General features: G+C 56.5%; 6 protein-coding genes and 2 long non-coding RNA genes across 16 annotated transcripts; 4 read left to right on the forward strand and 4 right to left on the reverse strand.

The window, feature by feature from the left end:
• The first annotated feature begins 3,607 nt into the window (after window positions 1-3,607).
• CD2BP2 (CD2 cytoplasmic tail binding protein 2) lies at window positions 3,608-33,907 on the forward strand. 7 transcript variants are annotated; one of them, XR_016461369.1, is made up of 10 exons: window positions 3,608-3,915; window positions 4,165-4,250; window positions 6,741-6,855; window positions 13,514-13,686; window positions 23,900-23,953; window positions 26,166-26,424; window positions 28,559-28,739; window positions 28,773-28,878; window positions 30,787-30,854; window positions 33,699-33,770. XR_016461369.1 is itself a non-coding variant. In XM_090130357.1 (10 exons), exons 2-10 carry the CDS (start codon window positions 4,182-4,184, stop codon window positions 33,807-33,809), a joined length of 1,134 nt encoding a protein of 377 aa, XP_089986483.1. In that variant the 5' UTR covers window positions 3,611-3,915; window positions 4,165-4,181; the 3' UTR covers window positions 33,810-33,907. The 7 variants fall into 7 exon arrangements, 4 of the variants coding, with proteins under 4 accessions (XP_089986482.1, XP_089986483.1, XP_089986481.1 ...); XR_016461368.1 differs by having other exon boundaries at window positions 28,562-28,739; window positions 30,784-30,854; window positions 33,699-33,767; XM_090130357.1 differs by having other exon boundaries at window positions 3,611-3,915; window positions 13,519-13,686; window positions 30,784-30,854; window positions 33,699-33,907.
• On the reverse strand, window positions 24,050-25,135 carry LOC149913233 (uncharacterized; the record flags this gene model as incomplete). The annotated part of the gene is made up of 1 exon (XM_090130358.1): window positions 24,050-25,135. A coding segment is annotated over exon 1 (1,011 nt), but the record flags the coding sequence as incomplete, so codon positions are not given.
• A 3,116-nt stretch (window positions 33,908-37,023) lies between the features above and the next one.
• On the reverse strand, window positions 37,024-40,448 carry LOC116243441 (uncharacterized). The gene is made up of 3 exons (XR_016461370.1): window positions 40,304-40,448; window positions 38,072-38,177; window positions 37,024-37,278 (listed from the first exon to the last, which is right to left on the reverse strand). It is a non-coding gene; the product is annotated as an uncharacterized LOC116243441 (long non-coding RNA).
• A 239-nt stretch (window positions 40,449-40,687) lies between these two features.
• THOC6 (THO complex subunit 6) lies at window positions 40,688-68,509 on the forward strand. 2 transcript variants are annotated; one of them, XM_090130403.1, is made up of 12 exons: window positions 40,688-40,840; window positions 40,941-41,192; window positions 41,975-42,078; window positions 42,174-42,211; window positions 44,957-45,005; window positions 45,120-45,191; window positions 46,991-47,090; window positions 55,061-55,110; window positions 58,145-58,207; window positions 62,610-62,720; window positions 66,199-66,327; window positions 68,344-68,507. In XM_090130403.1, exons 2-12 carry the CDS (start codon window positions 40,955-40,957, stop codon window positions 68,425-68,427), a joined length of 1,038 nt encoding a protein of 345 aa, XP_089986529.1. In that variant the 5' UTR covers window positions 40,688-40,840; window positions 40,941-40,954; the 3' UTR covers window positions 68,428-68,507. The 2 variants fall into 2 exon arrangements, with proteins under 2 accessions (XP_089986529.1, XP_089986530.1); XM_090130404.1 differs by lacking the exons at window positions 40,688-40,840; window positions 66,199-66,327 and having other exon boundaries at window positions 68,344-68,509.
• Window positions 68,510-75,958: 7,449 nt separating this feature from the next.
• On the forward strand, window positions 75,959-108,136 carry TUFM (Tu translation elongation factor, mitochondrial). The gene is made up of 11 exons (XM_090130315.1): window positions 75,959-76,086; window positions 76,198-76,235; window positions 76,317-76,428; window positions 80,140-80,306; window positions 83,760-83,864; window positions 87,372-87,536; window positions 92,867-92,999; window positions 98,304-98,408; window positions 101,207-101,358; window positions 104,530-104,649; window positions 106,835-108,136. The coding sequence occupies exons 1-11, from the start codon at window positions 76,053-76,055 to the stop codon at window positions 107,006-107,008; spliced, it is 1,305 nt and encodes a 434-aa protein (XP_089986441.1). The 5' UTR covers window positions 75,959-76,052; the 3' UTR covers window positions 107,009-108,136.
• Window positions 108,137-111,198: 3,062 nt separating this feature from the next.
• Window positions 111,199-167,643, reverse strand: LOC149913234 (ataxin-2-like protein; the record flags this gene model as incomplete). The annotated part of the gene is made up of 21 exons (XM_090130329.1): window positions 167,229-167,643; window positions 161,916-161,952; window positions 161,747-161,803; window positions 159,657-159,728; window positions 156,694-156,835; window positions 151,406-151,518; window positions 148,123-148,214; window positions 141,608-141,742; window positions 137,762-137,871; window positions 133,540-133,614; window positions 129,943-130,014; window positions 126,741-126,867; window positions 124,361-124,421; window positions 120,757-120,783; window positions 120,626-120,679; window positions 119,012-119,078; window positions 116,992-117,131; window positions 115,788-115,911; window positions 114,887-114,999; window positions 113,830-114,021; window positions 111,199-111,231 (listed from the first exon to the last, which is right to left on the reverse strand). Coding segments are annotated over exons 1-21 (2,004 nt in total), but the record flags the coding sequence as incomplete, so codon positions are not given.
• Window positions 126,914-129,926, reverse strand: LOC149913235 (uncharacterized). The gene is made up of 3 exons (XR_016461363.1): window positions 129,805-129,926; window positions 128,375-128,436; window positions 126,914-126,967 (listed from the first exon to the last, which is right to left on the reverse strand). It is a non-coding gene; the product is annotated as an uncharacterized LOC149913235 (long non-coding RNA).
• Window positions 167,644-173,290: 5,647 nt separating the features above from the next.
• Window positions 173,291-202,862, forward strand: LOC116240190 (uncharacterized). Of its 2 annotated transcripts, none has more exons than XM_090130350.1 (9): window positions 173,291-176,002; window positions 182,359-182,451; window positions 183,180-183,271; window positions 186,837-186,895; window positions 187,037-187,120; window positions 193,316-193,482; window positions 196,698-196,869; window positions 200,979-201,042; window positions 201,141-202,862. In XM_090130350.1, the coding sequence occupies exons 1-9, from the start codon at window positions 173,486-173,488 to the stop codon at window positions 201,157-201,159; spliced, it is 3,267 nt and encodes a 1,088-aa protein (XP_089986476.1). In that variant the 5' UTR covers window positions 173,291-173,485; the 3' UTR covers window positions 201,160-202,862. The 2 variants fall into 2 exon arrangements, with proteins under 2 accessions (XP_089986476.1, XP_089986477.1); XM_090130351.1 differs by having other exon boundaries at window positions 186,840-186,895.
• Window positions 202,863-204,473: the final 1,611 nt, after the last annotated feature.

Here is a 204,473-nt window from a genome sequence, read left to right on the forward strand (position 1 = left end):
CAGCTTTGTTTGATTGACAGCCCTGCTGATTGACAGCTTGTTTGATTGACTGCCATGTTTGATTGACAGCCTGGATTGATTGACAGCCGGAGCTCTCATTAACGCCCGCCGTTAATTGCGGCCCCACTGCCGTGCCCTTAATTGCCCCCCCCCGCCTTGATTGACATCTCGCTAATTAGCGCCCCATGATTGACAGCCCGCTAATTGCCACTCGTGTGGGCGGGCTCTGATTGACGTCGCGTTAATTAACATCTCATTAATGATCGATAGCCGTCGGTTGACGTCGCGTTAATTAACTTCTCGTTGATGGCCGCCCGTTCATTAGCCCACGTTGATTGATTTCTGGTTAATTGATTAATTGCCGGCTCCCGCTGATGGGCGTCCGATTGGTCGGTACTTAATTAATTGGCATCCAATTAATTGTTGGGTGATTGATCGCTAATTAATGGGCAGCTCGCACTGATTGATGGCCAATTAATGACACCCAGTTAATTGATGGCCTCTTAATTGACACTCGCAGTTAATTGACAGCCAATTAATAGACACCCGATTAATTGATATCCAACTAATTAATACCCAGTAAATTGCTACTAACCTAATTGACATGCAATTAACTGACAGCCCATTAATTGATTAGCACTTAATTGGCGCCTTGCTAATTGATACGCTCTTAATTGATAGACAATTCATTGAGGGCCCGTTAATTAACACCCCCAGTTAATTGACACCGGCTTAATTGACATCCACTTAATTAACTCCCAATTAATTGATACGCAGTTAATTGCCACCCCCAGTTAATTGGCACCCACTTAATTGAGACCCAATTAATCGATAAGCAGTTAATTGGCGCCCATTTAGTTGATAGGCAATTAACTGGCACGCAATTAATTGATGCCCAATTAATGGACGCCAATTAATTGATGCTTACTTAATTGGTGCCCAGTTTAACGACAGCCTCTTAATCAACAAACGCTTAATTGAGACGCCGCTTAATTAACACCCCCAGTTAATTGACGCCCGATTAATTGATAGCAGTTAATTGGCCCACCCAGCTAATTGCTGCCAGTTAATTGCCATCCAGCTAATTGATACCCAATTAATCGCCCGGTTAATCGAGGAGCACTTAATTGCCCCCCAATTAATTGACGCCCGGTTAATTAGCAGCAGTTAATTGATAAGCGGTTAATTGGCACCCAGTTGATTGAGACGCGGTGAATTTCTAGCCGTTAATTAATACCCGCGGTTAATTAATGCCCGCTTAATTGGCTCCTTTTGGGTTCTTTGTTGGAGCGGTTGGGGCGAAATTTGGGGTTTTTGGGGTTTTTTGGGGGGGATTTGGGATTTTTGGGGTTTTGGTTGAAATTTGGGGTTTTTGGGGTTTTTTTGGGGGGATTTTTGGGGTTTTGGGGGAAATTTTGGGGGAAATTTGGGATTTTGGGGGGGAATTGGGGATTTTTGGGGGGAAATTTGGGGGAAAATCTGGGATTTTGGGGTTTTTTGTGGGGACATTTTGGGGAAAATCTGGGGTTTTGGGGGCTTTTTTTGGGAATTTTGGGGGGAAATTTGGGATTTTTGGGGGTTTTGGGGAAAATTTTGGGGGAAATTTGGGATATTTTGGGTTCTCTTGGGAGGTTTTGGGGAATTTTTGCGGATTTTGAGGGGGAAATTTGGGGCGACATTTGGGATTTTTGGTTTTTTGGGGGGGGGGATTTGGGGGATTTTTGGGGTATTAGGGGAAATTTGGGGTTTGGGGGGTTTTTTGGGAGGGGTTTGGGGGGTTTTGGGGGAAATTTTGGGGGTTTTCGGGTTTTTGGAGGGGATTTGGGGGATTTTTTGGGAAGGGAAATTTGGGGGAAAATCTGGGATTTTGGGGGTTTTGGGGGGCATTTGGGGGATTTGGGGAAATTTTGGGGGAAATATGGGGTTTTGGGTTTTTTTTGGGAATTTTGGGGGGAAATTTGGGATTTTTGGGGATTTTTGGGGGGAAATTTGGGGGAAAATGTGGGATTCTGGGGTTTTTTTGGGGGGATTTTGGGGGTTTTGGGGGACATTTTGGGGGAAATTTGGGGTTTTGGGGGGAATTTTGGGGGGAAATTTGGGATTTGGGGGGATTTTGGGGGTTTTGTGGTAAATTTTGGGGGAAATTTGCGGTTTTTGGGTTTTTTGGGGAGGATTTTGGGGATTTTTTTGGGTTTTGCGGGGGAAATTTGGGATTTTGGGGGGCTTGGGGGGAAATTTTGGGGGTTTTCGGGTTTTTTGGGGGATTTGGGGGATTTTTTGGGGGGAAATTTGGGGGAAAATCTGGGATTTTGGGGGTTTTTGGGGGGCATTTGGGGGATTTTGGGGGTTTTGAGGGAAATTTTGGGGGGAAATTTGGGATTTTGGGGTTCTTTGGGAATTTTGGGGGGAAATTTGGGATTTTTGGAGGTTTTTTGGGGGGGATTTGGGGGATTTTGGGGGGTTTAGAGGGTGAAATTTGGGGGGAAATTTGGGATTTTTGGGGGTTTTGGGGGGAAATTCGGAAATTTGGGGTTTTGGGGGTATTTTTGGGAGGATTTGGGGGATTTTTGGGGTTTTGGGGGGGAAATTTGGGTTGAAATTTGGGATTTTGGGGGATGTTGGGGGTGAAATTTGGGGGATATTTTGGGGATTTGGGGGGATTTTGGGGGGGAAATTTGGGGGAAAATTTGGGATTTGGGTTTTTTTTTGCGGGGGATTTGGGGGATTTTTGGGGTTTTGAGGGAAATTTGGGGGGAAATTTGGGATTTTTGGTTTTTTTGGGGGAAATTTGGGATTTTTGGGGATTTTGGGGGAATTTTGGGGGTTCTGGAAAATTTTGGGGGAAAATTTGGGATTTTGGGGATTTGGGGGGTTTTGCGGGGGGAAATTTGGGTGATATTTGGGGGGATTTGGGGGATTTTGGGGGGAAATCTGGGATTTTGGGGGATTTGGGGGGGTTTGGGAGGAATTTTGGGGGTTCTGGAAAATTTGGGGGGAAATTTGGGATTTCGGGGGGGTTTTGGGGGGTCTTGGGGGTGAAATTTGTGGGATATTTGGGGGTTTTGGGGGGAAAATTTGGGGGGAAATTTGGGATTTGGGGGGATTTGGGGGAATTTTGGAGGTTCTGGAAAATTTGGGGGGAAATTTCGGATTTGGGGGATCTGGGATTTTGGGGATTTGGGATTTGGGGGATTTGGGGGGGAATTTGGGGGATTTTTTGGGGTCTGGGCGGATTTCAGGGGGAAATTTGGGATTTTGGGGGATTTTGGCGGGTTTGGGAGGAATTTCGGGGGTTCTGGAAAAAATTGGGGGAAACTTTGGGATTTTGGGGATTTTTGAGGGGGTTTGGGGGGAAATTTCGAGGAAATTGGGGGTTTGGGGTTTTTTGGTGGGGGATTTGGGGGAATTTTGGGGGTTCTCGAGAATTTTGGGGGATATTTTTGGGTTTGGGGGGGATTTGGGGGCTTTTAGGGGAAATTTTGGGGTTCTGGGTGGGAATATTTTGGGTTTTTCAGGGGTATTTCGGGTTTTGGGGGGGGATATTTGGGGTTTTGGGGGATATTTTGGGTTTTTTGGGGCGGCGCTTTTGGGGAGAATCCATTTCGAGGCCGCTTTCTGAATTCCCGACGGTTCCACGCGCGCTGGCAGCGCTGAGGGCGCAGATTTGGGGCCAAATCCCCCGATTTCGGGTCCTCCCAAAAAACGGGGCTGCGGCCCCTTTAAGAGCGCCCCACTCTTCCGCCCTGAGGGCTTCCCGCCCGGAGTGACGTCATTTCCGCTCTAGGAACTTCCGCCCGGCCTGACGCCCGTTCCGCTCAGCGGAACTTCCGCCATGAGAAACGTCACTTCCGCTCGCCCGCTGCTCGGGACCGGAAGTGTGGCTCATTCGACTTCCGGCGCGCGACGCTGAGAGCGGTGAGCGCGGCCCGCGCAGAGCGGCGGCGTTTGCATATGCAAATGAGGGCTAATTAGTTTCCAGAAGGGTTAATCGCGGTTTGTGGGGGCCGTTGAGTGGGCGGGGGGTTTAATTAGCCCCTTCGGATGCCTTAATTAGGCTTAATTAGAGCGCATAAGAGGGTTGCAGCGGTTAATGGCCTTTAATTGAGGCCGGGGGGGGGGGGCTGATTAGGATTGAACGCGGAGCTAACGGTTGGTGTTAATTAGGGCTAATTAGCGGAGCCATGGCCAAGCGCAAAGTGACCTTCGAGGACCCAGAAGAGGAGGAGGGGGCGGCGCCGGGCCCCAAAAGGGTGAGGGGAGATGGGGGGGGGGTTATGGGGGGGTTATGGGGGGACTATGGGGCGCTATGGGGGGCTGTGGGGTGTCTATGGGGGGTTATGGGGTGTCTATGGGGGGTTATGGGGGGTTATGGGGTGTCTATGGGGGGTTATGGGGTGCTATGGGGCGTTATGGGGGGTTATGGGGCGTCTATGGGGCGTTATGGGGGCTTATGGGGTGTCTGTGGGGTGCTATGGGGCATCTATGGGGCGTTATGGCGGGTTATGGGGTGACTATGGGGCATTATGGGGGGCTATGGGGGGTTATGGGGCATCTATGGGGTGTTATGGGGCGTTATGGGGGGTTATGGGGCGTCTATGGGGCATAAGGGGGGTTATGGGGCGTCTATGGGGTGTCTATGGGGGGTTATGGGGTGTCTATGGGGTGTTATGGCGGGTTATAGGGTGTCTATGGGGGGCTGTGGGGTGTCTATGGGGCGTTATGGGGGGCTATGGGGGGCTGTGTGGTGTCTATGGGGCGTTATGGGGGGGCTGTGGGGGGGTTATGGGGCATCTATGGGGCGTTATGGGGGGTTATGGGGCGTCTATGGGGCATCTATGGGGGGTTATGGGGCATCTATGGGGGGTTATGGGGTGCTATGGGGCATCTATGGGGCATCTATGGGGGGTTATGGGGCATCTATGGGGGGTTATGGGGCATTATGTGTTGTCTGTGGGGAGCTATGTGGGGGCTATGGGGGGCTGTGGGGTGTCTATGGGGTGTTATGGGGCGTTATGGGGTGTCTATGGGGCGTTATGGGGCGTCTGTGGGGCGTTATGGGGCGTCTATGGGGTGTTATGGGGGGTTATGGGGTGTCTGGGGGGCTGTGGGGTGCTATGGGGCATCTATGGGGGGTTATGGGGTGCTATGGGGCGTCTATGGGGCGTTATGGTGGGCTCTGGGGGGCTATGGGGCGTTATGGGGTGCTATGGGGCGTCTATGGGGCATCTATGGGGGGTTATGGGGCATCTATGGGGGGCTATGGGGGGCTATGGGGGGCTATGGGGGGCTATGGGGGGTTATGGGGTGTCTATGGGGTGTTATGGGGGGTTATGGGGGGGTTATGGGGCATCTATGGGGTGTTATGGGGGGTTATGGGGTGTCTGTGGGGGGCTGTGGGGTGTCTATGGGGCGGCTATGGGGCGTTATGGTGGGTTCTGGGGGGCTATGGGGCGTTATGGGGTGTCTATGGGGCGGCTATGGGGCGTTATGGGGGCTTATGGGGTGACTATGGGGGCTTATGGGGTGTCTATGGGGTGCTATGGGGGGGCTATGGGGCGTTATGGGGGGCTATGGGGGGTTATGGGGCATCTATGGGGTGCTATGGGGCGTTATGGGGTGCTATGGGGTGCTATAGGGTGCTATGGGGCGTTATGGGGGTTATGGGGCGTTATGGGGTGCTATGGGGCATCTATGGGGGCTATGGGGGGCTGTGGGGTGTCTATGGGGGGTTATGGGGTGCTATGGGGCGTTATGGGGGCTGCACAGGGGCTTATGGGGTCTCTATGGGGTGTCTATGGGATCTGTATGGGATTTGCTTGGGGTCCCTATGGGGTCCCTATGGGGTCCCTATGGGGTCTCTATGGGAATTTTATGGGGTCCCTCTGGGGTCCCTTTGAGGTCCTTATGGGATTCTGCATGGGATCTGTTTGGGGTCCTTATGGGGTCCTTATGGGGTCGCTATGGGGTCTGCATGGGATCTGTTTGGGGTCCTTATGGGGTCCTTATGGGGTCGCTATGGGGTCTGTATGGGATCTGTTTGGGGTCCTTATGGGGTCCCTTTGGGGTCCTTATGGGGTCGCTATGGGGTCCCTTTGGGGTCGCTGTGGGGTCCTTATGGGGTCGCTGTGGGGTCCCTTTGGGGTCGCTATGGGGTCCGTATGGGGTCCCTTTGGGGTCCGTATGGGGTCGCTGTGGGGTCCCTTTGGGGTCCCTTTGGGGTCCGTATGGGGTCGCTGTGGGGTCCTTTTGGGGTCGCTGTGGGGTCCCTTTGGGGTCGCTCTGGGGTCCTTATGGGGTCGCTATGGGGTCCCTTTGGGGTCGCTATGGGGTCCTTATGGGGTCGCTGTGGGGTCCTTATGGGGTCGCTATGGGGTCCCTTTGGGGTCGCTATGGGGTCGCTGTGGGGTCCCTTTGGGGTCGCTATGGGGTCCTTATGGGGTTGCTGTGGGGTCCTTATGGGGTCGCTATGGGGTCCCTTTGGGGTCGCTATGGGGTCCTTATGGGGTCCGTATGGGGTCGCTGTGGGGTCCTTATGGGGTCGCTATGGGGTCCCTTTGGGGTCCCTTTGGGGTCCTTATGGGGTCGCTATGGGGTCCTTATGGGGTCGCTGTGGGGTCCTTATGGGGTCCCTTTGGGGTCCTTTTGGGGTCGCTGTGGGGTCCGTATGGGGTCGCTCTGGGGTCCTTTTGGGGTCCCTTTGGGGTCCTTATGGGGTCGCTGTGGGGTCCGTATGGGCGCAGATGGGGGGCGGCCCCGGCAGCCGCTTTTCGGGGAAGCCGTCGTTGGACAGCGATGAGGAGGAGGAGGAGGAAGAGGAGCAGTGGGGGGGGGAGCTGGGAATGGCCGACATCCCTGGTGAGTGGGGGGCGGTGGGGGGGGTTATGGGGGGAGATGTGGGGTGGGGGGTCATGGGGTGGGGGGGGTTATGGGGTGGGGGGTTATGGGGTGGGGTATGGGGTGAGATATGGGGTGGGGGGTTATGGGGTGGGGGGGGTTATGGGGGGAGATGTGGGGTGGGGGGTCATGGGGTGGGGGGTGTTATGGGGTGGGGGGCGTTATGGGGGGAGATGTGGGGTGGGGGGGTTATGGGGGGAGATGGGGGGTGGGGGGGGTATGGGGTGAGGTATGGGGTGGGGGGTTATGGGGTGGGGGGCGTTATGGGGGGAGATGTGGGGTGGGGGGGTTATGGGGGGAGATGGGGGGTGGGGGGTTATGGGGTGGGAGGTCATGGGGTGGTGGGGGTTATGGGGTGGGGGGTAAAGGGGGGAGATATGGGGGGTGGGGGGGTTATGGGGGGAGATGTGGGGTGGGGGGTTATGGGGTGGGGGGGGTTATGGGGGGAGATGTGGGGTGGGGGGTCATGGGGTGGTGGGGGGGGTTATGGGGTGGGGGGGTTATGGGGGGAGATGGGGGGTGGGGGGTTATGGGGTGGGGGGCATTATGGAGAGGTGGGGGGCGTTATGGGGTAAGATATGGGGTGGGGGGTCATGGGGTGGGGGGTAAAGGGGGGAGATATGGGGGGTGGGGGGGTTATGGGGGGAGATGTGGGGTGGGGGGTTATGGGGTGGGGGGGGTTATGGGGTGGGGGGCGTTATGGGGGGAGATGTGGGGTGGGGGGGGTTATGGGGTGGGGGGGTTATGGGGGGAGATGTGGGGTGGGGGGTCATGGGGTGGGGGGGGTTATGGGGTGGGGGGCGTTATGGGGGGAGATGTGGGGTGGGGGGCGTTATGGGGGGAGATGTGGGGTGGGGGGGTTATGGGGTGGGGGGGTTATGGGGGGAGATGTGGGGTGGGGGGTTATGGGGTAAGATTTGGGGTGGGGAGTCATGGGGTGGTGGGGGTTATGGGGGGAGATATGGGGTGGGGGGGTTATGGGGTGGGGGGTTATGGGGGGAGATATGGGGTGGGGGGTCATGGGGTGGTGGGGGGGGTTATGGGGCGGGGGTGTTATGGGGGGAGATGTGGGGCGGGGGGGTTATGGGGGGAGATGTGGGGTGGGGGGTTATGGGGGGAGATGGGGGGTGGGGGGTTATGGGGTGGGGGGCATTATGGAGAGGTGGGGGGGGTTATGGGGTAAGATTTGGGGTGGGGGGTTGTGGGGTGGTGGGGGTTATGGGGTAAGATATGGGGTGGGGGGTTATGGGGTGGGGGTTATGGGGGGAGATGTGGGGTGGGGGGGTTATGGGGTGAGGTATGGGGTGGGGGGTCATGGGGTGGGGGGTAAAGGGGGGAGATATAGGGGGTGGGGGGGTTATGGGGGGAGATGGGGGGTGGGGGGGGTATGGGGTGGGGGTTATGGGGTGAGGTATGGGGTGGGGGGTCATGGGGTGGTGGGGGGGATTATGGGGCGGGGGTGTTATGGGGGGAGATGTGGGGTGGGGGGGTTATGGGGTGGTGGGGGTTATGGGGTAAGATATGGGGTGGGGGGTCATGGGGTGGGGGTTATGGGGGGAGATATGGGGTGGGGGGGTTATGGGGTGGGGGTTATGGGGTGGAGGGTCATGGGGTGGGGGGTAAAGGGGGGAGATATGGGGTGTGGGGGGGTTATGGGGGGAGATGGGGGGTGGGGAGTTATGGGGGGAGATGTGGGGTGGGGGGGTTATGGTGTGGGGGGGGTTATGGGGGGAGATATGGGGGGTGAGGGGTTATGGGGTGGGGGGCATTATGGAGAGGTGGGGGGCGTTATGGGGTAAGATATGGGGTGGGGGGTCATGGGGTGGGGGGTAAAGGGGGGAGATATGGGGGGTGGGGGGGTTATGGGGGGAGATATGGGGTGGGGGGGTTATGGGGTGGGGGTTATGGGGAGAGGTATGGGGTGGGGGGTCATGGGGTGGTGGGGGGGATTATGGGGCGGGGGTGTTATGGGGGGAGATGTGGGGGGTGAGGGGTTATGGGGTGGTGGGGGTTATGGGGGGAGATATGGGGTGGGGGGGTTATGGGGGGAGATATGGGGTGGGGGGTCATGGGGTGGTGGGGGGGGTTATGGGGCGGGGGTGTTATGGGGGGAGATGTGGGGCGGGGGGGTTATGGGGTGAGATGTGGGGTGGGGGGTTATGGGGTGGGGGGGGTTATGGGGGGAGATGTGGGGTGGGGGGGTTATGGGGTGGTGGGGGTTATGGGGTGGGGGGCATTATGGAGAGGTGGGGGGGGTTATGGGGTAAGATATGGGGTGGGGGGTCATGGGGTGGGGGGTAAAGGGGGGAGATATGGGGGGTGGGGGGGTTATGGGGGGAGATATGGGGTGGGGGGGTTATGGGGTGGGGGTTATGGGGTGAGGTATGGGGTGGGGGTCATGGGGTGGGGGGGGGGGTTATGGGGTGGGGGGGTTATAGGATGATGGGGGGTGGGGGGTTATGGGGTGGGGGGTTATGGGGTGGTGGGGGTTATGGGGTAAGATATGGGGTGGGGGGTTATGGGGTGGGGGGTTATGGGGGGAGATAGGGGGTGGGGGGGTTATGGGGTGGGGTATGGGGTGAGATGTGGGGTTGGGGGTTATGGGGGGAGATGTGGGGTGTGGGGGGTCGGGGGTTATGGGGGGAGATGTGGGGTGGGGGGGGTTATGGGGTGGGGGGTTATGGGGTAAGATATGGGGTGGGGGGTTATGGAGTGGTGGGGGTTATGGGGGGAGATGTGGGGTGGGTGGTTATGGGGTGGTGGGGGTTATGGGGTGGGATATGGGGTGGGGGGTCGTGGGGTGGTGGGGGTTATGGGGGGAGATGTGGGGTGGGGGGGTTATGGGGTGGGGGGTTATGGGGTGGGGTTATGGGAGAAATATGGGGTGGGGGGTCATGGGGGGAGATATGGGGTGGGGGGGTAAAGGGGGGAGATGTGGGGTGGGGGGTCATGGGGTGGTGGGGGTTATGGGGTGGGGGGCGTTATGGGGGGAGATGTGGGGTGGGGGGTTATGGGGTGGGGGGTTATGGGGGGAGATATGGGGTGGGGGGGTTATGGGGTGGTGGGGGTTATGAGGGGAGATATGGGGCGGGGGGGTTATGGGGTGGTGGGGGGGGTTATGGGGTAAGATATGGGGTGGGGGGTCATGGGGTGGTGGGGGTTATGGGGGGAGATATGGGGTGTTGAGGGTTATGGGGGGGCGATATGGGGTGGGGGGTCATGGGGTGGGGGTTATGGGGTGACATGTGGGGTGGGGGGGTAAAGGGAGGAGATATGGGGTGTGGGGTTATGGGGTGGGGGGTTATGGGGTGAGATGTGGGGGGGGTTATGGGGGGAGACATGGGGGGTGGGGGGTTATCGGGTGGGGGGGTTATGGGGTGAGGTATGGGGTGAGATGTGGGGTGGGGGGTTATGGGGTGGTGGGGGTTATGGGGTGAGATATAGGGTGGGGGGGTTATGGGGGGAGATGTGGGGTGTGGAGGGTTATGGGGTGGGGGGTAAAGGGGGGAGATATGGGGTGGGGGGTTATGGGGTGGGGGGGTATAGGGTGAGGTATGGTGTGGGGGGTTATGGGGGGTGGGGTGTAAGGGGGGAAATATGGGAGGTGGGGTTATGGGGTGGGGGGTATGGGGTGAGATATAGGGTGGGGGGGGTCCCTATGGGGCTCTGTGTGTCCCTATGGGGTTCTATGTGTCCCTATGGGGCTCTGAGTGTCCCTATGGGTCCTTATGGGGCTCTATGGGTCCCTATAGGGTTCTGTGTGTCCCTATGGGGCTCTGAGTGTCCCTATAGGGTTCTGTGGGTCCCTATGGGGTTCTGTGTGTCCCTATAGGGTTCTATGGGTCCCTATAGGGTTCTGTGTGGCTCTGTGTGTCTCTACGGTGCTCTGCGGGTCCTTATAGGGTTCTGTGTGTCCCTATGGGTCCTTATGGGGCTCTTTGGGTCCCTATAGGGTTCTGTGTGTCCCTATGGGGCTCTGTGTGTCCCTATGGGGTTCTGTGTGTCCCTATAGGGTTCTATGGGTCCCTATGGGGTTCTGTGTGTCCCTATGGGTCCCTATGGGGTTCTGTGTGTCCCTATAGGGTTCTATGGGTCCCTATAGGGCTCTGTGCGTCCCTATGGGGCTCCATGCACCCCTATGGGGTTTCTGCATGTCCCTATGGGGTTCTGTGTGTCCCTATGGGTCCCTATGGGGTTCTGTGTGTCCCTATAGGGTTCTATGGGTCCCTATAGGGCTCTGTGCGTCCCTATGGGGCTCCATGCACCCCTATGGGGTTTCTGCATGTCCCTATGGGGTTCTGTGTGTCCCTATGGGTCCCTATGGGGCTCTTTGGGTCCCTATGGGGTTCTGTGTGTCCCTAGAGGGTTCTATGGGTCCCTATAGGGTTCTGTGTGTCCCTATGGGTCCCTACGGGGTTCTGTGTGTCCCTATAGTGTTCTATGTGTCCCTATAGGGTTCTGTGCGTCCCTATGGGGCTCCATGCACCCCTATGGGGTTTCTGCGTGTCCCTATGGGGTTCTGTGTGTCCCTATGGGTCCCTATGGGGCTCTTTGGGTCCCTATGGGGTTCTGTGTGTCCCTATAGTGTTCTATGTGTCCCTATAGGGTTCTGTGCGTCCCTATGGGGCTCCATGCACCCCTATGGGGTTTCCGCGTGTCCCTATGGGGTTCTGTGTGTCCCTATGGGTCCCTATGGGGCTCTTTGGGTCCCTATGGGGCTTTGAGTGTCCCTATAGGGTTCTATGGGGTTCTGTGTGTTCGTATGGGGCTGTGTGTGTCCCTATAGGGTTCTGTGTGTCCCTATGGGGTTCTGTGTGTCCCTATGGGTCCCTATGGGGCTCTTTGGGTCCCTATAGGGTTCTGTGTGTCCCTATGGGGCTCTGAGTGTCCCTATAGGGTTCTGTGGGTCCCTATGGGGTTCTGTGTGTCCCTAGAGGGTTCTATGGGTCCCTATAGGGTTCTGTGTGTCCCTATGGGTCCCTACGGGGTTCTGTGTGTCCCTATAGTGTTCTATGTGTCCCTATAGGGTTCTGTGCGTCCCTATGGGGCTCCATGCACCCCTATGGGGTTTCTGCGTGTCCCTATGGGGTTCTGTGTGTCCCTATGGGTCCCTATGGGGCTCTTTGGGTCCCTATGGGGTTCTGTGTGTCCCTATAGTGTTCTATGTGTCCCTATAGGGTTCTGTGCGTCCCTATGGGGCTCCATGCACCCCTATGGGGTTTCCGCGTGTCCCTATGGGGTTCTGTGTGTCCCTATGGGTCCCTATGGGGCTCTTTGGGTCCCTATGGGGCTTTGAGTGTCCCTATAGGGTTCTATGGGGTTCTGTGTGTTCGTATGGGGCTGTGTGTGTCCCTATAGGGTTCTGTGTGTCCCTATGGGGTTCTGTGTGTCCCTATGGGTCCCTATGGGGCTCTTTGGGTCCCTATAGGGTTCTATGGGTCCCTATAGGGCTCTGTGTGTCCCTATAGGGCTCTGTGTGTCTCTATGGGGCTCTGCAGGTCCCTATAGGGTTCTGTGTGTCCCTATAGGGTTCTGTGTGTCCCTATGGGGCTCCATGCACCCCTATGGGGTTCTATGCATCCCTATGGGGCTCTGCGTGTCCCTATAGGGTTCTGTGCACCCCTATGGGGCTCTACGCACCCCTATGGGGTTCTGTGTGTCCCTATAGGGTTCTGTGTGTCCCTATGGGTCCCTATGGGGCTCTGTGTGTCCCTATAGGGTTCTATGGGTCCCTATAGAGTTCTATGGGTCCCTATAGGGTTCTGTGCGTCCCTATGGGGCTCCATGCACCCCTATGGGGTTTCCGCGTGTCCCTATAGGGTTCTGTGTGTCCCTATGGGATTCTATGGGTCCCTATGGGGCTCTTTGGGTCCCTATAGGGTTCTGTGTGTCCCTATGGGATTCTATGGGTCCCTATGGGGCTCTGTGTGTCCCCATGGGTCCCTATGGGGCTTTGAGTGTCCCTATAGGGTTCTATGGGGTTCTGTGTGTTCGTATGGGGCTGTGTGTGTCCCTATAGGGTTCTGTGTGTCCCTATGGGTCCCTATGGGGTTCTATGGGTCCCTATAGGGTTCTGTGTGTCCCTATGGGTCCCTATAGGGTTCTGTGTGTCCCTATGGGGCTCTGAGTGTCCCCATAGGGTTCTGTGGGTCCCTATGGGGTTCTATGTGTCCCTATAGGGCTCTGTGCGTCCCTATGGGGCTCCATGCACCCCTATGGGGTTTCCGCGTGTCCCTATGGGGTTCTGTGTGTCCCTATGGGTCCCTATGGGGTTCTGTGTGTCCCTATGGGGTTCTGTGTGTCCCTAGAGGGTTCTATGGGTCCCTATGGGGTTCTGTGTGTCCCTATAGTGTTCTATGTGTCCCTATAGGGTTCTGTGCGTCCCTATGGGGCTCCATGCACCCCTATGGGGTTTCCGCGTGTCCCTATGGGGTTCTGTGTGTCCCTATGGGTCCCTATGGGGTTCTGTGTGTCCCTATAGGGTTCTGTGTATCCCTATGGGGTTCTGTGTGTCCCTATAGTGTTCTATGGGTCCCTATAGGGCTCTGTGCGTCCCTATGGGGCTCCATGCACCCCTATGGGGTTTCCGCGTGTCCCTAAGGGTGTCTGTGTGGGGCAGGGCAGGAGGCAGCCCCGCAGTGGGGCGTCGAGGAGGCGGCTGTGGGGCAGTGCCCCATAACCCCCTTCAACCTGGAGGAGGAGATGGAGAGCGGCAGCTTCGACCGCGCTGGGAATTACAGACCTCGCGGGCCCCCCCTGCGCCCCGACCCATGGCTGGATGCGCTGCCCTGGGTATGGGGGCTGTGGGGTGCCTGTGGGGTGGCTGTGGGGTGGCTGTGGGGTGATGTGGGGTGATACGGGGTGGCTATGGGGTGATATGAGGTGATTTTGGGTGGCTATGGGGTGATACGGGGTGATTTGGGGTGGCTATGGGGTGATATGAGGTGGCTATGGGGTGATGTGGGGTGGCTATGGGGTGATGTGGGGTGATTTTGGGTGGCTATGGGGTGATATGGTTCTATATGGGGTGGCTATGGGGTGATATGAGGTAGTTATGGGGTGATATGGGGTGGTATGGGGGAGGTGTGGGGTGGCTGTGGGGTGGCTGTGGGGTGATACGAGGTGGCTATGGGGTGATTTTGGGTGGCTATGGGGTGATTTTGGGTGGCTATGGGGTGATATGAGGTGATTTTGGGTGGCTATGGGGTGATACGGGGTGATGTGGGGTGGCTATTGGGTGGCTGTGGGGTGATATGAGGTGATGTGGGGTGGCTATGGGGTGATGTGGGGTGGCTGTGGGGTGATATGAGGTGATGTGGGGTGGCTATGGGGTGATGTGGGGTGGCTGTGGGGTGATATGAGGTGATGTGGGGTGGCTATGGGGTGATGTGGGGTGGCTGTGGGGTGATATGAGGTGGCTATGGGGTGATGTGGGGTGGCTATGGGGTGATACGGGGTGATTTTGGGTGGCTATGGGGTGATTTTGGGTGGCTATGGGGTGATATGAGGTGATTTTGGGTGGCTATGGGGTGATTTTGGGTGGCTATGGGGTGATATGAGGTGATTTTGGGTGGCTATGGGGTGATACGGGGTGATGTGGGGTGGCTATTGGGTGGCTGTGGGGTGATATGAGGTGATGTGGGGTGGCTATGGGGTGATGTGGGGTGGCTGTGGGGTGATATGAGGTGGCTATGGGGTGATGTGGGGTGGCTATGGGGTGATACGGGGTGATTTTGGGTGGCTATGGGGTGATATGAGGTGATTTTGGGTGGCTATGGGGTGATACGGGGTGATGTGGGGTGGCTATGGGGTGATGTGGGGTGATTTTGGGTGGCTATGGGGTGATACGGGGTGATGTGGGGTGGCTATGGGGTGATATGAGGTGGCTATGGGGTGATGTGGGGTGGCTGTGGGGTGATGTGGGGTGATTTGGGGTGGCTATGGGGTGATATGAGGTGATTTTGGGTGGCTATGGGGTGATACGGGGTGATGTGGGGTGGCTATGGGGTGATGTGGGGTGATTTTGGGTGGCTATGGGGTGATACGGGGTGATGTGGGGTGGCTATGGGGTGATGTGGGGTGATGTGGGGGGGCTGTGGGGTGATATGAGGTGATGTGGGGTGGCTATGGGGTGATGTGGGGTGGCTATGGGGTGATACAGGGTGATGTGGGGTGGCTATTGGGTGGCTGTGGGGTGATATGAGGTGATGTGGGGTGGCTATGGGGTGATGTGGGGTGGCTATGGGGTGATACAGGGTGATGTGGGGTGGCTATTGGGTGGCTGTGGGGTGATATGAGGTGATGTGGGGTGGCTATGGGGTGATGTGGGGTGGATGTGGGGTGATATGAGGTGATGTGGGGTGGCTATGGGGTGGCTATGGGGTGAAACAGGGTGATGTGGGGTGGCTGTGGGGTGATGTGGGGTGGCTATGGGGTGATGTGGGGTGATTTTGGGTGGCTATGGGGTGATATGAGGTGATGTGGGGTGGCTATGGGGTGATACGGGGTGATTTGGGGTGGCTATGGGGTGATATAGGGTGGCTATGGGATGATGTGGGGTGGCTATGGGGTGATACAGGGTGATGTGGGGTGGCTGTGGGGTGATGTGGGGTGATACGAGGTGATGTGGGGTGGCTATGGGGTGATACAGGGTGATGTGGGGTGGCTATGGGGTGATATGGGGTGGCTATAGGGTGATACGGGGTGATTTGGGGTGGCTATGGGGTGATACGGGGTGATGTGGGGTGATATGAGGTGATGTGGGGTGGCTATGGGGTGATGTGGGGTGGCTGTGGGGTGATACGAGGTGATGTGGGGTGGCTATGGGGTGATGTGGGGTGGCTATGGGGTGATACGAGGTGGCTGTGGGGTGATACGGGGTGGCTATGGGGTGAAACAGGGTGATGTGGGGTGGCTATGGGGTGATATGAGGTGGCTATGGGGTGATGTGGGGTGGCTATGGGGTGATGTGGGGTGATTTTGGGTGGCTATGGGGTGATATGAGGTGATGTGGGGTGGCTATGGGGTGATACGGGGTGATTTGGGGTGGCTATGGGGTGATATAGAGTGGCTATGGGATGATGTGGGGTGGCTATGGGGTGATACAGGGTGATGTGGGGTGGCTATGGGGTGATATGGGGTGGCTATAGGGTGATACGGGGTGATTTGGGGTGGCTATGGGGTGATATGGGGTGATGTGGGGTGATATGAGGTGATGTGGGGTGGCTATGGGGTGATGTGGGGTGGCTGTGGAGTGATTTTTGGTGGCTATGGGGTGATTTTGGGTGGCTATGGGGTGATACGGGGTGATTTGGGGTGGCTATGGGGTGATATGGGGTGGCTATGGGGTGATGTGGTTCTATATGGGGTGGCTATGGGGTGATATGAGGTGGCTATGGGGTGATATGGGGTGGTATGGGGGGGGTGTGGGGTGATGTGGGGTGGCTGTGGGGTGATATGAGGTGATGTGGGGTGGCTATGGGGTGATGTGGGGTGGCTATGGGGTGATACGGGGTGGCTGTGGGGTGATACGGGGTGATGTGGGGTGGCTATGGGGTGATACACGGTGATGTGGGGTGATACAGGGTGATGTGGGGTGGCTATGGGGTGGCTGTGGGGTGATATGAGGTGATGTGGGGTGGCTATGGGGTGATGTGGGGTGGCTGTGGGGTGATATGAGGTGAGGTGGGGTGGCTGTGGGGTGATTTGGGGTGGTTGTGGGGTGATACAAGGTGATGTGGGGTGGCTATGGGGTGATGTGGGGTGGCTGTGGGGTGATATGAGGTGATGTGGGGTGGCTGTGGGGTGATATGAGGTGGCTATGGGGTGATGTGGGGTGATTTTGGGTGGCTATGGGGTGATATGAGGTGGTTATGGGGTGATACGGGGTGGCTATGGGGTGATGTGGGGTGGCTGTGGGGTGATACGAGGTGGCTGTGGGGTGATTTTGGGTGGCTATGGGGTGATATGAGGTGATTTTGGGTGGCTATGGGGTGATACGGGGTGATGTGGGGTGGCTATGGGGTGATGTGGGGTGGCTGTGGGGTGATATGAGGTGATGTGGGGTGGCTGTGGGGTGGCTATGGGGTGATGTGGGGTGATGTGGGGTGGCTATGGGGTGATACGAGGTGGCTATGGGGTGATGTGGGGTGGCTATGGGGTGATGTGGGGTGATTTTGGGTGGCTATGGGGTGATATGGTTCTATATGGGGTGGCTATGGGGTGATATGAGGTGGTTATGGGGTGATATGGGGTGGTATGAGGTGGCTATGGGGTGATGTGGGGTGGCTACGGGGTGATACGGGGTGATTTGGGGTGGCTATGGGGTGATACGGGGTGGCTATGGGGTGATACGAGGTGATGTGGGGTGGCTATGGGGTGATGTGGGGTGGCTGTGGGGTGATATGAGGTGATGTGGGGTGGCTGTGGGGTGATACGAGGTGGCTATGGGGTGATGTGGGGTGATTTTGGGTGGCTATGGGGTGATATGAGGTGGTTATGGGGTGATACGGGGTGGCTGTGGGGTGATGTGGGGTGGCTGTGGGGTGATGTGGGGTGGCTGTGGGGTGATGGGGGGGGTGTGGGGTGGCTATGGGGTGATACGAGGTGATTTTGGGTGGCTGTGGGGTGATACAGGGTGATGTGGGGTGATACGGGGTGATGTGGGGTGGCTATGGGGTGATACGAGGTGATTTGGGGTGGCTATGGGGTGATGTGGGGTGGCTATGGGGTGATACAGGGTGATGTGGGGTGGCTATGGGGTGATGTGGGGTGGCTATGGGGTGATGTGGGGTGATTTTGGGTGGCTATGGGGTGATACGGGGTGATGTGGGGTGGCTATGGGGTGATATGGTTCTATATGGGGTGGCTATGGGGTGATATGAGGTAGTTATGGGGTGATATGGGGTGGTATGGGGGGGGCGTGGGTGATGTGGGGTGGCTGTGGGGTGATGTGGGGTGGCTATGGGGTGATACGGGGTGATGTGGGGTGGCTATGGGGTGATTTGGGGTGGCTATGGGGTGATACGAGGTGGCTATAGGGTGATACGGGGTGGCTATGGGGTGAAACAGGGTGATGTGGGGTGGCTATGGGGTGATACACGGTGATGTGGGGTGGCTATTGGGTGGCTGTGGGGTGATATGAGGTGATGTGGGGTGGCTATGGGGTGATGTGGGGTGGCTGTGGGGTGATATGAGGTGATGTGGGGTGGCTATGGGGTGATGTGGGGTGGCTGTGGGGTGATATGGGGTGATGTGGGGTGGCTGTGGGGTGATATGAGGTGATGTGGGGTGGCTATGGGGTGATGTGGGGTGGCTATGGGGTGAAACAGGGTGATGTGGGGTGGCTATGGGGTGATGTGGGGTGGCTATGGGGTGAAACAGGGTGATGTGGGGTGATATGGGGTGGCTATGGGATGATATGGGGTGATGTGGGGTGGCTTTGGGGTGATGTGGGGCGCTATGGGGCGCTATGGGGTCTATGGAGCACTATGGGGTTTTATGGGGTGCTGTGGGTGTCTATGGGGCTCTATGGGGCGCTATGGGGTTTTATGGGGCTCTATGGGATGCTATGGGGCGCTACGGGGTTTTATGGGGTGCTGTGGGGCTCTATGGGACTCTATGGGGTGCTATGGGTGTCTATGGGGCTCTGTGGGGCGCTATGGGATTCCTATGGGTCTATGGGATGCTATGGGGCGCTATGGGATGCTATGGGGCTCTATGGGATGCTATGGGGCGCTGTGGGATTTTATGGGGCTCTATGGGATGCTATGGGGCGCTATGGGGTTTTATGGGGCTCTATGGGATGCTATGGGGCTCTGTGGGGCGCTATGGGGTTTTATGGGGCGCTGTGGGTGTCTATGGGGCACTGTGGGGCGCTATGGGGTTTTATGGGGCTCAATGAGTGCTATGGGGCGCTATGGGGCTCTGTGGGGCGCTATGGGGTTTTATGGGGCTCTATGGGACGCTATGGGGCGCTATGGGGTTTTATGGGGTGCTGTGGGTGTCTATGGGACTCTATGGGGCGCTATGGGGTTTTATGAGCCTCTATGGGGCTCTATGGGGCACCATGGGGCGCTATGGGGTCTATGGGGGCGCTATGGGGTTTTATGGGGTGCTGTGGGTGTCTCGGGGCTCTGTGGGGCGCTATGGGGTTTTATGAACCTCTGTGGGGCGCTATGGGGTCTATGGGGCGCTACGGGGTTTTATGGGGTGCTGTGAGTGTCTATGGGGCTCTATGGGGCGCTATGGGGCTCTGTGGGGCTCTATGGGATGCTATGGGGCGCTGTGGGGTTTTATGGGGCTCTATGGGATGCTATGGGGCGCTATGGGGCTCTGTGGGGCGCTATGGGGTTTTATGGGGCTCTATGGGATGCTATGGGGCGCTATGGGGTTTTATGGGGTCTATGGGATGCTATGGGGCGCTATGGGGCTCTATGGGGCGCTATGGGGTCTATGGGGCGCTATGGGGTTTTATGGGGCGCTGTGGGTGTCTATGGGGCACTGTGGGGCTCTGTGGGGCGCTATGGGGTTTTATGGGGCTCTATGAGTGCTATGGGGCGCTATGGGGCTCTGTGGGGCGCTATGGGGTTTTATGGGGCTCTATGGGATGCTATGGGGCTCTATGGGTTTCTATGGGGCAGCCCCCCCCCCGCCCCCATTCTGCCCCACTGATCCTCCCCCAATTTCTGCCCCCCCCCCCCCCACAGATGGAGCTGCACGGCCGCCCCCCCCGCGCCCCCCCCCCCCAAATCCCCCCCGATTCCGAAGTTCCCCCCCCGCCCCCCCCGGAGCAGCTGCTGCTCTCCCTGCTGGAGCTGCTGCGCCCCACTGAAACCGTGGGGGGGGCGTTGAGGAGGCTGGGGGGGGTCCTGGCTGCTGCCGGGGGGGGGCGGAGGAAGAGGGGGGGGGGGGGGCGGCGCTGGGAGGGGGCAGGGGCAGCGGAGGGGGAACAGAGGTGAGATTTTTTTTGGGGGGGGGGGTGGTTGGAGGGGGGGGGGGATGGGGGGAGAAGGGGGGGATGGGGGGGAGTTGGGGGGGGATATGGGGAGGTGGGGGGCTGGGGAGGGGGGGAGAAGGGGGGGATGGGGGGAGGTGGGGGGGAAGTGTGGGTGGGGGGGGATGGGGGGAGGTGGGGGGGAAGTGTGGGGGGGGAGATGGGGGGGTTGGGGGGGGGATATGGGGAGGTTGGGGGGCAGTGGGGGGGGATATGGGGAGGGGGGGTGAGTGGGGATGGGGGAGGGCTGGGGACGGGGGGGGGAGAAGGGGGGGATATGGGGAGGGGGGGGGAAGTGGGGTGGGGGGGGATGGGGGGAGGTGGGGGGGAAGTGTGGGGGGGGAGATGGGGGGGTTGGGGGGGGGATATGGGGAGGTTGGGGGGGGATATGGGGAGGGGGGGTGAGTGGGGATGGGGGAGGGCTGGGGACGGGGGGGGGAGAAGGGGGGGATATGGGGAGGGGGGGGGAAGTGGGGTGGGGGGGGATGGGGGGAGGTGGGGGGAATGGGGGGGGGATGTGGGGAGGTGGGGGGGGATATGGGGAGGTTGGGGGGCAGTGGGGGGGGATATGGGGAGGTGGGGGGAGAGTTGGGGGGGATATGGGGAGGGGGGGATATGGGGAGGGGGGGGGAAGTGGGGTGGGGGGGGGATGTGGGGAGGTGGGGGGATGGGGGGGGATAAGGGGAGGCGGGGGGGAGATGGGGGGGTTGGGGGGGGATATGGGGAGGTTGGGGGGCAGTGGGGGTGGATATGGGGAGGTGGGGGGAGAGTTGGGGGGGATATGGGGAGGGGGTGTGGGGAGGGGGGGAAGAAGGGGGGGATATGGGGAGGGGGGGGAAGTGGGGTGGGGGGGGGATGTGGGGAGGTGGGGGGATGGGGGGGGATAAGGGGAGGCGGGGGGGAGATGGGGGGGTTGGGGGGGGATATGGGGAGGTTGGGGGGCAGTGGGGGTGGATATGGGGAGGTGGGGGGAGAGTTGGGGGGGATATGGGGAGGGGGGGGCTGGGGAGGGGGGGGATAAGGGGGGATATGGGGGGGGGAGTTGGGGGGGATATGGGGAGGTTGGGGGGCAGTGGGGGGGGATATGGGGAGGTGGGGGGAGAGTTGGGGGGGATATGGGGAGGGGGGGGCTGGGGAGGGGGGGAGAAGGGGGGGATATGGGGAGGGGGGGGGAAGTGGGGTGGGGATGTGGGGAGGTGGGGGGATGGGGGGGGATAAGGGGAGAGGGGGGTAGGTGGGGGGGTTGGGGGGGATATGGGGGGGTTGGGGGGCAGTGGGGGGGGATATGGGGAGATGGGGGGGCTGGGGGGGGATGTGGGGAGGTGGGGGGGAAGTGGGGGGGGGATAAGGGGGGATATGGGGAGGTGGGGGGGAAGTGGGGGGGATATGGGGAGGTTGGGGGGGTGTGGGGGGGTTATGGGGAGGTGGGGGGGAATAGGGGGATGGGGGGAATGGGGGGAGGGATATAATGGGGGGTAAGGGGGGGTTGGGGGGGGATATGGGGAGGTGGGGGGGAGTGGGGGGGGAGATGGGGGTGTTGGGGGGGGGATATGGGGAGGTTTGGGGGGGGAGTGGGGGGGGAGTTGGGGGGATATGGGGAGGTGGGGGGGAGTTGGGGGGGGATATGGGGTGGGGGGGGAGGAGGTGGGGGGGAGATGGGGAGGTGGGGGGGAGTTGGGGGGGGATATGGGGAGGTAAAGGGGGGGCTGGGGGGGGATATGGGGAGATGGGGGAGGAGGTGGGGGGGTGGTGTGGGGCTGGGGGGTCAGTTGGGGGGGTCAAGGTGGGTTTGGGGATGTCAGTGTGGGTCTGGGGGAGGTTCAAGGGGATCAGTGTGGGTCTGGGGGGGGGGTCCAGTGGGGTCAATGTGGGGCTGGGGGGGTCAGTGTGGGGCTGGGGGGGGTCCAGTGGGGTCAATGTGGGGCTGGGGGGGGGTCAGTGTGGGTCTGGGGGGTTCCAGTGGGGTCAATGTGGGGCTGGTGGGGTCAGTGTGGGGCTGGGGGGGGGTCCAGTGGGGTCAGTGTGGGGCTGGGGGGGTCAATGTGGGGCTGGGGGGGTTCCAGTGGGGTCAATGTGGGGCTGGGGGGGTCAGTGTGGGGCTGGGGGGGTTCCAGTGGGGTCAATGTGGGGCTGGGGGGGTTCAAGGGGGTAAGTGTGGGGCTGGGGGGAGGGTCCAGTGGGGTCAATGTGGGGCTGGGGGGGTCAGTGTGGGGCTGGGGGGGGGTCCAGTGGGGTCAGTGTGGGGCTGGGGGGTCAGGGTGGGTCTGGGGGGGTTCAAGGGGGTCAGTGTGGGTCTTGGGGGGTTCCAGTGGGGTCAATGTGGGGCTGGGGGGGTTCAAGGGGGTCAGTGTGGGGCTGGGGGGGTCCAGTAGGGTCAATGTGGGTCTGGGGGCGTCAGTGTGGGTCTGGGGGGGTCAGTGTGGGGCTGGGGGGGGGTCCAGTGGGGTCAGTGTGGGTCTGGGGGGGGTCCAGTGGGGTCAATGTGGGGCTGGTGGGGTCAGTGTGGGGCTGGGGGGGTTCCAGTGGGGTCAGTGTGGGGCTGGGGGAGGTTCAAGGGGGTCAGTGTGGGGCTGGGGGGTTCCAGTGGGGTCAATGTGGGGCTGGTGGGGTCAGTGTGGGGCTGGGGGGGGTCCAGTGGGGTCAATGTGGGGCTGGGGATCTCAGTGTGGGGCTGGGGGAGGTTCAAGGGGGTCAGTGTGGGGCTGGGGGGGTTCCAGTGGGGTCAATGTGGGGCTGGGGGGGTCAGGGTGGGTCTTGGGGGGGTTCCAGTGGGTTCAGTGTGGGGCTGGGGGGGTCAGTGTGGGTCTGGGGGGGTTCAAGGGGGTCAGTGTGGGGCTGGGGGGGGTCCAGTGGGGTCAATGTGGGGCTGGGGGGGTCAGTGTGGGGCTGGGGGAGGTTCAAGGGGATCAGTGTGGGGCTGGGGGGGGTCCAGTGGGGTCAATGTGGGGCTGGGGGGTTCAGTGTGGGGCTGGGGGGGTTCAAGGGGGTCAGTGTGGGGCTGGGGGGGGTCCAGTGGGGTCAGTGTGGGTCTGGGGGGTTCCAGTGGGGTCAGTGTGGGGCTGGTGGGGGTCCAGTGGGGTCAATGTGGGGCTGGGGGGGTCAGTGTGGGGCTGGGGGAGGTTCAAGGGGATCAGTGTGGGGCTGGGGGGGGGTCCAGTGGGGTCAATGTGGGGCTGGGGGGGTCAGTGTGGGGCTGGGGGGTTCCAGTGGGGTCAGTGTGGGGCTGGGGGGGGTCCAGTGGGGTCAGTGTGGGGCTGGGGGGGGTCCAGTGGGGTCAATGTGGGGCTGGGGGGGTCAGTGTGGGGCTGGGGGGGTTCAAGGGGGTCAGTGTGGGGCTGGGGGGGGGTCCAGTGGGGTCAATGTGGGGCTGGGGGGGGGTCAGTGTGGGGCTGGGGGGTTCCAGTGCGTTCAGTGTGGGGCTGGGGGGGTCAGTGTGGGGCTGGGGGGGTTCCAGTGGGTTCAGTGTGGGGCTGGGGGGGTCAGTGTGGGGCTGGGGGGGTTCAAGGGGGTAAGTGTGGGGCTGGGGGGAGGGTCCAGTGGGGTCAATGTGGGGCTGGGGGGGTCAGTGTGGGGCTGGGGGGGGGTCCAGTGGGGTCAATGTGGGGCTGGGGGGGTCAGTGTGGGGCTGGGGGGGGTCCAGTGGGGTCAGTGTGGGTCTGGGGGGGGTCCAGTGGGGTCAATGTGGGGCTGGGGGGGGTCAGTGTGGGTCTGGGGGGTTCCAGTGGGTTCAGTGTGGGGCTGGGGGGGTCAGGGTGGGTCTGGGGGGGTTCAAGGGGGTCAGTGTGGGTCTTGGGGGGTTCCAGTGGGGTCAATGTGGGGCTGGGGGGGTTCAAGGGGGTCAGTGTGGGGCTGGGGGGGTCAGTGTGGGGCTGGGGGGGGGTCCAGTGGGGTCAGTGTGGGTCTGGGGGGGGTCCAGTGGGGTCAATGTGGGGCTGGGGGTCTCAGTGTGGGGCTGGGGGGGTTCAAGGGGGGTCAGTGTGGGGCAGGCGGTGACGCCGGTTGTTGCTGCAGGCGGTGCTGGAGGTGGCAGCGGTGGTGGCGGCGGTGACAGAGGAAACAGCGGAGGTGACGGGGGGGGGGGGGGGGACACAGTGTGACAGGAGGGGTGACAGGGTGGCAGGAGGTGTGACAGGAGGAGTGACAGGGTGACAGTAGGGGTGACAGGAGGAGTGACAGGGTGACAGTAGGGGTGACAGGGTGGCAGGAGGGGTGACAACATGATGTGGGTGACAGTGAGGGCTGACAGGGTGGCAGTAGGGGTGACAGGGGTGACAGTGTGACAGTAGGGGTGACAACATGACGTGGGTGACAGTAGGTGACAGTGTGACAATAGGGGTGACATTCAGGGGTGACAGCGTGACAGGAGAGGTGACAGGGTGGCAGGAGGGGTGACAGGAGGAGTGACAGGGTGACAGTAGGGGTGACAGGGTGGCAGGAGGGGTGACAACATGATGTGGGTGACAGTGAAGGCTGACAGTGACAGCAGGGGTGACAGGCTGGCAGGAGGGGTGACAGTGAGGGCTGACAGTGTGATAGGGGTGACAACATGACGTGGGTGACAGTAGGGGTGACAGGGCTGACAGTGTGGCAGTAGGGGTGACAGGAGGGGTGACAACATGATGTGGGTGACAGTGAGGGCTGACAGTGTGGCAGTAGGGGTGACAGTAGGGGTGACAGTGTGACAGTAGGGGTGACAACATGACGTGGGTGACAGTAGGTGACACTGTGACAGTAGGGGTGACAGTAAGGGGTGACAGGCTGGCAGGAGGGGTGACAACATGACGTGGGTGACAGTAGGGGTGACAGTGAGGGCTGACAGTGTGGCAGTAGGGGTGACAGGAGGGGTGACAGGGTGGCAGGAGGGGTGACAACATGATGTGGGTGACAGTGAGGGCTGACTGTGACAGTAGGGGTGACAGGCTGGCAGGAGGGGTGACAGTGAGGGCTGACAGTGTGGCAGTAGGGGTGACAGGAGAGGTGACAACATGACGTGAGTGATAGTAGGGGTGACAGGGCTGACAGTGTGGCAGTAGGGGTGACAGGAGGGGTGACAACATGATGTGGGTGACAGTGAGGGCTGACAGTGTGACAGTAGGGGTGACAGTAGGGGTGACACTGTGACAGTAGGGGTGACAGTGAGGGGTGACAGGCTGGCAGGAGGGGTGACAACATGACGTGGGTGACAGTGAGGGCTGACAGTGTGGCAGTAGGGGTGACAGGAGGGGTGACAGCGTGACAATAGGGGTGACAGGCTGGCAGGAGGGGTGACAACATGATGTGGGTGACAGTGAGGGCTGACTGTGACAGTAGGGGTGACAGGCTGGCAGGAGGGGTGACAGTGAGGGCTGACAGTGTGATAGGGGTGACAACATGACGTGGGTGACAGTAGGGGTGACAGTGAGGGCTGACAGTGTGGCAGTAGGGGTGACAGGAGGGGTGACAGGGTGGCAGGAGGGGTGACAGGAAGGGTGACAGGATGGCAGGAAGGGTGACGGGGTGACAGTGTGACAGGGGGGTGGTGACAGTAGGGGTGACACTGAGGGCTGACAGTGGGAGTGACGCCAGCGGGTGACAGTGACGGTGACCCCCACAGGTGCTGGTGGTTCCAGGGCTGACAGCGTGACTGTAGGGGTGACGGTGGGGGGTGACGATGCGATGGTAGGGGTGACACAGGGCGACAGCGTGACGCAGGTGACGGTAGGGTTGACGCCATCAGGTGACGCCATCAGGTGACACCATCAGGTTGACACCATCAGGTGACACCATTGGTTGACACCATCAGGTGACACCATCAGGTTGACACCATCAGGTTGACACCATTGGGTGACACCATTGGGTGACACCATCAGGTTGACACCATTGGTTGACACCATCGGGTGACACCATCGGGTGACAGCAACACTGACCCCCCATCGGGTGACACCATCGGGTGACACCATTGGTTGACACCATCGGGTGACAGCAACGCTGACCCCCCATTGGGTGACACCATTGGTTGATACCATCGGGTGACAGCGACGCTGACCCCCCATCGGGTGACACCATTGGTTGATACCATTGGTTGACACCATTGGGTGACAGCAACGCTGACCCCCCACCGGGTGACACCGTCGGGTGACACCATTGGTTGACACCATCAGGTTGACCCCATCGGGTGACACCATTGGTTGACCCCATCGGGTGACACCATTGGGTGACAGCGACGCTGACCCCCCACCGGGTGACACCGTCGGGTGACACCATCGGGTGACAGCGACGCTGACCCCCCCCCTCACAGGTTGCGGTGTTGATTCTGGCGGTGATTCTGGCGGTGATCCCGGCGTTGTTTCTGGCGGTGACGATTCCCGCGGTCCGGCTGTTGCCGGTTCGGGTGTTGCGGGTGCGGGTGACGCCATGGCGGCGGTGCGGGCGCAGCTGGAGGCGCTGGTGGAGGCGGCGGACGCGCTGGTGGCCCACGGGCAGCACGGGGTCTATGGGGACAGCAGGGAGAGGCTGCAGCTCCGACTCAACGCCCTGCGGGGGACGGCCGCTAACAGGTAACCCCACAGCGCCCCATAGCGCCCCATAGCACTCCATATCACCTGAATGTCACCCCATAGCACCCCATAGGCACCCCATAGTGCCTCATAGCACTCCATATCACCTGAATGTCATCCCATAGCACCCCATAGCGCCCCATAGTGCCCCATAGCACCCCATAGGCACCCCATAGCACCCCATAGCATCCTGTGGCAGCCCATACTGCCCCATAGCGCCCCATAGAACCCCATAGTGCCCCATGGCTCCCCATGGCACCCCATAGTGCCAAATAGCACTCCATATCACCTGAATGTCACCCCATAGCACCCCATAGGCACCCCATAGTGCCTCATAGCACTCCATAGCACCCCATAGCATCCTGTGGCAGCCCATACTGCCCCATAGCGCCCCATAGTGCCCCATAGTGCCTCATAGCACTCCATAGCACCCCATAGCATCCTGTGGCAGCCCATACTGCCCCATAGCGCCCCATAGTGCCCCATAGTGCCTCATAGCACTCCATAGCACCCCATAGCATCCTGTGGCAGCCCATACTGCCCCATAGCGCCCCATAGTGCCCCATAGTGCCTCATAGCACTCCATAGCACCCCATAGCATCCTGTGGCAGCCCATACTGCCCCATAGCGCCCCATAGTGCCCCATAGTGCCTCATAGCACTCCATAGCACCCCATAGCATCCTGTGGCAGCCCATACTGCCCCATAGCGCCCCATAGTGCCCCATAGCGCCCCATAGGCACCCCATAGCACCCCATAGCATCCTGTGGCAGCCCATACTGCCCCATAGCGCCCCATAGAACCCCATAGCGCCCCATGGCTCCCCATGGCACCCCATAGTGCCAAATAGCACTCCATATCACCTGAATGTCACCCCATAGCGCCCCATGGCACCCCATAGCGCCCCATGGCACCCCATAGCACCCCATGGTAGTTATAGCACCCCATAGCGCCCCATAGGCACCCCATGGCTCCCCATATTGCCCTATGGCTACCCATGGCTCCCTATAGACACCCCATGGCACCCCATAGCGCCCCATAGCGCCCTATGGCACCCCACAGGCACCCCATAGTGCCCCATAGCACTCCATATCACCTGAATGTCGCCCCATAGCGCCCCATGGCGCCCCATAGCACCCCATAGCGCCCTATGGCACCCCACAGGCACCCCATAGTGCCCCATAGCACTCCATATCACCTGAATGTCGCCCCATAGCGCCCCATGGCACCCCATAGTGCCTCATAGCACCCCATAGCGCCCCATAGCAGCCCATAGCGCCTTATGGCACCCCATGGCACCCCATAGCACCCTATGGCACCCTATGGCAGCCCATAGCACCCCATAAAACCGCATAGATCCCCATGGCACCCCGTAGCGCCCCATAGACACCCCATGGCACCCCATAGACACCCCATGGCACCCCATAGCACCCCATAGCGCCTTATGGCACCCCATGGCACCCCATAGCACCCAATGGCACCCTATGGTAGCCCATAGCACCCCATAGCAGCCACAGACACCCCACAACGCTTCATAGCGCCCCATAGCACCCTGTGGCAGCCCATGGCACCCCATAGCGCCCCATAGCACCCTGTGGCAGCCCATGGCACCCCATAGCACCCCATAGCGCTTCATAGTTCCCCATGCCACCCTGTGGCAGCCCATGGCACCCCATAGCATCCTATGGCACCCCATAGCGCCCCATGGCTCCCCATGGCACCCCATAGCACCCCATAGCACCCCATAGCACTCCGTATCACCCGAATGTCACCCCATAGCACCCCATAACACCCCAGTGTCACCCAACGTCACCCCATAACAACACCCCGATGTCACCCAACGTCACCCCATAACAACACCCGGATTTCACCCGATGTCACCCCATAACAACACCCCGATGTCACCCACTGTCACCCCTTAACAAGACCCCGATGTCACCCCATAACAACACCCCGATGTCACCCACTGTCACCCCTTAACAAGACCCCGATGTCACCCCATAACAACACCTGGATTTCACCCCATAACAACACCCCAGTGTCACCCAACGTCACCCCATAACAACACCCCAGTGTCACCCGATGTCACCCCATAACAACACCCCGATGTCACCCAATGTCACCCCGTGTCACAGCAGCACATCGCTGCGGCGCCGCGACGGTGACGACGGTGACGACGGTGACGGTGGTGGTGACGTCGGTGGTTCCATCCGTGCACAAGCGGAGCCGATTGACATGTTTGCGGAGGAGGAGGACAACAAACAGGCGCTGGAGGACCGAGCAGGGTTGGAGGACCGAGCGCTGGAGGACAAACAGGCGCTGGAGGACCAAGCGCTAGGAGACAAACAGGCGCTGGAGGACCAGGCGCTGGAGGACCGAGCTGCCCTGGAGGACCGAAAGCTGGAGGACCAACAGGCGGTGGAGGACCGAGCGGCGTTGGAGGACCAGGCGGAGGGTGAGGGCGCGTTGGGGTGACATAAGGGGATTTTTGGGGTCATTTGGGGGGTTTTGGGGGTTCTGAGGTTCTTTTTTAGGGGGTCTTTGGGGTTTTTTAGGGGTCTTTTGGGGCTTTTGGGGCAGTTTTGGGGTTTTTTGGGGGTTGTTTTGGGGGTTCTTTTGGGGGTCATTTTTGGGGTCACTCAGGGTTCTTTTTGGGGTATTTTGGGGGGTTTTTGGGGTTCTTTCTTGGGGGTCTGGGGGGCAGCTTTGGGGTTCTTTTTGGAGTCTTTTGGGGGCTTCCTCTTGGGGTCGTTTTTGGGGTCGTTTTGGGGGTTCTTTTTTGGGATCTTTTTGGGGTCTTTTGGGGGTTCATTTTAGGGTCATTTTTGGGGTCTTTTGGGGGCTCTTTTTGGGGTCGTTTTGGGGGTCTTCTTTGGGATCTTTTTGGGGTCTTTTGGGGTTCATTTTAGAGTCATTTTTGGGGTCTTTTGGGGGTTTCCTCTTGGGGTCGTTTTTGGGGTCATTTTGGGGGTCTTTTTTGGGATCTTTTTGGGGTGTTTGGGGTTCATTTTAGAGTCATTTTTGGGGTCTTTTGGGGGCTCTTTGGGGTCGTTTTTGGGGTCGTTTTGGAGGTCTTTTGGGATCTTTTGGGGGTCTTTTGGGGGATTCCTCTTGGGGTCGTTTTTGGGGTCTTTTGGGGGTTCATTTTAGAGTCATTTTTGGGGTCTTTTGGGGGTTTCCCCTTGGGGTCGTTTTGGGGGGTCTTATAGGGTCGTTTTGGGGGTCTTTTTTGGGATCTTTTTGGGGTGTTTAGGGGTTCACTTTAGAGTCATTTGTGGGGTCTTTTGGGGGCTCTTTTTGGGGTCGTTTTGGGGGTCTTCTTTGGGATCTTTTTGGGGTCTTTTGGGGTTCATTTTAGAGTCATTTTTGGGGTCTTTTGGGGGTTTCCTCTTGGGGTCGTTTTTGGGGTCATTTTGGGGGTCTTTTTTGGGATCTTTTTGGGGTGTTTGGGGTTCATTTTAGAGTCATTTTTGGGGTCTTTTGGGGCTTTCCTCTTGGGGTCGTTTTGGGGGATATTTTGGGGGTTCTTTTTTGGGGTATTTTTGGGGTCTTTGGGGGTTCATTTTAGGGTCATTTTTGGGGTCTTTTGGGGGTTTCCTCTTGGGGTCGTTTTTGGGGTCGTTTTGGGGGTCTTTTTTGGGATCTTTTTGAGGTCTTTTGGGGGTTCATTTTAGGGTCATTTTTGGGGTCTTTTGGGGGCTCTTTTTGGGGTCATTTTTGGGGTCGTTTTGGAGGTCTTTTGGGATCATTTTGGGGTCTTTTGGGGGTTTCCTCTTGGGGTCGTTTTTGGGGTCATTTTGGGGGTTCTTTTTTGGGATCTTTTTGGGGTCTTTTGGGTGTTCATTTTAGGGTCATTTTTGGGGTCTTTTGGGGGCTCTTTTTGGGGTCATTTTTGGGGTCGTTTTGGAGGTCTTTTGGGATCATTTTGGGGTCTTTTGGGGGCTCTTTTGGGATCTTTTTGGGGTCTTTTGGGGTTCATTTTAGAGTCATTTGTGGGGTCTTTTGGGGGTTTCCTCTTGGGGTCGTTTTTGGGGTCGTTTTGGGGGTTCTTTTTTGGGATCTTTTTGGGGTCTTTTGGGGGTTCATTTTAGAGTCATTTTTGGGGGTTTCCTCTTGGGGTCGTTTTGGGGTCTTTTGGGGTTTCCTTTTGGGGATATTTGGGGTCTTGGGGATTCATTTTGGGGTCATTTTTGGGGTCTTTTGGGAGTTTCTTTCTGGGGTCGTTTTTGGGGTTTTTGGGATCGTTTTGGGGGGTCTTATGGGGTCGTTTTGGGGTGGTTTTTTGGGGGGGGAGTTTGGGGGTTTTGTTTTGGGGTCATTGGGGGGATTTTTGGGGTCTTAATGCCATTCCCCCCCCCAGAAGTGATGTGGGAGTACAAATGGGAGGAGAGCGCCCAACTCTACGGCCCCTTCAGCAGCGCCCAGATGCAGGTGGGAACCCCAAAAAATGGGGTTGGGACCCCAAAAATGGGGTTAGGAATCCCAAAAGTGGGGCTGGGACCCCAAAAATGGGGTTAGGAATCCCAAATTTGGGTCTGGGACCCCAAAAATGGGGCTCGGACCCCAAAAATGGGTCTGAGGCTCCCCAAAAATGGGGCTGGGACCCCAGAAATGGGGTTAGGAATCCCAAATTTGGGTCTGGGACCCCAAAACTGAGGCTAGGAATCCCCAAAATGGGGCTGGGACCCCCAAAAATGGGGAGGGGACCCCCAAAAATGGGGCTGGGAACCCCAGAAATGGGGCAGGGAACCCCAAAAAATGGTTCTGGGACCCCAAAAATGGGGCTGGGAACCCCAAATTCCAGTCTGGGACCCCAAAAATGGGGCTGGAAATCTCAAATTTGGGTCTGGGACCCCAAAAATGGGGCTGGGAATCCCAAATTTGGGGCTGGGGTCTTTGAAATGGGTCCAAACGTGCCCAAAATGGATGAAAATCTCCATTTTTGGGATCAGGACCCCAATTTTGGGCTCAGATCCCCCAGTTTTGGGTTCAATTCTCCCATTTTTGTTCTCATTTCCCCCAATTTTGGGCTCATTTCCCCCAATTTTGGGCTCAGATCCCCCAATTTTGGGTTCAAATCCCCCATTTTTGTTCTCATTTCCCCCAATTTTGGTCTCAGATCCCCCATTTTTGGGTTCAGATCCCCATTTTTGGGCTCAGATCCCCCAATTTTGGGTTCAATTCCCCCATTTTTGTTCTCATTTCCCCCAATTTTGGTCTCAGATCCCCCATTTTTGGGTTCAATTCCCCCATTTTGGGCTCAGATCCCCCAATTTTGTCTCATTTCCCCCAATTTTGGGCTCAATTCCCCCAATTTTGGTCTCAGATCCCCCATTTTTGGGCTCATTTCCCCCAATTTTGGGTTCAATTCCCCCAAGTTTGGGCTCATTTCCCCCAATTTTGGGCTCAGATCCCCCATTTTTGGGTTCAATTCCCCCATTTTGGGCTCAGATCCCCCAATTTTGGTCTCATTTCCCCCAATTTTGGGCTCAATTCCCCCAGTTTTGGTCTCAGATCCACCATTTTTGGGCTCATTTCCCCCAATTTTGGGTTCAATTCCCCCAATTTTGGGCTCATTTCCCCCAATTTTGGGCTCAGATCCCCCATTTTTGGGTTCAATTCCCCCATTTTGGGGCTCATTTCCCCCAGTTTTGGGCTCAGATCCCCCATTTTTGGGTTCAATTCCCCCATTTTTGTTCTCATTTCCCCCAATTTTGGGCTCAGATCCCCCATTTATGGGTTCAATTCCTCAATTTTGTTTTCAAATCCCCCAATTTTGGGTTCAAATCCCCCATTTTTGGGTTCAATTCCCCTAATTTTGGGCTCAGATCCCCATTTTTGGGTTCAAATCCCCCATTTTTGTTCTCATTTCCCCCAATTTTGGGCTCAGATCCCCCATTTTTGGGTTCAGATCCCCATTTTTGGGCTCAGATCCCCCAATTTTGGGTTGAAATCCCCCATTTTTGTTCTCATTTCCCCCAATTTTGGGCTCAGATCCCCCATTTTTGGGTTCAGATCCCCATTTTTGGGCTCAGATCCCCCAATTTTGGGTTCAAATCCCCCATTTTTGTTCTCATTTCCCCCAATTTTGGGCTCAGATCCCCAATTTTGGGCTCGGATCCCCCATTTTTGGGGACAGTTCCTCCAATTTTGGTGCTCTGGACCCCCAGTTTTGGTATCAGATCCTCCCATTTTGGGTTCAAATCCCAATTTTTGGGCTCAGATCCCCCAATTTTGGGCTCAGATCCCCCAGTTTTGGGTTCAATTCCCCCAATTTTGGGTTCAGATCCCCCAATTTTGGTCTAATTTCCCCCGATTTTGGTCTCAGATCCCCCAATTTTGGGCTCATTTCCCCCAATTTTGGTCTCAGGTCCCCCAGTTTTGGGTTCAAATCCCCCATTTTTGTTCTCATTTCCCCCAATTTTGGTCTCAGATCCCCCATTTTTGGGTTCAGATCCCCATTTTGGGGCTCATTTCCCCCAATTTTGGGTTCAAATCCCCCATTTTTGTTCTCATTTGCCCCAATTTTGGTCTCAAATCCCCCATTTTTGGGGACAATTCCTCCAATTTTGGGGCTCTGGACCCCCAATTTTGGGTTCAAATCCCCCAATTTTGTTCTCATTTCCCCCAATTTTGGTCTCATTTCCCCCAATTTTGGGTTCAATTCCCCCATTTTTGTTCTCATTTCCCCCATTTTTGGTCTCAGATCCCCCATTTTTGGGGACAGTTCCTCCAATTTTGGGTTCAATTCCCCCATTTTGGGGCTCATTTCCCCCAATTTTGTTCTCATTTCCCCCAATTTTGGTCTCAGATCCCCCAGTTTTGGGTTGAAATCCCCCATTTTTGTTCTCATTTCCCCCAATTTTGGGCTCAGATCCCCCATTTATGGGTTCAATTCCTCAATTTTGGGTTCAAATCCCCCATTTTTGGGTTCAAATCCCCCATTTTTGGGCTCATTTCCTCAATTTTGGGTTCAAATCCCCCAATTTTGGGCTCAGATCCCCCATTTTTGTTCTCATTTCCCCCAATTTTGGGCTCATTTCCCCCAATTTTGGGCTCAGATCCCCCAATTTTGGGGCTCTGAACCCCGAATTTTGGGCTCAGATCCCCCAATTTTGGGTTCAAATCCCCCATTTTTGTTCTCATTTCCCCCAATTTTGGGTTCAAATCCCCCAATTTTGGCCTCATTTCCCCCAATTTTGGCCTCATTTCCCCCAATTTTGGGCTCAAATCCCCCAATTTTGGGGTCCCCCATAACCTCTTTTTCCCCCCCAGGCCTGGACAGAGCAGGGATATTTTGGGGGGGGGGTTTTGTGCCGCCGTGCCCAAAGCCCCCCCGGCCCCTTCTACAGCTCCGCCCGCATCGACTTCACCCTCTACACGTGACCCCCCCCAAAAAAAAACAAATCGGGGGTGGGAAAACCCCCAAATTTTGGGGTGAAATCCCAAAGAATTGGGGATATTAAAGCTGTGTCCCAATTTTGGGGGGGGGGTGAGAATGTTTTTTTCAGGGGGGTTTTTGGGGTCGGGGGGGGGATTTGGGGACGCGGAATCCAATGGGATTTAAGGGGGGGGGGGTCAGGGATTGGGGGGGGGCAAAATGGGGGAAAAAAACCCAAATTTTGGGGTGAAATCGCAAAGAATTGGGGATATGGAAGAGGGGTCCCTATTTTGGGGGGGGGGGAAGTGATTTGGGTGGGGGATTTGGGGGATTTTTGGGGTTGGGGGGGGGATTTGGGGACGCAGAATCCAATGGGATTTAAGGGGGGGGGGGTCGAGGATTTGGGGGGGAGGCAAAATGGGGGGAAAAACCCAAATTTTGGGGTGAAATCCCAAAGAATTGGGGATGTGGAAGCTGGATCCCAATCTTTTTTGGGGGGGGAAGTGATTTGGGGGGGGTCGTTTTTTGGGGTGATTTTTGGGGTGGGGGGGGAGTTGGGGACGCAGAATCCAATGGGATTTAAGGGGGGGGGGGTCAGGGATTGGGGGGGGGCAAAATGGGGGAAAAAAACCCAAATTTTGGGGTGAAATCCCAAAGAATTGGGGATATGGAAGAGGGATCCCAATTTTGGGGGGGGGGGTCGTTTTGGGGGGGGATTTTTGGGGTTGGGGGGGGATTTGGGGATGCAGAATCCAATGGGATTTAAGGGGGGGGGGTCAGGGATTGGGGGGGGGGCAAAATGGGGGAAAAAAACCCCAAATTTTGGGGTGAAATCGCAAAGAATTGGGGATGTGGAAGAGGGGTCCCAATTTTGGGGGGGGGGTCGTTTTGGGGGGTGATTTTTGGGGTGGGGGGGGATTTGGGGACGCAGAATCCAATGGGATTTAAGGGGGGGGGTTCAGGGATTGGGGGGGGGGCAAAATAGGGGAAAAACCCCAAAATTTTTGGGGTGAAATCGCAAAGAATTGGGGATGTGGAAGAGGGGTCCCAATTTTGGGGGGGGCGAAGTGATTTTGGGGGGGGGCGTTTTGGGGGGGGATTTTGGGGGTTGGGGGGGGATTTGGGGACGCAGAATCCAATGGGATTTAAGGGGCGGGGGGTCAGGGAATGGGGAGGGGGGCAAAATAGGGGAAAAAAACCCAAATTTTGGGGTGAAATCCCAAAGAATTGGGGATGTGGAAGAGGGGTCCCAATTTTATGGGGGGGGATTTTGGGGGGGGGGAAATTGGGGGATTTTGGGGGTTGGGGGGGATTTGGGGACGCAGAATCCAATGGGATTTAAGGGGGGGGGGCAGGGATTGGGGGGGGGCAAAATAGGGGAAAAAACCCAAAATTTTTGGGGTGAAATCGCAAAGAATTGGGGATATGGTAGAGGGGTCCCTATTTTGGGGGGGGGGGAAGTGATTTGGGGGGGGGATTTGGGGGATTTTTGGGGATGGGGGGGGGATTTGGGGACGCAGAATCCAATGGGATTTAAGGGGGGGGGGGTCGAGGATTTGGGGGGGAGGCAAAATGGGGGGAAAAACCCAAATTTTGGGGTGAAATCCCAAAGAATTGGGGATGTGGAAGCTGGATCCCAATCTTTTTTGGGGGGGGAAGTGATTTGGGGGGGGTCGTTTTGGGGGGGGATTTTTGGGGTCGGGGGGGGATTTGGGGACGCAGAATCCAATGGGATTTAAGGGGGGGGGGGGTCAGGGATTGGGGGGGGGCAAAATAGGGGAAAAACCCCAAAATTTTTGGGGTGAAATCGCAAAGAATTGGGGATATGGAAGCGGGGTCCCAATTTTGGGGGGGGGTCTGCCCCACATTTCCCCCCCCCAGACCCCAAATCTTCCTCTTCTGCCCCACATCCCCCCCCTCCTGCCCCACATCCTCATTCTGCCCCACATCTCCCCCATCTGCCCCACATCTTCCCCCCCACCCCACATCCCAAATCCCCCCCTTCTGCCCCACATCTCCCCCCCCCATCCCAAATCCCCCCCCTCTGCTCATCTCCCCCCCATCCCACATCTCCCCCCCCCCCACCCCAAATCTGCCCTTCTGCCCCACATCTCCCCCCCCCACCCCAAATCCCCTCTTCTGCCCCCCATCTCCTACCCCAAATCTCCCCCCTCCAAATCCCCCCCATCTCCCCCCCCCATCTCCTCCCATCCCCCCCCAACCCAAATCCCCCCTTCTGCCCCCCATCTCCCCCCCCCACCCCCCACCCCAAATCCCCCCTTCTGCCTCCCCTCCTCACCCCCCCCTCCTTCTGCCCCCCATCTCCCCCCCACCCCATCTCCCCCCCCCAAATCCCCCCTTCTGCCCCACATCTCCCCCCCCCAAATCCCCCCTTCTGCCCCCCATCTCCCCCACCCCAACCCCCCCCTTCCTTCTGCCCCCCATCTCCCCCCCCAACCCCCCCTCCTTCTGCCCCCCATCCCCCCCCCCAAATCCCCCCTTCTGCCCCCCACCTCCCCCCCCACCCCAAATCCCCCCCCTTCTGCCCCACATCTCCCCCCCCATCCCAAATCCCCCCCCTCTGCTCATCTCCCCCCCATCCCACATCTCCCCCCCACCCCAAATCCCCCCCTTCTGCCCCACATCTCCCCCCCCCGCCCCAACCCCCCCCTCCTTCTGTCCCCCATCCCCCCCCCCCAAATCCCCCCTTCTGCCCCCCATCTCCCCCCCCCCACCCCAACCCCCCCCCTCCTTCTGCCCCCCATCTCCCCCCCACCCCATCTCCCCCCCCCAAACCCCCCCTTCTGCCCCCCATCCACCCCCACATCTCCCCCCCACACCGCAAATCCCCCTTTCTGCCCCACATCTCCCCCCCCCACCCCAAATCTGCCCTTCTGCCCCACATCTCCCCCCCCCACCCCAAATCCCCTCTTCTGCCCCCCATCTCCTACCCCAAATCTCCCCCCTCCAAATCCCCCCCATCTCCCCCCCCCATCTCCTCCCATCCCCCCCCAACCCAAATCCCCCCTTCTGCCCCCCATCTCCCCCCCCCACCCCCCACCCCAAATCCCCCCTTCTGCCTCCCCCCCTCACCCCCCCCTCCTTCTGCCCCCCATCTCCCCCCCACCCCATCTCCCCCCCCCAAATCCCCCCCCTTCTGCCCCCCATCTCCCCCCCCCCCACCCCAACCCCCCCCCTCCTTCTGCCCCCCATCTCTCCAACCCGTTTACATTTTATTTTGGGGTGAAAAAACAGCGATTGGGAGAAAATGACAAAAACCGAAAACCCCACACATTTCCCCCCCCCTTCAACCCCCCCGCCCCCCCCAGCCCCACACGTGGCATCTGTGGGGCTCAGGACCCCCAAATGTGGGGGGGGGAGCTCCTCCTGGTTCCGTCTCAGCAGAGGCGTCTATGGGGCAGGGAATTGGGGGGGGGCTCAGGGTGACACGGCCGACGTCTGTGGGTGGGGGACCTGGGGGGGGGGGAGCACAGCGTCAGCCCCATAGCTGCCCCATAAGTAACCGCCCTGCCCCATAGCTGCCCCATAAGTAACCCCCCCGCCCCATAAGTAATCCTCCTGCCCCATAGCTGCCCCATAAGTAACCCCCCTGCCCCATAGCTGCCCCATAAGTAAACCCCCCCCCCAATAGCTGAGTCCCTTCTGCCCCATAGCTGCCCCATAAGTAACCCCCCGTTCCCCCATTGGCCAGCCTCACAAATAAGCCCCGCCCACCTGGGAACATCCTGTCCTCCCATTGGCGCTTCCCACCGTCAAACCCCGCCCACCCGGTTCATCCCATCCCCCTCCCATTGGCCTGCCCTAATCACCGCCCACCCGGGGCTTCCCGTTCTCCCATTGGCCCCTCCCGCCGTCAAACCCCGCCCACCCGGTTCATCCCGTCTCCTATTGGCCTCTAAGCCCCACCCATCCGGTTCATCCCATCCTCCCATTGGCCTGCCCGAAATCCCGCCCACCCGGTACATCCCGTCCTCCCATTGGCCGCTCCCGCCGTCAAACCCCGCCCATCCGGTTCATCCCGTCCTCCCATTGGCCTCCCCGAAATCCCGCCCACCCGGGGCATTGTGTCCTCCCATTGGCCCCTCCCGCCGTCAAACCCCGCCCACCCGGTTCATCCCGTTTCCTATTGGCCTCTAAGCCCCACCCATCCGGTTCATCCCATCCTCCCATTGGCCCCTCCCGCCGTCAAACCCCGCCCATCCGGTTCATCCCGTCCTCCCATTGGCCCTCCCGAAGCCCCGCCCACCTGCGGCAGCCCATTTCCGCCATATCTGTGGTCGTGCTGCAGCCCCAAAGCCCGCAGCCGCGCGGCCGCCACCGCTTCCGGGAGGGAGCGCTTCGGGGGGGGGGCCCTAAAATAAAAAGGGGGGGGGGGGGAGGGAGAAGATATGGGGCGCCCCATAGGAAACAACATCCAGACACGTTGGGACCCGCTGAGACCCCACAGACCCCATAGAGACGCATAGATCCCATAGGGACCCCATAGGGACCCCATAGGGACCCCATAGGGACCCCACAGGGACCCCATAGAAAACCATAGAGACCAATGGAGATCCATAGGGACCCCATAGGAACACATAGAGACTCAATAGGGACCCCATAGGGGCCCATAGAAACCCATAGGTACCAACGGAGACCCATAGGGACCCCATTGGGGCCCATGGATACCCCATAGAGACCCCACAGGGACCCCATAGAAACCAATAGGGACCCATAGGGACCCATGGATACCCCATAGAGACCCTGTAGCTGCCCCATAGAGACCGACAGAGATCCATAGAGACCCCATAGCGACCCCACAGAGACCAATGGAGATCCATAGGAACCCCATTGGGACCCATGGATACCCCATAGGGACCCCATAGAGGCTCCACAGGGACCCGATAGAAACCCCATAGAGACCCCATAGGGACCCCACAAGGACCCACAAAGACCCATAGAAACCCCATAGGGACCCCATAGGGACCCAATAGGGACCAATGGAGATCAATAGGAACCCCATTGGGACCCATGGATACCCCATAGGGACCCCATAGAGGCTCCACAGGGACCCGATAGAAACCCCATAGAGACCCCATAGGGACCCCACAAGGACCCACAAAGACCCATAGAAACCCCATAGGGACCCCATAGGGACCCAATAGGGACCAATGGAGATCAATAGGAACCCCATTGGGACCCATGGATACCCCATAGGGACCCCATAGAGGCTCCACAGGGACCCGATAGAAACCCCATAGTGACCCCATAGGGACCCCACAAGGACCCACAAAGACCCATAGGGACCCCATAGAAATCCCATAGAGACCAATGGAGATCCATAGAAACCCCAGAGGGACCCATAGAGACCCCAATAGGGACCAATGGAGACCCATTGGGACCCATAGAGACCCCACAGGGACCCGATAGAAACCCCATAAAGACCAATAGAGACCCATAGCGATCCATAGGGACCTCATAGAGGCTCCACAGGGACCCCACAGGGACCCACAAAGACCCCATAGAGACCCCATAGAGACCAATGGAAACCAATAGAAACCCATAGGGACCCACAGAGACCCCATAAAGATCCCCAGACCCCAGAGAGCTCCATTGACCCCCATAGAAACACCATAGAGACCCCATAGGCCCCCATAGTGCCCCACACACCACCATAGAGACCCCATACAGACCCCATAGGGCCCCACAGAGACCCCCAGACCCCGTAGAGCCCCATAGAGCCCCATAAAGCCTCACAGAGACCCCATAGGCCCCCCATAGGCCTCCATAGTGCCCCAAAGACCTCCATTGAGACCCCGTAGAGACCCCCAGACCCCATAGAGCCCCATTGACCCCCATAGAAACCCCACAAACCCCTATAGAGACCCCATAGAGCCCCATACAGACCCCATAGACCCCCATAGTGCCCCAGAGAGACCCCATAGAAACCCCACAGACCCCTATAGAGACCCCATACATACCCCATAGAGACCCCAGAGGCCCCCACAGTGCCCCATAGAGACCCCATAGAGACCCCCAGACCCCATAGAGCCCCATTGACCCCCATGGAAACCCCCCAGAGACCCCATAGGCCCCCATAGTGCCTCATAGAGACCCCAGACCCCATAGAGCCCCATTGACCCTCATGGAAACCCCACAGAGACCCCATTGTGCCCCATAGAGACCCCATAGAGACCCCATAGGCCCCCACAGAGCCCCATAGACCCCTCATAGAGACCCCATAGAGACCCCATAGGCCACCACAGTGCCCTACAGATCCTATAGAGACCCCATAGAGACCCCATAGGCCACCACAGTGCCCCACAGACCCTATAGAGACCCCCATATCCCCCACAATCCCTTGCGCCTCCCATGATGCACTGGGGCCACCCGGCGCCATTTTGTGCCCCACCCGCCGCGCCCCACCGCCCCCAAACGACCCCCGTGACCCCTTCCCGGTGACCACGTGACCTCCCATCCCCCCCCTCCACCGCCTTACCCCTCTCCGTTCTCCGCTCTTCTCTTCCCGCGGCGGCCGGAGTCCTCCAACATCCCGTCAACCCCCGCGAGCGCCAAACTGCGCATGCGCTGAGTCGACGGCCCGCCTCTCTTCCCCGGTACCGCGCATGCGCAGCACTCGCGAACGGCGAGTTTTAACACTGCGCATGCGCTCGGAGCGCATCACGGCGGCTGCGCATGCGCAGTTGCCGCGTGGGTGGAGCTCCGGCGCCGTGTGCGCATGCGCCGCGGCGCTGCCTACCGATTTTTCTCATTTGCGCACGCGTGGTTGGCACGGATACCGCGCATGCGCAGTGCTGGGAAAGGGCAGGCTCCGCTGCGACGACGCATGCGCACATCTGGCTGCGGCTGCGCCTTCTCAGTGCGCATGCGCCTAACCAGCCGCGCGGTCGTGCCGCACGTGGAGTTCGAAGGACGCGATCGCCGTGGAAACGGCGCATGCGCATTGGTATCCACGTGGCGCAACCCCAGTCTACGCATGCGCAGAACGTTTGCATGGAGACGGCGCATGCGTAAAGTACCCAGCGAGACTGCGCGGGGTGAACCGCGCATGCGCTGTGTATCGGCGCGCGCTTCCCACCACCCCGCGGCCTTATGACGTCATCTTTCCGCGCCAGAGAGACGCGACAAAATGGCGGCGCCCTGCGAGGAGGATCCGGAGGCGGCGGAACGGGGCTGTGTGTCACCCGCGGGACCCCGGCGAGCCCGGCAGCTGCTTCATATGAGCGTTCTGTCTCAGAGCCCTTCCCCTTGCGGGAGGTATTTGGCTGCGGGGAATAACTACGGCGAAGTGGCGATTTTCGGGTTGGCGGCGGCGCTGGGAGCCGGGGCTACAGAGGAGAGCAAAAAGCCGCTGTTCTGCTTCCGGGGTGAGAGGTCGTTGGGGGTGGGGGATTTTGGGGGGGGGAGGAGAAAGCGGTCCCGGGGTTATGGTGGAGGGGTGGACCCACAATGCCTTGCGGCAGCCAACATGGCGGCCGGGGCTCCCATCATTCCCATTTGCCCCGTTTCCTTTGGCCACGCCCCCTCTCAAGCGGTTGGCCACGCCCACTTTGACCCCGTGACCCCTGTCTCCCACTCTCTTTGACCTCCGACCCCTGACCCCAAACTCTTTGGACATGTGACCCCTAAGCTCGCTCCCATTGGCCCTGCCCGGACTCCTCCCTGTTTGACCTCTGACCCCTGACCTCATTCTTTCACCCTGTTCCCTGTGAACCTGCTTTGACCCCAGCTTGACCTCTGACCCCTGACCCCACCCCCTTTAGCCCCGCCCTTTAACCCCAACTCCATTGACCCCCACTCCAATTGGCCCTGCCTTGACCCCTGACCCCGCCCCCTTTGACCTCTGACCCCTGACCCCACTCCCATTAACTCTGCATCTTCGTTTGACCTCTGACCCCACCTGTTCACCCCATTCCCCTTCACCCTGCCCTGACCCCGCCCCCTTTGACCGCTGACCCCTGACCCCATTCCCTTTGACCCCAACCCCATTGACCCTGCCCTGACCCCGCCCCCTTTAGCCCCACCCTTTGCCCCCAGCCCCATTAACCCCCACTCCCATTGCCCCTACCAGAGCCCTGACCCCGTGCCCTTTGACCCCATGCCCTTTGACCCCGTAACCTTTGACCCCGTGCCCTTTGACCCCTGGCAGCACACCGAGGCCCAGTGTACGCCTTGGCTTGTGGGGAGAAGCAGCTGCTGAGCGCCAGCGATGGGGAAGTGCGGGCTTGGAACTGGGCTGACCTGGCCAAAAAGGTGACCTCTGACCCCTGACCTCTGACCCCTGACCCCCTCAGGGGGCGGGAGAGGGGTGGCTGTGGGCTGACGGTGTGGGGTTTGGACCCCTGTAGGGCTGCAAAGAGGTGTGGACCAGGAGACCCCCGTGCAGGTGAGACCCCAAAGTGTGACCCCAAAATATGACCCTGAGTGACCCCAAAGTGTGACCCCAAATAACCCCGAATTGTGACCCCGAGTGACCCCAAATTAGGACTTCAAGTAACCCCAATTTATGACCCAGAATGACCCCAAGTTGTGACCTCAACTGACCCCAAAATGTGACCCCAAATAACCCCAAATTGTGACCCTGAGTGACCCCAAATTAGGACTTCAAGTAACCCCAATTTATGGCCCAGAATGACCCCAAGTTGTGACCCCAAGTGACCCCAAAATGTGACCCCAAATAACCCCAAATTGTGACCCTGAGTGACCCCAAATTAAGACTTCAAGTAACCCCAATTTATGACCCAGAATGACCCCAAGTTGTGACCCTGAGTGACCCCAAAAACGTGACCCCAAATAACCCCAAATTTGACCCTGAGTGACCCCAAGTTGTGACCCCAAGTGACCCCAAAATGTGACCCCAAATAACCCCAAATTGTGACCCTGAATGACCCCAAATTATTATTTCAAGTAACCCCAATTTATGACCCAGAATGACCCCGAATTGTGACCCTGAGTGACCCCAAATTAGGACTTCAAGTAACCCCAATTTATGACCCAGAATGACCCCAAGTTGTGACCTCAACTGACCCCAAAATGTGACCCCAAATAACCCCAAATTGTGACCCTGAGTGACCCCAAATTATTATTTCAAGTAACCCCAATTTATGACCCAGAATGACCCCAAGTTGTGACCCCAAGTGACCCCAAAAACGTGACCCCAAATAACCCCAAATTGTGACCCTGAGTGACCCCAAGTTGTGACCCCAAGTGACCCCAAAAACGTGACCCCAAATAACCCCAAATTGTGACCCTGAGTGACCCCAAGTTGTGACCCCAAGTGACCCCAAAAACGTGACCCCATATAACCCCAAATTGTGACCCTGAGTGACCCCAAATTAGGACTTCAAGTAACCCCAATTTATGACCCAGAATGACCCCAAGTTGTGACCTCAACTGACCCCAAAATGTGACCCCAAATAACCCCAAATTTGACCTCGACTGACCCCAAAATGTCACCCCAAATGACCCCAAAATGTGGCCCTGATTGACCCCGAATTGTGACCCCAAAATATGACCCCCATTGACCCCCAAATGTGACCCCAAATAACCCCAAATTGGGACCCCAAATTGGGACCGCACAGTATGACCCCGAGTGACCCCAAAATGTGACCTTGAGTGACCCCAAAGGACCCCAAAACTCACCCTGCTTTCCCTTATTTTCCCCCATTTCTCCCCCCCAAAATCCCATTTCCCCCCACCCCCCCAATTTCATTTCTTCCCCTCCCCCCAATCCCATTTCACCCCCCCCAAAATCCCATTTTTCCAATCCCATTTCCCCCCTCCAAAATCCCATTTCCCCCCCCAATCCCAATTTCTGCTCCCCCACAACCCCATTTCCCCCCCCATAACATTTCCCCCCCCGAAATCCCATTTCACCCCCCCCAAATCCCATTTCACCCCCCCCAAATCCCATTTCTCCCCCCCCAAAATCCCATTTCTCACCCCAAATCCCATTTCACCCCCCCCAAAATCCCATTTTTCCAATCCCATTTCCCCCCCCCCAAATCCTTTTTCCTCCCTCCAAAATCCCTTTTCTCCCCTCCCCCAAATCCCATTTCTCCCCCCCCCCAACCCCATTTCCCCACCCCAAAATCCCATTTTTCCCCCCCCAATCCCATTTCCCCCCCCAATCCCAATTTCTGCTCCCCCCCAACCCCATTTCCCCCCCCCCAAATCCCATTTCACCCCCCCAAAATCCCATCTTTCCAATCCCATTTCTCCCCCCCAAAATCCCATTTCCCCCCCCCAACCCCATTTCCTCCCCCCAATCCCATTTCCCCCCCCGAAATCCTATTCCCCCCCCCAAAATCCCATTTCACCCCCCCATCCCATTCCCCCCCCCAATCCCATTCCACCCCACCCCCCCAAAATCCCATTCCCCCCCCCAAAATCCCACTCCCCCCCCCCCAATCCCATTTCCACCCCCAAATCCCATTCCCCCCCCCAATCCCATTTCACCCCCCCCATCCCATTCCCCCCCCCCCAAATCCCATTTCACCCCCCCCAAAATCCCATTTCCCCCCCCCAAATCCTATTCCCCCCCCCAAAATCCCATTTCACCCCCCCCATCCCATTTCCACCCCCAAATCCCATTCCCCCCCCCAAAATCCCATTCCCCCCCCCAATCCCATTCCACCCCACCCCCCCGCATCCCATTTTCCCCCCGCATCCCATTTCACCCCCCCCAATCCCATTCCCCCCCCCAAAATCCCATTCCCCCCCCCAAAATCCCATTTCTCCCCCCCCCAAAATCCCACTTCTCCCCCCCCAATCCCATTTCTCCCCCCCCAATCCCATTTCTCCCACCCCAAAATCCCATTCCCCCCCCAAAATCCCATTTCCCCCCCCCATCCCATTCCCCCCCCAATCCCATTTCTCCCCCCCCCAAAATCCCATTCCCCCCCCCCTCCCAATCCCATTTTTCCCCCCCCATCCCATTTCCCCCCCCAAATCCTATTCCCCCCCCAAAATCCCATTTCCCCCCCCAACCCCATCCCCCCCCATCCCATTTTCCCCCCCAAATCCCATTTTTTTCCCCCCCAAAAACGTTTCCATGCCCCCCCACCCCCCCCCCACAACCCCCTTGTGTCCCCCCCCCCCCATCCAACCCCCTGCCCTCCCCCCCCCCCAGGAGCAGTTTGGAGGTCCCGGAAATCAACAGCATTCAGATCAACCACAGGGTGAGCAGCGCTGATGACGTCACCGTGATGACGTCACCATGATGACGTCACAGCCATGACGTCATCACGTGGTTCTCAACCCCCCCCCCAATTTTCCTGCCCCCCCCCCCCCAGGACAACTCGCTGGTGATGGCGGGGGGGGACGGAGTCGTCAGGGTGATGGATTTGGAGAGCGGGGTCTTCACTGTGAGTTGGGGGGGGGGGGGGGGGGAGATTTTGGGGGGGGGGGGAGGTTTGGGGGGGGGGTTGGGGGGGTTAGGGGGCTTGGGGGGGGGTATTTGGGGGTCTGGGGGGGGCGCAGTGGGGTATTTGGGGGGCAATGGGGAATGGGGGGGCAATGGGGGCTTCGGGGGAGGGCAATGGGTGTCTATGGGGGTATTTGGGGGTCTGGGGGGGTCTGGGGGGGGCAGTGGGGTATTTGGGGGTCTGGGGGGGGGCAGTGGGGAATGGGGGGCAATGGGGGCTTCGGGGGGGGGCAATGGGTGTCTATGGGGGTATTTGGGGGTCTGGGGGGGTCTGGGGGGGGCAGTGGGGTATTTGGGGGTCTGGGGGGGGGCAGTGGGGAATGGGGGGCAATGGGGGCTTCGGGGGGGGGCAATGGGTGTCTATGGGGGTATTTGGGGGTCTGGGGGGGTCTGGGGGGGGCAGTGGGGTATTTGGGGGTCTGGGGGGGGGCAGTGGGGAATGGGGGGCAATGGGGGCTTGGGGGGGGGCAGTGGGGGTCTATGGGGGTATTTGGGGGTCTGGGGGGGGGCAGTGGGGAATGGGGGGCAATGGGGGCTTGGGGGGGGGCAATGGGGGTCTATGGGGGTATTTGGGGGTCGGGGGGGGCAGTAGGGTCTATGGGGGGCTGGGGGGGGTAGTGGGGATATTTAGGGGTCTGGGGGGGGCAGTGGGGAATGGGGGGGCACTGGGGGCTTGGGGGGGGGCAATGGGGTTCTATGGGGGTATTTGGGGGTCTGGGGGGGGGCAATGGGGGTCTATGGGGGTATTTGGGGGTCTGGGGGGGGGAAGTGGGGTATTTGGGGGGCAATGGGGGTCTATGGGGGGCAGGGGGGGCTGGGGGGGGGTAGTGGGGGTCTATGGGGGTATTTGGGGGTCTGGGGGGGTCTGGGGGGGGCAGTGGGGTATTTGGGGGTCTGGGGGGGGCAGTGGGGGTCTATGGGGGGCAATGGGGGTCTGGGGGGGGGAGTGGGGAATGGGGGGCAATGGGGGCTTGGGGGGGGCAATGGGGGTCTATGGGGGTCTGGGGGGGGGAGTGGGGAATGGGGGGCAATGGGAGCTTGGGGGGGGCAATGGGGGTGTATGGGGGTATTTGGGGGTCGGGGGGGGGCAGTAGGGTCTATGGGGGGCTGGGGGGGGTAGTGGGGATATTTGGGGGTCTGGGGGGGGCAGTGGGGAATGGGGGGGCAATGGGGTTCTATGGGGGTATTTGGGGGTCTGGGGGGGGGCAATGGGGGTCTATGGGGGTATTTGGGGGTCTGGGGGGGGGAAGTGGGGTATTTGGGGGGCAATGGGGGTCTATGGGGGGCAGGGGGGGCTGGGGGGGGGTAGTGGGGGTCTATGGGGCTATTTGGGGGTCTGGGGGGGTCTGGGGGGGGCAGTGGGGGTCTATGGGGGTATTTGGGGGTCTGGGGGGGAGCAATGGGGTCTATGGGGGTATTTGGGGGTCTGGGGGGAGCAATGGGGTCTATGGGGGGATGGGGGGGGCAGTGGGGATATTTGGGGGCATTTTGGGGGCTGGGGGGGGAATGGGGTTCTGAGGGGGGGTCTGAGGGGGGGTCTATGGGGTTCTGTAGGGCCTGGGGGGCAGTGGGGGGGTCTGGGGGGGGGGGGGGGGGCAATGGGGCTGAATGGGATTTATGGGGTTTCATGAGAATCTATGGGGCTCTATGGGGTCTCTGGGGGGTTTTGGGGGGTTCTATGGGGTTTTTTATTTGGGGGGGGGGGGGGATCCCAATGTTTACCCCCTCCCCAAATCCCAGCATGAACTGCGGGGTCACCGGGACTGCGTGCACTGCCTGGCTCTGCGGGACCCCCCCCAGTGTCTTTCGGGGGGGGAGGACGGCACCGTGCGTCTGTGGGGTGAGTGGGACCCCCAAAAGTGTCCCCAATGTGTCCCCTCCCCAAAAGACCCCAGGAAATGACCCCAAAACGACCCCAAAACGGCCCCAAAACAGCCCTAAATGGCCCCAAATGTCCCCAGATTGTCCCCTCCCCAAAAGACCCCAGGAAATGTCCCCAAAATGACCCCAAAACGGCCCCAAATGACCCCAAATTGTCCCCTTCCCAAAACGACCCCAGGAAACGACCCCAAAACGGCCCCAAAATGGCCCCAAATGACCCCAAAATGGCCCCAAATGACCCCAAATGTCCACAAATGTCCCCAAAGTGTCCCCTCCCCAAAAGACCCCAGGAAATGACCCCAAAATAACCCCAAAATGGCCCCAAAATGACCCCAAATGGCCCCAAAATGGCCCCCAAAAGACCCCAAAATGACCCCAAATGTCCCCTCCCCAAAAGACCCCAGGAAATGACCCCAAAATAACCCCAAAATGGCCCCAAATGGCCCCAAAATGGCCCCCAAATGGCCCCAAAATGACCCCAAATGTCCCCTCCCCAAAAGACCCCAGGAAATGACCCCAAAATGACCCCAAAATGGCCCCAAATGGCCCCAAAATGACCCCAAAATGACCCTAAATGGCCCCAAATGGCCCCAAATTGTCCCCTCCCCAAAAGACCCCAGGAAATGACCCCAAAATGGCCCCCAAATTGTCCCCAAATGTCCCCTCCCCAGTGTCCCCATCAAATGGCCCCAAAAGATCCCATGAAATGGCCCCAAATGTCCCCAAATTGTCCCCAAATGCGCCATGAAATGAGTCTCAAATGTCCCCCAACGTCCCCAAATGTCCCCAAACATCCCCCAACGTCCCCAAATGTCCCCAAATTGTCCCCAAACGTCCCATGAAATGAGTCTCAAATGTCCCCGAACGTCCCCCAACATCCCCAAATGTCCCCAAATTGTCCCCAAATGTCCCATGAAATGAGTCCCAATGTCCCCAAACATCCCCCAATGTCCCCAAATGTCCCCAAATTGTCCCCAAATGTCCCATGAAATGAGTCTCAAATGTCCCCCAACGTCCCCAAATGTCCCCAAACGTCCCCCAATGTCCCCAAATGTCCCCAAATTGTCACCAAACATCCCATGAAATGTCCCCCAACGTCCCCCAACGTCCCCAAATGTCCCCAAATGTCCCATGAAATGAGTCCCAAATGTCCCCCAACGTCCCCCAACGTCCCCAAATGTCCCCAAATGTCCCCAAATTGTCCCCAAACATCCAATGAAATGAGTCTCAAATGTCCCCCAACGTCCCCCAATGTCCCCAAATTGTCCCCAAATGTCCCATGAAATGAGTCCCAAATGTCCCCCAATGTCCCCAAATGTCCCCAAATTGTCCCCAAATGTCCCATGAAATGAGTCTCAAATGTCCCCAAATGTCCCCAAATTGTCCCCAAATGTCCCATGAAATGAGTCTCAAATGTCCCCCAACGTCCCCAAATGTCCCCAAATTGTCCCCAAACGTCCCATGAAATGAGTCTCAAATGTCCCCCAACGTCCCCCAACGTCCCCAAATGTCCCCAAATTGTCCCCAAATGTCCCATGAAATGAGTCTCAAATGTCCCCAAATGTCCCCAAATGTCCCCAAATGTCCCCAAATTGTCCCCAAATGTCCCATGAGTCCCAAATGTCCCCAAATGTCCCCAAATTGTCCCCAAATGTCCCATGAAATGAGTCCCAAATGTCCCCAAATGTCCCCAAATGTCCCCAAATTGTCCCCAAATGTCCCATGAGTCCCAAATGTCCCCAAATGTCCCCAAATGTCCCCAAATTGTCCCCAAATGTCCCATGAAATGAGTCTCAAATGTCCCCAAATGTCCCCAAATTGTCCCCAAATGTCCCATGAAATGAGTCTCAAATGTCCCCAAATGTCCCCAAATGTCCCCAAATTGTCCCCAAATGTCCCATGAAATGAGTCTCAAATGTCCCCAAATGTCCCCAAATTGTCCCCAAATGTCCCATGAAATGAGTCCCAAATGTCCCCAAATGTCCCCAAATGTCCCCAAATTGTCCCCAAATGTCCCATGAAATGAGTCCCAAATGTCCCCCAACGTCCCCAAATGTCCCCAAATGTCCCCAAATTGTCCCCAAATGTCCCATGAAATGAGTCTCAAATGTCCCCAAATGTCCCCAAATTGTCCCCAAATGTCCCATGAGTCCCAAATGTCCCCAAATGTCCCCAAATTGTCCCCAAATTGTCCCCAAATGTCCCATGAAATGAGTCTCAAATGTCCCCCAACGTCCCCAAATGTCCCCAAACGTCCCCCAATGTCCCCAAATGTCCCCAAATTGTCACCAAACATCCCATGAAATGTCCCCCAACGTCCCCCAACGTCCCCAAATGTCCCCAAATTGTCCCCAAATGTCCCATGAAATGAGTCTCAAATGTCCCCAAATGTCCCCAAATGTCCCCAAATGTCCCCAAATTGTCCCCAAATGTCCCATGAAATGAGTCTCAAATGTCCCCAAATGTCCCCAAATGTCCCATGAAATGAGTCTCAAATGTCCCCCAACGTCCCCCAACGTCCCCAAATGTCCCCAAATGTCCCCAAATGTCCCCAAATTGTCCCCAAATGCGCCATGAAATGAGTCTCAAATGTCCCCCAACGTCCCCAAATGTCCCTAAACGTCCCCCAATGTCCCCAAACATCCCCAAATGTCCCCAAATTGTCCCCAAATGTCCCATGAAATGAGTCTCAAATGTCCCCAAATGTCCCCAAATTGTCCCCAAATGTCCCATGAAATGAGTCTCAAATGTCCCCAAATGTCCCCAAATGTCCCCAAATTGTCCCCAAATGTCCCATGAAATGAGTCTCAAATGTCCCCAAATGTCCCCAAATTGTCCCCAAATGTCCCATGAAATGAGTCCCAAATGTCCCCAAATGTCCCCAAATGTCCCCAAATGTCCCCAAATTGTCCCCAAATGTCCCATGAAATGAGTCCCAAATGTCCCCCAACGTCCCCAAATGTCCCCAAATGTCCCCAAATTGTCCCCAAATGTCCCATGAAATGAGTCTCAAATGTCCCCAAATGTCCCCAAATTGTCCCCAAATGTCCCATGAGTCCCAAATGTCCCCAAATGTCCCCAAATTGTCCCCAAATTGTCCCCAAATGTCCCATGAAATGAGTCTCAAATGTCCCCCAACGTCCCCAAATGTCCCCAAACGTCCCCCAATGTCCCCAAATGTCCCCAAATTGTCACCAAACATCCCATGAAATGTCCCCCAACGTCCCCCAACGTCCCCAAATGTCCCCAAATTGTCCCCAAATGTCCCATGAAATGAGTCTCAAATGTCCCCCAACGTCCCCAAATGTCCCCAAACGTCCCCCAATGTCCCCAAATGTCCCCAAATTGTCACCAAACATCCCATGAAATGTCCCCCAACGTCCCCCAACGTCCCCAAATGTCCCCAAATGTCCCCAAATGTCCCCAAATTGTCCCCAAACATCCCATGAAATGAGTCTCAAATGTCCCCCAACGTCCCCCAATGTCCCCAAATTGTCCCCAAATGTCCCATGAAATGAGTCTCAAATGTCCCCCAACGTCCCCAAATGTCCCCAAATGTCCCCAAATGTCCCCAAATGTCCCATGAAATGAGTCTCAAATGTCCCCAAATGTCCCCAAATTGTCCCCAAATGTCCCATGAAATGAGTCTCAAATGTCCCCCAACGTCCCCAAATGTCCCCAAACGTCCCCCAATGTCCCCAAATGTCCCCAAATTGTCCCCAAATGTCCCATGAAATGAGTCTCAAATGTCCCCCAACGTCCCCAAATGTCCCCAAACGTCCCCCAATGTCCCCAAATGTCCCCAAATTGTCACCAAACATCCCATGAAATGTCCCCCAACGTCCCCCAACGTCCCCAAATGTCCCCAAATGTCCCATGAAATGAGTCCCAAATGTCCCCCAACGTCCCCCAACGTCCCCAAATGTCCCCAAATGTCCCCAAATTGTCCCCAAACATCCAATGAAATGAGTCTCAAATGTCCCCCAACGTCCCCCAATGTCCCCAAATTGTCCCCAAATGTCCCATGAAATGAGTCCCAAATGTCCCCCAATGTCCCCAAATGTCCCCAAATTGTCCCCAAATGTCCCATGAAATGAGTCCCAAATGTCCCCCAATGTCCCCAAATGTCCCCAAATTGTCCCCAAATGTCCCATGAAATGAGTCTCAAATGTCCCCAAATGTCCCCAAATTGTCCCCAAATGTCCCATGAAATGAGTCTCAAATGTCCCCCAACGTCCCCAAATGTCCCCAAATTGTCCCCAAACGTCCCATGAAATGAGTCTCAAATGTCCCCCAACGTCCCCCAACGTCCCCAAATGTCCCCAAATTGTCCCCAAATGTCCCATGAAATGAGTCTCAAATGTCCCCAAATGTCCCCAAATGTCCCCAAATGTCCCCAAATTGTCCCCAAATGTCCCATGAGTCCCAAATGTCCCCAAATGTCCCCAAATTGTCCCCAAATGTCCCATGAAATGAGTCCCAAATGTCCCCAAATGTCCCCAAATGTCCCCAAATTGTCCCCAAATGTCCCATGAGTCCCAAATGTCCCCAAATGTCCCCAAATGTCCCCAAATTGTCCCCAAATGTCCCATGAAATGAGTCTCAAATGTCCCCAAATGTCCCCAAATTGTCCCCAAATGTCCCATGAAATGAGTCTCAAATGTCCCCAAATGTCCCCAAATGTCCCCAAATTGTCCCCAAATGTCCCATGAAATGAGTCTCAAATGTCCCCAAATGTCCCCAAATTGTCCCCAAATGTCCCATGAAATGAGTCCCAAATGTCCCCAAATGTCCCCAAATGTCCCCAAATTGTCCCCAAATGTCCCATGAAATGAGTCCCAAATGTCCCCCAACGTCCCCAAATGTCCCCAAATGTCCCCAAATTGTCCCCAAATGTCCCATGAAATGAGTCTCAAATGTCCCCAAATGTCCCCAAATTGTCCCCAAATGTCCCATGAGTCCCAAATGTCCCCAAATGTCCCCAAATTGTCCCCAAATTGTCCCCAAATGTCCCATGAAATGAGTCTCAAATGTCCCCCAACGTCCCCAAATGTCCCCAAACGTCCCCCAATGTCCCCAAATGTCCCCAAATTGTCACCAAACATCCCATGAAATGTCCCCCAACGTCCCCCAACGTCCCCAAATGTCCCCAAATTGTCCCCAAATGTCCCATGAAATGAGTCTCAAATGTCCCCAAATGTCCCCAAATGTCCCCAAATGTCCCCAAATTGTCCCCAAATGTCCCATGAAATGAGTCTCAAATGTCCCCAAATGTCCCCAAATGTCCCATGAAATGAGTCTCAAATGTCCCCCAACGTCCCCCAACGTCCCCAAATGTCCCCAAATGTCCCCAAATGTCCCCAAATTGTCCCCAAATGCGCCATGAAATGAGTCTCAAATGTCCCCCAACGTCCCCAAATGTCCCTAAACGTCCCCCAATGTCCCCAAACATCCCCAAATGTCCCCAAATTGTCCCCAAATGTCCCATGAAATGAGTCTCAAATGTCCCCAAATGTCCCCAAATTGTCCCCAAATGTCCCATGAAATGAGTCTCAAATGTCCCCAAATGTCCCCAAATGTCCCCAAATTGTCCCCAAATGTCCCATGAAATGAGTCTCAAATGTCCCCAAATGTCCCCAAATTGTCCCCAAATGTCCCATGAAATGAGTCCCAAATGTCCCCAAATGTCCCCAAATGTCCCCAAATTGTCCCCAAATGTCCCATGAAATGAGTCCCAAATGTCCCCCAACGTCCCCAAATGTCCCCAAATGTCCCCAAATTGTCCCCAAATGTCCCATGAAATGAGTCTCAAATGTCCCCAAATGTCCCCAAATTGTCCCCAAATGTCCCATGAGTCCCAAATGTCCCCAAATGTCCCCAAATTGTCCCCAAATTGTCCCCAAATGTCCCATGAAATGAGTCTCAAATGTCCCCCAACGTCCCCAAATGTCCCCAAACGTCCCCCAATGTCCCCAAATGTCCCCAAATTGTCACCAAACATCCCATGAAATGTCCCCCAACGTCCCCCAACGTCCCCAAATGTCCCCAAATTGTCCCCAAATGTCCCATGAAATGAGTCTCAAATGTCCCCAAATGTCCCCAAATGTCCCCAAATGTCCCCAAATTGTCCCCAAATGTCCCATGAAATGAGTCTCAAATGTCCCCAAATGTCCCCAAATGTCCCATGAAATGAGTCTCAAATGTCCCCCAACGTCCCCCAACGTCCCCAAATGTCCCCAAATGTCCCCAAATGTCCCCAAATTGTCCCCAAATGCGCCATGAAATGAGTCTCAAATGTCCCCCAACGTCCCCAAATGTCCCTAAACGTCCCCCAATGTCCCCAAACATCCCCAAATGTCCCCAAATTGTCCCCAAATGTCCCATGAAATGAGTCTCAAATGTCCCCAAATGTCCCCAAATTGTCCCCAAATGTCCCATGAAATGAGTCTCAAATGTCCCCAAATGTCCCCAAATGTCCCCAAATTGTCCCCAAATGTCCCATGAAATGAGTCTCAAATGTCCCCAAATGTCCCCAAATTGTCCCCAAATGTCCCATGAAATGAGTCCCAAATGTCCCCAAATGTCCCCAAATGTCCCCAAATGTCCCCAAATTGTCCCCAAATGTCCCATGAAATGAGTCCCAAATGTCCCCCAACGTCCCCAAATGTCCCCAAATGTCCCCAAATTGTCCCCAAATGTCCCATGAAATGAGTCTCAAATGTCCCCAAATGTCCCCAAATTGTCCCCAAATGTCCCATGAGTCCCAAATGTCCCCAAATGTCCCCAAATTGTCCCCAAATTGTCCCCAAATGTCCCATGAAATGAGTCTCAAATGTCCCCCAATGTCCCCAAATGTCCCCAAACGTCCCCCAATGTCCCCAAATGTCCCCAAATTGTCACCAAACATCCCATGAAATGTCCCCCAACGTCCCCCAACGTCCCCAAATGTCCCCAAATGTCACATGAAATGAGTCCCAAATGTCCCCCAACATCCCCCAACGTCCCCAAATGTCCCCAAATTGTCCCCAAATGTCCCATGAAATGAGTCCCAAATGTCCCCCAACGTCCCCCAATGTCCCCAAATGTCCCCAAATGTCCCCAAATTGTCCCCAAACATCCCATGAAATGAGTCTCAAATGTCCCCCAACGTCCCCCAATGTCCCCAAATTGTCCCCAAATGTCCCATGAAATGAGTCTCAAATGTCCCCCAACGTCCCCAAATGTCCCCAAATGTCCCCAAATGTCCCCAAATGTCCCATGAAATGAGTCTCAAATGTCCCCAAATGTCCCCAAATTGTCCCCAAATGTCCCATGAAATGAGTCTCAAATGTCCCCCAACGTCCCCAAATGTCCCCAAACGTCCCCCAATGTCCCCAAATGTCCCCAAATTGTCACCAAACATCCCATGAAATGTCCCCCAACGTCCCCCAACGTCCCCAAATGTCCCCAAATGTCCCATGAAATGAGTCTCAAATGTCCCCCAACATCCCCCAACGTCCCCAAATGTCCCCAAATTGTCCCCAAATGTCCCATGAAATGAGTCTCAAATGTCCCCAAATGTCCCCAAATGTCCCCAAATTGTCCCCAAATGTCCCATGAAATGAGTCTCAAATGTCCCCAAATGTCCCCAAATGTCCCATGAAATGAGTCTCAAATGTCCCCCAACGTCCCCCAACGTCCCCAAATGTCCCCAAATGTCCCCAAATGTCCCCAAATTGTCCCCAAATGCGCCATGAAATGAGTCTCAAATGTCCCCCAACGTCCCCAAATGTCCCTAAACGTCCCCCAATGTCCCCAAACATCCCCAAATGTCCCCAAATTGTCCCCAAATGTCCCATGAAATGAGTCTCAAATGTCCCCAAACGTCCGCCAACGTCCCCAAATGTCCCCAAACATCCCCAAATTGTCCCCAACGTCCCCCCGTTGCAGATCTGCGTCACGGCTCCCAGGTGCAGGTGATCGAGGTGCACAAATACCCGGTGAGTGGGGGGGCACGGGGGGACAATTTGGGGACACTTTGGGGTCTTTGGGTGACACTTTGGGGGCTCTGGGTGACGCTTTGGGTCTCTGGGTGACGCTTTGGGGCTCCAGGTGACACTTTTGGGCTCCAGGTGACACTTTTGGGTCTTTGGGTGACACTTTTGGGGTTTGGAGTGACGTTTGAGGTCTCCAGCTGACACTTTTGGGGATCCAGGTGACACTGGACCCCCAGTGGACACATTTTCTGAGTGACAATTTGGGGTTCTGGGTGACACTTTTGGGTCTCTGGGTGACAATTTGGGGTCTCTGGGTGACACTTTGGGGCTCCCGGTGACACTTTTGGGGTTTCCAGGTGACACTTTTGGGGTTTTGGGTGACAATTTAGGTTTCCGGGTGACACTTTTGGGGTTTTAGGTGACACTTTTGGGGTTCTAGGTGACACTTTTGGGTCTCTGGGTGACGCTTGGGGTCTTTGGGTGACAATTTGGGGCTCCAGGTGACACTTTTGGGCTCCAGGTGACACTTTTGGGTCTTTGGGTGACACTTTTGGGGTTTGGAGTGACGTTTGAGGTCTCTGGGTGACACTTTTGGGTCTCTGGGTGACACTTCTGGGTCTCTGGGTGACAATTTGGGGTTCCAGGTGACACTTTTGGGATTCTGGGTGACAATTCGGGGCTCCAGGTGACAATTTGGGGCTCTGGGTGACACTTTTGGGGTCATTAGGTGACCTTTTTTGATCTTTGGGTGACACTTTTGGGGCTCCAGGTGACACTTTTGGGGCTCTGGGTGACATTTTGGGTGTCCAGGTGACACTTTTGGGATTCTGGGTGACAATTCGGGGCTCCAGGTGACACTTTAGGGTCTCTGGGTGACATTTGGGTTTCCAGTTGACAATTTTTGGGGCTCTGGGTGACACTTCCGGGGCTCTGGGTGACACTTTTGGGATTCTGGGTGACAATTTGGGGTTCTGGGTGACACTTCTGGGGTTCTAGGTGACACTTTTGGGTCTCTGGGTGACACTTTTGGGCTTCCAGGTGACACTTTTGGATCATTAGGTGACATTTTTGGGTCTCTGGGTGACAATTTGGGGTTCTGGGTGACACTTTTGGGTCTTTGGGTGACACTTTTGGGATTCTGGGTGACACTTCTGGGGTTCTAGGTGACACTTTAGGGTCTCTGGGTGACACTTTTGGGTCTCTGGGTGACACTTTTGGGTCTCTGGGTGACACTTTTGGGATTCTGGGTGACAATTTGGGGCTCCAGGTGACACTTTTGCGGCTCTGGGTGACACTTTTGGGTCTTTGGGTGACACTTTTGGGATTCTGGGTGACAGTTTGGGGCTCTGGGTGACACACTGGGGTCTCTGGGTGACACTTTGGGGCTCCCGGTGACACTTTTGGGGTTTCCAGGTGACACTTTTGGGGTTTTGGGTGACAATTTAGGTTTCCGGGTGACACTTTTGGGGTTTTAGGTGACACTTTTGGGGTTCTAGGTGACACTTTTGGGTCTCTGGGTGACGCTTGGGGTCTTTGGGTGACACTTTTGGGGTTTGGAGTGACGTTTGAGGTCTCTGGGTGACACTTTTGGGTCTCTGGGTGACACTTCTGGGTCTCTGGGTGACAATTTGGGGTTCCAGGTGACACTTTTGGGGTTCTAGGTGACACTTTTGGGTCTCTGGGTGACGCTTGGGGTCTTTGGGTGACACTTTTGGGGTTTGGAGTGACGTTTGAGGTCTCTGGGTGACACTTTTGGGTCTCTGGGTGACACTTCTGGGTCTCTGGGTGACAATTTGGGGTTCCAGGTGACACTTTTGGGATTCTGGGTGACAATTCGGGGCTCCAGGTGACAATTTGGGGCTCTGGGTGACACTTTTGGGGTCATTAGGTGACCTTTTTTGATCTTTGGGTGACACTTTTGGGGCTCCAGGTGACACTTTTGGGGCTCTGGGTGACAGTTTGGGTGTCCAGGTGACACTTTTGGGATTCTGGGTGACAATTCGGGGCTCCAGGTGACACTTTAGGGTCTCTGGGTGACATTTGGGTTTCCAGTTGACAATTTTTGGGGCTCTGGGTGACACTTTTGGGCTTCCAGGTGACACTTTTGGGGTTCTGGGTGACACTTTTGGGTCTCTGGATGACACTTTTGGGTCTTTGGGTGACACTTTTGGGATTCTGGGTGACAGTCTGGGGCTCTGGGTGACACACTGGGGTTCCGGGTGACAATTTGGGGTTCTGGGTGACACTTTTGGGTCTTTGGGTGACACTTTTGGGGTTTTGGATGACAATTTAGGTTTCCGGGTGACACTTTTGGGTCTCTGGGTGACACTTTTGGGGTCATTAGGTGACATTTTCGGGTCTCTGGGTGACAATTTGGGGTTCCAGGTGACACTTTTGCGGCTCTGGGTGACACTTTTGTGTCTTTGGGTGACACTTTTGGGATTCTGGGTGACAATTTGGGGCTCCAGGTGACACTTTTGGGGCTCTGGGAGACACTTCTGGGCTTCCAGGTGACACTTTTGGATCATTAGGTGACATTTTTGGGTTTCTGGGTGACACTTTTGGGTCTTTGGGTGACACTTTTGGGATTCTGGGTGACACACTGGGGTTCCGGGTGACAATTTGGGTCTCTGGGTGACAATTTGGGTCTCTGGGTGACACTTTTGGGTCTCTGGGTGACACTTTTGGGGTCATTAGATGACACTTTTGGGTCTCCGGGTGACAATTTGGGGTTCCAGTTGACAATTTTTGGGGCTCTGGGTGACACTTTTGGGTCTTTGGGTGACACTTTTGGGATTCTGGGTGACAATTTGGGGCTCTGGGTGACACTTTTGGGGCTCTGGGAGACACTTTTGGGGTTTTGGGTGACACTTTTGGGGTTTTGGGTGACACTTTTGGGATTCTGGGTGACACTTTTGGGTCTTTGGGTGACAGTTTGGGTCTCTGGCTGACACACTGGGGTTCTGGGTGACAATGTGGGGTTCTGGGTGACACTTTTGGGACGTCCCCAACTTCCCCCCCTCCCAAAAAAAACCAGGAGTGCAGCCGCCCCCAGCACGGGAAGTGGATCCGCTGCGTGGCCACCGACTCCGACTGGATGGTGAGCAGATTTGGGGCAAATCTGGGCAGATTTGGGGTTTTGGGGGCTTTTGGGGGGATTTGGGGTTTTTTTGGTGGGGGAGTGGGGAGCTTTAGGGGGGAATTTGGGGCTTTTTGGGGGGTGAATCTGTGGCTTTTGGGGGGGAAATTTGAGCTTTTGGGGGGGAAATCTGGGGAGCTTGGGGGGATTTGGGGTTTTTAGGGGGGATTTGGGGGCATTTGGGGGTAAATTTGGGGCTTTTGGGAGGGGAGTTTGGGGATCTTGGGGGGGATTTGGGGCTTTTGGGGGGATTTGGGGTTTTTTGGGGGGGATTTGGGGCTTTTGGGGGGATTTGGGGTTTTTTGGGGGGGAGTGGGGAGCTTTAGGGGGGGATTTGGGGTTTTTTTGGGGGTGAATCTCTGGCTTTTGGGGGGAAATTTGAGCTTTTGGGGGGAAATCTGGGGGTCTTGGGGGGAATTTGGGGTTTTTAGGGGAGATTTGGGGGTTTTAGGGGAGATTTGGGGTTTTTGGGGGTAAATTTGGTGCTTTTGGGAGGGGAATTTGGGGATCTTGGGGGGGATTTGGGGCTTTTGGGGTGGATTTGGGGTTTTTGGGGGGTCAATCTGTGGCTTTTGGGGGGAAATTTGAGCTTTTGGGGGGGAAATCTGGGGGTCTTGGGGAGGATTTGGGGTTTTTAGGGGAGATTTGGGGTTTTTAGGGGGGATTTGGGGTTTTTTTTTGGGGGGAGTGGGGAGCTTTAGGGGGGGATTTGGGGTTTTTTGGGGGGTGAATCTGTGGCTTTTGGGGGGAAATTTGAGCTTTTGGGGGGGAAATCTGGGGAGCTTGGGGGGATTTGGGGTTTTTTGGGGGGATTTGGGGTTTTTAGGGGAGATTTGGGGTTTTTGGGGGTAAATTTGGTGCTTTTGGGAGGGGAATTTGGGGATCTTGGGGGGGATTTGGGGCTTTTGGGGTGGATTTGGGGTTTTTGGGGGGTCAATCTGTGGCTTTTGGGGGGAAATTTGAGCTTTTGGGGGGGAAATCTGGGGGTCTTGGGGAGGATTTGGGGTTTTTAGGGGAGATTTGGGGTTTTTAGGGGGGATTTGGGGTTTTTTTTTGGGGGGAGTGGGGAGCTTTAGGGGGGGATTTGGGGTTTTTTGGGGGGTGAATCTGTGGCTTTTGGGGGGGAAATTTGAGCTTTTGGGGGGGAAATCTGGGGAGCTTGGGGGGATTTGGGGTTTTTTGGGGGGATTTGGGGTTTTTAGGGGAGATTTGGGGTTTTTGGGGGGTAAATCTGTGGCTTTTGGGGGGGAAATCTGGGGGTCTTGGGGGAGATATGGGGCTTTTGGGGGGACTTGGGGTTTTTGGGGGCGATTTGGGGTTTTTTTGGGGGGGGAGTGGGGAGCTTTAGGGGGGGATTTGGGGCTTTTGGGGGGGGAGTGGGGAGCTTTAGGGGGGGATTTGGGGTTTGGGGGGGATTTGGGGTTTTTGGGGGGGGAGTGGGGAGCTTTAGGGGGGGATTTGGGGCTTTTTGGGGGGTGAATCTGTGGCTTTTAGGGGGGAAATTTGAGCTTTTGGGGGGGAAATCTGGGGAGCTTGGTGGGAATTTGGGGTTTTTAGGGCAGATTTGGGGTTTTTAGGGGGGATTTGGGGTTTTGGGGGGGTAAATATGGGGCTTTTGGGAGGGGAGTTTGGGGATCTTGGGGGGGATTTGGGGCTTTTGGGGTGGATTTGGGGTTTTTGGGGGGTCAATCTGTGGCTTTTGGGGGGGAAATCTGGGAGTCTTGGGGGGAATTTGGGGTTTTTAGGGGAGATTTGGGGTTTTTGGGGGTAAATTTGGTGCTTTTGGGAGGGGAGTTTGGGGATCTTGGGGGGGATTTGGGGCTTTTGGGGGGATTTGGGGTTTTTTGGGGGGCAGTGGGGAGCTTTAGGGGGGGATTTGGGGCTTTTTGGGGGGTGAATCTGTGGCTTTTAGGGGGGAAATTTGAGCTTTTGGGGGGGAAATCTGGGGAGCTTGGGGAGGATTTGGGGTTTTTTGGGGGGATTTGGGGGCATTTGGGGGTAAATTTGGGGCTTTTGGGAGGGGAGTTTGGGGATCTTGGGGGGGATTTGGGGCTTTTGGGGGGGATTTGGGGTCTTTGGGGGGGGATTTGGGGTTTTTGGGGGGTGAATCTGTGGCTTTTAGGGGGGAAATTTGAGCTTTTGGGGGGGAAATCTGGGGAGCTTGGTGGGAATTTGGGGTTTTTAGGGCAGATTTGGGGTTTTTAGGGGGGATTTGGGGTTTTTGGGGGTAAATTTGGTGCTTTTGGGAGGGGAATTTGGGGATCTTGGGGGGGATTTGGGGCTTTTGGGGTGGATTTGGGGTTTATGGGGGGTCAATCTGTGGCTTTTGGGGGGAAATTTGAGCTTTTGGGGGGGAAATCTGGGGGTCTTGGGGGGAATTTGGGTTTTTTTAGGGGGGATTTGGGGTTTTTAGGGGGGATTTGGGGTTTTTGGGGTGGATTTGGGGCATTTGAGGGGTAAATCTGTGGCTTTTGGTGGTAAATTTGGGTCTTTTTGGAGGGGAGATTTGGGATTTTGGGGGCGAATTGGGGTTTATGGGGGGGAATTGGGAGCTTTAGGGGGGATTTGGGTTTTTTTGGGGGTAAATTTGGGGTTTTGGGGAGGGGAGCCTGGGGATCTTGGGGGGGATTTGGGGCTTTTGGAGGAGATTTGGGGTTTTTGGGGGGGGAGTGGGGAGCTTTAGGGGGGGATTTGGGGTTTTTGGGGGGGTGAATCTGTGGCTTTTGGGGGGGAAATTTGAGCTTTTGGGGGGGAAATCTGGGGAGCTTGGGGGGATTTGGGGTTTTTTGGGGGGATTTGGGGTTTTTAGGGGGGATTTGGGGTTTTTGGGGGGTAAATCTGTGGCTTTTGGGGGGGAAATCTGGGGGTCTTCGGGGAGATATGGGGCTTTTGGGGGGACTTGGGGTTTTTGGGGGGGATTTGGGTTTTTTTTGGGGGGGGAGTGGGGAGCTTTAGGGGGGATTTGGGGTTTTTTGGGGGGTGAATCTGTGGCTTTTGGGGGGAAATTTGAGCTTTTTGGGGGGGAAATCTGGGGAGTTTGGGGGGATTTGGGGTTTTTAGGGGGGATTTGGGGTTTTGGGGGGGTAAATATGGGGCTTTTGGGAGGGGAGTTTGGGGATCTTGGGGGGGATTTGGGGCTTTTGGGGTGGATTTGGGGTTTTTGGGGGGTCAATCTGTGGCTTTTGGGGGGGAAATCTGGGAGTCTTGGGGGGAATTTGGGGTTTTTAGGGGAGATTTGGGGTTTTTGGGGGTAAATTTGGTGCTTTTGGGAGGGGAGTTTGGGGATCTTGGGGGGGATTTGGGGCTTTTGGGGGGATTTGGGGTTTTTTTTGGGGGGGAGTGCGGAGCTTTAGGGGGGGATTTGGGGTTTTTTGGGGGGTGAATCTGTGGCTTTTGGGGGGAAATTTGAGCTTTTGGGGGGGAAATCTGGGGAGCTTGGGGGGATTTGGGGTTTTTTGGGGGGATTTGGGGTTTTTAGGGGAGATTTGGGGTTTTTGGGGGTAAATTTGGTGCTTTTGGGAGGGGAATTTGGGGATCTTGGGGGGGATTTGGGGCTTTTGGGGTGGATTTGGGGTTTTGGGGGGGTGAATCTGTGGCTTTTGGGGGGAAATTTGAGCTTTTGGGGGGGAAATCTGGGGAGCTTGGGGAGGATTTGGGGTTTTTTGGGGGGATTTGGGGTTTTTAGGGGGGATTTGGGGTTTTTGGGGGGTCAATCTGTGGCTTTTGGGGGGGAAATCTGGGGGTGTTGGGGGAGATATGGGGCTTTTGGGGGGACTTGGGGTTTTTGGGGGGGATTTGGGTTTTTTTTTGGGGGGGAGTGGGGAGCTTTAGGGGGGGATTTGGGGTTTGGGGGGGATTTGGGGTTTTTTGGGGGGGGAGTGGGGAGCTTTAGGGGGGGATTTGGGGTTTTTTGGGGGGTGAATCTGTGGCTTTTGGGGGGGAAATTTGAGCTTTTGGGTGGGAAATCTGGGGGTCTTGGGGGGAATTTGGGGTTTTTAGGGGTAAATTTGGGGCTTTTGGAAGGAGAGATTTAGGATTTGGGGGCATTTGGGGGTAAATTTGGGTCTTTTGGGAATAGAAGATTTGGGATTTTGGGGGGGATTTGGGGTTTTTTGGGGGGGATTTGGGAGCTTTAGGGGAGGATTTGGGCTTCTTGGGGTGGTTTTGGGGTTTTTGGGGGGTAAATCTGTGCCTTTTGGGGGTAAATTTGGGTCTTTTTAGAGGGCAGATTTGGGATTTTGGGGGGGATTTGGGGTTTTTTGGGGGGATTTGGGAGCTTTAGGGGGGATATGGGGTCTTTGGGTTGGATTTGGGGTTTTTGGGGTCTTTTTGGGGCTGGTCCCACCCCCTCTGTCCCCCCCAGGTGTGCGGGGGGGGTCCGGCTCTGACTTTATGGCATCTGCGCTCCGTCACCCCCACCACCGTCTTCCCTTTGGCTCCGGGGCAGCAGCACGTCCTGTTCCACCAGGACCTGGTCAGTGCCATCCCATAATGCCCCATAGCGCCCCATAGCGCCCCATAGCGCCCATAGCACCCTATGGCACCCTATAGGACCCCATAGCATCCCATTGTACCCTATGGCACCCCATAGCACCCCATATCACAGCAGCACGTCCTGTTCCACCAGGACCTGGTCGGTGCCATCCCATAATGCCCCATAATGCCCCATAGCGCCCCATAGCGCCCATAGCACCCCATAGTGCCCCATAGCACCCCATGGCACCCCATAGCACCCCATAGCACAGCAGCCCGTCCTGTTCCACCAGGACCTGCTCAGTGCCATCCCATAATGCCCCATAGTGCCCCATAGCGCCCCATAGCGCCCCATAGCACCCTATAGGACCGCATAGCATCCCATTGTAACCCATGGCACCCTATAGGACCCCATAGCACCCTATGGCACCCCATAGCACCCCATATCACAGCAGCACGTCCTGTTCCACCAGGACCTGGTCGGTGCCATCCCATAATGCCCCATAGCGCCCCATAGCGCCCATAGCACCCATAGCACCCCATAGCGCCCCATAGCACCCCATAGCACCCCATGGCACCTCATGGCACCCCATAGCACCCAGTGCCACCCCATAGCACCCCATAGCACCCCATAGCACCCCATGGCACCCCATAGCACCCCATAGCACAGCAGCACGTCCTGTTCCACCAGGACCTGGTCGGTGCCATCCCATAATGCCCCATAGTGCCCCATAGCGCCCCATAGCACCCTATAGCACCCTATGGCACCCTATAGGACCCCATAGCACCCTATAGCACCCTATGGCAGCCTATAGGACCCCATAGCACCCCATATCACAGCAGCACGTCCTGTTCCACCAGGACCTGGTCAGTGCCATCCCATAATGCCCCATAGCGCCCCATAGCGCCCCATAGCGCCCCATAGCACCCCATGGCACCCCATAGCACCCCATGGCACCCTATGGCACCCCATAGCACCCTATGGCACCCCATAGCACCCTATGGCACCCCATGGCACCCCATAGCACCCCATATCACAGCAGCACGTCCAGTTCCACCAGGACCTGCTCAGTGCCATCCCATAATGCCCCATAGCGCCCCATAGCTCCCATAGCACCCCATAGCACCCTATAGCACCCCATAGCACCCTATAGGACCCCATTGTACCCTATGGCACCCTATGGCACCCCATATCACAGCAGCACGTCCTGTTCCACCAGGACCTGGTCAGTGCCATCCCATAATGCCCCATAGCACCCCATAGCACCCCATGGCACCCCATGGCACCCTATAGGACCCCATAGCGCCCCATAGCACCCCATGGCACCCCATGGCACCCTATAGCACCCCATAGCGCCCCATAGCACCCCATGGCACCCCATGGCACCCCATAGCACCCCATAGCACCCCATAGCACCCCATAGCACCCTATAGGACCCCATAGCGCCCCATAGCACCCCATGGCACCCCATGGCACCCTATAGCACCCCATAGCACCCCATAGCACCCCATAGCACCCTATAGGACCCCACAGCACCCCATAGCACCCCATATGACAGCAGCACATCCTGTTCCACCAGGACCTGGTCGGTGCCATCCCATAATGCCCCATAGCGCCCCATAGCACCCTATGGCACCCCACAGCACCCCATAGCGCCCCATATGACAGCAGCACATCCTGTTCTACCAGGACCTGCTCAGTGCCATCCCATAATGCCCCATAGCGCCCCATAGCACCCTATGGCCCCCCATAGAACCCCATGGCACCCAATAGGACCCCATGGCACCCCATAGCACCCTATAGCACCCTATGGCACCCTATAGGACCCCATAGCATCCCATTGTACCCTATGGCACCCCATAGCACCCCATATCACAGCAGCACGTCCTGTTCCACCAGGACCTGCTCAGTGCCATCCCATAGCGCCCCATAGCGCCCATAGCACCCCATGGCACCCTATAGGACCCCATAGTAACCTATGGCACCCTATAGGACCCCATAGCACCCCATAGCACCCCATAGCACAGCAGCACATCCTGTTCCACCAGGATCTGCTCAGTGCCATCCCATAATGCCCCATAGCGCCCCATAGCACCCTATGGCACCCCATAGAACCCCATGGCACCCTATAGGACCCCATGGCACCCCATAGCACCCTATAGAACCCCATAGCATCCCATTGTACCCTATGGCACCCCATAGCACCCCATAGCACAGCAGCACGTCCTGTTCCACCAGGACCTGGTCAGTGCCATCCCATAATGCCCCATAGTGCCCCATAGCTCCCCATAGCACCCCATAGCACCCTATGGCACCCTATAGGACCCCATAGCATCCCATTGTACCCCATAGCGCCCCATAGCACCCCATATCACAGCAGCACGTCCTGTTCCACCAGGACCTGGTCGGTGCCATCCCATAATGCCCCATAGCGCCCCATAGCACCCCATGGCACCCCATGGCACCCTATAGGACCCCATAGTAACCTATGGCACCCTATAGGACCCCATAGCACCCCATAGCACCCCATAGCACAGCAGTACGTCCTGTTCCACCAGGACCTGCTCAGTGCCATCCCATAACGCCCCATAGCGCCCCATAGCACCCTATGGCACCCCACAGCACCCCATAGCGCCCCATAGCACCCCATGGCTCCCCATAGCGCCCCATAGCGCCCCATAGCACCCCATAGCACCCCATAGCACAGCCGCACGTCCTGTTCCACCAGGACCTGCTCAGTGTTGCCCCATTTCTGCCCCCATTTCTGCCCCCATTTCTGCCCCTATCCCCCCCATTTTTCCCCCCAGCCCCCCATTTCTGCCCCCCCCCCCCAATTAACGGCCCCCCTTTGCCCCCCCAGCTCCTGGCCTGTGCTCAGAGCTCCCATTTCTGCCCCCACCCCCCCATTTCTGCCCCATTTCTGCCCCCATTTCTGCCCCTATCCCCCCCATTTCCCCCCCCCCCCATTTCTGCCCCCATTTCTGCCCCTGTCCCCCCCATTTTTATCCCCACCCCCCCATTTCTGCTCCCATTTCTGCCCCCATCCCCCCATTTCTGCCCCCATTTTTCCCCCCATCACCCCATTTCTGCCCCCATTTCTGCCCCTCTCCCCCCCATTTTTGCCCCCAGCCCCCCATTTCTGCCCCCCCCCCCATTAACGCCCCCCCTTTGCCCCCCCAGCTCCTGGCCTGTGCTTAGGGCTCCCATTTCTGCCCCCACCCCCCCATTTCTGCCCCATTTCTGCCCCCATTTCTGCCCCTATCCCCCCCATTTTTCCCCCCAGCCCCCCATTTCTGCCCCCCCCCCCACTAACGCCCCCCCTTTGCCCCCCCAGCTCCTGGCCTGTGGTCAGGGCTCCCATTTCTGCCCCCCCCCCCATTTCTACCCCCATTTCTGCCCCTATCCCCCCCATTTCTGCCCCCAGCCCCCCATTTCTGCCCCCCCCCCCCCCACTAACGCCCCCCCTTTGCCCCCCCAGCTCCTGGCCTGTGGTCAGGGCTCATCCCTCCACCAGCTGCAGCTCAGTGGGGAACTGAGGGGCCGCGTTCCCTGCACCCCCCCGGCGCTGCGCTGCCTCTGCCTGCACCCCCCCGCCCCCGAGCACAAGGTGGGGGTCCCTATGGGGGTCTATGGGGTCCCTATGGGGGTCTATGGGGGTCTGGGGGTGTCTATGGGGGTCTATGGGGTCCCTATGGGGGTCTATGGGGGTCTGGGGGTCTCTATGGGGGTTTATGGGGTCCCTATGGGGGTGTGGGAGTCTCTATGGGGCTCTATGGGGTCCCCATGGGGGTCTATGGGGTCCCTGTGGGGGTGTGGGGGTCTCTATGGGGGTCTATGGGGTCCCTATGGGGCTCTGTGGGGTTTCTATGGGGGTCTATGGGGTCCCTATGCGGCTCTGTGGGGTTTCTATGGGGGTCTATGGGGGTCTGTGGGGTCTCTATGGGGGTCTATGGGGTCCCCGTGGGGGTCTATGGGGTCCCTATGGGGGTCTATGGGGGTCTGGGGGTCTCTATGGGGGTTTATGGGGTCCCTATGGGGGTGTGGGGGTCTCTATGGGGGTCTATGGGGTCCCCATGGGGGTCTATGGGGTCCCTATGGGGGTTTATGTGGGTCTATGGGGACCCTATGGGGGTCTATGGGGGTCTGGGGGTCTCTATGGGGGTCTATGGGGTCCCCGTGGGGGTCTATGGGGTCCCTAGGGGGCTCTGTGGGGTTTCTATGGGGGTCTATGGGGGTCTGGGGGTCTCTATGGGGGTTTATGGGGTCCCTATGGGGGTGTGGGGGTCCCTATGGGGGTTTATGGGGTTCTATGGGGTCCCTATGGGTGTCTATGGGGTTCTATGGGGTCCCTATGGGAGTCTATGGGGTCCCTATGGGGGTGTGGGTGTCTCTATGGGGGTCTATGGGGTCCCTATGGGGCTCTGTGGGGTTTCTATGGGGGTCCCTATGGGGGTCTGGGTGTCCCTATGGGGGTCTATGGGGTCCCTATCGGGGTGTGGTGGTCCCTATGGGGGTTTATGTGGTTCTATGGGGTCCCTATGGGTCTCTATGGGGTCCCTGTGGGGGTCTATGGGGTCCCCGTGGGGGTCTATGGGGTCCTTAAGGGGGTCTGGGGGTCCCCATGGAGGTCTATGGGGTCCCTATGGGGGTGTGGGGGTCCCTATGGGGGTCTATGGGGTCTGTATGGGGGTTTATGTGGGTCTATGGGGTGTCTATGGAGGTCTATGGGGTCCCTATGGGGCTCTGTGGGGTTTCTATGGGGGTCTATGGGGGTCTGGGGGTCCCTGTGGGGGTCTGTGGGGTCTCTATGGGAGTCTATGGGGGTCTGGGGGTCCCTATGGGGGTTTATGGGGTCTCTATGGGGGTCTGAGGGGCTTTTCTGGGAGTTTGGGGGTCTCTATAGGGGTTTATGGGGTCTCTATGGGGTCCCTATGGGGGTTTATGGGGTCCCTAAGGGGGTGTGGTTGTCTCTATGGGGTCTCTATGGGGGTCTATGGGTCCCCATGGGGGTCTATGGGGTCCCTATGGGGGTCTATGGGGTCCCTAAGGGGGTCTGAGGGTCCCTATGGAGGTTTATGGGGTCTCTATGGGGGCCTGGGGGTCTCTATGAGGGTCTATGGGGTCCCTATGGGGGTCTATGGGGTCCCTAAGGGGGTCTGGGGGTCCCTGTGGGGGTTTATGGGGTCCCTATGGGGGTCTGGGGGTCCCTATGCGGGTTTATGGGGTCTCTATGGGGTCCCTATGGGGGTCTATGGGGACTCTATGGGGGTCTGGGGGTCCCTATGGGGATTTATGGGGTCCCTATGGGGGTCTGGGGGTCTCTATGGGGGTTTATGGGGTCTCTATGGGGTCCCTTTTGGGGGTCTATGGGGTCTCTATGGGGGTCCCTATGGGGTCTGGGGGTCCCTGTGGGGTCTCTATGGGATTTGGGGGTCCCTGTGGGGTCCCTATGGGGTCTGGGGGTCACTGTGGGGTCTCCATGGGTTTTGGGGGTCTCTATGGGGTTTGTGGGGTCTCTATGGGGTCACTATGGGGTCTGGTGTCTGTGGGGTCCCTATGGGGTCCCTATGGGGTCCCTATGGGGTCTCTGTGGGGCTGACCCCCCCTCCTTTCCCCCCCCCAGGTTCTGACAGCTGCAGGGAACAGCCCCAAAATCGACGTCTTCACCAACCTGGGCTACCGCGCCTTCTCCTTGGCCTTCACCTGACACACAGCCCCCCCAGAAACCCCACAGACCCTCCAAAGACCCCACAACCCCCCCAGAAACCCCACAACCCCCCCTGAAACCCCACAACCCCTCCAGAAACCCAACAGCCCCCCCAAAAACCCCATATCCACCCAGAAACCCCACAGATCCCCCACAAACCCCACAGACCCCCCAGAAACCCCACAACCCCCCCAAAGACCCCACAGCCCCCCCAGAAACCCCACAACCCCCCCAGAAACCCCACAGCCCCCCCAGAAACCCCACAACCCCCCCAGAAACCCAACAGCCCCCCCAGAAACCCCACAGACCCCCCAAAGACCCCACAGACCCCCCAGAAACCCCACAGATCCCCCAAAGACCCCACAACCCCCCCAGAAACCCCACAAACCCCCCGAAGACCCCACAACCCCCCGAAGACCCCACAACCCCCCCAGAAACCCCACAACCCCCCCAAAGACCCCACAACCCCTCGAAGACCCCACAGACCCCCCGAAGACCCCACAACCCCTTCAGAAACCCCACAGCCCCCCCAAAAACCCATATCCCCCCCCAAAACCCCACAACCCCTCCAGAAACCCCACAACCCCCCCAAAGACCCCACAACCCCCCGAAGACCCCACAACCCCCCCTGAAACCCCATATCCCCCCCCAAAAACCCCATATCCCCCCGAAAAACCCCATATCCCCCCCCAAAACCCCATATCCCCCCAGAAACCCCAAATCCCCCCCATAACCCCATATCCCCCCCATAGCCCCACAGCCCCCCAAAAAACCCCGCAGCCCCTCCAGAAACCCCATATCCCCCCAAAAAACCCCATATCCCCCCAGAAACCCCACAGCCCTCCAAAAAAACCCACAACGCCCCCCAGAAACCCCACAACCCCCCCATAACCTCACATCTCCCCTACAACCCCAAATCCCCCCCATAACCCCATAACCCCAAATCCCCCCCCATATCCCCCCCATAACCCCAAAACCCCAAATACCCCCCATATCTCCATAACCCCAAATCCCCCCCAAAACCCCAAATCCCCCCATATCCCCCCCATAACCCCATAACCCCAAATCCCCCCCATAACCCCAAATCCCCCCCATATCCCCCCATAACCCCAAAACCCCAAATCCCCCCCATATCCCCCCATAACCCCAAACGCCCCCCATAATCCCATAACCCCAAATCCCCCCATAACCCCAAATCCCCCCCATAGCCCCCCCAAAACCCCAAATCCCACCCCATATCCCCATAACCCCAAATCCCCCCCAAAACCCCAAATCCCGCCCCATAACCCCAAGTTCGTTTTGTTCATCAGCGCTTCGGGTTTTTTAATTACAGCGGTTTTTTAATTACAGCCTCCGTCGCTGGTCGTCATTGGGGGGGGGGGGGGGGTCAATATGGGGTCTGTGGGGTCTCTATGGGGTCAATATGGGGTCTCTATGGGGTCTATGGGGTCTCTGTGGGGTCACTGGGGCTCTATGGGGTCTCTATGGGGTCTATGGGGTCTCTATGGGGTCACTGGGGCTCTGTGGGGTCACTGGGGCTCTATGGGGTCTCTGGGGTCTATGGGATCTCTATGGGGTCTCTATGGGGTCAATATGGGGTCTCTATGAGGTCTATGGGATCTCTATGGGGTCAATATGGGGTCTGTGGGGTCTGTGGGGTCTCTATGGGGTCACTGGGGCTGTAGGGTCTCTCTGGGGTCACTGGGGGCTCTATGGGGTCTATGGGATCTCTATGGGGTCTCTATGGGGTCACTGTCACTCTATGGGGTCTCTGTGGGGTCACTGTCGCTCTATGGGATCTCTATGGGGTCACTGGGGCTGTAGGGTCTCTCTGGGGTCTATGCGGACTCTATGGGGTCTCTATGGGGTCTATGGGGGCTCTATGGGGTCACTGGGGCTGTAGGGCCTCTATGGGGTCTATGGGGTCTCTATGGGGTCACTGGGTCTCTGTGGGGTCACTGGGGCTCTATGGGGTCTCTATGGGGTCTGTGGGGTCTCTATGGGGTCACTGGGGCTCTATGGGGTCACTGGGGCTCTATGGGGTCTCTATGGGGTCTATGGGGTCTCTGTGGGGTCACTGGGGCTCTATGGGGTCTCTATGGGGTCTGTGGGGTCTCTATGGGGTCAATATGGGGTCTCTATGGGGTCTATGGGATCTCTGTGGGGTCACTGGGGCTCTATGGGGTCACTGGGACTCTATGGGATCTCTATGGGGTCACTGGGGCTCTATGGGGTCTCTATGGGGTCTATGGGGTCTCTGTGGGGTCACTGTCGCTCTATGGGGTCTCTATGGGGTCTATGAGGTCTCTATGGGGTCACTGGGGCTCTATGGGGTCACTGGGGCTCTATGGGGTCTCTATGGGGTCTATGGGGTCTCTGTGGGGTCACTGTCGCTCTATGGGGTCTCTATGGGGTCAATATGGGGTCTCTATGGGGTCTATGGGATCTCTGTGGGGTCACTGGGGCTCTATGGGGTCTCTATGGGGTCTATGGGGTCTCTGTGGGGTCACTGGGGCTCTATGGGGTCTCTATGGGGTCTGTGGGGTCTCTGTGGGGTCACTGTCACTCTATGGGGTCTCTATGGGGTCTGTGGGGTCTGTGGGGTCTCTATGGGGTCAATATGGGGTCTATGGGGTCTGTGGGGTCTCTATGGGGTCTGTGGGGTCTCTATGGGGTCACTGGGGCTCTATGGGGTCTCTATGGGGTCTATGGGGTCTCTGTGGGGTCACTGGGGCTCTATGGGGTCTCTATGGGGTCTGTGGGGTCTGTGTGGGGTCACTGTCACTCTATGGGGTCTCTATGGGGTCTGTGGGGTCTCTATGGGGTCAATATGGGGTCTATGGGGTCTGTGGGGTCTCTATGGGGTCACTGGGGCTCTATGGGGTCTCTATGGGGTCTATGGGATCTCTGTGGGGTCACTGTCGCTCTATGGGGTCTCTATGGGGTCTATGGGGTCTCTGTGTGGTCACTGGGGCTCTATGGGGTCTGTGGGGTCTCTGTGGGGTCACTGGGGCTCTATGGGGTCTCTTTGGGGTCTATGGGGGCTCTGTGGGGTCACTGTCGCTCTATGGGGTCACTGGGGCTCTGTGGGGTCTCTATGGGGTCTATGGGGTCTCTATGGGGTCACTGGGGCTCTGTGGGGTCACTGGGGCTCTATGGGGTCTCTGGGGTCTATGGGATCTCTATGGGGTCTCTGGGGTCTATGGGATCTCTATGGGGTCAATATGGGGTCTGTGGGGTCTGTGGGGTCTCTATGGGGTCACTGGGGCTGTAAGGTCTCTATGGGGTCAATATGGGGTCTCTATGGGGTCTGTGGGGTCTCTATGGGGTCACTGGGGCTGTAGGGTCTCTCTGGGGTCACTGGGGGCTCTATGGGGTCTATGGGATCTCTATGGGGTCTCTATGGGGTCACTGTCACTCTATGGGGTCTCTGTGGGGTCACTGTCGCTCTATGGGATCTCTATGGGGTCACTGGGGCTGTAGGGTCTCTCTGGGGTCTATGCGGGCTCTATGGGGTCTCTATGGGGTCTATGGGGGCTCTGTGGGGTCACTGGGGCTCTGTGGGGTCTCTATGGGGTCTATGGGGTCTCTATGGGGTCACTGTCACTCTATGGGGTCTCTGTGGGGTCACTGGAGCTCTATGGGATCTCTATGGGGTCACTGTGGCTCTATGGGGTCTCTGTGGGGTCACTGGGGCTCTATGGGGTCTCTTTGGGGTCTATGGGGGCTCTGTGGGGTCACTGTCGCTCTATGGGGTCACTGGGGCTCTATGGGGTCTCTATGGGGTCTATGGGGTCTCTATGGGGTCACTGGGGCTCTGTGGGGTCACTGGGGCTCTATGGGGTCTCTGGGGTCTATGGGATCTCTATGGGGTCTCTATGGGGTCAATATGGGGTCTCTATGGGGTCTATGGGGTCTCTGTGGGGTCACTGGGGCTCTATGGGGTCTCTATGGGGTCTATGGGGTCTCTATGGGGTCACTGGGGCTCTGTGGGGTCACTGGGGCTCTATGGGGTCTCTGGGGTCTATGGGATCTCTATGGGGTCTCTATGGGGTCAATATGGGGTCTCTATGGGGTCTATGGGATCTCTATGGGGTCAATATGGGGTCTGTGGGGTCTGTGGGGTCTCTATGGGGTCACTGGGGCTGTAAGGTCTCTATGGGGTCAATATGGGGTCTCTATGGGGTCTGTGGGGTCTCTATGGGGTCACTGGGGCTGTAGGGTCTCTCTGGGGTCACTGGGGGCTCTATGGGGTCTATGGGATCTCTATGGGGTCTCTATGGGGTCACTGTCACTCTATGGGGTCTCTGTGGGGTCACTGTCGCTCTATGGGATCTCTATGGGGTCACTGGGGCTGTAGGGTCTCTCTGGGGTCTATGCGGGCTCTATGGGGTCTCTATGGGGTCTATGGGGGCTCTGTGGGGTCACTGGGGCTCTGTGGGGTCTCTATGGGGTCTATGGGGTCTCTATGGGGTCACTGTCACTCTATGGGGTCTCTGTGGGGTCACTGGAGCTCTATGGGATCTCTATGGGGTCACTGTGGCTCTATGGGGTCTCTGTGGGGTCACTGGGGCTCTATGGGGTCTCTTTGGGGTCTATGGGGGCTCTGTGGGGTCACTGTCGCTCTATGGGGTCACTGGGGCTCTATGGGGTCTCTATGGGGTCTATGGGGTCTCTATGGGGTCACTGGGGCTCTGTGGGGTCACTGGGGCTCTATGGGGTCTCTGGGGTCTATGGGATCTCTATGGGGTCTCTATGGGGTCAATATGGGGTCTCTATGGGGTCTATGGGGTCTCTGTGGGGTCACTGGGGCTCTATGGGGTCTCTATGGGGTCTATGGGGTCTCTATGGGGTCACTGGGGCTCTGTGGGGTCACTGGGGCTCTATGGGGTCTCTGGGGTCTATGGGATCTCTATGGGGTCTCTATGGGGTCAATATGGGGTCTCTATGGGGTCTATGGGATCTCTATGGGGTCAATATGGGGTCTGTGGGGTCTGTGGGGTCTCTATGGGGTCACTGGGGCTGTAAGGTCTCTATGGGGTCAATATGGGGTCTCTATGGGGTCTGTGGGGTCTCTATGGGGTCACTGGGGCTGTAGGGTCTCTCTGGGGTCACTGGGGGCTCTATGGGGTCTATGGGATCTCTATGGGGTCTCTATGGGGTCACTGTCACTCTATGGGGTCTCTGTGGGGTCACTGTCGCTCTATGGGATCTCTATGGGGTCACTGGGGGCTGTAGGGTCTCTCTGGGGTCTATGCGGGCTCTATGGGGTCTCTATGGGGTCTATGGGGGCTCTGTGGGGTCACTGGGGCTCTGTGGGGTCTCTATGGGGTCTATGGGGTCTCTATGGGGTCACTGTCACTCTATGGGGTCTCTGTGGGGTCACTGGAGCTCTATGGGATCTCTATGGGGTCACTGTGGCTCTATGGGGTCTCTGTGGGGTCACTGGGGCTCTATGGGGTCTCTTTGGGGTCTATGGGGGCTCTGTGGGGTCACTGTCGCTCTATGGGGTCACTGGGGCTCTATGGGGTCTCTATGGGGTCTATGGGGTCTCTATGGGGTCACTGGGGCTCTGTGGGGTCACTGGGGCTCTATGGGGTCTCTGGGGTCTATGGGATCTCTATGGGGTCTCTATGGGGTCAATATGGGGTCTCTATGGGGTCTATGGGGTCTCTGTGGGGTCACTGGGGCTCTATGGGGTCTCTATGGGGTCTATGGGGTCTCTATGGGGTCACTGGGGCTCTGTGGGGTCACTGGGGCTCTATGGGGTCTCTGGGGTCTATGGGATCTCTATGGGGTCTCTATGGGGTCAATATGGGGTCTCTATGGGGTCTATGGGATCTCTATGGGGTCAATATGGGGTCTGTGGGGTCTGTGGGGTCTCTATGGGGTCACTGGGGCTGTAAGGTCTCTATGGGGTCAATATGGGGTCTCTATGGGGTCTGTGGGGTCTCTATGGGGTCACTGGGGCTGTAGGGTCTCTCTGGGGTCACTGGGGGCTCTATGGGGTCTATGGGATCTCTATGGGGTCTCTATGGGGTCACTGTCACTCTATGGGGTCTCTGTGGGGTCACTGTCGCTCTATGGGATCTCTATGGGGTCACTGGGGCTGTAGGGTCTCTCTGGGGTCTATGCGGGCTCTATGGGGTCTCTATGGGGTCTATGGGGGCTCTGTGGGGTCACTGGGGCTCTGTGGGGTCTCTATGGGGTCTATGGGGTCTCTATGGGGTCACTGTCACTCTATGGGGTCTCTGTGGGGTCACTGGAGCTCTATGGGATCTCTATGGGGTCACTGTGGCTCTATGGGGTCTCTGTGGGGTCACTGGGGCTCTATGGGGTCTCTTTGGGGTCTATGGGGGCTCTGTGGGGTCACTGTCGCTCTATGGGGTCACTGGGGCTCTATGGGGTCTCTATGGGGTCTATGGGGTCTCTATGGGGTCACTGGGGCTCTGTGGGGTCACTGGGGCTCTATGGGGTCTCTGGGGTCTATGGGATCTCTATGGGGTCTCTATGGGGTCAATATGGGGTCTCTATGGGGTCTATGGGGTCTCTGTGGGGTCACTGGGGCTCTATGGGGTCTCTATGGGGTCTATGGGGTCTCTATGGGGTCACTGGGGCTCTGTGGGGTCACTGGGGCTCTATGGGGTCTCTGGGGTCTATGGGATCTCTATGGGGTCTCTATGGGGTCAATATGGGGTCTCTATGGGGTCTATGGGATCTCTATGGGGTCAATATGGGGTCTGTGGGGTCTGTGGGGTCTCTATGGGGTCACTGGGGCTGTAAGGTCTCTATGGGGTCAATATGGGGTCTCTATGGGGTCTGTGGGGTCTCTATGGGGTCACTGGGGCTGTAGGGTCTCTCTGGGGTCACTGGGGGCTCTATGGGGTCTATGGGATCTCTATGGGGTCTCTATGGGGTCACTGTCACTCTATGGGGTCTCTGTGGGGTCACTGTCGCTCTATGGGATCTCTATGGGGTCACTGGGGGCTGTAGGGTCTCTCTGGGGTCTATGCGGGCTCTATGGGGTCTCTATGGGGTCTATGGGGGCTCTGTGGGGTCACTGGGGCTCTGTGGGGTCTCTATGGGGTCTATGGGGTCTCTATGGGGTCACTGTCACTCTATGGGGTCTCTGTGGGGTCACTGGAGCTCTATGGGATCTCTATGGGGTCACTGTGGCTCTATGGGGTCTCTGTGGGGTCACTGGGGCTCTATGGGGTCTGTGTAGGGTCTCTGTGGGGCTTTATTGGGGTCCCATTGGGGTCTGGGGGGCGCTATAGGGTCTCTATGGGGTCTGTGGGACTCTATGGGGTCTCTATGGGGTCTTTGGGGTCTCAATGGGGTCTATGGGGTTTCTATGGGGTCTATGGGATCTATGGGTCTCTATGGGATCTATGGGTCCCCGTGGGTCCCTATGGGTCGCTATGGGGCTCCAGCCCCACTTCCGCCCCCCTCCCCTCCGCTCCGTCCCCGTTCATTCCCCTCAGTCCTCCAAAACACCACAGAGCCGCACCTCCACCGCGCTTAGAGCGCCGAGCGGGAGAGAAACCGGAAACCGCTCTGCCCACAACCGCGCCTGTCGCGCAGCGTGACGTCACGTCCGGCCCGCGGCAGTGAGGACGTCCAAGATGGCGCTTCCCGCGGCCCTCCTGCGCGCGGCGGGTACGGAGCGATGGGGGAGGGGTTCGGAGAGGACCGCTGGTTTTCTTTTGTCCTTTTTTATTTCTTTTTACCCCCATTTTCTCTCATTTTGTTCTCGCTTCTCCGTCGCAGCGCTGCGATGCCGCCGGTTGCCGTTGGCCAACGTCGGGGTGAGCATAGAGACGAATGGGAGCGGGTGGGGGGGAGGGCTAGAAGGGGCACCTGGGTCACGTGACGTGGTCCTCCGGCAGAGGCGCCACCTGGCGGCGGAGGCCTTCGTGCGGGATCGGCCCCACGTCAACGTGGGAACCATCGGTCACGTGGACCACGGCAAGACCACCCTGACCGCCGCCATCACCAAAGGTGGGCGGGGCTTAGCGGAGGGGGGCGGGGCTTAAAGCAGGAATGGGGTGTGGCTTAAAGGAGAAGGGTGAGCTTAACGGAGGGGGTGGGGCTTAAAGCAGGAAGGGGGTGGGGCTTAAAGAAGGCGGGGCTTAACGGAGGGGGCGGGGCATAAATCAAGAGGGTGTTGTTTAAAAGGGGCGGGGCTTAACAGAGGGGGCGGGGCTTAAAGCAGGAGGGTGTGGATTAAAGGGGGCGGGGCTTAGCAGAGGGGGCGGGTCTTAAAGCAGGAGGGGTGTGGTTTAACAGGGGGCGGGGCTTAACAGAGGGGGCGGGGCTTAAAGCAGGAGGGTGTGGATTAAAGGGGGCGGGGCTTAGCAGAGGGGGCGGGTCTTAAAGCAGGAGGGGTGTGGTTTAACAGGGGGCGGGGCTTAACAGAGGGAGCGGGGCTTAAAGCAGGAGGGAGTGTGGTTTAAAAGGGGGCGGGGCTTAACGGAGGGGGCGGGGCATAAAGCAGGAAGGGGTGTGGTTTGGAGAGATGGGGTTGACTTAACGAGGAGGTGGGGCTTAAAGCAGGAAGGGGGTGTGGCTTAAAGAAGGCGTGGCTTAACGGAGGGGGCGGGGCATAAATCAAGAGGGTGTGGTTTAAAGGGGGCGGGGCTTTAACAGAGGGGGCGGGGCTTAAAGCAGGAAGGGGTGTGGCTTAAGGAAGGCGGGGCTTAACGGAGGGGGCGGGGCTTAAAGCAGGAGGGGTGTGGTTTAAAAAGGGGCGGGGCTTAATAGAGGGGGCGGGGCTTAAAGCAGGAAGGGGGTGTGGCTTTAGAGAGGAGGGGCGGGGCTTAAAGCAGGAAGAGGGTGTGGCTTAAAAAGGGGGCGGGGCTTAAAGGAGGAAAGGGTGTGGCTTAAAGGAGAAGGCGGGCTTTAAAGGGGGCGGGGCTTGACGCTGGAAGAGGGCGTGGCTTAAGAGAGGAGGGGTGGGGCTTAACGGAGGGGCGGGGTTAAAGCAGGAAGAGGGTGTAGATTAAAAGTGGAGGGGCGGGGCTTAAAGAGGATGGGGGTGTGGCTTAAAGGAAGGGGGCGGGGCTTAAAGCAGGAAGAGGGTGTGGGTTAAAAGAAAAGGGTCGGGGCTTAAAAGAATAAGTGGGTGTGGCTAAACAGAAGAGGCGGGGCTTAAAAGGATAGGGGTGTGGATTAAAACAGAAGGGGCGGGGCTTAATGGTGGGGGCGGGGCTTAAAAGGGGACGTGGGCGTGGCTTCGAAGGGGCAGGGCTTAAAAGAAGGGGGTGGGGCTTAAAGGAGGAGGGGGTGGGATTTAAAAGGGGTGGGGCTTAAAAGAAAAGGGCGGGGCTTAAATGAAGAGGTGTGGTTTAAAAGAGGGTGGGGCTTAACGGAGGGGGCGTGGCTTAAAAGGACTGGGGCGTGGCTAAGAAGAGGAGGGGCGGGGCTTAAGGGAGGGGGCGGGGCTTATAAGAAGAAGGGCGGTGGCTTAAAAGAGGAAGGGCGGGGCCTTGAAGGGGGCGGGGCCTGTGCTCGGGTCCCAACCTTTGGGATCCCCAATTTTGGGTCATTTTTGGGGTCCCAATCTTTAGGATCCCCAATTTTTGGGTCAATTTGGGTCCCAATGTTTGGGATCCCCCATCTTTGAGCTCCCCAACCTTTGGGAACCCCAACGTTGGGTCATTTTGGGGGTCCCCACCCATTGGGATCCCCAATTTTGGGTCATTTTGGGATCCCAATCTTTGGGTTTCCAACCATTTTTGGACATTTTTGGGTCCCAATCTTTGGGATCCCCAATCTCTCAGCTCCCCAACCTTCGGGACCCCCAACATAGGGTCACTTTTCGGGGTCTCCCCCCCATCCTGACCCCCATTTTGGGGTCCCCACCCATTGGGATCCCCAATTTTGGGTCATTTTGGGTCCCAATCTTTGGGATCCCCAATCTCTCAGCTCCCCAACCTTCGGGACCCCCAACATAGGGTCACTTTTCGGTGTCTCCCCCCCATCCTGATCCCCAATTTTGGGTCATTTTGGGTCCCAATCTTTGGGATCCCCAATTTGGGGTGATTTTGGGTCCCAATCTTTGGGATCCCCAATCTCTGAGCTCCCCAACCTTTGGGACCCCCAATTTTTCCTCACTTTTCGGGGTCTCCACCCCATCCTGACCCCCATTTTGGGATCCCAATCTTTATGATTCCCAATCTCTGAGCTCCCCAATGGTTGGGACCCCCAATTTTTCCTCACTTTTCGGGGTCTCCACCCCATCCTGATCCCCATTTTGGGGGTCCCAACCTTTGGGATCCCCAATTTTTGATCATTTTGGGTCCCAATCTTTGGGATCTCCAATTTGGGGTCATTTTGGGTTCCAATCTTTGGGATCCCCAATCTCTCAGCTCCCCAACCTTCTGGACCCCCAACATAGGGTCACTTTTCGGTGTCTCCCCCCCATCCTGACCCCCATTTTGGGGTCCCCACCCATTGGGATCCCCAATTTTGGGTCATTTTGGGATCCCAATCTTTGGGATTCCCAATCTCTCAGCTCCCCAACCTTCGGGACCCCCAACATAGGGTCACTTTTCGGTGTCTCCCCCCCATCCTGATCCCCAATTTTGGGTCATTTTGGGTCCCAATCTTTGGGATCCCCAATTTGGGGTGATTTTGGGTCCCAATCTTTGGGATCCCCAATCTCTGAGCTCCCCAACCTTTGGGACCCCCAATTTTTCCTCACTTTTCGGGGTCTCCACCCCATCCTGACCCCCATTTTGGGATCCCAATCTTTATGATTCCCAATCTCTGAGCTCCCCAATGGTTGGGACCCCCAATTTTTCCTCACTTTTCGGGGTCTCCACCCCATCCTGATCCCCATTTTGGGGGTCCCAACCTTTGGGATCCCCAATTTTTGATCATTTTGGGTCCCAATCTTTGGGATCTCCAATTTGGGGTCATTTTGGGTTCCAATCTTTGGGATCCCCAATCTCTCAGCTCCCCAACCTTCTGGACCCCCAACATAGGGTCACTTTTCGGTGTCTCCCCCCCATCCTGACCCCCATTTTGGGGTCCCCACCCATTGGGATCCCCAATTTTGGGTCATTTTGGGATCCCAATCTTTGGGTTTCCAACCATTTTTGGTCATTTTTGGGTCCCAATCTTTGGGATTCTGATTCTCTGAGCTCCCCAACCTTCGGGACCCCCAACATAGGGTCACTTTTCGGCGTCTCCCCCCACATCCTGATCCCCAATTTTGGTCATTTTGGGTCCCAATGGTTGGGATCCCCAATTTTGGGTCATTTTGGGGTCCCAATCTTTGGGTTTCCAACCATTTTTGGACATTTTTGGGTCCCAATCTTTGGGATTCCCAATCTCTGAGCTCCCCAATGGTTGGGACCCCCAATGTTGGGTCATTTTGGGGTCCCAATCTTTGGGATCCCTAATGTTGGGTCATTTTGGGGGTCCCAATCTTTGGGAACCCCAATTTTGGGTCAGTTTAGGGTCCCAATCTTTGGGACCCCCAACGTTGGGTCATTTTTGGGGTCTCCACCCATTGGGATCCCCAATTTTGGGTCATTTTGGGATCCCAATCTTTGGGTTTCCATCCATTTTTGGACATTTTTGGGTCCCAATCTTTGGCATCCCCAATCTCTCAGCTCCCCAACCTTCGGGACCCCCAACATAGGGTCACTTTTCGGTGTCTCCCCCCCATCCTAACCCCCCATTTCGGGGTCCTTTCCCCCCCAGTTCTGTCGGAGTCGGGCACAGCTCAGTTCCGGCGCTACGAGGACATCGACAAAGCACCAGAGGAGCGAGCCAGGGGCATCACCATCAACGCAGCCCACGTGGAGTATTGCACGGCGCAGCGCCACTACGCGCACACCGACTGCCCTGGCCACGCTGACTACGTCAAGGTCTGACCCCAAAATGCCCTTTTTTCACCCCAAATCTGCTCCTTTTGGCCTCTATTCTGCTCCCTTTGGCCTCAGTTGGGGTCTTTCAGCCCCAATTCTGCTCCTTCTGGCCCCAATTCTGCCCCTTTTGGCACCAAATCCACTCCTTCTGACCCCAGTTCTGCCCCTTCTGGCCCCAATTCTGCCCCTTTTGCCCCAATTCTGCCCCTTTTGCCCCCAAATCTGCCCCTTTTGCCCCCAATTCTGCCCTTTTTGGCCCCAATTCTGCCCCTTCTGGCCCCAATTCTGCCCCTTTTGCCCCAATTCTGCTCCTTATGGGTTCAGTTTCCCTCCTTATGGGTTTAATTGGGCTCTTCTGGCCCCAAATCTGCTCCTTTTGGCCCAAATCTGCCCCTTTTGCCACCAAATCCACTCCTTCTGACCCCAGTTCTGCCCCTTCTGGCCCCAATTCTGCCCCTTTTGGCCCCAATTCTGTCCCTTTTGGCCCCAGTTCTCCTCCTTCTGGCCCCAATTCTGCCCCTTTTGGCCCCAATTCTGCCCCTTTTGGCCCCAGTTCTGCTCCTTTTTGGCCTCAGTTCTGCCCCTTTTGGCCCCAGTTCTGCCCCTTTTGGCCCCAATTCTGCCCCTTTTGGCCCCAGTTCTGCTCCTTTTTGGCCTCAGTTCTGCCCCTTCTGGCCCCAATTCTGCCCCTTTTGGCCCCAGTTCTGCCCCTTTTGGCCCCAATTCTGCCCCTTTTGGCCCCAGTTCTGCCCCTTTTGACCCCAATTCTGCCCTTTTTGGCCCCAATTCTGCTCCTTTTTGGCCTCAGTTCTGCCCCTTTTTGGCCTCAGTTCTGCCCCTTCTGGCCCCAATTCTGCCCCTTTTGGCCCCAATTCTGCCCCTTTTGCCTCAATTCTGCCCCTTTTGCCCCAATTCTGCCCCTTCTGGCCCCAATCCAGAGGCACTACGCGCACACCGACTGCCCTGGCCACGCTGACTACGTCAAGGTCTGACCCCAAAATGCCCTTTTTTCACCCCAATTCTGCTCCTTTTGGCCCCTGTTTCCCTCCTTATGGGCTCAGTTGGGCTCTTTTGGCCCCAATTCTGCTCCTTCTGGCCCCAAATCTGCCCCTTTTGGCACCAAATCCACTCCTTCTGACCCCAGTTCTGCTCCTTCTGGCCCCAATTCTGCCCCTTTTGCCCCAATTCTGCCCCTTTTGGTCCCAATTCTGCTCCTTTTGGCCTCTATTCTGCTCCTTTTGGCCCCTGTTTCCCTCCTTATGGGCTCAGTTGGGCTCTTTTGGCCCCAATTCTGCCCCTTCTGGCCCCAATTCTGCCCCTTTTGCCCCAATTCTGCCCTTTTTGGCCCCAATTCAGCTCCTTTGGACCCCAATTCTGGCGCTTTTTGGCCCCAATTCTGCTCCTTTTAACCCAATTCTGCTCCTTATGGGTCCAGTTTCCCTCCTTATGGGCTCAGTTGGGCTCTTTTGGCCCCAAATCTGCTCCTTTTGGCCCCAATTCTGCCCCTTTTGGCCCCAATTCTGCCCCTTTTGGCCCCAATTCTGCCCCTTTTGCCCCAATTCTGCCCCTTCTGGCCCCAATTCTGCTCCTTTGGACCCCAGTTCTGCCCTTTTTGGCCCCAATTCTGCCCCTTTTTGGCCCCAGTTCTGCCCCTTCTGGCCCCAATTCTGCCCCTTTTGCCCCAATTCTGCTCCTTTTGGCCCCAGGTTCCCTCCTTATGGGTTTAATTGGGCTCTTCTGACCCCAATTCTGCCCCTTTTGGCCCCAATTCTGCCCCTTCTGGCCCCAATTCTGTCCCTTCTGGCCCCAATTCTGCCCTTTTTGGCCCCAATTCTGCCCCTTTTGGCCCCAATTCTGCTCCTTCTGGCCCCAATTCTGCTCCTTTTGGCCCCAGGTTCCCTCCTTATGGGTTTAATTGGGCTCTTCTGACCCTAATTCTGCCCCTTCTGGCCCCAATTCTGCCCCTTTTGGCACCAAATCCACTCCTTCTGACCCCAATTCTGCCCCTTCTGGCCCCAATCCAGAGGCACTACGCGCACACCGACTGCCCTGGCCACGCTGACTACGTCAAGGTCTGACCCCAAAATGCCCTTTTTTCACCCCAAATCTGCTCCTTTTGGCCTCTATTCTGCTCCCTTTGGCCTCAGTTGGGGTCTTTCAGCCCCAATTCTGCTCCTTTTTACCCCAAATCTGCCCCTTTTGGCACCAAATCCACTCCTTCTGACCCCAGTTCTGCTCCTTCTGGCCCCAATTCTGCCCCTTTTGCCCCAATTCTGCCCTTTTTGGCCCCAATTCTGCTCCATTTGCCCCCAATTCTGCCCTTTTTGGCCCCAATTCTGCTCCATTTGCCCCCAATTCTGCCCTTTTTGGCCCCAATTCTGCCCCTTCTGGCCCCAATTCTGCCCCTTCTGGCCCCAATTCTGCCCCTTTTGCCCCAATTCTGCCCCTTCTGGCCCCAATCCAGAGGCACTACGCGCACACCGACTGCCCTGGCCACGCTGACTACGTCAAGGTCTGACCCCAAAATGCCCTTTTTTCACCCCAATTCTGCTCCTTTTGGCCCCTGTTTCCCTCCTTATGGGCTCAGTTGGGCTCTTTTGGCCCCAATTCTGCTCCTTTTGGCCCCAATTCTGCCCCTTTTGGCACCAAATCCACTCCTTCTGACCCCAGTTCTGCCCCTTTTGGCCCCAATTCTGCCCCTTTTGCCCCAATTCTGCCCCTTTTGCCCCAATTCTGCTCCTTTTGCCCCAATTCTGCTCCTTATGGGTTCAGTTTCCCTCCTTATGGGCTCAGTTGGGCTCTTTTGGCCCCAATTCTGCCCCTTTTTGGCCCCAATTCTGCTCCTTTTTACCCCAAATCCACTCCTTTTGACCCCAATTTGTCTCCTTTTGCCCCAAATCTGCTCCTTTTTGGCGAAAATCTGCTCCTTTTTGCCCCAAATGAGACAATTTTGGCCCCAATTCTGCCCCTTTTGCCCCAAATCTGCTCCTTTTGGCCCCAATTCTGCCCCTTCTGACCCCAATTCCGTTCCTTTCAACCCCAATTCTTTTCCTTTTTACCCAACTCTGCTCTTTTTTGCCCCAATTCTGCTCTTTTATTCTGATTCTGCCCTTTTTTTGGTCCCATCTTGGCTCTTTCTGACCCAACTCCACACTTATTTAACCCCAATTTTTCTTTTTTCTTACCCAATTCTGTCCATTCTCACCCCATTATTCCCACCCTTCCCCTTTCGTTTCCCATTTCCCTCTTTTTCTCCCCATTTTGACCCAAACCTCCCAATTTTCACCCCATTCTTTCCTCCCCCCATCCCTCCCCGTTTCTCCCTTTCTCACCCCATTCCCCCTCATTTTTTCCCCACTCTCCCCCAATTTTTCCCCATTTTCACCCCATTTCCCCCCCGTTCTCCCACCTCCTCTGCCCCCTTTTGCCCAAAATCGCCTCTTTTTGCCCCAGAATATGATCACAGGGACGGCCCCTCTGGATGGCTGCATTCTGGTGGTGGCAGCAACTGATGGGCAAATGCCACAGACCAGAGAGCATCTCCTGCTGGCCAGGCAGGTGAGCTGTGGGGTGGATGTGGGGTGATATGGGGTGGATTTGGGGGGATATGGGGGGATATGGGGTGGATATGGGGGGATATGGGAGGATATGGGGTGGATATGGGGGGATATGGGAGGATATGGGGTGGATTTGGGGGGATATGGGGGGATATGGGGTGGATATGGGGGGATATGGGGGGATATGGGGTGGATATGGGGGGATATGGGAGGATATGGGGTGGATTTGGGGGGATATGGGGGGATATGGGGTGGATTTGGGGGGATATGGGAGGATATGGGGTGGATTTGGGGGGTTATGGGGTGGATATGGGGGGATATGGGAGGATATGGGGCGGATATGGGGGGATATGGGGTAGATATGGGGTGGTTATGGGGTGGATATGGGGTGGATATGGGGGGATATGGGAGGATATGGGGTGGTTATGGAGGGATATGGGGGGATTATAGGGAGATGTGGGGTGGATTTGGGGGGATATGGGGTGGATATGGGGGGATGTGGGGTGGTTATGGGGTGGATATGGGGTGATATGGGAGGATATGGGGTGGATGTGGGGGGTTATGGGGTGGATATGGGGGGATATGGGGTGGATGTGGGGGGTTATGGGGTGGATATGGGGGGATATGGGGGGATGTGGGGTGATATGGGGTGGATATGGAGGGATATGGGGGGATTATAGGGAGATGTGGGGTGGATTTGGGGTGATATGGGGTGGATATGGGGGGATATGGGGGGATATGGGGTGGATATGGGGGGATATGGGGTGCATTTGGGGGGATATGGGGTGATATGGGTGGATATGGGGTGGATTTGGGGGGATGTGGGGGGATATGGGGTGGATATGGGGGGATATGGGGGGATGTGGGGTGATATGGGGTGGATATGGAGGGATATGGGGGGATTATAGGGAGATGTGGGGTGGATTTGGGGAAATATGGGGTGGATATGGGGGGATGTGGGGTGGTTATGGGGTGGATATGGGGGGATATGGGGGGATATGGGGTGATATGGGGAGATATGGGGTGCATTTGGGGGGATATGGGGTGATATGGGTGGATATGGGGGGAAAATGGGGTGGATATGGGGGGATATGGGGTGCATTTGGGGGGATATGGGGTGATATGGGGGGATATGGAAGGATATGGGGGGACGTGGGGTGGATATGGGTTGATGTGGGGTGGATATGGGGTGATATGGGGTAGATATGGGGTGGATATGGGGGGATATGGGAGGATATGGGGTGGATCTGGGGGGATCTGGGGTGGATATGGGGCGGATATGGGGTGGTTATGGGGTGGATATGGGGGGATATGGGGTGGATATGTGGGGATGTGGGAGGTTATGGGGTGGATATGGGGTGGATTTGGGGGGATATGGGCTGGATATGGGGGGATATGGGAGGATATGGGAGGATATGGGGCGGATATGGGGTGGTTATGGGGTGGATATGGGGTGATATGGGGTGAAATGGGAGGATATGGGGTGGATATGGGGGGATATGGGGTGGATATGGGGGGATATGGGGTGGTTATGGGGTGGATAAGGGGGGATATGGGGTGATATGGGGGTGATATGGGGTGGATATGGGGGGATATGGGGTGGTTATGGGGTGGATATGGGGTGATATGGGAGGATATGGGGTGGATGTGGGGGGATGTGGAAGGATATGGGGGGACGTGGGGTGGATATGGGTTGATGTGGGGTGGATATGGGGTGATAAGGGGTGGGTATGGGAGGATGTGGGGTGATATGGGGTGGATATGGAGGGATATGGGGGGATATGGGGTGGATATGGGGGGATATGGGGGGATTATGGGGGGATGTGGGGTGGATATGGGGTGAAATGGGAGGATATGGGGTGGATTTGGGGTGGCTATGGGGGGATATGGGGTGGATATGGTGGATATGGGGGGTTATGGGGTGATATGGGGCGCTATGTGGTGCTATGGGGTGCTATGGGGCGGCTGTGGGGCTCTATGGGGCGCTATGGGGTGGCTGTGGGGTGGCTATGGGGCGCTATGGGGCTGGAGCAGCTCCTGCTGGCCCCATCCGTGTCCCCCAGCCCCATTTCTTTGCCCCCCCCCCCTCTGACCCACCCCCCCACGGCTTCACCCCACACATCTGTGGGTCCCAGCCCCACATTTACAGCTCCGAGCCCCACATCTATGGGGCTGAGCCCCATTTCTGTGCCCCCAGCCCCACTTTTATGCCCTCCAACCCCATTTCTGTGCCCCCAACCCCATTTCTGTGCCCCCAGCCCCATTTCTGTGCCCCCAGCCCCACTTTTATGCCCCCAGCCCCACTTCTGTGCCCCCAGACCCACTTCTGTGCCCCCAGCCCCACTTCTGTGCCCCCCAACCCCATTTCTGTGCCCCCCAACCCCACTTTTATTCCCCCAGCCCCACTTCTGTGCCCCCAGCCCCATTTCTGTGCCCCCCAACCCCATTTTGCTGCCCCCCTTCCCCATTTCTGCACCCCCCAGCCCCATTTCTCTGCCCCCCATCCCCACTTCTATGCCCCCCAGCCCCATTTCTGTGCCCCCCATCCCCATTTCTGTGCCCCCCAGCCCCATTTCTGTGCCCCCCATCCCCACTTCTATGCCCCCCAGCCCCATTTCTGTGCCCCCCATCCCCATTTCTGTGCCCCCCAGCTCCATTTCTGTGCCCCCCAACCCCATTTCTGTGCCCCCCAGCCCCACTTTTATGCCCCCCAGCCCCATTTCTCTGCCCCCCCATCCCCATTTCTCTGCCCCCCATCCCCATTTCTGTGCCCCCCAGCCCCATTTCTGTGTCCCCCAACCCCATTTTGCTGCCCCCCTTCCCTATTTCTGTGCCCCCAGCCGCATTTCTGTGCCTCCCAACCCCACTTTTATGCCCCCAGCCCCACTTCTGTGCCCCCAGCCCCATTTTGCTGCCCCCCTTCCCCATTTCTGCACCCCCCATCCCCATTTCTCTGCCCCCCATCCCCATTTCTGTGCTCCCCAGCCCCATTTCTGTGTCCCCCAACCCCATTTTGCTGCCCCCCTTCCCTATTTCTGTGCCCCCAGCCGCATTTCTGTGCCTCCCAACCCCACTTTTATGCCCCCAGCCCCACTTCTGTGCCCCCAGCCCCATTTTGCTGCCCCCCTTCCCCATTTCTGCACCCCCCATCCCCATTTCTCTGCCCCCCATCCCCATTTCTGTGCCCCCCAGCCCCATTTCTGTGTCCCCCAACCCCATTTTGCTGCCCCCCTTCCCCATTTCTGTGCCCCCAGCCGCATTTCTGTGCCCCCAGACCCACTTTTATGCCCCCCAGCCCCACTTTTATGCCCCCCATCCCCACTTCTGCACCCCCCATCCCCATTTCTTTGCCCCCCATCCCCACTTCTGCAACCCCCATCCCCATTTTTGTGCCCCCCAGCCCCATTTTTACTCCCCCCAGCCCCACATCTGCGCCCCCCCCGCATCCCCCCCCCCCCCCCATATCTGACCCACACACGCGCGGCTTCCCCCCACACTTGTGGGGCAGGTGGGGGTGCAGCACGTGGTGGTTTACCTGAACAAAGCGGACGCGGTGTCGGATCCGGAGCTGCTGCCCCTGGTGGAGCTGGAGCTGCGGGAGCTGCTGGCCGAGCTGGGATACGATGCTGAGGGAACCCCGGTGGTTGTGGGGTCGGCACTGTGCGCCCTGCAGGTCTGGGGCTGCCCCATAGCTGCCCCATAGACCCCCCATTGATACGCCCTAGCTGCCCTATAGAGACCCCATAAGGAACCCATAGAGACCCACTGAGTTCCATTGAGTTCCATTGAGATCCATTGAGATCCATGGAGACCCATAGAAGCATCAGCCCCATAGAGACCCCATAGAGACCCCATAGCTGCCCCATAGAGACCCCATAGCCACCCCATAACCGCCCCATAAGGAACCCATAGAGACCCCATAGAGACCCCCTGAGTTCCATTGAGATCCATAGAAACCCATTGAGATCCATGGGGACCCATAGAAGCATCAGCCCCATAGAGACCCCAGAGAGACCCCATAGAGACCCCATGGAGACCCATAGAGACCCCATAGAGACCCCATAGAGACCCCATAGAGACCCATAGAGACCCCATAGAGATCCCATAGCTGCCCCATAGAGACCCCATAGAGACCCCATAGGGACCCCATAGGGACCCCATAGAGACCCATTGGGACCCCATAGACCCCATAGCTGCCCCATAGCTGCCCCATAGAGACCCCATAGAGACCCCATAGAGACCCATAGAGACCCCATAGAGACCCCATAGACCCCACAGCTGCCCCATAGGGAGCTGCTGGCCGAGCTGGGATACGATGCTGAGGGAACCCCGGTGGTTGTGGGGTCGGCACTGTGCGCCCTGCAGGTCTGGGGCTGCCCCATAGCTGCCCCATAGACCCCCCATTGATACGCCCTAGCTGCCCTATAGAGACCCCATAAGGAACCCATAGAGACCCACTGAGTTCCATTGAGTTCCATTGAGATCCATTGAGATCCATGGAGACCCATAGAAGCATCAGCCCCATAGAGACCCCATAGGGACCCCATAGAGACCCCATAGAGATCCCACAGCTGCCCCATAGAGACCCCATAGCCACCCCATAGCCAACCCATAAGGAACCCATGGAGACCCCATAGAGACCCCCTGACTTCCATTGAGATCCATAGAAACCCATTGAGATCCATGGAGACCCATAGAAGCATCAGCCCCATAGGGACCCCATAGAGACCCCATAGAGACCCATAGAGACCCCATAGAGACCCCATGGAGACCCCATAGAGACCCCATAGAGACCCATTGGGACCCCATAGACCCCACAGCTGCCCCATAGCTGCCCCATAGAGACCCCATAGAGACCCCATAGAGACCCCATAGAGACCCCATAGAGACCCCATAGACCCTACAGCTGCCCCATAGGGAGCTGCTGGCGGAGCTGGGATACGATGCTGAGGGAACCCCGGTGGTTGTGGGGTCGGCACTGTGCGCCCTGCAGGTCTGGGGCTGCCCCATAGCTGCCCCATAGAGACCCCATGGATGTCCCATAGAGACCCCATTGATACCCCATAGAGAGCCATTGAGTTCCATTGAGATCCATAGGAACCCATTGAGATCCATGGAGACCCATAGAAGCATCAGCCCCATAGAGACCCCATAGGGACCCCATAGCTGCCCCATAGAGACCCCATAGGGACCCCATAGAGACCCCATAGAGACCCCATAGCCACCCCATAACCGCCCCATAAGGAACCCATAGAGACCCCATAGAGACCCCCTGAGTTCCATTGAGATCCATAGAAACCCATTGAGATCCATGGAGACCCATAGAAGCATCAGCCCCATAGGGACCCCATAGAGACCCCATAGAGACCCATAGAGACCCCATAGAGACCCCATGGAGACCCCATAGAGACCCCATAGAGACCCATTGGGACCCCATAGACCCCACAGCTGCCCCATAGCTGCCCCATAGAGACCCCATAGAGACCCCATAGAGACCCCATAGAGACCCCATAGACCCTACAGCTGCCCCATAGGGAGCTGCTGGCGGAGCTGGGATACGATGCTGAGGGAACCCCGGTGGTTGTGGGGTCGGCACTGTGCGCCCTGCAGGTCTGGGGCTGCCCCATAGCTGCCCCATAGAGACCCCATAGAGACCCCCTGAGTTCCATTGAGATCCATAGGAACCCATTGAGATCCATGGAGACCCATAGAAGCATCAGCCCCATAGAGACCCCATAGAGACCCCATAGCTGCCCCATAGAGACCCCATAGGGACCCCATAGAGACCCCATAGAGACCCCATAGCCACCCCATAACCGCCCCATAAGGAACCCATAGAGACCCCATAGAGACCCCCTGAGTTCCATTGAGATCCATAGAAACCCATTGAGATCCATGGAGACCCATAGAAGCATCAGCCCCATAGGGACCCCATAGAGACCCCATAGAGACCCATAGAGACCCCATAGAGACCCCATGGAGACCCCATAGAGACCCCATAGAGACCCCATAGAGACCCATTGGGACCCCATAGACCCCACAGCTGCCCCATAGCTGCCCCATAGAGACCCCATAGAGACCCCATAGAGACCCCATAGAGACCCCATAGAGACCCCATAGACCCTACAGCTGCCCCATAGGGAGCTGCTGGCGGAGCTGGGATACGATGCTGAGGGAACCCCGGTGGTTGTGGGGTCGGCACTGTGCGCCCTGCAGGTCTGGGGCTGCCCCATAGCTGCCCCATAGACCCCCCATTGAAATGCCCTAGCTGCCCTATAGAGACCCCATAAGGAACCCATAGAGACCCACTGAGTTCCATTGAGTTCCATAGAAACCCATTGAGATCCATGGAGACCCATAGAAGCATCAGCCCCATAGAGACCCATAGAGACCCCATAGAGACCCCATAGAGATCCCATAGCTGCCCCATAGAGACCCCATAGAGACCCCCTGAGTTCCATTGAGATCCATAGGAACCCATTGAGATCCATGGGGACCCATAGAAGCATCAGCCCCATAGAGACCCCATAGAGACCCCATAGAGACCCCATAGAGATCCCATAGCTGCCCCATAGAGACCCCATAGAGACCCCATAGGGACCCCATAGGGACCCCATAGGGACCCCATGGAGACCCATAGAGACCCATAGAGACCCCATAACTACCCCATAACTGCCCCATAGAGACCCCACAGAGACCCCATAACTACCCCATAACTGCCCCATAGAGACCCCATAGAGACCCCATAACTGCCCCATAACTGCCCCATAGAGACCCCATAGAGACCCACAGAGACCCCATAACTACCCCATAACTGCCCCATAGAGACCCCATAGAGACCCCATAACTGCCCCATAACTGCCCCATAGAGACCCCATAGAGACCCATAGAGACCCCATAGAGACCCCATAGGGACCCCATAGAGACCCATAGGGACCCCATAACTACCCCATAACTGCCCCATAGAGACCCCATAGAGACCCCATAACTGCCCCATAGAGACCCCATAGAAACCCCATAGAGACCCATAGAGACCCCATAGAGACCCCATAGAGACCCATAGGGACCCCATAGAGACCCATAGAGACCCCATAGAGACCCCATAGAGACCCCATAGGGACCCCATAGAGACCCATAGGGACCCCATAGAGACCCCATAGGGACCCCATAGAGACCCATAGGGACCCCACAGAGACCCATAGAGACCCCATAGGGACCCCATAGAGACCCATAGAGACCCCATAACTGCCCCATAGAGACCCCATAGAAACCCCATAGAGACCCGTAGGGACCCCATAGAGACCCCATAGGGACCCCATAGAGACCCATAGGGACCCCATAGAGACCCCATAGGGACCCCATAGAGACCCATAGGGACCCCATAGAGACCCCATAGAGACCCATTCAGTTCCAGACTCCACCTCTCACCCCAAAGGTTCCCCTATAGGGCTGTGATCCCATCTGTGACCCCACATTCCCCTATAGGGCCACGACCCCACATTTCCCCTATAGGGCCGTGACCCCATACTTTCCCTATAGGGCCGTGACCCCACATTCCCATATAGGGCCGTGACCCCATACTTTCGCTATAGGGCCGTGACCCCACATTTCCCTATAGGGCCGTGACCCCATACTTTCCCTATAGGGCCGTGACCCCATACTTTCCCCTATAGGGCCGTGACCCCACATTTCCCTATAGGGCCGTGACCCCATACTTTCCCTATAGGGCCGTGACCCCATACTTTCCCTATAGGGCCGTGACCCCACATTTCCCTATAGGGCCGTGACCCCATACTTTCCCTATAGGGCCGTGACCCCACATTTCCCTATAGGGCCGTGACCCCACATTTCCCTATAGGGCCGTGACCCCATACTTTCCCTATAGGGCCGTGACCCCATACTTTCGCTATAGGGCCGTGACCCCATACTTTCCCTATAGGGCCGTGACCCCACATTTCCCTATAGGGCCGTGACCCCATACTTTCCCTATAGGGCCGTGACCCCATACTTTCCCTATAGGGCCGTGACCCCACATTTCCCTATAGGGCCGTGACCCCATACTTTCGCTATAGGGCCGTGACCCCACATTTCCCTATAGGGCCGTGACCCCATACTTTCCCCTATAGGGCCGTGACCCCACATTTCCCTATAGGGCCGTGACCCCATACTTTCGCTATAGGGCCGTGACCCCACATTTCCCTATAGGGCCGTGACCCCATACTTTCGCTATAGGGCCGTGACCCCACATTTCCCTATAGGGCCGTGACCCCATACTTTCGCTATAGGGCCGTGACCCCACATTTCCCTATAGGGCCGTGACCCCATACTTTCGCTATAGGGCCGTGACCCCACATTTCCCTATAGGGCCGTGACCCCACATTTCCCTATAGGGCCGTGACCCCATACTTTCGCTATAGGGCCGTGACCCCATACTTTCGCTATAGGGCCGTGACCCCACATTTCCCTATAGGGCCGTGACCCCATACTTTCGCTATAGGGCCGTGACCCCATACTTTCCCTATAGGGCCGTGACCCCACATTTCCCTATAGGGCCGTGACCCCATACTTTCGCTATAGGGCCGTGACCCCACATTTCCCTATAGGGCCGTGACCCCATACTTTCCCCTATAGGGCCGTGACCCCACATTTCCCTATAGGGCCGTGACCCCATACTTTCGCTATAGGGCCGTGACCCCACATTTCCCTATAGGGCCGTGACCCCATACTTTCGCTATAGGGCCGTGACCCCACATTTCCCTATAGGGCCGTGACCCCATACTTTCGCTATAGGGCCGTGACCCCACATTTCCCTATAGGGCCGTGACCCCATACTTTCGCTATAGGGCCGTGACCCCACATTTCCCTATAGGGCCGTGACCCCACATTTCCCCTATAGGGCCGTGACCCCATACTTTCCCTATAGGGCCGTGACCCCACATTTCCCTATAGGGCCGTGACCCCATACTTTCCCTATAGGGCCGTGACCCCATACTTTCGCTATAGGGCCGTGACCCCGCGCTGGGCCGGGATTCGGTGCTGCGGCTGCTGGACGCCGTCGACCATCACATCCCGCTGCCGACGCGGGACCTGGAGCGGCCCTTCCTGCTGCCCGTCGAGGGAGTGCACTCCATCCCCGGTGCTGCCCCACAAAAACCCCACAGCGACCCCATAGGGACCCCATAGATCCCCCATAGAGATCCCATAGGGAACCCATAAGGAACCCATAGAGACCCACTGAGTTCCATTGAGATCCATAGGAACCCATTGAGATGCATGGAGGCACATAGAAGCATCAGCCCCATAGAGACCCATAGAGACCCATAGAGACCCCATAGGGACCCCATAGAGACCCCATAACCGCCCCATAACCCCCTGGCCCTATAGCCACCCCATAAGGAACCCATAGAGACCCATTGGTTTCCATTGAGATCCATTGAGTTCCATTGAGATCCATAGAAACCCATTGAGATCCATGGAGACCCACAGAAGCATCAGCCCCATAGAGACCCCATAGAGACCCCATAGAGACCCCATAGAGACCCCATAGGGACCCCATAGGGACCCCATGGGGACCCCATGGCTGCCCCATAGGAAGCCCCAGACCCCATAGAGACCCATAGATCCCACAGGACCCCACAAGGACCTGGAGCGGCCCTTCCTGCTGCCCGTCGAGGGAGTGCACTCCATCCCCGGTGCTGCCCCACAAAAACCCCACAGCGACCCCATAGGGACCCCATAGATCCCCCATAGAGATCCCATAGGGAACCCATAAGGAACCCATTGAGACCCATTGACTTCCATTGAGATCCATAGGAACCCATTGAGATGCATGGAGGCACATAGAAGCATCAGCCCCATAGAGACCCCATAGAGACCCCATAGAGACCCCATAGGGACCCATAGAGACCCCATAACCGCCCCATAACCACCCCATAACCGCCCCATAACCCCCTGGCCCTATAGCCACCCCATAAGGAACCCATAGAGACCCACTGACTTCCATTGAGATCCATTGAGATCCATGGAGACACGACCCCATAGAGACCCCATAGAGACCCCAGGGAGACCCCATAGTGACCCTATAACGACTCCCTACCGCCCCCTGCAGGCGGCAGCCCGGTGATGATGGGCATAACAACCCCATAAGTGAGCTCATAACCCCATAAGTGACCCCATCACCCCATAACCGACCCCATAACCCCATAACTGACCCCATAAGCCCATAACTGACCCCATAACCCCATAACCGACCCCATAACCCTATAAGTGACCCCATAACTCCATAACCCCATAACCACATAACCGACCCCATAACCCCATAACTCTATAAGTGACCCCATCACCCCATAAGTGACCCCATCACCCCATAACCGACCCCATAACCCCATAACTGACCCCATAACCCCATAAGTGACCCCATAACCCTGTAAGTGACTCCATAATCCCATAAGTGACGCCATAACCCCATAACCGACCCCATAACCCCATAACTCTATAAGTGATCTCATAACCCCATAACCGACCCCATAACCCTATAAGTGACCCCATAAGTGACCCCATGGCGCCCCCTGCAGGCCGCGGCACGGTGGTGACGGGCATAACAACCCCATAACCGACCCCATAACCCCATAAGTGACCCCATAACCCCATAACCGACCCCACAACCCCATAAGTGACCCCATAACCCCATAACCGACCCCATAACCCTATAAGTGACCCCATAACCCCATAAGCGACCCCACAACCCCATAAGTGACCCCATAACCCCATAAGTGACCTCATAACCCCATAACCGACCCCATAACCGACCCCACAACCCCATAAGTGACCCCATAACCCCGTAACCAACCCCATAACCCTATAAGTGACCCCATAACCCCATAAGTGACCCCATAACCCCATAACCAACCCCATAACCCTATAAGTGACCCCATAACCCCATAACCGACCCCACAACCCCATAAGTGACACCATAACCCCATAACCCCATAACCCCATAACCGACCCCATAACCCTATAAGTGACCCCATAACCCCATAAGCGACCCCACAACCCCATAAGTGACCCCAGAACCCCATAAGTGACCTCATAACCCCATAACCGACCCCATAACCGACCCCACAACCCCATAAGTGACCCCATAACCCCGTAACCAACCCCATAACCCTATAAGTGACCCCATAACCCTATAAGTGACCCCATAACCCCATAAGTGACCCCATAACCCCATAACCAACCCCATAACCCTATAAGTGACCCCATAACCCCATAACCGACCCCACAACCCCATAAGTGACACCATAACCCCATAACCCCATAACCCCATAACCGACCCCATAACCCTATAAGTGACCCCATAACCCCATAAGCGACCCCACAACCCCATAAGTGACCCCAGAACCCCATAAGTGACCTCATAACCCCATAACCGACCCCATAACCGACCCCACAACCCCATAAGTGACCCCATAACCCCGTAACCAACCCCATAACCCTATAAGTGACCCCATAACCCTATAAGTGACCCCATAACCCCATAAGTGACCCCATAACCCCATAACCAACCCCATAACCGTATAAGTGACCCCATAACCCCATAACCGACCCCACAACCCCATAAGTGACACCATAACCCCATAACCCCATAACCCCATAACCGACCCCATAACCCTATAAGTGACCCCATAACCCCATAAGCGACCCCACAACCCCATAAGTGACCCCAGAACCCCATAAGTGACCTCATAACCCCATAACCGACCCCATAACCGACCCCACAACCCCATAAGTGACCCCATAACCCCGTAACCAACCCCATAACCCTATAAGTGACCCCATAACCCCATAAGCGACCCCATAACCCCATAAGTGACCCCATAACCCCATAACCAACCCCATAACCCTATAAGTGACCCCATAACCGACCCCATAACCCCATAACCGACCCCATTACCCCATAAGTGACCCCATAGCGCCCCCTGCAGGCCGCGGCACGGTGGTGACGGGCATAACAACCCCATAACCGACCCCATAACCCCATAAGTGACCCCATAACCCCATAACTGACCCCATAACCCCATAAGTGACCCCATAACCGACCCCATAACCCTAGAAGTGACCCCATAACCCCGTAACCAACCCCATAACCCTATAAGTGACCCCATAACCAACCCCATAACCCCATAAGTGACCCCATAACCAACCCTATTACCCCATAAGTGACCCCATAGCGCCCCCTGCAGGCCGCGGCACGGTGGTGACGGGCATAACAACCCCATAACCGACCCCATAACCCCATAAGTGACCCCATAACCCCATAACCGACCCCATAACCCCATAAGTGACCCCATAACCCCATGAGTGACCCCATAACCCTATAAGTGACCCCATTACCCCATAAGTGACCCCATAGCGCCCCCTGCTGGCCGCGGCGCGGTGGTGACGGGCATAACAACCCCATAGCTGACCCCATAACCCCATAAGTGACGTCATCACCCCATAACCGACCCCATAACCCTATAAGTGACCCCATTACCCCATAAGTGACCCCATAACCAACTCCATAACCCCATGTGACCCCATAACTGCCCCCATAACCCTATAAGTGACCCGATATCCCCATAACCGACCCCATAACTGCCCCCATAACCCTATAAATGACCCGATAACCCCATAACCGACCCCATAACCCTATAAGTGACCCCATAACCCCATAAGTGACCCCATAACCAACCCCATAACCCCATAAGTGACCCCATAACCCCATAACCCCATAACCGACCCCATAACCCCACAACCCTATAAGTGACCCCATAAGTGACCCCATGGCGCCCCCTGCAGGCCGCGGCACGGTGGTGACGGGCATAACAACCCCATAACCGACCCCATAACCCCATAAGTGACCCCATAACCCCATAACCTACCCCATCACCCCATAACCGACCCCATAACCGTATAAGTGACCCCATAACCCCATAAGTGACCCCATAACCCCATAACCGACCCCATAACCCTATAAGTGACCCCATAACCCCATAACCGACCCCACAACCCCATAAGTGACCCCATAACCCCATAAGTGACCCCATGGCGCCCCCTGCAGGCCGCGGCACGGTGGTGACGGGCATAACAACCCCATAACCGACCCCACAACCCCATAAGTGACCCCATCACCCCATAAGTGACCCCATAACCCCATAAGTGACCCCATAACCCCATAACTGTCCCCATAACCCCATAACCGACCCCATAACCCTATAAGTGACCCCATCACCCCATAAGTGACCCCATAAGTGACCCCATGGCGCCCCCTGCAGGCCGCGGCACGGTGGTGACGGGCATAACAACCCCATAACCGACCCCATAACCCCATAAGTGACCCCATAACCCCATAACCTACCCCATCACCCCATAACCGACCCCATAACCGTATAAGTGACCCCATAACCCCATAAGTGACCCCATAACCCCATAACCGACCCCATAACCCTATAAGTGACCCCATAACCCCATAACCGACCCCACAACCCCATAAGTGACCCCATAACCCCATAAGTGACCCCATGGCGCCCCCTGCAGGCCGCGGCACGGTGGTGACGGGCATAACAACCCCATAACCGACCCCATAACCCCATAACCGACCCCATAACCCCACAACCCTATAAGTGACCCCATAAGTGACCCCATGGCGCCCCCTGCAGGCCGCGGCACGGTGGTGACGGGCATAACAACCCCATAACCGACCCCACAACCCCATAAGTGACCCCATCACCCCATAAGTGACCCCATAACCCCATAAGTGACCCCATAACCCCATAACTGTCCCCATAACCCCATAACCGACCCCATAACCCTATAAGTGACCCCATCACCCCATAAGTGACCCCATAAGTGACCCCATGGCGCACCCTGCAGGCCGCGGCACGGTGGTGACGGGCATAACAACCCCATAACCGACCCCATAACCCCATAAGTGACCCCATAACCCCATAACCTACCCCATCACCCCATAACCGACCCCATAACCGTATAAGTGACCCCATAACCCCATAAGTGACCCCATAACCCCATAACCGACCCCATAACCCTATAAGTGACCCCATAACCCCATAACCGACCCCACAACCCCATAAGTGACCCCATAACCCCATAAGTGACCCCATGGCGCCCCCTGCAGGCCGCGGCACGGTGGTGACGGGCATAACAACCCCATAACCGACCCCATAACCCCATAACCGACCCCATAACCCCACAACCCTATAAGTGACCCCATAAGTGACCCCATGGCGCCCCCTGCAGGCCGCGGCACGGTGGTGACGGGCATAACAACCCCATAACCGACCCCATAACCCCATAAGTGACCCCATAACCCCATAACCGACCCCATAACCCCATCACCCCATAAGTGACCCCATAAGTGACCCCATGGCGCCCCCTGCAGGCCGCGGCACGGTGGTGACGGGGACGGTGGAGCGCGGCGCCGTCAGCAAAGGGGACGAGGTGGAGCTGCGGGGCTACGGCCGCGTCATCAAGGCTGTCGTCACCGGTCAGTGCTGCCCCACAGCTGCCCCATGGCTGCCCCATAGCTGCCCCATAGCCACCCCATAGCCGCCCCATAGCTGCCCCATAGCCGCCCCATAGCCGCCCCACAGCTGCCCCATAGCCGCCCCATAGCCGCCCCATAGCTGCCCCATAGCCGCCCCATGGCTGCCCCATAGCTGCCCCATAGCCGCCCCATAGCTGCCCCATGGCTGCCCCATAGCTGCCCCCTAACCGCCCTATAGCCACCCCATAAGGAACCCATAGAGACCCATTGAGTTCCATTCAGATCCATGGAGACCCATAGAAGCATCAGCCCCACAGCTGCCCCACAGCTGCCCCATAGCCGCCCCATAGCTGCCCCATAGCTGCCCCATGGCTGCCCCATAGCTGCCCCATAGCTGCCCCATAGCCACCCTATAGCCACCCCATAACCAACCCATAGAGTCCCATTGAGTTCCATTGAGACCCATGGAGACCCATAGAAGCATCAGCCCCACGGCTGCCACATAGCTGCCCCATAGCCGCCCCATAGCTGCCCCATAGCCGCCCCATAGCTGCCCCATGGCTGCCCCATAGCTGCCCCATAGCCACCCTATAGCCACCCCATAACCAACCCATAGAGTCCCATTGAGTTCCATTGAGACCCATGGAGACCCATAGAAGCATCAGCCCCACGGCTGCCCCACAGCTGCCCCACAGCTGCCCCATGGCTGCCCCATAGCCGCCCCACGGCTGCCCCATAGCCACCCCATAACCACCCCATAGAGACCCATTGAGTTCCATTGAGATCCATGGAGACCCATAGAAGCATCAGCCCCACAGCTGCCCCATAGCCGCCCCATATCCTCCCATATCCCCCCATATCACCCCATATCCCCCCCTATCACCCTACAAGCCCCCCCCCCGACCCCATATCCCACCCTATCACCCTACAAGCCCCTTCCCCGTCCCCATATCCCCCCATATCCCCCCATATCCCCCCATATCACCCCATATCACCCCATATCCACCCCATATCCCCCCCTATCACCCTACAAGTCCCCCCGCCGACCCCATATCCCCCCCTATCACCCTAAAAGCCCCTCCCCCGACCCCATATCCCACCCTGTCACCCTACAAGCCCCTTCCCCGACCCCATATCCCCCCATATCCCCCCCTATCACCCCATATCCCCCCCTATCACCCTACAAGTCCCCCCCCGACCCCGTATCCCCCCATATCACCCCATATCCACCCCATATCCCCCCCATCACCCTACAAGTCCCTCCCCCGACCCCATATCCCCCCCTATCACCCTACAAGCCCCCTCCCCGACCCCATATCCCCCCCTATCACCCCATATCCCCCCATATCACCCCATAACCACCCCATATCCCCCCATATCCCCCCATATCACCCCATATCCCCCCCTATCACCCTACAAGCCCCCCCCCCGACCCCATATCCTCCCATATCACCCCATATCCCCCCATATCACCCGATATCCCCCCATATCACCCCATATCCACCCCATATCCACCCCATATCCCCCCCTATCACCCTACAAGCCCCCCCCCCGACCCCATATCACCCCATATCCCCCCCTATCACCCTACAAGTCCCCCCCCCAACCCCATATCCTGCCATATCACCCCATAACCACCCCATATCACCCCATTTCACCCCCTATCACCCTACAAGCCCCCCGGTCCCCATATCCCCCCATGTCACCCCATATCCCCCGTATCACCCTACAAGTCCCCCCCCCGACCCCACATCCCCCCATATCACCCCATAACCACCCCATATCCCCCCATATCACCCCATATCTACCCCATATCCCCCCCTATCACCCTACAAGCTCCCCCCCCCGACCCCATATCCCCCCATATCACCCCATATCCCCCCCTATCACCCTACAAGCCCCCCATCCTGACCCCATATCACCCCATATCCCCCCATAACCACCCCATATGCACCCCATATCACACTGTATCCCTCCCTATCACCCTACAAGCACCCCCCGACCCCATATCCCCCCATATCACCCCATATCCCCCCATATCCCCCCATATCACCCCATATCCCCCCTATCACCCCATATTGCCCCATATCCCCCCATCTCACCCTGTAAGCCCCCCATCCTGACCCCATATCACCCCATATCCCACCCTATCACCCTACAAGTCCCCCCCCCGACCCCACATCCCCCCATATCACCCCATAACCACCCCATATCCCCCCATATCACCCCATATCCACCCCATATCCCCCCATATCACCCCATATCCACCCCATATCCCTCCCTATCACCCTACAAGCTCCCCCCCCCGACCCCATATCCCCCCATATCACCCCATAACCACCCCATATCCCCCCATATCACCCCATATTGCCCCATATCCCCCCTATCACCCTACAAGTCCCCCCCCGACCCCATATCCTCCCATATCACCCCATAACCACCCCATATCCCCCCATATCACCCCATATCACCCCATATCCCCCCATATCACCCCATACCACCCCATATCCCCCCCTATCACCCTACAAGCTCCCCCCCCGACCCCATATCCCCCCATATCACCCCATAACCACCCCATATCCCCCCATATCACCCCATATTGCCCCATATCCCCCCCTATCACCCTACAAGTCCCCCCCCGACCCCATATCCCCCCATATCACCCCATAACCACCCCATATCCCCCCATATCACCCCATATCACCCCATATCCCCCCATATCCCCCCATATCACCCCATATCCCCCCCTATCACCCTACAAGTCCCCCCCCCCGACCCCATATCCCCCCATTTTGTAGGGTTGGAGACGTTCCATAAGAGCCTGGGCCGGGCCGAAGCCGGGGACAACGTGGGAGCTCTGCTCAGGGGGCTGCGGAGGGAGGACGTGAGGAGGGGGATGGTGATGGGGCAGCCGGGGGTCCTGCGGGACCACCGCAAGCTGCAGGCGCAGGTAGGGGGTCGGTTATGGGGTTTTGGGGTCGGTTATGGGGTCGGTTATGGGGTTTTGGGGTCGGTTATGGGGTTTTGGGGTCGGTTATGGGGTCGGTTATGGGGTTATAGGGTCGGTTCTGGGGTCAGTTATGGGGTTGCTCTGCCTGTGACTGCCGTTGCCTGAGACGGCCTGCAGGGGGCGGTATGGAGTCGTTCTGGAGTTATGGGTCAGCTATGGGGTCGGTTATGGGGTTATGGGGTCAGCTATGGGGTTATGGGGTCGGTTATGGGGTTATGGGGTCACCTATGGGGTTACGGGGTCGGGTATGGGCTTATGGGGTGGGTTATGAGGTCAGCTATGGGGTTATGGAGTCGGTTCTGGGGTCAGTTATGGGGTTCTGGGGATGGTGATGGGGCAGCCGGGGGTCCTGCGGGACCACCGCAAGCTGCAGGCGCAGGTAGGGGGTCGGTGATGGGGTTTTGGGGTCGGTTATGGGGTTATGGGGTCGGTTATGGGGTCAGTTATGGGGTTGCACTGCCTGTGACTGCAGTTGCCTGTGACGGCCTGCAGGGGGCGGTATGGAGTCGTTCTGGAGTTATGGGTCAGCTATGGGGTCAGTTATGGGGTTATGGGGTTATGGGGTCGGTTATGGGGTTATAGGGTCGGTTATGGGGTTCTGGGGTCGGTTATGGGGTCAGTTATGGGGTTCTGGGGTCAGTTATGGGGTTGCTCTGCCTGTGACTGCTGTTGCCTGAGACGGCCTGCAGGGGGCGGTATGGAGGCGTTCTGGAGTTATGGGTCAGCTATAGGGTCAGCTTTGGGGTTATGGGGTCACCTATGGGGTTACGGGGTCGGGTATGGGCTTATGGGGTGGGTTATGAGGTCAGCTATGGGGTTATGGAGTCGGTTATGGGGTCAGTTCTGGGGTTCTGGGGATGGTGATGGGGCAGCCGGGGGTCCTGCGGGACCACCGAAAGCTGCAGGCGCAGGTAGGGGGTCGGTTATGGGGTTTTGGGGTCGGTTATGGGGTTTTGGGGTCAGTTATGGGGTTATGGGGTCGGTTACAGGGTTGCTCTGCCTGTGACTGCCATTGCCTGTGACGGCCTGCAGGGGGCGGTATGGAGTCGTTCTGGAGTTATGGGTCAGCTATAGGGTCAGCTTTGGGGTTATGGGGTCACCTATGGGGTTACGGGGTCGGGTATGGGGTTATGGGGTGGGTTATGGGGTCGGTTATGGGGTTTTGGGGTCAGTTATGGGGTTATGGGGTCGGTTACGGGGTTGCTCTGCCTGTGACTGCCGTTGCCTGAGACGGCCTCCAGGGGGCGGTATGGAGTCGTTCTGGAGTTATGGGGTCAGCTATGGGGTCGGTTATGGGGTTATGGGGTTATGGGGTCAGCTGTTGGGTTATGGGGTCAGGTATGGGGTTCTGGGATCGGTTATGGGGTTATAGGGTCGGTTATGGGGTCAGTTATGGGGTTGCTCTGCCTGTGACTGCTGTTGCCTGAGACGGCCTGCAGGGGGCGGTATGGAGGCGTTCTGGAGTTATGGGTCAGCTGTAGGGTCAGCTTTGGGGTTATGGGGTCGGTTATGGGGTTTTGGGGTCGGTTATGGGGTTGTAGGGTCGGTTATGGGGTTCTGGGGTCGGTTATGGGGTCAGTTATGGGGTTGCTCTGCCTGTGACTGCTGTTGCCTGTGACGGCCTGCAGGGGGCGGTATGGAGTCGTTCTGGAGTTATGGGTCAGCTATAGGGTCGGTTATGGGGTCGGTTATGGGGTTTTGGGGTCGGTTATGGGGTCGGTTATGGGGTTATGGGGTCGGTTATGGGGTTATAGGGTGGGTTATGGGGTTGCTTATGGGGTCGGTTCTGGGGTCGGTTACGGGGTTGCTCTGCCTGTGACTGCCGTTGCCTGTGACGGCCTGCAGGGGGCGGTATGGAGTCGTTCTGGAGTTATGGGTCAGCTATAGGGTCGGTTATGGGGTTATGGGGTCGCCTATGGGGTTATGGGGTCGGTTATGGGGTTATGGGGTGGGTTATGGGGTCAGCTATGGGGTTATGGAGTCGGTTCTGGGGTTACGGGGTGGGTTATGAGGTCTGCTATGGGGTTCTGGGGTCGGTTATGGGGTTCTGGGGTCGGTTATGGCGTCGGTTATGGGGTTTTGGGGTCGGTGATGGGGTTTTAGGGTCGGTTATGGGGTTCTGGGGTCGGTTATGGGGTCGGTTATGGGGTTATGGGGTCGGTTATGGGGTTACGGGGTCGGTTATGGGGTCACCTATGGGTTCTGGGGTGGGTTATGGGATTATGGAATTGGTTATGGGGTTATGGGGTCGGTTATGGGGTTCTGGGATTGTTTTTCAGTTATGGGGTTATGGGGTGGGTTATGGGGTTGGTTATGGGGTCAGCTATGGGATTCTGGGATTCTGGGGTCAGTTGTGGGGTTTCTGTGTTTGTGGGGTGGCTGTTGTTCCTGGGGTCCTTATTGGGGTGAGCTGTGGGGTCTGCCTGGTGTCCGTCCGTCCGTCAGCGTCCGTGGTTCTGGGATCGGTTCTGGGGTCACCTATGGGGTTATGGGGTCGGTTCTGGGGTTCTGGGGTTGGTTATGGGGTCAGCTATGGGATAATGGGGTCATGGATGGGGTTATGGGTCTGTTTTGGGGTTTGAGGTCTGTTATGGGGTCAGCCATGGGGTTCTGGGGTTCTGGGCTGGGTTATGGGGTCACCTATGGGGTTATGGGGTTATGGAATTGGTTATGGGGTTATGGGGTCGGTTATGGGGTTCTGGGATTGTTTATGGGGTTATGGGGTTGGTTTTGGGGTTATGGGGTCACCTATGAGGTTCTGGGGTCAGTTATGGGGTCAGCCATGGGATTCTGGGATTCTGGGGTCAGTTGTGGGGTTCTGGGGTCGGTTATGGGGTCACCTATGGGGTTCTGGAATTCTGGGGTGGGTTCTGGGGTTATGGGGTCAGTTATGGGGTTATGAGGGGTTATGGAGTCAGCTATGGGTTATGGGGTCATGGGTGGGGTTATGGGGTCAGCCATGGGATTCTGGGATTCTGGGGTCAGTTGTGGGGTTCTGTGTTTGTGGGGTGGCTGTTGTTCCTGGGGTCCTTATTGGGGTGAGCTGTGGGGTCTGCCTGGCGTCCGTCCGCCGGTCCGTCAGCGTCCGTCTGTCCGTCCGCCGGCCCCCAGGTGTACGTGCTGAGCGCCCAGGAAGGCGGGCGCCACAAACCCTTCGTGTCGCACTTCAGCCCCGTGGTTTTTTCACACACCTGGGACATCGCAGCCAGGGTGCTGCTGCCGCCCGGAAAGGTGTGACCCATAGCTGCCCCATAGCCGCCCCATAGCCGCCCCATAGAGACCCCATAGGGACCCCATAGGGACCCATTGACTTCCATTGAGATCCATAGAAACCCATTGAGATCCATGGAGACCCATAGAAGCATCAGCCCCATAGAGACCCCATAGAGACCCATAGAGACCCCATAACTGCCTCATAACCGCCCCATAACCCTATAGCCCTATAACCACCCCATAAGGAACCCATAGAGACCCACTGACTTCCATTGAGATCCATTGAGTTCCATTGAGATCCATTGAGTTCCATTGAGATCCATGGAGACACATAGAAGCATCAGCCACATAGAGACCCCATAGAAACCCCATAGGGACCCCATAGAGACCCCATAACTGCCCCATAACTGCCCCATAACTGCCCCATAGCTACCCCATAGAGACCCTATGGATATCCCATAGAGACCCCATAGAGACCCATTGAGTTCCATTGAGATCCATAGAAACCCATTGAGATCCATGGAGACCCATAGAAGCATCAGCCCCATAGAGACCCCATAGAGACCCCATAGAGACCCATAGAGACCCATAGAGACCCCATAGAGACCCCATAGAGACCCCATAACTGCCCCATAACCCCCTGGCCCTATAGCCACCCCATAAGGAACCCATAGAGACCCACTGACTTCCATTGAGATCCATTGAGTTCCATTGAAATCCATAGGAACCCATTGAGATCCATGGAGACCCATAGAAGCATCAGCCCCATAGAGACCCATAGAGACCCCATAGGGACCCCATAGAGACCCCATAACCGCCCCATAACCCTATAGCCCTACAGCCACCCCATAAGGAACCCATAGAGACCCACTGACTTCCATAGAGATCCATTGAGTTCCATTGAGATCCATTGAGATCCATGGAGATCCATAGAAGCATCAGCCCCATAGAGACCCCATAGGGACCCCATAACCGCCCCATAACCGCCCCATAACCATCTGGCCCTACAGCCACCCCATAAGGAACCCATAGAGACCCATTGACTTCCATTGAGATCTATTGAGACCCATAGAAGCATCAACCCCATAGCTGCCCCATAGCCACCCCATAGCACCCCCCAGCACACCAAATACCCCCATATCCCCCCATATCCCCCCATCTCCCCCCAAATCCCCCCATATCCCCCCCATATCCACCCCATATCCCCCCCATATCCCACCAAATCCCCCCATATCCCCCCATATCCACCCCATATCCACCCCATATCCCCCCAAATCCCCCCATATCCCCCCATATCCACCCCATATCCACCCCATATCCCACCAAATCCCCCCATATCCCCCCATATCCACCCCATATCCACCCCATATCCCCCCATATCTGCCCCATATCCCCCCATATCCACCCCCATAACCCCCCTGTCCCCCCCCCCCCAGGACCTGGTGATGCCAGGTGAGGACAAGTCCCTACAGCTGCCCCATGTCCCCCCCATATCCCCCCATATCCACCCAAATCCCCCCATACCCCCCCCATTCCCCCCCCATGTCCCCCCATACCCTCCCATATCCCCCCCACATCCCCCCATACCCCCACACATCCGCCCCATAACCCCCCCATCTCCCCCCCCCAGGACCTGGTGATGCCGGGCGAGGACACGTCCCTGCAGCTGCCCCATATCCCCCCATATCCCCCCATATCCCCCCATATCCCCCCATATCACCCCATATCCACCCCAAATGCCCCCATATCCCCCCCATAACCCCCCTGTCCCCCCCCCCCCCCCAGGACCTGGTGATGCCAGGTGAGGACACGTCCCTACAGCTGCCCCATGTCCCCCCCATATCCCCCCATATCCCCCCACATCCCCCCATATCACCCCCAAATCCCCCCATCTCCCCCCAAATCCCCCCATCTCCCCCCATCTCCCCCCACATCCGCCCCATAACCCCATCTCCCCCCCCAGGACCTGGTGATGCCGGGCGAGTACACGTCCCTGCAGCGGCCCCAAATCCCCCCATATCCCCCCATATCCCCGCATATCCACCCCATACCCACCCCATATCCCCCCATATCCGCCCATATCCCCCCATATCCACCCCATATCCCCCCAAATCCCCTCATATCCCCCCAAATCCCCCCATATCCCCCCATATCCCCCCCATATCCCACCAAATCCCCCCATAACCCCCATCTCCCCCCCCAGGACCTGGTGATGCCGGGTGAGGACACGTCCCTGCAGCTGCTGCTGCGGCAGCCGATGGTGGTGGAGGAGGGGCAGCGCTTCACCCTCCGCGACGGCTCCCGCACCATCGGCACCGGCGTCGTCACGGCGACGCTGACCCCCAGCGCCGAGGAGGAGGAGGCCGCCTGGGGCTGACCCTGTCGCGACGGAGCGTATCGCCATCGCGCGGCCCCCCCCCTTATTGCGATGGCGCCGCCGCCGGGGTGGGGCTTCGGCGTGATGCGGGGACGCTGTCGTGATAGCGAGGGCGGAACGGCGCTGACTGTCGCGATGTGGGCACCGAGTATCGTGATAGCGGCACCAGATGTCACGATACCATCACCAATATCGTGATACAGGCACCAAATGTTGCAAGATGGGCACCTGGTGGTGACAGTATCGCGATATGGGTACTGAATATCGCGATAGTGGCACCAGATGTCGCTATACTGTCAGCAATGTCGTGATATGGGCACTGAATGTCGCAATATGGGGCACCCAGTGGTGACAGTATCGCGATATGGGTACTGAATATTGTGATAGCAGCACCAGATGTCGCGATACTGTCAGTGATGTCATGATACGGGCACGGAATATCGCAATAGGGGCAGCCAGTGGTGACAGTATCGCGATATGGGTACTGAATATTGTGATAGCAGCACCAGATGTCACTATACTGTCAGCAATGTCGTGATACAGGCACCGAATGTCACAATATGTGGCACCCAGTGGTGATAGTATCACGATATGGGTACTGAAACGGTGACAGTATCGCAATACTGGCACCAAATATCACGATACTGGCCCTGTATCATGATGGTGACACTGCCAGGGGGCACCGGCTGGGGCTCCATCACAATATGGGGGCACTGTCGTGAGAGAGAGAGCAGAACAGCGCTATTGTGATATGGGTGCTGAATGTTGTGATAGTGGCACTAAATGTCATGATAGTGGCGCCAAATATCCTGGTACTGTCACCAATATTGTGATACGGGCACTGAATGTTGCAATAGTGGTGCCAAATGTTGTGATGTTGGCCCCTGTCGCGACAGTGATGCTGTCTGGAGGCACCAGCTGGGGCTCCATTGCAATATGGGGACACTATCATGATAGGGTGGGACAGCGCTATCACGATATGGGCACCAATATCATGATAGTGTCACCAAGTATCGCGACATAGGCTGCAGATGCTGCGATATTGACACCAAACTGGTGACCAATGGGGGGGTGGTTGATGCGGGAACGGTTGATGGTATCACAATAAAGACACTGGAACTGTGGAAATGTCGCGATATATTGCGATAGCAACACCCAAACAGCACCCGCTATCGCAAATATCAACACCAACTATCGCGATATGAAGACCCACAGCACCAACCATCGCGATGTCGACACCGACTTTCGTGATCTCAGCACCCAAGTGGCACCAACAACTATCGCGATATTGACACCAACTATTGTGATACGAAGACCCAAACCGCCACCTATCGCGATATTGACATCAACTATCGCTATGTGAACATCCAAACCGCCAACTATCATGAGATCGACACCTGAATGGATCTATCGCGACACTGACACCAACTATCACAACATCAACACCCACACGGTGCCAACTATCGCAACGTCGACCCCAACCGTCACGATATGAACCCCCAAACCACCAGCTATCGCGATATCAACAGCAACTATCGCGATATGAACACCCATTGACCCCAAAAAGTGCCGTTTTTTTCCCCTCAAAATGAGATCTGAAGGTTTTTTTATTTCTTCTTTCTTTTTATTTGTGTTTTTCGACTTTTTTTTAAATTTTTTCCTTTTTTTCCCCCTTTTTAATTTTTTTTTTCTTCTTAAAGGTTTTTTTTTTTCCTTTTTCCCCCCCCCTTTTTTTCTTCCCCCCCCCCACTTTTATTTTTTTAATTCTCCTTTATTTCATTCCTTCTCGTTTTCATCGCCGTTTTTTTTTCTTTTTCCTCCCGTCATTAAAAAAAAAAACAAAAAAAAAACCCCAAACCCCCCCCCCCCAAAAAATCACCAAAATCCCCCAAACCGCGGAGCCCCAAAATCGCCGTTTTTCGCCCCATTTCCGGGGGTTTCCTTCGGTCCCTTCAGTTCCCGCTGGGGTGGAAGCTCAGACCCTGAGGAGCCACTGGGGGGGAAAGGGGGGGGGGGGGGTCAGCTTCTGCCCCATAGATCGCCCCATAGATTGCCCCATAGCGCCCCATAGATCGCCCTATAGATGGCCCCATAAATCGCCCCATAGTGCCCCATAGATCACCCCATAAATCACCCCATAGACGGCCCCATAGATCACCCCATAAATCGCCCCATAGTGCCCCATAGATCGCCCCATAGATGGCCCCACAAATCACCCCATAGATCGCCCCATAGCGCCCCATAAATCGCCCCATAGATCGCCCCATAGCACCCCATAAATTGCCCCATAGATCACCCCATAGACGGCCCCATAAATCGCCCCATAGTGCCCCATAGATCGCCCCACAAATCACCCCATAGCGCCCCATAAATCGCCCCATAGACTGCCCCATAGATTGCCCCATAGATCACCAATCACCCCATAGACGGCCCCATAGATCACCCCATAAATCGCCCCACAGTGCCCCATAGATCGCCCCATAGATGGCCCCACAAATCACCCCATAGATCGCCCCATAGCGCCCCATAAATCGCCCCATAGATCGCCCCATAGACGGCCCCATAAATCGCCCCATAGTGCCCCATAGATCACCCCATAGATGGCCCCATAAATCACCCCACAGATGGCCCCATAAATTGCCCCATAGTGCCCCATAGATCACCCCACAAATCACCCCATAGCGCCCCATAAATCGCCCCATAGACTGCCCCATAGATTGCCCCATAGATCACCAAACAAATCACCCCATAGATCGCCCCATAGATCACCCCATAGCGTCCCATAGATCGCCCCATAGATCACCCCACAAATCACCCCATAGCGCCCCATAAATCGCCCCATAGATCGCCCCATAGCGCCCCATAAATCGCCCCATAGACTGCCCCATAGATGGCCCCATAGATTGCCCCATAGATCACCCCACAAATCACCCCATAGACGGCCCCATAGATCACCCCATAAATCACCCCACAGATGGCCCCATAGATCACCCCATAGCGCCCCATAGATGGCCGCATAGATGGCCCCATATCCCCCCCCCAAACGACCCCATACCCCCCCAGAAGACCCCATATGCCCCCCCAGCTGACCCCATATCCCCTAAACGACCCCATATCCCCCCCCAAACGACCCCATACCCCCCCAGACGATCCCCCCCCCCCATAAATGACCCCATATCCCCCCCAAACGACCCCATTTCCCCCCATAGGACCCCAGATCCCCCCCCAAATAACCCCACATCCCCCAAACCACCCCATATCCCCCAAACGACCCCATATCCCCCCCAAATCGACCCCACCCCCCCCCATAAATGACCCCATATCCCCCCCCCGCCGCGTGACCTCCCACCCCATATCCCCCCCCAAATAACCCTATATCCCCTAAATGACCCCATATCCCCCAAATGACCCCACATCCCCTAAATTACCCCATATCCCCTAAATGACCCCATATGTCTCCCCAAATGACCCCAAATCCCCCCCCAAATGACCCCATATCCCCCCAGAAGACCCCATATGGCCCCCCAGCTGACCCCATATCCCCTAAACGACCCCATATCCCCCCCAAACGACCCCATACCCCCCCAGACGATCCCAATCCCCCCCATAAATGACCCCATATCCCCCCCCCGCCACGTGACCTCCCACCCCATATCCCCCCCCCAAATAACCCCATATCCCCTAAATGACCCCATATCCCCCAAATAACCCTATATCCCCTAAATGACCCCACATCCCCTAAACGACCCCATATCCCCCCCCCAGAGGACCCCATATCCCCCCCCAAACGACCCCATACCCCCCCAGACGATCCCAATCCCCCCCATAAATGACCCCATATCCCCCCAAATAACCCCATATCCCCCAAACCACCCCATATCCCCCCAAACGACCCCATATCCCCCCAGATGACCCCATATCCCCCCCAAACGACCCCATACTCCCCCGGACGATCCCCCCCCCCATAAATGACCCCATATCCCCCTCCACCACCACGTGACCTCCCACCCCATAACCCCCCCCCCAACCCCGATCCCATACCTGTATGGGGTCCGAGGAAGCCATATGGGGCTGGGCTGGATGGGGGCAGCCCCCCCTGGGGGCCGGGGTTTCCTTGGGGGGGTCCTTGGGGTGGGGGAGGAGGTGGGGGGGGTCCAGGGGGTGGCAGCAGCATCACTGGGGGGGGGGGGGGCGGCACCGTGGGGTGGGGGGGGTACGTGGGGCTGGGGGAGGGGAGGGGTTAAAAGGTTAAGGGGTGACCCGACCCCAAAACTGACCCCATAGCCCCCCTGTAGTGCCCCCCGACCCCATATAATCCCATAGCCCCCCCCCGACCCCATATCACCCCCATATCCCCCCACTGACCCCACATCCCCCCCTCTGACCCCATAATACCCCCTATCCCCCCACTGACCCCACATCCCCCCCACTGACCCCATATCTCCTTCCTGACCCCACATCCCCCCCACGGACCCCATATCTCCTTCCTGACCCCATATCCCCGCCACTGACCCCATATCCCCCCCACTGACCCCATATCTCCTTCCTGACCCCGTATCACCCCCATATCCCCCCACTGACCCCATATCCCCTTCCTGACCCCATATCCCCCCACTGACCCCATATCCCCTTCCTGACCCCATATCACCCCCATATACCCCCACTGACCCCATATCCCCTTCCTGACCCCATATTCCCCTACTTACCCCATAACCCCCCCCCATGTCCTCCACTGACCCCATATCCCCTTCCTGGCCCCATATCCCCCCACTGACCCCATATCTCCTTCCTGACCCCATATTCCCCCACTTACCCCATAACCCCCCCCCATGTCCTCCACTGATCCCATATCCCCTTCCTGATCCCATAGCGCCCCCATATCCCCCCCAATGACCCCATAGCCTCCTCATTTCCCCCCCTCTAACCCCATATCCCAACCACTGACCCCATACCCCCCCACTGACCCCATATCCCCTTCCAGACCCCATAGCGCCCCCATATCCCCCCCACTGACCCCATATCCCCTTCCAGACCCCATAGCTCCCCCATATCCCCCCCACTGACCCCATATCCCCTCAACTGACCCCATAGCCCCCCCCATATCCCCTTCCTGACCCCATATTCCCCATTTCCCCCCATAGACCCCATAAAGCCCCTCAACAGCCCCCCACTTCCCCCCACAGACCCCATAATGCCCCCCTCAGACCCCATTTCCCCCATAGACCCCATAAAGCCCCCAGATCCCCCCATAACCCCCACCCCGACCCTATTTCCCGTTCTGCCCCAAAAAAACCCCAAAGGAAACGAAAACCCCAAAGCGACCCCAAAAAACCCCCAAACCACCCCAAATTCCCCCCTCCCCCCAAAACCCCAAACCAAAACCCCAAAGTGACCCCAAAAAAACCCCAAATCACCCCAAATTCTACCCCAAATCCCTCCCCCAAAACCCCAAAACCCCAAAGCGACCCCAAAAAACCCCAAAACCACCCCAAATCCCCCCCTCCCTGCCCCTCTCCCCCCAAAACCCCAAACCAACCCCAAACCCCAAAGCGACCCCAAAAAACCCCAAAACCACCCCAAATGCCCCCCCCCAAAACCCCAAACCAAAACCCCAAAGTGACCCCAAAAAACCCCAAACCACCCCAAATTCCACCCCTCCACCAAAACCCCAAACCGAAACCCCAAAGCGACCCCCAAAAAACCCCAAACCATCCCAAATTCCCCCCCTCCCCCCCAAAACCCCAAAACAAAACCCCAAAGGGACCCCAAAAAACCCCAAAACCACCCCAAATTCTACCCCGCCTCCCAGCCCCTCCCCCCCCAAAACCCCAAATCAACCCAAAACCCCAAAGCGACCCCAAAAAAAACCTCAAACCCACCCCAAATCCCACCCCCCCCACAACCCCAAACCAAAACCCCAAAGTGACCCCACAAAACCCCAAAACCACCCCAAATCCCCCCCCCAAAACCCCAAACCGAAACCCCAAAGCGACCCCCAAAAAAACCCCAAAAAACCCTAAAACCACCCCAAATTCTACCCCAAATCCCTCCCCCAAAACCCCAAAACCCCAAAGCGACCCCAAAAAAACCCAAACCACCCCAAATTCCCCCCCCCAAAACCCCAAACCGAAACCCCAAAGGGACCCCAAAAAAACCCCCAAAAAACCCCAAACCACCCCAAATTCTACCCCAAATCCCTCCCCCAAAACCCCAAAACCCCAAAGCGACCCCAAAAAAAACCCCAAAACCACCCCAAATCCCCCCCCTCCCTGCCCCTCCCCCCCCAAAACCCCAAACCAACCCAAAACCCCAAAGCGACCCCAAAAAAACCCCAAACCCACCCCAAATTCCCCCCCCTCTCCCCCCAAAACCCCAAACCAAACCAAACCCCAAAACGACCCCAAAAAACCCCAAAACCTCCCCAAATTCCCCCCCCAAAACCCCAAACCAAAACCCCAAAGCGACCCCCAAAAAAACCCCAAAAAACCCTAAAACCACCCCAAATTCTACCCCAAATCCCTCCCCCAAAACCCCAAAACCCCAAAGCGACCCCAAAAAAACCCAAACCACCCCAAATTCCCCCCCCCAAAACCCCAAACCGAAACCCCAAAGGGACCCCAAAAAAACCCCCAAAAAACCCCAAACCACCCCAAATTCTACCCCAAATCCCTCCCCCAAAACCCCAAAACCCCAAAGCGACCCCAAAACCACCCCAAATCCCCCCCCTCCCTGCCCCTCCCCCCCCAAACCCCAAACCAACCCAAAACCCCAAAGCGACCCCAAAAAACCCCAAACCCACCCCAAATCCCCCCCCCGTTTACCTGCCCCACGTGGGCGACGCCGCCGTAGCCGTGGGGGAGGGGCTGCTGCAGTCCATATATGGCAGTGGGCGGAGCCGCGGCCTGAGGGGGCGGGGCCTGAGGGGGCGGAGCCCCGGTGGGCGGAGCCAACGAACCCGGAGGTGATTGGGCCCCTCCCCCAGGGGGCGTGGCCACGTGGAAACCCGCGGGGGGCTACGATTGGGGGAGGGGGGAAGGGGGAGAAGGAGGGGCTTAGGCTGAGGCCACGCCCCCTCAAAGGCACGAAGCCCCGCCCCCTAGCCCCGCACCCCCGCCCACTTCTGTTAACCCCGCCTCCTTTCCGTACCAAGCCCCGCCCGCTTCATTAAGCCCCGCCCACTTTCGTAGAAGCCCCGCCCCCTTCCACGAGAACGCCCTTGGAATAGCCCCGCCCCTTCCCCTAGCCCCGCCCCCCTGTGCCCCCCTAGAGGCCGTAGGCCCGCCCTCTGCCCTTAAACCCCGCCCCTTCCCATAACCCCGCCCACTTAAACTCCCATTAGCCACGCCCATTTCCACTAGCTCCGCCCCTTCCGTAACCCACACGGTTCCCACAAGCCCCGCCCACTTCATTAAGCCCCACCCACTTTCTTAGAAGCTCCGCCCCTTTTCCCCAAGGCCCCGCCCCCTTACATGAGACTGCCCTTGGAATAGCCACGCCCCTTCACCTAGCCCCGCCCCCCTGTGCACCCATAGAGGCCGTAGCCCCGCCCACTGCCCTTAAACCCCGCCCACTTACAAGCCACGCCCCCTTACTCCACCCCGCCCCCCTTTCTGTAACCCACACGCTTCCCACAAGCCACGCCCACTTTCCTATAAACCCCGCCCCCTTTCCCGGATGCCCCGCCCCACTTCCGGAACACCCCCCTTGGAGTAGCCCCGCCCCCGTTTGGCCCCGCCCCCATTTCCGGCTCCTCGTCCATCGTAGCCCCGCCCCCTCAATACCCCTCGGCTATTTGGTCCCGCCCCTTTTGTAGCTCCTCCCCCTTGCCCCTCCCACCCCGTGTCCCCGCCCCCTGCCCCTGATTGGCTGTGGCTTTACCTGGGCGGGGCTTGGGGCGCCGTGGGGCGGAGCCTGGCTTCCGCTGGGGGGGGCGGGAGGAGCCAATGGGGCGGCGGCGGCGGCGGCGTGGGGTGGGAATGGCTGCAGTGGGGCTGGGGAGGGGGGGAATATCGCGATAGGGTCATGATAGTGCCCTGATAGGGTCGTATATTGTGACAGTGCCACGAGAGGGCCACGATGGGGTCACGATAGTCCCACAATGGGGTTATATATCGCGATAGTGTCACAACAGTGCCATGATAGGGTCACGATAGTGCCGCGACAGGCTTGTATATCGTGATAGCGTCAGAATAGGATCACAATAATATCACGATAGGGTTGTATGTCACGATAGCGTTATGATGGCGTCATGATAGGGTTGTTTATTGCAACGTGAAGTGGCGCGTTGCAGCATAAGATCATATATCACGACATAAGGTGATGCATTGTGACATATCGCAACATAAGGTGCCTTACTACAACATAAGACAGCATATCGCAACGTAACCATGACGTATCGCGACATAACCTGACATATCACGCCATATCACACCATGACGTGGCATACCGCGATATAAGGTGGCATATCGCGACATGTCGCAACATAAGGTGCCGTACCGCGACGTAAGGCAGCATATCGCAACATAACCATGATGTATCGTGACATAACCTCATGTATCACGCCATATCACGACACATCATGACATAACCTGACATATCATGCCATATCATGACATGATGTGGCATACCACGATGTAAGGCGGCATATCGCGACACGTCGCGACCTATCGCGACACGAGCTGGCGTATCGCGGCGTATCGCGACGCGAGGTGGCAGATCGCGACCTAGATCGCGACGTATCGCGCCATAATGCGATATGTCGCGACGCGAAACGACTCACCGTAAAGCGCCGGAGCCGCGGGGCCATCGCCGCCGAAGGGGGGAGCGGAGGAAGTGCCGATGGGGGAGGGGCCGCCCGACGGCAGCAACCGCGGGCCGCTCTGCAGCATCGGGGCGAACACGGGCTGCCCCCACCCCCCCGGAATCCCCCAATTAACGCCCCCGCATCGTTAATTAACGCCTCAGCCCTCCTCCCCGCCCCCTTCCATAAGCCCCGCCCATTCCCTCATTTCCCCCCCACTTCCCGACCCCATTTCCCACCCGTCTCCCCAACACCGTTTCCCCCCTCACTTCCCGACCCCACTTCCCCCCCATTTCCCCCACTTCCCCCCCACTTCCCAACCCTATTTCCCATTCCCCAACCCCATTTCCCCCACTTCCCCCCCCACTTCCCAACCCCATTTCCCCCCCATTTCCTGACCCCACTTCCCCTCCACTTCCCCCCCACTTCCCAACCCTATTTCCCATTCCCCAACCCCATTTCCTCACTAACTTCCCCCCCAACTTCCCGACCCCATTTCCACCCCACTTCCCCCCATTTCCCCCACTTCCCCCCCCACTTCCCAACCCTATTTCCCATTCCCCAACCCCATTTTTCCCCCACTTCCCCTCCCATTTCCCCCCCATTTCCTGACCCCATTTCCCCTCCACTTCCCCCCCACTCCCCGACCCCTCTTCCCCCCCATTTCCCCCACTTCCCCCCCACTTCCCAACCCCATTTCCTGACCCCACTTCCCCCCCACTTCCCCATTTCCCAACCCCATTTCCCCCCCTACTTCCCGCCCCCATTTCCCCACTTCCCCCCCACTTCCCAACCCCATTTACCCCCCATTTCCTGACCCCACCTCCCCCCCATTTCCCCCCCATTTCCCCCCCACTTCCTGACCCCACTTCCCCAACATTTCCCCCCCACTTCCCAACCCCATTTACCCCCCATTTCCCCCCCACTTCCCGACCCCATTTCCCCCCCCACTTCCCATCCCCATTTCCCCACTTCCCCCCCACTTCCCAACCCCATTTCCTGACCCCACTTCCCCCCCATTTCCCTCCCAACTTCCCGCCCCCATTTCCCCACTTCCCCCCCACTTCCCGCCCCCATTTACCCCCCATTTCCTGACCCCATTTCCCCCCCCACTTCCCGCCCCCATTTCCCCACTTCCTGCCCCACTTCCCCCCCACTTCCTGCCCCACTTCCCCCCCGTTACCTGTGCTGGGTAATGCCCCACGGGGGGCACCAGGGGGGGTCCGTAGGGCACATAGGAGGAATAGGGGGCGGCCACCAAAGGGGGGGCGGGGGGGGCGGCCGGAAGAAGGGGGGTGGCCTCCGAGCGGGGTGGCAGCGAACCTGGGGGGCAGGGACCCATAAGTGGGGGGGTGGGACCCATAGATTTGGGGGGTGGGACCCGTAAGTGGGGGTGGGACCCATAAGTGGGGGTGGGACCCGGAAGTGGGGGGTGGGACCCAAAGTGGGGGGTGGGACCCATAGATGTGGGGGGTGGGGACCCATAAGTGGAGCTGGGACCCATAAGTGGAGGTGGGACCCATAAGTGGGGGGTGGGGACCCATAAGTGGGGAGGGACCGATAAGTGGAGGGGAGTGGGGACCCATAGATGTGGGGTGGGGGACCCATAAGTGGGGGGTGGGACCCAAAGTGGGGGGTGGGACCCAAAAGTGGGGGGGGACCCATAGATATGGGGTGGGACCCGTAAGTGGGGAGTGGGACCCGGAAGTGGGGGTGGGACCCGGAAGTGGGGGGTGGGACCCATAGACATGGGGTGGGACCCATAAGTGGGGGGTGGATCCCGGAAGTGGGGGGTGGGACCCATATATTTGGGGTGGGACTCATAGATGTGGGGTGGGACCCATAAGTGGGGGTGGTACCCGGAAGTGGGGTTGGGACCCATAAGTGAGGGTGGGACCCATAGATGTGGGGTGGGACCCATAAGTGGGGAAGGGGGAAAAATATGGGGTAGGAGAACCCATAAGTGGGGGGTGGGACCCATAGATGTGGGGTGGGACCCATAAGTGGGGGTGGGACCCGGAAGTGGGGGGTGGGACCCATAGATTTGGGGTGGAACCCATAAGTGGGGGGGAGGACCTGGAAGTGGGGGGTGGGACCCATAAGTGGGGTGGGACCCATAGATGTGGGGTGGGACCCATAAGTGGGGAGGGGGGAGAAATATGGGGTAGGAGAACCCATAAGTGGGGGGTGGGACCCATAGATGTGGGGTGGGACCCATAAGTGGGGGGTGAGAGGACCCATAAGTGGGGGGTGAGACCCATAGATGTGGGGTGGGGGACCCATAAGTGTAGGGTGGGACCCATAGATGTGGGGCGGGACCCATAAGTGGGGGGTGGGACCCATAGATGTGGGGGGTGGGGACCCATAAGTGGAGCTGGGACCCATGAGTGGAGGTGGGACCCATAAGTGGGGGGTGGGGACCCATAAGTGGGGAGGGACCGATAAGTGGAGGGGAGTGGGGACCCATAGATGTGGGGTGGGGGACCCATAAGTGGGGGGTGGGACCCAAAAGTGGGGGGGGACCCATAGATATGGGGTGGGACCCGTAAGTGGGGAGTGGGACCCATAAGTGGGGGTGGGACCCGGAAGTGGGGGGTGGGACCCATAGACATGGGGTGGGACCCATAAGTGGGGGGTGGATCCCGGAAGTGGGGGGTGGGACCCATATATTTGGGGTGGGACCCATAGATGTGGGGTGGGACCCATAAGTGGGGGTGGTACCCGGAAGTGGGGGGTGGGACGCATAAGTGAGGGTGGGACCCATAGATGTGGGGTGGGACCCATAAGTGGGGAGGGGGGAGAAATATGGGGTAGGAGAACCCATAAGTGGGGGGTGGGACCCATAGATGTGGGGTGGGACCCATAAGTGGGGGTGGGACCCGGAAGTGGGGGGCGGGACCCATAGATTTGGGGTGGAACCCATAAGTGGGGGGGAGGACCTGGAAGTGGGGGGTGGGACCCATAAGTGGGGTGGGACCCATAGACGTGGGGTGGGACCCATAGATGTGGGGTGGGACCCATAAGTGGGAGGTGAGAAGACCGATTAAGTGGGGGGTGAGACCCATATTCGTAGGGTGTGACCCATAAGTGTGGGGTGAGGAGACCCATAACAGGGGGGTAGGACCCATAAGTGTGGGGCGGGACCCACAGGACCCAGCTGTGGGGCGCCCCATAGCGCTATGGGGTGGGAGCCCCAAACTCACCTTTGCCAGCCCGAAACTTTCCCTGCGGCACTGAACTGCCTATGGGGTACGGGTACAGCTGGGGGGCCTGTGGGGCACATGTGGGGCACATGTGGGGCGGGTGTGGGGCTGGGATGTGGGGCGGATGTGGGGCTGGGATGTGGGGTGGAAAGGTGGGGATGTGGGGCTGGGATGTGGGGTGGAGAGGTGGGGCAGATGTGGGGCTGGGATGTGGGGCTGGGATGTGGGGCTGGGATGTGGGGTGAGGATGTGGGGCAGTTGTGGGGCGGGGCTGGGATGTGGGGTGGATGTGGGCTCGGATGTGGGGCTGGGATGTGGGGCGGAGATGTGGGGCTGGGATGTGGGGCAGTTGTGGGGCGGGGATGGGATGTGGGGTGAGGATGTGGGCTGGGATGTGGGGCGGGGATGTGGAGCGGAGATGGGTGGAGATGTGGGGTGGAGAAATGGGGCGGGGATGTGGGGTGGAGAGGTGGGGCAGGGATGTGGGGCAGGGATGTGGGGCTGGGATGTGGGGCGGATGTGGGGCTGGGATGTGGGGAGGGATTGTGGGGCTGGGATGTGGGGTGGAGAGGTGGGGCAGATGTGGGGCTGGGATGTGGGGTGAGGATGTGGGGCAGGGATGTGGGGCGGGGATGTGGGGCTGGGATGTGGGGTGAGGATGTGGGGCTGGGATGTGGGGCTGGGATGTGGGGCGAGGATGTGGGGCTGGGATGTGGGGCTGGGATGTGGGGCTGGGATGTGGGGCGGGGATGGGATGTGGGGCAGATGTGGGCTCGGATGTGGGGCTGGGATGTGGGGCGGAGATGTGGGGCTGGGATGTGGGGTGGAGAGGTGGGGCAGATGTGGGGCTGGGATGTGGGGTGAGGATGTGGGGCAGGGATGTGGGGCGGGGATGTGGGGCAGATGTGGGGCAGATCTATGGGGCAGGACTTTGAACTATGGGGCAGACTCTGATCTACGGGGCAGATCTATGGGGCAGGACTGAGATGTAAGGGGCAGATGTGTGGGGCAGCCCTACATCTATGGGGCAGAACTGAGATGTATGGGGCAGGACTGAGATGTATGGGGCAGATGTGTGGGGCAGGCTCACATCTATGGGGCAGGACTGAGATCTATGGGGCAGAACTGAGATCTATGGGGCAGGACTCTGACCTATGGGGCAGAACTGAGATCTATGGGGCAGGCCTCCGATCTACGGGGCAGACGTGTGGGGCAGCCCCACATCTATGGGGCAGGACTGAGATCTATGGGGCAGGACTGAGATCTATGGGGCAGGACTCTGATCTATGGGGCAGAACTGAGATCTATGGGGCAGGACTCTGACCTATGTGGCAGAACTGAGATCTATGGGGCAGGACTGAGATGTATGGGGCAGAACTGAGATGTATGGGGCAGAACTGAGATCTATGGGGCAGAACTGAGATCTATGGGGCAGCCCCACATCTATGTGGCAGAACTGAGATCTATGGGGCAGAACTGAGATCTATGGGGCAGGACTGAGATGTATGGGGCAGAACTGAGATCTATGGGGCAGAACTGAGATGTATGGGGCAGGCCTCCGATCTACGGGGCAGACGTGTGGGGCAGCCCCACATCTATGGGGCAGAGACTCACCTGGAGGTGCAGGTAGGGCAGCAGGTGGCCGAAGATGGGAACCGAGCTGTGGGGGGGGGGAGGGGGGGAGGGGGGGGAGGGGCGGAATTGCGGGAGGGGGGGGGAGGGGCCGGGGGGGGAGGGGCGGGGGAGGGGGAGGGGGGAGGGGCGGCTTTGGGCTGGGGGGGGGGAGGGGGAGGGGGAGGGGAGGGGGGGGAGGGGAGAAATAATGTTAATGTAGGGCCTACAGTAAAGATGGCGGCCCTATGAGAACAGTGGGACCCCATAAAGTAAAGATGGCGGCCCTATAAGGACAATGGGATCCCATAAAACAAAGATGGCGGCCCTATAAAAACAATGGGAGCCCACAATAAGGATGGCGGCCCTATAAAGACAATGGGACCCCATAACAAAGATGGCAGCCCTATAAGAACAACGGACCCCATAACAAGGATGGCAGCCCCATAAGAACAACGGGACCCCATAAAACAGTGGGATCCCATAAAGTAAAGATGGCGGCCCTATGAGAACAGTGGGACCCCGTAATAAAGATGGCGGCCCTATAAGGACAATGGGATCCCATAAAACAAAGATGGCGGCCCTATAAGGACAATGGGACCCCATAAAACAATGGGATCCCATAATAAGGATGGCGGCCCTATAAGAACAGCGGGACCCCATAAAACAAAGATGGCGGCCCTATAAGAATAATGGGACCCCATAAGAAAGATGGTGGCCCTATAAGGACAATGGGACCCCATAAAAAGATGGCGGCCCTATAAGAACAGTGGGACCCCATAAAACAAAGATGGCGGCCCTATAAGAACAGCGGGACCCCATAAAACAATGGGACCCCATAACAAAGACGGAGGCCCTATAAGAACAATGGGATCCCACAAAACAAAGATGGCGACCCTAAAAGAACAGTGGGACCCCATAATAAAGATGGCAGCCCTATAAGAACAGCGGGACCCCATAAAACAATGGAACCCCATAAAGTAAAGATGGCGGCCCTATAAGAACAGTGGGACCCCATAAAACAATGGGACCCCATAATAAAGATGGCGGCCCTATAAGAACAATGGGACCCCATAAAAACAATGGGACAAACAATGGGACCCCATAAAGTAAAGATGGCGGCCCTATAAGAACAATGGGACCCCATAAAACAATGGGATCCCATAATAAAGGTGGGGGCCCTATAAGAACAACGGGACCCCAGAACCCCATAAGAACAATTGGGAGCCCATAAAACAAAGATGGCGGCCCTATAAAAACTATGGAACCCCGTAAGAAAAATGGCGGCCCTATAAGAACAGTGGGACCCCATAAAACAATGGGATCCCATAATAAAGGTGGCGGCCCTATAAGAACAATGGGACCCCATAAAACAATGGGACCCCATAAAAACAATGGGATTCCATAAAGTAAAGATGGCGACCCTATAAGAACAATGGGACCCCATAAAACAAAGATGGCGGCCCTATAAGAACAGTGGGATCCCATAAAGTAAAGATGGCGGCCCTATAAGAACAGTGGGACCCCATAAAACAATGGGATCCCATAATAAAGGTGGCGGCCCTATAAGAACAATGGGACCCCACAAAACAATGGGACCCCATAAAACAAAGATGGCGGCCCTATAAGAACAGTGGGACCCCATAAAACAATGGGATCCCATAATAAAGGTGGCGGCCCTATAACAACAATGGGATCCCATAATAAAGGTGGCGACCCTATAAGAACAATGGGACCCCATAAAAACAATGGGATCCCATAATAAAGGTGGCGGCCCTATAAGAACAGTGGGACCCCATAAAACAATGGGACCCCATAATAAAGGTGGCGGCCCCATAAGAACAACGGGACCCTATAAAACAAAGATGGCGGCCCTATAAAAACTATGGGACCCCATAATAAAGATGGCAGCCCTATAAGAACAGCGGGACCCCATAAAACAATGGAACCCCATAAAGTAAAGATGGTGGCCCTATAAGAACAGTGGGACCCCATAAAACAATGGGACCCCATAATAAAGATGGCGGCCCTATAAGAACAATGGGACCCCATAAAACAATGGGATCCCATAATAAAGGTGGGGGCCCTATAAGAACAACGGGACCCCAGAACCCCATAAGAACAATTGGGAGCCCATAAAACAAAGGTGGCGGCCCTATAAGAACAATGGGACCCCATAAGAAAGATGGCGGCCCTATAAGGACAACGGGACCCCATAAAACAATGGGACCCCATAAAACAAAGATGGCGGCCCTATAAGAACAGTGGGACCCCATAACAAAGATGGCGGCCCTATAAAAACAATGGGAGCGCATAATAAAGATGGCGGCCCTATAAGGACAATGGGACCCCATAACAAAGATGGCGGCCCTATAAAAACAATGGGAGCCCATAAAACGACGGGATCCCATAAAGTAAAGATGGCAGCCCTATAACAACAATGGGACCCCATAAAACAATGGGATCCCATAATAAAGGTGGCGGCCCTATAAGAACAGTGGGACCCCATAAAACAATGGGACAAACAATGGGACCCCATAAAGTAAACATGGCGGCCCTATAAGGACAATGGGACCCCATAAGAAAGATGGCGGCCCTATAAGAACAGCGGGACCCCATAAAACAATGGGACCCCATAAAGTAAAGATGGAGGCCCTATAAGAACAATGGGATCCCACAAAACAAAGATGGCGACCCTATAAGAACAGTGGGACCCCATAAGACAAAGATGGCGGCCCTATGAGAACAATGGGACCCCATAAAACAAAGATGGCGGCCCTATAAAAACAGCGGGACCCCATAAAACAATGGGATCCCATAAGAACAATTGGGACCCCATAAAGGAAAGATGGCGGCCCTATAAGAATAATTAAGGGCCCCCCCCAATTAAAGCAAGCCCTACAATAATTAAGGACCCCCCGATAATTAAGGACCCCAACCCAATAATTAAGGACCCCCCAATTAAAGCAGATCTTACAATAATTAAGGACCCTCCCCAGTAATTAAGGGCCCCCCCCACTAATTAAGGACCCTCCCCAATTATCTCAGGTCCTACAATAATTAACGACCCCCCCCCCCATTAATTAAGGACCCCCCAATTAAAGCAGGCCCTACAACAATTAAGGACCCCCCCAATAATTAAAGACCCCCCCCATTAATTAAGGACCCCCCCAATTAAAGCAGACCTTACAATAATTAAGGACCCCCCCCAATAATTAAGGACCCCCCCAATTAATTAAGCCCCACCCCAATTAACTCAGGCCCTACAATAATTAAGGACCCCCCCCATTAATTAAGGACCTCCCCACTAATTAAGAACCCCCCCCACTAATTAAGCCCCCCCCAATTAACTCAGGCCCTACAATAATTAAGGACCCCCGCATTAATTAAGGAGCCCCCCTAATTAACTCAGGCTCTACAATAATTAAGGACCCCCCCCACTAATTAAGGATCCCCCCCCATTAATTAAGGCCCCCCCCAATTAACTCAGCCCCTACAATAATTAAGGACCCCCCCATTAATTAACCCCCCCCCACTAATTAAGGACCCCCCCCAATTAATCAAGCCCCCCCCTAATTAACCCAGGCCCTACAAAAACAAAACAGTGACCCCAAAAGATTTCAGGACCTCCCCCTACCCTAATTAATACCTCAGGCCCTTACGCTAATTAACCAACTAATTAATTGATTAATGACCTCCCCCCCCCCCCCCTGTTAATTAACGCCATTCGTTAATTACCGCCGCCCTGCAGGGGTTGAACTCCTTGGCGTTTGGGTTCAGGGTGGATCTTCGCACCTTCCTGGTAATTAACAAAAAACCCCATAACGACCCCCCCCAAAAAAACCCCATAACGACCCCCACAAAAATCCCATAACGACCCCCACAAAAATCCCATAAAGACCCCCACAAAAACCCCAAAAAAACCCATAAAGACCCCCAAAAAAAACCCAAAATCCCGATAAGGACCTACAAAAAAACCCCATAGGGACCCCCAAACCCCATAAAGACCCCATAGGGACCCCCAGACCCCATAGGGACCCCATAAGGACCCCACAGGGACCCCATAGGGACCCCCTGACCCCATAGGGACCCCATAGAGACCCCCAAACCCCATAAAGACCCCTAGGGACCCCCAGACCCCATAGGGACCCCATAGAGACCCCATAGAGTCACCCAGACCCCATAGGGACCCCCAAACCCCATAAAGACCCCATAGGGACCCCCAGACCCCATAGGGATCCCCAAACCCCACAAAGACCCCATAAAGACCCCCAAACCCCATAGGAACCCCATAGGGACCCCATAGAGACCCCCAAACCCCATAAAGACCCCATAGGGACCCCCAGACCCCATAGGGACCCCATAGGGACCCCATAGAGACCCCCAGACCCCATAGGGACCCCGCAGGGACCCCCAGACCCCATAGGAACCCCATAGGGACCCCATAGAGACCCCCAAACCCCATAAAGACCCCATAGGGACCCCCAGACCCCATAGGGACCCCATAGGGACCCCCAAACCCCACAGAGACCCAACAGAGACCCCCAAACCCCATAGGGACCCCCAGACCTCATAGAGACCCTATAGGGACCCCATAGAGACACCCAAACCCCATAGAGACCCCATAGGGACCCCCAGACCCCATAGAGTCACCCAGACCCCGTAGGGACTCCATAGGGACCCCATAGAGACCCCCAGACCCCATAGGGACCCCGCAGGGACCCCGAGACCCCATAGGGACCCCATAGAGACCCCATAGATAACTCCAGACCCCATAGGGACCCCATAGAGTCACCCAGACCCCATATAGACCCCATAGGGACCCCATAGGGACCCCACAGAGACCCCCAAACCCCATAAAGACCCCATAGGGACCCCCAGACCCCATAGTGACCCCATAGGGACCCCATAGAGACCCCCAGACCCCATAGAGACCCCATAGAGACCCCATAGAGACCCCATAGATAACTCCAGACCCCATAGGGACCCCATAGAGTCACCCAGACCCCATAGAGACCCCATAGAGACCCCATAGGGACCCCCAAACCCCATAGGGACCCCCAGACCTCATAGAGACCCTATAGGGACCCCATAGAGACACCCAAACCTCATAAAGACCCCATAAAGACCCCATAGAGACCCCATAGGGACCCCCAAACCCCATAGAGACCCCATAGGGACCCCCAAACCTCATAAAGACCCCATAGAGACCCCATAGGGACCCCATAGGGACCCCCAAACCCCATACGGACCCCATAGAGACCCCCAGACCCCATAGGGACCCCATAAGGACCCCATAGGGACCCCATAGAGACCCCATAGAGACCCCATAGAGACCCCCAAACCCCATAGGGACCCCATAGGGACCCCCAAACCTCATAAAGACCCCATAAAGACCCCATAGGGACCCCATAGGGACCCCCAAACCCCATACGGACCCCATAGAGACCCCATAGAGACCCCCAGACCCCATAGGGACCCCATAAGGACCCCATAGGGACCCCATAGAGACCCCATAGAGACCCCATAGGGACCCCCAAACCCCATAGGGACCCCATAGAGTCACCCAGACCCCATAAAGACCCCATAGAGACCCCATAGGGACCCCCAAACCCCATAGGGACCCCCAGACCTCATAGAGACCCTATAGGGACCCCATAGAGACACCCAAACCTCATAAAGACCCCATAAAGACCCCATAGAGACCCCATAGGGACCCCCAAACCCCATAAAGACCCCATAGAGACCCCATAGAGACCCCCAGACCCCATAGAGACCCCATAGAGACCCCATAGAGACCCCCAGACCCCATAGAGACCCCATAGGAACCCCATAGAGACCCCATAGGGACCCCCAAACCCCATAGAGACCCCATAGGGACCCCCAGACCCCATAGGGACCCCATAGGGACCCCCAAACCTCATAAAGACCCCATAAAGACCCCATAGGGACCCCATAGGGACCCCCAAACCCCATAGGGACCCCATAGAGACCCCATAGAGACCCCCAAACCCCATAGAGACCCCATAGGGACCCCCAAAGCTCATAAAGACCCCATAAAGACCCCATTGAGACCCCATAGGGACCCCGAACCCATTAAATCTTTAGGGTCACTCACTCGGAAACGACGCCGTCTTCTTTTAGGGTCTGATCCGGGGGGGGAGATGGGGTGGGGATGGGGGTGGGGATGGGGGTGGTTGTAGGGTTTGGGGGGGATTTAGGATCGGGATCGGAATTTGGGGTTTCTGAAGTCAAAATGGGGACGGGGGGGGGAGGGGAAGGGGGAGGGGGGGAGGGGGGGGGGGAGGGGGAGCCGTCCGGGCTGCTGGGGGGGGCTGAGTGAAGCTGGGGGGGGGAAATGGGGTCAGGGTGGGATCCGGAAGGACCCCATAAAGATCCCATAAATACCTCAGAGAGATCCCATATAAAAAACCCCATAAATAACCATTAAATAACCATAGAAACCTCATAGAGACCCCATAGAAACCCCATAGAGACCCCATAGAAACCCACAAAGAAACTCATAGATACCCACTGAAACCCTATAAAGACCCCATAGAGACCCCATAAAGACCCCCAGCCCCCACAAAGACCCCATAGGAAGTCCCAGACCCCATAAAGACCCCATAGAGAGACCCCAGAGAGACCCCACAGAGACCCCATAGAGAGACCCCATAGAGACCCCAGACCCCATAAGGACCCCATAGGAAGCCCCGGACCCCATAGAGACCCCATAGAGAGACCCCATAGAGAACCCCAGACCCCATAAGGACTCCATAGGAAACCCCAGACCCCATAAAGACCCCATAGGGACCCCCAGACCCCATAGAGACCCCATAGGGACCCCAGACCCCACAGAGACCCCATAGGGACCCCCAGACCCCATAGAGACCCCATAGGGACCCCATAGGGACCCCATAGAGACCCCAGACCCCATAGAGACCCCATAAGATGTCTCAAACCCCATAGAGACCCCATAGAATCCCCAGACCCCACAGAGACCCCATAGAGACCCCATAGAGACCCCAGACCCCACAGAGACCCCATAGGGACCCCCAGACCCCACAGAGACCCCATAGAGACCCCATAGAGACCCCAGACCCCATAGAGACCCCATAGGGACCCCCAGACCCCACAGAGACCCCACAGAGACCCCATAGAGACCCCAGACTCCACAGAGACCCCATAGGGACCCCCAGACCCCATAGAGACCCCATAAGATGTCTCAAACCCCATAGAGACCCCATAGAATCCCCAGACCCCACAGAGACCCCATAGAGACCCCATAGAGACCCCAGACCCCATAGAGACCCCACAGAGACACCATAGAGACCCCCAGACCCCGTAGGGACCCCCACACCCCACAGAGACCCCATAGAGACCCCATAGAGACCCCATAGAGACCCCAGGCCCCATAGGGACCCCATAGAGACCCCATAGGGACCCCAGACCCCATAGAGACCCCATAGAGACCCCATAGAGACCCCAGACCCCACAGAGACCCCATAGGGACCCCATAGGGACCCCAGACCCCATAGAGACCCCATAGAGACCCCATAGAGACCCCAGACCCCACAGAGACCCCATAGGGACCCCATAGGGACCCCAGACCCCATAGAGACCCCATAGAGACCCCATAGAGACCCCATAGAGACCCCAGACCCCATAGAGACCCCATAAGGACCCCATAGAGACCCCATAGAGACCCCATAGGGACCCCATAGGGACCCCCACCCCCCCAGCAAAGCCCACCTTGAATTGAGCCCCAAACTGGCGCAGCTCCTCCAGCTGGCAGCGCTGCTCTGGGGCCAGAACTGGGAGGGGGGAAAAATTAATCCCCAAGCACCAGATTAACACGGATTAGGGGGATTAGGGTCGGATTAGGGGGATTAGGGTCAGATTAGGGGGGATTAGGGTCGGATTAGGGGGGATTAGGGTCAGATTAGGGGGGATTAGGGTCGGATTAGGGGGGATTAGGGTCAGATAAGGGGATTAGGGTCGTATTATGGGGATTAGGGTCAGATTAGGGGGGATTGGGGTCAGATTAGGAGGATTAGGGCCAGATTATGGGGGAATTAGGGTCGGATTAGGGAAATTAGGGTCGGATTAGGGGGGATTAGGGTCAGATTAGGAGGATTAGGGCCAGATTAGGGGGGATTAGGGTCGGATTAGGGGGGATTAGGGTCAGATTATGGGGATTAGGGTCAGATTAGGGGAAATTAGGGTCATATTATGGGGGTTTAGGGCCAGATTAGGGGGGATTAGGGTCGGATTAGGGGGGATTAGGGTCGGATTAGGGAAATTAGGGTCGGATTAGGGGGGATTAGAGTCATATGGGGGATTAGGGTCAGATTAGGGGGGATTAGGGTCAGATTAGGGGGGATTGGGGTAGGATTAGGAGGATTAGGGCCAGATTAGGGGGGATTAGGGTAGGATTAGGAGGATTAGGGCCAGATTAGGGGGGATTAGGGTCGGATTAGGGCGATTAGGGTCGGATTAGGGGGGATTAGGGTCAGATTAGGGCAATTAGGGCCAGATTAGGGGGATTAGGGTCAGATTAAGGCGATTAGGGTCAGATTAGGGGGGATTAGGGTCGGATTAGGGGGGATTAGGGTCGGATTAGGGGGGATTAGGGTCAGATTAGTGGGGATTATGGTCGGATTAGGGGAAATTAGGGCCAGATTAGGGGGGACTAGGGCCATATTAGGGGGGATTAGGGTCGGATTAGGGGGATTAGGGCCATATTAGGGGGGATTAGGGTCAGATTAGGGGGATTAGGGCCATATTAGGGGGGATTAGGGTCGGATTAGGGGAAATTAGGGCCAGATTAGGGGGGATTAGGGCCATATTAGGGGGGATTAGGGTCGGATTAGGGGGATTAGGGTCAGATTAGGGGGGATTAGGGTCGGATTAGGGGGATTAGGGCCATATTAGGTGGGATTAGGGTCGGATTAGGGAATTTAGGGCCATATTAGGGGGGATTAGGATCAGATTAGGGGGATTAGGGCGAGATTAGGGGGGATTAGGGTCGGATTAGGGAAATTAGTGTCAGATTATGCGGGATTAGGATCAGATTAGGGAAATTAGGGTCAGATTATGGGGGATTAGGGTCAGATTAGGGGGATTAGGGTGAGACTAAGCGGGATTAGGGTGAGATTAAGGGGGATGATGGCAGCACTGACCTTTCCCAGCGGTCCGGGGGGGGTCGGGGGGCTCAGCTCCATCCTTGGGGGGGTCCGGTGCCTCGGGGGCGGGGCCTGGACAGGAAGGGGCGGGGCCTGGACAGGAAGGGGAGGGGGTCGGGGCGGAGGGGGCGGAGCCTGGGGCCAAGGGGGGGGAGGGGGGGGCAGAGGGGGGGTCGGGTTTGTGGGGGCGGGGGGGGAAGGAACGGCCTATGGGGGGGGACGGGGGGTGAGACCACGCCCCCTCGGAGCCCCCCCCCAATTAAACCCCTAAATTGCCCCAAATTTTCCCCAAATTGCACAAATTTCCCCCAAATTGCTCCAAATTTTCCCAAAATTCCACAAAATTTCCCCCAAATTGCCCCAAATTTCTCCAAATTGCCCCAAATTTTCCCCAAATTGCCCTAAAATACCCCAAATTTGCCCCCCAAAACGACCCCAAATTGCCCAAAATTGCTGCCCCCAAATTGCCCCGAATTTCCACCAAATTGTCCCCAAACTGCCCCCAAATTCCCCAAATTGAACAAAGTTTCCCCAAACTGCCCCCAAATTTCCCCAAGTTTCCCCCAATATTCCCCCAAATTGTCCCAAATTGAACAAAATTTCCCCCAAATTGAACCCCCAAATTGCCCCAAATTTTCTCCAAATTGAACAAAATTTCCCCAAATTGCCCCAAAATTGCACAAAATTTCCCCCAAATTGCCCCAAATTTCCTCCAAATTGCACAAAATTTGCCCCAAATTGCCCCAAATTTTCCCCAAATTGCCCTAAAATGCCCCAAATTTGCCCCCCAAACGACCCCAAATCGCCCCAAATTGCTGCAAATTGTCCCAAATTGCCCCAAATTTCCCCCAAATTGTCCACAAACTGCCCCCAAATTGCCCCAAATTGAACAAAATTTCCCCAAACTGCCCCCAAATTGCCCCAAATTTCCCCCAAATTGCCCCAAATTATCACAAATTGAGCAAAATTTCCCCAAACTGCCTCCAAATTGCCCCAAATTTTCTCCAATTTGCACAAAATTTCCCCCAAATTGCCCTAAAATGCCCCAAATTTGCCCCCCAAACGACCCCAAATCGCCCCAAATTGCCCCAAATTTCCCCCAAATTGTCCCCAAACTGCCTCAAATTGAACAAAATTTCCCCAAAACTGCCCCCAAATTTCCCCCAAATTGTCCCCAAACTGCCTCCAAATTGCCCCAAATTTCCCCCAAATTGAACAAAATTTTCCCCAAATTGCCCCAAAATTGCACAAAATTTCCCCCAAATTGCCCCAAATTTCCTCCAAATTGCCCCAAATTTTCCTCAAATTGCCCAAAAATGCCCCAAATTTGCCCCCCAAACGACCCCAAATCGCCCCAAATTGCCCCAAATTTCCCCCAAACTGGCCCCAAACGATCCCAAAAAATCCCAAACTTACCCCCAAATTTGGGACCCCAAATGGCCCCAAAAAACCCAAATCGCCCCAAATTTACCCCAAAAAACCCCAAAATACCCCAAATTTACCCCAAAACGACCCCAAATGGCCCCCCCAAAAAAACAAATCTACCCCAAATTTACCCCAAATCGCCCCAAACTTACCCCAAAACGACCCCAAAAAAACCCAAAACACTCAAAATTTACCCCAAAACGACCCCAAAAAACCCAAATTGCCCCAAATTTACCCCAAAACGACCCCAAAAAACCTCAAATTTACCCAAAACAACCCCAAAATGCCCCCAAAAACCCCAGATTGCCCCCATTTACCCCCAAAAAACCCCAAATCGCCCCAAATGTGCCCCAAATTTACCCCAAAATGACCCCAAAAAAACCCCAAATCGCCCCAAATTTACCCCTAAACGACCCCAAATGGCCCCGAAAAACACCCAAAAGACCCCAAATTTACCTCCAAAAAACCCCAAAACAGCCCCCAAACAACCCTAAAACGATCCCAAATTGCCCCAAATCGCCCCAAATTTACCCAAAATCGACCCCAAAAATCCCAAAGCAACCCCAAAAAACCCCAAACCGACCCCAAAAACCCCAAAGCGACCCCAAAAACCCCAAACTGACACGAAAAAAACCCAAAGCGACCCCCAAAAAACCCCAAACTGACCCCAAAAACCCCAAAGCGACCCCAAAAACCCCAAAGCGACACCAAAAAACCCCAAACCGACCCCAAAAACCCCAAACTGACCTCAAAAAACCCCAAAGCAACCCCAAAAAACCCCAAAGCGACCCCAAAAACCCCAATGCGACCCCCAAAAACCCCAAACTGACCCCAAAAACCCCAAAGCGACCCCAAAAACCCCAAAGCGACACCAAAAAACCCCAAACTGACCCCAAAAACCCCAAAGCAACCCCAAAAAACCCCAAACCGACCCCAAAAACCCCAAAGCGACCCCAAAAAACCCCAAAGCGACCCCAAAAACCCCAAAGTGACCCCAAAAAACCCCAAAGCGACCCCCAAAAACCCCAAAGCGACCCCACAAACCCCAAAGCGACCCCAAAAACCCCAAACTGACCCGAAAAAAACCCAAAGCGACCCCCAAAAAACCCCAAACCAACCCCAAAAACCCCAAAGCGACCCCAAAAACCCCAAACTGACCCCAAAAACCCCAAAGCGACCCCAAAAACCCCAAACCAACCCCAAAAACCCCAAACTGACCCCCAAAAAACCCAAAGCGACCCCCAAAAAACCCCAAAGCGACCCCAAAAACCCCAAAGCGACCCCAAAAACCCCAAACTGACCCCAAAAAACCCCAAACCGATCCCAAAAACCCCAAAGCGACCCCAAAAACCCCAAACTGACCCCAAAAAACCCCAAAGCAACCCCCAAAAAACCCCAAAGCGACCCCAAAAACCCCAAACTGACCCCAAAAAACCCCAAAGCAACCCCCAAAAAACCCCAAACCGACCCCACAAACCCCAAAGCGACCCCAAAAACCCCAAAGCGACCCCAAAAACCCCAAACTGACCCCAAAAACCCCAAACCGACCCCAAAAACCCCAAACTGACCCCAAAAAACCCCAAAGCGACCCCCCAAAAACCCCAAACCGACCCCAAAAACCCCAAAGCGACCCCAAAAACCCCAAACTGACCCCAAAGTGACCCCAAAAACCCCAAAACGACCCCAAAAGACCCCAAAGCGACACCAAAGTGACCCCAAAAAACCCCAAACCGACCCCAAAAACCCCAAAGCGACCCCAAAAACCCCAAACTGACCCTAAAAACCCCAAAGTGACCCCAAAAACCCCAAACTGACCCGAAAAAACCCCAATGCGACCCCCAAAATACCCCAAACCAACCCCAAAAACCCCAAAGCGACCCCAAAAACCCCAAACTGACCCGAAAAAACCCCAAAGCGACCCCCAAAAACCCCAAAGCGACACCAAAAAACCCCAAAGCGACCCCAAAAAACCCCAAAGCGACCCCAAAAGTGACCCCAAAAAACCCCAAAGCGACCCCAAAAAACCCCAAACTGACCCCAAAAAACCCCAAAGCGACCCCAAAGCGACCCCAAAAAACCCCAAAGCGACCCCAAAGTGACCCCCAAAAACCCCAAACTGACCCCAAAAAACCCCAAAGCGACCCCAAAAAACCCCAAAGCGACCCCAAAGCGACCCCAAAAAACCCCAAAGCGACCCCAAAAAACCCCAAACTGACCCCAAAAAACCCCAAAGCGACCCCAAAGCGACCCCAAAAAACCCCAAAGCGACCCCAAAAAACCCCAAACCCCCAAAGCTGGGGGTCTCACCTTGGGGTGGGGGAGGGGCTCCAGCTTTGCCCCCCCTTATGGGGCGCTGAGATTTGGGGGACATCCGGGACGGCCCTAAAAGGGGGGGGGGGGAACAAATGTTTTGGGGTCACCCCATTGTGGGGCCCTTTTAGGGTCTGGGGGTCCTATAGGGTCCTATAGGGTTTTGGGGGGGGGATTTTGGGGTCTGGGGTCCTTTTGGGGTCCTATAGGGTTTTGGGGGGGGGATTTTGGGGTCTGTGGGCCCTACAGGGGCACTATAGGGTTTTGGGGGGGGGATTTTGGGGTCTTTGGCTCCTTTTGGGGTCCTATAGGGTTTTGGGGGGGGGATTTTCGGGTCTGGGGTCCTTTTGGGGTACTATAGGGTTTTGGGGGGGGATTTGGGGGTCTGGGGTCGTTTTGGGGTCCTATAGGGTTTTGGGAGGGGGGATTTGGGGCTCTGGGGACCTTTTGGGGTCCTACACGGTTTTGGGGGGGACTTTTAGGGTCTGTGGGTCCTTTTGGGGTCCTATAGGGTTTTGGGGGGGGGGATTTTGGGGTCTGTGCATTCTTTTGGGGTCCTATAGGGTTTTGGGGGGGGGATTTGGGGGTCTGGGGTCCTTTTGGGGCCCTATAGGGTTTTGGGGGGGGGGATTTGGGTGTCTGGGGTCCTTTTGGGGTCCTATAGGGTTTTGGGGGGGGGGATTTTGGGGTCTGGGGTCCTTTTGGGGTCCTATAGGGTTTTTGGGGGGGGGATTTTGGGGTCTGGGGTCCTTTTGGGGTCCTATAGGGTTTCGGGGGGGGGATTTTGGGGTCTGGAGTCCTTTTGGGGTCCTATAGGGTTTTGGGGGGGGGATTTTGGGGTCTGGAGTCCTTTTGGGGTCCTATAGGGTTTTCAGGGGGGGATTTTGGGGTCTGTGGGCCCTATAGGGGCACTATAGGGTTTTGCTGGGGGGATTTGGGGGTCTGGGGTCCTTTTGGGGCCCTATAGGGTTTTGGGGGGTGGATTTTGGGGTCTGTGGGCCCTATAGGGGCCCTATAGGTTTTTTGGGGGGGGATTTTGGGGTCTGGGTCCTTTTGGGGTCCTATAGGGTTTTGGGGGGGGGGATTTTGGGGTCTGGGGTCCTTTTGGGGTCCTATAGGGTTTTTGGGGGGGGGATTTTGGGGTCTGGGGTCCTTTTGGGGTACTATAGGGTTTTGGGGGGGGATTTGGGGGTCTGGGGTCCTTTTGGGGTCCTATAGGGTTTTGGGAGGGGGGATTTGGGGCTCTGGGGACCTTTTGGGGTCCTATAGGGTTTTGGTGGGGGGATTTTGGGGTCTGTGCATTCTTTTGGGGTCCTATAGGGTTTTGGGGGGGGATTTTGGGGTCTGGGGTCTTTTGGGGTCCTATAGGGTTTTGCTGGGGGGATTTTGGGGTCTGGGGTCCTTTTGGGGCCCTATAGGGTTTTGGGGGGGGGATTTTGGGGTCTGGGGTCCTTTTGGGGTCCTATAGGGTTTTGGGGGGGGGATTTTCGGGTCTGGGGTCCTTTTGGGGTCCTATAGGGTTTTGGGGGGGATATTTTGGGGTCTGGGGTCCTTTTGGGGCCCTATAGGGTTTTGGGGGGGGATTTTGGGGTCTGGGGTCCTTTAGGGGTCCTATAGGGTTTTGGGGGGGGGGATTTGGGGCTCTGGGGACCTTTTGGGGTCCTATAGGATTTAGGGGGGGGGATTTTGGGGTCCTTTTGGGGTCCTTTTGGGGTCCTATAGGGTTTCGGTGGGGGGATTTTGGGGTCTGGTGTCCTTTTGGGGTCCTATAGGGTTTCGGGGGGGGGGATTTTGGGGTCTGGGGTCCTTTTGGGGCCCTATAGGGTTTTGGGGGGGGGATTTTGGGGTCTGTGCGTCCTTTTGGGGTCTTATAGGGTTTTGGGGGGGGGGATTTTGGGGGTCTCGGGTTCTTTTGGGGTCCTATAGGGTTTTGGGGGGGGGATTTTGGGGTCTGGGTCCTTTTGGGGTCCTATAGGGTTTTGGGGGGGGGAATTTGGGGGTCTGGGGTCCTTTTGGGGTCCTATAGGGTTTTGGGGGGGGGATTTTGGGGTCTGGGGTCCTTTTGGGGTCCTATAGGGTTTTGGGGGGGGGGATTCGGGGGTCCAGTGTCCTTTTGGGGTCCTATAGGGTTTCGGGGGGGGGATTTTGGGGTCTGGTGTCCTTTTGGGGTCCTATAGGGTTTTCAGGGGGGGATTTTGGGGTCTGTGGGCCCTATAGGGGCCCTATAGGGTTTTGGGGGGGGGATTTTGGGGTCTGTGGGTCCTTTTGGGGTCCTATAGGGTTTTGGGGGGGGATTTGGGGGTCTGGGGTCCTTTTGGGGTCCTATAGGGTTATGGGGGGGGGGATTCGGGGGTCCAGTGTCCTTTTGGGGTCCTATAGGGTTTCGGGGGGGGGATTTTGGGGTCTGGTGTCCTTTTGGGGTCCTATAGGGTTTTCAGGGGGGGATTTTGGGGTCTGTGGGCCCTATAGGGGCCCTATAGGGTTTTGGGGGGGGGATTTTGGGGTCTGTGGGTCCTTTTGGGGTCCTATAGGGTTTTGGGGGGGGATTTTGGGGTCTGTGCGTCCTTTTGGGGTCTTATAGGGTTTTGTGGGGGGGGATTTTGGGGGTCTCGGGTTCTTTTGGGGTCCTATAGGGTTTTGGGGGGGGGATTTTGGGGTCTGGGTCCTTTTGGGGTCCTATAGGGTTTTGGGGGGGGGGATTTTGGGGTCTGGGGTCCTTTTGGGGTCCTATAGGGTTTTGGGGGGGGGGATTTTGGGGTCTGTGGGTCCTTTTGGGGTCCTATAGGGTTTTGCTGGGGGCATTTTGGGGTCTGGGGTCCTTTTGGGGTCCTATAGGGTTTCGGGGGGGACTTTTGAGGTCCTTTTGGGGTCCTTTTGGGGTCTGGGGTTCCTATAGGGTTTTGGGGGGGGGACTTTTGGGGTCTGGGGTCCTTTTGGGGTCCCAATGGGGTCCCATAGGGTTTGGGTTCCCTTTAGGGTCTCCTTGGGGTCCCACTGGGGTCCTATGGGGTTTTGGGGTTCCTTTGGTGTCCCATGGGGTTTTGGGGTCCCTTTGGGATCTCCTTGGGGTCCCATGGGAGTTTGGGGTCCCTTTGGGGTCCTATTGGGGGTCCCATGGGGATTTGGGGTCCCTTTGGGGTCTCCTTGGGGTCTCCTTGGGGTCCCATGGGGGTTTGGGGTCCCTTTGGGGTCCCATGGGGGCTTGGGGTCCTATAGGGTTTTAGGGTCCCTTTGGGGTCTCCTTGGGTTTCCACTGGGGTCCTATGGGGGTTTGGGGTCCCTCTGGGGTCTCCTTGGGGTCCCATGGGGGTTTGGGGTCCCTTTGGGGTCCTATGGGGGTTTGGGGTCCCTTTGGGGTCTCCTTGGGGTCCCATGGGGGCTTGGGGTCCCTTTGGGGTCTCCTTGGGGTCCCACACTGGGGTCCTATGGGGGTTTGGGATCCCTTTGGGGTCCCATGGGGGCTTGGGGTCCTTTTGGGTTCTCCTTGGGGTCCTATAGGGTTTTAGGGTCCCTTTGGGGTCTCCTTGGGTTTCCACTGGGGTCCTATGGGGGTTTGGGGTCCCTTGGGGGTCTCCTTGGGGTCCCATGGGAGTTTGGGGTCCCTTTGGGGTCCTAGGGGGTTTGGGGTCCCTTTGGGGTCCTATTGGGGGTCCCATGGGGATTTGGGGTCCCTTTGGGGTCTCCTTGGGGTCTCCTTGGGGTCCCATGGGGGTTTGGGGTCCCTTTGGGGTCCCATGGGGGCTTGGGGTCCTTTTGGGTTCTCCTTGGGGTCCTATAGGGTTTTAGGGTCCCTTTGGGGTCTCCTTGGGTTTCCACTGGGGTCCTATGGGGGTTTGGGGTCCCTTTGGGGTCCTATGGGGGGTCCCATGGGGATTTGGGGTCCCTTTGGGGTCTCCTTGGGGTCTCCTTGGGGTCCCATGGGGGTTTGGGGTCCCTTTGGGGTCCCATGGGGGCTTGGGGTCCTTTTGGGTTCTCCTTGGGGTCCTATAGGGTTTTAGGGTCCCTTTGTGGTCTTATTGGGTTTCCACTGGGGTCCCATGGGGGTTTGGGGTCCCACTGGGGTCCCATGGGAGTTTGGGGTCCCTCTGGGGTCCCATGGGGTTTTGGGGTCCCTTTGGGGTCCCACTGGGGTCCTATGGGGTTTTGGGGATCCTTTAGGGTCCCATGGGTGTTTGGCGTCCCTTTGGGGTCCTATGGGGTTTTGGGGTCCTGCACTCACCTCCGTTGTGGGGTTGGGGTCCCAGTGGGGTGGGGGGGGGGCGGGGGGCGCAGCGCAGCCCCCCCGGAGCCCCACGCAGCCTTTGGGGCAGCGCCGCCATCTTGGGGTCCCTGGGGGGTAATTAACGCTCGTTAACGAGGCCGGGGGGGGGAGGGCGTTAATTAATGGGTTTTGGGGGGGGGACAAAGGGATTACAATGGGTGTCAATGGGGGCCAATGGGTTCCATGGGTGCCAATGGGGGCCAATGGGGGTGAATGGGTGCCAATGGGGGCCAATGGGTGCCAATGGGTGCCAATGGGTGCCAATGGGGGGCAGTGGAGGCCAATGGTTGCCAATGGGGGCCAATGGGGTGCAGCGGTTGCCAATGGGTGCCAATGGGTGCCAATGGGTGCCAATGGGGCCAATGGGTGACAGTGGGTGCCAATGGGGGCCAATGGGGGCCAATGGGGTGCAGTGGGTGCCAATGGGTGCCAATGGGTGCCAATGGGGGTGAATGGGTGCCAATAGGGGGCAGTGGAGGCCAATGGGGGCCAATGGGGGGCAGTGGGTGCTAACGGGGGCCAAGGAATTAAAATGGGTGTTGATGGGGGGCAGTGGGTGCCAATGGGCGCCAATGGAGGCCAATGGGTTCCATGGGTGCCAATGGAGGTGAATGGGTGCCAATGGGGGGCAGTGGGTGCCAATGGCGGCCAATGGAGGCCAATGGGTTCCATGGGTGCCAATGGGGGCCAATGGGTGCCAATGGGGGGCAGTGGAGGCCAATGGTTGCCAATGGGGGCCAATGGGTGCCAATGGGGGCCGATGGGGGCCGATGGGGGGCAATGGGGGGCAATTGTGGGCAATGGGTGACAGTGGGTGCCAATGGGGGGCAATGGGTTCCATGGGTGCCAATGGGGGTGAATGGGTGCCAATGGGGGGCAGTGGAGGCCAATGGTTGCCAATGGGGGCCAATGGGTGCCAATGGGGGCCGATGGGGGCCAATGGGGGGTGAATGGGGGGCAATGGGGGTCAATGGGTGCCAATGTGGGGAAGTGGATGCCAAAGGGGGCCAATGGGTGCCAATGGGGGTGAATGGGTGCCAATGGGGGCCGATGGGGGGCAATGGGGGCAATGGGTGACAGTGGGTGCCAATGGGGGGCAATGGGTTCCATGGGTGCCAATGGGGGTGAATGGGTGCCAATGGGGGGCAGTGGGTGCCAATGGGTGCCAATGGGTGCCAATGGGGCCAATGGGGCCAATGGGTGACAGTGGGTGCCAATGGGGGCCAATGGGGGCCAATGGGGGGCAGTGGGTGCCAATGGGTGCCAATGGGTGCCAATGGGGGTGAATGGGTGCCAATGGGGGGCAGTGGAGGCCAATGGGGGCCAATGGGGGGCAGTGGGTGCTAACGGGGGCCAAGGAATTAAAATGGGTGTTGATGGGGGGCAGTGGGTGCCAATGGGCGCCAATGGAGGCCAATGGGTTCCATGGGTGCCAATGGAGGTGAATGGGTGCCAATGGGGGGCAGTGGGTGCCAATGGCGGCCAATGGAGGCCAATGGGTTCCATGGGTGCCAATGGGGGGCAGTGGAGGCCAATGGTTGCCAATGGGGGCCAATGGGTGCCAATGGGGGCCGATGGGGGGCAATGGGTGGCAACTGTGGGCAATGGGTGACAGTGGGTGCCAATGGGGGCCAATGGGGGCCAATGGGGGTGAATGGGTGCCAATGTGGGGCAGTGGGTGCCAATGGGGGCCAATGGGGCCAATGGGGCCAATGGGTGACAGTGGGTGCCAATGGGGGCCAATGGGGGCCAATGGGGTGCAGTGGGTGCCAATGGAGGCCAATGGGTTCCATGGGTGCCAATGGAGGCCAATGGGTTCCATGGGTGCCAATGGGTGCCAATGGGGGCCAATGGGGGCCAATGGGGGCCAATGGGTTCCATGGGTGCCAATGGGTGCCAATGGGTGCCAATGGGGGCAATGGGGGCAATGGGTGACAGTGGGGGCCAATGGGGGCCAATGGGTTCCATGGGTGCCAATGGGTGCCAATGGGTGCCAATGGGGGTGAATGGGTGCCAATGGGGGGCAGTGGAGGCCAATGGGGGCCAATGGGGGGCAGTGGGTGCTAACGGGGGCCAAGGAATTAAAATGGGTGTTGATGGGGGGCAGTGGGTGCCAATGGGCGCCAATGGAGGCCAATGGGTTCCATGGGTGCCAATGGAGGTGAATGGGTGCCAATGGGGGGCAGTGGGTGCCAATGGCGGCCAATGGAGGCCAATGGGTTCCATGGGTGCCAATGGGGGCCAATGGGTGCCAATGGGGGGCAGTGGAGGCCAATGGTTGCCAATGGGGGCCAATGGGTGCCAATGGGGGCCGATGGGGGGCAATGGGGGGCAATTGTGGGCAATGGGTGACAGTGGGTGCCAATGGGGGCCAATGGGGGCCAATGGGGGTGAATGGGTGCCAATGTGGGGCAGTGGGTGCCAATGGGTGCCAATGGGTGCCAATGGGGCCAATGGGGCCAATGGGTGACAGTGGGTGCCAATGGGGGCCAATGGGGGCCAATGGGGGGCAGTGGGTGCCAATGGGTGCCAATGGGGGCCAATGGGGGTGAATGGGTGCCAATGGGGGGCAGTGGAGGCCAATGGTTGCCAATGGGGGCCAATGGGTGCCAATGGGGGCCAATGGGGGTGAATGGGTGCCAATGGGGGGCAGTGGAGGCCAATGGGGGCCAATGGGGGGCAGTGGGTGCTAACGGGGGCCAAGGAATTAAAATGGGTGTTGATGGGGGGCAGTGGGTGCCAATGGGCGCCAATGGAGGCCAATGGGTTCCATGGGTGCCAATGGAGGTGAATGGGTGCCCATGGGGGGCAGTGGTTGCCAATGGGGGCCAATGGGTGCCAATGGGTGCCAATGGGGGCCAATGGGGGACAATGGGGGCCTAAAGGGATTACAATGGGTGCCAATGGGGTGCAGTGGTTGCCCATGGGGGCCAACGGGGGCCAAGGAATTACAATGGGTGCCAATGGGTGCCAATGGGTGCCAATGTGGGGCAGTGGAGGCCAATGGTTGCCAATGGGGGCCAATGGGTGCCAATGGGGGCCAATGGGGGCCAATGGGGGGCAATGGGGGCAATGGGTGACAGTGGGTGCCAATGGGGGGCAATGGGTTCCATGGGTGCCAATGGGGGTGAATGGGTGCCAATGTGGGGCAGTGGGTGCCAATGGGTGCCAATGGGTGCCAATGGGGGTCAATGGGTGCCAATGGGGGCCAATGGGTGCCAATGGGGGGCAGTGGGTGCCAATGGGGGGCAATGGGGGCAATGGGTGACAGTGGGTGCCAATGGGGGCCAATGGGGGTGAATGGGAGCCAATGGATGCCAATGGGGGCCAATGGGGGCCAATGGGGGGCAGTGGTTGCCAATGGGGGCCAATGGGTTCCATGGGTGCCAATGGGAGTGAATGGGTGCCAATGGGGGCCAATGGGTGCCAATGGCTGCCTATGGGTGCCAATGGGGGGCAGTGGGTGCCAATGGGGACCAACGGGTGCCAATGGGGGCAATGGGGGGCAATGGGTGACAGTGGGTGCCAATGGGTGCCAATGGGGGTGAATGGGTGCCAATGGGGGGCAGTGGGTACCAATGGGTGCCAATGGGGGCCAATGGGTCCCATGGGTGCCAATGGGGGCCAACGGCTGCCAATGGGTGCCAATGGGGGGCAATGGGTGACAGTGGGTGCCAATGGGGGGCAATGGAGCCCAACAGAGGGCAATGGTTACAACGGTTGCCAATGGGGGGGCAACGGGGGACCGACGGGGGCCCATGGGTGCTGATGGGTGCCAGCGGGCATTATGGGATGGCGGCCCACCTGCGCTCCTCGTCGTCGTTCTCCATGGCGACGCGCAGGCGGTACTGAGAGCTGCCCTCGATCTCCCGCGCCAGCTGAGCGGCCCGAGCCTGGCGCTGCCGGAAGCCCTCGGAGTCCTCCCGCGGCAGAGGGACCCTATAAGGGACACACCGACCCTATAAGGGGTGTACGGACCCTATAAGGGACACACCGACCCTATAAGGGTGTATAGGGACACTATAGGGCCATGGGAACACCTCCGAGTCCTCCCGCGGCAGAGGGACCCTACAAGGGACACACCGACCCTATAAGGGACACACCGACCCTATAAGGGACACACCGACCCTATAAGGGTGTATAGGGACACTATAGGGCCATGGGAACCCCTTCGAGTCCTCCTGCGGCAGAGGGACCCTACAAGGGGTGTAGGGACTCTATAAGGGGTGTAGGGACCCTATAAGGGGTGTAGGGACCCTACAAGGGACACACCGACCCTATAAGGGGTGTAGGGACCCTATAAGGGGTGTATGGAACCTATAAGGGGTGTAGGGACCCTATAAGGGGTGTAGGGACCCTATAAGGGACACACCGACCCTATAAGGGGTGTAGGGACCCTATAAGGGGTGTACGGACCCTATAAGGGGTGTAGGGACCCTATAAGGGGTGTAGGGACCCTATAAGGGACACACCAACCCTATAAGGGGTGTAGGGACCCTATAAGGGGTGTAGGGATCCTATAAGGGGTGTAGGGACCCTATAAGGGACACACCAACCCTATAAGGGGTGTAGGGACCCTATAAGGGGTGTACGGACCCTATAAGGGGTGTAGGGACCCTATAAGGGACACACCGACCCTATAAGGGGTGTACGGACCCTATAAGGGTGTATAGGGACCCTATAAGGGCATATAGGGACACTATAGGGCCATGGGAACCCCTCCGAGTCCTCCCGCGGCAGAGGGACCCTATAAGGGACACACCGACCCTATAAGGGGTGTAGGGACCCTATAAGGGACACACCGACCCTATAAGGGACACACTGACCCTACAAGGGGTGTAGGGACCCTATAAGGGTGTATAGGGACCCTACAGGGCCATGGGAACCCCTTCGAGTCCTCCCGCGGCAGAGGGACCCTATAAGGGACACACCGACCCTATAAGGGGTGTAGGGACCCTATAAGGGATGTAGGGACCCTATAAGGGTGTATAGGGACACTATAGGGCCATGGGAACCCCTCCGAGTCCTCCCGCGGCAGAGGGACCCTATAAGGGACACACCGACCCTATAAGGGGTGTAGGGACCCTATAAGGGGTGTAGGGACCCTATAAGGGACACACCGACCCTATAAGGGTGTATAGGGACACTATAGGGCCGTGGGAACCCCTCCGAGTCCTCCCGCGGCAGAGGGACCCTACAAGGGACACACCGACCCTATAAGGGGTGTAGGGACCCTATAAGGGACACACCGACCCTATAAGGGGTGTAGGGACCCTATAAGGGACACACCGACCCTATAAGGGACACACTGACCCTACAAGGGGTGTAGGGACCCTATAGGGCCATGGGAACCCCTTCGAGTCCTCCCGCGGCAGAGGGACCCTACAAGGGACACACCGACCCTATAAGGGGTGTACGGACCCTATAAGGGTGTATAGGGACCCTATAAGGGCATATAGGGACACTATAGGGCCATGGGAACCCCTCCGAGTCCTCCCGCGGCAGAGGGACCCTATAAGGGACACACCGACCCTATAAGGGGTGTAGGGACCCTATAAGGGACACACCGACCCTATAAGGGACACACTGACCCTACAAGGGGTGTAGGGACCCTATAAGGGTGTATAGGGACCCTACAGGGCCATGGGAACCCCTTCGAGTCCTCCCGCGGCAGAGGGACCCTATAAGGGACACACCGACCCTATAAGGGGTGTAGGGACCCTATAAGGGATGTAGGGACCCTATAAGGGTGTATAGGGACACTATAGGGCCATGGGAACCCCTCCGAGTCATCCCGCGGCAGAAGGACCCTATAAGGGACACACCGACCCTATAAGGGGTGTAGGGACCCTATAAGGGGTGTAGGAACCCTATAAGGGGGTAGAGGGACCCTATAGGGCCGTGGGAACCCCTCCGAGACCTCCCGCGGCAGAGGGACCCTATAAGGGACACACCGACCCTATAAGGGGTGTAGGGACCCTATAAGGGACACACCGACCCTATAAGGGGTGTAGGGACCCTATAAGGGACACACCGACCCTATAAGGGTGTATAGGGACACTATAGGGCCGTGGGAACTCCTCCGAGTCCTCCCGCGGCAGAGGGACCCTACAAGGGACACACCGACCCTATAAGGGACACACCGACCCTATAAGGGGTGTAGGGACCCTATAAGGGTGTATAGGGACCCTATAAGGGGTGTAGGGACCCTATAAGGGACACACCGACCCTATAAGGGACACACTGACCCTACAAGGGGTGTAGGGACCCTATAAGGGTGTATAGGGACCCTATAGGGCCATGGGAACACCTCCGAGTCCTCCCGCGGCAGAGGGACCCTATAAGGGACACACCGACCCTATAAGGGGTGTAGGGACCCTATAAGGGACACACCGACCCTATAAGGGTGTATAGGGACACTATAGGGCCATGGAAACCCCTCCGAGTCCTCCCGCGGCAGAGGGACCCTACAAGGGACACACCGACCCTATAAGGGCTGTAGGGACCCTATAAGGGGTGTAGGGACCCTATAAGGGACACACCGACCCTATAAGGGGTGTAGGGACCCTATAACGGTGTATAGGGACACTATAGGGCCGTGGGAACCCCTCCGAGCCCTCCCGCGGCAGAGGGACCCTATAAGGGACACACCGACCCTATAAGGGGTGTAGGGACCCTATAAGGGTGTATAGGGACCCTATAGGGCCGTGGGAACCCCTCCGAGTTCTCCCGCGGCAGAAGGACCCTATAAGGGACACACCGACCCTATAAGGGGTGTAGGGACCCTATAAGGCGTGTAGGAACCCTATAAGGGGTGTAGGGACCCTATAAGGATGTACAGGAACCCTATAGGGCCGTGGGAACCCCTCCGAGCCCTCCCGCGGCAGAGGGACCCTACAAGGGACACACCGACCCTATAAGGGACACACCGACCCTATAAGGGGTGTAGGGACCCTACAAGGGTGTATAGGGACACTATAGGGCCGTGGGAACCCCTCCGAGACCTCCCGCGGCAGAGGGACCCTATAAGGGACACACCGACCCTATAAGGGGTGTAGGGACCCTATAAGGGGTGTATGGACCCTATAAGGGGGTAGAGGGACCCTATAGGACCATGGGAACCCCTCCGAGTCCTCCCGCGGCAGAGGGACCCTACAAGGGACACACCGACCCTATAAGGGCTGTAGGGACCCTATAAAGGTGTATAGGGACCCTATAAGGGATGTAGGGACCCTATAAGGATGTATAGGGACACAATAGGGCCATGGGAACCCCTCCAAGTGCTCCCGCGGCAGAGGGACCCTACAAGGGACACACCGACCCTATAAGGGGTGTAGGGACCCTATAAGGGGTGTAGGGACCCTATAAGGGGGTAGAGGAACCCTATAGGACCATGGGAACCCCTCCGAGTCCTCCCGCGGCAGAGGGACCCTACAAGGGACACACCGACCCTATAAGGGCTGTAGGGACCCTATAAGGGGTGTAGGGACCCTACAAGGGACACACCGACCCTATAAGGGGTGTAGGGACCCTATAAGGGTGTATAGGGACACTATAGGGCCGTGGGAACTCCTCCGAGTCCTCCTGTGGCAGAGAGATCCTATAAGGGACACACCGACCCTATAAGGGGTGTAGGGACCCTACAAGGGACACACCAACCCTATAAGGGGTGTAGGGACCCTATAAGGGGTGTAGGAACCCTATGAGGGGTGTAGGGACCCTACAAGGGATACACCGACCCTATAAGGTTTTGGGGTCCCATTGGGGTCTGGGGGTCCTTATGGGATCCCATAGGATTTGGGGACCCTTATGGGGTCCCATGGGGTTTGGGCGGATTCTATGGGGTCCCATAGGGACTGACGATTCTTATGGGGTCCCACAAGGTTTTGGGGTCCCATTGGGGTTTGGGGATCCTTATGGGGTCCTTATGGGGTCACATAGGGTTTGGGGGACCTTATGGGGTCCTTATGGGGTCACATAGGGTTTGGGGGGATTCTATGGGGTCCCCTAGGAACTGATGATACCTATGGGGTCCCACAAGGTTTTGGGGTCCCATTGGGGTCTGGGGGTCCTTATGGGGTCCCATAGGGTCTGGGGGTCCTTATGGGGTCCTTATGGGGTCACATAGGGTTTGGGGGGATTCTATGGGGTCCCCTAGGAACTGATGATTCCTATGGGGTCCCACAAGGTTTAGGGGGGTCCCATTGGGGTCTGGGGGTCCTTATGGGGTCCCATAGGGTTTGGGGGACCTTATGGGGTCCTTATGGGGTCACATAGGGTTTGGGCGCATTTTATGGGGTCCCCTAGGAACTGATGATATCTATGGGGTCCCACAAGGTTTAGGGGGGTCCCATTGGGGTCTGGGGGTCCTTATGGGGTCCCATAGAGTCTGGGGGTCCTTATGGGGTCCTTATGAGGTCACATAGGGTTTGGGGGGATTCTATGGGGTCCCCTAGGAACTGATGATTCTTATGGGGTCCCACAAGGTTTAGGGGGGTCCCATTGGGGTCTGGGGGTCCTTATGGGGTCCCATAGGGTCTGGGGGTCCTTATGGGGTCCTTATGGGGTCACATAGGGTTTGGGGGGATTCTATGGGGTCCCATAGGGACTGACGATTCTTATGGGGTCCCACAAAGTTTTGGGGTCCCATTGGGGTTTGGGGATCCTTATGGGGTCCTTATGGGGTCACATAGGGTTTGGGCGCATTTTATGGGGTCCCCTAGGAACTGATGATACCTATGGGGTCCCACAAGGTTTAGGGGGGTCCCATTGGGGTCTGGGGGTCCTTATGGGGTCCCATAGGGTCTGGGGGTCCTTATGGGGTCCTTATGGGGTCACATAGGGTTTGGGGGGATTCTATGGGGTCCCCTACGAACTGATGATTCTTATGGGGTCCCACAAGGTTTAGGGGGGTCCCATTGGGGTCTGGGGGTCCTTATGGGGTCCCATAGAGTCTGGGGGTCCTTATGGGGTCCTTATGGGGTCACATAGGATTTGGGGGGATTCTATGGGGTCCCCTAGGAACTGATGATACCTATGGGGTCCCACAAGGTTTAGGGGGGTCCCATTGGGGTCTGGGGGTCCTTATGGGGTCCCATAGGGTCTGGGGGTCCTTATGGGGTCCTTATGGGGTCACATAGGGTTTGGGGGGATTCTATGGGGTCCCCTAAGAACCGATGATTCCTATGGGGTCCCAGAAGGTTTAGGGGGGTCCCATTGGGGTCTGGGGGTCCTTATGGGGTCCCATAGGGTCTGGGGGTCCTTATGGGGTCCTTATGGGGTCACATAGGGTTTGGGGGGATTCTATGGGGTCCCCTAAGAACCGATGATTCCTATGGGGTCCCAGAAGGTTTAGGGGGGTCCCATTGGGGTCTGGGGGTCCTTATGGGGTCCCATAGGATTTGGGGATCCTTATGGGATCCCATGGGGTTTGGGGATCCTTATGGGGTCCCATGGGGTTTGGGCGGATTCTATGGGGTCCCATAGGGACTGACGATTCTTATGGGGTCCCACAAGGTTTTGGGGTCCCATTGGGGTCTGGGGGTCCTCATGGGGTCCCGTAGGGTCTGGGGGTCCTTATGGGGTCCTTATGGGGTCACATAGGGTTTGGGGGGATTCTATGGGGTCCCCTAAGAACTGATGATTCCTATGGGGTCCCACAAGGTTTAGGGGGGTCCCATTGGGGTCTGGGGGTCCCTATGGGGTCCCATAGGGTCTGGGGGTCCTTATGGGGTCCTTATGGGGTCACATAGGGTTTGGGGGGATTCTATGGGGTCCCCTAGGAACTGATGATTCCTATGGGGTCCCACAAGGTTTTGGGGTCCCATTGGGGTCTGGGGGTCCTTATGGGGTCCTCATGGGGTCACATAGGGTTTGGGGGGATTCTATGGGGTCCCATAGGGACTGACGATTCTTATGGGGTCCCACAAGGTTTTGGGGTCCCATTGGGGTCTGGGGGTCCTCATGGGGTCCCATAGGGTCTGGGGGTCCTTATGGGGTCCTTATGGGGTCACATAGGGTTTGGGGGGATTCTATGGGGTCCCCTACGAACTGATGATTCTTATGGGGTCCCACAAGGTTTAGGGGGGTCCCATTGGGGTCTGGGGGTCCTTATGGGGTCCCATAGAGTCTGGGGGTCCTTATGGGGTCCTTATGGGGTCACATAGGGTTTGGGCGCATTTTATGGGGTCCCCTAGGAACTGATGATACCTATGGGGTCCCACAATGTTTAGGGGGGTCCCATTGGGGTCTGGGGGTCCTTATGGGGTCCCATAGGGTCTGGGGGTCCTTATGGGGTCCTTATGGGGTCGCTGACTCACGTGTACGCAGCCAGGCTGCTGTCGTAGGTGGTTTTCACCCCATAATTTTCCTCATTGAAGCGGAACATCTCAGCGGGGTCCCAACCGTTGGACTGAGCATAAATGACCCCATAAGGACCCCCACAACGACCCCAAAATCCCCTCAAACGTCCCCAAAAAGAACACCCCAAAAAACCCTAAAAACTCCCTAAAATCCGCCCCCAAAAAGCCCCAAAAAGAGACCCCAAAGACCCCCAAATTAAGTCCTAAAAGCCCCCCGTGCCCAAAACCCCCCAAACCCCCTCCAACAACCCCAAATAGGGCCCCAAAACCTCCAAAATGAACCACCCTACAACTCCCCAAACCCCAAAATGCCCCAAAAATGCCCCAAAAGCCCCAAAATGTCCCAAAATCCTCCCAAAAAACCCCAAACATCCCCAACAACACCTCCAAAAAGATGCCCCAAACGGCCCCAAAACGGCCCCCAAACCACCCCAAAACTCCCCAAAAGCCCCCAAATCCCCCAAAACGAACCCCCCATCCCACCCCAAAACCCCAAAATGCCCCAAAATGCCCCAAAAGCCCCAAAATGCCCCAAAATCCCTCCCAAAAAACCCCAAACATCCCCAACAACACCTCCAAAAAGACCCCGCAAACGTCCCCAAAATGGCCCCCAAACCACCCCAAAACTCCCCAAAACTCCCAAAATCCCCCAAAACGAACCCCCCCATCCCACCCCAAAACCCCAAAAATGCCCCAAACTGACCCAAAAGCCCCAAAATCCCTCCCCAAAAACCCCAAACATCCCCAACAACACCTCCAAAAAGACCCCGCAAACGTCCCCAAAATGGCCCCAAAACCACCCCAAAACTCCCCAAAAGCCCCCAAATCCCCCAAAACGAACCCCCCCATCCCACCCCAAAACCCCATAAATGCCCTAAAAGCCCCATAATGCCCCAATCTGCCCCCAAAAACCCCCAAATTCCCCCCCAAAACCCCAAACATCCCCAACAACACCTCCAAAAACACCTCCAAAATAACCCCCAGAATGGCCCCCAAACCACCCCAAAACTCCTCAAAACTCCCCAAAAGCCCCCAAATCCCCCAAAACGAACCCCCCCATCCCACCCCAAAACCCCAAAAATGCCCCAAACTGACCCAAAAGCCCCAAACTGCCCCCAAATCCCTCCCCAAAAACCCCAAACATCCCCAACATCTCCAAAAAGACCCCCCCAAACTGTCCCCAAAATGGCCCCAAAACCACCCCAAAACTCCCCAAAAGCCCCCAAATCCCCCAAAACGACCCCCCCCATCCCACCCCAAAACCCCCAAAATGCCCCAAAAAGCCCCAAAAAGCCCCAAAATCCCGAAAATTCCCCCCCAAAACCCCAAACATCCCCAACAACACCTCCAAAAACACCTCCAAAATAACCCCCAGAATGGCCCCCAAACCACCCCAAAACTCCTCAAAACTTCCCAAAAGCCCCCAAATCCCCCAAAACGAACCCCCCCATCCCACCCCAAAACCCCCAAAATGCCCCAAACTGACCCAAAATGCCCCAAAAGCCCCAAAATTCCTCCCAAAAAACCCCAAACATCCCCAACAACACCTCCAAAACGACCCCACAAACGTCCCCAAAATGGCCCCAAAACCACCCCCAAACCACCCCAAAACTCCCCAAAAGCCCCCAAATCCCCCAAAACGACCCCCCCCATCCCACCCCAAAACCCCATAAATGCCCCAAAAAGCCCCAAACTGCCCCAAAATCCCTCCCAAAAAACCCCAAACATCCCCAACAACACCTCCAAAAAGACCCCGCACACGTCCCCAAAAGCCCCAAAACCACCCCAAAACTCCCCAAAACCCCCCAAAATCCCCCAAAACGACCCCCCCCATCCCACCCCAAAACCCCACAAATGCCCCAAAAAGCCCCAAAATCCCGAAAATTCCCCCCCAAAAACCCCAAACATCCCCAACAACACCTCCAAAACGACCCCCAAAGCGGCCCCAAAACCACCCCAAAACTCCTCAAAACTCCACAAAAACCCCAAAATCTCCCAAAACGGACCCCCCCATCCCACCCCAAAACCCCATAAATGCCCTAAAAGCCCCAAACTGCCCCAATCTGCCCCCAAAAACCCCAAAATTCCCCCCCAAAACCCCAAACATCCCCAACAACACCTCCAACAACACCTCCAAAAAGACGCCCAAAAAGACCCCCAAACCACCCCAAAACTCCCCAAAAGCCCCAAAATCCCCCAAAACGAACCCCCCCATCCCACCCCAAAACCCCCAAAATGCCCCAAACTGACCCAAAATGCCCCAAAAGCCCCAAAATTCCTCCCAAAAGACCCCAAACATCCCCAACAACACCTCCAAAACGACCCCGCAAACGTCCCCAAAATGGCCCCAAAACCACCCCAAAACTCCCCAAAAGCCCCCAAATCCCCCAAAACGAACCCCCCCATCCCACCCCAAAACCCCAAAAATGCCCCCAAAACCCCCAAAAGCCCCAAACTGACCCAAAATCCCTCCAAAAAAACCCCAAACATCCCCAAAATGCCCCAAAAAGACCCTCAAAAACACCCTCAAAAAGCCCCTCAAAATGGCCCCCAAACCACCCCAAAACTCCCCAAAAGCCCCCAAATCCCCCAAAACGACCCCCCCCATCCCACCCCAAAACCCCACAAATGCCCCAAAAAGCCCCATAATGCCCCAAAATGCCCCAAAATCCCTCCAAAAAAACCCCAAACATTCCCAAAAACACCTCCAAAAAGACCCCCCAAACTGCCCCCAAAATGGCCCCAAAACCACCCCAAACTCCCCAAAACCCCCCAAATCCCCCAAAACGACCCCCCCCATCCCACCCCAAAACCCCACAAATGCCCCAAACTGCCCCATAATGCCCCAAAAGCCCCAAAATTCCTCCCAAAAGACCCGAAACATCCCCAACAACACCTCCAACAAAACCTCCAAAAAGACGCCCAAAAAGACCCCCAAACCACCCCAAAACTCCCCAAAAGCCCCCAAATCCCCCAAAACGACCCCCCCCATCCCACCCCAAAACCCCAAAAATGCCCCAAACTGACCCAAAAGCCCCAAAATCCCTCCCAAAAAACCCCAAACATCCCCAACAAGACGCCCAAAAAGACGCCCAAAAAGAGCCCCAAAAATGGCCCCAAAACCACCCCAAAACTCCCCAAAACCCCCCAAATCCCCCAAAACGACCCCCCCCATCCCACCCCAAAACCCCACAAATGCCCCAAAAAGCCCCAAACTGCCCCAAAGTGCCTTGGAGCTCACAGTGTCAGCCTCCAGCTCGCACTCATCCCCCAGCTCAGCGCCGTCCCACCTCTGCAGCTCCGCGTGCCGCCGCTCCCCGTTGCGCCGCGCCGTTCCCAAATCCGCCACTTTATCTGACCCCAAAATCCACCTTTTTCAACCCAAAATCACCTCCGGGCTCCGGGGCAAAAAAAAACATCACCCCTTCGCCTCCGTCTCCGCGCACCCGAAACGCGGGGATTTTGCCCCAAAATTGATGCAATTCGCATCTTCGCAGCCGCAAATCCCAAAGGTTGGACCCAAAATCCCAATAATTTCACCCCAAATCCCAATAATTTCACCCAAATTCCAAAGGTTTGACCCAAAATCCCAATAATTTCACCCAAATCCCAAAGGTTTGAGCCAAAATCTCAATAATTTCACCCCAAATCCCAAAGGTTGCACACAAAATCCCAATAATTTCACCCCAAATCCCAAAGGTTGGACCCCAAATCTCAATAATTTCACCCAAAATTCCAAAGGTTTGACCCCAAATCCCAATAATTTCACCCGAAATCCCAAAGGTTTGAGCCAAAATCCCCATAATTTGACCCCAAATCCCAATAATTTGACCCCAAATCCCAATAATTTCACCCGAAATCCCAAAGGTTGGACCCAGAATCCCAATAATTTCACCCCAAATCCCAAAACTTTGACTCAAAAACCCAACAATTCAACCCCAAATCCCAAAGGTTTGACCCAAAATCCCAATAATTTCACCCCAAATCCCAAAGGTTGGGCCCAAAATCCCAATAATTTCACCCCAAATCCCAAAGGTTGGACCCAGAATCCCAATAATTTCACCCCAAATCCCAAAGGTTGCACACAAAATCCCAATAATTTCACCCCAAATCCCAAAGGTTGGACCCCAAATCCCAATAATTTCACCCAAAATCCCAACGGTTGGACCCAAAATCCCCATAATTTGACCCCAAATCCCAATAATTTCACCCCAAATCCCAAAGGTTTGAGCCAAAATCTCAATAATTTCACCCCAAATCCCAAAGGTTGGGCCCAAAATCCCAATAATTTCACCCCAAATCCCAAAGGTTGGACCCAGAATCCCAATAATTTCACCCCAAATCCCAAAGGTTGCACACAAAATCCCAATAATTTCACCCCAAATCCCAAAGGTTGGACCCCAAATCCCAATAATTTCACCCAAAATCCCAACGGTTGGACCCAAAATCCCCATAATTTGACCCCAAATCCCAATAATTTCACCCCAAATCCCAAAGGTTTGAGCCAAAATCTCAATAATTTCACCCCAAATCCCAAAGGTTGGGCCCAAAATCCCAATAATTTCACCCCAAATCCCAAAGGTTGGACCCAGAATCCCAATAATTTCACCCCAAATCCTAAAACTTTGACCCAAAAACCCAATAATTCAACCCAAAATCCCAAAGGTTTGAGCCAAAATCCCAATAATTTCACCCGAAATCCCAAAGGTTTGAGCCAAAATCCCAATAATTTCACCCAAAATCCCAAAGGTTGGACCCAAAATCCCAATAATTTGACCCCAAATCCCAAAAATTTCACCCCAAATTCCAAAGCTTTGGATCCAAAATCCTAATAATTTCACCCCAAATCCCAAAGGTTGGACCCAAAATCCCAATAATTTCACCCCAAATTCCCAAAGGTTTGACCCAAAATCTCAATTATTTCACCCCAAATCCCAAAGGTTTGGACCCAAAATCCCCATAATTTGACCCCAAATCCCAACAATTTCACCTGAAATCCCAAAGGTTGGACCCCAAATCTCAATAATTTCACCCCAAATCCCAAAAGTTTGACCCAAAATCCTAATAATTTCACCCCAAATCCCAAAGGTTTGAGCCAAAATCCCAATAATTTCACCCGAAATCCCAAAGGTTTGAGCCAAAATCCCCATAATTTGACCCCAAATCCCAAAGGTTGGACCCCAAATCTCAATAATTTCACCCAAAATTCCAAAGGTTGGACCCCAAATCCCAATAATTTCACCCGAAATCCCAAAGGTTTGAGCCAAAATCTCAATAATTTCACCCAAAATTCCAAAGGTTTGACCCCAAATCCCAATAATTTCACCCCAAATCCCAAAGGTTTGACCCCAAATCCGAATAATTTCACCCAAAATCCCAAAGCTTTGACCCAGAATCCCCATAATTTGACCCCAAATCCCAAAGGTTTGGACCCAGAACCTCAATAATTTGACCCCAAATCCCAACAACTTGACCTAAAATCGCAACAATTAGACCCAAAATCCCAATAATTGGACCCCAAATCCCAACGATTTGACCCAAAATCCCAATAATTTGATCCCAAATACCCCATTTCCGCCCCAGATCCCCCAAAATCCCACCCGAGACCCCCTCAAATCCCCCCATTTCCCCCCCAAATTCCCCCATATCCTACCCAAGACCCCCCATTTCTCCCCCAAATCCCCCCAAATCCCATCCAAGACCCCCACAACCCCCCATTTCCCCCCCAAAACCCCCACCTTTTCCCCCCAAATCCCCCCCAAGCCCCCCATTTCCCCCCCAAATCCCCCTTTCCCCCCATATCCCACCCAAGCCCCCCCCAAGACCCCCCATTTCCGCCCCAAATCCCCCCATTTCTCCCCCAAATCCCCCCATATCCCTCGAAATCCCCCCAAATCCTACCCAAGACCCCCCTAAACCCCCCATTTCCCCCCCCAATCCCCCACCTTTCCCCCCAAAGACCCCCCCAAGCCCATTTCCCCCCCCAAATCCCCCCATATCCAACCCAAGACCCCCCAAATCCCCCCCAAATCCCCCACCTTTCCTCCCCAACTCCCCCCCGAGACCCCCCTAAACCCCCCCCCAACCCCTCCCAAACCCCCCATATCCAAACCAAGCCCCCCCGAAGCCCCTATTTCCCCCCCAAATCCCCCCATAGCCAACCCAAGACCCCCCCAAGCCCCCCATTTCCCGCCTAAATCCCCCCATATCCTACCCAAGACCCCCCATTTCCCCCCCAAATCCCCCCCTTTCCCCCCCAACCCCCCTCAACCTCTCCCAAACCCCCCATATCCCACCCAAAACCCCTCCAAGCCCCACATATCCCCCCCCAAAACCCCCCATTTCCCCACCAAGACCCCCCATATCCCCCCCAAAACCCCCCATTTCCCCCCCAAATCCCCCATATTCCCTCCAACCCCCCCCGTATCCCCCCCAAATCCCCCCATATCCCCTCCAAATCCCTCCCATATCCCCCCAATCCCCCACCTTTTCCCCCCAACCCCCCCATATCCCACCCGAGACCTCCACAACCCCCCCAAGACCCCCCAAATCCCCCCATATCCTACCCAAAACCCCGCAAACCCCCCAAATCCCCCCATATCCCCCCCAAAACCCCCCATTTCCCCCCCACACCCCCCAGTTCCCCCCCAAACCCCCCATATCCCACCCAAAATCCCCCCCATATTCCCCCCATTTCCCCCTCCAACCCCCCCAACCTCATCCAAACCCCCCATATCCCACCCCAAGACCCCCCCAAGCCCCCCATTTCCCCCCCAAAACCCCCTATTTCCCCACCAAGCCCCCCATTTCCCCCCCAATCCCCCACCTTTCCCCCGAAGACCCCCCCAAGCCCCCCATTCCCCCCCAAATCCCCCCATATCCCCCCCATTTCCCCCCCAACCCCCCCTGAGACTCCCCCAAACCCCCCATATCCCACCCAAGACCCCCCCAGACCCCCATTTCCCCCCAATCCCCCACTTTTCCCCCCAAGACCCCCATTCCCCCCTCAAATCCCCCCATATCCACCCCTAACCCCCCCATATCCCCCACCTTTCCCCCCCAAATCCCCCCAATTTCCCCCCCCAACCCCCCCCGAGACTCCCCCAAACCCCCCATATCCCACCCAAGACCCCCCCAAGCCCATTTCCCCCCCAAATCCCTCCCATATCCCCCCTAACCGCCCCCAACCCCTCCCAAACCCCCCATATCCAACCCAAGACCCCCCCAAAACCCCCATATCCCCCCCAAATCCCCCCAGATCCAACCCAAGACCCCCCATATCCCCCCCAAGCCCCCCATATCCCCCCCAAAACCCCCCATATCCCCGTCAAATCCCCCCATATCCCCCCCATAACACCCATCTTTCCCCCCCAAATCCCCCCATTTCCCCCCAAAACCCCCATATCCCCCTCAAATCCCCCCCAAATCCCTCCCATATCCCCCCCAACCCCCCCCAACGCCTCCCAAACCCCCCATATCCAACCCAAGACCCCCCATTTCCCCCCCAAAACCCCCTATTTCCCCACCAAGCCCCCCATATCCCCCCCAAATCCCCCCCAAAACCCCCATATCCCCCTCAAATCCCCCAAATCCCCCCCAAATCCCCCCATATCCCCCTCAAATCCCCCAAATCCCCCCCAAATCCCCCCGATTTCCCCCCCAACCCCCCATTTCCCCCTCAAATCCCCCAAATCCCCCCCAAATCCCTCCCAACCCCTCCCAAACCCCCCATATCCAACCCAAGACCCCCCATATCCCCCCCAAATCCCCCCATATCCCCCGCAAAACCCCCTATTTCCCCCCCAAGCCCCCCATATCCCCCCCAAGCCCCCCTATATCCCCCCCAAAACCCCCATATCCCCCTCAAATCCCCCAAATCCCCCCCAAATCCCCCCGATTTCCCCCCCAAAACCCCCCATTTCCCCCCCAAAACCCCCATATCCCCGTCAAATCCCCCAAATCCCCCCCAATTCCCCCCATATCCCCCCCAAGCCCCCCCATATCCCCTGCAAAAGCCCCCATATCCCCTGCAAAACCCCCTATTTCCCCCCCAAGCCCCCCATATCCCCCCCAAGCCCCCCCATATCCCCCCCAAAACCCCCATATCCCCCTCAAATCCCCCAAATCCCCCCCAAATCCCCCCGATTTCCCCCCCAAAACCCCCCATTTCCCCCCCAAAACCCCCATATCCCCGTCAAATCCCCCAAATCCCCCCCAATTCCCCCCATATCCCCCCCAAGCCCCCCCATATCCCCTGCAAAAGCCCCCATATCCCCTGCAAAACCCCCTATTTCCCCCCCAAGCCCCCCATATCCCCCCCAAATCCCCCCCAAAACCCCCATATCCCCCTCAAATCCCCCAAATCCCCCCCAAATCCCCCCGATTTCCCCCCCACCCCCCCATATCCCCCCCCCGAACCCCCCAAATCCCCAATTTCCCCCCCCCCAACCCCTCCCAAACCCCCATATCCCCCCTCAGGACCCCCCCCCAGACCCTCCCCATCCCATAATAACCCCCCCCCCCCCCCACCTCCGGGTGCAGCCCCCACATCCACGTCCCGGAAGCGGGCGCTGACGACGTCTCCGGCCCCGAACACCATGGTCTCCACGATCTCCTCTCGTCGTGGCCCCCCCGACCCCCCCCTGTGCACCGCCTCCAGGGCCAGCTCGAACTGCGGGGGTCAAAGGTCAAAGGTCACGAGGTCAAAAAAAACCCAAAAAATGGGGTCACGGGGGGGGGGGGAGGGGGAGGGGGAGGCGGGGGGGTGAAGGGTCAATGGGGGAAAAAAGTGGGGTGATGGGGGGGTGGGGTTGAATGGGGATCAGTGAGGAGCGGGGTTGTGGGGTCAGAGGTCATGGGGTTAAAGGTCAGGGGTCAGTGGGGTCAAAAATGGGGTCACGGGGGGTCAGGGGTCAATGGGGTCAGGGGGAAAAGGGGAACAGAGTGGGATGATGAGATGGTTGGGTTGAATGGGGATCAGTGGGGTTATTATTGGGATTGTGAGGTTGTGGGGTCAGAGATCAAGGGGTCAAAGGTCAGGGGTCAGTGGGGTTAAAAATGGGGTCACGGGGGTCAGGGGTCAATGGGGTCAGGGGAAAAGGGGAACAGAATGGGATGATGAGTGATGGGGTTGAATGGGGATCAGTAGGGCTGTGGGGAAGGTGGGGGTGGGTTTATGGGGTCAGAGGTCACGGGGTCAAAGGTCAGGAGTCAGTGGGGTCAAAAAATGGGGTCACGCGGGGTCAGGGGTCAATGGGGTCAGGGGAAAAGGGGAACAGAATGGGATGATGGGGTGGTGGGGTTGAATGGGGATCAGTGAGGAGCGGGGCTGTGGGGTCAGAGGTCACGGGGTTAAAGGTCAGGGGTCAGTGGGGTCAAAAATGGGGTCCTGCGGGGGTCAGGGGTCAATGGGGTCAGGGGGAAAAGGGGAACGGAATGGGATGATGGGGTGGTGGGGTTGAATGGGGATCAGTGGGGAGGGGAGCTGTGGGAGTGGGGTTATGGGGTCAGAGGTCACGGGGTCAAAGGTCAGGGGTCACTGGGGTCAAAATGGGGTCATGGGGGTCAGGGGTCAATGGGGTCAGGGGGAAAAGGGGAACAGAGTGGGATGAAGGGGTGGTGGGGTTGAATGGGGATCAGTGGGGAGGGGAGCTGTGGGAGTGGGGTTATAGGGTCAGAGGTCACGGGGTCAAAAGTCAGGGGTCAATGGGGTCAGGGGGAAAAGGGGAACAGAGTGGGATGAAGGGGTGGTGGGGTTGAATGGGGATCAGTGGGGAGGGGATCAGTGAGGAGCGGGGTTGTGGGGTCAGAGGTCACGGGGTTAAAGGTCAGGGGTCAGCGAGGTCAAAAATGGGGTCACGCAGGGGTCAGGGGTCAATGGGGTCAGGGGGAAAAGGGGAACGGAATAGGGTGATGGGGTGGTGGGGTTGAATGGGGATCAGTGGGGGGGAAGGTGGGGGTGGGGTTATGGGGTCAGAGGTCACAGGGTCAAAGGTCAGGGGTCAGTCGGGTCAAAAATGGGGTCACGCGGGGGTCAGGGGTCAATGGGGTCAGGGGAAAAGGGGAACGGAATGGGATGATGGGGTGGTGGGGTTGAATGGGGATCAGTGAGGAGTGGGGTTGTGGGGTCAGAGGTCATGGGGTCAAAGGTCAGCGGTCAGTGGGGTCAAAAATGGGGTCACGGGGGGTCAGGGGTCAATGGGGTCAGGGGGAAAGGGGAACAGAGTGGGATGAAGGGGTGGTGGGGTTGAATGGGGATCAGTGAGGAGCGGGGTTGTGGGGTCACGGGGTGAGAGATCACGGAGGGTCAAAGGTCAGAGATCAAGAGAAAGTCGCTAGGGAAATAGGGCCGATACGGGGTCAGGTGTCACAGGGTCAGGAAATATGAGGAAAGGTCACGGGGCCAGGGGTCATGGGGTGACGAGAGGTCATGGGGTCAAAGAGCAGTGGGGTCAGGGGATGATTGTCAGGGGGTCATAAGGGGTCAAAAAGGGTCACGGGGTCACCAAAGGCCAAGAAAGGTCACAAGGTCGTGGGGTTAAGAAAGGTCACAGGTCAGAAATCGGCTGCTGTGGGGTCAGAAGGTCACAAGGGGTCAAGGAGGATCGTGGGGTCAGGAGGGGTCGTGAGGCCAAAAGGGTACAAGGTCACGGGGTCATAAAGGGTCACGGGGTCACAAGGGGACGTAAGGGCAGGAGAGACCAGGAAGGGTCACCAGGGGTCACGTGGGTCAGGAGGGGTCACGTGGGTCATGGGGTCAGGAGGGATCACGGGGTCAGAAGGAGTCAGGAGGGGTCATGGGGTCAGGAGGGGTCAGGAGGGATCATGGGGTCAGGAGAGGTCAGAAGGGGTGAGGAGGGATCATGGGGTCAGGAGGAGTCAGGAAGGGTCATGGGGTCAGGAGGGGTCATGGGATCAGGAGAGGTCATGGGGTCAGGAGGGGTCAGGAGGGGTCAGGAGGGGTCACGGGGTCAGGAGGGGTCAGAAGGGGTGAGGAGGGATCATGGGGTCAGGAGGGGTCAGGAAGGGTCATGGGGTCAAGAGGGGTCATGGGGTCAGGAGGGGTCAGGAGGGGTCACGGGGTCATGGGGTGAGGAGCGGTCACAAAGGGTCAAGGGGTCACGAGGTCAGGAGGGGTCACGAGGGTCGTGGGGTCAGGAGGAGTCATGGGGTCACAAGGTCAGGAGGGGTCACAAGGGGTCACAGGGGCAGGAAGAGTCAGGAGGGGTCGTGGGGTCAGGAGGGGTCACAAGGGGTCATGGGGTCAGGAAAGGTCACATAAGGTCATGGGGTCAGAAGGGGTCATGTGGGGTCACAAGAGGTCATGAGGTCAGGAGGGGTCACGTGGGTCATGGGGTCAGGAGGGGTCATGGGGTCACAAGGTCAGGAGGGATCACGGGGTCAGGAGGGGTCAGAAGGGGTCATGGGTCAGAAAAGGTCACATGGGGCCATGGGGTCAGGAAGGGGTCACGGGGTCAGGGGTCAAAGGTCACCTTGGAGCTGAGGGTGCGGAAGATGCCCTCGAAGGTGCTGCCGCTGCGCACGCGCACTGCGCACGTCGAGCCCTGCGGGTGTGGGGCGGACCCATAGCCGGACCCATAGCGGAGCCCAGCCCCATAACCAAACCCATAGCAGAACCCAGCCCCATAGCCGGACCCATAGCGGAGCCCAGCCCCATAGCCGGACCCATAGCGGAGCCCAGCCCCATAGCCGGACCCATAGGGCCACCCAGCCCTATAGCCGGACCCATAGCGGAGCCCAGCCCCATAGCCGGACCCATAGCGAAGCCCAGCCCCATAGCCGGACCCATAGCGGAACCCAGCCCCATAGCTGGACCCATAGCCGGACTCATAGCGGAGCCCAGCCCCATAGCTGGACCCATAGCGGAACCCAGCCCCATAGCCAGGCCCATAGGGCCACCCAGCCCCATAGCCGGACCCAAAGCCAGACTCATAGGACCACCCAGCCCCATAGCCGGACCCATAGGGGAACCCAGCCCCATAGCCAGACCCATAGCAAAGCCCAGCCCCATAGCCAGACCCATAGCAAAGCCCAGCCCCATAGCCAGACCCATAGCTGGACCCATAGCGGAGCCCAGCCCCATAGCCGGACCCATAGCAAAGCCCAGCCCCATAGCTGGACCCATAGGGCCACCCAGCCCCATAGCTGGACCCATAGCCAGACCCATAGCGGAGCCCAGCCCCATAGCCGGACCCATAGCAAAGCCCAGCCCCATAGCCGGACCCATAGCCAAACCCATAGCGGAGCCCAGCCCCATAGCCGGACCCATACCAAAGCCCAGCCCCATAGCCGGACCCATAGCGGAGCCCAGCCCCATAGCCGAACCCATAGCGGAGCCCAGCCCCATAGCTGGACCCATAGCCGGACCCATAGCGGAGCCCAGCCCCATAGCTGGACCCATAGCAAAGCCCAGCCCCATAGCCGAACCCATAGCTGGACCCATAGCGGAGCCCAGCCCCATAGCCGGACCCATAGCCAAACCCATAGCGGAGCCCAGCCCCATAGCCGGACCCCATAGCAGCTCCCCCACCCCACAGCAGCTCCCCCACCCCATAACAGCTCCCCCACCCCACAACCACCCCATAGCAGCTCCTCCACCCCATAGCCACCCCACAGTAATTCCCCCACCCCATAGCAGCTCCCTCACCCCACAACCACCCCATAGCAGCTCCCCCACCCCACAACCACCCCATAGCAGCTCCTCCAGCCCCATAGCAGCTCCCCCACCCCGTAGCAGCTCCTCCACCCCACAACCACCCCACAGCAGCTCCTCCACCCCACAACCACCCCATAGCAGCTCCTCCAGCCCCATAGCAGCTCCCCCACCCCACAACCACCCCATAGCAGCTCCTCCAGCCCCATAGCAGCTCCCCCACCCCATAGCAGCTCCTCCACCCCACAACCACCCCACAGCAGCTCCTCCACCCCACAACCACCCCATAGCAGCTCCTCCAGCCCCATAGCAGCTCCCCCACCCCACAACCACCCCATAGCAGCTCCCCCACCCCATAGCAGCTCCCCCACCCCACAACCACCCCATAGCAGCTCCCCCACCCCACAGCAGCTCCCCCACCCCATAGCAGCTCCCCCACCCCACAACCACCCCATAGCAGCTCCCGCAACCCCATAGCAGCTCCCACAACCCCATAAAAACCCCATAGCAGCTTCCCCACCCCACAACCACCCCATAGCAGCTTCTCCCCCCCATAGCCACCCCACAGCAGCTCCCACAACCACCCCATAGCAGCTCCTCCACCCCACAACCACCCCATAGCAGCTCCCCCACCCCATAGCAGCTCCCCCACCCCATAGCAGCTCCCCCACCCCACAACCACCCCATAGCAGCTCCCCCACCCCATAGCAGCTCCTCCACCCCACAACCACCCCATAGCAGCTCCCCCACCCCATAGCAGCTCCCCCACCCCATAACAGCTCCCCCACCCCACAACCACCCCATAGCAGCTCCCCCACCCCATAGCAGCTCCCCCAGCCCCATAGCAACTCCCCCACCCCATAGCAGCCCCCCGACCCCACAGCCCCCCCCCAGGACCCCAAATCTCACCACGACGGCGGTGAGGAAGTGCAGCATCCGGGAATTGTTGTAGACGCCCTCGAACATCTGTGGGGTTTCGGCCCCATAAGTGGGTTTATGGGGTGGCTCAGCAACACCCCCCCCAAATCTCCACCCCATAACTTATAGGGCGGCCCCACAGCTTTTTGGGGGCACTCACCGGTGTCGGGGGGGGGCCCTTCCCTGTGCTCTGACCTCTGAAGGGAAAAAAACCCCAAATAGGGGATGGGGGTCAGCCCCATAGAGCCCAAAATCCCATACAGCCCCATAGATCCCAGAATCCCATACAGCCCCATAGAGCCCAAAATCCCATACAGCCCCACAGACCCCAAAATCCCATACAGCCCCATAGAGCCCAAAACCCCATACAGCCCCATAGAACCCAAAATCCCATACAGCCCCATAGAGCCCAAAATCCCATACAGCCCCATAGATCCCCAAATCCCATACAGCCCCATAGATGCCAGAATCCCATACAGCCCCACACCCCATAGATCCCCAAACCCCATACAGCTCCACACCCCACAGATCCCAAAACCCCATACAGCCCCATAGAGCCCCAAATCCCATACAGCCCCACACTCCATAGATCCCAAAACCCCTTACATCCATAAGCCCCAAAATCCCATACAGCCCCACAGATCCCAAAATCCCATACAGCCCCACAGCCCCATAGACCCCAAAATCCCATACAGCCCCACAGCCCCACAGACCCCAAAATCCCATACAACCCCATAGATCCCAGAATCCCGTACAGCCCCATAGAGCCCAAAACCCCATAGATCCTCATAGCCCCATAGATCCCAAAATCCCACACAGCCCCATGGATCCCAAAATCCCACACAGCCCCATAGAGTCCAGAATCCCATACAGCCCCATGGATCCCAAAATCCCACACAGCCCCATGGATCCCAAAATCCCATACAGCCCCATAGAGCCCAGAATCCCATACAGCCCCATAGAACCCAAAATCCCATACAGCTCCACACCCCACAGATCCCAAAATCCCATACAGCCATAAATCCCAAAATCCCATACAGCCCCAACAGCCCCATAGATCCCAAAATCCCACACAGCCCCATAGAGCCCAAAACCCCATACAGCTCCACACCCCATACATCCCAAAATCCCATACAACCCAGAACCCCATAGATCCCCAAATCCCATACAGCCCCACATCCCCATAGAGCCCCAAATCCCACACAGCCCCACAGATCCCAAAATCCCATACAGCCCCATAGATCCCAAAATCCCATACAGCTCCACACCCCACAGATCCCAAAATCCCATACATCCATAAACCCCAGAATCCCATACAGCCCCATAAATCCCAAAATCCCATACAGCCCCATAGAGCCCAAAATCCCATACAGCCCCATAGAGCCCAAAATCCCATACAGCCCCATGGATCCCAAAATCCCATACAGCCCCATACAGCCCAAAATCCCATACAGCCCCATAGACCCCAAAATCCCATACAACCCCATAGAGTCCAGAATCCCATACAGCCCCATAGATCCCAGAATCCCATACAGCCCCATAGATCCCAAAATCCCATACAGCCCCATAGAGCCCCAAATCCCATACAGCCCCATAGATCCCAAAATCCCATACAGCCCCACAGATCCCAAAATCCCATACAGCCATAAATCCCCAAATCCCATACAGCCCCATAGACCCCAAAATCCCATACAGCCCCACAGATCCCAAAATCCCACACAGCCCCATAGAGCCCAAAATCCCATACAGCCCCATGGATCCCAAAATCCCACACAGCCCCATGGATCCCAAAATCCTATACAGCCCCATAGATCTCAAAACCCCATACAGCCCCATAGAGCCCAAAATCCCATACAGCCCCATAGAGCCCAAAACCCCATACAGACCCATAGAGTCCAGAATCCCATACAGCCCCATGGAGCCCAAAATCCCACACAGCCCCACAGACCCCAAAATCCCATACAGCCCCATAGATCCCAAAATCCCATACAGCCCCACGGATCCCAAAATCCCATACAGCCCCACAGATCCCCAAAATCCCATACAGCCCCATAGATCCCAAAATCCCATACAGCCCCACAGAGCCCAAAATCCCATACAGCCCCATAGAGCCCAAAATCCCATACAGCCCCATAGCCCCATAGAGCCCAAAATCCCATACAGCTCCACACCCCATAGATCCCAAAACCCCATACAGCCCCACAGATCCCAGAATCCCACACAGCCCCATAGATCCCAGAATCCCACACAGCCCCATAGATCCCAGAATCCCACACAACCCCACAGATCCCAGAATCCCACACAGCCCCATAGATCCCAGAATCCCACACAACCCCATAGATCCCAAAATCCCACATAGCCCCATAGATCCCAAAATCCCATACAGCCCCATAGATCCCAAAATCCCACACAGCCCCATAGAGCCCAAAACCCCATACATCCATAAACCCCAAAATCCCATACAGCCCTATAGAGCCCAGAATCCCATACAGCCCCATAGAGCCCAAAATCCCATACAGCCCCACAGATCCCCAAATCCCATACAGCCCCATAGATCCCAAAATCCCATACAGCCCCACAGCCCCACAGATCCCCAAATCCCATACAGCCCCATAGATCCCAAAATCCCACACAGCCCCATAGATCCCAAAACCCCATACAGCCCCATAGATTCCTACAGGGCACAACCCCATAGATCCACGCAGCCCCACAGATCTCCCCCATGACCCCACAACCCCACATGACCCCATAGGACCCCGTGACCCCACAACCCCCCTTTAATGCCATATAACCCCATAACCCCATAGCGCCCCATAACCCCATATCCCCCCATGACCCCATACGACTCCATACAACCCCGTAAAACCCCACAACCCCACATAACCCCATAGCACCCCATAACCCCATATAACCCCATAACTCCATACTGCCCCGTAGAACCCCAAAGCGCCCCATAACCCCATAAAACCCCATAGAACCCCATAGAGCCCCATAGAGCCCCATGACCCCATACAACCCCATAGAACCCCATAGAACCCCATATAACACCCCATAACCCCATGATCCCATAGAACCCCCTAACCCCATAGAACCCCATAACCCCACATGACCCCATAAACCCCTATAACCCCATAGAACCCCATAGTACCCCATAACCCCATAGCGCCCCCTAACCCCATATCCCCCCCATGACCCCATATGACTCCATAGAACCCCATAGAACCCCATAACCCCATAGAACCCCATAGCGCCCCATGACCCCATAAAACCCCATAGAACCCCATAGAACCCCATAACCCCATAGTGCCCCATGACCCCATAGAACCCCATAACCCCATAGAACCCCATAGCGCCCCATGACCCCATAAAACCCCATAGAACCCCATAGAACCCCATAACCCCATAGTGCCCCATGACCCCATAGAACCCCATAACCCCATAGAACCCCATAGCGCCCCATGACCCCATAAAACCCCATAGAACCCCATAGAACCCCATAACCCCATAGTGCCCCATGACCCCATAGAACCCCATAACCCCATAGAACCCCATAGCGCCCCATGACCCCATAGAACCCCATAACCCCACAGAACCCCATACCCCCCCGTGACCCCATATGACCCCATAACCCCATATGACCCCATAACCCCATACATCCCCCACGATCCCATATAACCCCATAACCTCATAGTTCCCCATAACCCCCATAGAACCCTATACAACCCCATAGTGCCCCATAACCCCATATCCCCCCTTGACCCCATATGACCCCATATAACCCCATACGACTACGTAACCCCATAACACCCCCATGACCCCATAGAACCCCACAACCCCATAGAACCCCATAGCGCCCCATAACCCCATACCCCACCATGACCCCATATGACCCCATAGAACACGGAAATCCCATATCCCCCCCACGACCCCATAACCCCATGTGACCCCATAGTGCCCCATGACCCCATATAACCCCATAACCCCATATGACCCCATGTGACCCCATAGTGCCCCATGACCCCATACCCCCCCATGACCCCATAACCCCACAGAACCCCATAGCACCCCATGACCCCATATGACCCCATAACCCCATAGAACCCTATAACCCCATACAGCCCCCACGACCCCATAACCCCATACCCCCCTATGACCCCACGTGACCCCGTAACCCCATATGACCCTATAGCACCCCATGACCCCATATAACCTCATAGAACCCCATAACCCCATAGAACCCCATAGCACCCCATAACCCCATACCTCCCCTATGATCCCATACAACCCCAAAACCCCATAGAACCCCACAACCCCTTAAAACCCCATAGAACCCCATAGCACCCCATAACCCCATATCCCCCCACGACCCCATACAACCCCAAAACCCCATAGAACCCCATAGCACCCCATAACCCCATAGAACCCCATAGAACACCATAATGCCCCATAACCCCATAAACCCATAAAACCCCATAACCCCATAGAACCCCATAGAACACCATAACGCCTCATAACCCCATAAACCCATAGAACCCCATAAACCCATAGAACCCCATAACCCCATAGAACCCCATAGAACCCCATAACCCCATAAAACCCCATAAAACCCCATAAAACCCCATAGAACCCCATAACCCCATAGAACCCCATAGAACCCCATAACCCCAGAGAACCCCATAGAACCCCCTAACCCCATAGAACCCCATAACCCCATAGAACCCCATAACGTCCCATAACCCCAGAGAACCCCATAGCACCCCATAACCCCATAGGAACCCCATAGCACCCCATAACCCCATACAACCCCATAGCGCCCCCTAACCCCAAACCCCCCCTATGACCACACAGAACCCCATAACCTCATAGACCCCCGTAACCCCATAAAACCCCATAACTCCCCATGACCCCATAAAACCCCATAGAACCCCATAGCGCCCCATAACCCCATACCCCCCACGACCCCATACAACCCCATCACCCCATAAAACCCCATAACCCCATAAAGCCCCATAGAACCCCATAACCCCATACAACCCCATAACCCCATAGAACCCCATAACCCCATACAGCCCCATAGAACCCCATAAAACCCCATAACCCCATAAAACCCCATACCCCCCCATGACCCCATAAAACCCCATGCAACCCCATGACCCCATAGAACCCCATAGAACCCCATACCCCACCATGACCCCATAAAACCCCATAAACCCCATAAAACCCCATAGAACCCCATAACCCCATAAAGCCCCGTAGAACCCCATAGAACCCCATAACCCCATACAGCCCCATAGAACCCCATAAAACCCCATAACCCCATAAAACCCCATACCTCCGCATGACCCCATAAAACCCCATAACCCCATAAAACCCCATAACCCCCCCACGACCCCACAACCCCCCATGACCCCCCATGACCCCACAAGACCACGTGACCCCACCGCCCCCCATTGCCGCCACCGCCCCCCCCCACCTCCCGGCTCTCCGCGCTGCGCTCTGCGGCGTCGCGCTGATCATGGCGGAAGAATCCCGCAGCGGCGGCGCGGCGCGCCGGAAGTTGCTCACAGCTCCGACGGCCGCGATTCCTCCGCGCCGCGCATGCGCGCTGCGTCCCTTCCCCTCCCTATCTCCCATTTCCCCACAGTTTCACCCCAAAAATCTCCCCGTCCCGCCACAGACGAACCCCAAACCCGCCCCCCGTCGCCACGGCGAGGCTTTAGGAACGGCAGGGAGGGGTTAAAAAGCGCGCACGGAGATCAAATAGTCCCTGCGCACTGCGCACGCGCGGCGGCACCACAAAGGCCGCAGCGCTCCGCCGCGATCTGCGCATGCGCGCGAGCCGTTCGGCCCCCGCCCCTCGGCGAGCGGCGCATGCGCAGAGTGGGAAGGTGCGGGCAGGCGCATGCGCAGTTCTTGAATTTCCGGCTTCTGCTGGGGGCGCATGCACAGTGCGGCAAGTCGCGGTCCGACGCATGCGCAGTAGAGAAGCACCGACTGCCGGTGCGGAGAAAACGCGAACTGCGCATGCGCGCTGCCGCGGCCAGGAGGCCCCCCGCGCATGCGCATTGAGAACGTGTTATTTTTTTCGCATTTGTGAGGCGATTTCTCCTTACGAATCGGTTCTCCAGCTCCGGGACTGCTTCTTCTTCACTCCCGTCCCCTTCGGGGTCTTTCAAAGCCGTCCTGGCGATGCTCGGACGGCTCTTATGCACTGCGCTTGCGCGGCGCCGCTGATTCACTCCACTGCGCAGGCGCAGAGCGAGGGAGGGGAGGGGAACCGCAGAGCGACGCATGCGCACTGCGCCGTAGACGCTACCCGCCCGTTTGCGCATGCGCAGGAAAAAATCACGGCTGTGATTGGTGACCGCGCCGCGCATGCGTAGAACCCAACAACAGCCCGCGCTCAAGGCTGCGCATGCGCTTTGCGGGCACGCCACCCTGCGCACGCGCAATGCCGCTCCCGCCCCGCCTCTCCGGCATCGCGCATGCGCAGATCACCACAAAACAGCGCCGCGCGTGCGCGCTGCGCCGCCCCGCTCCGCCCTTCCCTGGCGCATGCGCGGAGCGGCGGGGCTCGACGCCGCGCATGCGCTCTGCACAGCGGCGCTCCACCCCTCGGCGTTCCGCGCAGGCGCAGCACCCGCCCCCCCACCCACCCCCCCCCCCCGCACCCGGGGGGCGACCGAGGCCACGGGCGGAGCCCTCTCCGTGGCCGCAGCACTGAGGGGGGGGCCGGGCCGCGCCCCTCTCCCCTTCGGTCCGCCTCCTCCCTCGGTTGGTTCCGCCCGGCCGCTCGGCGGCGCTCTCCAAGCGAACTCGGAGCCTCCATGGGAGAAAACGGCGGCCGCTCTATCCCGCTCGTCTCGGTGGTGCCCGGAGGATACGGAGCGGCGCTGTGAAGGCGCTCTATGTCCGCCGGGGGGCGCTCTATGGTGAGTGCCGCGGTTTGCGGGCGAAAGGGGAGGGGGGTGGTGGGAGGAACCGGAAGTGAGGGCGGAAGCGGAAGTGCGACCTGAGAGGAAGTGGGAAGGTGGAGAGCTCTCCCGTCCCGGGGGCGGTAGGAGGGGGCGGGGCTTCACGGAAAGGGGGCGGGGCCTCGGTGAGGGGGCGGGGCTTGAGGGGGGCGGTGGGGTTTGGGGGTCAGATTTGGGGTTTGGGGTCAGAGTTGTGGGTTTTGGGGTCAGGCTCGTGTGTTTTGGGGTCAGATTTGGGGTTTGGGGGCAGAGTTGGGGTTTGGGGTCAAATTTTGGGTTTTGGGGTCAGATTTGGGGGGTTTTGGAGTCAGATTTGTGGGTTTGGGGTCAGATTTGGGGATTTGGGTCGGTTTTGGGGTCAGATTTGGGGTTTTGGGTCAAATTTTGGGTTTGTGGGGGTCAGATTTGTGGGTTTTGGGGTCAGATTTGTGGGTCTGGCGTCAAATTTGTGGGTTTTGGGGTCAGATTTGTGGGTTTTGGGATCAGATTTGGGGTTTGGGGGTCAGATTTGCGATTTTGGGGTCAGATTTGGGGATTTGGGGTCAAATTTGGAGTTTTGGGTCGGTTTTGGTGTCAGATTTGGGTTTTGGGGTCAGATTTGGGGGGTTTGGGGGTCAGATTTGTGGGTTTGGGGTCAGATTTTGGGGGTTTTGGGGTCAGATTTGTGGGTTTGGGATCAGATTTGGGTTTGGGGTCAGATTTGCGAGTTTGGGGTCAGATTTGGGGATTTGGGGTCAGATTTGGAGTTTTGGGTTGGTTTTGGTGTCAGATTTGGGGTTTTGGGTCAAATTTTGGGTTTGTGGGGGTCAGATTTGTGGGTTTTGGGGTCAGATTTGTGGGTCTGGTGTCAAATTTGTGGGTTTTGGGGTCAGATTTGTGGGTTTTGGGATCAGATTTGGGGTTTTGGGTCAAATTTGGGGTTTTGGGGTCAGATTTGTGGGTCTGGGGTCAGATTTGGGGGGTTTTGGGGTCAGATTTGTGGCTTTTGGGGTCAGATTTGGGGTTTGGGGGTCAGATTTGCGATTTTGGGGTCAGATTTGGGGATTTGGGGTCAGATTTGGAGTTTTGGGTCGCTTTTGGAGTCAGGTAATGGGGTTTGGGGTCAAATTTTGGGTTTGTGGGGGTCAGATTTGTGGGTTTTGGGGTCAGATTTGTGGGTTTTGGGATCAGATTTGGGGTTTTGGGTCAAATTTGGGGTTTTGGGGTCAGATTTGTGGGTCTGGGGTCAAATTTGGGGTTTTGGGGTCAGATTTGTGGCTTTTGGGGTCAGATTTGGGGTTTGGGGGTCAGATTTGCGATTTTGGGGTCAGATTTGGGGATTTGGGGTCAAATTTGGAGTTTTGGGTCGGTTTTGGTGTCAGATTTGGGTTTTGGGGTCAGATTTTGGGGGGTTTGGGGTCAGATTTGTGGGTTTGGGGTCAGATTTGGAGTTTTGGGGTCAGATTTGTGGGTTTGGGATCAGATTTGTGGGTTTTGCGGTCAGATTTGTGGGTTTGGGGGTCAGATTTGTGGGTTTGGGATCAGATTGGGAATTTTGGGGTCAGATTTTGGTTTGGGTCATAGTTGGGTTTGGGGTCAGATTTGTGGATTTGGGGTCAGATTTGTGGGTTTGGGGTCAGATTTGGGGGTTTTGGTGTCAAATTTGGGGTTTTGGTGTCAGATTTGTGAGTTTGGGGTCAGATTTGGGGATTTGGGGTCAAATTTGGAGTTTTGGGTTGGTATTGGTGTCAGATTTGGGGTTTGGGGTCAAATTTTGGGTTGAGATACTGGGATTTGGGTCAGCGTTGCAGCGTCCCAAAGTGGGATTTGGGGCAAATGAGTGGATTTTAGGGTCAGGTCATGGGATTTCGGGTCAGATTTGGGAACTCTGTGTTGGGATTTTGGGATTTGGGTCAGCGTTGGGGCATCCCAAAGTGAGATTTGGGGCAAATGAGTGGATTTTGGGGTCAGGTAATGGGAAGTTTGGGTTGAGATATTGGGATTTGGGTCAGCCAGTGTTGGGGCATCCCAAAGTGGGTTTTGGGGTAAATGGGTGCATTTTAGGGTCAGGTAATGGAATTTAGGGTCAGATTTGGGAGCTTTGGGTTGAGATATTGGGATTTGGGTCAGCGTTGGGGCGTCCCAAAGTGGGATTTGGGGCAAATTAATACATTTTTGGGTTCAGATAATGGGATTTAGGGTCAGATTTGGGAACTTCGGATCAACTTTGGGGAATTTAGGTCATCGTTGCGGGGCCCCGAAGTGGGATTTGGGGCAAATGAGTGGATTTTGGGGTCAGGTAATGGGATTTCGGGCCAGATTTGGGATCTTCGGGTCAACTTTGGGGAATTTAGGTCATCATTGTGGTACCCCAAAGTGGGCTTTGGGGTAAATTAGTGCATTTTTGGGTTCAGGTAATGGGATTTCGGGCCAGATTTGGGAACTTCGGATCAACTTTGGGGAATTTAGGTCATCGTTGCGGGGCCCCAAAGTGGGATTTGGGACAAATGAGTGGATTTTGGGGTCAGGTAATGGGATTTCGGGCCAGATTTGGGAACTTCGGATCAACTTTGGGGAATTTAGGTCATCATTGCGGGGCCCCATAGTGGGATTTGGGGTAAATGAGTGGATTTTTGGGTTCAGGTACTGGGATTTAGGGTCAGATTTGGGAAGTTTGGGTTGAGATATTGGGATTTGGGTCAGTGTTGGGGCATCCCAAAGTGGGATTTGGGACAAATGAGTGGATTTTGGGGTCAGGTAATGGGATTTCGGGCCAGATTTGGGAACTTCGGGTCAACTTTGGGGAATTTAGGTCATCGTTGCGGGGCCCCAAAGTGGGATTTGGGGTAAATGAGTGCATTTTGGGGATCAGGTAATGGGATTTAGGGCCAGATTTGGGAAGTTTGGGTTGAGATATTGGGGTTTGGGTCAGCATTGCGGCATCCCATAGTGGGATTTGGGGTAAATGAGTGCAATTTAGGGCTCAGGTACTGGGATTTAGGATCAGATTTGGGAATTCTGGGTCAACAGATTGGAATTTAGGTCATCATTGCGGGGCCCCGAAGTGGGATTTGGGACAAATGAGTGCATTTTTGGGGTGAGGTAATGGGATTTCAGGCCAGATTTGGGAACTTCGGGTCAACTTTGGGGAGTTTAGGTCATCGTTGCGGGGCCCCAAATTGGGATTTGGGGTAAATGAGTGCATTTTGGGGATGAGGTAATGGAATTTAGGGTCAGATTTGGGAGCTTTGGGTTGAGATATTGGGATTTGGGTCAGTGTTGGGGCGTCCCAAAGTGGGATTTGGGGTAAATTAATACATTTTTGGGTTCAGATAATGGGATTTCGGGCCAGATATGGGAACTTCGGGTCAACTTTGGGGAATTTAGGTCATCATTGCGGGGCCCCAAAGTGGGATTTGGGGTAAATGAGTGCATTTTGGGGATCAGGTAATGGGATTTAGGGCCAGATTTGGGAAGTTTGGGTTGAGATATTGGGATTTGGGTCAGCATTGCGGCATCCCATAGTGGAATTTGGGGTAAATGAGTGCAATTTAGGGCTCAGGTACTGGGATTTAGGATCAGATTTGGGAATTTCGGGTCAACAGATTGGAATTTAGGTCATCGTTGTGGGGTCCCAAAGTGGGATTTGGGGCAAATGAGTGCATTTTTGGGGTCAGGTAATGGGATTTCGGGCCAGATTTGGGAACTTCGGGTCAACTTTGGGGAATTTAGGTCATCGTTGCGGGGCCCCAAAGTGGGATTTGGGGTAAATTAATGCCTTTTAGGGCAAGATTGCTGCCACCTAACCAACCTTTTTCCCTCTCTATCTCTTCTTTTGCTTCCAGGTGAGGACCCCCCCTGCGGCCGAACCCCCCCCGCCATGAACGGGGCTGGGGGGGGGTCCGGAGGAGGAGGAGGAGGAGGAGGAGGAGGAAGAGGAGGGGAAGGAAGAGGAGGAGGGGGAGAAAAAGGAGGAAGAGGAGGAGGAGGAGGAGGAGGAGGGGGAGGAGGAGGGGAAGGTTTGGGGTCTCCCCCCCCGGAGCCCCCAGCTTGGCGTGAGTTTTGTGAGGCTCAGGCCAGGGCTGCTGCTCGTCTCCTGGCCCGTCGTTTCCGTGCTTTTGTGGGGTCTCAGCCCCACATCTGGGGGTCCGAAGCCGCTTTTGCCCAACGTTTCGCCCGTCGTTTCCTGCAGCATTTCCAAGCTGAGCTGAGCAGGGCGGGGATTGGGGCGAATCGGACCGAAATCGGGGTCGAAAGCGGAGTGGGGGGGGTCGGGGTAGGGGGGAAGGGTGGTTGGGGGGAGGTTGGGGGGGGGAAGGGGGGATGCGGGGGGGAGGTGGGGGGAGAAAGCGGGGGGGAGGTTGGGGGGGAAAAGGGGGGATGTGGGGGGGAGGTGGGGGGGGAAAAGGGGGGATGCGGGGTTGGGTTGAGGGGGGAAAGCGGGGGGGAAAAGGGGGGATGTGGGGGGGAGGTGGGGGGCAGGGGGGGTGGGGGGAGGATCAGGGGTGAGAAGGGGGGATGTGGGGCTGAGATGGGGGGAGAAAGCGGGGGGGATAATGGGGCTGAGGTTGGGAAAATGGGGGGTGGGGTGGGGGGATGTGGGGCTGAGATTGGAGGAGGCGGGGGTGGAATTGGGGGAATTGGGGGTGAGGTTGGGGGAAATGGGGCTGGAATTGGGGGAAATGGGGCTGGAATTGGGGGAAATGGGGCTAAAGTGGGGAGAAGTGGGGCTGGATTTAGGGGAATTGGGGTTAAAAGCAGAGAAAATGGGGCTGAGATGGGGGGTGGGGAAGTGGGAGGAAATGGGGCTGAGATTGGGGTGCGTGGGGCGGAAGTTGGCTTCAAAACTGGGGAGAGGAGAGGGGGAAATTGGGGGCACGGGGCTGAAAATTGGGGGCACGGGGCTGAAAATTGGAGATGTGGCCCCAGAAGTGGAGAGAACGGAGCCGAATATGAGGGAAGTGGCCCCAAAAATGGGAAGAACGGAGCTGAAAATGGAGGAAACTGCCCCAAAAATGGAGAGAAGAGCTTTGAAAATAGAGGGAATGAGTCTGAAAATGGAAAGGACGGCCCCAAAAATGGAGGAAACGGCCCCAAAAGTGGGGGGAGCTGCTGCAGAAACGGCGGGAGTTGTTCTGAAAACGGAGGAAAGAGACCCAAAAATGCGAGGAATGACCCCAAAAGTTGCCTTGGAAAGGATGGAAGCGGCGCTGAAAATGGGGAGGACGGCTTTGAAAATTGGGGGAACGGATCCAGAAATGAAGAGGGCAGCCCCAAAAATGGGGGAAACGGACCCAAAAATGGGGGAAACGGACCCAAAAATGGGGGAAGTTGCCTGGAAAACGGTGCAGACGTCGCTGGAAATGCTGAGAACGGTTTTGGAAACGTCCAAAATTGTGGTGAAAACGCTGGAAACGGTACAGAAAACGCTGATTTTGGGAGTGAAAATACCGCAGGTGGGACTGAAAATAGCAGAAACGGTACAAAAAATGCTGATTTTGGAGCCGAAATGGGCAGGAATGGTACAGAATACGCTAAAATTGGGGCTGAAAATGGCGATTTTTGCACAGGATGTGTGAAAATGGGAACTGAGAGTGCCCAAATCGGGGCGGAAAGCGGCAGATTTGGTGCTGAAAATGCCAAAATTGGGGCGGTGAGGGGGGGATTCGGTGCCGGAAGATTTGGATTTGGGTCTGAAAATGGCGGATTTGGGACCGGAAGTGGAATTGGGTCTGAAAATGGCGGATTTGGGAGTGAAAATGGCGGATTTGGGTCTGAAAACAGCGGAATTGAGACGGAATGTAGTAGATTTGTGTCTGAAAATTGCAGAGCTGGGACTGAAAATGGCAGAATTGGGACTGAAAATGGCAGAATTGGGAGTGAAAATGTCAGAACCGGAGCAGAAAATTCCAGAATCAGGACTGAAAGTTGCAGGTTGGACAGCGAAGGCCTCAGAATTGGGGCAGAAAACGTCAGATTTGGCACCGAGTTCAAAGGTGGAACTGAAAATCTGCTGCTCGGCGCTGAAAATACCAGAATTTGGGCTGAAAATACCAGAATTGGGACTGAAAATACGAAACACAGTACTGAGGATCTCCGGTTTGGTGCTGAAAATGCCAAATTCATCACGGAAAATACCAAAATTGCTGCTGAAAATCTCCGTTTCGGCGCTGAAAATACGAAGTTTGGTACTGAAAATGGCCGATTTGGTGCCGAAAATACCAAATTCGGCGCTGAAAATGCGAAGCTTGGTACTGAAAATACCAAAGTGGGTACGGAAAGCATCCGGTTTGGCGCTGAACTCGTTGGATTTGGGGCTGAAAACACCAAATTCACTCCCGAAACGCTTCGCTTCGGTGCTGAGAACGTCCGCTTTGGGGCTGAAAATGCCAAATTTGGGGCTGAAAATGTGGAATTTGGGTCAGAGAACGCCCGACTCAGGGCTGAAAACGCCCGATCTGGATCCGAAAACGTCCAGTTTGGGTCCAAAAATGCCCAGTTTGGGTCTGAAAATGCCCGATTTGGGGTTGAAAATGCCCAATTTGGGTCTGAAAATGGCCAATTCGGGTCCAGAAATCCCCAATTTGGGTCCAAAAATGCCCAATTTGGGTCTGAAAACACCCGATTTGGGGCTGAAAATGTCCAATTAGGAGCCGAAAACCTCCAGTTTGGGGCCGAAAACGCCCGATTTGGGGCCGAAAACACCCGGTTTGGTTCCGAGCCCCCCAAACTCCCCCCCGACCCCCACGTTTGCACCGAAACGCCCCAAATTTGCCCCGAAACGCCTCACAGCCCCGAATGCTTCGACGCCAACGACGGCTTCTCCTCCTTCTGCTCCGTGGCTCCCTTCACCGGCGCCCACCGCCCGCGGGGGGGGTCTGAACCCATCCCCACCCCCTCCCCTCCTTACGCCGACCCCAAAGCTGAGGCCGTCAGCCCCAAACGCAGCCGCGACGACCCCAAATCCGCCGGCCCCAAACCCAAAGGTCGCAAACGTTTCTCCCTACGCAGCGTGGGGCGAAGCGTCCGAGGGATTTTGCAATGGAGGGCGAGCCCGGAAACCCCACCGGACCCACAGAATCCATCGACCCACGGATCTGGAAGCACCGAAGGGACCCCTGGGACCAGATGGGATCGGTTGCGCATCGGCAGAGCTCGGACCCCGCGTCGGGGGCTGCCCGGTTTGGTGCTGCCCGAAGCCGGGGGTCCCGGGGGGGGCAGGGGGAGGAGGTGCCGGGTGATGCTGCGGCGGGAGCCCCACGGAGACGTCCTGGAGCTCTACGTGCCCCCCAAGGTGGGAAACGGAGGACGGGAGCGCGGCTGCCCCACTGGGAGACCCTTTTCTGTCCCATTTTCAGCCCTATTTTCAGCCTGATTTTCAGTTCCATTTTCAGTCTCTTTTTCAGCTGCATTTCCATCCCATTTCGGCCCCGTTTTCAGCCCCACTTTCATCCTATTCCGTCTCATTTTCAGTCCCATTTTCAGCCCCACTTTCATCCCATTTCTGTCCCATTTTCATCCCATTTTCAGCCCTATTTTCAGTCCCATTTTCAGTCCGATTTTCAGTTCCATTTTCAGTCTCTTTTTCAGCTGCATTTCCATCCCGTTTCAGTCCCGTTTTCAGCCCCATTTCCATCCCATTTCAGACCCATTTCAGCCCCATTTCCATCCCATTTCAGACCCATTTCAGCCCCATTTCCATCCCATTTCAGTCCCATTTCAGCTGCATTTTCATCCCATTTCAGTCCCATTTCAGCTCCATTTTCATCCCATTTTCAGTCTCGTTTTCAGCTCTGTTTTCATCCCATTTCAATCCCATTTTCAGTCCCATTTTCAGTCCCCTTTTCGGTCTCTTTTTCGGCTGTATTTCCATCCCATTTTAGCCCCATTTTCAGCCCCACTTTCATCCCATTTCAGTCCCATTTCACTCCCATTTTCAGCTCGATTTTCAGTTCCATTTTCGGTCCCTTTTTCAGCTGTATTTCCATCCCAATTTCAGCCCCATTTTCAGTGCCACTTTCATCCCATTTCAGTCCCATTTTCCGCTCCATTTTCATCCCATTTCAGTCCCATTTCAGCTCCATTTTCATCCCATTTCAGTCCCATTTCAGCTCCATTTTCATCCCATTTCAGTCCCATTTTCCGCTCCATTTCCATCCCATTTCAGTCCCATTTCAGCTCCATTTTCATCCCATTTTCAGTCCCGTTTTCAGCTCTGTTTTCATCCCATTTCAATCCCATTTTCAGTCCCATTTTCAGTCCCCTTTTCGGTCTCTTTTTCGGCTGTATTTCCATCCCATTTCAGCCCCATTTTCAGCCCCACTTTCATCCCATTTCAGTCCCATTTTCAGCCCCATTTTCAGCCCCATTTTCAGCCCCACTTTCATCCCATTTCAGCCCTATTTTCAGTCCCATTTTCAGTCCGATTTTCAGTTCCATTTTCAGTCTCTTTTTCAGCTGCATTTCCATCCCGTTTCAGTCCCGTTTTCAGCCCCATTTCCATCCCATTTCAGTCCCATTTTCCGCTCCATTTCCATCCCATTTCAGTCCCATTTCAGCCCCATTTCCATCCCATTTCAGTCCCATTTCAGCCCCATTTCCATCCCATTTCAGACCCATTTCAGCCCCATTTCCATCCCATTTCAGTCCCATTTCAGCCCCATTTCCATCCCATTTCAGACCCATTTCAGCCCCATTTCCATCCCATTTCAGTCCCATTTCAGCTGCATTTTCATCCCATTTTCAGTCCCATTTTCAGCTCTGTTTTCATCCCATTTCAATCCCATTTTCAGTCCGATTTTCAGTCCCCTTTTAGGTCTCTTTTTCGGCTGTATTTCCATCCCATTTTCAGCCCCATTTTCAGCCCCACTTTCATCCCATTTCAGTCCCATTTTCAGTCCCGTTTTCAACCCCATTTTCAGCCCCATTTTCATCCCATTTCAGTCCCATTTCACTCCCATTTTCAGCTCGATTTTCAGTTCCATTTTCGGTCCCTTTTTCAGCTGTATTTCCATCCCAATTTCAGCCCCATTTTCAGCGCCACTTTCATCCCATTTCAGTCCCATTTTCAGCCCCATTTTCATCCCATTTTCAGCCCTATTTTCAGTCCCATTTTCAGTCCGATTTTGAGTTCCATTTTCAGTCTCTTTTTCAGCTGTATTTCCATCCCATTTCAGCCCCATTTTCAGCCCCTCTTTCATCCCATTTCAACCCCATTTTCAGCCCCACTTTCATCCCACTTCTGTCTCATTTAAAGTCCCATTTTCAGTTCCGTTTCCATCCCATTTCGGCCCCACTTTCATCCCATTTTCAGCCCCATTTTCAGCTGTATTTTCATCCCATTTCAGTCCCATTTTCAGCCCCACTTTCATCCCACTTCAGCCCCATTTTCAGCCTTATTTTCAGTCCCATTTTCAGCCCGATTTTCAGTCCCATTTCAGTCTCTTTTTCAGCCGTATTTCCATCCCAATTTCAGCTCTATTTTCGGCCCCATTTTCATCTCATTTCGGTCCCATTTTCAGTCCCAATTTCCCCATTTTTCCCCCATTTTCCCCCATTTCTTTCCCCAATTTTCTTATTTCTCCCCCCATTTCTCCCCCCAATTTCCCCATTTCCCCCCCATTTCCCCCCCATTTCCCCCCTCATTTCTCCCCCCATTTCCCCCCCTTTTCCCCCCCATTTCCCCCCCATCTCCCCATTTCTCCCCCCCAGATTCCCCAATTTCCCCCCCATTCCCCCCCATCTCCCCATTTCTCCCCCCAGATTCCCCAATTTCCCCCAGATTTCCCCCCCATCTCCCCATTTCTCCCCCATCTCCCCATTTCTCCCCCCATTTCCCCCCCATTTCCCCCCCATTCCCCCCATCTCCCCATTTCTCCCCCCATTTCCCCCCCATTTCCCCCCCATCTCCCCATTTCTCCCCCCCAGATTCCCCAATTTCCCCCCCATACCCCCCCATTTCTCCCCATTTCCTCCCCATCTCCCCATTTCTCCCCCCATTTCTCCCCCCATTTCCCCCCCATTTCCCCCCCATCTCCCCATTTCTCCCCCCCAGATTCCCCAATTTCCCCCCCATACCCCCCCATTTCTCCCCATTTCCTCCCCACCTCCCCATTTCTCCCCCCATTTCTCCCCCCATTTCCCCCCCATTTCCCCCCATTTCCCCCCACCTCCCCATTTTGCCCCCCAGATTCCCCAATTTCCCCCCCATTTCCCCCCCATTTCCCCCCATTTCCCCCCCATCTCCCCATTTCTCCCCCCATTTCTCCCCCCATTTCCCGCCCATTTCCCCCCATTCCCTGCCATTTCCCCCCAATCTCCCCATTTCTCCCCCCCATTTCCCCCCATTTCCCCCCCATCTCCCCATTTCTCCCCCCCATTCCCCCCCATTCCCCCCCATTTCCCCCCAATCTCCCCATTTCTCCCCCCAGATTCCCCAATTTCCCCCCCATTTTCCCCCCTTTCCCCCCCATCTCCCAATTTCTCCCCCCAGATTCCCCATTTTCCCCCCCATTTCCCCCCATTTCCCCCCCATCTCCCCATTTCTCCCCCCAGATTCCCCAATTTCCCCCCCATTTCTCCCCCATCTCCCCATTTCTCCCCCCATTTCCCCCCCATTTCCCCCCATCTCCCCATTTCTCCCCGCAGATTCCCCAATTTCCCCCCCATTTCCCCCCCATTTCCCCCCACTTCCCCATTTCTCCCCCCCATTTCCCCCCATTTCCCCCCACTTGCCCATTTCTCCCCCCATCTCCCCATTTCTCCCCCCATTTCCCCCCCATTTTCCCCCCATTTCTCCCCCATCTCCCCATTTCTCCCCCCATTTTCCCCCCATTTCCCCCCAGTCTCCCCATTTCCCCCCCCATTTCCTCCCCATTTCCCCCCCATTTCCCCTAATCTCCCCATTTCCCCCCCATCTCCCCATTTCTCCCCCCATTTCCCCCCCATTTCTCCCCCCATTTCTCCCCCCATTTCTCCCCCCATTTCTCCCCCCATTTCCCCCCCATTTCCCCCCATTCCCCCCATTTCTCCCCCATTCCCCCCCATTTCCCCCCATTTCCCCCCATCTCCCCATTTCTCCCCCCATTTCCCCCCTTTCCCCCCCATTTCCCCCCCATCTCCCCATTTCTCCCCCCATTTCCCCCCATTTCCCCCCATCTCCCCATTTCTCCCCCCATTCCCCCTCATTTCCCCCCAATCTCCCCATTTCTCCCCCCAGATTCCCCAATTTCCCCCCCATTTCTCCCCCATCTCCCCATTTCTGCCCCCATTTCCCCCCCATTTCCCCCCCATTTCCGCCCATCTCCCCATTTCTCCCCCCATTCCCCCCCATTCCCCCCTATTTCCCCCCAATCTCCCCATTTCTCCCCCCAGATTCCCCAATTTCCCCCCATTTCCCCATTTCTCCCCCATTCCCCCCCATTTCCCCCCCATTTCCCCCCCATTTCCCCCCCATCTCCCCATTTCCCCCCATCTCCCCATTTCTCCCCCCATTTCCCCCCCATTTCCCCCCAGTCTCCCCATTTCCCCCCCCATTTCCTCCCCATTCCTCCCCCCATTTCCCCCCCATTCCCCCCCATTCCCCCCCATCTCCCCATTTCTCCCCCCATTTCCCCCCCATTCCCCCCATCTCCCCATTTCTCCCCCCATTTCCCCCCCATTTTCCCCCCATTTCCCCCCCATTCCCCCCATCTCCCCATTTCTCCCCCCCAGATTCCCCAATTTCCCCATTTCCCCCCCATTTCCCCTAATCTCCCCATTTCTCCCCCCATTTCCCCCCCATTTCCCCCCCATCTCCCCATTTCTCCCCGCAGATTCCCCAATTTCCCCCCCATTTCCCCCCAGTTCCCCATTTCTCCCCCCATTTCCCCCCCATTTTCCCCCCATCTCCCCATTTCTCTCCCCATTTCCCCCCCATTTCCCCCCCCATTTTCCCCCTCATTTCTCCCCCCTTTTCCCCCCCATTTCCCCCCCATTTCTCCCCATTTCTCCCCCATCTCCCCATTTCTCCCCCCATTTCCCCCCCATTTTCCCCCCATTTCCCCCCATTTCCCCCCACCTCCCCATTTTGCCCCCCAGATTCCCCAATTTCCCCCCCATTTCCCCCCCATTTCCCCCCATTTCCCCCCAATCTCCCCATTTCTCCCCCCCATTTCCCCCCATTTCCCCCCATTTCCCCCCCATCTCCCCATTTCTCCCCCATCTCCCCATTTCTCCCCCCATTTCCCCCCCATTTCTCCCCCATCTCCCCATTTCTCCCCCCAGATTCCCCAATTTCCCCCCCATTTCCCCCCATTCCCCCCCATCTCCCCATTTCTCCCCCATCTCCCCATTTCTCCCCCCATTTCCCCCCCATTTCTCCCCCATCTCCCCATTTCCCCCCAGATTCCCCAATTTCCCCCCCATTTCCCCATTTCTCCCCCCAGATTCCCCAATTTCCCCCCATTTCCCCATTTCTCCCCCATTCCCCCCCCATTTTCCCCCCATTTCCCCCCCATTTCCCCCCATCTCCCCATTTCTCCCCCCCAGATTCCCCAATTTCCCCCCCATTTCCCCCCACTTCCCCATTTCTCCCCCCATTTCCCCCCCATTTCCCCCCCATCTCCCCATTTCTCCCCGCAGATTCCCCAATTTCCCCCCCATTTCCCCCCAGTTCCCCATTTCTCCCCCCATTTCCCCCCCATTTTCCCCCCATCTCCCCATTTCTCTCCCCATTTCCCCCCCATTTCCCCCCCCATTTTCCCCCTCATTTCTCCCCCCTTTTCCCCCCCATTTCCCCCCCATTTCCGCCCATCTCCCCATTTCTCCCCCCCATTCCCCCCCATTCCCCCCTATTTCCCCCCAATCTCCCCATTTCTCCCCCCAGATTCCCCAATTTCCCCCCATTTCCCCATTTCTCCCCCATTCCCCCCCATTTCCCCCCCATTTCCCCCCATTTCCCCCCCATCTCCCCATTTCCCCCCCATCTCCCCATTTCTTCCCCCATTTCCCCCCCATTTCCCCCCAGTCTCCCCATTTCCCCCCCCATTTCCTCCCCATTTCCCCCGCAATTTCCCCCTTTCCCCCCCATTCCCCCCCATCTCCCCATTTCTCCCCCCATTTCCCCCCCATTCCCCCCATCTCCCTATTTCTCCCCCCATTTCTCCCCCCATTTCTCCCCCCATTTTCCCCCTCATTTCTCCCCCCTTTTCCCCCCCATTTCCCCCCCATTCCCCCCATCTCCCCATTTCTCCCCCCCAGATTCCCCAATTTCCCCCCCATTTCCCCCCCATTTCCCCTAATCTCCCCATTTCCCCCCCATCTCCCCATTTCTCCCCCCATTTCCCCCCCATTTCCCCCCCATTCCCCCCATCTCCCCATTTCTCCCCCCATTTCCCCCCCATTTCTCCCCCATCTCCCCATTTCCCCCCATTCCCCCCCATTTCCCCCCATTTCCTCCCCATCTCCCCATTTCTCCCCCCATTTCTCCCCCATTTCCCCCCCATTTCCCCCCCATCTCCCCATTTTCCCCCATTCCCCCCCATCTCCCCATTTCTCCCCCCAGATTCCCCAATTTCCCCCATTTCCCCCCATCTCCCCATTTCTCCCCCCAGATTCCCCAATTTCCCCATTTCTCACCCCAATATTTCTGTCCCCCCCCGCCCCCCCCAGGCTCACCACCCCCAGCTGTCGGTTCCGTGCTGCTCCCTTTCGGCGGCTCTGAGCCCCGCCGGCTCGGGCCGGGGTCGCTCCGTTCTGCTCCGGGTTCGTTTTGGGTTGAAATCCCACGGTTTTGGGTCAGCCGGGAAATTAAAGGGGGGGGGGGGGGTCGATTTGGGGCATTTTGGGGGGGGATTTGGGGCATTTTGGGGGGGATTTGGGGCTTTTTGAGAAGGATTTGGGGTCGATTTGGGGCATTTTGGGGGGATTTTGGGCATTTTGGGGAGATTTGGGGCATTTTGGGGAAGATTTGGGACAATTTGGGGGGGATTTGGGGGCGATTTGGGGCATTTTGGGGGGGATTTGGGGCATTTGGGGGGGATTTGGGGCATTTTGGGGGGATTTGGGGCATTTGGGGGGGTCGGGGGGGATTTGGGGCAATTTGGGGGAGATTTGGGGCAATTTGGGGGAGATTTGGGGCAATTTGGGGGGGATTTGGGGGAGATTTGGGGGATTTGGGGCATTTTGGGGGGATTTGGGCAATTTGGGGGCAGATTTGGGGCATTTTGGGGGGGACTTGGGGCAATTTGGGGGGGATTTGGGACATTTTGGGGGGATTTGGGGCAATTTGGGGGGGATTTGGGGCATTTTGGGGGAGATTTGGCGTTGATTTGGGGGCATTTTGGGATGGTTTGGGGTGGTTTTGTGGTGCTTTTGGGGGCGGTTTTGGGGCAGTTTGATGTGATTTTGAGGCAGTTTTTGGGGCCGGAAACCCAGTTTTAGCCATTTTGGGTCATTTTGGGTGAAAAGTGGGGATTTTTGGGTCCTGGCAGCTGCAGAATTCCCTGGAGGTGGTCCTGGAAGCTCCTGATGCAGTGACAGCAGCCGCGTGGCTCGGGGACATCCAAGGCTCCATGGGGGCAGGGTGAGCCCCAAAATCCCTTTTTTTCTCCCCAAATCCCCTTTGATTTCCCCAAATCTCAGTTTTTGGTCCTAAAACGCTCCTTCCTTTCCCCCAAATCCCCCATTTTAGGCCCAAAATCCCACCTCGCTTCCCATTATTTCCATTATTGCCCCTCAAACCTCCCCCATATTCTCCTTTTTGTCCCCAAAATCTCCTTTCCTGTTACCAAAGTGGCCCCAAATCCCTTTTTTCTCCCCAAATTTCTTTTTTTCTCCCCAAATCCCCTTTTTTCTCCCCAAATCCCCCTTTTTTTCCCCAAATCCCCCTTTTTTTTCCCCAAAATCCCATTTTTTGTTCCTCAAACGCCCCTTAGTGCACCCACATGGCCCCAAATCCCCTTTTTTATCCCCAAAATGGCCCCAAATCCCCATTATTTTCCCCCCAAGCCGCTTTGTTTTCTCCCTCATCTTCTCTTTTCCCCCAAATTCCCATTTTTAACCCCAAAATCCCCATTTTCCCCTGCAAATCCCCATTTTCTCTCTCAAAGCCCCCATTATTTCCCCCAAATCCCCATTTTTAACCCCCAAATCCCCTTTTTTTCCTCCAACCCCCAAATTTCCCCCCCCAAAATCCCCATTATTTGCCAAAAATCCCCATTTTTCCCCACAAAATCCCCCCTTGTCCCCCCCAAATCCCCATTATTTCCCCAAAATCTCCATTTCCCCCCCCCAAAATCCCCCTTTAACCCCAAAATCCACACTTTTCCCCTCCAAACCCCCCAATTTCCCCCCAAACCCCCACTTTTCCCCCTAAAACCCCCATTTTCCCCCCAAAATCCCCATTATTTCCCCCCAAATCTCCCATTTTCCCCCCAAAACCTCATTATTTCCCCCCAAACCCCCATTTTCCCCAAAAAATCCCCATTATTTCCCCCCCAAACCCCCATTATTTACCCCCAAAGTCCTCATTTTTCACCCCCAAAGCCCCATTTTTCCCCAAAAACCTCATTATTTCCCCCCAAACCCCCATTTTCCCCCAAAAATCTTCATTTCCCCCACAAAAAATCTCCATTATTTCCCCCCAAAACCCCCTTATTTCCCCCCAAATCCTCATTTTTCCCCCCAAAATCCCCATTATTTCCCCCCAAACCCCCATTTTCCCCCCAAAATCCCCCATTTTCCCCCCAAAATCCCCATTATTTCCCCCCAAATCCCCTTTTTTTCCCCGTAAACCCCCATTTTCCCCTCAAAATCCCCACTTTTCCCCCAAAATCTTCATTTCCCCCCCAAAATCCTCGTTTTTCCCCCCAAAACCCCCATTATTTCCCCCCAACCCCAATTTTCCCCAAAAAATCCCCCCTTTTCCCCCCAAAACCCCCATTATTTCCCCCCAAACCCCCATTTTCCCCCCAAAATCCCCCATTTATCCCCCAATATCCCCATTATTTCCCCCCAAATCCCCTTTTTTTCCCCGTAAACCCCCATTTTCCCCCCAAAATCCCCACTTTTCCCCCAAAATCTTCATTTCCCCCCCCAAAATCCCCTTTATTTCCCCCCCAAACCCCCATTATTTCCCCCCAAGCCCCCATTTTCCCCAAAAAATCCCCATTATTTCCCCCCCAAACCCCCATTATTTACCCCCAAAGTCCTCATTTTTCACCCCCAAACCCCCATTTTTCCCCAAAAACCTCATTATTTCCCCCAAAACCCCCATTTTCCCCCAAAAATCTTCATTTCCCCCCCAAAAATCTCCATTATTTCCCCCCAAAACCCCCTTTTTGCCCCCCAAATCCTCATTTTTCCCCCAAAAAACCCATTATTTCCCCCCAAAATCCCCATTATTTCCCCCCAACCCCCCATTTCCCCCCCCAAATCCTCATTTTCCCCCCCAAAACCCCCATTATTTCCCCCCAAACCCCCATTTTCCCCCCAAAATCCTCATTTTTCCCCCCAAAATCCCCATTATTTCCCCCAAGATCCCCAATTTCCCCCCCAAAACCCCCATTATTTCCCCCCAAGCCCCCATTTCTCCCCCAAAATCTTCATTTTCCCCCCCAAAATCCCCACTTATCCCCCCAAAACCCAATTTTCCCTCCCAAATCCCCATTATTTCCCCCCAACCCCCCATTTTCCCCCCAAATCCTCATTTTTCCCCCCAAAATCCCCATTATTTCCCCCAAGATCCCCAATTTCCCCCCCAAAACCCCCATTATTTCCCCCAAAACCCCCATTTCTCCCCCAAAATTTTCATTTTTCCCCCACTTATCCCCCCAAAAGCCCAATTTTCCCTCCCAAATCCCCATTATTTCCCCCCATCCCCCCATTTTCCCCCCAAAGTCCTCATTTTTCCCCCCCAAATCCCCATTATTTCCCCCAAAACACCCATTGTTTCCCCCCAAAATCCCCATTTTTCCCCCAAAATCTTCATTTTTCCCCCCAAAACCCTCATTATTTACCCCAAATCCCCATTTTCCCCCAAAAATCTTCATTTTTCCCCCCCAAATCCCCATTATTTTCCCCCCAAAACCCCCATTATTTTCCCCCAACCCCCCATTTTCCCCCCAAAATCCTCATTTTCCCCCCCAAAACCCCCATTATTTCCCCCAAGATCCCCAATTTCCCCCCCAAAACCCCCATTATATCCCCCCAAACCCCTATTTTCCCCCCCAAATCCCCATTATTTTTCCCCCAAAATCCCCATTATTTCCCCCCAAGATCCTCATTTCCCCCAAAACACCCACTTTTCCCCCCAAAATCTTCATTTTTCCCCCAAAAATCCCCACTTATCCCCCCAAAACCCAATTTTCCCTCCCAAATCCCCATTATTTCCCCCCAACCCCCCATTTTCCCCCCAAAACCCCCTTTTCCCCCCCAAAACCCCCATTATTTCCCCCAAGATCCCCAATTTCCCCCCCAAAACCCCCATTATTTCCCCCCAAAACCCCCATTTTTCCCCCAAAAATCCCCATTTTCCCCCAAAACCCCCATTATTTCCCCCCAAAACCCCCATTGTTTCCCCCCAACCCCCCATTTTCCCCCCAAAATCCTCATTTTTCCCCCAAAACCCCCATTATTTCCCCCAAAAACCCCCATTATTTCCCCCCAACCCCCATTTTCCCCCCCAAATCCCCATTTTTCCCCCCAAAACCCCCATTATTTCCCCCCAAAATCCCCATTATTTCCCCCCAACCCCCCATTTCCCCCCCCCAAATCCTCATTTTCCCCCCCAAAACCCCCATTATTTCCCCCCAAAACCCCCATTATTTCCCCCAAAACCCCCATTTCTCCCCCAAAATCTTCATTTTTCCCCCACTTATCCCCCCCAAAAGCCCAATTTTCCCTCCCAAATCCCCATTATTTACCCCCAACCCCCATTTTCCCCCCAAAATCCTCATTTTTCCCCCCAAATCCCCATTATTTCCCCCCAAACCCCCATTTTCCCCCCAAAATCCCCCATTTCCCCCCCCCCAAATCCTCATTTCCCCCCCCCAAAACCCCCATTATTTCCCCCAAAACCCCCCTCCTTTCTCCCCCCCCTCCCCCCCAAACCCCCAATTTTGGGTCTAAATCCTCCATTTTTGGTTCAGCAGCGACGACCCTCCCCCCCCACCCCCCCCTCCGGACATGGCGGAGCCATCAGCCCACGGTGAGACCCCCCCCCAAAAAAAAAACCCCTTTTTTTCACCCCAAAAATCCCCCCTTCTTTTCCCTCTCTCAAAAATACCCATTTTTTTGGTCGGGTATTTTGACCCAAAATGCTGAGAATTCAACCCAAACTGACCCACAGGTGCTTATGGGGGGCTGGCTGAGCTGCCCCCCCCCGAGCTGCCCCCCAGAGCCCCCATAGAGGACGGAGACCCCGATGGTGCAGGTAAAGGGGGGCTGGGGGGGGGGGAAACGGGGGCGTTTTGGGGCCGTTTCTGCCTTTTTGGGGACTTTTCGGATCGCAGTGGGAACCCCTGAGAAACCCCATAGGAACCCCATAGGAACCCCATAGAAACTCTATAGAAACCCCATAAAAACCCCATAAGAACCCTATAGAAACCCCATAGGAACCCCATAGGAACCCCATAGGAATCCCATAGGAATCCCATAGGAACCCATGGAAACTCCATAGGAAACCCTATAGAAACCCCATAGGAACCCCATAGGAACCCCATAGGAATCCCATAGGAATCCCATAGGAACCCCATAGGAACCACATAGGAACCCCATAGGAACCCCATAGGAACCCCATGGAAACCCCATAAGAACCCCATAGAAACCCCATAGGAACCCCATGGAAACCCCATAGGAAACCCTATGAGAACCCCATACAAACCCCATAGGAACCCCATGGAAACCCCGTAGGAATCCCATAGAAACCACATAGGAACCCCATAGGAAACCCTATAGGAATCCCATAGAAACCCTATAGAAACCCCATAAAAACCCCATAAGAACCCTATAGAAACCCCATAGGAACCCCATAGGAACCCCATAGAAACCCCATAGGAACCCCATGGAAACCCCGTAGGAATCCCATAGAAACCACATAGGAACCCCACAGGAACCCCATAGGAACCCCATAGAAACTCTATAGAAACCCCATAAAAACCCCATAAGAACCCTATAGAAACCCCATAGGAACCCCATAGGAATCCCATAGGAACCCCATGTAAACCCCAAAGGAACCCTATAGAAACCCCATAGGAACCCCATAGAAACCCCATAGGCACCCCATAGGAACCGCATAAAAATCCTATAGGAACCCTGTAGGAACCCCATAGAAACTTCATAAGACCCCCATAAGAACCCCATAGAAACCCCATAGAAACCCCATGGAAACCCCATAGGAATCCCATAGAAACCACATAGGAACCCCATAAGAACACCATAGGAGCCCCATAGAAACCCCGTAAGAACCCCATATAAATCCCATAGAAACCCCATAAGAATCCTATAGAAACCCCATAGGAACCACATAGAAACCCCATAAGAACCCTATAGGAACACTGTGGGAACCCCATAGGAATCCCATAGAAACCCCATAGGAACCCCATAAGAACACCATAGGAGCCCCATAGAAACACCGTAAGAACCTCATACAAATCCCATAGAAACCCCATAGGAACCCCATAGAAACCCCATAGGAACCCCATAGAAACCCCATAAGAACACCATAGAAACCCCATAGGAACCCCGTAGAAACCCCATAGAAACCCTATAGAAACCCCTTAGGAACCCCATGGAAACCCCATAGGAATCCCATAGAAACCCCATAGGAACCCCATAGAAACCCCATATGGGATTTGGGGTCCCTGTGTGTCCCTATGGGTTCCTATGGGGTTCCTATAGGATTTGGGGTCCCTGTGTGTCCCTATGGGTTCCTATGGGGTTCCTGTGGGATTTGGGGTCCCTGTGTGTCCCTATGGGGTTCTATGGGGTTCCTGTGGGATTTGGGGTCCCTGTTTGTCCCTATGGGGTTCCTGTGGGATTTGGGGTCCCTCTGTGTCCCTATGGGGTTCCTATGGGGTTCCTGTGGGATTTAGGATTTCAATAGGTTCCTATGTGTCCCTATGGGTTCCTATGGGTTCCTATGGGATTTGGGGTCCGTATGGTTTCCAATAGGGTTCCTATGGGTTCCTATGGGGTTGGTGTGGGGTCTGTGTTTCCCGTGGGGTTGACGTGGGGTTTCTGTGGGGTTTTGTCCCGCAGTGGGGCTGCTGGAGCACCCCTGGTTCCACGGCACGCTGTGTCTGTGGGGTTCCTATGGGATTTGGGGTCCCTCTGTGTCCCTGTGTGTCCCTATGGGGTTCCTATGGGGTTCCTGTGGGATTTGGGGTCCCTTGGCGTCCCTATGGGGTTTCTATGGGATTTCGGATCCCTCTGTGTCCCTATGGGGTTCCTATGGGGTTTCTGTGGGATTTCAATGGGTTCCTATGTGTCCCTATGGGTTCCTATGGGGTTGCTGTGGGGTCTGTGTTTCCCGTGGGGTTGACGTGGGGTTTCTGTGGGGTTTTGTCCCGCAGTGGGGCTGCTGGAGCACCCCTGGTTCCACGGCACGCTGTGTCTGTGGGGTTCCTATGGGATTTGGGGTCCCTCTGTGTCCCTATGGGTTCCTATGGGGTTCCTGTGGGATTTGGGGTCCCTGTTTGTCCCTATGGGGTTCCTGTGGGATTTGGGGTCCCTCTGTGTCCCTATGGGTCCCTATGGGGTTCCTGTGGGATTTGGGGTCCCTGTGTCCCTATGGCGTTCCTATGGGGTTCCTGTGGGATTTAGGATTTCAATGGGTTCCTATGGGGTCCCTCTGGGTTCCTATGGGGTTGGTGTGGGGTCTGTGTTTCCCGTGGGGTTGACGTGGGGTTTCTGTGGGGTTTTGTCCCACAGTGGGGCTGCTGGAGCACCCCTGGTTCCACGGCACGCTGTGTCTGTGGGGTTCCTATGGGATTTGGGGTCCCTCTGTGTCCCTATGGGTTCCTATGGGGTTCCTGTGGGATTTGGGGTCCCTGTTTGTCCCTATGGGGTTCCTGTGGGATTTGGGGTCCCTCTGTGTCCCTATGGGTCCCTATGGGGTTCCTGTGGGATTTGGGGTCCCTGTGTCCCTATGGCGTTCCTATGGGGTTCCTGTGGGATTTAGGATTTCAATGGGTTCCTATGGGGTCCCTCTGGGTTCCTATGGGGTTGGTGTGGGGTCTGTGTTTCCCGTGGGGTTGACGTGGGGTTTCTGTGGGGTTTTGTCCCGCAGTGGGGCTGCTGGAGCACCCCTGGTTCCACGGCACGCTGTGTCTGTGGGGTTCCTATGGGATTTGGGGTCCCTCTGTGTCCCTATGGGTTCCTATGGGGTTCCTGTGGGATTTCAGGTCCCTGTGTGTCCCTATGGGTTCCTATGGGGTTCCTGTGGGATTTCGGGTCCCTCTGTGTCCCTATGGGGTTCCTATGGGGTTCCTGTGGGATTTGGGGTCCCTGTGTGTCCCTATGGGGTTCCTATGGGGTTCCTGTGGGATTTGGGGTCCCTTGGCGTCCCTATGGGGTTTCTATGGGATTTCGGATTCCTCTGTGTCCCTATGGGGTTCCTATGGGGTTCCTGTGGGATTTCAATGGGTTCCTATGTGTCCCTATGGGTTCCTATGGGGTTGCTGTGGGGTCTGTGTTTCCCGTGGGGTTGACGTGGGGTTTCTGTGGGGTTTTGTCCCGCAGTGGGGCTGCTGGAGCACCCCTGGTTCCACGGCACGCTGTGTCTGTGGGGTTCCTATGGGATTTGGGGTCCATGTGTGTCCCTATGGGGTTCCTATGGGTTCCTATGGGGTTCCTGTGGGATTTGGGGTCCCTGTGTCCCTATGGCGTTCCTATGGGGTTCCTGTGGGATTTGGGGTCCCTGTGTGTCCCTATGGGCTCCTATGGGGTTCCTATGGGATTTGGGGTCCCTGTGTGTCCCTATGGGGTTCTATGGGGTTCCAATGGGATTTGGGGTCCCTGTGTGTCCCTATGGGGTTCTATGGGGTTCCTATGGGATTTGGGGTCCCTGTGTGTCCCTATGGGGTTCTATGGGGTTCCAATGGGATTTGGGGTCCCTGTGTGTCCCTATGGGTTCCTATGGGTTCCTATGGGTTCCTATGGGGTTCCTGTGGGATTTGGGGTCCCTGTGTGTCCCTATGGGTTCCTATGGGTTCCTATGGGTTCCTATGGGGTTCCTATGGGATTTGGGGTCCCTGTGTGTCCCTATGGGTTCCTATGGGTTCCTATGGGTTCCTATGGGGTTCCTATGGGATTTGGGGTCCCTGTGTGTCCCTATGGGTTCCTATGGGGTTCCTGTGGGATTTCGGGTCCCTCTGTGTCCCTATGGGGTTCCTATGGGGTTCCAATGGGATTTGGGGTCCCTGTGTGTCCCTATGGGCTCCTATGGGGTTCCAATGGGATTTGGGGTCCCTGTGTGTCCCTATGGGGTTCTATGGGGTTCCAATGGGATTTGGGGTCCTTATGTGTCCCTATGGGTTCCTATGGGGTTCCTGTGGGATTTGGGGTCCTTATGTGTCCCTATGGGTTCCTATGGGCTTCCTATGGGATTTGGGGTCCTTATGTGTCCCTATGGGGTTCCTATGGGGTTCCTGTGGGATTTGGGGTCCTTATGTGTCCCTATGGGTTCCTATGGGCTTCCTATGGGATTTGGGGTCCTTATGTGTCCCTATGGGTTCCTATGGGGTTCCTGTGGGATTTGGGGTCCCTATGGTTTCCAATAGGTTTCCTATGGGGTTCCTATGGGATTTGGGGTCCCTGTGTGTCCCTATGGGTTCCTATGGGGTTCCTATAGGATTTGGGGTCCCTGTGTGTCCCTATGGGTTCCTATGGGGTTCTTGTGGGATTTGGGGTCCCTGTGTGTCCCTATGGGTTCCTATGGGGTTCTTGTGGGATTTGGGGTCCCTCTGTGTCCCTATGGGGTTCCTATGGGGTTCCTGTGGGATTTGGGGTCCCTCTGTGTCCCTATGGGGTTCCTATGGGGTTCCTATGGGATTTGGGGTCCCTGTGTGTCCCTATGGGGTTCTATGGGGTTCCAATGGTATTTGGGGTCCCTCTGTGTCCCTATGGGTTCCTATGGGTTCCTATGGGTTCCTATGGGGTTCCTGTGGGATTTGGGGTCCCTGTGTGTCCCTATGGGGTTCTATGGGGTTCCTGTGGGATTTGGGGTCCCTGTTTGTCCCTATGGGGTTCCTGTGGGATTTGGGGTCCCTCTGTGTCCCTATGGGTCCCTATGGGGTTCCTGTGGGATTTGGGGTCCCTGTGTCCCTATGGCGTTCCTATGGGGTTCCTGTGGGATTTAGGATTTCAATGGGTTCCTATGGGGTCCCTCTGGGTTCCTATGGGGTTGGTGTGGGGTCTGTGTTTCCCGTGGGGTTGACGTGGGGTTTCTGTGGGGTTTTGTCCCGCAGTGGGGCTGCTGGAGCACCCCTGGTTCCACGGCACGCTGTGTCTGTGGGGTTCCTATGGGATTTGGGGTCCCTCTGTGTCCCTGTGTGTCCCTATGGGTCCCTATGGGTTCCTATGGGGTTCCTGTGGGATTTGGGGTCCCTGTGTGTCCCTATGTGGTTCCTATGGGGTTCCTGTGGGATTTGGGGTCAAGGTGTGTCCCTATGGGGTTCCTATGAGGTTCCTGTGGGATTTGGGGTCCCTGTGTGTCCCTATGGGGTTCCTATGGGGTTCCTATGGGGTTGCTGTGGGGTTCCTATGGGATTTGGGGTCCCTCTGTGTCCCTGTGTGTCCCTGTGTGTCCCTATGTGTCTCTATGGGTTCCTGTGGGGTTGGTGTGGGGTCTGTGTTTCCCGTGGGGTTGACGTGGGGTTTCTGTGGGGTTTTGTCCCGCAGTGGGGCTGCTGGAGCACCCCTGGTTCCACGGCACGCTGTGTCTGTGGGGTTCCTATGGGGTTCCTGTGGGATTTGGGGTCCCTCTGTGTCCCTATGTGGTTCCTATGGGGTTCCTGTGGGATTTGGGGTCAAGGTGTGTCCCTATGGGGTTCCTATGAGGTTCCTGTGGGATATGGGGTCCCTGTGTGTCCCTATGGGGTTCCTATGGGGTTCCTATGGGGTTGCTGTGGGGTTCCTATGGGATTTGGGGTCCCTCTGTGTCCCTGTGTGTCCCTGTGTGTCCCTGTGTGTCCCTATGTGTCTCTATGGGTTCCTATGGGGTTGGTGTGGGGTCTGTGTTTCCCGTGGGGTTGACGTGGGGTTTCTGTGGGGTTTTGTCCCGCAGTGGGGCTGCTGGAGCACCCCTGGTTCCACGGCACGCTGTGTCTGTGGGGTTCCTATGGGGTTCCTGTGGGATTTGGGGTCCCTGTGTGTCCCTATGGGGTTCTATGGGGTTCCTATGGGGTTCCTATGGGATTTGGGGTCCCTCTGTGTCCCTATGGGGTTCCTATGGGGTTCCTGTGGGATTTGGGGTCCCTGTGTGTCCCTATGGGTCCCTATGGGTTCCTATGGGATTTGGGGTCCCTATGGTTTCCAATAGGGTTCCTATGGGTTCCTATGGGGTTGGTGTGGGGTCTGTGTTTCCCGTGGGGTTGACGTGGGGTTTCTGTGGGGTTTTGTCCCGCAGTGGGGCTGCTGGAGCACCCCTGGTTCCACGGCACGCTGTCGCGGCTGCGCGCGGCGCAGTTGGTGCTGGCCGGCGGCGCCGGGGCTCACGGCGTTTTCCTGGTGCGGCAGAGCGAGACGCGGCGCGGGGAGTTCGTGCTGACCTTCAACTTCCAGGGCAAGGCCAAGGTCCGGCCTCCTAATCCCGCTCCTAATCTGCTTAATCCCTGGTCATAATCCCTGTAATCCCGCTCCGAACTCCATAATCTTGGTCATAATCCCTGTAATCTCGCTCCTAACTCCATAATCCTGGTTTTAATCCTTGTTATTCCGGTCCTAATCCATGTTATCCCCAATTTAATCCTTGTAGTTCCACTCCTAACTCCATAATCCTGGTCCTAATCCGTGTAATCCTCGTCATAATCTTTGTAATCTCTCTCCTAACTCTATAATCCTGGTCCTAATCCCTGTAATCCCGCTCCAAACTCAATAATCTTGGTCATAATCCCTGTAATCTCGCTCCTAACTCCATAATCCTGGTTTTAATCTATGCAATTCCGGTCATAGTCCATGTTATCCCCAATTTAATCCTTGTAGTTCCACTCCAGGCTCCATAATCCTGGTCCTAATCCATGTAATCCTGGTCGTAATCCCTGTAATCTCGCTCCTAACTCCATAATCCTGGTTTTAATCCATGTAATTCCGGCCCTAATCCATGTTTTCCCCAATTTAATCCTTGTAGTTCCACTCCTAACTCCATAATCCTGGTCCTAATCCACATAATCCCCTTCATAATCCTTATAGTCCCACTCCTAACTCCATAATCCTGGTCCTAATCTATGTAATCCTGGTCATAATCCCTGTAATCTCGCTCCTAACTCCATAATCCTGGTTTTAATCTATGTAATTCCGGTCCTAATCCATGTTATCCCCGTTATAATCCTTGTAGTTCCACTCCTAACTCCATAATCCTGGTCCTAATCCGTATAATCCCAGTCATAATCCTTATAGTCCCACTCCTAACTCCATAATCCTGGTCCTAATCCCTGTAATCTCACTCCGAACTCCATAATCCTGGTTTTAATTCATTTAATTCCGGTCCTAATCTACGTTGTCCCCAATTTAATCCCTGTAGTTCCACTTCTAGCTTCATAATCCTGGTCCTAATCCATGTAATCCTGGTCATAATCCCTGTAATCTCGCTCCTAACTCCATAATCCTGGTTTTAATCCATGTAATTCCGGTCCTAGTCCATGTTATCCCCAATTTAATCCTTGTAGTTCCACTCCTAACTTCATAATCCTGGTCCTAATCCACATAATCCTGTTTTTAATCCCTGTAATCCCGCTCCTAACTCCATAATCCTGGTCCTAATCCACATAGTCCCGGTCATAATCCTTGTAGTCCCTCTCCTAACTCCATAATCCTGGTCCTAATCCATGTAATCCTGGTCATAATCCTTGTAGTCCCGCTCCTAACTCCATAATCCTGGTCATAATCCCTGTAATCCTGCTCCAAACTCAATAATCTTGGTCATAATCCCTGTAATCCCACTCCTAACTCTATAATCCTGGTCCTAATCCCTGTAATCTCTCTCCTAACTCTATAATCCTGGTCCTAATCCCTGTAATCCCGCTCCAAACTCAATAATCTTGGTCATAATCCCTGTAATCTCGCTCCTCACTCCATAATCCTGTTTTTAATTCATGTAATTCCGGTCCTAATCTATGTTGTCCCCAATTTAATCCCTGTAGTTCCACTCCTAGCTTCATAATCCTGGTCCTAATCCATGTAATCCTGGTCATAATCCCTGTAATCTCGCTCCGAACTCCATAATCCTGGTTTTAATCCATGTAATTCCAGTGCTGATCCACGTTATCCCTGTTATAATCCTTGTAGTTCCACTCCTAACTCCATAATCCTGGTCCTAATCCGTATAATCCCAGTCATAATCCTTATAGTCCCACTCCTAACTCCATAATCCTGGTCCTAATCCCTGTAATCTCGCTCCTAACTCCATAATCCTGGTTTTAATCTATGTAATTCCGGTCCTAATCCATGTTATCCCCGTTATAATCCTTGTAGTTCCACTCCTAACTCCATAATCCTGGTCCTAATCCGTGTAATCCTTGTCATAATCCCTGTAATCTCTCTCCTAACTCTATAATCCTGGTCCTAATCCCTGTAATCCCGCTCCAAACTCCATAATCCTGGTCATAATCCCTGTAATCTCGCTCCTAACTCCATAATCCTGGTTTTAATCCTTGTTATTCCGCTCCTAATCCATGTTATCCCCAATTTATTCCTTGTAGTCCCATTCCTAACTCCATAATCCTGGTCCTAATCCACATAATCCCTTTCATAATCCTTATAGTCCCACTCCTAACTCCATAATCCTGGTCCTAATCCATGTAATCCTGGTCATAATCCCTGTAATCTCGCTCCGAACTCCATAATCCTGGTTTTAATCCATGTAATTCCAGTGCTGATCCACGTTATCCCTGTTATAATCCTTGTAGTTCCACTCCTAACTCCATAATCCTGGTCCTAATCCGTATAATCCCAGTCATAATCCTTATAGTCCCACTCCTAACTCCATAATCCTGGTCCTAATCCCTGTAATCTCGCTCCGAACTCCATAATCCTGGTTTTAATTCATTTAATTCCGGTCCTAATCTATGTTGTCCCCAATTTAATCCCTGTAGTTCCACTTCTAGCTTCATAATCCTGGTCCTAATCCATGTAATCCTGGTCATAATCCCTGTAATCTCGCTCCTAACTCCATAATCCTGGTTTTAATCCTTGTTATTCCGGTCCTAATCCATGTTATCCCCAATTTAATCCTTGTACTTTCACTCCTAACTCCATAATCCTGGTCCTAATCCCCATAATCCCCGTTTCCACACCCTTATCTCCCATCCTCATCCCATTAATCCCCCCTGTCCCCATAATCCCTGCCTCCGCACCCCATAATCCCATCTCCCACACCCTTACTTCCCATCGCCATCTTGTTAATTCCCCCCTCTCCCCATAATCCCGGCCTCCCCACCCCATAATCCCAGCTCCCACACCCTTATCTCCCATCGCCATTTTGTTAATTTCTCCCCTCTCCCCATAATCCCGGCCTCCCCACCCCATAATCCCAGCTCCCACACCCTTATTTCCCATCCCCATCTTGTTAATCCCCCCTCTCCCCATAATCTCGGCCTCCCCACCCCATAATCCCAGCTCCCACTCCTTTATCCCGCATACCCATCTTGTTAATCCCTCCCCTCCCCATAATCCCGGCCTCCCCACCCCATAATCCCAGCTCCCACACCCTTATCTCCCGTCCCCATCCCGTTAATTCCCCCCCTCCCCATAATCCCAGCCTCCCCACCCCATAATCCCTGCTAATCCCGCAGCACCTCCGGCTGTCGCTGAACGAGGAGGCGCAGTGCCGGGTTCAGCACCTCTGGTTCCAGAGCATCTTCGACATGCTGGAGCACTTCCGGGTTCACCCCATCCCTCTGGAGTCGGGGGGCACCAGCGACGTCACCCTGGTCAGCTACGTGGTGGCTGCCCAGAGACCCCCGGGTGAGGGGATGGGGAGGTTGGGGGGGGGGCGTTGGGGGTTGTGGGGAGGGGCAGGGGAAGGGGTTACGGGGGGGTTTAGGGGGTGGGGGTTGGGATTATGGGGGTTACGGGGTGTTTAGGGGGTGGGGGTGGGATTATGGGGGTTATGGTGTGTTTAGGGGGTGTTTAGGGGGTGGGGGTTGGGATTATGGGGGTTGTGGGGTGTTTAGGGGGTGGGGGTGGGATTATGGGGGGTGTTTAGGGGGTGTTTAGGGGGTGGGGGTTGGGATTATGGGGGTTATGGGGTGTTTAGGGGGTGGGGGTGGGATTATGGGGGTGTTTAGGGGGTGTTTAGGGGGTGGGGGTTGGGATTATGGGGGTTATGGGGTGTTTAGGGGGTGGGGGTTGGGATTATGGGGGTTATGGGGTGTTTAGGGGGTGGGGGTTGGGATTATGGGGGTTATGGTGTGTTTAGGGGGTGTTTAGGGGTGGGGGTGGGATTATGGGGGTTATGGGGTGTTTAGGGGGTGGGGGTGGGATTATGGGGGTTATGGTGTGTTTAGGGGGTGTTTAGGGGGTGGGGGTTGGGATTATGGGGGTTGTGGGGTGTTTAGGGGGTGGGGGTGGGATTATGGGGGGTGTTTAGGGGGTGTTTAGGGGGTGGGGGTTGGGATTATGGGGGTTATGGGGTGTTTAGGGGGTGGGGGTGGGATTATGGGGGTTTTTAGGGGGTTTTTAGGGGGTGGGGGTTGGGATTATGGGGGTTGTGGGGTGTTTAGGGGGTGGGGGTGGGATTATGGGGGTGTTTAGGGGGTGGGGAATGGGATTATGGGGGTGTTTATGGGGTGGGAAGTGGGATTATGGGGGTGCTCATGGGGTGGGGGTGGGATTATGGGGGTTACAGAGGTGTTCAGGGGGTAGGGGTTGGGATTATGGGGGTTATGGGGATGTTTAGGGGGTGGGGAGTGGGATTATAGGGGTGTTTAGAGGGTGGGGAGTGGGATTATGGGGGTTATGGGGGTGTTCAGGGGGCAGGAGAGTGGGATTATGGGGGTGTTTAGAGAGTGGGGAGTTGGATTATGGGGGTGTTTATGGGGATGTTTGGGGGTGGGGGGTGGGATTATGGGGGTGTTTATGGGGTGGGGGGTGGGATTATGGGGGTGCTCAGGGGGTGAGGGTGGGATTATGGGGGTTACGGAGATGTTCAGGGGGTGGGGGGTGGGATTATGGGGTTGCTTAGGGAGTGGGGAATGGGATTATGGGGGTTATGGGGGTGTTTAGGGGGTGGGGAGTAGGATTATGGGGGTGCTCAGGGAGTGGGGGTGGGATTATGGGGGTTACGGAGGTGTTCAGGGGCAGGGGGGTGGGATTATGGGAGTTATGGGGGTGTTTAGGGGTGGGGGGTGGGATTATGGGAGTTATGGGGTGCTGTAGGGGGTGGGGGGTGGGATTATGGGGGGTGTTTATAGGTGTGCTTAGGTGGTGGGGGTGGGATTATGGGGATATTGGGGCACAGGGATGTGGTGTGCGGGATTATAGAGGCGTGGGGAGGTGGGATTAGGTGGGATTATGGGCATATTGGGGCACAGGGATGTGTGGGATTATAGCAATGTGGGGAGGTGGGATTAGGTGGGATTATGGGGGTTATGAGGGTGTTCAGGGGGTGGGGAGTGGGATTATGGGGGTGTTTAGAGGGTGGGGAGTGGGATTATGGGGATTATGGGGGTGTTTAGAGGGTGGGGAATGGGATTATGGGGGTATTTAGAGGGTGGTGATGGGATTAAGGGGGTGTTTATAGGGTTGCTTAGGTGGTGGGGGTGGGATTATGGGGATATTGGGGCACAGGGATGTGGTGCAGGATTATAGCAATGTGGGGAGGTGGGATTAGGTGGGATTATGGGCATATTGGGGCCAAGGATGTGGTGATGTGGGATTATAGAGGCACGGGGAGGTGGGATTAGGTGGGATTATGGGCATATTGGGGCACAGGGATGTGGTGGTGTGGGATTATAGCGGTATGGGGAGGTGGGATTAGGTGGGATTATGGCGGTTATGAGGGTGTTCAGGGGGTGGGGAGTGGGATTATGGGGGTATTTAGAGGGTGGGGAATGGGATTATGGGGATTATGGGGGTGTTTAGAGGGTGGGGAGTGGGATTATAAGGGTTATGGGGTGTTTAGGGGGTGGGAGTGGGATTATGGGGGTATTTAGAGGGTGGTGATGGGATTAAGGGGGTGTTTATAGGGGTGCTTAGGGGGTGGGGGTGGGATTATGGGGATATTGGGGCACAGGGATGTGGTGTGCGGGATTATAGAGGCGTGGGGAGGTGGGATTAGGTGGGATTATGGGGATATTGGGGCACAGGGATGTGTGGGATTATAGCAATGGGGGGAGGTGGGATTAGGTGGGATTATGGGCATATTGGGGCCATGGATGTGGTGATGTGGGATTATAGAGGCATGGGGAGGTGGGATTAGGTGGGATTATGGGCATATTGGGGCACAGGAATGTGGTGGTGTGGGATTATAGAGGCATGGGGAGGTGGGATTAGGTGGGATTATGGGGATATTGGGGCACAGGGATGGGGTGGTGTGGGATTATAGAGGCATGGGGAGGTGGGATTAGGTGGGATTATGGGGATATTGGGGCCAGGGATGTGGTGGTGTGGGATTATAGAGACATGGGGAGGTGGGATTAGGTGGGATTATGGGGATATTGGGGCACAGGGATGGGGTGGTGTGGGATTATAGAGGCGTGGGGAGGTGGGATTAGGTGGGATTATGGGCATATTGGGGCCAGGGATGTGGTGGTGTGGGATTATAGCGGTATGGGGAGGTGGGATTAGGTGGGATTATGGGCATATTGGGGCACAGGGATGTGGTGATGCGGGATTATAGAGGCATGGGGAGGTGGGATTAGGTGGGATTATGGGGATATTGGGGCACAGGGATGTGGTGGTGTGGGATTATAGAGGCATGGGGAGGTGGGATTAGGTGGGATTATGGGGATATTGGGGCACAGGGATGTGGTGATGCGGGATTATAGAGGCATGGGGAGGTGGGATTAGGTGGGATTATGGGGATATTGGGGCCAGGGATGTGGTGTGCGGGATTATAGAGGCGTGGGGAGGTGGGATTAGGTGGGATTATGGGGATATTGGGGCCAGGGATGTGGTGGTGTGGGATTATAGAGACATGGGGAGGTGGGATTAGGTGGGATTATGGGCATATTGGGGCACAGGGATGGGGTGGTGTGGGATTATAGAGGCATGGGGAGGTGGGATTAGGTGGGATTATGGGGATATTGGGGCCAGGGATGTGGTGGTGTGGGATTATAGAGACATGGGGAGGTGGGATTAGGTGGGATTATGGGGATATTGGGGCACAGGGATGGGGTGGTGTGGGATTATAGAGGCGTGGGGAGGTGGGATTAGGTGGGATTATGGGCATATTGGGGCCAGGGATGTGGTGGTGTGGGATTATAGCGGTATGGGGAGGTGGGATTAGGTGGGATTATGGGCATATTGGGGCACAGGGATGTGGTGATGCGGGATTATAGAGGCGTGGGGAGGTGGGATTAGGTGGGATTATGGGGATATTGGGGCCAGGGATGTGGTGGTGTGGGATTATAGAGACATGGGGAGGTGGGATTAGGTGGGATTATGGGGATATTGGGGCACAGGGATGTGGTGGTGTGAGATTATAGAGACATGGGGAGGTGGGATTAGGTGGGATTATGGGGATATTGGGGCACAGGGATGGGGTGGTGTGGGATTATAGAGGCGTGGGGAGGTGGGATTAGGCGGGATTATGGGCATATTGGGGCACAGGGATGTGGTGGTGTGAGATTATAGCGGTATGGGGAGGTGGGATTAGGTGGGATTATGGGGATATTGGGGCACAGGGATGTGGTGATGCGGGATTATAGAGGCATGGGGAGGTGGGATTAGGTGGGATTATGGGGATATTGGGGCCAGGGATGTGGTGTGCGGGATTATAGAGGCGTGGGGAGGTGGGATTATGGGGGGATGGGATTATGGACCATAAGGGGATGAAGGCAACGTGGGGCTGCAGGATTAGGTGGGATTATGGGATTCAGGATGGGATTATGACCCTGTCCCCCCCCCCCCAGATTACCACGGGACCCCCCCCCCAGGCCGGGAGCGCTCCAACAGCCGCTGTGACGCCACCCCCGAGTGAGTGCCGTCCCCCCGTAATCCCCTAATCCCACATCTCCTAATCCTGGGGGGGGGGACACACTGACCCCTCCCCTCGCTTCTCTGCCCCCCCATAGGACCGAGCACCTCCCATAGAGGAGCCTCCACCCGGATTATGGGGAGCTAAAACTGGATTATGGGGCTCCTGCTCTGGATTATGGGCACCTCAAGCCAGATTACGGGCACCCCAAACCAGATTAAGGGCTCACACCCCGGATTATGGGCACCCCAACCCAGATTGTGGGCCTCCATCGTGGATTATGGGCACCCCAACCCGGATTATGGGCATCTCAACCCGGTCTATGGGCTCACACCCCAGATTATGGGCTCACACCCCAGATTATGGGCTCCCCAACCTGGATTATGGCCACCTCAACCCAGATTATGGCTGCTTCAACCCAGATTGTGGGATCTTGCACCTGGATTATGCGGATACTCCTGGATTATGCATCCATCTTCTGGATAATGGGGACTCTGCCTGGATTATGGGGATTTGCACCTGGATTACGGGCACCCCAAAGCTGGATTCTGAAGAGGCCCCTGGATTATGGGGCCTCACTTTGGGTTATGGACACCACAAAGCCGGATTATGGGATCCTCCTGGATTATGAACTCCCCCCGCTTGGAGTGTGGGGCTCCAATCCCAGATTATGGGTACGCCATTCCCAGATTATGGGGTCCTCTTGGTTTATGAGACTCCAAACGCAGATTATGGGGACTCCCCATGGGATTATGGTCACCCCATCCTTGGATTTTGGCGTTCAGCCCCGGATTAGGATCTTCCTCGGTTTAAGGAACACTAATTTTGGATTATAGCACACTAATTCCAGATTACGAGACCCTGAATCCCAGATTATGGGGATCCCTTGGAGAGTGGAACCCTAATCTGAGATTACGGGCTCCTAATCTGAGACTATAGGTCTCTAATCCCACATTTTGGGACTCCCATCCCAGGTTATGGAACTGCAATCCCATATTATGGGTCTTTAACGTGGGATTAGAGGATTGCAATCCCAGATTATGGGATTTCCCCGGGTTATGGGTCTCTAATCCCGGATTCTGGGACTCCCATTTGGGATTATAGCACTGTAATCTTGGATTATAGGATCTACCCCCATATTATGGGTCTTTAATGTGGGATTAGAGGATTGCGATTCCAGATTATGGAGTTTTCTCAGATGATGGGCCTATAATATCAGATTACGGGGCTCAATCCCATGCTATGTGATCTTAATCCTGTATTACAGGCCTCTAATCCCAGATAAAGGGGTTGTAATCCCACACTACGGGTTCCCAGATTATGGACCTCTAATCCCAGATAATGGGACTGTGATCCCAGATTGTGGATCTCTAATCCCAGATTATAGGTTCTAATACTAGATTAGGGGTCACAATCCCACACAATGGGGTTGTAATCCCAAATTATGGGGCTGTAATCCCATTCTATGGGTTCTAATCCCAGATTATGGGGCTATAATCGCATGTTATGGAGTTGTAATCCCATGTTATGGGTTCTAATCTCAGATTATGAGGCTATAATCTCATATTATGGGGTTGTAATCCCAGGTTATGTGTCTGTAATCCCAGAGTATGGTTTGTAATCCCAGATTATGGGCTGTAATCCCATATTATGGAGCTGTAATCCCAGATTATGGACTGTAATCCCATATTATGGAGCTGTAATCCCAGATTATGGACTGTAATCCCGGATTATGGGATCTCCCCACAAAACCACAGCACCGTTCAGTTCCAGTTTCTTTATTTTTCACCCCAAAAATCGTTCCCCCCCCCCCCCCCAAAAAAAAGGCAAAAAACGCCAAAATGGGTGAAAACGCCATTTGTACAGAACTGCAATTTTCAAAGAAAACGTCCAAAATGAACCCAAAACGTTTGGAGCTTTTTTGGGGGCAATTTGGGATTATTTGGGGAAAATTTGGAGCCTTTTTGAGGTTATTTGGGGGCTTTTGGGGGGCAATTTGGGGAAAATTGGGGGAATTCGGGATTATTTTTGGGAAATTTTAGAGCAATTTTGGGCGGCAATTTGGGGGAAATTGGGATTATTTGGGATTATTTGGGGCCTTTTTGAGGTGATTTGGGGGAAATTTTAGGGTTTTGGATAATTTGGGGGAAATATTGGGGTCAATGTGGGGGAATTTAGGGGGATTTTGGGATTATTTGGGGGAAATTCGGGGTCTTTTTGAGGTTATTTGGGGCAATTTGGGGGCAATTTTGGATTATTTGAGGGAAATTTGATTTTGGGGGGCAATTTGGGGGAATTTGGGATTATTTGGGATTATTTGGGGCCTTTTTGAGGTTATTTGGGGGAAATTTCAGAGCAATTTTGGGGCGATTTTGGATTATTTGAGGGAAAATTGGGTTTTTTGGGGGGGAATTTGGGGTGAATTTGGGATTATTTGGGATTATTTGGGTCCTTTTTGAGGTTATTTGGGGGAAATTTGGGGGCTTTGGGGGGCTTTTTTGGGGTAATTTGGGGGAATTTAGGGGAATTTGGGATTATTTGGGGCCTTTTTGAGGTGATTTGGGGGAAATTTTGGGGCAATTTTTGGGCAATTTTGGATAATTTGGGGTAAAATTTGGGTTATATTTGGGAAAATTGGGTTTTTGGGGGTGCAATTTGGGGCGAATTTGGGATTATTTGGGGCATTTTTGAGGTGATTTGGGGGAAATTTCAGAGCAATTTTGGGGCGATTTTGGATAATTTGAGGGAAATTTGGGGCCTTTTTGAGGTTAATTGGGGGAAATTTGGGGGCTTTTGGGGGCAATTTGGGGAAATCTGGGATTATTTGGGATTATTTGGGGCCTTTTTGAGGTGATTTGGGGGAAATTTTAGGGCAATTTTGGATAATTTGGGGTAAAATTTGGAGTTATATTTGGGAAAATTGGGTTTTTTGGGGGTGCAATTTGGGGCGAATTTGGGATTATTTGGGGCATTTTTTAGGTTAATTGGGGGAAATCTTAGGGCAATTTGGGGGCAATTTTGGAGTATTTGGGGGAAATTCGGGGTCAATTTGGGGGGATTTTGGATAATTTGGGGGAAATTTGGGATTATTTGGGTGGAATTTTGGATTATTTGGGGGCAATTTGGGGGCAATTTTGGGTTACTTGGGGGAAATTTTGAGGCTTCTTGGGGGCTTTTTGGGGGGAATTTGGGGGAATTTAGCGGAATTTGGGATTATTTGGGGCCTTTTTGAGGTGATTTGGGGGAAATTCTGGTGCAATTTTGAGGTGATTTTGGATAATTTGGGGGAAAATTTGGGTTATATTTGGGAAAATTGGGGTTTTTGGGGGTGCAATTTGGGGCGAATTTGGGATTATTTGGGGCATTTTTGAGGTGATCTGGGGGAAAATTTAGGGCAATTTTGGGGTGATTTTGGAGTATTTGGGGGAAA

This window comes from Phasianus colchicus, chromosome 40 (genome assembly GCF_987193195.1).
Source record: "Phasianus colchicus chromosome 40, bPhaCol1.hap1.1, whole genome shotgun sequence".
Taxonomy (NCBI): domain Eukaryota; kingdom Metazoa; phylum Chordata; class Aves; order Galliformes; family Phasianidae; genus Phasianus; species Phasianus colchicus.

Excerpts from the sequence above, each read along its gene's own strand:
- LOC116240190 (XM_090130350.1), top strand. The coding sequence starts at position 173,486 with ATGGGGGGTGGGGAAGTGGGAGGAAATGGGGCTGAGATTGGGGTGCGT. Across the intron at positions 183,272-186,836 it reads CAAGGCTCCATGGGGGCAGG|CAGCGACGACCCTCCCCCCC; the intron begins GTGAGCCCCAAA and ends TTTTTGGTTCAG. Across the intron at positions 186,896-187,036 it reads GGCGGAGCCATCAGCCCACG|GTGCTTATGGGGGGCTGGCT; the intron begins GTGAGACCCCCC and ends ACTGACCCACAG.
- THOC6 (XM_090130403.1), top strand. The coding sequence starts at position 40,955 with ATGGCGGCGCCCTGCGAGGAGGATCCGGAGGCGGCGGAACGGGGCTGT. Across the intron at positions 41,193-41,974 it reads GCCGCTGTTCTGCTTCCGGG|CACACCGAGGCCCAGTGTAC; the intron begins GTGAGAGGTCGT and ends GACCCCTGGCAG. Across the intron at positions 42,212-44,956 it reads ACCAGGAGACCCCCGTGCAG|GAGCAGTTTGGAGGTCCCGG; the intron begins GTGAGACCCCAA and ends CCCCCCCCCCAG.
- CD2BP2 (XM_090130354.1), top strand. The coding sequence starts at position 4,182 with ATGGCCAAGCGCAAAGTGACCTTCGAGGACCCAGAAGAGGAGGAGGGG. Across the intron at positions 6,856-13,518 it reads GGGAATGGCCGACATCCCTG|GAGGCAGCCCCGCAGTGGGG; the intron begins GTGAGTGGGGGG and ends GGGGCAGGGCAG. Across the intron at positions 23,954-26,165 it reads TGACAGAGGAAACAGCGGAG|GTTGCGGTGTTGATTCTGGC; the intron begins GTGACGGGGGGG and ends CCCCCCTCACAG.
- TUFM (XM_090130315.1), top strand. The coding sequence starts at position 76,053 with ATGGCGCTTCCCGCGGCCCTCCTGCGCGCGGCGG. Across the intron at positions 76,087-76,197 it reads GGCCCTCCTGCGCGCGGCGG|CGCTGCGATGCCGCCGGTTG; the intron begins GTACGGAGCGAT and ends TCTCCGTCGCAG. Across the intron at positions 80,307-83,759 it reads GCCACGCTGACTACGTCAAG|AATATGATCACAGGGACGGC; the intron begins GTCTGACCCCAA and ends TTTTTGCCCCAG.